The sequence below is a fragment of the Pseudorca crassidens genome, chromosome 16 (assembly GCF_039906515.1).
Source record: "Pseudorca crassidens isolate mPseCra1 chromosome 16, mPseCra1.hap1, whole genome shotgun sequence".
NCBI lineage: Eukaryota > Metazoa > Chordata > Mammalia > Artiodactyla > Delphinidae > Pseudorca > Pseudorca crassidens.
The window spans coordinates 35,504,021-35,792,378 of record NC_090311.1 but is presented as its reverse complement, the minus strand read 5'-3'; the positions used below and the strand labels follow the sequence as shown (position 1 = coordinate 35,792,378).

At 40.1% G+C, this 288,358-nt stretch overlaps 2 protein-coding genes and 1 pseudogene across 5 annotated transcripts; 1 reads left to right on the top strand and 2 right to left on the bottom strand.

The window, feature by feature from the left end:
* Positions 1–148,386: 148,386 nt before the first annotated feature.
* HTR7 (5-hydroxytryptamine receptor 7) lies at positions 148,387–241,188 on the bottom strand. Of its 3 annotated transcripts, none has more exons than XM_067710030.1 (3): positions 240,228–241,188; positions 157,900–158,663; positions 148,387–150,092 (listed from the first exon to the last, which is right to left on the bottom strand). In XM_067710030.1, the coding sequence occupies exons 1-2, from the start codon at positions 240,770–240,772 to the stop codon at positions 157,901–157,903; spliced, it is 1,308 nt and encodes a 435-aa protein (XP_067566131.1). In that variant the 5' UTR covers positions 240,773–241,188; the 3' UTR covers positions 148,387–150,092; position 157,900. The 3 variants fall into 3 exon arrangements, with proteins under 3 accessions (XP_067566131.1, XP_067566132.1, XP_067566130.1); XM_067710031.1 differs by having other exon boundaries at positions 148,387–150,805; positions 157,905–158,663; XM_067710029.1 differs by having other exon boundaries at positions 157,905–158,663.
* LOC137208442 (heterogeneous nuclear ribonucleoprotein A1-like) lies at positions 218,238–219,467 on the bottom strand (annotated as a pseudogene).
* Positions 241,189–255,286: 14,098 nt separating the features above from the next.
* RPP30 (ribonuclease P/MRP subunit p30) lies at positions 255,287–284,836 on the top strand. 2 transcript variants are annotated; one of them, XM_067710027.1, is made up of 11 exons: positions 255,287–255,414; positions 256,913–256,968; positions 257,509–257,565; positions 258,773–258,847; positions 261,743–261,814; positions 270,066–270,155; positions 278,417–278,533; positions 279,084–279,113; positions 279,491–279,528; positions 279,915–279,994; positions 283,490–284,836. In XM_067710027.1, exons 1-11 carry the CDS (start codon positions 255,333–255,335, stop codon positions 283,597–283,599), a joined length of 807 nt encoding a protein of 268 aa, XP_067566128.1. In that variant the 5' UTR covers positions 255,287–255,332; the 3' UTR covers positions 283,600–284,836. The 2 variants fall into 2 exon arrangements, with proteins under 2 accessions (XP_067566128.1, XP_067566129.1); XM_067710028.1 differs by lacking the exon at positions 258,773–258,847.
* Positions 284,837–288,358: the final 3,522 nt, after the last annotated feature.

The window sequence follows — 288,358 nt, the reverse complement described above, 5'->3', positions numbered from 1 at the left end:
CATCTGTAAAGCATATGATCTTGAATATAAATGAGCTGGGCAACAGATCTTTAATTTAGTGAATGTTACACATGTGTTTGTAATCTCAATAGAAGAAATTTTTAAAATGGGACAGATTCTTTCACAGCTTGTTAACTCAGTCTGAAAATAATTCCCAAAGTGAGGGACCAACGGTGACTTACGTTGAAATAAATATTTGACCTCCTACAGTGTACACTTTGAAGGACAACACATGCTCACATACACAAAAATTTTTATCACAGCTCATAAAGGGTGAAAGGCACTGCATTTTTAAAATACTTCTACAAGTACCTGTATTACTAGAGAATGTTTCAGTATTGCATGGTACAAAAGAAAAAAATACTCAGTTTACCAGATGAGTCTAAGAAAATTGTTCTGAAATTATTAACACTTTATTTATTAACAAAAGCTATTAAATTAGTGACCAGAGAATGGTTAAAGCACTAGAAAAGGCTCAACAGTCTACTAATAAGTTAAAATTATTTTCACGTAACACTGCAAGCTCACTTTTTAATAAGTGAGACACCTACTGGGAGGTGAGTGGTATAGCTGAAGCTTAAAAGATTAGATTTAAATCCTTCCTATCCTATGACTTTGGGAGCGTTACTTAAATCTCTGCTTTCATGTGGATAATGGAGATAATACTTATTTCAGACTCTTGGTGAGGATTAAACAAGATGAGGTATCAAGAAGGAAATCTACAATTGGGAATCATCTTTATCTCCAATTAAATTGTGCCTAGAGTAAAGCTGGTATGAGAAGCTATCTGGAAACTCTTGGGTTCTGGTCCCGACAAGAAAGGCAAGCGCTCACACACACTTAAAACATGGGATGCTTAGAGAGGCAACCACAGGAGTTGGTTTATTTTGATCCAGAATTCCCCAAACACACCCCAGAGTCACTAGAGGTCTACCCCGAAGAAGACCCACCCCTCACACCAGAGGACGTGTGTTCTGCCCCATACGGTTGTTCATGACACTTCATCCCATGTCATTAGATAGATATTACTCAGCAAAAGTCAACATTAAACGAAGGTATAAGTCAGTGAAATAGAAATGGATTAGAACCGGGTGTCAGTCCATTCTGCTCCATCCCGTGAGTCGAGCTGCCTCCCAGACAAGTGGCCCAAACATTAGTCCAGTTCCAGCCTTTGACATTCCTTATGCTACTCGAAGGAGGGGGTCCTCAACCTTTGGCAAATGCCTTCCATAGGCTAGTGTCCTGGTTTACTAGGGCACACCCAAAACGAACTCTGACATCTTTCACCAACCACAGTCCCAGCTCTGACCCATTAGGAAAGGAGCGGGCCTGGGACGAGGGCCACTAGCTCTTGCCTGTTTCCCTGGGCCAGTCATAGGACTTCACTTCCTCCAGCAGACCCCTCTCGTCTCCAACAGCCTCCATCCATTCAGTATACAGTACTGAGCACTTGCCCTACTACAGCAGTCCTGTTTATTGACTGCTTACTGTGAATTCAGCACAGTACTAAGTGTGTTTATAGTTGCATCATCTTGTTTAACATTTCAATAACTTTGTAACTATTTATGTTTTCCCTTTCCTACCTAAAGGAACTAAGGCACAGAAGATTTCAACAACTTGACTAATATTCAATTTGAAGCATGGTCTGCTCATGACTATTCTAATCCTGGAAGGAAAAAAAAAATGAGTAAGACACACCGTTCTCCAAGAGCTTAGAGTTCAGTATGGGAGACACGTGTATACAACTCAAGCTTAGCTGTCAAGTGCTCCAGAGAAAGTCCAGACAGACTGCTTCCCCACCACCCCGCAATAATAGGAGTCTCTCCTATCAGTGTCAGCTAGTAACACTTGACAATATAGCAACATATTCATACTCCTCAGGAAGCATGGACATTATAAACAGATCTACAGTAATTCTTTACGAAGGAATGCTTGGTCAAGCCAGAGAAAAGCAGCTCTGCAGGACAGAAGCAAACCCTCACAGAACTTGCCTCAGCCTGAGATGGGTAATGACTAGAAATGCTCTTCCCTAGCAGCTCAGAAAGCTATCAGGTGGCCCACAGAGCAAGGTTCATAGACCTTCTTTAGGCCCAGAGGCACAAGCTCCCTGGGTTAGAGGATTTCACAAGTTTCATGTTACAAAGTTCTAAGACGCTCCCTCACTGTCCTGGCTTTGATGGGTCACTGGGCAATCAAGGGTCACTCTGAAACCTGATGACTACGGCCACAGGACAAAATAGCCTTGGGTCTCCATTCTAATTCGGCTGTGGACTTAGTCACTGAGACAAAGGCACACTTCTTCCACCCCCGCCTCCAGGCTGAAGGAGGATTACTCATTTATGGAACAATAAATACAAAGGAGCAAATAGTCACAGAGGGAGAAAGGGTAAGGGGAAAAATTGAGGAAACTGACCATGAACAGACATGCACATGAAATTGGAGGATCTCTTTTAAACCTCAGATCTCTTGCCACTTCCCCCTTATCAAACCTGATTTTTAGTCTTCTGACCAAAGTTAGAATCAGTCACTCACCTCCCTGTTCCCTCAGAGCACTTTTGACCTCTGTATAGCATTTTTTCACTCCATCTTATAATGTAACCTCTCTCATTGGATTAAGAGCTCCTTGAAGGCAGTAAACAGTTGATGTATATTTTAATCATCTCAGCTTCCCAGGTACAGGAGACAGCAATGCGTAACAGAAGACACAGCAAAGTTACACGTACCTCTAGAGGACACCCCTCCATCGTGGAAGGATCGAATACCCCAGGATGAAGGTAAGAGGCTGAGAACAAGTGCCCACCATTCTGCCTCTTTGACAGTTCTCACGGGTGGTAGCCACCAGTTCCAAGTACGTATATGAGAGTGTTGGCCTTGGGCCAGAGTGAGTGAACTAACCCCAACATCTAATACACATGCAAATCCTATCTTGTCTGCCATCAAAATAATTTTAAATTCAGCCACTTCTGACCACCTAAGTCCACCAACACGCCTAACCTGGTGGCAGCCTCCTAATTGGGTTGTCTGCTCTACTGTCCCCCCACCCCACCCCATAGTCTTTTACCAATACAGCGTTTTTTAAAAACAGTGTATCACATCCCAGCTCAAAAACCCTCCAGTAGATTCCCATCACACTGAAAACCCAAAGCCCCTACCACAGTCTAATTGCTGTGCCCACTTCTCCCAGATACCAATCCTATCATTTCCTTTCACTCTTCCCTCACCCACCCCAGTCAGGCTTCTTGTTCATCTGTGAGCACATCTAGTGTGTTTCTACCTCAGGGCCTTTGCACTGCCTATTTCCTCTGACACTTTCCTTCCAGATCTCCATAAGACTCACTGCTCATATTATTCCAGTTTAATCTCAAATGCCACCTCTTCTGAGAGGTCTCCTCTATCTCTCCATCTAACATTGTATCCCCATTATTCATAATCCTCATGTCCTCCTTTGCTTATCCTAGAGCGATTATCACTATCTGACATGATAGTATTTCTTTGCTATCTCGTATACTAGAAGAAGCTTCCCAAGAGCATGAACTTTGACTTCTGTTCACTGTTCAATCCTCAGTGCAGCGCTGGAGTCGGAAGGCAACAGATGCATAGAAAGTAACTTCCCACAAGAACAGCATGTTTAAAGGGCCAGGAGATGACAGGCTCTGGGAGATGACAACCTCAAGGGCACCTCATAGTCAAAAGGTCAGTGAACAAGTCCTGAGAAAGGGACTCAGATGAGAATGGAGAGGCCCCCATCTTCGGCTGCACAAAGTTGAATTGCACAGGACATCCTGGCGACAAGGTCAGCATCGTCATCTACTGGGCAGTTGGGGCTTAAGGAGAGAGCACAGGAACGAGCCTGAGAACACTTGGGCATAAGCCCCAATACGCCAGTCATCGGCTGTAGGGCGTAGGCAGGTAGTTAATACCCTCTATGCCTCAGGTTTCTCAGTAGAAAGAGCAAAATGGTAATAGGCACTTTGCAGGACTGAATGAAATAAATTTAACGAGCTGATACATATGGAAGGGCCCAAGACATTACAAAGGCTAAGCAAATGTTAGATGAACATGAATCTGGTCTTAGAGGCAGCAAGGTCCAGACTACCCAACCTTCATCTTAGACCTAGAGCAAGAAAGAGCCACAGTACTAGATGATGAATGGAAATAAACAAAAAAACGTCAGCTACCAGTGAAGCTGTCTCACAGGCCTGTGTATGGTGTAAATTGAAAATAAATCTGTACTAGTGCACCGGAGAATTTACTAGCAGGTCCATCTCTGTCCTAAAGACCTTCACCTGGGTCCAGCCTATTCCCAGACAGCCACATCACCAAGATGACCAAGGAGCCAGGTTTTGTTCAACATCTGACAGTTCAAAAGGTATCTCCAAAGGTCCTTGGTGCTCCTGAGTTCCAAAGTCAATAAGCCCCTGAAAGGCAGGTGTAGAAATAATGAAGAAAAGGGCCTGTTTTACAAATTGCTACACCTAATATAAGCTGGTGAGTATGCATTGTGAGTCAGCTGGCTATAACTTTTGCCCCAAACCATGAAAAGCCATCTTTCAACCCTGGTGCTTTGTACTGCATAAAACACAGGAAGGCAGGGAGAGTCCCCAAGCTAAGATTTCTAAATTCCCCTTACACTGGATATCTTTTCCATCATCCTAATTTAGATCTAGGGAAGAGATAGCAAATTCATGTTAAGTGAGGCCACCTTGCCCTCCTAAGCTTGCAGATTCATTGCAGCGGAGTTCCCAGAGAGCCCTGATATGGCCCCAACAAAGTGTTCCTGGCAGGCATTAAATTGAAACATAAGAAAGAAAAACAATTTCCTAACCCTAAGGATTGTTGAGAACGGAGAAAGAGTAACAATCTTTATGTAACCCCTCAGCTCTAGCCATGCCAGCCGTGTTCAACTCAAAGCCTAAAGAAGAGAAATTATTCACTTTTTCCTCCTCCCTCACCCCACCCCCACCCCTCCTTTCCCCGAGCCCCATCACGCATTGGCCATTTGGTAACCTACTCAGTGTATTCAATGGCACCAGCTAGCTATTTTGAGAAAAGAGTGTTTCTTTTGCACTCTAAAGTATTAATGAAAGTGTTCTATTTCATGTTCTTTCCTTTTCCTAAAAGAAGTACAACCCAGTAATTCCATTATAGAAAGATGCTTTCCATTTCAAGATGACTGTTCACAAGACAAAGCTATTTCACTTCATAGATGAAGAGACTTGGGTTCAGAGAGGTTAAGTGACTTGCCACGTATCACACGACTAAATGACAAAGCAGGGCCTAAAAGCCAAGTCTTCTGAATTGAAATTCAGAACACTTTTCATTCCACCAATGAGTTTACCTGAGCGACTACAAAGGCTTCAACCCAGCCCACATCGTATCACTGGCAGTTTCTCTCACCCAAGATTGGAAATGAGACAAACTGAGCAATTTTTTTTTTTTTCTTTAGCAAAAGACCATCACGTCCTCAACAAGAAAACTATGTGGACATACAGTTCAGAGGCACTCTTCAGCAAGGTTTGTTTTTTGTTGTGGCTGCTACTTCAGCAGCAACCCAACTTCTTACATTCCATGAAGAATGAAGAGTCCCAGGAGAAAATAGGATGTGGTACAAAGGAAACAGGGAACCACAAAAGAAAGGCCAATGAACCAATGAATAGCAAAAAGAAAAACAACTTTTTTTCTTTTTTTTTTTGCGGTACGCAGGCCTCTCACTGTTGGGGCCCCTCACTGTTGTGGCCTCTCCCGTTGCAGAGCACAGGCTCCGGACGCGCAGGCTCAGCGGCCATGGCTCACGGGCCCAGCCGCTCCGCGGCATGTGGGATCTTCCCGGACCCGGGCACGAACCCGTGTCTCCTGCATCGGCAGGTGGACTCTCAACCACTGCGCCACCAGGGCCCCAACAAGACTTTTTATCTGAAGGTTTTGTTTTTGCTTTTTTTTCGCATGATAGAAATGGCATCTAGGTAGCCAGGAGCCCCTGTGAATGTCGGTGAAACACAAAAGCAGAGGGCTGGCGCCGCAGTGCCTAGGGCTCTCTGTACCTCACTGACATTTACCCCCTCTAAGGCTCATTTACCCCCTCCTCTAAGGCTCAGCTTCCATCATACTACCTCGCAGGGTTTTATGGTACCTATAAGACAGTTTATACAGAGCTATGAGCACGGTGTCAAAATATTTCCAACACTCAGTAAGTTAGCTATTATTATTACTAACGTTATCATCACTTGTGCTAGAAAGAAATCCTAACAAGGACTTTTCCCTTTCATGCCTCAGTCTGACCTTCTGCTCAACAGTCCATCTCACTGGGCTCCGGGTTCCTCTTCTGTAGACAGTTACAGCAGCCCTACCCAATTCACCAAGTCCTTAACAGGATCAAGTGGGATAGAATAGTAGGGGTGTTTAGTAAATAGTCTTTGATCATAGTCTTTTCGACTCTGGCCAGGTGATATTAAAAACGTGAGTTGAGCAACTGAAGTTTTTAAGAAGTGAAATCCTGGAATCCTCTGTAGCTCAGATAGAGGAAATGTAGAAGTGTTTATGTAAGAATGGGGTGCGGAGGGGCTTCCCTGGTGGCGCAGTGGTTGAGAGTCCGCCTGCCGATGCAGGGGACACGGGTTCGTGCCCCGTTCCGGGAAGATCCCACATGCCGCAGAGCGGCTGGGCCCGTGAGCCATGGCCGCTGAGCCTACGCGTCCGGAGCCTGTGCTCCGCAACGGGAGAGGCCACAACAGTGAGGCCCATGTACCGCCAAAAAAAAGAAAAAAAAAAAAAAAAAAGAATGGGGTGGGGGGGAATAGGGGAAGCTGGGTGTTGTCATGCCATCTATTATGCCTTTATTTCTTCACTTACAAATAGAGTACTTGCTATGTGCTAGTCACTCAAGTTATGATGCGGATAGAGTGTAGACAGAACAGGCTGAGCCCCTGCCCTGGCCCTGCATGCTCGTATAAGCAGTTGGAAGGTGTATGTAGGAAGGCAGGGTGCACTGCTGGAGGATTAGCAGGGGCAGGAAAGGACACCCATGGAAATAATATTTAAAGTAGAGATCTGAAGGGTGAGAAAGCATTAACGTGCAAAGTGGTGGGAATCCCAGCAGCAGGAACACTAGTACAAAGACCCCAAAGGAGGAACAAATATGAAACATTCAAGAGACCAAAGGAGATGAGCATGAATGGGACTGAGAAAGCAAGGGGGAGGCAGCTGGGGAAGTGGACAGGGGCCAAGCCTGACCAGCCAAGTCAGAGGTTGTGATCTTTATTCTAACAACAGCATGTTAAAAATCTACAAGTTTAAAATAAAAATTAACATTTTGAAAAGATCACTCATCTGACACAATGGAAGAATGGATTCAAGGCGCAGGCATGGATGGAGGAAAAGCAGTGAAAGGGAGGCTCCTGTCGTGGTCCAGGTGGGTTATAATAGCAGTTTGAAGGAGCAGGTGACAACAAGGATCGTGAGAAGTGGACAGATCCAAGACGGATTTGTGAGGCTACAGCCCTAGAACTTGGCGCTAGATTAGCTCTCGGGTGAGAGGGGGAGACGCTCTGTTTCCGCTTGGAGTAACTAGGAAGTCTATGACATTGAGAATGTGCTAGAAGACGAACATGTTTAACCGACTGAGGAATCCACATGGAAGTATTGAGCAGGCAGTGGTATACAGAGTCCAGAATACAGAGAACCTTGAACCACATCTGAGCTGTATTTGTTTTAGGCGAAAATGTGTGGAACTCAGGGGAGATGGTCCCTTCTGATGAGGGAGAGAGAATAACCGAGAAAATGGGCTTCTCTCCTCCTCAGAAGCCACATTCAACAAAGACCAGATCACTACCGTGAGTTCACTCCCTTCTCCATGCATAAACCTTCACAGCTCTGACAATGCTGCCCTTCTGCCCATTACATTTATAGCCACAAATGGCTGTCAATGGAGCTTTCAAACCTTCTTTACTGGTAGAGGGTTTATTTCCTTACGGGGACAAAAAGAGTTGACATTTGACAGACAACAGGAGAAAACAAGAATTAAAGCAGTGAGCCTTTCTAATTTTCTCTAAAACTACTGTCTTTTTCTTACATGCAAGGCTGGCCAAGCTTACAATTTCTCAGAATTTGTAGCACTGGAACATCTTTCTGACCCTAGCACTTCCCTAGAACCTCTCCCTGCCTGGGCCAAGTTATGTCAACAGCTGTGCTTCTGCTTCTCAGCCAGGTCCTCTCATCCATCCTCTTTGAGCCAAGAGCTGATGACCCTTGGGGCTCAGCTAGTGTACCAACAGGAAGCATGGCAAAGTGTAGGAAAACAAATTCATTGTTAAAGCTTTCCTTGTCCTTAGCACTTCAACTCAACAGTCATGAGTGATTTCAGACTTTGCTATTTACTAGCTCTGTGTTGTTGGACAAGTTACTTCATCTCCTTTACCAGTTCTTTAACTGTAAAATGGGATAATATTGCTTTCCTCATAGGATACTTATGAAGCTAAAATAAAACATATTCATCAGAAACAATTAGTATATAGAAAGGAAACACTCTCTTCTCTTTCCATTCTGAAGTATTTTTCCAAGGATGGTCCATGAACCATCTGAATTAGTATCAGAGAGGCTGCTACAAAAAAAAAATCATGTTCTAGGACCCCCTCCATTGAGAGTCCGGATTTGTATAGCAGAAGACACAATCTTATTATATCCCTCAGTTTGAGGAGCCATTTCTGAAAACACTGAAAAATCTGAAGACTCTTCTGGTCCTAGATCAGTGTTTCTCAACTCTGGCTGTACATTTCATAACACAGATGCTCAGGCCTCTACTCAGACTACTTAAATCAGAACCCCCCAGGCATGCGGCCCAGGCATAAGTATTTCAAGAAGTACCAGGTGATTTAGTGCAGCCAGAGATGAGGGCTACTGGTTTCTACCTTACTAAGCTACCAGAAAATTCTATCATTCCTTTAAATTTCCATTAATATCTAGCTGCTTCCCTTCTCTTACCCTAGCAATCAGTCAGCCTCCTCCCATCTGGGATGCCTGTCTCCTCTTTGGTATTTTATCTATATAACATAGAACGCTCAAATCACTTTTTAGAAGAGAGAACTATCAAATATTTACCTATAAACAGCACTGCCCTGTTGACATTTCCCTACTTAGAAATGCAGAGTATACTAGGCCACTAGGGGAGAGGTGTGGAATTGGGAGAAGGCACTGACCACACAACCCAAGGAGATGCTGCGTCTCTCCCACAAGACCAAGCAGATAGATACAGCAGTAAGAGGAGTGAGGTATGTCAAGAGGCGCTCATTATCTTTAGGGTGGCAGCTGTGTAGAAGAATTGCTACTATGTGTAAAAGCAGGCTTTTTTTGACCTATCAAATTCTAACTTTGTAGTCTATTTTAATTAAACTGTTAGTTTCAATCTAATGGGATAAAAAAGGTAGACCAAAGAAGTTAATTGCTAAGAAAAAAAGCTAAAACTTCAGACAGCAGATTTTTCCATATTGCCACATGGAAAACAGAAAAAGGCAGCCAAAGAAAACTTGAAATATGGAAACTCTAACGTTCCGTGGTTCTCTGGCTTAAATTTTTCTATAGAATGACGAATGCCCTGGGGTAGGGGATAGAGGGAAGGCAAGACTTTTGCCTTCAGTATAATCAAGTTGATAAGCTCCTTTCTTGGGAGTAATATTTGATAGGGATGGGTGAAAGCACAGACCTCCATAAACTTACGGAAGGAGGTGTAAAAGGGAGAGGAACATGGAAGGTGTCTAAGGGAGTATGAGTGATGTTTTTGGAAGGAGACCTTTCGTATTTTATATGTTCATGTTAGCATAACATTATCACAGCTTCCTTTGCTCCAGATCAAACCTGGAAAACTAGCTCAACATCAGACAGAAAGTAATCAGCAATCTTAGAGGAGGGAGACTCCATGCATCCTCAGACTTTTCCTTAGTATGAGTATGAGTATGAGGAGAGGAATTCAAACTGCCTTGCGGAGAGCATGAAAGAAGAGTACTTCTCTAAATTTAATGTGTGCTGTCCATAGGGACCTAAATAAAACACAAAGATTCTAAAATAAATTGTTTGAAAGGCACTTCAGAAACATGGGTGGAGGTTATGAAAAAGAAGAACATTTTGATTAAGATTCACCAGCCTAGATTCAGGGGGAAAAAAAAAAGGCCTTGTCTTAATACCTGCTACACCCATTGAAATTGTCTGTTCTCATGACAATGAGTCAGTGAGGGCAATACACTCATTTTTCAAAAACCTTTTGACGTCGTTTAACTTCTAGAGATAATAGCCAAAGCAAATGTCACAGAATAAAGGATAAAATAAAGTTTTATGTAGAAAAGACCCAGGGCCAGAAGATTAAAGAAAGTCCCATGTAACTCCAGGATTCGCCTAACATGGTTGGCTCAGCCCACCCTCAATGAGGTCCGGAGAAAGATCGCATTCAAGCTCCTGAAGGAACAATTTCTATTTCTGGGAAGACGACTCTAATCCCACCCAAACCATCTTCAAGTGTGTTCCTTTGGTCACAGAGGATAGGAAAGGATGAAAAGGGTACACAGGGCAGTCTAAAACCATGTCCTTGCCTAAACCAGTAAATGAATCTATATCAGAAAATGCTGTCAGATAATTAACAATACTGTATTGTATTACAAAAAAATTACTAAGAGGGTAGTCCTTATATTAGGTATTTTTATCACAAAATAAGAGGGTGGGAGGCAACTTTCGGAGGTGATGGATGTGTTTATGGCACAGATTGTGGTGATGGTTTCAGAGGTATATACTTCTCTCTACATTCATCAAGTTGTGTAGATCAAATCTGTACAGGACTTCCCTGGTGGCACTGTGGTTAAGAATCTGCCTGCCAATGCCAAAGACACGGGTTTGTGCCCTGGTCCAGGAAGACCCCACAGGCTACAGAGTAACTCAGCCCATGCGCCACAACTACAGAGCCTGCGCTCTAGAGCCCGCGAGCCACAACTACTGAGCCCATGCACCTAGAGCCCGTACTCTGCAAAAAGAGAAGCCACCGCAATGAGTAGCCTGTGCACCGCAATGAAGAGTAGGCCCCTTGCCTATTCTCACCACTCCTATTCAACATAGTTTTGGAAGTTTTAGCCACAGCAATCAGAGGAAAAAAGGAAATAAAAGGAATCCAAATCAGAAAAGAAGAAGTAAAGCTGTCACTGTTTGCAGATGACATGGTACTAATACATAGAGAATCCTAAAGATGCTACCAGAAAACTACTAGAGCTAATCAATGAATTTGGTAAAGTAGCAGGATACAAAATTAATCCACAGATGTCTGTTGCATTCCTATACACTAATGATGAAATATCTGAAAGTGAAATCAAGAAAACACTCCCATTTACCATTGCAACAAAAAGAATAAAATATCTAGGAATAAACCTACCTAAGGAGACAAAAGACCTGTATGCAGAAAATTAGACACTAATGAAAGAAATATACCATGTTCTTGGATTGGAAGAATCAACATTGTGAAAATGACTCTAATACCCAAAGCAATCTACAGATTCAATGCAATCCCTATCAAACTACCACTGGCATTTTTCACAGAACTAGAACAAAAAATTTCACAATTTGTATGCAAACACAAAAGACCCTGAATAGCCAAAGCAATCTTGAGAATGAAAAACGGAGCTGGAGGAATCAGGCTCCTGGACTTCAAACTATACTACAAAACTACAGTAATCTAGACAGTATGGTACTGGCACAAAAACAAAAAGATAGATCAATGGAACAGGATAGAAAGCCCAGAGATAAACCCACACACATATGGTCACCTTATCTTCGATAAAGGAGGCAGGAATGTACAGTGGAGAAAAGACAGCCTCTTCAATAATTGGTGCTGGGAAAACTGGACAGTTACATGTAAAAGAATGAAATTAGAACACTCCCGAACACCATACACAAAAATAGGCTCAAAAGGGATTAAAGACCTAAATGTAAGGCCAGAAACTATCAAACTCCTAGAGGAAAACATAGGCAGAACACTGTAACATTAATCACAGCAAGAACCTTTTTGACCCACCTCCTAGAGAAACGGAAATAAAAACAAAAATAAACAAATGGGACCTAATGAAACTTCAAAGCTTTTACACAGCAAAGGAAACCATAAACAAGACCAAAAGACAACACTCAGAATGGGAGAAAATATTTGCAAATGAAGCAACTGACAAAGGATTAATCTCCAAAATTTATAAGCAGCTCATGCAGCTCAGTAACAAAAAAAAACAACCCAATCCAAAAATGGGCAGAAGACCTAAATAGACATTTCTCCAAAGAAGATATACAGAGTGCCAACAAACACATGAAAGAATGCTCAACATCATGAATCATTAGAGAAATGCAAATCAAAACTACAATGAGATATCATCTCACACCAGTCAGAATAGCCATCATCAAAAAATCTAGAAACAATAAAAGCTGGAGAGGGTGTGGAGAACAGGGAACCCTCTTGCACTGCTGGTGGGAATGTAAATTGATACAGCCACTGTGGAGAACAGTATGGAGGTTCTTTAAAAAACTACAAATAGAACTACCATATGACCCAGCAATCCCACTACTGGGCATATACCCTGAGAAAACCATAATTCAAAAAGAGTCATGTACCAAAATGTTCATTGCAGCTCTATTTACAATAGCCCGGAGATGGAAACAACCTAAGTGTCCATCATCGGATGAAAGGATAAAGAAGCTGTGGCACATATATACAATGGAATATTACTCAGCCATAAAAAGAAATGAATTGAGCTATTTGTAATGAGGTGGATAGACCTAGAGTCTGTCATAGAGTGAAGTCAGAGAAAGGCAAATACTGTAGGCTAACACATATATATGGAATTTAAAAAAAAAGTCATGAAAAACCTAGGGGTAAGACAGGAATAAAGACAGACCTACTAGAGAATGGACTTGAGAATATGGGGAAGGGGAAGGGTAAGCTGTGACAAAGCGAGAGAGAGGCATGGACATATATACAGTACCAAACGTAAAATAGATAGCTAGTGGGAAGCAGCCGCATAGCACAGGGAGATCAGCTGGGTGCTTTGTGACCGCCTGGAGGGGTGGGATAGGGAGGTGCGAGGGAGCGAGACGCAAGAGGGAAGAGAGATGGGAACATATGTATATGTATAACTGATTCACTTTGTTCTAAAGCAGAAACTAACACCATTGTAAAGCAATTATACTCCAATAAAGATGTTAAATTTAAAAAATAAAAAAATTAATTAAAAAAATACTCTTCACTACTATGATGTTTGCATGCTAGACTTGCATCTAGATGGTGAGAATAATGATGCTGCTGCTGATTACAAATGACAGCTAAACTAGCATTTGTTGATTGACTATGTGTTAGGATTTAGGTGAAATACTTCATGATTTAATCCTCACAAGCATATACACTTGTCGCAGAGCCAGAGTCAAGGGTACAGAGAGTACATCTGTGTGAGAAAGTTTAAGAAAGATCAGGTTTTCTTTCCAGTACATTTGCCGTAATGGCATGAAACTGGGTGCCAAAGCATGTTTATGTTACAGAATCACTGTTTTAGAAATTAAATACAGGGATGTTTAGGCATGTCCTTGAACTGGACTTGGGAACTCACGGTTCACAAAGCAAAAGCACACTGCTTCCAGCATTCTCCCAACAAGAATCCTCACATCTGGCAGCTGGTAGAAACTTTCTGAAAGAGAAGAACTTGTGGTCCTCAAGCCTGGAAGGCAGAGAAGTGGTTGCATTGTCTTCCTTATAAGGAGTATGTATGAGGGAGAAACACTTCTTTTAGATACTTCTAGGCTTGCTCTAATCCAGTTTACTTTCTACACTGCAGGCAGGACATTTTTCTAATTCCTTCTTAATGGTCTTGCTGAATTTCTCTGTAAAACTAAAGTTATCTCCCCCAGGCCCAATACCTTCTTCATTCCCAGGCACTAAGTCGGACAGTGCAGCTTTGAACCACTAGAATATGGTCTTCTCAAGCACACCCTGGGCATTCTCTGGTGCCCACACAGATCCTGAGAACTTAACCAGCTGGCCCCGGCCATGCTACTAGACTGACTTCAGGATGCCCCTAACTCTCCTCTCTATCCTCTTTTTAACTTTGGATTTGCCTCATGCCTTTTGTTTTCCCACCAGACCTCTGCCCCTGCCTCTCAATGGTTAACACCCTCTCCTGGTTTAGTTTATTCCTAGAGCTTCCACGTGGGTAGTGACCCCACCTTGCCACCTAGCTCACCCTGAAATGCAAACGAGACATGATCCTGCAGAATTTATCTTGTGATTTTGTTCAGGCATGAGCTTTTAGGACATTACCCTCAATAATGATTTTTGATACAAAAGCCACTATTAGTTTAGTGAAGTTTGGTATGATCTTTAGAGAAGCTGTCAAATCAATAACGCGCAACAGAAATTCCACATGCTGCTTCTAGTCTCAAGTACATTCTCTTGCCTGGACCTAGGACAACCTTAACTCTTCTCTTCTCCACCTTTGTTTTTCTCCAAATCCTTGAGCCTTTGAGGAAGAAAATACCTTCCGCTTCATCATAAATCATTTTCTAAGTGTGTTTAATGAATTCAATTCTGTCTTAAGAAACAGAAGCAATATCACTGATCCTCCAAAAGATAATTTTCCTGGTTATTAAGTACTTGTTTTTTAATTCAAGGATGACTAACGTCCAAAGAATTTTGAAGATGTAAGGGAAAGGAAAGGGAGCTAGCATTTATTGTTTAACTTCTTTTGGACACCTGCATGCTGCACTAGGCATGTTATAAAATTTAACTTGTTTAAAATAAATTTATTTTTGGCTGCATTGGGTCTTCATTTCTGCGCGCAGGCTTTCTCTAGTTGAGTCGAGCGGGGGCTACTCTTCATTGCGGTGCGCAGGCTTCTCATTGCGGTGGCTTCTCTTGTTGAGGAGCACAGGCTCTAGGCACACGGGCTTCAGTAGTTGTGGCACGAGGGCTCAGTAGTTGTGGCTCACAGGCTCTAGAGCACAGGCTCAGTAGTTGTGGCACGTGGGCTTAGCTGCTCTGCTACATTGTGAGATCTTCCCGGACCAGGGCTCAAAACCATGTCCCCTGAACTGGCAGGCAGATTCTTAACTGTACCACCAGGGAAGTGCCAACTCTTAAGTCCAAGCTGCATGCACCTCAGCTATTCCATAGAAGAGCATAAAGCTTTCTGGGTTGCCTGGTAGAAATCCCCTTTAAGTCTTCTGCAGTAAGTTCCTTGGGGTATGTGTGTCTTATTCACTATTATATCTCAAATGCTAGATGCATAGGGAGACACTAAATATTTCTGAAATTAGTACGTTTTTCTGATCTTAATATCTAAGCGTGGCAGGAAATGTAAATACCACAAAATTATATAATTTAAAAAGTGATCATTTCCTCAAAATTACCCCTCACCCCCCATAATACAAGCACTGTTGGGTGAATTACTTTTTCACTTGCAGACTGGCCCCCTTCTACTTCTGCTTTAACCGAAATCTCATTCTCTCTTCCCCTCTCCTGCCTCACATTTGTCATCCCACTTCCCCTAGAGCGGGGATCTGCCATTTGTGTCTGCCTAGCACCACCTCTTTCCTTGGCTAATGTTCTTCTCTCAGGAAAATCATGCATTCTTGATCGGGGCTGCCAATAACAGGACCCCATCCCCCAGCCTCAGTGACTGGCCTTCACTAGTTGTGTGTCTCACAGTGAACACAGCACTGTGGTCATGAGAACGGAGAACCATGATCGGCCAGACCTGTATCTTGGCGTAGAACATCCACAAGAAAGTTCCTGGCCACAAGCCCCAATTCCCACAAGATAAAAAGCAGCCTATTCATCAAACCAGCCTGGTTCTCAGTAAAGGTCATATTTAAGCCACCTCAAGCCCACTGGAATTACTTAGAAGTCTCCAGATTGAGGGCAGAGATATCCTCCTCAGCTACTGTCCATACTAGACCTAGACTGATGGGACTGAGATCTGGATTCTCAGACAGATCTGTTGCTTTATAACCCTGATTTGTTCCTGCTGAAAATAAAGCCATTATCAACCACAAGCAAATTATAGAAGAATTTCACTTCTTTTCTGCTTTCCTGTCAACCCTTTCTGGGTTTTCTGGGTGGGTGACTGTGGTCAACTGCCTCCAGCAGAAAATGTGTGTTGTCTCAGTCATCAGTTCTAAACACTAACGTTGACATTCTGTTGTGAAGGATCTTCACATATAAAAACATATCCTCGTTTGGGTAAAAAATTCTATGTATAATAGATAAAGTAACAGGGATGACCCAAAGCAACAGCACTTCAACCGCATATTCTACTGCTACTAACTTCAAAGTATTTTCCACCTAAGAAAACTCCCCTTTCCACTATTTCTCACAGTAATTGCTTTTTTAATAGATCTTTATTGGAGTATAATTGCTTCACAATACTGTGTAAGTTTCTGTTGTACACCAAAGCCAATCACCCATATGCATACACATGTCCGCATATTCCCTCCCTCTTGAGCCTCCCTCCCATCATATGTACCCCACCCCTTTAGATCATCACAAAGCACTGAGCTGATCTCCCTGTGATATGCTGCTGCTTCCCACTAGCTACCTATTTTACATTTGGTAGTGTATAAATGTCGATGCCACTCTCACTTCGCCCCAGCTTCCCCCTCCAACCCCATGTCCTGAAGTCCATTCTCTATGTCTACATCTTTATTCCTGCCCTGCAACTAGCTTCATCAGTACCATGTTTTCTTCTTTTTCATTCCATATATGTGTTAGCATACGGTATTTGTTTTTCTCTTTCTGACTTACTTCACTCTGTATGACAGACTCTAGGTCCATCCACCTCACTACAAATAACTCAATTTCATTTCTTTTTATGGCTGAGTAATATTCCATTGTATATATGTGCCACATCTTTATACATTCATCTGTCAGTGGACACTTAGGTTGCTTCCATGTCCTAGCTATTGTAAATAGTGCTGCAATAAACACTGTGGTACATGTCTTTTTGAATTATGGTTTTCTCAGGGTATATGCCCAGTAATGGGATTACTGGGTCATATAGTAGCAGTATTTTTAGTTTTTTAAGGAACCTCCATACCATTTTCCATAGTGGATGTATCAATTTACATTCCCACTAGCAGTGCAAGAGGGTTCCCTTTTCTCCACACCCTCTCCAGCATTTGTTGTTTGTAGATTTTTTGATGATGCCCATTCTAACCGGTGTGAGGTGATACCTCTTTGTAGTTTTGATTGCATTTCTCTAATGATTAATGATGTTGAGCATCCTTTCATGTGTTTGTTGGCAATCTGTATATCTTCTTTGGAGAAATGTCTGTTTAGGTCTTCTGCCCATTTTTGGATTGGGTTTTTTGTTTTTTTTGGCTGTTGAGCTCCATGAGCTGTTTTTATATTTTGGAGATTAATCCTTTGTCTGTTGTTTCATTTGCAAATATTTTCTCCCATTCTGAGGGTTGTCTTTTTGTCTTGTTTATGGTTTCCTTTGCTGGGCAAAAGCTTTTAAGTTTCATTAGGTCCCATTTGTTCAGAAAAATAAAAGCAGTACAAATTGGAAAAAAAGTTGAACTGTCACTGTTTGTGGATGACATACTATACATAGAAAATCCTAAAGATGCCACCAGAAAATGACTAGAACTAATCAATGATTTTGGTAAAGTTGCAGGATACAAAATTAATGCACAGAAATCTCTGGCATTCCTATACACCAACAATGAAAAATCAGAAAGAGAAATTAGGGAAACAATCCCATCTACCATCACAACAAAAAGAATAAAATAGTTAAGAATAAGCCTGCCTAAGGAGGTGAAAGACTTGTACTCAGAAAACTATAAGACACTGATGAAAGAAATCAAAGATGACACAAACACATGGAGAGACATACCATGTTCTTGGATTGGAAGAATCAACATTGTGAAAATGACTATGGTACCCAAAGCAATCTACAGATTCAATGTAATCCCTATCAAACTACCAATGGCATTCCTCACAGAATTAGAACAAAATATTTTACAATTTGTATGGAAACACAAAAGACCCTGAATAGCCAAAGCAATCTTAAGAAAAATGGAGTTAGGGGAATCAGGCTCCCCGACTTCAAACTATACCACAAAGTTACAGTAATCAAGACAGTATGGTACTGGCACAAAAACAGGAATATAGGTCAATGGTACAGGATAGAAATCCCAGAGATAAACCCATGCACATATGGTCATCTAATTTATGACAAGGGAGGAAAGAACATACAATGGAGAACAGACGGCCTCCTCAAAAAGTGGTGCTGGAAAACTGGACGGCTACATGTAAAAGAATGAAATTAGAACACTCCCTAATACCATACACAAAAATAAATTCCAAATGGATTAAAGACCTAAATGTAAGACCAGACACTATAAAACCCTTAGAGGAAAATGTAGGAAAATCACTCTGACATAAACCACAGCAAGATTTTTTGACCCACCTCCTACAGTAACAGAAATAAAAAATAATTGTTTTATAAACTGAAGCCAGTATGTCATAAAATGAGGCTTTACCACTGGATAAAATCTTAAGAGATAATCAGGCTCAGAGTCCTGTCTCTAAAGAGCCCCGGTAGTGAACACATGGAGATGTGGGGAGAGTGGGGCACCTGGAAAGAGCATGGATGCTTTGTGATCCATCCCACATTCATTTCTCTATGCATCTCTTCCATCTGGCTGTTCCTAAGTTACATCCTTGTGTAATAAACTGGTTATCTAGTACAATCAATTCATACTACAGAACCACATCCAGAGGACTTCAGATTTCACAAGAGAAACCATGAATGGGGACCTTTGGGAAACATCTGATTTACTGGTCGTGTGGCTGACAGGATCTTGGTGCTCCAGCCTGGTGTCAGGCCTGAACCTCTGAGGTGGGAGAGCTGAGTTCAAGATACTGCACCACCAGAGACCTCCCAGTCCCAGGTAATATCAAACAGCAAGAGCTCTCCCAGATTTGTGTCTCAACACTAAAACCCAGCTCCACCCAATGGCCAGCAACCTCCAGTGCTGGATGCCCCATGCCAAACAACTAGCAAGACAGGAACACAATCCCACCCATTAGCAGAGAGGCTGCCTAAAATCATACTAAGTTCAGACATGCCAAAACACACCACCGGACATGGCCCTGCCCACAAAATAGATGAGATCCAGTCCCACCCACCAAGACACAGGCACCAGTCCTCTCCACCAGGAAGCCTGCAAAAGCCACTGAACAAACCTCACCCGCTGGGGGCAGACACCAGAAATAAGGGGAACTATGAACCTGCAGCCTGTGAAATGGAGACCCCAAACACAGTAAGTTCAGCAAAATGAGAAGACAGAAATATGCAGCAGATGAAGGAGCAAGGAAAACACCCACCAGACCTAACAAATCAAGAGGAAATAGGGAGTCTACCTGAAAAAGAATTCAGAGTAATGATAGTAAAGATGATACAAAATCATGGAAATAGAATGGAGAAAATACAAGAAATATTTAACAAGGACCTAGAAGAACTAAACAGCAAACAAATAATGAACAACACAATAAATGAAATTAAAAATTTTCTAGAAGCAATCAATAGCAGAATAACTGAGGCAGAAAAATGGATAAGTGACCTAGAAGATAAAATAGTGGAAAATAACTACTGCAGAACAAAGAAAAAAGAAAAGAATTCAGGACAGGCTCAGAGACCTCTGGGACAACATTAAATGCACCAACATTCAAATTATAGGGGTCCCAGATGAAGAAGAGAAAAACAAAGGCTCTGACAAAATATTTGAAGAGATGACAGTTGGAAATTTCCCTACCATGGGAAAGGAAATAGTCAATCAAGTCCAGGAAGTGCAGAGTACCATACAGGATAAATCCAAGGAGAAACACACCAAGACACATTAATCAAACTATCAAAAATTAAATACAAAGAAAAAATATTAAAAGCAGCAAGGGAAAAGCAACAAATAACATACAAGGGAATCCCCATAAGGTTAACAGCTGATCTTTCAGCAGAAACTCTGCAAGCCACAAGGGAGTGGCAGGACATGTTTGAAGTGATGAAAGGGAAAAACCTACAACCAATATTACTCTACACAGCAAGGATCTCACTCAGATTCGATGGAGAAATTAAAACCTTTACAGACGAGCAAAGGCTAAGAGAATTCAGCACCACCAATCCAGCTTTACAACAAATGCTAAAGGAACTTCTCTAGGCAGGAAACACAAGAGAAGGAAAAGACCTACAATAACAAACCCAAAACAATTAAGAAAATGGTAATAGGCACATACATATCAGTAACTACCTTAAAGGTAAATGGATTAAATGCTCCAACCAAAAGACATAGACTGGCTCAATGGATGCAAAAATATTTTATATATGCTGTCTACAAGAGACCCACTTCAGGCCTAGGGACACATAGGACTGAAAGTGAAGGGATGGAAAAAGATATTCCATGCAAAGGGAAATCAAAAGAAAGCTGGAGTAGCAATTCTCATTCAGACAAAAGAGACTTTAAACTGAGACTATTACAAGAGACAAGGACACTACATAATGATCAAGGGATCAACTCAAGAAGAAGATATAACAATTGTAAATATTTATGCACCCAACATAGGAGCACCTCAGTACATAAGGCAAATGCTAACAGTCATAAAAAGGGAAATCGACAGTAACACAATAATAGTAGGGGACATTAACACCCCACTTTCACCAATGGACAGATCATCCAAAATGAAAATCAATTAGGAAACAGAAGCTTTAAATGACACATTAAACAAGATGGACTGAATTGATATTTATAGCACATTCCATCCAAAAACAGAATACACATTTTTCTCAAGTGTTCATGGAACATTCTCCAGGATAGATCATATTTGGGTCACAAATCAAGCCTTGGTAAATTTAAGAAAATTGAAATTGTATCAAGTATCTTTTCCAACCTCAACGCTATAAGATTAGCTATCAATTACAGGGAAAAAATCTGTAAAAAAAAAAAAAAAAAAACACATGGAGGCTAAACAATATGCTACTAAATAACCAAGAGATCACTGAAGAAATCAAAGAGGAAATCAAAATATACCTAAACACAAATGATAAGGAAAACAGAGACCCCAAAACCTATGGGATGCAGCAAAGCAGTTCTAAGAGGGAAGTTTATAGCAATACAATCCTACCTCAAGGAACAAACAACATCTCAAATAAACAACCTAACCTTACACCTAAAGCAATTAGACAAAGAAGAACCAAAAAACCCAAAGTTAGCAGAAGGAAAGAAATCAAAGATCAGATCAGAAATAAATGAAAAAGAAATGAAGGAAACAATAGCAAAGATCAATAAAACTAAAAGCTGGTTCTTGAAGATAAACAGAATTGATAAACCATTAGCCAGACTCATCAAGAAAAAAAGGAAGACTCAAACCAATAGAATTAGAAATGAAAAAGGAGAAGTAACAACTGACACTGCAGAAATACCAAGGATCATGAGCTTACTACAAGCAGCTATATGCCAATAAAATGGATAACCTGGAAGAAACGGACAAATTCTCAGAAAAGCACAACCTTCCCAGACTGAACCAGGAAGAAATAGAAAATATAAACAGACCAGTCACAAGCACTGAACTTGAAACTGTGATTAAAAATTTTTCAACAAACGAAAGCCCAGGACCAGACAGCTTCACAGGCGAATTCTATCAAACATTTAGAGAAGGGCTAACACCCATCCTTCTCAAACTCTTCCAAAAAATTGCAGAGGAAGGAACACTCCCAAACTCATTCTACAAGGCCCCCATCACCCTGATAGCAAAACCAGACAAAGATATCACAAAAAAAGAAAACTACAGGCCAATATCACTGATGAACATTGATGCAAAAATCCTTAACAAAATACTAACAAACAGAATCTAACAACACATTAAAAGGATCATACACCATGATCAAGTGGGGTTTATCCCAGGGATGAAAGGATTCTTCAATATACTCAAATCAATGTGATACAGCATATTAAACTGAAGGATAAAAGCTCTATGATAATCTCAATAGATGCAGAAAAATCTCTTGACAAAATTCAACCATTTATGATAAAAACTCTCCAAAAGGGGGAAGAGAGAAAATACCTCAACATAATAAAGGTCATATATGACAAACCCACAGCCAATATCATTCTTAATGGTGAAAAACTGAAAACATTTCCTCTAAGATCAGGAAAAAGACAAGGTTGCCCACCTTTGTAGTAGACTATACTACAAAGCTAATCAAGACAGTATGGTACTGGCACAAAAATAGAAATGGAATAGGACAGAAAGCCCAGAGATAAACCCACGCACATATGGTCACCTCAGCTTTGATGAAGGAGGCAAGCGTATACAGCTGAGAAAAGACATCCTCTTCAATAAATGGTGCTGGGAAAACTGGACAGCTTCATGTAAAAGAATGAAATTAGAACACTTCCTAACACCATACACAAAAGTAAACTCAAAATGGATTCAAGACCTACATGTAAGGTCAGACACAATAAAACTCTTAGAGTGTTCTGCCTATGTTTTTCCTCTGGGACATAAATCACAGCAATATCCTTTTTGGCCCACCTCCTAGAGAAATGGAAATAAACAAATGGGACCTAATGAAACTTAAAAGCTTTTGCACAGCAAAGGAAACCATAAACAAGACAAAAAGACAACCCTCAGAATGGGAGAAAATATTTGCAAATGAAGCAACTGACAAAGGATTAATCTCCAAAATTTACAAGCAGCTCATGCAGCTCAATATCACAAAAACAAAGAACTCAATCCAAAAGTGGGCAGAAGACCTAAATAGACATTTCTCCAAAGAAGATATACATATTGCCAACGAACACATGAAAGGATGCTCAACGTCACTAATCATTAGAGAAATGCACATCAAAACCACAATGAGGTATCACCTCATGACGGTCAGAACGGCCATCGTTAAAAAAAATCTACAAAGAATAAATGCTGGAGAGGGTGTGAAGAAAAGGGAACCCTCTTGCACTGTTGGTGGGAATGTAAATTGATACAGCCACTATGGAGAACAGTATGGAGGTTTCTTAAAGAACTAAAACTACCATATGACCCAGCAATCCCACTACTGGGCATATACCCTGAGAAAACCAAAATTCAAAGAGAGTCATGTGCAAAATGTTCATTGCAGCTCTATTTACAATAGCCCGGAGATGGAAACAACCTAAGTGCCCATCATCGGATGAATGGATAAAGAAGATGTGGCACACATATACAATGGAATATTACTCAGCCATAAAAAGAAACGAAATTGAGCTATTTGTAATGAGGTGGATAGACCTAGAGTCTGTCATACAGAGTGAAGTAAGTCAGAAAGAAAAAGACAAATACCATATGCTAACACATGTATATGGAATTTAAGAAAAAAATGTCATGAAGAACCTAGGGACAAGATAGGAATAAAGACGCAGACCTACTGGAGAACAGACTTGAGGATATGGGGAGGGGGAAGAGTGAGCTGTGACAGGGCGAGAGAGAGTCATGGACATATATACACTACCAAACGTAAGGTAGATAGCTAGTGGGAAGCAGCCTCATGGCACAGGGATATTGGCTCAGTGCTTTGTGACAGCCTGGAGGGGTGGGATAGGGAGGGAGACACAAGCGGGAAGAGATATGGGAACATATGTATATGTATAACTGATTCACTTTGTTATAAAGCAGAAACTAACACACCATTGTAAAGCAATTATACTCCAATAAAGATATAAAAAATAAATAGATTGCCATCTGTATACCAGGCCAAAAAAAAAACTACAAAGAATAAATGCTGGAGAGGGTGTGGAGAAAAGGGAACCCTCTTGCAGTGTTGGTGGGAATGTAAATTGATACAGCCACTATGGAGAACAGTATGGAGGTTTCTTAAAGAACTAAAACTACCATACAAACCAGCAATCCCACTACTGGGCATATACCCTGAGAAAATCATAATTCAAAAAGAGTCATGTACCACAGTGTTCATTGCAGCTCTATTTACAATAGCCAGGACATGGAAGCCACTTAAGTGTCCATCAACAGATGAATAGATAAAGATGATGTGGCACATACACACAATGGAATATTACTCAGCCATAAAAAAGAAATGAAAGTTATTTGCAGTGAGGTGGGTGGACCTACAGTCTGTCATACAGAGTGAAGTAAGTCAGAAAGAGAAAAACAAATACCATGTGCTAACACATATATACGGAATCTAAAAAAAGGGGGGGTTCTGACGAACCTAGGGACAGGACAGGAATAAAGATGCAGATTAGAGAATGCGCTTGAGGACATGGGTGGGGAAGGGTAAGCTGGCACGAAGTGACAGAGTAGTGTTGACATATATACACTACCAAATGTAAAATAGATAGCTAGTGGGAAGCAGCTGCATAGCACAGGGAGATCAGCTCGGTGCTTTGTGACCACCTAGAGGGGTGGGAGAGGGAGGGTGGGAGAGGGAGGGTGGGAGAGGGAGGGTGGGAGAGGGAGGGTGGGAGAGGGAGGGTGGGAGAGGGAGGGTGGGAGAGGGAGGGTGGGAGAGGGAGGGTGGGAGAGGGAGGGTGGGAGAGGGAGGGTGGGAGAGGGAGGGTGGGAGAGGGAGGGGATATGCATATATGTGGTTGATTCACTTTGTTGTGCAGTGGAGACTGGCACAGCATTATGGGGCAATTATACTCCACTAAAGATGTTAAAAAAAAAAGAGCTCCGGTAGCATTGTTCACTGAAGTTTCTCTACTTCCTGGGAAACAGATTCACTTTAGTTGCACAGGATTGAAAGATGGGGCCCACATGGTATGGGGTAAGTTTCTGCAGTTCATTTCTTTCTTACCTCTGAAAAAATGATTTCATAGAATAGAACAGAGGCTTTGACTTCAACTCATCAAAACTGATTTAATCAAAAGCAAAACATAATTAAAAGAAACAAAGGCACTCAGAACATCAGCACTACTTTTTCTTAAAAAAAAATGGAGTCCAAATCAAACAGCTAGTGATCTTCTGGTCAAGATGAAAAAGTTACACCTCTATCAGCAGATAACATTACTTCTCATAGAGGCAGATGTCATCATAGTTAAGACCTTGGCTGTACCATCTTCCAGTTGTGGTACCTTCAGCAAGTCAATTTTTTATAATGGAGATAATATACGACCTCAGTGAACAGACTGGCTTAAGAAAAAAAAATAGAGATTGGTATTTGGAACCTTTTTCCCAAACCAGTTTAAGAGTACCACCCTCGATGCATATGGACAGGGAGTTGACCCCTAAAATCATTTAGAGCCTTTGTTACACAAATACCCTTTAGGAATTTAAGGGAAACTGCCTGTTAAGATGAAGTAGGTTTGCAATGAAGTCATTTTGACTGAAATTCAGTTTTTTATCATGTTCTTTGTATTTTGAAATACAATTTATATTTTATGGCAAGACGAAAAATTTAAAACACACAGAAAAATGTTCTGTCCTTTGGCCTCCTCTCTCCCCTCTACTGTGCACTGTGTACCTACATTATGCATCCACCAAACCTCCCCCATCGGCAGGAATACCTGCTCAACCATAAACAGCAACATTCTCCCAGCATCAACAACTCCTTAAAAGGTAACACTTTTTTTTTTTTTTTTTTTTTGCGGTACACAGGCCTCTCACTGTTGCGGCCTCTCCCGTTGCGGAGCACAGGCTCAACGGCCATGGCTCACGGGGCCTAGCCGCTCCGCGGCATGTTGGATGTTCCCGGACCGGGGCACAAACCCGTGTCCCCTGCATCGGCAGGCGGACTCTCAACCACTGCGCCACCAGGGAAGCCCCTTTGTTAATCTCTTAAGGGGCCACAATGACGTTTAGATGTGGACTGTGTAAACTGTCAATAATGCATCCTTTAATGTACAGCCCTCTGTTTCAAAAAGCTATGCAACTGTGCCTTTGACTTCTAATGGGAAGAATGGTTCTCAGAGCTTTCTGAGATGCTGTTCCCAGGTTACAATCTTCAATTTGGCTAGAATAAGTTTCCATTTCTTTTAAATCAACTAATTTTTCATGGACAATGTCAGATCAACCTCCAAATCCTCTTGTTTATTTCAAACCTCGTCCTCATTTCTTGCTGCTTTCTCTCTTCAAAACTCTCATCCTGTGTCATATTCCCAGTAAGTCAATGTTCAGCTAAAATTAAAGGAATTATTCCTGTGAAATGTTTAGTAATGAGTATACAAAATTTCACCTGAGAAAGTTGTTTTGAGCACAATTCCATTTTGGCAAACAAGTATGACTGGTGAAACAATGAACTGTCAACTGTCTTATCCAAGGCAGTGTCAGTACACTTCCATTATACTTGATGTGGAATAACAGGTTTGAATTGTGCAGGTCCACTTATAGTTTTTTTTCAGTAGTAAATATCCTGGCTGCAATAGAATACGTGGGCACTTGTGGCAGCAGCAGGGCGGGCACAGTGACAAAGACTGGAAAGTAATGAAGACACTGGGCCCTTAGAAGATTTGCCTGAGTGCACAGGCAAGACAGTAAAGGAAAAAGGAATTGACACTGAGTACTTATGTGCTCAGTAATAAGCCATTAGAGACATTAGCATCTTGATCATCAAGAGGGGATAGAAAATTTTTGGATGAGACATCTTGGGAAATTTTCTGAACCCTATGATTTCTAACAAGACATCCTGAAAGAGCGATCATGAGCATCTCCAGCCTAGCTCCAAAAATGGATGCTTGCGGGCTGACAGGAAAACAGAGAGAGTTTCTTCTCCTAGAACAAGCGTCTACTATTTTGCTATTCCCTCTCAGTTTTGCCCCATTCTGATTTATTAACCCCTTATTATATGATCGGAAGCAGGTGGGTGCTGCTAGGAGAGATCGGCCTCCCATTAGAGATTGTCCTCCCTCTGTATTTTGCTGTACGCACTTGCTGTCTTGTGTCTCCAAAGGATCTGGGCTTATCCGAGCAGCTTGGTGCTTGTAGCAAATCAGATCAAACAAATGTAAGCGATTACACAGTTCCCACCTACAGATCAACATTTATCAGCCAAGAGCATGTCACTTCTCGTCTGGTGACTATCTGATGGAGAAGATGATGCAGGGCAGAGGCTACTGCATTTGTCCTGGAGCTGCTTGGATTTTCAGCTCCATTGCTGAACAACTCTGGCCCTCAGATTCTCCGACTTCTAATTCTTCTATTAGAAACTCTTCTTTTCTTTCCCCTACCCTCAAGTGCCCTCCTAGACTGAATGTCACCAAACTGCCCTGTATCAGTCATCTAACCAGCCCTCTCCAAGCTGGAGGACAAGTGTGGCCTCTGGCACTCCATTGGGAAACAGCAATGTGAATTCTATTATGTCCGTCCTTCTTGGGGGGGGGGGGGGGAAGCCTGTATAGCACTAATGTCCCAAATATAATCTGCTCAGCAGTATGGCAGCTTCTGAGGCGGCTGCTCTCGAGTCACACAAGAGAATATGAGGAAAATAAAGTTTACACTGAGGTTTTACTCTGCACAGTGAAGGCTCCCTCACATCTCTCAAAGCGAAATAACTACTTTTCTGTCAACTATAACCTGTATACACTTCTATTGTAACGCCCCTAACCTTTTGTACTTTTTAAATGATTATCTGTCTCCCTTTAGAAGGGGAAACGCTGGGAAAGAGGGACAGATAATTTGTCTCATTTATCTATCCAAAGTATTTGCCTCACCGTTTGACACGTAAGAGGTCCTCAATCAATTTGTTGAATATTTTTACATCCTGAAATTCATTCTAGAAGAGGTTGGGAAAAGAAATGTAATAGCCACTAGTTATTACAGAAAAATACTGATGCAAAAAGAGTAGGCTTTTGATTTTTCATAGACAAGGAAGAATTAAATGTGTTAGAGTTCTCCAGAGAAAGAACCAGTGGTGTATATGTATACATGTACATGTGGGAGATTATAAGGAATTTGTTCCAGCAATCATTAAGGCTACAGTCCCAATTTCTGCAGTTGGCAAGGTGGAGACCAGGGGAGCTGGTGGTGTAATTTTAGAATGAATGCCAGCAGACTTGAGACCCAGGAGTTTCCAAAGTTTTAGTTTGAGTCTAAAGGCATGAAAAAGCCTCTATCCCAGTTCAAAGGCCGTCCAGCAAGTAGTCCCTCTTGTTCAGGGGAGGGTCAGGCTTTTTGTTCTATTCAGGTCTTCAACTGATGGAATGAGGGCCACCCACATACGGAGGGCAATCTGCTTTACTTGGTCCATTGATTTGTGTTAAACTAATCCAAGAACACTCCCACAGACACACCCAGAATGTTTCTGCAAATATCTAGGCACCCTGTGCCCAATCAGGTCGACATATAGAAACTATTACTGGATTGGCCAAAAAAGTTCGTTCAGGTTTTTCCATGATATGAAAACCTGAAGGAACTTTGTGGCCAACCCAATACATTAAGTATATAAAAGTCCAAAGTGAATAGATCATCCCCTATCCTCTTACATTCATTCAAACACATAAGGACGTACTATGTGCCTGGCATTACGGGATTCTCTTGCTTCCCTCTCTTTTCTCTCTCATGGGGTCTAACATTCTACCAAGGTGGTGGGTGGCACCCACATGCTAGAAGGGACAGGTGAGCTGGGGCAACACAGACATGATCTGGAAACAATGAGAAGGTAAATGCCCCATCCCAGCCCCCAGACAGGACTCTCCACTCAGATTTTCATTTCTAGGCAATACTGCTGGGGAGAAACGCTTTCCTCCCAGAGATATCAAAGGAAGGCTTACTTGGAATGATTCACACAAGGATTCTCAAGCTTGGCTGTACTTTAAAAATCACCCTGGGAGCTTTAAAAGCCACTTATGCCTGAGCTCCGATTAAATTAGAACATCTAGGGATGGTGAAGCCAAAGCATTCGTAGTTTTTAAAAGCTCCCAAAGCGATTCTGTAGCCAGGGTCGAGGGTCACAGATGTTACACTGATTTACACAGTCCTACATGTTAGGCTCCTGATTATAATTTCCTAAGTGCTCACTTGTCTGCACTACCATATATACCACTCTTGCTGGGGGTAAAAATACGGTAAAGATGAGAAATACGGTAAAGATTGGACATCCTGGTTAAGTTGTCCAATGGGTCAGTGGAAAAAACACAGTCCAGTGTCACTGTTGAGAACTGGTTTTGGCTTGAGATTCAGTGGCTCATGCATGTGTGTTAGCCTCTTGCTAGAACTATTCCCTCTTGCTCCGTTCTTCCTCAGTCTTGGTGCCTCTGTCTGTTCTCAATGACAGAGACAAATACCAATGTCTGATCCAGTTGCTTGGTCCTCTCACCCGAGTTTGTCACCAGTTTTTCAAAGTAATGGGTAACACTGTGCAGATTATACCGTGGCAGCATGGCGGACTCCTCACAGCAGGAGGCAATGGAGTCTCCACTTACGGTCAAGGCAGCCCAGCTACAAAAGGGGGAGCAGCCTGATTTATGCCAAATGGGCTCCCACAAGGAGGCAGGGATGGAGTGCAAAAAACTTTCCTGGACCCTACAGAGAAGGAGCATTTTACAGTGGGAGGAAGCCAAGCCCAAAGCCTTCCTCTCGCCCAGTTCCTGTCTCCTGTAAATAATGGAATCAATTCTGAGAGTCTCAGGACTTGTAGGGGTAGCACACCTGAGTGGTTTAAGAACATAGGCTATCCAGACGAAACAACGCACGTTTGAATTCCAACATTACCACGTATCACCTGTGTGACTTTGGGCAAATTACTTAACCTCTCTCATTTGTTTTGCTCAGTTAAGAAAGGGGATAATGAAAGTGCTTGCCTATTAAAGTTGCTTTATAATTATAGAATATAAAGCACGTGGAGAGGTTAGCACAGTGCTCAGCACATAGTAATGCTCAAGTAAATGGGAGTTATTCTTAATGTAAATGTACCACCCAGAAGTCCTTGCGTTTTAGATTATACTAGTGACTAAGGAAATCTCATGTCCCATCAGAGTCTGGGCTGCCTGTCATGAGTACCAACTATTAGCTTAGTCACCCCACACCTCGGCCAGGGAGAAGTCAGCCTGGTGGCCCATGAGGAACCACCTCATGCCCAGAGCTGACCACGCCACTAGTGGCAGATAGGCCCAGCCCTATGCAGTAGACTCATCTTTCTGCCATGTCTAAAGTGCTTGCATCACTGTCTCTACTGCTTTCCAATCCCAATCTCTCTCTGGTTCATCTCAAAGACTGAAGTGAGCCCTAGACTCCAGCCAGTTACTTAAGAGGGCTTGAACCTTTCACCTAATTCATGCAAACTCTTTTCCTCTGGAGAGCACGTCTATGAGCACCACCACCCATCTTCAAGCCTCCAACACGACTCACAGCATTCCCTCAAAGCAGACCTCTCCCCAGGTAGCCACTATCCTCAGCCTACATGGGACTCACCTCTCAAATTTACTATCAAACTTGCTATTCAGTTGCCAGGCTACCTGTTAGTCTGATGCCCTAGTACATGTCCCCACATCCCTCATCAGGAGTTAAACTGATCCAGCCAGCTCCCTCCTCTTCGGTAAGAGTTAGCAGTGTGCCACAGAGTCATGCTTACACTGGGATCTTATTCACCTTTGCTTCCAAAACACTCTATCCCTCACCTGCCTGCTGATCAAAGCTTTGATGTCTTTGGCACTTGTGGGTTTCACCTCTTGCTCCCATGTCTACTTTGATACTTCAGTCTAATTTAAGAGTCATTTAATATAGGTATGTCAAATACAGAAGTCAGTACACAACCCATGGCAAACAGATTGCAGCAAAAGATCAGGAGCCAAAAACTTTAAAGTTTAATCCATTTTCTATGGTTTATAAATATCTCAAACTTCTTTTGGTCTTTATATTACACAAAAACTAAGTCAACAGTGAGGGGCTGCAAATTTTTCATTTATTCAGTGTCTATATATGTATATTTGTTCAGACAAGAGGCTCCTGGCTTTTGAATTCCCAGGGAGGAAGCCAGCCACTACCACTGCTCAGGGTAATGTCTGAGCTTCATTGCACCAAGAGGAGATGTAGCCCTGTCTGCATCTCCCTGGCAGAGAAACCGTCTCTATCCTCATCATGAATTCCCTTAAAAGATAATTCCTTTCCATCTACATGTCTGTCTTTGTCTATGACTTGATCACATTTGGGGGTCAAAATGCTTTCCAACGGGACGCAAAATTATAAAACGTTTGCCTTTAGAAAGGACTGTTGAAATAACCGAGTTGAGTGATTCCCAAAGCATGGGATGCATTCCACTAGAGAATGACAAGATTGTAGGGAATACATAGAACATTAACAGTGAGTCACATGGTAAGATAGTATTGTTTCCAATTCTCTTCCAACCACCCTGATTGGTCTGGGAGAAGGTTTCAGTTTGGTGCTAATATATCTTCAACACCTCTCTAGCACTTCCTAAACTGCCTTTTACATAGAGAAGCCTCTGTCTCAGAATCTTCTGACCACCTCATCTATCTTGGATTAACAAGGTTTTATTTTAATTTATTCATTTTATGGTTACCTGCTATTTGTGATGTCATATCAATTTTTTAATTTGCAGCCACAATAGAACATTTCCTTTAAAAATTTTTTAAACGAGTCAACTTAAGAGTATTAAATAAATTAGAACACAGATATATTCGTGTTGCAAAATTTGCCAAGCCAATATACAAATTGAAATTCAACCCCTGATTTTACCAATGAAGAAACTGACACCTGGGGACCTGATGATGATACTGATGCCCACAGTCACATGTCTGGCTGACGGCGAAGCCAAGACAGGAAACAGTCCTGTCAATCCTGAGTAAATACTGCTCGACAATTCCATTAGGAATATGACAACGTAAAAGAGTATAGTGGGCCTTCATGTGCTCACACGTCCTGTTCAGCTCTACTACACCTACTTCACACCTAATTGGGAAACTTTCTAGTGCATTTTGGAAAGTGACTTCCTTCTCTGTTACATCTTCTAGGTTGGATGTGAACATTTAGGGCTTCATATTAGAAATAAGGAGATCAACAAGTGAGTTTATTACAGGATAGTGAATGTTTTGCTTCAATTTCACAAGTGAGAAAATACAAAAATGTGCTTTGAAATTAAGCAGTGATCCCCAATTAGCAAACAGCGTAATTACATCCAACATTGTAACAATACTGTTTTCTTGCATTTACAACTCCCTAGTTATGATTCTCTAATGGGAACCACAGCAGAATGTCATCTTTTGCTAGGAGATGATTATACCGTAAGAAAGTGGCCTCCCATGCCCCAAGCACATCAGCCAGTATTTCTTTGCCACATGCAGAGCAGAGCTAGCTACATATTTGCCCCTTGGGAGGATACCATGTTTGCCAATGAGAATACGTGCTCTTAAGATACACTTTCTTTCCACCCTTAAGATTATTCTTTGCAGCTGGTTGATTGATTACCAGAGATTTCTCATTACCTAGATGCTTGAGGTTCCTCCATGACAGTCTATCAGTGGGGGCCGAGATGCAATCATAATCAACAAACATTGGTGTACCACGACCGAGCATACTACAGTTTTAACCAACCAATGGTAGTTGTCATTATTGGAAACTTGGCTCAGCATTTTGCACGCATTACTTCATATACTCTTCACAGCACCCCTGTGATCCCTATCTTCCATGTAAGGAATCCAAAGCTTAGAAAAGTTAAGTTCTTACCCAAAGATACGAACTCAGCAGTTGCAGAACGAGGATTTGAATACACACCTTTCTGACTCCCAAAAGCAAACGGTTAACCACAAACTCTGAGAACTTACCGTGACAATGCAATGCTCTGTGCCAGGTGGGGCGATGAGACACAGTCACCTCAGGCCAAATCATAATTTACTCATAACCCTTACAAGGCTGGTTGTTTCTAAACATTCACCAGGTTGATAGCAGTGTCAAAATAATAAAGGATTTTTTAAAATCAACATTTTTAGGGAAGAAAAGCTAGTAATACCCACAATACAGCCATTTTTAAATAAAAATGCACTTATATAAAATTATAGGATGAATAACTAGTAAAATATCTATACAACTACAATAGTTTTCTTGTTAATGCTATAAAAAACTACCAAACTTAGTGACTTAACACAAATTTGTTCTCTTACAGTTCTGGAGGTAGGTAGTCCAAAATCAGTTTCACTGAGCGAAAATCAAGGTGTTCGCAGGGCTGGCTCCTCCTGGAAGCTCTCGGGGAAAAATCCTTTCCTCGACTTTTCAACTTCTAAAGGCCTCCTGCAGGCCTTAGCTGCCGCTTGCTTCCCGGCATCAGCACAACCTCTCGCTACCATCTTCATATCAGCAACTGAGTTTCGGCCTCCTGCCCCACTCTTATAAGGACGCTTGTGATGACATTGGGCCCACCTGGATAACCCGAGATAATCTTCCCATCTGAAGACCCTTAATTTAATCACATCAGTAAAGCCTCTTTTGCCATGAAAGGTAACATAGTCACTGATTCTGGGGGTTAGGACACGGACATTTCTGGGCCATTATTCTGTCCACAATTACCAACATGTACATTTTTTTAGTTGAAACAGTTTTAATTAAATTGGAAAGGAATCGGACTTTACTGTAATCACCTGCGTGCAATTTCCAATTAATTTATGGTTTACTGGGGCTTAATTTCATGGCTAAACAATGACTTCTTTTTCCTTCTGGGTGAAAACTTTCTGAAGCACGTGGGTGCAGTGACTAGTATGGCTCTGGGTTACCAAGCAGAAAAAAGGTAGAGATTATAAAAATGCAGGAAGTGGTTAAATAAATTCATTTACTGTTAGCAGTTCACTAGGAATAAGTGAAGGAACAAAGAGGATTAAAGGAGGAGAGAGGGGAAAACCTACAGCTTCTTGACTGGTCGTTGAGATCAGTCATGATTAGAATCAGGACATTCTAATCATGTTCTGATTAGAACAGGCATAGCAAGAAAACACATGCTCCATAAGCACGGGTAAGTTTAGTCTTCTAACCATGAAAGAGATCTGCACTGCTTAAGAGGTCCTTGACATGTGACTGGATACCAACCGACCAACAAAAGACAAACGATCAAAAACGGCAAAATCTGAGAGTAGGGCAAGCCCATGCAGAAATGTACTTGTCTCCTTTGAATTGGTATTTGGAGAACATCCACTCACTTAATGCCCTAAGGAGAGATGGACAGTCTCCTGATAGCTCATTCTGGTTAAAAAAAAAAAAACCCTACAAGCGTTGCTACACAGATACAGTTGTGTTTTGAAGGTTCAAGTTGCTGCTTCTAGAAGAATCAAGTGACATTGAAAATACATCTGTAAAGAGATCAACACAGTTCTAATACTGTACTGGAAACTTGTTTTACCTAAATGTTTCCCTTTTTATTCAGGCTTGCTTCTAATGACATTTCAACGTGTCTATTCATCTCCTAGGAGGACATTAACTAATACATAATGTTACTTTATTAAGAACCTATAATATAGCTTGTTTTCTAAAATAATCAAATGTGAAAATATATTAGATGCTTTGAAACAACTAGCCATACCTAATGAAATATTTTTATTACCCTAATTAGAATTCCTATATATCAGTGAGGACAGAGAAACAGAGAGAAGACTTGGGCTGATAGTTCCTAAAACTTGCTCTAGTGCTTCTCAAACTTTACTGCATATACAAAGCACTCAAGGATAGTGTTAAAATGCGGATTCTGGTTTAGTAGGTAGGGGAAGGGGCAAAGGGGGAAGCTCATGGATTCTGCACTTCTTATAAGTCCCTAAGTGATATCACTGTTGCTATGCTTCCCCCTTTAAGTACTGACCTCACAGAGAACTTTATAAAATTACAAATTCCCAAGTACCACCCCAAACCTTCTCGCAGATCTGAAATTTCAACAAGCCCCTTCTGACTGTTTCTATACCACCAGCCTTACACTGATTCAGTGAGCTGAGGTGTCACAACCCAAATGCCTGCTGGGAGCATGTGGTTATATAAATACTTCAATTGGATTTATTTTAAAATGGGTGCTAAGCTGGTTGGGCTGGAACTAAGCTTCAGAGCAGCCTTAATCACATGCCTTTTAACATGCTTTGCAGCCAGTACACGATGGCAAATAATGGTACACAGCCCACCAGTTTACAACCTCTGAGCCTAGAGTTGGCAGTCTTAACATTTTGGAGACTATGGCCCCTGTGTGAATTTGTTATAAATTATGGGACATCCACCCCCATAAAAGTCTACACACACACATGCACACATTTCATAAAGAGTTTCAGGAAGTTGCATGTTTCCTAGTTTGTCCATGGACTCTTGAAGAGTTCATGAACCTCTGGCTATAAGTCCTTGGTTCAGTTACTCTGCCTTGCAAACACCATCTGTTTTAGTAATGGACAACATACTACTTTTAAATATCATCTTGATATCATTTTGACTCCTCTAGGAAAACTATCTCTGAAACTAACCTACTGCACCTGGCTATGGGCTTCTTCACACCCACTCTACCCACCCCCAGGTGTTCCTCAGAACCTGCCTTCAGGCTGCACTGCCTGTCTGCGTTTTCCATCCTGTCTTGGCTTGCTCCCTGGTTGAGCGTCTAAAACGTCCCCCCTCCAATTGCAGTTATTCCTTCTGAGGCCAAGCCTCTGTTTTTCAAGTTCTTTTTACCTGTCTCCCAACTTGGAGAGTTTGAGACTGCTACCTTTATTTTATTTTATTTATTTTATTTTTTTGCGGTACGTGGGCCTCTCACTGTTGTGGCCTCTCCCGTTGCGGAGCAACAGGCTCCGGACGCGCAGGCTCAGCGGCCATGGCCCACGGGCTCAGCCGCTCCGCAGCACGTGGGATCCTCCCAGACCGGGGCACGAACCCGCGTCCCCTGCATCGGCAGGCGGACTCTCAACCACTGCGCCACGAGGGAAGCCCTAGACTGCTACCTTTAATCAGAAATTATTACTTAAAAGATTTCTCAGACAATCACTTAGTATTTTACCTTCCTTCTCCAGGAATAGTCTTGAACATGCCAAGAAAGGTCTTATGCCTCTTACTCTGGCGGTTTTACCAGTCTTAGAAGCCCTCTGCTTAAAGGGGTTTTCTTTTTCAATCGTTTTGGAAAAAGTTTTTAAAATGCAAATATGTTGTGAACAGGATACAATTGTACTTCAAAGGATATGCAAAGAAATAAAGAATTTCAGCATTAAAGTGAAGAAATGGAGTCTGATCTGGATTGCTAATGCACATACACACACACACACTAAAGATCTTTGGCATGTGTGGTTATACAGTTTATTTTATCATCTATTCTTGTAAACTTTCTTAGGAATTTATGTTTCATAATATTTTATGTGCAATAATTGAGGGTTATAGAATTGAGCATTACTAGTGAGTTACAATATGTGGCATTACACACTGAAAAATTTTGTTGTCATTTCTCCTCATTAAAAGACGTCAAATATAGTAAGTCGATTGTAAAGGTAAAACTAAGGAATATCAGCAAATTTTAGTTTTTTATTGGAAAGTTTATTACGTTGTAAGAGCAAAAAAATAAGAGGAGGAGGGATGATCTGAAGATTTATCCAAATAAACATTTACTGCTGCCTTATCCACATGATTATTAGGTAGGTACCAAGTTTTCTATTTTACATGATGAAAAAGGGACTTTAGAATTCAATAAATGATTTGTTTGTTTGAATATAAACCTCTTTCTTGATAAGTAGGCATGGTGTTTGGAGTCCAGAATGAGACTCTGCCATATCATTGGTAATAATGGGAATTAGCTTGACCTATGACAGTAAAATTTTATATGGACAGAAAATTGATCAAAGTGAAATTATGCAAAATCAAACCTACAAAAATAGAGTTAGTCTCATAAAAGCACAACTTACCTGAGACATATATGAATATAATAAATATCCAAAGTAGACTGCGACAATTGTGAATGGATAGGTCAGTCAATGGAGCATTTAAAAGACTTCACAAAATGATTTTATAGTAGTGCACACTCACACCTTATGAAGTTTTGTTCAATAGACTTTAATTATACATCCCTATTATTAGGTGGATAAACCAAACCATCTTAGCCTAATTCCATTAAATATTTGACCCTTCTGAGTTTTTTCTTGATCACTTGCTTAGTGGTTTTCCTTTGCTGATGTAACAAATTTCCATAAACTAAGTGGCTTAAAACAACACAAATGTATTCTCTTTTAGTTCTGGACGTTGGAAGTCTGAAGTGAAGCTAAAAATTAAAGTGTCAGCTAGGTTTTTTCTGAAGGCTCCAAGGGGGAAATCCCTTCTTTTCCTCTTCCAGCTTCTGGTGGCTGTCAGCATTCCTTGGATGGTGGCCACACCACTCCAGTCTTTGCTTTTGTTGTCACACTGCCTTCTCCAATCCTAATCACCTGCCTCCATCTTATAAGGACACCTGTCGTAACATTGGGACCACTTAGATAATTGAAGATGCAAACCTTCCCATCTCAAGATCTTTAAATTAGTAGCATGTGAAAAGTCCCTTTTGCCATATAAGGTAACATAGATTCAGGAATTAGAATGTGGATATGTTGATTTTACTCCTGCAAGGTTCAGAAATCTGACATTAAGGGCACATGAATGTAAATTTATTGCTTGGGGCAGACTTACAAACTCACAAGCCTGATGTATAAGATCAGACTGTCCATTTTTGTTAATTTATTTTGAGAAATATGTAAGTACTGAAATATTTAAGCCTGTATGGATAGATCTTTGTATCTCTACAGGAAAGTGTACAAGGAAAATCAAATCATAATCAGAAGGTTGGACAAGATCTTCAGTTCCATGTCATTTGAGTCCTAGAAAGAGAGGACAGAAAGATTCAGGTAGAAAAAAATATATTTTAATAAGCACTGTTCTAAAACATCCCAAAGTTGGTGAAAGAAATAAATTTACAGATTTAAAAAAGCACAGTGAACCCCATGTAGAATTAACTCAAAGAAAATTACAATTGAACACATCATAATCAAATAGCAGAAAACCACAGGGAAAAAATATATCTTACAATAGCTAGAGTAAAGTGATACATTACATACAGGAGAAGAGCAATATGAATGATGGCAGAATTCCTAGCAGAGACCAGAAGATAGTAGAACTACACCTTTAAAATGCTGAAAGAAAAAAACCCTCAATCCAGAATTTTATATTTAGTGAAAATATCCTTCAGGAATGAAGGCAAACTAACCATTATCAGATGATGGAAAACTTAGAGAATTTGTCACCAACAGACCTACTGTAAAAGAACTGATAAAGGATGAAGGATGTTCTTCAGGTTGAAGGGAAATGATGCCAGAGGAAAAGTTAAATCTTCAGGAATGAAGAAAGAGCAAGAGAATGATAAATATCTTTGCAAATGTAAAAATCTATTTTTCCCCATGACCAATGAAAGCAAAAATTATAAGATCTCAATGGATTTCAATAATTGTAGATTAAATTCATATGGAAACTATAACATAGAGGTTAGTGAAAGGTAGTAAATGGTTGCAAAGAATCTACATTTTACTTGAAGTGGTATAGTATTGAATCTAAGCAGGCAGTGAGAAATTGGCTATGTGTAGTGTAATCTTTAGGGCAAACACTAAAAAGAATAACACAAAGAGATATAGCCAAACAGCCAATAGAAAATTAAAATGGAATACTAAAAAACATATTCAAGTAATTCAAAAAGGTCAGGAAAGAAAGAAAAGGGGAATAAAAACCAAAGTTAAACAGAAAACAAATACAATCAGCCCTCCACACCCATGGGTTCTGCATCCACGTATTCAACCAACCACAGATTGAAAATATTTGAAAACAAAATTCCAGAAAATTCCAAAAAGCAAAACTTGAATTTGTGGCACTCCAGCAACTATTTACATAGCAATTATATTGTATTTATAACTATTTACATAGCATTTAAATTATAAAAGATAAGTAATCTAGAGATAATTTAAAGTATATGGGAGGATGCCTCTAAGTTATAGGCAAATACTACATTATTTTATATAGAAGACTTGAGCATCCATGGATTTTGGTATTCACAGGGTCCTGGGAGCAATCCCCCATGGATACAGAGAGACCACTGTAAAATGGTCGACTTAAATCCAACCATATCATTAATTACATTAACTATTAATGGTCTAAAGAAAACACTACAGTTAAAAAAAGCAGAAATTAATAGTATATATTTTAAAAAGCAAGAACTTACTATATGCTCCCTAAAAATGACAAACTTTACATATAAAGGCAAAGATAGGTGAAATGAAATGGGAGGGAGGAGGGATAAAGATATACCATGCAAACAATATGCATAAGAAGGCTAGAATGACTTTTTATATCAAAAGAAAAGATTTCAAATATCAAAAAAATAAACTTTAAGACAAAAAATATTACCTGAGATGCAGAAGGATTTTTCATAATGATGAAAAAAAAAAGATATAACAATTTAAAATGTGTATTCACCTAGTGACAGAATCTCAAACTACATGGATCAAAAGCTGAAGAATTAAAGGGAGAGATAGACTACTATACAAATAGAGTAGATTTTAACATCCATTTTTCAATAATTGATAGAGAAACTAAACATTAAAATATCAGGAAGGACAAAGAGATCTGGACAACACCCTGAAACATTTAAATTTAATTAACATTCATAGAACACTACATCCAAAAAACGCAAAATACAAATTTTTTTCAAGTTCACATGGTACATATACCAAGAGAGACAATATGCGGAGTCATAAAGCAAGTCACAATAATTTTATAGCACTGAAATCACACAAAGTGTATCATCTGACCACAATAGTATTTGATTTTTAAATATTTACTATAAATAATATATCTGGGAAAATTCTAAAGAGATAGAATTTAAATAATATATTTCTAAATATTTGTGACTGAAAGACGAAATAACCAAAGAAATTTGAAAATATTTTGTAGGGCAGGCCAGCAGGCTGGAAATTCAAAGTAAGGGTTGATGTTGCAGTGTTAAGTCTGAAATTTGCAAGCAGGACAACAGGCTGGAAATTCAGTCAAGATTTTATGTTGCAATATTGAGGCAGAATTTCTTCTTTAAGAAACCCCATTTTTTGCTGTTAAGGCTTTCAACTAATTGGATGAAGCCAACCCACATTTTGGAAGGTAATCTGCTTTAGTTAAAGTCTGCTGATTGTAAATGTTAACTACATCCACACATACATTCACAGTAACATCTAGCCTAGTATTTGACCAAACAACTGGGCACCATAGCCAAGACAAGTTGACACATAAAATTAACCATCAGATACAATACATCAAAGTGTGCAAGATGATGCTAAGGTATTGCTTAAAAAGGAAGTTATAGTTTTGAATGCCTAAATTGGAAAAGAAGAAAGATCTAAAACCAATGATATAATGTCCCCCCTTAAAAATAAACTAGAAAAAGAGCAAAGTAACCCCAAAGAAACTAGAAGGAAGAAAATAATAAAAAACAGAATTTAATGAAATTTTAAAATGGACAGATAATAATTTTAAAAATAAAAGGCTGCTTTTTTGAAAATATCAGTAGTATTGAGAAACCTCTAGATAAACTGATCAATAAAAAAAAGAACAAAAGTCACCCTTAGTAGGAACAAAAAGAAGGCTATCACCACAAACATGAAAATGATAATAAGAGAAAATTACATACAACTTTGTGACAACAAATTCAACAACTTAGAAGAAATGGATAACTTCTTGAAAGGCACAATTTACCAAAACTGACACAAGAAGAAACAGAAAACAGGAATAGTTAAATATATATTAAATAATTTAAATTTTATATCAAAAACATCCCCCAAAAGAAAATTCCAATAAAATTCATATTAAGAGTGAATATCAAATATTCTAGGAAGAAATATCACCAATATTACCCAAACTTTATTAGAAAATAGAGAAGGAACAAAGGAATATTCTTCATGTATACAGAAGTAAAATCCTTAAGAAAATATAAGCAAATAATTTTTTAAATAAATTAAAAAGATAATAGATAATGACCACCTAAGGTTTATGCTAAGAATGCAAGATTAGCTTAACATACAAAAATCAATCTATGTAATTTACTATATTAAAAAAATAAAGCAGAAAAACTATATAATACTTTCAATACATGCAGAAGAAAACATTTGAAAAATTTTAACACTATTCATAATGAAAGCTCTGAACAAACTAGAAATAATAGTGAATACCTTCAAAGTGGTAAACAGTATTTTTAAAAATCTACCATTAATGTCATACTTAATGGTGAAAGTGCAAATTATTTTATCCAGACATCAGGAACAAAGGAAGAATGCTTGCTTTCACCACTTCTAACCTATATTGTTCTGGCACTTCTAGTCATTGCAATAAGATAAGAAAAAGACAAAAAAGACAAAACTTGGAAAAGGAAAAGAAAATCATCATTGTTTGCAGATGATATAATTTTTCACATAGAAATTTCAAAGAGTCTACAGAACAACTAGTAGAATCAATAAAAACATTATCCAGGATGCAGGATACAAGGTTATTATTTTTAAAACCTATGGTATTCTTCTATGCTAGCAAAAATAATTGCAAAGTGAAATTTTAAAAATTCCTTTCAGAGTGGTATCAAAAATATAAAATACCTAAGAATAAATCTAACAAAAACACCCAATACCTTGAAACTTAAAGCTGTAAAAAATTGTGAGAGAAATTAAGGAAGTCCTAAATAAATAGAAAAATATGCCATGTTCATGGATTGGAAGACTCATATTGTAAAGTTGGGAATTCTCACCAAATTGATCTATTGCTTAATTATAACAGACAAAATCTGGAAACAACCCAAAAGTCCATCAAGAGGTGAATGAGAAAACAAATTGTGAATTATCCACACACAACGGAGTACTACTCAACAATGAAAAGGAATGGATTACTGATAGATGCAACAATTTGGATGAATATATACATCATTAAGTTGAATGAAAGAAATCAGGGGGGAAAAAGAAAACATTCTGATGATTCCACCTATTTAATGCAGAAAAACTGGCAAAACCAATCACGCTGTTAGAAGACAGTAGAGTGGGTACATTTGCAGAGTGGTAGAGACTGGGAGGGAAAAAGAGAGGCTCCTTAGTCCCCATATTGTTTTTTATTTCTTGATGTAGGTGTTGGTTACAAAGTTGTGTTCACACAAAGAAAATTTATCAAGCTAAATATTAATGATATGTGCATATATGTGTATATATAATTAATATAAATTTTAAAATATAAAACAAAAAACACGGCTACAGACTTTGCATTTTCTACTTCCTTGAGCAATTAATAGTAGAACTAGTATTTTTTTGTGCCCCAGGGACCTTATACCATGATATTAGAAGTCACACTCTCTATTCTTGAACTCTAGAGCTAGTGACGCTCATCTTCATCAGTGACAAATACTATACCCGTATAAGCACCAGCGGCAGCTACAAGAACACTATACACCACTTGGCTGACATCTAATGATGATAAGCCACTCTCCTATTTAAAGAACATTTGCTGGACATTCTAAGTTTCCACACACACACACACACACACACACACACACACTACCACCATCTCTACCATTGCTAAGGAAAAGAACAAAAATTATATTGTAGCTATCAAAAGTAGCATTCTTTGCCATATGTTTGCCTACGTTCCCCTCTTCTGAAGATAATGAAGTAGATTCTTCTGTCATTATTTGGGGCAATAATTGCTTTTTGAGCAATCTTAATTGACAAATGCATTTGTCAATTCAGGCCATGTCCAGATGGTCACAATTCTATGAGTTAATAGGCATAGCATTTTATTCCAAATCTAAAACAAATGTTTGTCTCTCCAGGTCAAGTTCTGACTGGGCTAGAACCATCTCTATTAAAAACCTTGTCTCAACTTCAGGAATCCTGTGGGGAGAGAACAGACTGAGGGAAAACTTAGTGGCCTACATGTGTCAATCACCATAAGCTACTGGAGAACCTGAATTCTCCCCCAGGGAAGACAAAAATTTGTCTGGAGAACACATCAGAGCTCACTGACAGATACCAAGACATCTGAAGCTATGAAAAATTGGTTTAAAAAAATAGTCCCAATTATAGCCCTTATTGTATCCACGCTCCTTAAAAATGTATCTTTGCAGCTTATCCTATGAAAATGATGTCTCTTTTTTTTTTAATTAATTAATTACTTTATTTATTTATTTTTGGCTGCGTTGGGTCTTTGTTGCTGAGCGCGGGCTTTTCTCTAGTTGTGGCGAGTGGGGGCTACTCTTCGTTGTGGCGCACAGGCTTCTCATTGCGGTGGCTTCTCTTGTTGCGGAACACGGACTCTAGCCACACGGGCTTCAGTAGTTGTGGCTCGCGGGCTCTAGACCGCAGGCTCAGTAGCTGTGGCGCACGGACTTAGTTGCTCTGTGGCCTGTGGGATCTTCCCAGACCAGGGCTCGAACGCGTGTCCCCTGCATTGGCAGGTGGATTCTTAACCACTGCACCACCAGGGAAGCCCCTGATGAGTCTCTTTATTCACCCCCTGAACTTAGGCCAGTCCTATGACTTGCTTTGGCTAATACAATATGGAGAAAGTGATGTTGTGCCAGTTCTGAGCCTAAGTCGCAAGAGGCATTATGTGCTTCCCCTTTCTTTCTCGGAACCCTGCCACAATCATATGAACAAACCCAAGCTAGCCTGCTGGAGAAGAGTTCAGTTGTACTAGCCAAGGCTGTCCTAGACCAGCCTACAACCAGCTGATCCACATATGTGTAAGAGAGCCTCGTCATGATCAGCAGAGTTGCTTATCCAACCCACAGCTGCTCACAGACACAGAATGAGCCCATGGGAGACCAGAACTGCCTAGCTGACAGACTTGCAAACTAAATACACTTGTATTTTTAAGCCACTAAGATTTGGTTTTATACAAATTGTTAGGCAATAGATAACTAAAACAGAAATAGATGAGAGCATCCCTATTGCCACCATCAGAGATATAGATCTTTGGGAAGAATCTGGGTCTAATTTCCTCAGTTTGTGAATATAAGTAAAGATAAAACATAAAGGACACGAACTAAGAGTCAGAAGCACCAGCTCTTTTCTTTACTACATTTAGCTAATATTACAAAATTTCTTTGATCAGTTCTATTACGATAAACATATTACTAACTAGCACTTAGGCACTTAATATAGACAGATGATTATGCTAAACATTTTACATCGGTTTTTCCCCATAATCTGGAGGAATGAAGGATTGCTCAGAATCACACAGGGAACGTTTATGAATGTGAATTTTTCTAACACAAGAGCCCATGTCCTACAGTTCCATTATATTCTACTGCCTCTCACTATGGTAAGGCATAAAGCTGCAACTTAAATGGGGCTGAAAATCTAACATCAGTACACTAAGCCAATAATAACTGCAGTTCAAGTTATCCTTGAAAATGTCTTTCTCTATAAATTACAACACCAGCTGTCAGGAAGTCCACCAGAGTCAGTTTTTTCCTCCAGTATTGAACAGACAGCTAGAGTTTGGGAGGGAGAGAGGTCAGTATAAATAGATAGATTGAGTTTCAGAGTCCAGGTTGAATTTAAAAGAAAAATACATACACACAGGGCCATGTATTTTATAAATGGTTAGATGTTCACACTACGAGAGATATATGAGATTTGAAACCCACTGAATGATCATCATACTCACCTCTTCCATTTCATTTTTCCTTTGGCCCATAAGCCAGACTGACAGATGGAATCACTGGGATATTAAAATTTGCTCTTTCTCTGTTCCTGTCTCTTTCCATTGCCAAGTGTTTAAACACTTAAATTCACCAAAGTTAAATGTGTATTTGGTGCAACTCCACTCCAATGTTTCAGGAAAGCATGATATGCCGTCACTTCCAGAGTCATCAGGGAAGTAAGAGTATGTGGAGAACTGGAAAGGGTGCCAGACTAAGAACCAGGATCCCCTGGAACTGATCCCTGATCTGGCACTAACTTGCTATGTGACCAAGAGCTATGTGACCTTGCTGTGTGTCAAAATCCATTTGACATCTCTGGAGTTCAGTTCCCTCACCTGTAAAATGATTTTGACTCTGAGAAATGTGCCTTAACCCTTTTATACCAAGAGAAAAAACCAAGCAGGTAAAATGTGACTGCTCCCAGGAAATCAGAAAGGGTGTGGGAGGGGTGGGATTGATGCTTGGCTCCTGTTCCTAAAGGAACAACTGGTTTCCCTGCAGCTCTCCTGGATGCTTCCTGAGACCCAGACTTGTTGTGCCTTCTGTCAGCCGCACACTGCACCCCCGGGCTCTGTGATGTCATGGATCCAGGGTATGACAGTCCTGAGCTCCAGCCTTAGCTCTTTCCCTAATTACCAGCATAAATCTTGGCAAATTACCTAAGCTCTAATTTTAATTTCCTCATGCGTGCAACAGAACAAATAATATATATTTAACCTACATACACAATAATAGATGGTATTTTTGTTAAGTACATAAGATAACATATGTTAAGCCCAGTTATTCTGTGCCCCTTGGGATCATGTAAACACTCCACAGACAACAAAAACAGAAAACTACTAACTTAAGCAAAAAAAATAATAATAAATTGGCAATAATAAATGCTACTGAGTGAGCTCAGAAAACTGAAGAGAGAGCAACCAGACCTTGGAAGGACTGCGCCCGGGGCAGACTTGGGCATCCCCACAGTAGAGTGAACGTTTCTACCTGGGTCCCTGCCCCACCCACCTTCTGTGTTTAGGATGGAAACTGCCAGGAGACCTAACCCAATTGGCTTAGCTTGGATCATACGATGACATCTGGTCAAAGGGAAAGAGCTGTGTGATGGAAAATCCCGTTCAAGCTGTATGAAGTGAAGAGGGGTGACATCCCTGAAGGGAGGAGGTACTGTTACCAGAATAAGAGACAGATGTTGCTGGGAAGAGAGAAACCATATTCCACACCCAGTCGGGAGAGTCATCATCAATGTCACACAAGGTTAAATCCTTCTAAAAAGGCATTGTTGGGTTGTTGTTGTTTGTTTTTTAATGGCCTGTTCAGTGATATCACCCTCTGGTTATGTCCTTGCCATGACCTTTCCTGCTCCCCAACCTGCCTGCCTGTTGGGCCTTTTGTGCTTCCAGCCAATTTCCCATTGGAAGTCCTGCTGAGTTTAATAGCCTTTAGGGGCAAAGCTCTTTATCGGTTAACTAGGGCATAAAACACCATCAATCCAATGGGTAGGCCTAGGTGCTCCAAACGTAAGACTTGGTTTTCTCACTTAGAGATGCAAACAAACTCCACAAAATTGATGACTCAAAAAAACTTAAAAACTGTGATCTTCACCCAGAAACAACACAAAGAAACTCAGAAACCAGAGCAGAAATGTGGCCTCTCCATGAACTCCCTCCCTCTGTGAACTCCCTTATGCTATTTGAACAGCTGTCACAGGCTCAGCCTGGTCTTCTGAACCCTCCATGACATCAGGTCAGACAGTAACATCAATACTATATTTAGCCAGGAGGGAATTAGGAGATGAGGAAAATCAGGGGCAAAACAGACCAAAATGAATAGTGCAGGCCATTCTTTGTAATTTTTCTTAGCAAAGCAAGGAGATGCTTGATCTATATACTTAGGCTCAAGGGCTCCAGATCCTAATGTGAACTTTCTGGGTGATGTCTTGTGATTCATTTAATCTGTGGCCTTTTCCTACCCAGCACAAAATACCTGGATAAAAATTCATACCTGCAATCCCAAAGTGAGGAACCATAATTCAGTCTAACTCAGTTTTCAATGTAACAGAACCACCAGAAGTCAGGATACCTGGGTTTTCATCTAACTGCCAACCACTACCTAACTTAAGAGGTGTTGTTTTCCTTCTGTGGGTCTCACTGTTCTCATCCTTCGAGTGAGGATGCTGAACCACATGTTTCTAAGGTCCCTTCCTTCCTGATTTAATGTTCAATGAAGCTAGGGTCTGAGGGATTCCTAGGAATAAATGCTTCCAGTGTACACAGAACCCAGGTTTCTCCTGGGGAGGAAATACATGAAAATTAAAGGGCTCCATTTTCCCACCTTGATCTAACGGGGGTGAAGAGCTGAAAAGGGCACTTGTTAATGTTGCTTGTGAACTCTGGAAAATCATTCTTTGTGGGCAAGTGTTCTACAGTATTTGGGATGATAATAAGTCAGGGGTGAGCAAACTTTTTCTGTAAAAGGTCAGATAATAAATAGTTTAGGCTATGCAGGCCTATTGTCTCTGTTGCAACTATTCAACCCTGGCTTTATAGTGTGAAAGCAGACACAGACAACAAATAAATGAGTATGGCTGTGTCCAGTACAAAGACACGTGGTGGGGACTTGACCCATTGGCTGAAGTTTGCTGGCTCCTGATATAAGTGATGGTCTTATCTTTACAGAGATATTCAAGGCCTGATAGATTTTATGGATGGAGTCAGGGGAATGTTGCAAAGCTATAAAAAAATTTGCAATAATAATAGTAACATGAAGATCACTGAAATAGGAGCCCAACATGGAAGTTAAAGGCAAATTCCATCATTTAACTAGTTCGCAAATTGTTTAACCTCTGAGAATCTCAGTTTCTTCATTTTTAAGTGGAAGAAAAGGAAATGCTGTGCCTAAAGGAATAAGAACAAGAATAGTAACTATTCACTGTTGAATGTCATCATAAAATTTTAAATGCTCCTTTCACATTTATCATCATAGTTAATTCTATAGTAATCAAGACAGTATGGTACTGGCACAAAAACAGAAACATAGGTCAATGGAACAAGATAGAAAGCCCAGAGATAAACCCATGCACATATAGTCACCTTATCTTTGATAAAGGAGGCAAGAGTACACAATGCAGAAAAGACAGCCTCTTCAATAAGTGGTGATGGGAAAACCGGACAGCTACATGTAAAAGAATGAAATTAGAGCACTCCCTAACACCATACACAAAAATAGACTCAAAATGGATTAAAGACGTAAATGTAAGGCCAGAAACTATCAAACTCTTAGAGGAAAACATAGGCAGAACAGTCTATGACATAAATCACAGCAAGGTCCTTTTTGACCCACCTCCTAGAGAAATGGAAATAAAAACAAAAATAAACAAATGGGACCTAATGAAACTTCAAAGCTTTTGCACAGCAAAGGAAACCATAAACAAGACGAAAAGACAACCCTCAGAATGGGAGAAAATATTTGCAAACAAAGCAACTGACAAAGGATTAATCTCCAAAATATACAAGCAGCTCATGAAGCTCAATATCACAAAAACAAACAACCCAATATAAAGATGGGCAGAAGACCTAAATAGACATTTCTCCAAAGAAGTTATACAGACTGCCAACAAACACATGAAAGGATGCTCAACATCACTAATCCTTAGAGAAATGCACATCAAAACTACAATGAGGTATCACCTCACACTGGTCAGAATGGCCATCATCAAAAAATCTACAAAGAATAAATGCTGGAGAGGGTGTGGAGAAAAGGGAACCCTCTTGCACTGTTGGTGGGAATGTGAATTGATACAGTCACTATGGAGAACAGTATGGAGGTTTCTTAAAAATCTACAAATAGAATTACCATATGACCCAGCAATCCCACTACTGGGCATATACCCTGAGAAAACCATAATTCAAAAAGAGTCATGTACCACAATGTTCATTGCAACTCTATTTACAATAGCCAGGTCATGGAAGCAACTTAAGTGTCCATCGACAGATGAATGGATAAAGAAGATGTGGCACATATACACAATGGAATATTACTCAGCCATAAAAAGAAATGAAACTGAGTTATTTGTAGTGAGGTGGATAGGCCTAGAGCCTTTCATACAGAGTGAAGTAAGTCAGAAAGAGAAAAACAAATACCATATGCCAACACACATATATGGAATCTAAAAAAAAAAAAAAAGAAAAGAAAAGAAAAGGTTCTAATGAACCTAGGGGCAGGACAGAAATAAAGACACAGACATAGAGAATGGACTTGAGGACACAGGGAGGGGAAGGGTAAGCTGGGACTAAGTGACAGAGTGTTATTGACATATATACACTGCCAAATGTAAAATAGATAGTGGGAAGCAGCTGCATAGCACAGGGAGACCATCTTGGTGCTTTGTGACCAACTAGAGGGGTGGGATAGAGAGGGTGGGAGGGAGATGCAAGAGGGAGGGGATATGGGGATACATGTATACGTACAGCTGATTCACTTTGTTGTACAGCAGAAGGTAACACAACAATGTAAAGCAATTATACTCCAATAAAGATGTTAAAAAAAAATTCTAAACAAAACTCTTAGCTTCTATCTAAAGTGGTAGATGTTATCTAAGTGTCAACATTCTGGCTTGTAGATATCATTATTTCCATGTTATAGATCAGACACTGAAAGTCATGTGAAGAGTAAAAGTAACATGAAAACGCTCTGAAAACTGTACATTAGCATAAGGTGTTATAATTACTCAAGATAAGGAGTACAATGTTTCCCAAGTCTTCCTTTCAAAGATTAAAGTAGTGCATTTTCATCACAGAATTTAAAATCTAATTCATTTAAATTCTATTGAATTTAAAATGCATTCAGTAATGCATGTTCAGCACCCACTATTATGTGTAATCAGCCTCCACCCTCAAGGAGCTTCTGACCCCATATGTACAGAGCCCTAATCTACCCCTGAGGAGAAGCTAGAGAATCGCTCCTATTTCTTTGCCTTCCCTAATGCATATCCAGGAAAATAGAGTTGCTGTTATTTTCATGGACATTATAATTACATGGCGACAGAGATCCAGGCATGGTTCCCACCTGTGCCAATAAGATGAGTGGAGGAATTGGGAGGGGGAGATTCTGAGCGAAATCTGGCATCTTCCAACTCCCAGCAGCCCTGTGGGTGAGAAGGCTGCAGAGGTTCTCCTTTGCCTGAACATGTGTAAAGGCAAAGATGACAGGTATACAGCGAATATCCTCCCATGCTTTACACTGGATGATCAGATGAAAAAGACACACATGCAAGTCATCACTTCCAAGTGTTTGAAATCATCCCAGGCATTACCTTTAGACATTTTACAGTTTTAAAGAGCAAAGATCACAGTTGTTAAATTCCATCTGCAGAGCGCCTGACATTATAATTTGACACATGACATTTTTTGGTGTTTTTTGATGTACATTTTTGTACTACAGTTGACCCTTGAACAACACAGGAGTTGGTGGCACTGACCCCCCATGCAGTCAAAAATCCATGAATAACTTTACAGTCAGCCCTCCATGACTACAGTTCCATATCCAGGGATTAAACCAATGGCAGATCATGTAGTACTCTGGTATACATTTATATAAAAAAATTTGCATATAAGTGCACCCATACATTTCAAACCTGTGTTATTCAAGGGTCAACTGTAAATGGAGCATTGTTCTAAAATAGGAAACTAGGAAACACATACACACACACAAATAATTGATGTAACAAGAGTATAATTTCATAAGACAAAATAACTGTTTAAGTGGTAAATCATTTACAAAGATGGTCACAACCACCTCTCCCTCCTGCATGCACTTTTGCAATATGACTGCCACTCTTCTTATCTAGAGATGGAGTTTGACTTTCCCTCCCTGTGAATCTGGGCTGACATCGAAGCTTGTTTGCCAGTAGAATGTGGCAGAATGACATTTACAAATAATGATGTTAGGCTTTAAGAGGATTTACAGCTTTTGTTTTTGTCTGCTTAGAGCCCTGAGTCTCCATATTTTAAAAAAAAAAGTCTTCTAAAATAAGCTATTCAAATAAGATCCAGTCTTATAACATCACAAGTGCAAGTTTCAACTGAAAATCATTCATACCAAGAACAAAGAAGATCTCAAATTAAATGAGAAAAGAAAATGAACAAATATGACACAAATGTTGGAATCATCTGACTTGGATTTTAAAGCACCATCTAAAAAAAATGCTTCAGTGAGCATATGAAAATGCTTGAACCAAATGAAAACATAGAAAGTCATAGAAAAGAAACAGAAGATATGAAGAAGAACCAAATGGAAATTTTAGAACTAACACACACCATAAATGAAATAAAAAACTCAGTTGATGGGTTCAACAGCACAATGGAAAGGACAGAGAAGAATCAATAAAGTTGAAAATTAAAACGATAGAAATTACCCAATCTATACAACAGAGAGAAAGCAGTAAAAAAAAAAGAAAAAATTAATAGAGACTCAGGGATGTGGGGACTATGACAAAAGGTTATCATTCATGTCAGTGAAGTCCAGTAAGAAAGGGGAAAGAGGGTGGGCTGGAAAAGTATTCAAAGAGGGCTTCCGGGGCTTCCCTGGTGGTGCAGTGGTTGAGAGTCCGCCTGCCGATGCAGGGGATATGGGTTTGTGCCCTGATCCGGGAAGATCCCACATGCCGTGGAGCGGCTGGGCCCGTGAGCCATGGCTGCTGAGCCTGCGCGTCCGGAGCCTGTGCTCTGCAACGGGAGAGGCCACAACAGTGAGAGGCCCGCGTACCACAAAAAAAAAAAAAAAAAAAAAAAAAAGAGGGCTTCCCTGGTAGTGCAGTGGTTGAGAGTCTGCCTGCCAATGCAGAGGACACAGGTTCATGCCCTGGTCTGGGAAGATCCCACATGCCATGGAGCAACTAAGCCTGTACTCCACAACTACTGAGCCTGCGCTCTAGAGCCCGTGAGCCACAACTACTGAGCCAGTGTGCCTACAGCCCATGCTCTGCAACGGGGGAGGCCACCACAGTGAGAAGCCCACACACTGCAATGAAGATCCAATGCAGCCAAAAATAAATAAAACAAATAAGTTTTTTTTTTTAATTAAAAGAAAAAAAAGTATTCAAAGAAATCATGGCTGAAAATTTCCCAAATTTGGCAAGACATAAGCCTACAGATATAAGAAGCTGAAAGAAACTCAAATGGGATAAACCCAAAGAAATCTATGTCAAGACATACTATAGCTAAACTTCTGAAAACTGAAGACAAAAAAATCTTGAAAGCAACCTGAGAGAAATGATGCATACCTATAGGAAAAAAAAAAAAAGTTTGAATGAGTCAGACTTCTCATTGGAATCCCTAAAGCCCGGAAAAAGGTAGCGCAACAATTTTCAAATGCTGAAAGACAAGAACCATGAATCCAGAATCCTATAATTAGCAAAAAATATCCTTGACGAATAAAGAGGAAATAAGATATTTCCAGATAAATGGTAACTAGAAATTGTTGCCAGCAGACCAACTAGAAAAGAATGACTAAAGGAAGTTCTCTAAACAGAAAGAAAAATGATGAAAGAAGACATCCTGGAAAATCAGGATAGAAGAAAGCACAGAAAAATCAAAAGATGGGTAAATGCCGAAATATTTCCTTCTCTTAAATTTTCTAAATTGTGTTGGATGGTTGAAGCAAAAATTGTAACACTGTCTGCTGTGGTTCTCAATGTATATAGAGGAAATATGTAAGACAAGTATAATGAGAGAAAGTAAAGGGATTGAAAAGAGGGGTGAGTTTTCTACACTTAAGTCAAACTGGTAAATGTGGACACCTGTAGACTGTGATAAGGTGTTTATATGTAACGTAACACCTAGAGCAACCACTATACAAGCTATACAAAAAGAAACACTCAAAAATGCTATAGATAAATCAAAACTGAATTTAAGTAGCCCTCAGGAAGGCAAGAAAAAAGAACAGAAAAACGAAAATACCAGAAAACAAAATTCTTCAAAAAGCACAATTATAGTGGCCTCCAAGCACTCAGGTGCAGAGTGGTTAAAGCCAGTGCTCTGGAGCCAGCCTGTCGGGTTACATTTCTGACTCCATCACATTGGGCAGATTCCCTAATCTCCCTGTGCCTCAGGTACTATATCTGTCAACTGGAGATAATAGTATCCACTTCACAGTATTTTGTTAAGGCTTAAATAAGTTAATATTTATTGACAACACTGCCTAGCAAACGGTAAATTATACATGTGTTTTCCAATGAACTAAAATATAGTTGACCTGAAGAATGTCAGGGTCAACCCTCCCTATATGCGATTCCTCCGTGTCAGAGGTTCCTCTGTATCTGAGGTTCCTCCATATCCAAGGTTCTGCATCCTTGGATTCAACAACCGAGTATCCTGTAGGACTGCAGTATTTACTGTTGAAAAAAATCCACAAATAAGTGGACCCACACAGTTCAAGCCTGGGTCGTTCAAGGGTCAAATGTAATTAAGTTGATTTCCCAACTAGGGTCAGAGAAACATCCAACTGGTTCTCTTTTTTGCCCTCACAAATTACACTGTGACAAACTTTCTTGTTCTTTAGGTTTATTCCATATTTCTGACTATTCTTAGGATACAGGAGTCCTCTGAAATATGTCCTGATGTTCATATGCAGCCCCACTTTTTTTCCTGACAGGATAATAAACGTCCCAGACTTCTATAAGAGGTGGTTGTGACACAGAACTTGAATAAACAGAGTAGCTGGAGTTTCCACCAAATTCATTTTGCCAGCACAGAAAATAGAGAGTGGAGGTCTTTAAGACAGATGATGTAAATAAAGAAGCCCTAATTGCTTATGATTTTATACCAGTGAATTCACTAAGGCAGCATGGTATCTTAGTTATGAGCATAGACTCTGAGTTTAGATTGCCTGGGTTCAAATCCCAGCTCTATCATTTATTAGCTGTGCAATCTTGGGCCCATTGCTTAACTTCTCTGTGCTTCAGTTTCTTCATCTGTACAAAGGGAGGAATAATAGTATCTACCTCACAGGGATGTTATGAGGCTGAAATGAGTTAATACACCTCAAGTACTCGGAGTAGTTCCTGCCGTTCTACCAAATAGAATAGCTAAGTGAAACCCCTTTCGTGATGGCCTAAATTCATCCTGAAAGCATGCAGATAAGAAAACAATCATGAACCTCAATGTGAAATGGTGAGGAAAAGAGGGAAAATACCTCCCTCTCTTATCGTTGAGTAACGTCAGCTGTCAAGAGTGCTGTAATAGAGCTACTGGCTATGGGCCACCACTATCTGTAGCCTGCTGAACATGGACTTCTCAATAAATCATCTCTAAAGGATGAGTGAAACAAGCAGTTTCGCATAAAGCATTGTTTTTTTTCATCTGAGCAGATTCTAGCTGCCTGCACATGTGGGAGCTTAGCACAATTATTTGATGACAAACAGGTAGGCCCGTCCCATAGGGGCATCTAAAAGGCTCAGTGCTTAGTCTGAACTCTTTGAATATCTTGGTTTAAAGGAATTCCGCTATTTTTGGCTTAAAGGAACTCCATGACTCAATGGGTTTATTCTTAAATTCCTTATGGCTGTAAATCAAAATATAAGATCATGCTTTGGGAGATGTTGTTTATGTTTTTAATTGGAGTTAAAAATAAATTGCTAAAATCTCTCAAACTCTGGGCTTAGGATAGATTCTATTTTGGGAAATTATTACACAGTATGTAAACAAACTGTACCAAGATAAATTGTACAAGATTCCATGATTCCTTGCTACGAAAGAATAGCAGCTGCTTGTTGTAAAAATGTCAGCTTCCCCTCTATCTTTAGTTTCTCTTTTCCTCACTTATAATGACTGATTTCACTCTGAAATCTAGACATGGGATGGACTATAAAAGCGTTAATCCATCCATTTTATTCAACCTGGCAGCAGGATATTCAAGACGCAAAGGAATTACTCTATCGTCGTCAGATTTCATACACTGCAAAACAAACAAACAACGAAAAAACCCAGATGTTTGGGGCTGATACTTATGCCCTCAACTCATACCTAATTAGCATATTGACAACATATCTTGATTTCCTAATCCAGTTCCAATGTTAAATATTCTGGCCTATTCTTAGCATAAACTCTCAGATCATCCTGGAAATTCAAATAGCTAAGTGGTTTTTTTTATTACTTCCCTATAACCCTGAAGAGCCATGTGTTCCATTTTAAGGGTGAAAAATATTAAGACCATGAGCTTAGGCAGCTCCTCCTGTTTCTAATAGCTGAGTATTGTCTGCCCATTTCCAGGACACAATGTTGGGGTCTGGCCTCCATAACGTGGGGAACTTGATTACTGTTCTGAAGAAAGCTTCAGAAGGGAGGCGTCTTATGACTTCTTAAGAATTTCTGCTCCAGTGTGCTTTGGAGACCTCACGGATTGAAAGGAGAGTCTGGGGTAAATAGGAAGACTCCACTAGAGGACTTCCAGCTGGGGACTATTTGTATATTGGACCCTGTTCTCTAAGGGGATAAGCTCAACAGAGCAAGTCCAAGGTAATGGGAAAAGAGACCAAAGAGCAGTCCAGCCTCTACAGCTGTAGCGTGTGGACTCTGGAGTCCAAAGACATGGATTTGGATCGTATCTTTACCACTTAGTAGCTGTGTGACCTCAGATAAGTTAAAAAATCCTCTGTGGTGATAAAAACAGTGTCATCCTGATAGTATTGTTGTGAGGATTAAATGCGCTAAAATACCTAGAATAGTGCTTCTGAAATAGTATTTCCTATTTGAGTATTATTATTGAGGCTGTTACTAGTACTGTTATGTCCATATTGAGAGAGATTTACAACGGATGCTCAGAAAACAAGAACTAATAAAACATATTAAATGCCTACCATTCCCCTGGTCCATTCAATAATGTAAAAACATACGGATAAATGGGGAGAAGAGACAAATCTGCCATGCAGAAGAATTCCAAATAATTTATGTAGATACTCAAGCATAACTCCCCACTCATAAGTGAGAGCCCCACGCGGTGACTCTCTTCCAAAGAGCGCAGTGTAGAAAGTGGCAGGGGACCGACAACTTTAAGAAACCTGACAAAACACTACCTCAGCCAGATGACCAAGGTCACCATCAACAGTGATGCGTCAGGTTAACTGCATGTACCCTAACCCCAGCCAACTCATGAGAAGAACATCAGATATATCACAGTTGAGGGACATTCAACAAAATACCTGACCAGTACTCCTCAAAGCTTTCAAGGTTATTGAATACAAGAAGGTTCTGAAAGACTGTAATAGCCAAGAAGAGTCTAAGGAGACATGAAAACTAAATGTAATGTGGTGGCTCCTAGAACAAAAAAGGATATTAGGTGAAAACAAAAGAAATCTAAGTATGGATCTAGTAATAATACCATACCATATTGGTTCCTTCATTGTAACAAATGTACCGTACCAACGTAAGACATTAATAACAGGGGAAACTGCAGAGGTATATGGGAATTTTCTGTACTATCTTTGCAATTTATCTACAAATATAAAACTGTTCTAGAAACTAAAGTTTTTTTTGTTTTTTTTAAAGATATGGGTTAGGTTCACAAGGAACTCCCAGAGTGACGGGGGAGACAAGTAATTAAATTGTAACGCAGTGTGGAATGTGTAAGGATGGATGCATGTAGAATGTGCAGAGTCTGCACAGAAAATGCAAGGGTTAATGCCAACGTTGCGGGTGGTAAAGGTGGGCTTTTAGGAGGGAGGCACTGTCTGAGCTGCAATTTTCTGGAATGAATCAGGAGGTGGGGAGGGCAGGCCTCCTAAGCAGGACAGCTTGGGTAAAGGTGTGGATACTACTGAGCCCTCTGGTGTTATCAGGGCATTAAGTGGGCAGGAAAGGTGTCACAACACGGGACACTGACGTGGGAAGAGTCAGATCAGGAAGGACCTGGCAGCTGGACTAAGAACTGGACCGCACTCAGTCAGAGGGAGGCCCGGCCCAGCAAGGCTATTTCCAAAAGGGGATGGTTGGAAGGGCAAAGCAGCGGGAAACACTGCTGACAGGCGCCCCATTCCCTTTAAATTCAAGTGCCTGTCGTTCCTCCACTGCCGGAAACGACAGCTGGAACATACCAGGCCTGACCTACTTTTAATTTCATTTGTCTGCTCATGCCATTGGGCTCAATTTATTGGTGGCTAATAGGCTCTTTCTAGAGAAAGATTCATGACTAGAGAAAAAGAACTTAATATTATTAGTCAGAAGGCTTCTCCTGGAAGGGAGAGGGCAAATGACCGAAGGGCCCTGTCCCTAAGGCTTGGCCTGGATGACAGGTCTTAGCCATCTCAGCCTGTGTGTGGTCATGTGAAACAGAGCCCCACCAGGGAGGGCAGGGGGCAGACGTTAGGCCGGGGGTTGGAATGGAAATGCACTTTTATCAGGGGCTAGTATTGAGGAAAATGCCCTGGGGATTGGACTCCAACCTGAACACAGGCCAGCAGCCTAGAAAGGCTATTAAAATAAGAAGACAAATCTCTATCACTCTTTGCAAAGTCACCAGCATACTGCTTACATCACTAAGAAGAGCAGTGTGGGTTATGAGTTGAGTTGTGCAGATTTAAACGCCAATGTTTGAAATCCTCAAAGAGAATTTCTCCAACCAATACTTTTGGTTGTCACAGTAATGGGGAGAGGCAAGAATTGCCAGACGTCCCACAACACCTACCAACAATTATCCTCCATTCCACACGCTTTTTACACATCACTCCAGAGAGCCATGACGAGCAAAATCTGGGCAGACTTATCAGAGCCTAGAACACAGTTCTGTGTTACACAGAAACACAAAGTATCTTTTGCAAGCTATTAATTCTGCAGAAACAACAACCGCCAGGAAAACCAAAGAGTTTTCATCGTTTGAAATTTCCACAAGCCATTCACCATTCTGGACAGTATCATGACTTAGAGCAACACGGATGGTAGTTTTTGGATCTTAGATTGTGTGACCTTGCACTTGTAGTCTCTGCATTTACAGAGGTTCTATATATAAATGCCTAGTATAGAATGTCTTCATTAGGTCTTCCACTGTGGTTATGTTTGAAAATTTACATATTGAAATACATATATCACTTTAGCAGAAATTGTTTTCTTTTTATTTCTCCTGTATATTATCACTAAAATGTTACATTAACGTTTTAATTGTGTGAATGGGTATCTTCCTTTAGGATAGTAAAGAGGACACTACCAAATGTTTGCTTTAATTAGGTGTTGGGTCTGATAGGGTTGAGAAACACAGTATTAGATACAAGGTGGCAGTGAAAATGGGAGGGAGGAAAGCCTCTCTCAGCAGCCTGCCCTTTCATCATCTCTAGGAGGAAAAGAAATGGCTCTGGGGGGCTCTGTTATTCCAGGAAGCTGCCGGACTGAAACCACAAGGGACTCAGTTTAAGGAAATTCCTGCGGGCAGAAGCCGAAGTGGGCTCCAGGACTGTCCCAGAAATCTGGAGCTACTCTGAGGCCCAATTAAATGCAATTAAATTAAACTCCAAACATGCTTCAGAAATATCAAGGGAAGTCTAATCTCCTTAGGGTTTTGAGACCAAGCCAGGATTGGGTTCTGCTTTAAAAGAGTGATACTTCCCACACAGAGACAGAAGGAAGCCTCATGGAACTGTTTTCTGTGAGAGGGCAGGGCAACTACTTACCAGAGTGTCCTACATTGGGTGTCAGCACCCTTGCTGGAATTAAGTCGATTTCCTTTGGTTCGATAAGGTTAGGTTTTGTTTTCACCTTTATGAGGATTCGGTGAAGATGATGCTGTTAGTAAAGACACATATGATGGTGATGATACCAGCCAGTACACAGTGGAACAGAAACGCCCTTTGGGTTCTGATGTCAGTATCCAGTTCCTCCTCACTAAGCACCATGGAGACAGCCTTTATCCAGTGCAGCCAGGGGACAAGCTCTAAGCCAGGTAGCCTCTTCCTTTGCACAGCCCATATTGTTTTTGACCCACACAGCCTCACTGAGGTATCCGGTTTCTTGCATCAGAGTAGGGTACACAGTTCTCAGAAAAGAGGACCTGAACAGACATTCAGATCAATGGTGTTTACCACCATGCTCCACAAGAGTTGCAGCAAAGGGCTTCCCTGGTGGCACAGTGGTTGAGAGTCCGCCTGCCGATGCAGGGGACACGGGTTCGTGCCCCGGTCCGGGAAGATCCCACATGCCGCGGAGCAGCTGGGCCCGTGAGCCATGGCCGCTGAGCCTGTGCATCCGGAGCCTGTGCTCCGCAACGGGAGAGGCCACAACAGTGAGAGGCCCGCGTACCGCAAAAAAACAAAAAGAGTTGCAGCAAGAAGCTTCCTTGTTTGCAATGCCTATTTCAGAAGATTCTGGACATTAGCACTGGATGAGGATTAGAGCCCATATATAATTTCTCAGGGTACTTGTGATTTTACTAACTTGTCAGCAACAATATTACCCTCCTTGATCTCCCAGGGGTTTATCAGATTCAAATTGTGTTATTTATCTCCATTTCCCTTAGTGAAAATATTAAAAGGTCAGTGCTTAAACTAGCTGAGGAAATTCATGTTGCACCCAAAGAGTGGTATGCTAAACCCAACCTGAGGGGGAACTTTCAACTGAAGTGCTTCGTGCAGAACCCACATGGTTTATACTTACTATCAGCACCAAAAGTCATTTACAGAGAGCTGTAAGTTAGGTGTTGGTTTCTTTAAGAATTTGGAACTTTTATGGCAGTTTCAGAGGAATATTCCTCTAAAGGAAATAACAGCAAAAAAAAGAAAAACAGCACCATCAATAAAGTGCTATTTATTGAGTCCTAACTACATTTCAGATGTAGTGCCAAGGGCATGTGGCCTCTGCTATCGCAGTTATTCCTCATAATAACTCCATGATACAAGTATTATCATCTCCGACTTCCAGTCAAGCAAACTGAAGTTCAAATATGCTAATTAGCTTTTCCAAGCAGCTTGAAAGTAGAAGATTTGAATCCAGGACTGTCTGGCTCCCGTGCCCTGGTTTTTAATCACTGCCCCACGAGAGGCAGTGTGGACCATGGCTAGAGTATGAACCTCGGCGTAAAACATGTCCTGAGTCACTGGCTGTGTGATCTGGAATAAAAATCTCAACACTGGCGTTCTGTTTCTCCAAGATTTCACGGTTAGTCTGAAGAGAGCTGAGTTGGGTGCAGACAGCTGGCTGAGGCCGGGCTGGATCGTTATTCCCTGAACCAGTCCCCAGAGTCTGCTGAAAGGTCATGCAGTGAATATTTCAGGTGCACACTGATGAGCTAGTTGGACGCACGCTTGAAGAATAATGGTAACAACGAACTTACGGATTTATGTTCGCAAGGCCAGGCCTCCTGAAGCTGTTCATTTCCTGGTCAGTCCCTTAGCACGAGGTGAGGAGTAGAGACAGCTGTCCTCTACAGTCAAGTTTTTGCTGTGCTGTGTTTACAATCTAAATGCAGCTGTCCAACCCAAGTGTCCATTCACAGATGAATGGATAAAGAAGATGTGGCACATATATACAATGGAATATTACTCAGCCATAAAAAGAAACGAAACTGAGTTATTTGTAGTGAGGTGGATGGACCTAGAGACTGGTCAGAAAGAGAAAAACAAATACCGTATGCTAACACATATATATGGAATCTAAAAACAAAATTTCCTGATGAACCTAGTGGCAGGACAGGAATAAAGACATAGACGTAGAGAATGGACTTGAGGACACTGTAGGGGAGGGGGAAGCTGGGGCGAAGTGTGAGTAGCATCGACATATATACACTACCATATGTAAAATAGATAGCTAGTGGGAAGCGGCCGCATAGCACAGGGAGATCAGCTGGGTGCTTTGTGACCACCTAGAGGGGTGGGATAGGGAGGGTGGGAGGGAGGCTCGAGAGGGAGTGGATATGGGGATGTACGTGTGCATGTGGTTGATTCACTTTGTTGGGTGACAGAGGCTAGCACAGTATTGCGAAGCAGTTATACTCCAATAAAGATCTATTAAAAAATAATAGTAAAAATAAAAATAAATGCAGCTATCTAAATGCAGCTGAGATTACCTCATCCTTCTGGATTTTGCTGCTATTAGATGGTAGAAACTGCTGACTGAGTAGCCCAGCTACCACTTCTGGACTCATGGGAACTAAATCCAGAAAGTATATATATAGAGAGATACTATGTAATACATATAGAATACATAGTATTATACATATACAACACATACATTATATAAATTATATAATTTATAATGTATAACTTATATAATATCTCATATGACATTGTATAATGCCTAATATGTGTGTGTGTGTATATATATACATATATCAAAGCCCAATTACTAGCTGCACATACACAAAAATACACAAAAGTTAAAACTATTTATAGATCAAAACAAGTACTTATATGACTGAATTAATACATGGCATGGATATAAAATACCCAGGAGAATAAATTTTAAAGGAATACAAACTTTATCTAATTATAGTTCTTGAGAGGAAACATGGTGGAAAGAGCTTGGTTTTCCTCCAGCTCTGCCACTAACTAGCTCAGTAAATCTACAAGATCCAGTGAGGTCCATAACAAGCTTATGGGTCAGACAATTTAAATTATGGTGAGGCAGGGCACTGATATGTGCAATACAATTCACATGTGCAACAAAAACAAAAGTCCTTTTTGTCCCATAACTAATCACATCTTTATGGGGCTCTCATTCCCACCAATAGTGGAAAAAGGAAATAAATATGACAATTCAAGGTTATTTAGTTTCAAGTTTTAAAAAGCCTCCTTCAGTGTAAAACTTCATTTGAGCAAATAGTCTACTCAAACTCCCTCTCAGCAGCTTTTCCCTCTTTCTTCAATTTCAGTGTTCTCCTATTCCCTCCTTCTTCACAGTTTAGTATCTGAGTATGCATCCTCTCCTCATAGGACTGGGACATCTAGTCTACCTGCTTTCCTTACCTCACAGTTCTACAATGCAAGTGTTGGTGCAGACAGGCTCCTAGGCACTCTCTACCAGCGTCTGTGGAGATGCAGCTAATCCTGGTGATGTAGGGTGTCATGCTGGCCCCTGCTCCTCAATCTCCTAAATAAAGTGGTCAAAAGAGTTCCAGAAATAAATGTCTGAGAAAGTACAAGAGATGGAATCTTATTCATCATTCCAACTACACCCACGACACCAATAACCATTTACAGTAGGTGACTCAACATGTTTTATCTCCAGCCCAGACTACTCCTACATCTGACATATGTAGCCAAGTGAAACTCATATCTCTATATGGTGTCAAATTGAATATACTCAACCAAATTCATAACCTTAATCTCCCCAAATCTGGCATTCTCTTGGAATTCCTTAAAACAATAAGTGCATTTACCATCCCCCAGCTATTCAAGCTAGAAATTTAGAGCTAATACTGGCAAGTCTCTCTACCTCAGCCTCTATATATAATTCATCATCAGGTCCTATTTCTTTGACCTCCTAATTACCTCACAAATCTGCCCCTTTCCCTCTGTCTTCACTGCCACCTCCTGCTCCATGTCACCATTGTCCCTCATTTGGACTGCTTCAAACCAGTCAGGTGGCTGGTTTACCTGTGTCCACTCTGGCCTTCTTCTAATCCCTTCTTCCCACCTCAGCCAGAGAGATGTGTGCCAATCAGCTCACACATACACATACACACACACACACACACACACACACACACACACACACACACACCACACACCACACACATACTCCTCTTAAGACTCTAGCTGGTGTCCTATTACTCTAAGGTAAAGACCAAAGTATTTAACATGCCTCTCAGAATCCTGCGTCTTCTGGTCCCCTGCAGCCTCCCTTCACACACTCCCCTTCACTCTCATTCTGGTGACACTGGTGTGATTTCAGTCTCTCAATCTGAAAGGCTTCCTCCTGACACAGGGCCTTTGTGTATACTATTCCCTCTGTCTTGAAGGCTCCTCTCCCCACTTAACCCTCCTTTGCCTGGCTAACAGAACTCTTCCTTCTGATCTCACCTGATCATCATTTCCTCAGGGAGCCTTTTCTAACCTTCCTAAAAATGTAAAATCATCTTGTCATATGTACTTCTTCTCAGTGGTAAGTTTACATGTATGTATATGATTTTTTGATTAATGTATCTCTCTCTCACTAGACTGTAAACTTCATGAGAGCAGAAAAATCATCTGTTTTGGTTCACAATTTTCTCCTTAGCACTCAAAACAATGTATGGTACATAGTAAGATGCTTCCGCATATATTTTCATTTCTATTCATTGTATACATAACTGAATGAATAAAATCCCACCAGAAACTGATGATTATATTTTTAAAAACTCAGTTATTGATGTTTGTGGCGTTGACTCTCAACAGGAGAAATGTTTTCAGACCAGAGAATGAGTGCAGTCTATACCACCTGTTCGCCAGGTAACCTTTGGAAAATCATTTACCACAGCAGTTGCGTTATAATAATAATACCAGTTTTCAAGCACAGGGCTATAGATAAACTGTCAAGTGCTATACAAATGTAAGACATTATGATTTATTAGCAAAGTTTAAAAGCTTTTTATGCAAAGGCCACCAAAAAATACATAAAAACACAAACTTAATGTTGAGAAAAGCCTTATGATTTCCTCCCACATGCTTCAATTTTATATTAGTTGATATTGATGCTTAATCAAATGATACACTGAAATATTTATGGAACATTCTTTAGGTTCCAATACCTTGAAAAAAATCTCTTTATTTCCTATTTTTTAATCATTATTATAGTTAAGTGGGTGAAATCAGTCCCTTCCTCATAGCTGAGGAAACTGAGCTTTAAGAGAGCAAGTACGTTGCCCAAGGTCACAAGCTAATAAGGGATGAACTAGGGTTCCAACACCTGTTCTGTGACTTCAAAATCCATCCATGCTCTGGAACTCTGGATAAATTTAAAGGAGAAATTTTATCAAACAAAAGTAGCATTTCACTTTTTTGTGGAGGATCCATATTGAAACCAGAATTACTAGCCTAGAAAATGGCCTGCAAGAAATATCCCAAACACTTGAGGAAAAAAACTATAGAAATGGTAATCATGAAGAAAAATTTTAGAGACTTAGAGTCTATATCCAGGAGACCTAATATATGAATAACAGATATTTTAGAAGGATAAAGGGAGATAGATGAGAGGAGGTAGTATTTAGACAAATAAAAGGAAAAATGTTTCTGAGATAATGGAAGACTTTGGTCTGCAGATTGAAAGGGCTCTCTGATTTCAAGGACAGGAATAAGAAAAAGAGACACTGAGGCATGCTGTAATAAAGTTTTTGATCTCTTAAGGATAAAGAGAGATATCTTACAAGCTCCCAAGCAAAACAACAATAACAACTACTACCTACACAGGAAGAAAAAAATCAGACTAGCATTTATAACATTGGAAGTTAAACAGTAGAATCAAATCTACAGCTAAGAGCAAAGACTGCAACTTAATTCTATGCCCTATCAAGCTATGATTGCCCTTTCAGGATGTGCAAGACCCCAGAGAGTGAATCACCTATATATTCCATCTAAGGAAAATACTCAGGAACATTAACCAACTAATAAGTGAAACCAAAAACTGACCGAAAGATGGAAAAAGAGAAAGATAAAAGAGCAGTGAAGAAAATAAACATGATGTATTTGTACATAAAGATGGATAGAGATTGACAGCTGAAGATACAGACATAAAAATGAGGATAAACTACATGATATTGCTTACCTAAGGGGTAAAGAAGGCTTTTGAAATAGCAGGGACATACTCTAAGGAAAACTCTAATAGGTACTAAATTGTGATAACAAAATCTAGGCATTTGGAAAAACGAAAAGCATTCCAAAAGATTAACGGTAGCAAGAGGGGAAAGAAAGGTGAGAGAAGTGAAAGTATTTTAATGGTCTCATCCTGTAGGGCAGGGAGAACTGGAGAAACAGCATCAAACAATGAGTGCACACCAAGTCAGGGTTTATTCATCTGGTGGAAGACAACCATTACTAAAAGAGAAAAATACACAAGAAATTCCAATTTAACAAGGGGAAAGAAATAGAATGAATATAAACTTAAACCAGCTAGGCTAAGAAAAAGGAAACAGAAGAAATAAGAAAATGACTAATGAAATGCAAAGATTGAAGAAATAAAGTCATTACATTGAATGTGAATAGACTGAAGTGTCCTATTAAAATATAAAGACTGTTGGATTACGTTGTATACATTTTGTTATTTGCAAACTTGCATTTAAGTTGAAGTGGTAAAGAAGATGGAAAATAAAAGGATCAGCAAGGAGATACCAGACAAGAAAACAGAAATGGCAACATTAATAACATATAAGGTGGAATTTAAGGCTAAAACATTATATACGATTGGAAGAATCACTATGTTTTGATAAAAAGTATAATTGAGGAATTTAGCTAAATCACTACAAACTATACATACTAAAAAAATTGCAGCTAAATATGTGAATCAAAAACTATTAGATATACAAAGAAAACTTGAAAAACACAATTGAAATAGGAGACTTCAATACAATTCTTTCAGAACCTAGTGGTCAAAAGTTAGTTAAGGTTACAGAAAAATTTAATAATACGGTCAATAAGGTTGATTTAATAAATTATGTGGTAGGGTAGAGGAACTAGTTTGTACCAGCTTTTGGAAGCCAATTGTGAGTATCTCTTCCCATCTTCATATTCAGTGATGTCACATTAGTAACTAGAAATAGGTCATGGTGGGAGTATATACACCATGGAAAACAAATGCTACAAGTGCTACAAATCGTATCTAGAGATTTGGTTGTTAAACATTTATCAGCACACCACTGAGTCTCTGCATGAACATTTACAATCAAATAAGGATACAATTTTTCTTGTATATCAATGGAACATGTTGAAAAGTTAATCATGTACTCGATTCAAAAACTTAATGGATTCCAAAAATGAAGATTTTTACAAACTATGTCTTTTTGATCATACACCAATGAAACTTGAAATAAGTGACAAGAATTACCACTGAAAAATTTAGAAACATATTTCTAGTAAGTCTTAGATCAAAAAAGTACAATAAAAGAGAAATCAGTATCATCTAGAAAGCAACGAGAGAACCATTTATTCAGAATCTATGGGATAAAGGGAAAGCTCTTCTTCATAGAAATGTTATAGCCTTAAATGCCTTTATTATTAAAGAAGAATGAGTAAGAAAGAATAATGCAAAGGGGCTAAGTACTAATCTTAAGAAATTGGAAAAAAAAGAACCATAAAATGAACCAAGAAGCAATGATGAGAGAATAAAGATAAAAACTGAAACTAATAAAATAGAAAACAGAAAAAGAAAGGATTGAAAAAAGATAAAGAAATCCACAAACTGGTTCTTTGGAGGAAAAAAATAGATAATTTTTTCCATCAGGCCCTTGAATAAGAAAAAACAAGAGCAAAAGTAAAGCAATATTAGAGTTGAGAAAGGAAATATAACCACAGTTGTAGGAGCAATTAAAAGAATTGTAAGAGAATATATCACGAAACTGTTTACGATGCATTCAAAACACATTTGAAAATGCTTTTCCTGAAAGCACAAATTCTTTAAACTGACCTGAGAAAAAATGGAAAACTCAAATATTCCAATCATCATAAAACTGGAAAGGAGATTAAAAATCCACCATTCAAAAATGCATCAACACCAGATGGGGTCATAGCCATGTATTGCTATCTTTTAAAGAACAGACAAATATTTATTTAATCTATTCCATTCCTAGGAAGAAGATGAAAATTTCTTCAGTTAAATTTTGGAAGATAAAATTATTCTAACATCAAAACTGATAAAGGTATTAAACAAAAAAGAAGAAGAAAAAGAGGAAGAGGAGAAGGAGGAAGAAGGGATGGAGGAGGAGGGGGAGGAGAACGAGAAAGAGCCCTTTCCCTTAGATATAAACTCAATAACGACAGGGATGTTTATGCTTAAATACTACAACCTTAGTACCCAGACTGATACATGACATAAAGCAGGTGCTCAATAAACAACATTTGAGTGAATAATGAACCAATTCTCCTCGTGAACATAGATGCCAAAACTAAAAATAAATTTTTTGCAAACAGAATTTGATGACACGTCAAAATATTTATATCATATCAACAGATGCTGATATGATATCCTAATGTCATATAGTATTTTAAATTAACCAGTATTACAGAGGAAATGATATATAATACCAACATTCTTTATTATTTCCATGAAGCATCTAGAAAATCCAGTAAGTAAAAAAAAGTAAAACAATGAATGTGAGCATTAAAAAAGAAAAAAAATAATATGTTATTCCTGATATATGTCTCTATACCTAGAAAACCCAATTATCCTAGAGAAATTTCCATAGGAATTATTAATTGATAAAATCCAAATGCACTGAAATGGGAATAATATCTCATTTTCTAAAACAATGACAAAAAGAAACATGCAAGAGAGCTACTTAAGCATGGAAAGATATATACAAGGTTAGCATTTTGCATTACCATGTGGCAGGGAACGGAATCAAGGAAGAACAGGAAGGAAATGCCAGGTGAAGTTCAAATGCAAAAACTATGTAACAAGTTCAGATTTTAATTTTATTAGTAAAATGGTTCTTAAAAGATGCATTTGTTTATTTTCAATGGATTGCATTGTTCCAAAGGAAGGTATAAAATGAAAGAATTAAGAGGTCATCCTTCCCAACTCCAACTTGAGGTGGTGAGACACAGGTCGAGAGCGTAAGAAGCATAAATTTGAACTCCAACATCTCTCCTTCCAGGGCCCTGGCCTACTTTGCTGCGTAATCTTTCCCTGTAACTTTCTATAGGGTTGCAACTTTCCACCTGTGATACATTAGCCATAAGAGGGAAGGAACCGGCCAACCTCAGGTGTGTGCTGCTTGATTAGATTTCTCCACCAATGGGCCCCATCAAGGACTGGTTTCATTCCTCTATGTTGCTACCCCAATAACTGCATGATTAAAATGTTTAATTGTTTACTCTCTCTAAGCTTCTTCTAATCCCACTGCATCACACTTATGAAACTAGTAGTCTTACTCTCCTACTGAAGAGCCTTCATTCTAAAGCAGAATCCTCCCCACCACTAGCCACCACCACTCATCTGACCATGGTATTTGATTAAAAGGTAGTTTATCGGGCTTCCCTGGTGGCGCAGTGGTTGAGAGTCCGCCTGCCGATGCAGGGGACACGGGTTCGTGCCCTGGTCTGGGAAGATCCCACGTGCCGCGGAGCGGCGAGGGCCCGTGAGCCATGGCCGCTGAGCCTGCGCGTCCGGAGCCTGTGCTCCGCAACGGGAGAGGCCACAGCAGTGAGAGGCCCGCATACCACAAAAAAAAAAAAAAAAAAAAAAAAAAAAAACAGGTAGTTCATTGAACACATTGAGATAGGCGCTTATATGACATAATCCATGATTGAATGAACATAATTTTAAAAAAAGAAGAAAAGTCATTCAGATGTGTTAAATGATGCTAGAAATGTTCAGCATATTTTACTTTATGAAGTAACAAAAATATTAGAGACTTAAATCATCTTAATTTATTAAGATCAAAATTATATATTTAATCTTACATTTTTGTTATAAATTTTGGATATAAAATATTTTACTAAAAGAAGTGGCTTTTTCTTTTATTACAAAGCCTCTAACTATTAGGAATATTTCTGATTCTGGTACAGTACCAAGATTATTCTTATATTTATTTTCACTATGGCATTATGTAGAAATCCCAGTTCACACAAGTCCATGGAGTAAAAGATAGAAGCACACAGGTTTTATGTCTTGAGATATTTGGATATTTTTAAATTGCACCAACCCAAGAAGTATTCATTGTTTCATCATTGACAACCACCTCTTCCTTTTTCAAGAAACTAAGGGCTTTGATTGTTCATCTTCAATGTTGTAATAGTCCTCCATTGTGTTTTTTAAACTGAGATACAGCTTTGAAAAACCACAAATGTATGCTGTTTTGATTAAAACTCTTTAAGCTATAGCTAGAGTCATGACAGACTAATTTGTTTAGTAAAAATATTGATAACAATTAACATCCAATAGCACAATAACGTTCATCACCCTCAACCACCCTGCTGAAATCAAGGGAGACCTATACGTAGGGATTAGAGAGAAAGTGAGGAAGTCTGGAGCCACTTCCTGGCAGTCCCCACATTACAGCAGAATCCAACCCAGCTGACAGCACAGAACTTACCACGATAAAGGTAAATTTCTTTCTAAAGATCAAGATATCTGGTCTATATACATTTTTTTCTTTTTTTTAAATTGAAGTAGAGTTGATTTACAAGTTGTGGCAATCTCTGCTGTACAGCCGTGACTCGGTTAAACACATAGAGACATTCTTTTATTCATGTGCTTCTCCATGTGGTTTATCACAGGATACTGAATATAGTTCCCTGTGCTACACAGTAGGACCTTGTTGTTTATCCATTCCAAATGTAATAGTTTGTATCTACCAACCCCAAACTCCCAGTCCACCCCTCTCCCTCCTCCTCCCCCACACTTGGCAACCACAAGTCTGTTCTCTATGTCTGGTCTATATACTTTTTTAAAGTTTGATTTCTCTTATTAATATGAATTTAACCCAATTCCTTGCAAAACAATATCCATTTGTCCTCTCCCTTCCTCATAGTAGTAAGCAATAAATAGCTGCACACTGAAATCACTCTTTTCTAGTCCCCAAGTTTCCCCTTTGTCCACCAAAAAGGATACAGATAGACATTTCAGCCCATCCTGACACAACACATCATTGTTAATACTTAATGAATACCCTGCTTTCCCCACGAGAGTGTAAATTCTGTGAAGTCAGAATCCTTGTCTATCTGGAAACCCAATGTCATCATATCCTGAGTATTATATAGTTCCTGAAACATAATAGGAACTCAGTATTTGTGGAAACAAGAAGAGGAAGAGCTGGGAGGGGAGGGGAGAGGAAGAAAGGAAAGAAGGAAGTCAGGAAGCAAGCAGGCATATAATAATAAATGATAATAAATGGTGGCTTATTATTCAAAAAGTAGGTGTGATTATTATTGCTGTCACTATGCACGTTTTATGAAAGGGGTTGTAAATCCATTTGCCTGCATTTACAAAGACATCATTAGTCCTTCAGATGTTTTGTTGGACCTTAGCCACAACAGAATCATATTTCCAGGCTAACGTCTCTGAAAGAAATTTATTTTGGCTTCTGTTTATTTCTAAGCTAAGTATAGGGTAACCATATTTTAAAACAAAAAAAAAAAACTGTCTCTGAAGCTATCTGAACCAAGAACAGCAAGTTCTGTTTTTATGAGGAAATGGATTTTCCATTAAATGGAAAACAGTATTTTTTTAAATTTATGTTTAAATTTAGAGTACTGAAAGTCCAATTTAAGAATGTTTTCTGACCATGGAAAGATCAACTTCCCTCAATTGTGAAGAATGCCAATTTTCATTGACTTCATATTTTCACTCTAAGTATTGTGTCCTTCTGAGCTAGGAAAACAAGCAAAGGCATTCTATTAGGCTTTAAAGTTTCTCTCACAGTCCATATAATCATCTCAAGAGTACTGTTCTATTTCAGCACATTTTTGGAAAAGTTATCATACTCAAAAAATATGGCTATTTGTCAACATCCTCTTTCCTCTGTAGCAAGATGGATTTTCCCCTGCCTTTGCTCACCAGGAACCCTTTCTCATTGTGTGAAGTCATTTTAAACTGAAGAAGTAATTCTCCATCTCTGCTGATTTTAACCAGGAATGGAAGTTATGTATCAGGAGTATCAGCACTTTCCTATCCCTTGCCCGTGTCAGACATCACCAATCAATCATGGCAAATCCAGAGCCTGGATTTGATCACAGAATTCATATCAACATAGGCTTTCAGGCAGTCACCTGCAATTAATTAGACTATTTATATGAGTCTAAACTTGTTTTGCCATTTCTGGTCTAGAAACTACCTGAAAGCAGTGAGGTCTATTAGATACCTTAAGATTCATTTTAGTTCTATTATTCATTCTTTTTTTTAACATCTTTATTGGAGTATAATTGCTTTACAATGGTGTGTTAGTTTCTGCTTTATAACAAAGTGAATCAGTTATACATATACATATGTTCCCATATCTCTTCCCTCTTGCATCTCCCTCCCTCCCACCCTCCCTATCCCTCCCCTCTAGGTGGTCACAAACCACCGAGCTGATCTCCCTGTGCTATATGGCTGCTTCCCACTAGCTATCTATTTTATGTTTGGTAGTGTATATATGTCCATGCCACTCTCTCACTTTGTCACAGCCCAAGGATCTAGGAGAGACAATTCAAGCAATCTTCCATACTCTAGAATAACAAAACATCAACATTCTTTGTGCTGATGTCAGCAATCAAGTTAGAGAGTAGTGACCAGGTATAAGTTTAAGTAGTAGGAGTTGTGTGTCCTGGGAAAGACATGTAACCCCATGTATCTTCTGTAAAATTGGAATGAAACTCCACGACCTGAATTATACTATTCTTCCCCAACCCAGCCTTTCAGTGATCAAGATTTCAGGGTCTATTTAGATCTTGTATAAATACAAGAAAAATGAATTACACGAGAGGTAGGTAAAATGTATGCTACTAGAAATGTGGAGTAAAGTTGGTCTTGGGGAAAAGGGAATGGAAATAAAATCCTAAGAACAAAGGGACAGAGTATGGAGCTAACCCTGCCACCCAGGTTGACAGAACATGGGACAAGAAAGGAAAAAATGCTGCTGCAGGATGGAAGGTCCAGGGTGGGACGATGTGAAATTGATGAGAGGATGGGGGAGAAACAGAAACTCTGCTTCTGAATCTTGGTTCTAGCTATTTAGGAGACATTTTGTTACCATCAGTGAGTGAAGTGATGGGTAGTGGTGAAAAATGGTATATACTACAATGAGATATACAACCAATGATATATGCAACCAGCTGGATATCAACCTTTGGAATCTCCAGATGTTTGGCTGGTTCTATTACAGATACAAGCTAGGGCAATAGAACAAAGTGAGTTACCTCAAGTACCAATACCCCAATACCAAGAAATATCTCAAAATCAATCTTAGCTACAAAATATTTGAATCTGTGACTCTAGAACTATATCCACTATACCTTTTCTAGTTTTCCTCTTCACATCATTTCACATCATGTACCAGAGATGACAAAAATGCTGTCATGAGATGAATGCTGCGAGTGACAGTGCCCCTTGAGCCCCATCATATAGAGAAGTACTGAAGCACCGCCACTCCCTCCAGGACAGGCCCATGACTCACAGCATACCTGCCAGACCCATATGATGGTTTAGGAAGATTCCAAATCTTACCCATATTTTTCTGTTTTGCCAAATATACAACAAAATGAATCAAATGAATGGGTGTACTCAGTGTTCCTCTCCCCAGCACCAAGCTTTCTTCCTTTCGGGAGGGGGCAGCTTTAAGAGTGGGACACTGCCTTGGTTTCCTTTTTAATCTCTCTGCTCTCACATCAGAGCAGTAGAAATCTAGACACTGTTACCAATTTTTCCCTGGTCCAACTGGATTGCAGGAGAGAAGAATCAAACAGTCAAACCTAACAGTCTGCAACAGTCAGAGTTCTTCTGAGAAGCAGAATCATTCATATATATATCTGTATCCATAAATATATGTATATGTGTATATCCATATACATGGAGAGATATGGACAGATATAGATATAGGAGATACACACACACACATATATATATCCTATGTGTGGTATATACCTATATATGGTATATCCTATTTTATATATATGGAAAGATTTATTTTAAGGAATTGGCTTATTCAATTATGCGAGTTGGTAAGCCTAAAATCCCTAATATAATATTGTTAGTGAAGTATACTTCAATTAAAAAGAAGTCACTAGGGCAGACCAGCAACCTAGAAATTCAGGCAAGAGGTGATGCTGTAGTCTTGAATCCAAAATCTACAGGGCAGGCCAGCAGGCTGGAAACTCTGGCAAGATTTCTATGTTCCAGTCTTAAGGCAGAATTCCTTCTTTTCTTGAAACCTCAGTTTCTGTTTTTTAAGGTCTTAAGTGATTAGATGAGTCCCAATCACATTATAAAGGGTAATCTCATTTACCTAAAGTCAACTGGAACTGTACATGTTAATCACATCCACAAAGTACCTTCACAACAGCATCTAAAGCAGTGTTCGATCAAACAACTGGGCACCATAGTCCAGCCAAATTGACACATAAAATTTCACCATCACCCAGTCCTACTGATGTCTCAAACTATTGATCTTCTAGAATTTAATTATTTACATATCATTCTACCAGAGTAATAAATATATAACTTTTCTTGTTGTAAAAGAAATTCAAGAAATGTCAAAATGATCGTTTCATACACTTGGCATAGCTCTTTTAGTAGTAAAGGAGAAAATTATGTCACAAGTAAGCTTTAGAGTTGTTTAAAGAAAAAGCTCTAAAATATTGCAAGGTTCTTCTTTATAAATATAGGAATAAATTGGTAGAATGTTTTGGAAAGCATTCTAAGGTCAGATATCCAATGCCATATCGCCACAGAAGTACAAGACAGGAATTGAAGCAACACAGGCAAAAATCAACACACACATAATACTCACTACACCAGAAACCTGAGGATTTTTTCCCCTTTTATATGGAAGAGAAATGCAGCTTTTTTCAGGAGTTTACATTCTCTGTGATTTTTTTTGATTTCAGAAAATAAGATCAAGAAAAAAATGAAAATGCTTTATTATTGCCAAAAATTCAACAATAAGTAGAGAAAATGTGGAATTGACTTATTCTATGACACCACAGATTCAACATCCTATGGTTCTAAAAGTCCCTTTCATTTATCCATTAATGTTATTGAACATTATTGCATGCCTGCTATGTCCCAGGCCCTCTCTTATGTGCTGGCAATGCAGAGATTCCCAGCACCATGGCAGAGATCCTGAGAAGGAACTGTTTGTGTTTATGAAATAACTGTGAAGCAGTGAGATAACATTTTTTTCTCTGCATAAATGCATAAACATTGCATAAATGCCTACCACCACCTGCCAGATAGGTGAATCTACCAAGCTGAGGCGATGTTTGTATGTTTAGGAACATCCCTCTTTAAAGTATGCCTACCTCCTGACACACCCACCGTCCACACTCCCAAACCCATTATTTTTCCCCCTCCTAGTCCCTTGGAGTTTTTCCCCAACATAGCGTATCATTTACCTGTGTTTGTCTGTTTCTTGTTTACCATGCTAACTCCCGCTCTTGGCACAGTGCCTAGAAAAGGGCAAGAGATTCAGTTACTTGTTGAGTGAATGAATGAATGGCATTTCACAATTATATATATGCCAAAACCTGAACTGAGTCGAGGGGTTGAAGAAAACATATCCTACCGCCTGACCAAAGAGGCATCCCCAACCATGGGCTGTCTATATTACTAGCCCCATCTTTGAAACATGCTATGCCAAAACAGTGGGGACACTTTCTTAACCTGAGAGAATTAAGATTTATTGCCCTAAGGCATCCACTGTATGTCATAAATTAATGTCTCTCTTATTCATCTAGAATGTTCTATATTATCCTTAGGGAATCTGAGAAAATCGGCACCCAAATCCTCTTCTGTGTTCAGTTGAGAAAGGCTGAGTGGAGGTACCCCACACGGCTCGGTGGCAAACCTTCCAGACTGTATAAATGCAATTACACTGACCAACTGTGCATAATTACTCTTTACTCTTGGCTATCTCCCTACACGTCCTTCTAACCCATTTAACTCTGACCATTTTAATTCTGCACTGGTGGCAGGAACACTCAGCTCTGTCGTTTTAATGCATCACTATGAGGTAACATCTCTTCTCTCCTAAGTCAAAGGCCTCTTTGTCAACTTTTCTAGTGCATCATTATGGGGCCCTGGGCAGGGGGAGTTCCAGGCTTCCAGTCCCTTCTTAGAGTAGCCATGCTCTTCATGCAGTTTCTGATATTTCTCAGTTAGCCATAGAGGACAGTCAATGTCAGGAATTTCAGGAGATGAGGGAGGTGGGATGAGCCTAGAACCCCTCTATCAAGTCTGTTGCATTGTACTCAGCAATAGGAGCTAATTCAGGAACAGCCAGGATACCAGGTGGAGGAGAGGGCGAGCAGTACCGAGCGTTCCCTACGCAGTAGCCGCCTGCTGGCCGGCTGACTCACCATCTTATTTTCCTTTCATCATTCTGAGAAAAATAGGACTCCCTCTCCCTATGTTATGCTGCTCTCGGTAGGAGCCCAAACCTCAAAGAAGCTGGGACAAGAAGGTGAAAACGAGGATGTTTGATCACTTTATAGGAAGTCTTGATATAAGCAGAAAAGAGCCTACTTCTGCTTCCATTAAACAAAAACTGGCTCAGTGGTCTGCTTAATCAGGATACCACTTGGATATTTTCTCAGCTATTTTACCATTTTCATCTTTCAAACATTCTTTCAAGACAGATGTGACAGGAACAGTGCAACCTGTGTGTCTCTCCAGGAACAATAAGTAGAGAATTATTATAGATACAGGAGAGGTGAGTTTTGCATCTATCCTTACGGTGCTACTGAATTTCTAAAGTTAAGATCCTCGTCTAAAATCCCAAGCAGGATACATACGTAACAGTCTAGAGTGGTTTTCTGATGCCATTCCAAATACTTGTGGGAATAAGTGATGCTGATTAATAAAACAAATCATTCAGTTAGAGTTTGTCTTTCTGTGTGAGAGATGTTTGCCATTGCTGAATAGGTTGAAAAATAAAAGATCAGCCCTACACAGACTACTCCCTTCCTCTCCAAAGCCTAGTCTGCTGTGGGCGTGTGGACCAGACTAAGTAGGTCCCCATTCGGCATGGTTGACAGAGGAAAATGAGATAAAGTGTACTTCCACACTGCTTGATGACTTTTCTCTTCAGAGGAACTATCAGAAGCATAATGTATTTGGTCATCTAAACACAGTACTTATTAAACATAAATGTATATTGTAATAGCAATAAAAGCAAATACTGTGAGCGAGCAGGCACTATTTTAAGCATTTTGCGTGTGTCAGTTCATTTAATCCTCACAAGACCCCCATGCCATAGATGCTACTATTAATCTCATTTTACATATTAAGAAACTAAGGCACTGAGAGGAAAGTAACTTACCTAAGATCACATGATGAGCAGGTACAGTTGTCCCTCGGTATCCGTAGGGGATTAGTTCTAGGGCCCCTCATGGATACCCAAATCCATGCACGTTCAAGTGCCTGATAATATTAGAAAATGGCCGAGTACAGTCCCTCCTCCCTCCTTATCCGCGAAACCTGCGGTTAGGGAGGGCTGACTGTATTTTGAAATAATATTGAAACAAAGATAGGTGAAGAATAGTACCTCTTGCCACTAAATTTTGTTTCCATCATCAGTTAACTAAACTTTGGTTTAGGAAAATTTTTATTTTCTCGAAAAAAGAAATAATTCCATGCCTGAGGCCAGGGCTCCTCTCCTAACTATTTGTAGCTTGCGTGTTATATAACACAGGGTGTGTCCTCCTGCTGACAGAGTTAAATTGAGGCTAGTTCTCACTAAATATTCATACTATGGGTGAAGAAAACTGCTATCTGTTCCTGGGGGTTGTGTTACCTGTGGTGATTCCATACTCTATTTCTTTTTCTGCATCAGAAAGAGGAAAATTGAGACTTTTGAAATCCCCAAGAGTTTCCCCCAAATGGCTATTCTAGCCATTAATCATGACTCAACCTAAAAACTCATGAAGGAACCAAGTTGCTGATTCATTCAACTAGCCCTCCTCCCCGGGCCCAGGAGGTGCCTGCTACACCACTTGATCCCTCTGGCTTAGCTGTGCTTAGCAAAAATGATTCCTTACTGGGGCCTTTGCTCCTGGAACATTTAAAAGCACAATTTAGAAAGAGCAGTAGCTTTTAAATACAGTTACATACTGCTTCCCTCACTAGGTGCAAATGTCTTATGAATTTTAAGTGAGACTTTTACCTAAACCACTATACAGACCTCGGTTTCCAAAACAGAATTTGCCACATTTTAAGTCCTAGGTAAATTCTAGCTGACAAATGGCCTCAAGTTCCAATACGTGCAACAAGGAAAATGTATAGCTCCTTAGCTTGTGTTTTACTTCCTACTTCAGTCCCCAAATGATGAGGCTACCATAATGAAGGATTCTAGACTCCCAAGCTTTTAAACAAGGGTCCATTTAGTGCTGGCAACAGAAAGCAACACACTATTTCTCTCCCTTCTCCTACCCCCATCTGCCCCTTGACCCTCCAGATGGAAGCATCTCACGGACATATCCTGTGGTTTATTGAATACAGAGAATTCTCAGACTAGTCCTAAGTACGTGGCTTGTTGTAGGGACTCACGGGTATTTGTCTGGGAGGACACATTAAGAAGATTCACAACACAATGAACCTCATAATCAATAATAGCTACCTTTGAACACTCACTGTGTGCCAGGCACCTTTCTAAATGACTTACATGTTTTAACTCCTTTAGTCTTCACAGGGCAACAATGAGGTAGGCACTCTTCTTATCATCCACATTTTATAGAGGAGAATATTGAAGCACAGAGAGGTTAAGTAACTTGCCAAGGTCACACAGCTGGTTAGAGGCAGAGCCGACCGTTTGGACTCAAGGCATTCCAGCTTCAGAATTCCTGAGTTTAGCCACTGTGTTCCAGCCTCCTCTCAGAGTAGAAGTTTTATGCTGACTGCCCTCCTCTTCCAGGCCTCAGAGATAAAGAAAGAAATGGTCAGCTACATACTTGCCTGGGGGTTCGTGGGAGGGGTAGATTTCAGAAAACCCAGTTCTGGGGGCTTTTGTTTGGTTTTTGGAGGGGGCCATTGTTTCTGTTACTGAAAAAAGACTCTTTATAACAAGTATCATAATGTTTGTCTAGCAGAGAACCTTTGGACATGTTTATCTGACCTTCCAGGGCAGAAATAAACAAGAGTCGAGATCTGCATTTGCACTTACAGTTCTGACACATTAAGAATCCAATGAATACCCAAAGCACCAACATAGGTCACAAATGATACAAGCAGAGCAGCATACCTGGAGGGTGGGTGATTTCTAAGCCTGTTTTATCCCTCTGCATCCAAACAATATGGATTTGTTGATAGAAACATGTCAGTTTCAACTTTTTCAGTATTCCTGACATTTACTTAGACTCGAGGAATAGAGAAGAAATATTGTAGTCTACAAAAGCAATCAAATCATTGGACTATCTCCACTACAGAGTTTCATACTGGCAAACTCCATTCCTCTTTGGAAATCCAGCACGATTCTGGAATTTTCAGAGCCTAAAATAGAAACCAGAGTGTAAGGAGAGCTGGAGCCTTATGTATCTTGCTCACAAATGTGTTGCAGTTGCCTAGCAGCAAGTAGGCACTGAATACACCGACTAAACGTTGGTAAATGAATGAGTTGGGACAACAGAGTTCCCTGTGAGTCTGGTTCCATTCCTGCTTTGAGGCAACCAGGTAAGACTCCTATTCCAATTTATTCTAGAACTTCTGCAGGATATGCAACCTGAAACATAGCAGCCAAGGAAAATCTTTGTCCAAACGCATACCTCTAAGACAATTTCAGTAGCCACAGGACTTGTTGACTATAAGACCAGCATCTGACCACAGGTTAAAGGTAAAGGCCTCTGCCCACCCATGTACCACAAACCCACTTGCAAAGTAATTTAGTGTAACTGGTCTTTGGGGTCAGACTTAAATTCAAATCTGAACTCCACCATTTATGAGCTGCATTTTGAACCTCTCTTAACCTCCTGTTTCCTCATCTTTAAAATCAAGAGAATAATTCATACCAGAGTTGTTGTAAGAATTATATTAGATAATATTTTTTAAAGGCTAGCAGAGTACCTGGCATACAGGAAATGCCTAATAAATGGCTAGGAAGAGTAGAATGGGAAGAGGCTGAATACTTTTTCATTCTAGGCGCCTCCTCCATGTAATTTTTTAAAAGGCTCACAGCACACGGATTAGATGATTACCAATTTGTCTTTCTTTTTTTTTTAAAAAAAAAACAGTGGGCACTTGGTTTATTTATCTTCCTGAGACTTAATCTATTTTGAATTTCAAATAACATCCTACAGCTTGGCTTGGGTTGTTATTCTTTTTAAATTTATTTATTTATTTTATTTTTGCTGTGTTGGGTCTTCGTTTCTGTGCGAGGGCTTTCTCTAGTTGTGGTAAGCGGGGGCCACTCTTCATCGCAGTGCAAGGGCTTCTCAATATCGCGGGCTCTTTTGTTGCGGAGCACAGGCTCCAGACGCGCAGGCTCAGTAGTTGTGGCTCACGGGCCCAGTTGCTCCGCGGCATGTGGGATCTTCCCAGACCAGGGCTCGAACCCGTTTCCCCTGCATTGGCAGGCGGATTCTCAACCACTGCGCCACCAGGGAAGCCCACCAATTTGTCTTTCAAACAGTCTATGTGTATCCTCCATGTGATACTGAACCTCTCAGAAGAATTGTGATCTCTTCTAGCAATGTGCCAAGGGAGCTTTGGCAAGAGTGGGGCTCATCACCATGGCGCTGGCAAGTCAGTCGTGTTACGCTCATAATGAGAATACGTTTCACTAAATGAAAGGATTTATGTAGTTTCCAGAAATAATTAGCTTGCTGCTAGGCTGGGGTCCTCATTGATGTTATTCTCAGACCACCTTCCTAAATAACTTTAATAAAGAAAAGAACTCTTGACTTTTCCATATTCTGAAGATTTCAATCTAACATGTTATTCTGATAACATATGGAGAAGCCTCTTAGATTATCTTGGTCCCCGTCAGGAATTTTGTTTCCTGTACTGAGAGCATCTTAGTCACAGAAAATATTTGTGCTTATATGGTGATAAGGGCCATAAAATATGAAAAACATGTTTTGCCTATCAAACCATTTAACAAGCGTACAATGATGATTGCTACCACTAGCAATGTGATCCTAAGAGAAGCAGACCCTTGGATTCAAGGAGGAAAGGAAGAGAAATGAAGCTACTATTTTAAAATGCATATAATGTCCCAGAAGCTAGTATATTTAACTACCATCACTCACTGAGTTTCCCATGTGCCAAGCTCTTTGTTAAGCACGTTTATGCCCACGTTCTCTCATTTAATCATCACACCTATTCTCTGACATTGGTAAAAACAGACCCTATTTTCCAACTGGGAAAACCGCAAGGCAAAAGTTAACTTGCCCAAGGTTCCTTATCTAAGAAGTGGCAAGTTCAGAACTTAAACCCTGAAATCTGGATTTGAAGTCTAAGATTTCTCATGCTACCACTTCATGTTTCCTACTGTTGAATTCAGCAGATGGTAAAATCTTGACCCTTACAATTGGAGCAAGTAGGGGTGTAGGATCTCATTTTCTGACTAATATACAGTAACAGATATTATCATATAGGAGGACAACTTCATGACCTCTCTGTGTATACCAACAAAATGAAGGTGTACCCCAAATAGTCTGTCAAATGAGGAATAAGCTAGATCTTGATCTCTCTAGAGATCAACGGGTTCCAACAGAACTCTAAAATCCTGGAGTCTCTACTTATAATGATTTTGTTGTGTTTGTATCATGGTCCAGTTTTAGATCAACTGCTTACATATAGTAAGTTTTCCTCACTCATCAACTTCTCCCAACTCATGGCTTTTCCTCCAACACCTTTTCCGTTTACAGGCATACCTCACTTTATTGCGTTTCACTTCATTTCACTTCACAGATACTGTGTTTCTTACAAACTGAAGGTCTGTGGCAATCCTGCATTGAGCAAGTCTATCAGCACCATTGTTCCAACAGCATCTGATCACGTTTTGCTAATTCTCACAATATTTCAAACCCTCCACCAGCAAAAAAGATTTTGACTTGCTGAAGGCTTAGATAATAGTCTAATTTTTTAGCAATAAAGGATTTTTTAATTAAGGTAGATACATTTTTTAGACACAATGCTATTTCACAGGTAATAGACTACAGTATAATGTAAACATAATTTTATATACACTGGGAAACTAAAAAATTCACGTGACTTGCTTTTTTGCAATATTTGCTTTATTGTGATGGCCTGAAACCAAACCTGCAGTATCTCTGAGGTCTGCCTGTATTTTCATAAATAGGTTTCATAATCAAAAATACAAGAGAATCATAGCAACACTAATTCCACCCCCCAGGACTAGTTCCTGAAGGCATGCTTCAGACCTTGCACTTGCTTTTCAGACAAGAGTGGAAATAATTGGGCTGCACTAGGTCTATTTTTATGAAATTATTCTGAAGAACAGTCATTAAGTTGGGAAGAGTCTACCTTATCCATCTCCACGGGTTTGCTAAATGAGGACAGTGGTTTGTGAAAAAGCAGTTGTGAGCTTTTAAAACCACCATGTTTCACACAGTAGTTGATTTCTTATATACTTCAGTGGGCCTGGTCTCAAAGCCCAAACTTAAAAGAAAAAGAGCCATCACTAGCTCTATTTTAATAACAATTCTTCTCTACAGTATCCAGAACTATGTGACATGCTCAGAAAAAATATCCTTATAAACATATAAATTCACATCATAAAAGCAATGTTGTGATTCTTAAACTGTGGGGTAGCCTGTCCATTAGTGGGATATTCATTTTTATGATGGGTCTCTAAAAAGTGGTCCAGAGTGTGAGGTGGACTCGTGCAGCACATGATTTCCCAACAAGGCTCTTTCTTCCTGAGATTTGCAGAGTCACCTCAGTGGTTTTCACAGCTGCAAGTGGTTTAGGGCAACTAGAAGGGTTTCCAGGCCAAAGACGTTGGTTCTAATCCTGGATCTGCTGGTAGAATTCACTTCATTTCAATATATTTCCTCATCTCCAACACGTGTGGTTTGGACGAGATGATTTCTGAGGTCCTCCACAAACCTCAAGCTCTAAGGTTCCTTCTTCTACCCTCCCCACCCCCCATCCCATACACACACTGGCTTCTTCCCTTCCCATTGCAAACACCACTGGAAACAGGAGTGACATCTCAGACTGGTCTGATGATCAGACTCCAAGACACTGATAGCGGCACTTTCACTGCTGAGCGGGGTCTCCGTGCAGTCAAATGCCCACTTGGGAGTGGGATGCACTTGGCCGTAGCTCCCTTTCCTGCTCTTAGCCATGCAGATGAAGTGGAAAGTTGGCCCAAGGCTTGTTCTCCATACCACTCTGCCCTCCCTTGTTCCCTGTCCACAGCAGAGCTCAAGCCCATCTGCAGCCTCCGCTATTTTAGGCCTCGGATTGTGAAACAACTGCATTTTTCCTTACAGTCTCTCTCTCCTCCCTCGCTCTGTAGTTCCGTACCCCTGCTTCTGCGGATGTGATAGACTGGGTATAACCAGCTGGGGGGGAATTAAAAATTAGGCTGATACAGTCCCATTAGCTTTCCCAGGGTTCTATGAACTGAGAGCTCAAGCCCAAACCCCCTTGCAAACATGTAGCTTTTTTCTCAGCTTACTTTCTGCATGTTCCATATGGTTGCCCCTTCCCAGAGAACCTTCTAGGGAGGAGAGGACTCAGGCTGAAGTGAGAAGCAGAAGCTCTCAATTCCTTCGCTCTGACACTCCACTGTCACCAATCATGCCATACCAATGAGATGGTTAGGAGAATACCCTTTGAGTTCAGAAACAAATACAGACAACCGTTTTATCAGAAGTTAGCTTATACCCTAATTAACAGAGAGTTTGCATAAAATGGAAGCTCTTACCTGACAAACATATGGCAAAAATTCCTTTGTCTGAACTAGTTCACATGAAGCTCAAGCCTCTTTTTCTCAGAGTATCTCTAGCTCTATCGTTTTCTTTTACCGTGTGTCTGTCTCTCCCTCTCCCTCTCTCTCTCTCACACACACACACACACACACCACACACGCTCTGCAGGTGACCATGTAGGTACATCACTGCATCGCATTGAGAGGGACTGAGGATTTAGTCCTTCCCAGACAAGCCACCTGAACAGGGAGCCTGCTTGGGAAGTCCAGAGGAGAAATAATACAACTGGTCCCAGTTTTTCCCGTCCGCAGCCCACATATACACCCCCTAACACACGCACGGCATCTGGCTTGCACACCCTAGCATCTTCCCACCCAGTGGGAGCTGTGCACCTCGAATCGTTACCGTAGCTATGAAGACTGACTTCTCGAGGACATACCTCTGGACTGAGGAAATGTGCTGGCCAGAGGCAGCTGCTCGCTCTGCCCAGTGGGGCTCAGGCTACCCTCCTCTCTTGCCAAGTTGAACTGGGCTCCCTTCCAGCTTGTCCCTGAGGGCAGTGACTTATCATTAATGACATTTTCCAGTTCCTTAGCCTCTCATCCTGTCATGGGAATCCTATCATTTGCACACCATTGACTGGGGCCTAAACGCTGCTTTGGGTGTAGAAGAAAAAGAAAGCAAGCTGAAAAAAATATTCAACAGCCACGTCCTCAGGCAGTTATGAAAACTCAGCTGAAAGGGTTATGTCTGGCCTCCCAGAGAAGGAGAAAGAAGAAAGACAAAAAACATTCAAGAGCTGTCAAATTCCAGAGTTCCTTCTGTAAGTCCTTCCTTCCCCTAGTGATAATAAATGCGGGCTGTGTCGAAAATTTCTCATTTTTCCTAACACTCCCTGAGCAACTCTCAAGCTGTTGTCATTAAGCTAATGTTTTCTAAACCATAAGAACATTTATAGTAATTAGACATGGAAGGCTTCTTACCTTTCCAGAATCTTAATGCCGTAGCCTAGCAGAGGAAGCTAAGGAGTCTTCTCAATTACAACGGCTACTCTCTTGTACCATCTTTTTGTTTTTGTTTTTCAAGAGGATGGGGAGACCCGGGGTACGATGACAAGGTAGCACAAACCTAGGGCAGAGCTGGCTCCCCAGAGAACCCAGAGAGGAAGACCTGTGCCAGGGACCACCCTCTGCACCGCGCCACAGCTGAGAGAAGAGGAAAGATGGGAATTGTGTGACTTAGAGACTGTCCCATTTCACCTCAGTGCTAACCAAACGTTCTTGGTGACACTGTATTCCTTAGAGTGGCAGGCAGTAAGAAGTCATTCTTTCTGGAGTGATCCCATGTGCTTTGTACCCCATCCAGCTTTGTCAACCTAGAGCTCCTCTACATAATGGGCTGCCCTGGCCAAGACTGGTCCCAAAGATTAGATTCGCTACATATTGTAAAAATATTACATATTCAGAGTAAAATCTTCAATAATGCAGAATGGTATATGATGAAAGGTAAAATTCCTCTCCTTATATCCTTATATCCTTTAAGAAATGATTTATACATATGCAACTGATTCTGTAGATAATAATTTTTTAAATATTCAAATGGGGATCACACAGAGCACACTGTTCCATTGCTTGCTTTTTAAACTTAATGTATTTGGACATTTTTCCATATCAGTATGCTCAGATCTAATTTGTTCTTCTTAAGAACTGAACATTGCTTGGGCAGACTGTAATTTAATGAATCCTCTCCTAAGAGACTGTTAGGTGACTTTCTGTTGTTTGTTGTTACCAGCCATGCTGCAGTTAAATTGTTTGTACACATATATTTGTGTAGCTGTGCACGCGGATCTTCGAAGTGGAATCCTAGGCTTAAAAAGTATGTACCTTGTAAATTCTGATAGATGAAGTCAGATTGATCTCAACAATAGTTACAGGTAAAGTGTTTGCTTTTCCACAGCTTGGCCCATGCCCAGTTTTCACCACTAACTGAAAATGGGATTTTATTGTTTTAATCTCCATTTCTTTAATTATGAATAAAATTGGGAATATCCCTACTCACAATAAATCTTCAGTGTGCATTTATAATGCCTTAGTTTTACAGAAACACATTTCCTCCATGAACTGCTTATTCATATCCTTGACTCATTTTCTTTTGGACTGTTCAGTTACTCTTCTGGATTTGTAAGATGATGTACATATATAGGAAAAGACAATATCTTTATCATTTGCATCCACATTTTTTCCCACTTTGATCTTTGAATTTTTTTACTTTGTTTACAAGTATTGTTAAAATACTAAAGTTTTACACATTTTTAAACGTAACCCAGTTTGTCAACTTTGTGCTTCGTAACTTCTGGGTTTTATGTCACACCCCAGGAGCTTCCCCACTCCAAAATTATTTTTTTAAGTACTGGTATTTTCTTCTAGCACTTTCATTACTTAATTCTTTAAGTATAAATGTTTTAATAATTTGGAATTTATTTTGGTATAAGACATGACATAAGGATTGTTTCCAAATTTCCAGTTGTCCAAAAATAATTTATTATATGATGTAATTTTGCCTTAGTGATTTCAAATACTACCCAGCATGTCTAGTCTGAAAACATATGCAGGTCTATTTCTAGAATCTGTAGTCTGTTTCACTGATTTTTTATTTACACCTTGATTATAAACCGACTTAATTACTCTAACTTTATTATGCATTTTAATACTTGGTAGGATTAGTTTTTCCTCATAATTCTTCTTTAGTATATTTTATTTTCAAGCTGGAAGAGTTGCAGGCAGACTCCCTCTTCAAGGGTAGTGGCTTGAGCTTTTGATGACTGTTCTTTAGTTCTGTGGAAACCCAGTTGAGTGGGTCCTTTGGTTGTGCAATGCCCACCCATTGGCTCTGGGGAAGACCTAAATGTAAACCCAGAAGCAATCTGGGGTCTGTCTAGAAATGTAAATTGGGCAGATCTTTGAACAGATCTATGTTTCTATAGTTTATATAGCCAGTAGAGAAACATTTCTTCCCTAAGTGTGATTTATAATGCTGTATTCATATACACGAGTGCATGTGGCAGAGTAAAGTGTGTCTCTGTTAGCATTTGTGTCCAGGAGTTGCAAAGATGGGATGGAAGAGCCAGCATCACAGACGAGCCTGAGTGGAGTCCTGATGCTCTCTTCACCTACAGTGCAAGAGAGAAGGTAAAAAGGAACAGGCCAGGACTGGTGCTGTCCATGCTGGGCCTGGGTTCTTCATTGCACAGTTGGTGTCATGAAAAACTGAATTAGGAACACGAATATGCTCAAACTTCAGACTTCTGGTTTATTCTAGAGCCTTCAGAGAAAACCTTCTTCCTGTGGAGTTTTCTCTACAGGAAATGAATATCTCTAGTCATCTTGGAAGGAGAGGTAGGGAACATGAATGTTTGGAGGTCTTTATGGCAGGGGGGCTAGACTCTAGGTAAGAACGTGCTCAAGGGCACTGCACTATGGACGGTTAGGCAGCAGGCTGGGGACTCCACTGAAAGGGAAGTTGGGGAAAAAGGTACACCTTGTAGATGACCTCATGGAGGGGCTTTGAACCCTGCCACACCTGGAATCCTTTTTGCATTCTCTTTGCTGTTATTCCCTTCTGAAACCCCGAAGTCTTCATAAAGCCTCAGACCATCTAACAGGCAGTTATGGGGGGTTAAGGGAAGTGGCTGTGCCCACCTGGGGAAAACAGTCAAGGGCCATCCAGCTGCAGGACGAAGAGGGCTGGGAAGCAGCAGGCTGGGGGCGAGTTGGCAGGAAATGAACTGACAGAGGGCAGAGGTGGCAACAAGAACCATAACCGATGTCTGTAATGTGAGCGTTTCCCAGAAGCCCCAGAAATACCAACATAGGGAAACCTGGAAACCAGTGGAATTTCTACAGGCAGTCAAATTTGGTCACTAAGGAGAAATGTGACCTCACACCTGTTGAAGAAGGGTCGTTTCTGTAACAAACGTGTAACCTCTTGTAAATACGTTTTGTTCCTTAATGTGAGGTATCCTTTTCCTCATTAAACTAAGTTTTTCAAATAGGCCAGTTTCTGTCTAGGCCTCACCTGACAGACTCAGTTTTCAAATAGTCCAGTAAATCCTATCCAGGTAGGTAGATTCTTTATCCTAAATAGATAACCAAAATTTAAAATCCATCTTATCCAGGTGGTTACCTCAACTCCACTCTTAACAGACGGGGGGCTTGGACATCAATCTTGGCTGCAGCCTTTGCTGGTGAGCAGGGAGAAGTTGTCGTGATGGACAGCTCCGGCATCTTCTCATGGATACTGCCTGTGGAGACAGACTTGGCTCTTCCAAGTACTGCTAAATAAAAATAATTAAAGAATTGCAGTTCCTATGAGCCCACACTATCCTTCTTTCCGTCCTACCCTCCTCTATGTAGGTGAACAGATCTAACCTCCCACCCTCCACGCTGCCCTTAGACAGCCTTTAAAGGACTCGTTCAATACAAGCTTCCTTTGACATTCCCTTCAACTCAGGTTAAACCAGATATAAATTTGGATTTGGGAAGATCCTTGTATCCCCCTTACAGACAACTCTGTAATGCAATTATCACTTAACGTTACCCAGTTCTTAAGCACCCAGGAAAAACCGTCTTTTGGCTCAGTTGCCATTAGCCTTCATGAGTTCACTCATCCATCAAATAAGCACTTATTGAGCATGTGTCTACTGTATTCACAATCTTATACCATGAATAACAGAGATGATGGTAAGAGTAGCTTTCATTTTTATAGTGTTTTTATTTTTTAAATAATTTCCAAATGTATTACCTCAACTAATCCTAAGTAGAAAAAAAATGTCTGTGTCTTAAAATAAATTTAGAATCCTTGGGAAACAATAATATTCCACGCCAATGTTAAAAATATAATAAACTTGATACTTTTTGTTATGTTTTACAAAATAAGAAAATTAACATAAGGTCAGCTTAATCTTAGAAGGATAATTAGAGGAGTTGACTCAGAGCAATTTTTTTTTAATTTTAGAGATGAATATGAGTAAATTTTTTTAAGTTATTTTTCATATAATCACAATATGGAAACTTTGGAAAATGAAAAATAAGACACCACTATCCTAATTGATATTATTAGCATGGATAAGAAAAAAATAATGAAATGGAGTACGTACTAGAATGTTTCCTTCCATTGATTTTTCTAGTATGTACTAGAATGTTTCCTTATATGCTATTTATAAATATACGTGGATATCTATCTATATATATAATTTAATGTTCTGATTTTTAACTAACATTAGGGTGTAAATATTTATATGCTCCCTCAGAGTGTTATTAACCATCATTTTAATCCTTATATCACAGTGACTATATCATAATGTACCATATAACCACTGCTCTATTACTAAACATACAGAGATTTCCAACTTTTCAACTATTCTGAGCAAAATAGTCCTCCCATATTGTTGTTTCCTTAAGTTCCCTACAAGAAACCTTTTTTTTTCTTTTTTGGAAACCTTTTTTGAGTAATCTATCTTCTTTTGAGTTCAAGCTTTCTTGCTGAAACTATGGTAAGTCCTTGAAAAATTAAGGTGATTAAAATCTTTTTTTTTTGCGGTACGCGGGCCTCTCACTGTTGTGGCCTCTCCCGTTGCGGAGCACAGGCTCCAGACGCGCAGGCTCAGCGACCACGGCTCACGGGCCCAGCCGCTCCACGGCATGTGGGATCCTCCCAGACCGGGGCACGAACCCGTGTCCCCTGCATCGGCAGGCGGACTCTCAACCACTGCGCCCCCAGGGAAGCCCAAGGTGATTAAAATCTTAATGAAGATTTTTGCTGCAATTTTCACTAATTTAAGTCTACATCCATTCTTGAATGACTAGTCCTCCACAATTTTTTCTGCCTGCTTTATTCTTCTGCCAGGTAAACAACATATTGTTTTCTGTCAACGGTTTGTTATACAAACACGAAACCATTACCATCAATAAAACACACTAATTAAAATAAAAGTTGGGGTATCTTTAAGGACTAAACATAAAAAACGAATCAGTAGCGAAACTAAGCCTTTTTTCTGGGTTGAATTAAACTGTACAACATTTTGACCTGTGGAATCACTCTGGTGCACTGAAGACAGATTTAGGAAAACATTTTCCTGAGTAATCCAGTGGATTTGCTCTGTTTCTGTTTAGTTTTTGTCTCTTTTCCCCAAGTCTGTTTGCATGAAAATAAGAAATGTTCCTGATTTCCCACCTGCATGGCGCCATTCTGCTACTCCTTTAATTAACCAGTCCTCTTGAAATCACCTTTCACTTTCCTCCCACATTGTTCTAATTCTATCCATAGATCCCGTTGTTGAGCTGTTCACAGTACTTGCTAGCATCCCATTTGGTGGTTGATTTTATAAGCAAAAGCAAATCAACAGTTTTGTTACATTTAAAGTTTCACATCCAGATATATTTACTGCAGTAACTTCTACACATCTTTTTCTTGCAGGAAATTTCAGTGCAGATCATTTAAAAAGTGGAGAAATGGGCAGTTATTGCAAAAACAAATGCTGCAGGATCAAATTCCTCCAACCAAAAATAAATAAAAGGTCCACAGGATACATGCATTTTAAAATGTCTCTCTATAAATGTCAGGATGTTGAATATAACTAGGAGTACTTCGTAAGATTGGTTAGCTATTTAAGCTTTATATACAAAGAAGTTGAAGAACAAATATTTTTATGTTTAATGTTGTTACAAAACAAATACATGTTTACTGTAAATATTCAAAATTCACAAAAAAGCACAAAGAAGAAAATAAAATCAAATCCACCAGTAATACTTTAATATTCTCTGTCAAGAGAACCACACTGTTAACATGATGGTTTTCTTTTTTATAAAAATGGAATCATATTCTACATCAGGATCTACAATCATGCATTTTTCAATTAACAGTATACTGTGAGCAATTTCCTGTGTTATTAGTGTCCTAAAACATGATTTTTATCTTATTCTATATATAAATACACCATAGATTATTTAATTCCCACTTTTTAACAGTCGTGAGGTTCTTTTTCTATTATAAGTAAATGTAATTGTGACCTTACATACATTTTTTGTACATCTCTTATTATTTCCTTAGAAGAGATTTCTGAAAATCTAGAAAAATTAGAAAAATTCCTAGTTTTGCTGGTCAAAAAATATGAACAATTTTAGAAATTTTTAGTAAATGCTGTGGAGTTGCTCATGAAGGACTTTTCATTCTTTCAATCTATGAAAATGTACTGCATCTATTCCTTCCTACATTTAAATTTTTAAAAATCAAGTGTGAATATTGTTAACTAACTTCATCTGTTTGCCTATGTATTCATCCTTCAGTCCCTTTACATTTTAATCCTTTTGTTTCTGTAAAAATTATGCACCTAGAAACAATGGCATTTTGTCCCATCATGCTTATAACTGGAAGAAGCCCACAGTTCATTTCAACCTTAATGCTTAATCCCTTCAACCAAAGACTGTTCTCTCCCAGGAAGGGACTCTAAGATTAATGGAAAATCACCACTTCTGACTGAAAAAAAAAGACTTTATACTCTAAGATAGGCACCTAATATTTTAGCTGCCCAGTATCCCTTCCTTCCCTGAGTTAATATTTTTGGTGGGGCACGGGGGGAACAACACCTGCCCCATCCTCTCTGCTTAGAGCACAGTTGCCAATCAGTGTCCTGCTCCTGGTCATAGTGATTTATTCACCCCTTCAGTAATTATTTATTGAGTGCCTATTTTGTGCCATGAGCTATTCTAAGATCTTGGAATTCAGCAGTGAGCAAAAAATGAAAAAGTTCCTGCTTTCTTGGAGTTTAGATCCTAGTTAGAGGAGTTGGGCCAAATTAGACCAATTGGAGTTATTTTCTAGAGTTTTACATGCAGACAGTGAAAAAAATACTCCTTTTCCCCCCTTGATTGAGAGCTGTAATGATACAATCCCAGAGCTCCCAGCAGCCATGCCTCTGCCCTGTGATGGCACTAGAAGAAGGAGGCCAAGACATACCGTAGAAGCTCAGAAAAGAGCTGAAGAGTGAGAGAGAGCCACAGTCCTTAAGCTGTTTTGCATCCCCAGACCCATCCCTCTGTTGCCTAGTTACAAGAGACAGTATAGTGTTCCCTGTCTTTTTTTGTCCGTAACCTATTTGTCTAACACAGACTCTGGTCCCACACTGATAAGTGCCTTACTTTCTTTTCTTCTGTCCTAGAAGATGGAATCTAGGAGTGCTAGAAGCCGGAGATAACATATGCTCAGCTTTTGTTTACGTGTTTGTTTTTTTTTTTTTTTTGCTATTAAGTAAAAGTACTAAAGTACTAAATAGCAGTACTTTATTTAAGTATTTCATTTGCTTGTACATTTCATTCAACAAACATTCATTGAGCAACTACTATGCATCAGAGAGTCTCAGTGCTAAGGACACAGCAGTGAACAAAGCACACAAAAATCCCTATCCTTAGGGAGTTCAATTTCTAGTGGAGCCAGATGACAACCATCAAACCAACAAATAGAGTGGTTGGCGATAAGAAAATGCAAGGACGGAAGGAGAATAGGGAGTGCTGAGAAGGGGCAGTCAGGGATCATTGTTTTATTAAGAACAGCCTGGGAAGGCCTTGCTTTTTAAGGGGAGGTTTGAGCAGAGCCTTGAAGGAGAGACGGGAGCAAACCACAGATCACTGAGGGAATGCGATTGGTTAATAGAGGTGAACAGCTGAGGAATGCCCTGACACTGCACAGTAAGTCAGCTCATGCTGTCTATTCACTGGGAAGAGTCTTTGACTCTAAGACAATTAATTTTAAATAAGAAGGAAAGCGGGAGAGACCTTCAAGATGGCGGAGGAGTAAGACGCGGAGATCACCTTCCTCCCCACAAATACATCAAAAATACATCTACATGTAGAACAACTCCTACAGAACACCTACTGAATGCTGGCAGATGACCTCAGACTTCCCAAAATGCAAGAAACTCCCCACATACCTGGGTAGGGCAAAAGAAAAAACAGAGACAAAAGAATAGGGACGGGACCTGCACCTCTGGGAGGGAGTTGTGAAGGAGGAAAAGTTTCCACACACTAGGAAGCCCCTTCGCAGGCGGAGACAGGGGTTGGGCGGCCGGGGGGGGAAGCTTCAGAGCCACAGAGGAGAGCGCAGCAACAGGGGTGCGGAGGGAAAGGCAGACAGATTCCTGCAGAGAGGATCGGTGCTGACCAACACTCACCAGCCTGAGAGGCTTGTCTGCTCACCCGCCAGGGCGGGCAGGGGCTGGGAGCTGAGGCTCAGGCTTCGGAGGTCGGATCCCAGGGAGAAGACCGGGGTTGGCTGTGTGAAGACACCCTGAAGGGGCTAGTGCACCACAGCCAGGAGGGAGTCCAGGAAAAAGTCTGGACCAGCCAAAGAGGCAAGAGACCATTGTTTCCAGGTGCATGAGGAAAAGGGATTCCTTCCCCACATGCCCACAGAAGGCAGAGCACTGCCTAAGCGAGCTCCAGAGATGGGCGTGAGCCGCAGCTATCAGCTCAGATCCCAGAGATGGGCATGAACTACTAATGCTGCTGCCACTGCCACCAAGAATCCTATGTGCGAGCACAGGTCACTACCCACACCCCCCTGGGACCTGTGCAGCATGCCACTGCCAGGGTCACGAGATCCAGGGACAACTTCCCCAGAAGAAAACACAGTGCGCCTCAGGCTGTTGCAATGTCATGCCAGCCTCTGCTGCTGCAGGCTCACCCTGCATTCCAACTATACTACCATACCCCTCCCTCTTCCAGCCTGAGTGAGCAAGAGAGCCCTAATCAGCAGCTGCTTTAACCTCCTCCTGTCTGGGCAGGGAATAGACTCCTGATGGTGGCCTACATGTAGAGGTGGGGCCAAAACCAAAGCTGAACCCCAGGAGCTGTGATAACAAAGAAGAGAAAGGGAAATTTCTCCCAGCAGCCTCAGAAGCAGCAGATGAAATCCCCACAATCAACTTGATAAACCCTGCATCTGCAGAATACCTGAATAGACAATGAATGTTCCCAAAATTGAGGTGGTGGACTTTGGGAGCAACTGTAGACTTGGGGTTTGCTTTCTGCATCTAATTTGTTTCTGGTTTTATGTTTATCTTAGTTTAGTTTTTAATGCTTATTATAATTGGTGGATTTGTTTATTGCTTTGGTTGCTCTCTTCCTTTTATTTTCTTTTTTTGTATTTTTAATTTATTTTTTATTTATTGTTTTTCCTTTTTCTCTTTTCGTGAGTTTGTATCTGTATGCTTCTTTGTGTAATTTTGTCTGTTTAGGTTTGCTTTTACCATTTGTCCTAGGGTTTTGTGTGTTCATTTTTTTTTTTTCTTTCTTCCTTTTCTTCTGAGCCATGTGGCTAGTAGGGCCTTGGTGCTCCAGCTAGGTGTCAGGCCTGACCCTCTGAGGTGGGAGGGCCGAGTCCAGGACATTGGACCACCAGAAACCTCCCATCCCCACATAATATCAATTCGTGAGAGCTCTCCCAGAGCTCTTCATCTCAACATTAAGACCCAGCTCCACCTAACGGCCAGCAAGCTCCAGTGCTGGACGCCCCAGGCCAAACAACTAGCTAAAAAGGAACACAAACCAACCAATTTGCAGAGAGGCTGCCTAAAATCATACTAAGTTCACAGACACTCCAAAACACACCACCGGACACAACCCTGCCCACCAGAAGGACAAGATCCAGCCCCACCCATCAGAACACAGGCACCAGTCCCCTCCACCAGGAAGCCTGCACAAGGCACTGAACAAACCTCACACACTGGGGACAGATACCAGAAATAAGGGAACTATGAACCTTCAGCCTGTGAAAAGAAGACCCCAAACACAGAAAATTAACAAAATGAGAAGACAGAGAAATATGCAGCAGAAGAAGGAGCAAGGTAAACACCCACCAGACTAAATGAATGAAGAGTAAATGGGCAGTCTAAGTGAAAAAGAATTGAGAGTAATGATAGTAAACATGATCCAAAATCTCGGAAATGGAATGGAGAAAATACAAGAAACATTTAACAAGAACCTAGAAGAACTAAAGAGCAAACAATGATGAACAACATAATAAAGTAAATCAAAAATACTCTAGAAGGGGGCTTCCCAGGTGGTGCAGTGGTTGAGAGTCTGCCTGCCGATGCAGGGGATACGGGTTCGTGCCCCAGTCTGGGAAGATCCCACATGCCGCGGAGCGGCTGGGCCCGTGAGCCATGGCCACTGAGCCTGCGCATCCGGAGACTGTGCTCCACAACGGGAGAGGCCACAACAGTGAGAGGCCAGCGAACAGCAAAAAAAAAAAAAAAAAAAATACTCGAGAAGGAATCAATAGCAGAATAACTGACGCAGAAGAATGGATAAGTGACCTGGAAGATAAAATAGTGGAAATAACTGTAATAGGAGCAGAATAAAGAAAAAGAATGAAAAGAATTGAGGACAGTCTCAGAGACCTCTGGGACAATATTAAATGCACCAACATTCGAATTATAAGGGTTCCAGAGGAAGAGGAGGAAAAGGAACGGTCTGAGAAAATATTTGAAGAGATTATAGTTGAAAACTTCCCTAACATGGGAAAGGGAATAGTCAATCAAGTCCAGGAAGCACAGAGTCCCAAACAGGATGAATACAAGGAGAAAAATGACAAGACACATATTATCAAACTATCAAAAATTAAATTCAAAGAAAACATATTAAAAGCAGCAAGGGAAAAGCAACAAATAACATACAAGGGAAACTCCATAAGGTGAACAGCTGATCTTTCAGCAGAAACTCTGCAAGCCAGAAGGGAGTGGCAGGACATATTTAAAGAGATGAAAGGGAAAAACCTTCAACCAACATTACTCTACCCAACAAGGATCTCATTCAGATTTGACGGCGAAATCAAAACCTTTACAGACAAGCAAAAGCTAAGAGAATTCAGCATCACCAAACCAGCTTTACAACAAATGCTAAAGGAATTTCTCTAGGTGGGAAACACAAGAGATGGAAAAGGCCTACAATAACAAATCCAAACCAATTTAAAAAATAGTAATAGGAACATACATACCGATAACTACCTTAAAGGTAAATGGATTAAATGCTCCAACCAAAAGACATAGACTGGCTGAATGGATACAAAAACAAGACCCATATATATATGCTGTCTACAAGAGACCCATTTCAGAACAAGGGACACACACAGACAGAAAGTGAGGGGATCGAAAAAGCTATTCCATGCAAATGGAAATCAAAAGAAAGCTGGAGTAGCAATTCCCATATCAGACAAAATATACTTTAAAATAAAGACTATTACAAGAGACAAAGAAGAACACCACATAATGATCAAGGGATCAATCCAAGAAGAAGACATAACAATTGTAAATATTTATGCACCCAGCATAGGAGCACCTCAATACATAAAGTAAGTGCTAACAGCCATAAAAGGGGAAATCAACAGTAACACAATCATAGTAGGAGACTTTAACACCCCACTTGCACCAATGGACAGGTCATCCAAAATGAAAATAAATAAGGAAACACAAGGTTTAAATGACACATAAGACCAGATAGACTTGATGCTTATAGGTCATTCCATCCAAAAACAACAGAATACACTTTCTTCTCAAGTGATCATGGAACATTCTCCAGGACAGATCATATCTTGGGTCACAAATCAAGCCTTGGTAAATTTAAGAAAATTGGAATCATATCAAGTATCTTTTCCAACCTCAATGCTATTAGACTAGATATCAACTACAGGAAAAAAACTGTAAAAAATACAAACACATGGAGGCTAAACAATACACTACTAAATAACCAAGAAATCACTGAAGAAAGCAAAGAGGAAATCAAAAAATACCTAGAAACAAATGACAATGAAAACATAATGACCCAAAACCTACGGGATGCAGCAAAAGCAGTTCTAAGAGGGAAGTTTATAGCAATACAATCCTACTTCAAGAAACAAGAAACAACTCAAATAAACAACCTAACCTTACACCTAAAGCAATTAGAGAAGAAAGAACAAAAAACCCCCAAAAGTTAGCAGAAGGAAAGTAATCATAAAGATCAGATAGGAAATAAATGAAAAAGAAATGAAGGAAACGATAGCAAAGATCAATAAAACTAAAAGCTGGTTCTTTAAGAAGATAAACAAAATTGATAAACCATTAGCAGACTCAACAAGAAAAAAAGGGAAAAGACTCAAATCAATAGAATTAGAAATGAAAAAGGAGAAGTAACAATGAACACTGCAGAAATACAAAGGAACATGAGAAATTGCTACAGGCGACTGTATGCCAATAAAATGGACAATCTGAAAGAAATGGACAAATTCTTAGAAATGCACAACTTTCCAAGACTGAACTAGGAAGAAATAGATAATATGAATAGGCCAATCACAAGCACAGAAATTGAAACTGTGATTAAATATATTCCAACAAACAAAAGCCCAGGACCAGATGGCTTCACAGGTGAATTCTATCAAACATTTAGAGAAGATCTAACACCTATCCTTCTCAAGCTCTTACAAAATATAGCAGAGGGAGGAATACTCCTGAACTTATTCTATGATGCCACCATCACCCTGATACCAAAACCAGACAAAGATGTCACAAAAAAAGAAAACTACAGGCCAATATCACTGATGAACATAGATGCAAAAATCCTCAACAAAATACAGCAAACAGAATCCAACAGCACATTAAAAGGATCATACACCATGATCAAGTGGGGTTTATCCCAGGAATGCAAGAATTCTTCAATATATGCAAATCAATCAATGTGATACACCATATTAACAAACTGAGGATAAAAACCATATGATAATCTCAATAGATGCAGAAAAAGCTTTTGACAAAATTCAACACCCATTTATGATAAAAGCCCTGCAGAAAGTAGGCATAGAGGGGACTTCCCTCAACATAATAAAGGCCGTATATGACAAACCCACAGCCAACGTCATTCTCAATGCTGAAAAACAGAAACCATTTCCTCTCAGATCAGGAACAAGACAAGGTTGCGCACTCTCACCACTATTATTCAACATAGTTTTGGAAGTTTAGTCAGAGCAACCAGAGAAGAAAAAGAAAAAAAAGGAATACAAATCAGAAAAGAAGAATTAAAACTGTCACTGTTTGCAGTTGACATGATAGTATTCATTGAGAATCCTAAAGATGCTACAAGAAAACTACTAGACCTAATCAATGAATCTGGTAAAGAAGTCGCAGGATACAAAATTAATGCACAGAAATCTCTTGCATACCTATACAGTAATGATGAAAAATCTGAAAGAGAAATTAAGGAAACTCTCCCATTTACCACTGCAACAAAAAGAATAAAATACCTAGGAATAAACCTACCTAGGGAGACAAAAGACCTGTATGCAGAAAACTATAAGACACTGATGAAAGAAATTAAAGATGATACAAACAGATGGAGAGATATACCATGTTCTTGGATTGGAAGAAACAACATTGTGAAAATGACTATACTACCCAAAGCAATCTACAGATTCAGTGTGATCCCTATCAAACTACCATTGGCATTTTTCACTCACCTTATCTTTGACAAAGGAGCCAAGAATATACAATGGAGAAAAGGCAGCCTCTTCAATAAGTGGTGCTGTGAAAACTGGACAGCTACAGGTAAAAGAATGAAATTAGAACACTCCCTAACACCATACACAAAAATAAACTCAAAATGGATTAAAGACCTAAATGTAAGGCCAGACACTATCAAACTATTAGAGGAAAACATAGGCAGAACCAACTGTGACATAAATCACAGCAAGATTATTTTTGACCCACCTCCTAGAGAAATAGAAAGAAAGTCAAAAATAAACAAATGGGACCTAATAAAACTTAAAATCTTTTGCACAGCAAAGGAAACCATAAATAAGATATAAAAACAACCCTCAGAATGGGAGAAAATATTTGCAAATGAAGAAACTGACAAGGGATTAATCTCCAAAATTGATGAGTATCTCATTCAGCTCAATATCAAAAAAACAAACAACCCAATCTAAAAATGGGCAGAAGATCTAAATACACATTTCTCCAAAGAAGATATACAGATTGCCAACAAACACATGAAAGGATGCTCAACATCACGAATCATTAGAGAAATGCAAATCAAAACCACAATGAGGTATCACCTCACACCAGTCAGATAGGCCATCATCAAAATATCTACAAACGATAAATGCTGGAGAGGGTGTGGAGAAAGGGGAACCCTCTTGCACTGTTGGAGGGAATGTAAATTGATACAGCCACTATGGAGAACAGTATGTACGTTTCTTAAAAAACTAAAAATAGAACTACCATACGACCCAGAAATCCCACTACTGGGCATATGCCCTGAGAAAACCGTAATTCAATAAGGGACATGTACCACAATGTTCATTGCAGCATTATTTACAATAGCCAGGACATGGAAGCAACCTAAATGTCCATCAATAGATGAATGAATAAAGAAGATGTGGCAAATATATACAATGGACTATTACTCAGCCCTAAAAAGAAATGAAACTGAGTTATTTGTAGTGAGTTGGATGGACCTAGAGTCTGTCCTACAGAGTGAAGTAAGTCAGAAAGAGAAACACAAATACCATATGCTAACACATATATACGGAATCTAAAAAAACAATGGTTCTGAAGAACCTAGGGGCAGGACAGGAATAAAGATGTAGAGAATGCACTTCAGGACATGGGGAGGGGGAAGGGTAAGCTGGAATGAAGTGGGAGAGTGGTATGGACATATATACACTACCAAATATAAAACAGATAGCTAGTGGGAAGCAGTTGCATAGCACAGGGAGATCAGCTTGGTGCTTTGTGACCACCCAGAGGGGTGGGATAGGGAGGGTGGGAGGGAGATGCAAGAGGGAGGGGATATGGGGATAGATGTATACATACAGCTGATTCACTTTGTTTTACAGCAGAAACTAACAGAACATTGTGAAGCAATTATACTCCAATAAAGATGTTAAAAGAAGAAAAAGCAAAGGAAGGGAAAAAGAGAAAAGCATTAAAGGCTATTGTAGATTTAGTTTTCACTGAAAGCTTTTTTTTTTTTTTTTTTTTTACTATCACCTTTAAAGACATGGTTGATGAAATGTTTTTAAAATTCCTGTTCTTTTGGTAAGGAGATAAAATGTTATCTCCACTAAGGGTGGGATATCAAAATGATCCTTTTGGGAGACTTAATAAGAGATCCATGTCTGAGTGCCCCTGGTGTCTAATTTAGCTCCCTTAGCATGGTCCTTTCCTAAAAAGTCACTGAGAGTCTAGTTTCCACTGGATTGAAATTTAGAGTGGGGTGTCCTCAACTGAGATGACAAGAGACAATGACACCCATAAAATCAGGCAACATGCACAACCTCAGGGCCAGAAAGACCAGAAAGACTGTGTGTGTGTGTGTGTGTGTGTGTGTGTGTGTGTAAACATATATATATGTGCTAATGTGTATGAATATATATACTAATATGTATGCATACATGTAGTATATATATACATACATCATACATATAGTGTGTGTGAATATATATACATATATACATATATCTAACACTGAGACCCAGGGTAAATTGAAACAAGGCTTCCCTTCTCTGACAAAGATAAATGATTCCACTATTAGCTGAAACCCCAAACTCCTCCCCTCAGAAGAAGTGAATTATGAATGTGCCCAGAATTGCTGCCCTTCTAAATCACAGGCCCTCCCTTTCTCTATATCACGTGTTTATGAACAAAGACAAGATCAAATTAAAATGCTCAGAGAGCCATCGAGAGAGCGCCTGGATTTAAAACCGTGGAGAATCTCAGAACCAACTTGTCCAGTGACGTGTCACTGTCTTGTGGGCTGCAACCCTGATGGAGGAAAGCCTGTGAAATTGGTCAATCAGAGAATCACAAATGCCTTTTAAAACGTGATGCCTTTCTTCCCATTCAGGGCACCCTTTATTCATAGGGACCTAATACCCTCTTATTCTATCCTCTGCTGCTTGGCCTTCATTTCCTCACTTGTAAAATATAATGGTTGGATCAGATTTTCATTAAGGTCCCTGAAGCTTGAAGTGATAAACTCATGCACTCTTCAGTGTTAGAACAAAATGATCACCCTGTAAGGACTGCACTCAACACCAATACTGAGCGCAGCTCAAAAGAGCTCCCTCTGGTCTATAAGCAAGACTTTTTTTTTTTTTTTTTCAGTATGCGGCTTCTCACTGTTGTGGCCTCTCCCGTTATGGAGCGCAGGCTCCGGACGCGCAGGCTCAGTGGCCATGGCTCACGGGTCCAGCCGCTCCGCGGCATGTGGGACCTTCCTGGACCGGGGCACGAACCCATGTCCCCTGCATCGGCAGGCGGACTCTCAACCACTGTGCCACCAGGGAAGCCCTAAGCAAGACGTCTTAAACAGCTTTCTACTTAATTTGAAAGTTTCATATGTTCAGAAGAAACCAGTCCAGACTCCTTTTTTAAAAGAAAATCTTCTAGTTAGAAGAAAGAGGAACCATTTTCAACAATATTGGGAAACTCTGAAGTAAGGTTAGAAATCCTGTGGCAAGTGATAAAGTACCACTCCCTTCTGTGATTCACGTGTGGATAGAACACAGGAAACCCAGAGGCAAGCTGAAAATAGCCCCAAGCACAGAGGCTGGGAAAGTGATCAACTTCTGCTCCCCAAGACTCCACGGGCTGGGACTGGCCCGAGAGAACATCCGGGAGCCGAGCCCTGAGGGCACTGCTATTCCACTTACTTCTACTGTTTCCAAGTAGATGGTAGAGCCTAATTCTGCTCTTTTTAAAAAAAAAGTAAATAATAACATTTTACATAAAAAGCACAAGGCAGCAGATGATAATCCTTGCCCTTCTCACATATTTCTACCCCTATAAGCCTACCTGGCAGACATAAGTTACCCAACAGATGCACAAACTACCTGAGAGGGGATTAATCCTGGGAGGGAACTTCTTCCCTCTCATAAGCTTAGCTTTACACCTCCAACCTGCATCAGAATTCCCCAGACCGTGATGCTGAATGGAGATTCCCAAATCTGCACAGACCTCCTGACTCAGAAGTACGGAGCCCACTGCAGTCACCACGCTAGGTCATACTTCCACACATAGAACTGAGGACAGCAGAATCATATCATAGGGAACACCCGAACAGAAGGCCAAGACACTGAGGTTCTAGCCCAGATGTCACTGTTAGTTGTGTGGCGTTAGGGATTACTTTTTCAAGGAGTCTCTCTCTAGTTCAGTTGTCTAAAGAATCGGTATGAACACCTTTATGGCCACTCATACTTTGGTTGTATTTGACATTTAAAGATGAAATCTTAATGGGGCAATGACTCTCCTGGGGAAATACTGCATTCACAGCACAGTTCCAGGCATCTGGAGCTAGCAAGAGGGAGAGAGACCCTGCTTGTCCCTGAGTCATAACACGTGGGCAGCCACTTGGCATAAACAGGCAGAAGCTGAACCAGTTCTCATGCCCACACTGCCACATCATCCTTGACTGTGAAAGTTCTAGAATCAGTCCAGCACCTGGGTGTGCAGCAGGGTTACCCCTGACATGGCACAATTAACGTAACTTCTCCAGGATATCTCTGGGGTCATTTTTTTGCTCATTCTCAATCTTTAAGTGCCTATCATGTAAAAGAACCTAGAGAGTTACTACAGATGCCAAGTCAAATAAGACACAGCTCCTTCCTTCAAGAATCTACAGATTCAGGACTTCCCTGGTGGTGCAGTGGTTAAGAATCTGCCTGCCAATGCAGGGGACATGGGTTCGAGCCCTGGTCCGGGAAGATCCCACATGCCACGGAGCAACTAAGCTTGCAAGCCACAACTACTGAGCCTGAGCTCTAGAGCGCGCGAGCCACAACTACTGAAGCCCGTGCGCTTAGAGCCCGTGCTCCGCCACAAGAGAAGCAACCTTAATGTGAAGCCCGTGCACCACAACAAAGGATAGCCCCCACTCACCGCAACTAGAGAAAGCCCGTGCACAGCAACGAAGACCCAACAACAAAGAGCCAATACAGCCAAAAATAAATTAAATAAATAAATAATAAAATATATTTAAAAACAAAGAATCTACAGGTTCGTGGGAAAGACAGACAAGTTCACAGGTGACTAGAGTCCCAGGCGACATGTGCTGTGGGACAAGTGAGGCTGGACGGCAGGTGAAAGTGGTGGCATCTAAGCTGGCTGGGGGAGAGAAGAGGCAGGGGCAGAAAACCAGGCTTCTCTGGAGTTGCGAGGATGTGAGAAAGCCAGCCAGGTGCATGAGGTGGACAAGGACGTAAGGGACATGGAACTGCACAGATATGAAGGTCAAAGGAAGCAAATACCATGGCATCTTCAGGCAACTGCAAGTGATTTAGTTTGTCTGGACACAGGGTACCTGAGTGAGAAATGAAGCTCTAAAGGAAGTAAGAGCCAACATCCGGAAAGTCTTCTGTGCTAAACTAGTGAAAATTATAAGGAGACGATGGTGAAAGAGTCTGAATAGGGAATACCATGATAAGAACTGCATTTTATAACAATCCCTCTTGGAGAGCACAAGGAAGGGCAGGTGGGAGAGGAGCCAAAATGAAGGCAAAGAGACCCGTTAGAACGTTGATGGATTGATGCATTTGAGAACTGCACAAGCCTGAACCAGGGCAAAGGCAGTGGGCTCCAGAGACAGGAATGGAAATACATCCTTGAAAAGATGGGCCATACAGGTTGGATATGGTAGTTGAAAAAGAGAAGAACCCATTATTATTATTATTTTTTTAAAAAAAGGAAGAAAGAAAAGAAAATAAAAGAAAAAAAGAAAACAAATTCAATGAGAACTGGAAACATTTGGTTCAAACATGCTAAATCAATAGTCTGATGAGTGTCTGGGCGCTGTCTTCTGTTGCCACTCTGAATCCCTCTAATGGACAATTCCTAAATTAATGTGTCAGGAAGCTAATCTCCTCTTGGACATAGACAGGTAAGGCAAAACCCGAAAAGGGTTTAGAAAAGTCAATGACGGGAGAGTTTAGATCTTCATACAAGAGAAGGAAAAGATGTCAAACCCTCACATCACGTGGCTAAAGTTTCTTCAGGAAGTGCTATTTGTCACTTCACTGTGCTCCAGGATGTCAGCCACCTCCATCCACTGTCAACCAACAGCAGGATAAAAAAAAAAAGAGAGAGAGAGACAAAAAACAGGAGGAATATTCCAGAGAACTTCATACCATTGAGAAGCAAGGAAACAAGATTAACTGGATTAATAACAGAAATAAACAAAAGATAAAAGAAAAATCTTCCAAAGCATCCCTCCCTCTCACTTTTCCAAACCCTCCACTCATTGCATTCCCCAAATACCTTCTAGGAAAAGTTGTTGATGTGTTTGTTTTATTCCAAAATAATTAAGGCTCAAGGTATTGGTGAAGCACAGAGAGATTATAACATGAGAATCCCCAGGAAGTTCATAATGTAAGAGTGTCAGGGAATCATGTCACAGACCACGTCAAGGTCATGTGGCCAAAACGCTCCCTTAGTTTTGTTTGCATTCTCCTCTTGCAGCAGCAAGAGTCCTGCCAAATCACTAGACTGGTGGAGGGACAGGACACTCTGCTGAGAATCAGGATATTTGGATTTCAGTCTCAGGTGTGTCATGGAATCTCCCTAAGCCTTGGTTTCCTCCTTTGTAAAAGGAGGAATTCATAATCCTTGCCTCTTCAACTTCAAGGGGCTCTTGGTAGGATCAGATTAAGCGAAGGTAAATAAAAATCCCTTTGCGGGCTTCCCTGGTGGTGCAGTGGTTGAGAGTCCGCCTGCCGATGCAGGGGACACGGGTTCGTGCCCCGGTCCGGGAAGATCCCACATGCCGCGGAGCGGCTGGGCTCGTGCGCAATGGCCACTGAGCCTGCGCGTCCGGAGCCTGTGCTCCGCAACGCGAGAGGCCACAACAGTGAGAGACCCGCGTACCGCAAAAAACAAAACAAAAACAAAAACCTCTTTGCACATTACAAACTGCTACAGTAACGTAAGTCTGTTTAATCGTCACTCTTCTCATTATCATCATCAGAGGAAGTGTGAGCTAGTTCAACCAGCAGAGCGTGGGTGGCCTGAGCCAAATCTATCTTCATTCCTGAATATAATCCCCAATCCCTCACCTCCTTCTTAAGGTGAATTACTATGGTCTCTCATTTTCATATAAGGAGGATAATATTTGTGGAAACCAGTGAGCTTAGAACAATAACAAATTTGTTCTAGTGCTCATTGTGCTTTTTTTTTCCCTTTTTCAAATTTTATTTTAAATGTTTACTTTTTTAAAACATCTTTATTGGAGTATAGTTGCTTTACAATGGTGTGTTAATTTCTGCTTTATAACAAAGTGAATCAGCTATACATATACATATATCCCCATATCTCCTCCTTCTTGCGTCTCCCTCCCACCCTCTCTATCCCACCCCTCTAGGTGGTCACAAAGCACCAAGCTGATCTCCCTGTGCTATGCGGCTACTTCCCACTAGCTAGCTATTTTACGTTTGGTAGTGTATATATGTCAACGCTACTCTCTCACTTCGTCCCAGCTTACCCTTCCTCCTCCCATGTCCTCAAGTCCATTCTCTACGTCTGTGTCTTTATTTCTGTCCTGCCCCTAGGTTTATCAGAATCTTTTTTTTTCTCTTTTTAGATTCCATATCTATGTGTTAGCATACAGTATTTGTTTTTCTCTTTCTGACTTACTTCACTCTGTATGACAGACTCTAGGTCCATCCACCTCACTACAAGTAACTCAATTTCGTTTCTTTTTATGGCTGAGTAATATTCCATTGTATATATGTGCCACATCTTCTTTATCCATTCATCTGTCGATGGACACTTAGGTTGCTTCCATGTCCTGGCTATTGTAAATAGTGCTGCAATGAACATTTGGGTGCATGTGTCTTTTTGAATTATGGTTTTCTCAGGGTATATGCCCAGTAGTGGGATTGCTGGGTCATATGGTAATTCTATTTTTAGTTTTTTAAGAAACCTCCATACTGTTCTCCACAGTGGCTGTATCAATTTACATTCCCACCAACAGTGCAAAAGTGTTCCCTTTGCTCCACACCCTCTCCTGCATTTATTGTTTGTAGATTTTTTGATGATGGCCATTCTGACTGGTGTGAGGTGATACCTCATTGTGGTTTTGATTTGCATTTCTCTAATGATTCTCGATGTTGAGCATCCTTTCATGTGTTTCTTGGCAATCTGTATATCTTCCTTGGAGAAATGTCTATTTAGGTCTTCTGCTCATTGTGCTTTGTTGACCTCAGATGGATGTTACTGAATATGTTTCCATTTTATTTATTTATTTATTTATATTTTATTTTTGGCTGCATTGGGTCTTCTTTGCTGCATGAGGGCTTTCTCTAGTTGCGGCGAGCGGGGGCAACTCTTCATTGTGGTGCACGGGCTTCTCATTGTCGTGGCTTCTCTTGTTGCGGAGCATGAGCTCTAGGCGCGCGGGCTTCTGTAGTTGCGGCATGCAGGCTCAGTAGTTGTGGCTCACGGGCCAGTAGCTGTGGCGCACGGGCTGTGTTGCTCCGTAGCATGTGGGATCTTCCCAGACCAGGGCTCGAACCTGTGTCCCCTGCATTGGCAGGTGGATTCTTAACCACTGCGCTACCAGGGAAGTCCTCCATTTTATTTCAACGTGTAGAACAAGCAGAGAAATACATGTTATGGGCCTCGCTGCTGTGAACTGAGCACATCTCTCATTATTTAGAAACTATATGAACAAAATTCTAGGAAGAAGCTTGGTTGATCCCTAAGAACTAATGGGTTTGCTTCTATTTTCTCCTAGTTTATGGTACTTCTCAATAAATCAGTAAGTCATTTGATTACTAGTATGAGATTCCTTGTGGATAAAATGGGATTAAAACATTGTAACAGAAATCACCCAGTAGGTAAACTCCTTAACAATTCCAAATTATTCTTTGGATTCTGCATTTTTCTTAATGCTCCAAAATAGATGCATCAGTGTAAATGGTGATGCTAATGTCCTCTGCTATGTAATCCCATCCTCAGGAGAATATGCCAAGAAAGGAATTGATTATAATCAGAATTTCATGCCACTGTAGCTTAGCCATACTCTTCTTTTTTTTTTTTTTTTTTTTTTTTGCGTTATGTGGGCCTCTCACTGTCGTGGCCTCTCTCGTTGCGGAGCACAGGCTCCGGACATGCTGGCTCAGCGGCCATGGCTTATGGGCCTAGCCGCTCTGCGGCATGTGGGATCTTCCTGGACCAGGGCACGAACCCGTGTCTCCTGCATCGGCAGGTGGACTCTCAGCCACTGCGCCACCAGGGAAGCCCAGCCATACTCTTATACTAACATCTAGTTCTAAAATAATGCCTCCCCTCTTGGCATATTTACAAAAAAGAAAGAGCAGCAGTGAGATGACAAGATGCACCAAAATAAATGAATTATTCATATTTATTGATATATCTAAAATGATAGCAGCAAATCAGGACGTGCAAACTACTGATGTATCTAAACAGCACTGCACATTTTAGTGATGAAGGATCTAATGAATCATCTAAATGTCTGACCTGTGTAATATATAAACATCCAGACTAATGGCTGTATCCCCCCTCCTTTTGGTCAAAATGTATTGGACTCCTATAGACCCCAGGCAAATGTAGATAGGGAAGGAGTGTTGTGTAACAAGCATAACCATAATGTAATAATCAGTAACAAAGTCATTTTAGAATCACAAAGTATAGAATGACAAGGGGAGAGACTTCTGATCAGTGGGCAGATTTTTATGGACACTGCTCCTGAAACAGCCCTAAAACTTAAAATTCTGGATGAAATCTTTTAAAACCTTTAAAAATTTATAGCTGAGCTTGTGGGGAAAGAAGAAATACAGGTCAAAAGTAAGCACCAATCTACCATTAATCCTGGGAGGTCTAGAGCTGGGATTTAACAGGCATAAGGAGGCTGGAAACAAACCTATGAGAATAAGATAAGAGGTCAGTCAGAGACCTGGAACCGCTCCCCCCACCAAGGATTTTCACCCTTGAAGGAGAGGACAGGAATGCCTGACTCCCTTGGCCTTGGCCGTGGAAATAGTTGGGGAAAAGGCTCCTTAGAATTCTTAATCATAAGTTCATAACCAGGCAAATTGGGGCTAAAACTCAAGTAGCCTGTGTGGCCCAGGAAAGCCTAAACTAAAATTTTAGTTTAAAGTGGTTTAGGTTTGTTATGCCCCCAGGAACATGGCATTAGCAAAAGAAAATCCTTTCTGTATTAACATATTTTAGGCAGAGGACTCAAAGAATTTAAGATAAAGTTCCCAGGAAATTGAGCACACAATGAAAAAAATCCCTAATCTTATGAGGTAAGAAGACACTATAGTAAAAATTCAACAACTGGGGGAAAAAAAAAAAACCTATAGAATCAAATCCACAAAACTTCAGGTATTGGAATTATCAGATACAGAATACAAAATAAGTATGTTTAATATATTTAAAGAAATAAAAGAGGCTTCTTCTTAAGTATAAGACAAGAACAAGTTACTATCAAAATTGACCTGACATAAATAGAACTAAATAAAATTTCCACTTTCAATAATTACAGACTAAGGAAAACAGACAAACCTTTCCACCAGGGACAATTAGAGAAGCAGGGTGGAATGTCAAACACATCTGCTTAGGAACACTGGAGAGCTCACAGGATATTGAGGAGTGTGATGCAAAGATTCTGGGATAATTGGTGGTCTAAGAGTGTTGGAGGATGCTGTTCTGCTATGAGTGTTTGCCCATTCCAGGAGAAAACTGAGAGGTGGGAGCAAAATGGTCTAAAAGAGCTAGGTAGTTAAGTCCAGGGCATGCCAAAGGTGAAGACCGGTGAATGCCCCTAGCTTTGTTCTAGGGCCTGAGGAGCTACACTCAAGGAGTAGGAGTTTCCTAGAAATCAATAGGCTTTCACAGAGCCTGCAGCTCAGCTTCGAATCATATCAACCTCTGAAGCTTATCCTGGATTCCTATGTCCCCAGATGCCCAGCAAAAGCAAACTTAGATCTTCACTGGAGGAAGATACTATCACCTAATGTTATTTTTGCAAACAATTATTTCCACAAAGAAATCCATAACAAAAAGATAAGAGAGAATCCTCATTTGTTTGCAACTTCAGAAATACCACTTTTCAGTAACCTCGGAGTCAAAGAAAAAAAATTCAAATGGAAATTTGAAGGTATGTAAATTGTTTTTTAAATGACATATCAAAACTTATGAAAAACAACTAGAGGCAAATTTATAATTTTAAAGCATGCATTAGAAAAGAGGAAAGACTGAAAATCAATGAGATAAACATCCTAACATCCATCTCAAGAAATTACAAAAACCTACCAAATGAAGATAAATAGAAGATGGAAGATAACAAAATTAATGAACTAGAAATAATACATACAATAGAAAATATCAACCAAGCCAAAATGTGTGTGCTTTAAAAAAAGGAATAAACTTATCAACTCTTGGAGATATTAGTCAACTAAAAAAAAAAAAAAAAAAGAGATAGGGACTTCCCTGGTGGTGCAGTGGTTAGGAGTCTGCCTGCCAATGCAGGGGACACGGGTTCAAGCCCTGGTCTGGGAAGATCCCACATGCCGCGGAGCAGCTAAGCCCATACGCCACAACTGCTGAGCCTGCACTCTAGAGCCCGCGAGCCACAACTACTGAAGCCCGCACACCTACAGCCCTTGCTCTGCAACAAGAGAAGCTACCACAATGAGAAGCCCGTGCACTGCAGTGAAGAGTAGTCCCCACTCACCACAACTAGAGCAAGCAATGAAAACCCAACACAGCCAAAAAATAAAGAAATTAAAAAAAAAATTTTTTTAAGAGATGAATTAAATAAATTCCTATAAAATAAGACTTACAAAAACTGATACAGAAGGTACAGTAAATTTGCAGTCTACTAACAATTTAAAAGTCTGACTCTGTAATTAAAAACCTTGTAACCCCACAAGGCTCACAGAAAGTTGGCTCACAGGAAAATATTACCAAAGAATATACACAAAGTGTGAACACGACCCAATTCATTTTATGATTCTGAAACCATGTAGGACCCTATGGGGCCCTCCCAAGTATATATGAAGGCCTTTCTGTGCTCCCCATTTCTTGTTTGTAGGGAAAAGGCTTCAGCCTCCTAGACCTTCTCTGAGTTACAAAGGGCAAGTTCAAACAGTTAGCAACTAGAGGAGTGAGGGAACACAGAGAAATGATAATGCAGCGGTGGGGCGGGGTCCTAGTTCCTCTTTGGCAGGTGTTCATAGCAATGTGATACATACCTCTGAGTTCTTTTACAGGAACTATGGCCCCCACCCAGGTGGAGGTTGGTAACTACAGGCTAAACACAAGAACATGGACCCCAAACTGGTTGGAACTAGAAGGCTAATGATTGAGATTCCTGGAACACCACCCTGTTACCTCACCACCAACCAGTCAGAGGAGAGTTAGACTCCCTGCAACCCAAAATTTGCCTATAAAACCTTCTTCCCTGAAACCCACTGGGGCGTTCAGGTCTTTTGAGCATGAGCCACCCATTCTCCTTTCTTGGCCCTGCAATAAACGTACTGTGGGATTCCATACCATATGATATTCTGGAAAAGGTAAAACTATGGAGACAGCAAAAGGATCAGTGGTTTCCTAGGGCTTGGGGTGGGAAGGAAAAAAGGATGCATTGGTGGAGCACAGGGAATTTTTAGGTCAGTGAAACTATTCTGTACGATACTATAGGGTAGATACATAACTTTATGCATTTGTCAAAATCCATAGACCTATACAACACATAGAATGAACCTTAATGTAAACTATGGACTTTAGTTAATAATAATGTATCAGTGTAGGTTCATCAATTGTAACAAATGTACCACTGTAGTAGGAGATGTTGATAATAGGGGAGGCTATGCATGTGTGAGGGCCAAGAGGTATATGGGAAATCTCTGTTCTTTCCACTCAGTTGTGCTAAGAACCTAAAACTGCTCTAAAAAATAAAGCTTATTTTAAAAAATTAGACTGCAGTATTGATGAAAAGATAGAAAGAGCAGAAAGTATAAGTATAGAGAGCCCAGAAACAGACCCATACACTTATGGAAATTTGATTTATGACAAAGATAACATGGCAGAGTAGTGGGGAAAGGATATTACTTACAATAAATGGTCCCAGCACAATTGTAAATCCATTTATAATAAAAGAAACATAACCCCCTAATTCACACCATACAGAAAAATGATTTCGAGGTAAATTGTAGATCTAAATGCAAAGGCCAAAAATAAAGCTCCTAGAAGGTAATGAAGAGAATATTTTCATGGTTTAAGGAAAAGGAAAGACTTCTTAAACCTGACACACAAAATGGTAACTATCAAGGAAAACTCTGACAAATTTGAATAAATTAAAATCAAGACACCTTTAAGATAGTAAGAAGATAACCCATGGAGTGGAAGAAGTTCTTAATATTATTTATAACTGACAAAGTGCTCATGTCTGATGGACATTTAAAAAGAAAATTATCCCTACAAATGAATGAGAAAACGTCAGACGACTCAACAGAAAAATGAACAAGAAATTTGAACAGGTACTATATGAAAAATCTATCCAAAATGCTGATAAACATATACAAACCCATGAAACCTCATCGATGATCAGAGAAATGCAAATTAAAGTCACATGAGGTACTACTATATACCTACTAGAAGGGCTAAAAGTAAAAACAATTTTTTTAAAAAACTTGACAATACAAGCTATTGGTCAGGATGGGAAGCAAAAGGAATTCTCACCCACTACTGGTGGAGGGTGTAAATTGGAAGAACCACTCTGGAAAACAGTTTGACATAACTACTAAAATTGAAAATATGCAGACCTTATGACCCAGGAATTCCACTTCTAGATAGAGATCCCACATAAATGAGTGTAAGCGTACACATAGTGCAAGAATGTTCCTTGCACCATTATTTACAGTTGCTTCAAACTGGAATAAGCCAATGTCCATCAATAGTAAACTTGACAAAGTGTGATGTGTTCATACAATGAACTATTATAACACAATAAAAACGAACAAGATAAAGCTACACACTGAACCTAGGTGAATCTCACAAACCTAATGTTGATCTAAATAAAGCAAACCTGGAACACTTTAAAAAAGATGGTTCCAGGGCTTCCCTGGTGGCGCAGTGGTTGAGAGTCCGCCTGCCAATGCAGGGGATGCGGGTTCGTGTCCCGGTCTGGGAAGATCCCACATGTCGCAGAAGCGGCTGGGCCCGTGAGCCATGGCCGCTGAGCCTGCGCGTCCGGAGCCTGTGCTCCGCAGCGGGAGAGGCCACAACAGTGAGAGGCCCGTGTACTGCAAAAAAAAAAAAAAAGATGGTTCCATTTAAAATAGCTGATTTTTAGTGTGATAATTTCTAGGTCCATCCATACTGCTGCAAATGGCATTATTTCATTCTTTTTTATGGCTGAATAATATCATGCTAAGTGAAGTAAGTCAGGGAGAAAGATAAATATCATATGATATCACTTCTTTGTGGAATCTTAAAAATGATACAAATGAACTTATTTACAAAACAGAAACAGACTCACAGACATAGAAAAAAATCCTACAGTTACCAAAGGGGAAAACGAGGGAGGGAGTATATTAGGAGTTTGGGATTAGCAGATACACACTACTATATGTAAAATAGATAAACAACAAGAACCTACTGAATAGCACAGGGAACTATATGCAATACCTTGTAATAACCCATAATGCAAAAGAATCTGAAAAAGAATACATATACATACATATAACTGAATCACTTTGCTGTACACCTGAAACTAACACAACATTGTAAATCCACTATACTTCAATAAAGAAAAAAAAAAAGATTGAGTTCTGACCCTATCAAAAGTGTTCTAGTTAACACTTGTAAGAGAACAAAGCAGAGAGAACTTTAACATCTATACAAACCAACAGGACAAACTGACCGATAAGAGTGTATATACCTCGGGCTTCCCTGGTGGCACAGTGGTTGAGAGTCCGCCTGCCGATGCAGGGGACGCGGGTTCGTGCCCCGGTCCGGGAAGATCCCACATGTCGCGGAGTGGCTGGGCCCGTGAGCCATGGCCGCTGAGCCTGCGCGTCCGGGGCCTGTGCTCCGCGGCGGTGAGGGGCCCGCGTACCGCAAAAGAAAAAAAAACAAAACAAAAAACAGCACAAAGAGATAAAGAGATAAAAACATGAAAAAGTAAAGAGGCAAGAAAAATTACATGAGTTCCAAAAATGTCTGTTGGGAATTCATGGAAGAGAGAGCAGAGATAAGAAGGGAGAAACAATATGTTTAAGATACAATGTTTTGTTTTGTTTAGTTTTTTGAATTTTTATTTTATATTGGAGTATAGTTGATTTACAATGTTGTGTTAGTTTTAGGTGTAAAGTGATTCAGATACATATGTATGTGCCTAAGAGGAAAGATGAAGGAAATGGGACTACAGCATAATGTTCTCAAATCTGATTCTCTTTTCCCTGGGCAATGCCTGCGCCTGGGATAAGAATGTTTGGCGGCATTCCAGGGAATCGATCTGCCTTTCTTCCTTGAGCCCATGTCCTGTAGCTTCTACTAAAGATGCTTTCAGTTGTTCCTGAGAACCAGGATAGAGAGTGCTTTTTTGGAAAGAGATAGAGTCTGATGGCAGAGTCCACTATATCAGTTCCTCCTGGGCAAAATAACAAACTACCCTTAGGAGTGCCATGAAGAGCCCCACCCCATGAGTGAGAAAATAGAAAAGCAAGTCCAAATGAAATAAATCGAGGCCATAGCACAGAATGCATGGCATCACAGAAAGAGTAGGGAGAAATGGAAGGAAAGCAGGGAGGAAAGAAGCAGAGAGCAGCATAAAAGCAAAGTGAAAGAAGAAAGTGAGGGAACAAAGAGAAGATTAGAAAGCTGATAACGACAAGCAGACAGCGAATGGTCCCCAGTGAGAGTAGGTCGCCTCCAAGATGACAGCCCAAGGAGCAGCACAATCAGTAAATCTTTGCGCACTGATTGCTCCAAAGGAGAAACCAACAGAGATGGCTAACAGGTGAAGAGATGGAGTACGGAGAGACACCAAGACCCTGTTCTTTGGCACATCAGCTTTTGCCAGCTCCCTATGGATCTAAGTACAAAATGCAGCGTTTGTGCAGGTCTACCTGTAGATATAATGGCATAACATGTTAGGAGTCAATTTTGTATAATTCTTTATGTATAGAGAGTAGAAAAGAATGACTAATAGTTCCATAAATGTATACATTCTCATGAAACAATTCTAGAAATACTGAATGGTAGAAAAAAAGACGATAAAAAAGTACCCAAATCCCACCTACTGGAGATTAGCATTGCTACCACATTGTAGACATCATTTCAGGTAAATCAGATATGTCTATATCTATATCTATCTATATATACACATATATATATAAACATATATATATATATACAAGCACACACATCTAAGTACACACATACACATATATGTCACACACATAACTGTATGCATGGTTGGATGAACAGAAGGATGTACACAGATACAAAACAAATAGATAAAAGATAGAAAGAGGAAGCAAGCAAGCAAGCAAAAATAAAAGACAAAGGAAGGAAGGAAGGAAAGAAGGGAGGGAGGGAGGGGAGGAAGAGAGAGTGAAAGAAAGAAAACTTTTGCAAAATGAACTTACTCTACCTGCTGTTTTCATTAAAATATTTCCACGGAGTCACATTATCTAATGTGGATACAGCAAAAATTAAGATTGCTAAGACAGAGAACATTACTCACCACTCAGTTCTACAAGGGCTAAGTCAGAACCCACTGCAGCTGACCACCAACAGCAAACCCAGAAAGGAATTCAGGATGAAAAACAGGATGAGGCACTCTGTGCTTCCTGAGAAGCAAGCCCTTCAATAGTTAGATGCATACTTCAGGAAGAATTTCAATGACCCCAGATTCTCACATCTTCCCATACACAGAAAAGCACTAAAATCATTCATCTGAGATATCTGTTCCTCACGATTAGCAGCAATCTTTTACTAAGATGTACGCTTGACGGCATGAATTTCCTAACCAAAAATCATGTATAAACTCGTTCCTCCCCTACCTTCTTGGAGCAGTTTCCTCAGAGCTACTGAGTAGCTGACTCTCAGGCTCTAGTCCTCAGCAAGACCCTGAATAAAACTTAAACTCACAAATCTTACGCTTTTTTTAAAGTCAACACTAAGCATTTCTTTCACTTACACATATACAACCATACACTTATATAAAGAGAGAGAAAGAGACAGAGAGGAAAATTAAAAATTTACATAGTACAGACATTTCAACCTACCTTCCCTTTCACTTAAGGAGCATGAGAGACATTTCTATCTGTTCCTCATTCACAGTCAAGGACAATGTACCTCCGTAGGGCAAGTATCTCGCTGAACTGAATACAAGCTTTGGCATTCAAGAGGACATACTGTTTGCATAATATGCCTCCAAACACAAACTTACTACCTTACCTAGTACTCTAATGAGGAAACAATGATTTCTTCCAAAGCTGGAGATTAAATTGGCCGTGCTGAACTTACTAAGCAAAAGTGGCCTTCACTGCCACACACTTTCTGAGATTTTCAAAGAAAATTTTGATTACATGTAATATTCACATTCTGGGATCATGTTAAAACCTATCTCTTAAGCAAGATAAAATTTTTCACTATAAATTCAGTGTTCTTGAAATTTGCCGGAAGTTACCAAAGAACTGAAAAATTACTAAATCTCAAATCAATATTTCTGAGAGTTAATTTATAAAAAGGAACCCAAACAAAAAGACATAGAGTTATTTTTTTAAACTATGCTAAGATTCTTTCTTAATTACTTATTTTAAGTTTAGTTAATGCCTAGTCGTTCCCTTCTTGAAAGATATGGAAATTAACACCATACTTTCTCCCACCATCCCTCCCTCAATTCCCACTTTTTATTAGTTACATAATTATTTTACATTGTCAAAGTTTATAATATTACAGTCTGTTCTGTGGTCATATTCCTCATAGCTGTTTGGTCTCTAATTCCATGAGTTTCACCACTACTCCACAAATCATGACATCATCATCTATCTCTTGATGTACTACATTTTGTCATCCTGTAGATTTTTCAAGATTGGATCACAGATACCACGTGATTTAGAATGTCTGTTTTTCACCTTTCCACTTGCATAACCAAGCCACTTGATATTGGTAGATACTGTTCCATTGTCTTCAGACACTGACTGGTCCCGTTAAGAAAGCTGGCATCAAACGTATTTTTCCCTTGTATAAGATCTAAATTTTCTGACCACTGAATTTCCTTTATTCCTAAAATATAGTAATTTCTCCTAGATATGCCTTAACTATCAAGGTTGTTATTTTTTTCTTCCTAGGATAAACTGTGTCTTTTTTATCTGTAACTTCATGTTTTTATTTAGTTCAAAAAAGTTGTCTTCTATTATATTTTTACTCAATAATTTTTCCTTTATGTCTAGAGTTATGTAAGTATGCAATCAATACTCCTTGAATGCATAAATGATATGTTGGAATACTTTTTCTCTTCCATTTATTGTTCTCTTCTTCAGAAAATCAATTCTACTTTTGTTGATTATGCTTTCTCTGTCTTCCAATCTGACCACTTTTTTAATACCTTTCTTTTCTTTTTTTTCTTTGGCCACACTGTAGGATCTCAGTTCTTCTACCAGGAACTGAACCTGGGCCCTCAGCAGTAAAAGCACTGAGTCCTAACCACTGGACCACCAGGGAATTCCCATATACTCTTTTTAATATCTCTGTCTTTTCCTTTTTGTCTTTGTGATTCCTCAAGCCTATTCACCACTTTTACCTCTGGCTGTGTTTGCAGCACTGTGTCCTTTACTCTTGTCACTTCTGAAGTGTGCTTCATCTCTGTAATGATTTTGTTTCCTTGCAGTTCTTCCCTAAATTCTACTGACACACTATTCATTTCCTGCTTGATGTATTATAGTCTCTTCACAGAACCCTTTGAGCTCTCTTTTGGAAAACATAATGTAATTTCTTAAAAAATATGTACACTTATTTGTCTGAACTCTTCCTTTCTGTTGGTAGTTTTTGGGGGTTGATTCTTTTTGTGATGTATTTTTTTCTGCCCTTTAAAATGGAAATAGTGAGTCTTCTTTAAATGGAGCCAACTATTGGCTAAGGAATAATGTGGACAGGGGAGAGCGATCTAGAGCAATCCACAAAGTCAATTCAGGTTCATGGCTGTGGACACAGTCTCACTGAGTCTATCTCAATTTATATGGTGGGCTGGGAGCTCTGGTGCATATGTTAAGCTAACAGTTTTAATCAGAATGAAAGGAAACAGCCATCTGGACACCTTCATCCACTTTGAAAGGGTGCTCATCGCCAACATTCCTGGCTGATGAAACATATAGATTACCAAAGAGATTGGAATATATACAGCCCCTGCTGTGGACCCATCACTTTCAGCTACAGGCAGACCCCTCTATCTTTCTCCAGCCTTCGTGTGGAGTGAAAATTCATGGAGGTTAACACTTCTGCTCAGTGTTGTTCAGCATCACAGTGGAATATTTTCTCATCCCCAGTGAAATACTGAAATGGTAATGAAAACTGCTGGTAAATAATAAACCCAGGGATAGGCAGGGGCAAAATGAGTTAGAACCAAAAGATGTGTAACTGAAAGGGATGCTTGGGAGAGGGAGAAAGGGGATGACTCATACTCAGAATTATGCAGGAGGCAGAGTTAAGTGTATAAGAAACTCTAGTATTGGGATTTAGAGCTTGAGTACTGCAGAATTTCAGAACTGATCTGTGCCACTGGTTAGACAATCAATTACGCTCTGATTACGCACATTTATCCTCCTGACTCATACTTCTAGTACCTACATGGAAAAGCCAAAAGCTGAAGAAGGATTCAAATCACAGCCCTGACTGCTCTGCTCCTTCCCAAGTGCTTCCTGTTGCCATTCCTAGGAATTCAGAAGCCCCAACTGATTCAGACCAGGAGCTGAGAAGCGGTGGGGAGGGGGGCGGTGCGGACGGGGACATCAAGGTGGAAGGAGGAGGGTGTGGTTGCTGAAATCTGCCAGAGGGCAGATCCGGAGGTGGGAGACCTAATGCTTTGCCCTGGGAGGATGTCTGCCCTTTGTCTCTGAGGGTTAGTGCCGCTGTCCATCAAGTCCTTTCTAGGTTATGAGTAGGTGAAAAACAGCTTCCCTGCTCTCCTTTATCCTGCTGCTGTTTGGATGGATTTAGACAAGAGGAATATCCTAGACTCTGACCTCAGCTCTACCTTTTACTTCCTTACTCCCAGGGTAAACTTCGACACTTTAACCTCTCTGGACCTCAGTTTCCTCATATGTGAGAGGTACAGTCCACTGTGTTTAAAATAAATAGGCTACAAGGATACACTGTACAGGGAATATGGCCAATATTTTATAATAACTATAAATGGAGTATAATCTTTAAAAATTGTGAATCACTATCTTGTACAACTGAAATTTATATAATATTGTAAAGCAACTGTATCTCAATAAAAAAGAGAATTAAACTCGCAAAAAAAAAAAAAAAGGAATGTCAGTGAGACTTTTCTTTTAGAGATGGCATCACTGCCAGTGAGAACTATTAACCTGGGTCTCCATAGGGCATTCCTCACTTAGGGACCTGTGTCCTGTCATAGCATAGAAGATATCCTGGGAATCTAAAGAATTATAGGATGAGCCCTTTAGGTTTGGGACATTTGAGAGAAATCTGGGGCAGTTTGGGGCAGGTTGCAGTTGGGGCCATTTTATTGTTTCATTGAATATAAGGGGTTTTCCCCCCTGTTTTTCATTCTTTTTGCCACTTTAGGTGAGGTTTTTTTTTTTTTTAGGTGAGTTTTAAGGGAGGAAAGAGGAGTAAAAGTGCTTTTACAAGTATTTAACCAGAAACTCCCTAAGTTTGGCTTAAATATTTAGCACATTTTGATTACAATTCACAGTGTATGTGCAGAGGGAGTTTGGGGGTTTACAGCATTGAGTTTCAAGTCAGTTTAAACACTGCTCCCATCACTCCTGAGATCTTGGACCAGTGACTTAATCTCTCTATGCCTCTGTGTCTCCATAGGAGAAAAATGGAGATAATAAAATCTTAATGATAAGATTATTTGGGGGCTTAAATAAAATAACTTTTTTTTTTTTTTTTTTTTTGCGGTACGCGGGCCTCTCACTGCTGTGGCCTCTCCCGCTGCGGAGCACAGGCTCCGGACGCACAGTCTCAGCGGCCATGGCTCACGGGCCAAGCCACTCCGCGGCATGTGGGATCTTCCCGGACAGGGGCACGAACCCGCGTCCCCTGCAGCAGCAGGCACACTCTCAACCACTGCGCCACCAGGGAAGCCCTCATTCCTCATTTTGTGGTTTTTTTTTTTTTTCGGTACACGGGCCTCTCACTGTTGTGGCCTCTCCCGCTGCGGAGCACAGGCTCCAGACACGCAGGCTCAGCGGCCATGGCTCACGGGCCCAGCCGCTCCGCGGCATGTGGGATCTTCCCGGACCGGGTCACGAACCCGCGTCCCCTGCATCGGCAGGCGGACTCTCAACTACTGCGCCACCAGGGAAGCCCTAAAATAACTCATTTTAAACTCTGAGCGAATAGGAGGGGAACCAAAAAAATCCTACTTAACTGTTGTTATAAATTTGCCTTAAAAGTGCCAGTTTAAAGAAACAATGAAGTATTGGTTGATTTGCCAAACCTAAATCTGGATAGACCCTACTAAGGTGCAGAAGGAACATAAGTCATCCTCTTCCTCCCGCAGGTATTGGAGAAAATAAAATACCAAAATAGACAGAGGTGGCACACCTCTCCTCTTTATAGCCATGCAGTTTAGGAAGGCTTAGAATGAGTGAATAGAAATTTTCTCAAGTCCTATATAGAATAAGGTAAGGTACAGAAGGAAGAAAAGGAAGGAAGGAAGGAAGGAAAGAAGGCTACTTCTGCCCTAAGAATATAAGTTGCCAATCTTATACTCTCACTGACCTGTATTATTTAAGAATTTTATTTCCTACTATCTCTGTGAAACCAACTTATAGTCATGCTTGACATTATCAACTGATTTCAAACTTAACTTCCCCCTGGTATCTGAGAAAAGGATGAAGCCTGAAGAGATGACAGCAAGAGATATTAGGAATGTAAGCATACAAATTGCTCAATATCAGGCTATCACTGGGAGCTGAGCATTGCGTCACTGATGGGAGACTGGCTAGGGAAGCAGTGATTGTGAATTAAAGAAAGAGCTTTAAAATTGTCTTCTCCTCTGTCTATAGACAGTGGGTGAGCATCCAGAGCAGACATTTGTCTGTTACAATAGATGGAACAGTTCTTTAAGACATGCCTTTATGGAGATGCCAACGATTTTATGAGAATGACTAATCCCAATTTGTAACAAGATCCATGTACAGTTTTACAATACAGTTAACTTAAGCACATGGACAGGCAGAAAATATTTGAATGGGTTTTCCCCCAAAAGATGCTCTCTCCTTAGCTCTTCTACCCACGTTAGTCCACGTCCCTGTGCTGATTCATTTTACAGCATAAAGGAAGTTTCATTTCTTAGCTTTGGGGAAAGAAACATAACTCCCAGATTGAGTTTAAGTTGAAAACAGGGATCACTATTAAACATCCTCTGTGGATGTCAGTGCTTTAAATGTGTAACTGTCCACTAATCATGCTCATTAATCAGGGAGGCTAACTACAGAATAGCTGCAAACAAAGAAAAGCTCTGTGAGGAAGATCTGTTTAGGACACCTAATGACACTTTTGCTGGGGGACTTCTCTAAAAACAGCTAAGGAAATAAGCTAGAGACACATAATATTCAATAGGTCAGCCTTTCTATTAGTTGAATTTGCATGTTTTTATCTTTATCTTTTTATCTCTTAAACTAAGGAAACAACGTCTCAGAAGATAATTAGGCATCACAGGCACCATGAAGCCATTCATCTTCAAAGCTTCTGCCTGGCAATTTGATACGTTGAGACAACTTCAGTTTCTTAATTTCCTTCATATAGTTATCACTTAAATAATTGGAACAAATTTTCTACGTCATATCCTTCCCTATTCATTTATAATTATCCAATGAATTGAAGTACTTTCCCTATTCATTCATAATTATCCAATGAATTGAAGTACTTTCCTGTAATTTCAACCATAATATAATAAGTGCTATAATCAGATAAGTTTAAAGTTTAATCAACTCAAACTTCTATATCTATGGAAATCTTTTAGTAATCTAAATTAAAATCACCTCGGATACTTCACTCACTCCTCTCAATGGTATTTGGTAGTTCAAGGAGGGGCATGGTGTTAGCATTCAATGGCTTTGTATTGTATTGAGCGACAGTTATTTTCTTTAAGCACAACATAAATTACATTTTAATATCTCTACAGATTTCCATATTGACAAGAAGAAAGCAAAGCAAATTTACTAAATAAATTTGAACGGGATGGCCTAGTGTTATTACATCTCCATACTTTAAGGACATGAATTTGCTCGCTTAAAAGCCATCTGATGAAATTCTAGTGCCTGTATTTTGAAGGGCAGGTAAGCTCAGTCTCATTAGAGTCCATGGTGACAGTCTGGGAAAGCATATTCAAACTGCACTTCGGGAATAATCCATTTTGTTGTAAAAATCCATTTATGATATAAATACATACACACACATACACACACACACACATATATTCAGGTCTACAGATCTATTGGAGGCAAAAGTCTACTAAATTAGGAAGCCACTTCTGTAGACAGTCTCTCAGTACACAGTGATATCAATACTGTGAATTAACTGATGCTTTTTTCCAGTTATACATTCTATGCAGAAAATTATAAGGAAAGGGAAAAGAATAGGCTGTAAATCGCACTTACTATTAAAAAAATACTTATCATTAACATTTTGAAAATATAGAATAGTATAAAAAAGGAAATAAAAATCATCTATAATGTCAATATTCAGTAATAACCACTTTAACAGTCTGGTATACACACGTATTTATACATACACAAGGACTTACACATACTAAGCTTTTCTTCAATTGGGATTTTACTACTATATATGCAAATGCAGCTTCTTACCTGGAAGTTTTCACTTGAAATTGTGCCATTAATTTTCTTTTTGTATTATGTACGGTCAGGCCACTCAAGATGGCTGTTCTCTCGCTCTCAGAACATCCCCTGCCCGACCAGTGCCTGCTTCTCCTATATCTTACTCACCTGACTGACCTTCCTATGTACTTGCCCCAGGCCCCAGCTGGTGATTGTTCTTATCAAAGGGGCCGGGAGGGGCGTGCCCTTCTGCTAGTTTCCCTGGTAACTAATGAGCCCACCTGACATCAATTCTCCGTATAACTGGTAACCTCTCCCCCACCAACCCCCAGCGAAGACTGCCGCCGCGTCCTGCCCATCATTCGCTGCACGTGGTGGGGTGCTGCTCCAGGACCTTGCTTCAGACGTGTAAGCTCCCCCCTCCATTAAATCCCTGATGTCTCTGTTGCTGACTCCGAGCTCTTTGTTCTTGAAGCTGGGCAAGCACAGGTCTCGTAGGCCTGCGGGGTGCAGCCCAACATATTATTAACTATATTTCCAAAACATGTTTATTGTTAATGGCTGTTAGACTATAAGCTCCATGAGCATAGGGACTATCTTGTTCGTATAACCAGTAACAAGTATGACATAATTTATTTAACCATTTTCCTATTGTTTGACATTTAGGTGGTTTCCAAATTTTCACTGTCATAAATATTACAGTATTCTTTTTTTTTTTTTTTTTTTTGCGGTACGCGGGCTTCTCACTGTTGTGGCCTCTCCCGTTGCGGAGCACAGGCTCCGGACGCGCAGGCGCAGCGGCCATGGCTCACGGGCCCAGCCGCTTCGCGGCATGTGGGATCTTCCTGGACCGGGGCACGAACCCGTGTCCCCTGTATCAGCAGGCGGACTCTCAACCACTGCGCCACCAGGGAAGCCCTACAGTATTCTTAATGTATGACTTTTCCCAGTCTTTCCCCATTACTTGACAGCTGTTTTGTTTCTCTCTCCCACCCTCAGAGGGGAGCTCTATTTTGCCTGTTGAGTCTTTGAGCTTTTGTGATGCAGATTGAGAAGGAAAGAGGTGAAGCTGAAGTTGAAGAACAAGAGGTGTGTGGGCGCTAGGAGTGCAAGAGGGATTTTCTGAGAATTTTGGAGGACAAGAGATGTAGGAGGTAAAAAGTATTGCAGTGGTCTGTGTAGCCTCTTCACTGTGTTCTTAAAATGTAAGTACAGAAATTGAAGTGAATCAGGTGGGTTTCTTTGCCTGCCCAACATTCATCCTTTAGGATTAGGGAATCCTAGCTTCTGAAACAAACAGCCCCCAAATCTCAGTGGTTTAACATCATTAAAGTTTAGGACTTGCTCATCTCACTGTCCTTTGGGGTGTTCAGGTGGTGACACAGGAACTCAACTCCTTCCATATGGTGGATCTGATATCCCACAGGGTCTCCGAGTCTTGCACTGGTCCTTCTACATCCTGCCTGGAGGTAAGGAAGCAGAGAGAGCACCAAGGGCTCGGCAGGAGGTTTAATGGGCCAGACCTGGAGGTGGAGTACATCGCTTTTGCTCCATTCTGTTTTCCAGAATTCAGTCAGGTAGCCCCCATCTAGCTGCAAGGGAAATTGAGAATGTAGTTTATTGTGTCCCAGAGATGGCTAGTCTCTGTTATCACTTCCTATTCTCTGAAGTCTTGATAAAACTGTTACTCAAGGTATCTGTGTTCTCTTGGCCAAATGGTAGACAGGGCCCAAGTAAGGCTATTCGGAATCTCCTTCCTTCCCAATTATTTGAATCTTGAGTAAAGTGTCAAAAAGATGGAAAACATTTGGGGCTGGTTCATTCTGATGACAGTGCCCTGTAATAACCATTCCTTCCAAGGAATGCAGGAACCATTCCTTCCTGCAAGGGGGACCACCGTAGCCTGGGAACTGTCTTTTACAAGAACTAGATATTCGACTTTTCCTTCATATCCATAATCTACCCACATCCTTACAACAAATTCCTTTGCTGCCTAAGTTAGCTACAGTTATTTTTTGTTGCTTATAATCAAAGGACCCTAATACAGAATTTGAACTCTCTTTGAATTATGTTCCTTTGTTATTATTACTCATCTGTGTTTCTTCACTTATAGCACCACTTTTGGATGATGGTTTTATAAATGTTACAGAAATAATGTTGAGATAAACTGATGTGTACATAAATTTTTACCTTATTTCCAATAATTTTCCTAAACCAAATGCCTAGACCAAATATATTTTTAAAAAGCATTTTAACCCTAATTATGTATTTCAGTCATTTAAAGACCCATACAAAATGTTTTCACATCATAAACATTCCATTTCAGCTTCAGAAATTGTGTTTTCAACATTATAAGTAATAGCAAACACAAGAAAGCACTCATCACACAGCCTAGTGTTAAAGTTAGGTGATGAATCTAATCATAAGTGAGGAAATCCTTCCAGAAACTTTAGATACAGTGTGAGTTTTCTAGAACGCTGTGTCCTCAGTTGCAATAGGATGGCAAGAAAAGTTGTGTCATATCCTTAGTGAGCCTTCAGTCGCTTATTTGCTTTTGGTCATGGTCAATTCAGATCTCAGTTTCAGTGGAAGCCATTCTTGGTCCTCTCTCTTTTATTCGTGTCTCTTTTCCTCCACACTGGGACATCTCTTAACCTCCGTGAAGCACCAGGCCATTAAGGTCTGCCCACATAAGTCAGTCAGGTCTTTATGAAATTGCCCATGAGGTTTTGCTGTTGCATGAAGACAAATTCTTTCATAGAGGGTTGATTTGTCTTCTTGGTTTAGGAAAGAAAATAGGAAAATCTGGCATACAGATATTCATGTATCCCAAAAAGAAAGATAAAGGGAATTTTTCTTTTTAATTTCCAAAAAGAGGAAAAGCTTTTTTGAGCCCTGCATACCTTGGGCAATTCTTTTTTTTTTTTCATCTACAGCATTACACTTTATTGACATATAATAACCAACTTTTAATAACACTTTATCATTGTAAAGCTCTCGCCCTTTTTTTTTAACATCTTTATTGGAGTATAATTGCTTTACAATGGTGGGTTAGTTTCTGCTTTATAACAATGGGAATCAGTTATACATATATATATGTTCCCGTATCTCTTCCCTCTTGCGTCTCCCTCCCTCCCACCCTCCCTATCCCACCCTTCTAGGTGGTCACAAAGCACCGAGCTGATCTCCCTGTGCTATGCAGCTGCTTCTCACTAGCTATCGATTTTACGTTTGGTAGTGTATATATGTCCATGCCACTCTCTCACTTTGTCACAGCTTACCCTTCCCCCTCCCCATGTCCTCAAGTCCATTCTCTAGTAGGTCTGTGTCTTTATTCCCATCTTACCCCTAGGTTCTTCATGACCTTTTTTTTTTTAATCTTAGATTCCATATATATGTGTTAGCATACGGTATTTGTTTTTCTCTTTCTGACTTACTTCACTCTGTATGACAGACTCTAGGTCCATCCACCTCACTACAAATAATTCAATTTCATTTCTTTTTATGGCTGAGTAATATTCCATTGTATATATGTTCCACATCTTCTTTATTCATTCATCTGTCAATGGGCACTTAGGTTGCTTCCATGTCCTGGCTATTGTAAATAGTGCTGCAATGAACATTGTGGTACATGACTCTTTTTAATTATGGTTTTCTCAGGGTATATGCCCAGTAGTGGGATTGCTGGGTCATATGGTAGTTCTATTTTTAGTTTTTTAAGGAACCTCGTCTCATAGCGTTGTGGACGGAAAAGATACTTGATACGATTTCAATTTTCTTAAATTTACCAAGGCTTCATTTGTGACCCAAGATATGATCTATCCTGGAGAATGTTCCATGAGCACTTGAGAAGAATGTATATTCTGTTGTTTTTGGATGGAATGTCCTATAAATATCAATTAAGTCCATCTTGTTTAATGTGTCATTTAAAGCTTGTATTTCTTTATTTATTTTCATTTTGGATGATCTGTCCATTGGTGAAAGTGGGGTGTTAAAGTCCCCTACTATGATTGTGTTACTGTTGATTTCCCCTTTTATGGCTGTTAGCATTTACTTTATGTATTGAGGTTCTCCTATGCTGGGTGCATAAATATTTACAATTGTTATATCTTCTTCTTGGATCGAGCCCTTGATCATTATGTAGTGTCCTTGTCTCTTCTAATAGTCTTTATTTTAAAGTCTGTTTTGTCTGATATGAGAATTGCTATTCCAGCTTTCTTTTGACTTCCATTTTCATGGAATATCTTTCTCCATCCCCTCACTTTTCAGTCTGTATGTGTCCCTAGGTCTGAAGTGGGTCTCTTGTAGACAGCATATATATGGGTCTTGTTTCTGTATCCATTCAGCCAGTCTACGTCTTTTGGTTGAAGCATTTAATCCATTTACATTTAAGGTAATTATTGATATGTATGTTCCTATTCCCATTTTCTTAATTGTTTTGGGTTTGTTATTGTAGGTCTTTTCCTTCTCTTGTGTTTCCTGCCTAGAGAAGTTCCTTCAGCATTTGTTGTAAAGCTGGTTTGTTGGTGCTGAATTCTCTTAGCTTTTGCTTGTCTGTAAAGGTTTTAATTTCTCCATCAAATCTGAATGAGATCCTTGCTGGGTAGAGTAATCTTGGTTGTAGGTTTTTCTCCTTCATCACTTTAAATATGTCCTGCCACTCCCTTCTGGCTTGCAGAGTTTCTGCTGAAAGATGAGCTGTTAACCTTATGGGGATTCCCTTGTGTGTTATTTGTTGTTTTTCCCTTCGTTGGGCAATTCTTATACAATAATATACAACTGTGAAATTGGAATAACTGTCACTGGGTAAAATTTACCTCAGCTGTGGCCAACTCAGGCAAGTATTTTGTTATTGTTGTCCAACTTGTGTTGCTTGAAATACATTCTTTATCAAAATGTTAGCATAAAATGTTTAATTAGTATTTAACCCAAAATATAATACAATATATATATTTAAAGAAAAACAGGCACAAAATTAATTAACAATAGAAAATTTTAACAAAGCGATACAAAAGTAGGAGTGAACACTTTTAATAAAATTAGACTGAAACAAGTCTTTCTTAACTTGAAAGAAAGAAGAAAATGAAAAAGCTTTTAAAAGCCACTTATCAAAAAGTCCTCATAGAATAATTTTGTGAGCAAATTTTAAACATCTATACAGAATAAATTTTGTTACTGAGCCCTGGAACAGTTAAAGGAAAAGGAAATATTCCAAATACATGGTACAAACAACATTACACTATTGCCAAATCTTACTAAACTAAAAGAAAGCTACTGACCAATCTTACTTATGAATGTCAACAAAAAAAATGTCCTAAACAAAATGATAGTAAATAGAATTGGATAAGACACTGAAAGGATAGTAGATCATGAATAAGTGTAATTCATTCTAGATTGCAAGGATAATTTGATATAAGTAAATAAGTTAACATACTCTTTTAGCTGCCAAAAACATTTAATTCCAAATCTTTTCCTGATTTTTTAAAAAATTTGTGAAGTTGGATGGAATGGATATTGCCTGAATGTATAAGATAAATACATATTGAAAATTTAAGGCCAGTATTTAGTGAATAAATAATGGAAATGTTTCCATTAAAGTCAGAAATAAGGATTTCTTAGATCGTCACAATTATTTAGTACTATTCTGAACATTTGAGACAATGCAATTAATCAAGGAAATGAAATAAGAGGTATACATCCTTGAAGGGAGGATGCAAAATTATCATAATTTCCAGCTAATATAATTTTATACTCATAAACGCCAGGAAAACAAACTGTAAAACTTTTGGAACTATTAAGAGTATCAGTAAGGTAGCTAGTTTTAAAATAAATATACAAAAATGCAGTCAGTCTTTTCGTTTACCAGTGATAACTAGTGAGAAAACTACCACGTTTACAACAACTAAAAACAAAGAAAATCAAATAGAAAAATAACTGAAAAGAAATATACAGTAATACAAGTTATAAAACTCTACCAATGCACAAAAATTAACTCAAAATGGATTGAAGACTTGAACATAAGACCTGAAACCATAAAGCTTCTAGAATAAAACATAGTCAGTAAGCTTCTTGAAATACATAGGTCTTGGCAATGATTTTTAAATCTCATACTAAAAGCAAGAGTAACAAAAGCAAAAATAAACTGGGACTACATCAAATTACAAAGCTTCTGCACAACAAATGCAGCAATCAACAAAATTAAAAGGCAACATACTGCATAAGAGAAAATATTTGCAAATCACACAGCTGATAAGGGTTTAATATCCAAAATATATAAAGAATTCATACAACTGTGGTGATCATTTCACAATGTATACAAATATCAAATCATTATGTTGTACACCTGAAACTAATATAATGCTTTATCAATTATACCTCAATAAAAATGAATTTAAAGACATACCTTGCTTCTGGACAGAAAGATTTGGTGTTGTAAAGATGTCACTTCTCTTTAAAATAGACTACAAATTATATGAAATTTCAATAAAAAATCCAACATGACAAAAATCACTTTCAAGTTCATCTGCAAAGACCATAACAAAGGAGAGGTAGGGAGGGGACACACACTTTCCCTATTAGATAGTAACATCTTGTATTTAGCAGTAATAGTAATAACAACAACAGCAACAACATGGATGGTATTGGCATAGGAAAAGACAGACTGTGAAGCGGGGCGGTGAGGGAATAGAAAATCACAGAAACAGACTCAAGTATTATGAAAGCTTAGTGTTGTTGGTTTGCAAACTCAGGAGCTTCCTGGGTGACATTTGAAACTGTCCCCCCCACCCCTCCATGAGGAGGCAAGCCACTCCCTATTGGTGGGTGGCAGGTTTAATAAGGAAGGGAACTTAACGATGCTTGCCATGGGTGGCTGCAAGATGAGTAGCTCTCTGCACCTGCCCCCCAGAATCTTAAAAGTTTATACAGAGGCCTTAACTGGGTTCAGTCATGCATACAGTCCAGATGGTCTCAACAACACAATACTCTCTCAAAGCTGTATCCTTGAAGGGCTTCTAGGTGGGCAGAGTAGGTGGTACATACATTCTGAGGATAGGGGAGGGGGCAAGAAGTCTCTGATTGCCCGGGGTCCAGCTTGCAGGTCAACTAGTAGTCAGGTCCTCACCATGACCTCCTCCAACAAGTGTATGATAAATGTGGCATTTCAAATCACAGGGGAAAGATTTGCTATTCACTAAATAATTTGGGGCAACTGGCAACTTAAGGGAGAAATTACATCTCATGAATTCAATTCCAGGTAGATTAAAATTTTTAATAAATGTCAAAAGTGAAACAGAAGTCTGAGTACACATTTTTAATAACAATAAAGTGCAACAAGTCTTTCCTAACTTGACACCAAAGCCAGAAACCATAAAAGAAAATGCACTTACATAGAAATTAAGTACTTCCTGGCAGCAAAAACAAAAACAAAATAACACAATTATAGAAGTGGAAAAAACTTAGAAAAAACTAGTAACACACAGGATGGACAAAGAATTACTACTACAGGATGAAGAGCTCTTACAAATCAACTATAAAAAGAAAAATGGTCAAAGACTATGAATAATCAATTCATGAAAGAACAAATTAAAATGGATGAAAAGTATGAAAAGATGTTCAGTTTCATTATTTTCTAAAATAAAAAAAGAACAACAAAAAACAAATCTTTTTAAACCATAAGATTGGCATCAGGTGAATCAAAGGTTGGTCTAGAGGAGGCAAATTTTTACCTCCACCCTCTTACTATTGTTGGCTGGGCCTGAGAATTAAACTGACATAGACAGATTAACAGGAGAAAAGTATACACATTTAAATTAAGTTTTACATGACACAGGAACCCCCATAAGGAATGAAGACCCAAAGAAATGGCAGAACCTACATGCTTTTATATTAGGTTGAAAAAAAGAAGCAATTGTGGAAAAGTAACTAAACACTGTAGAGAGGGTAAAGGAAGGTAAGAATTATTTGAACAAGGTCTGTTTGTACAGAGTTCTTTCTGTCTCAGTTCCATGTCTCTGGTGATAAGAACGTCTTCCTCTTTCCTGGCACAGAGATCACACCTTTCCCATGGGAGTTTTATCTCCTGCTTTCAGGAATAAAAAGGAGGGTCTGAATGCCCATCTTGCCTCTGCTGTTTCTCACATGCCTTTAATGCAAAATAAGCAATATGCCATATCTGCGTATTTTGGGGTGACATGGTCTGAACTCCTTCACTGGCAAAGGGGAAAAAAACTGGCATTTTCCCAAAACTTCTGATAGGGGTATGAATGGATACCTTTCTGGAAGGCGTTTTTATCAATCCATATTGCAATTATAATGGCACAACTCATTCAATCCAAGATCTCATATGGAGAAATTCTCCACAAAGACATAGTTACAGCATAGGGGGGAAAATGCATAAACATGCCCGTTGTTTTAATAATGATAAAAGCAAAACTGAAAAAACAAAACACAACAAAATGTCCGTCACTAGGTGATCAGTCAAGTAAATGAGACACTTGGCTACCATTAAAATTTAAGGCTGTAGTTTTTTATCTTTTGAGGTGGAAACACGAAATCAGCACACTTCTGAGTGGGGAAAAAAGTAGGCTGCAGTAAAGGATGAATTCATTTATAAAGCATATGTCCACATATCTATACATGTGTCCATACATTTAGAAATCTGGAAGTTTATCTCTGGATGGTGAGATTTGGTGATTTTATGGTCTTAATGGTTTTTTTCTCATTTGATTTTTATTTGTTTATTTACTTGCTAAATGAGCATGTACCCTCTTAACTGTAAAATATTAAGCTTTTCCAAAATAAGTCACCTTGCCAACCAGTTCCCCAACCCTTTTGGTTCTGTCCCTCCCTCTACACCAACAGTAGCACATTTCTTCAGTACTAAACTGCACATTTTTTTCTCACTAGGAGCCATCTTAAAATATATGGCATCTCACAATTGCTGTTGGCCAGGAGGCTGACATGACATAGCTGTCAGTGCCTGTGTATGTGCAAACGTGGTTATAGTTATTCATATTGTCATCACTTCAGTTAATTGCAGGCATCACTGGTACTACATCTGTTGAGCATAACTGGCATTTAAAATTGCTTTGGTTACTGTTGCTACATAACTAATCACCTCAAGACTTAATGGTTTAAAACAACCATCATTTTATTATCTCTCACAGCTTCTGTGGGCCAGGAATTCAGGAAGAGCTTGATCGGATGCTTCTGGTTAAGAAATCTCTCATGAGACTGCAGTCCCATAGCGGCTGGAATCAGAACAGCAGAGGCGGAGGGTGCAGGAGCACCTGGAAACCGACAAAGCATCTTTCTCTCTTTGCTAGTCTCGGGGCTTCTCCATGTGATCCTTCTGAGTTAGAATAGTTTGGGCTTCCTTGCAGCATGGCGGCCACAGACCAGCCAGACTGCTAACATGGAAGCTCTGGGCTCTAGAGCAAATATTCCAGCAAACGAGGTGGAATTTGTATCATCTTTTTCAGACCTGGCTTCAGGAGTCATGCAGTGCCACATCGATGCTTTCCACTGGTTACACGCAAGTCACAAACTAGCCTAGATTCAAGGAATGAGAAACTAGACTTCCCCTCTTAATGAGGCAGTAGTAAGCTTCTAGAAGCACACGTGGGACAAGAGTTATTACTGTGATCATCTTTGGGGAAAAAAATATCTGCCACAAAATGTTCTCAAAAAGATTATACTTGCGTTTAGCATTAAAATGTAAAGTTATCGCGCTTCCCTGGTGGCGCACTGGTTGAGAGTCCGCCTGCCGATGCAGGGGACACGGGTTCGTGCCCCGGTCCGGGAGGATCCCACATGCCGTGGAGCGGCTGGGTCCGTGAGCCATGGCTGCTGAGCCTGTGCGTCCGGAGCCTGTGCTCCACAATGGGAGAGGCCACAGCAGTGACAAGGCCCGTGTACCGAAAAAAAAAAAAAAAAAAAGTAAAGTTATCTTAAATCCAGAAAAGTACTACATGATAAAAACAAATCCCTTTCTTTATGTCTAACAGAACTCTTTCAATAGGTGTAAAATAAAACTTTCAAGTGATAAGGGAGCGGTGTCTCATAGTTTAATTGGCAGAATTTATTCTGTCTTGGTGTCTATTGCAGAGATGTCTTCCATTCGCCCGTTCGGGTCCACTTCCCACACTTCTCCTTGTGAAGCGGATGGACGTGCTCCTGTGCCCACTGGCTTCAGGTTGGGTTGGACCAGTGGAGAGGCCCGGCAGGAGATGGGTGGGAGGGTGGGAGGGAGGGAGGGCAGGCGGACAGAGCATTCACTTACCTGTTCTCTGCCTGTGAGCTCCTGACTCAGGCTGTCGCTTTACAATTCGCTCCCCTTCCAGGTTTATGTAACATCCCGCATCCCTCTTTCTTTTATACTAAGGTAGTGACAGTTCCTCAGATGTTAGCCCTAGGTTTCTACACTTTCCTTTCTGGTTGCTCTACATCTTTGTAATTAGTGCCTTTGTAAATAAGTCCCTGACTGGTCAAGAGGTATATAGAATAATGCTGCATTTTACAACTAACGGCATCTTAGAATAGATTAAACACAGCTTTAGAAGTGACTTCACTTTACACGTTAACAGGATGAACAGAGACTGGCCTGTCCAAGGCCTTCCCACTGTGGGGAGGTAGGCTGGTGAAGCTGGAAGCTAAGCGGGGAGACATCAGGCAAATTCCCTCCTGTAGAGAGGCATGGCCACTGGGCTCTATGGGCGTGATCCACTGTAATATTTTCTGTTGTAATGCCCTTGTGCTACAAACACACTTTCAGTTATGTCTGCTTGGTGTTACAGCCTGATCTCATCTATAACATAGGCAAGGCCCAAACCTACCCTTGTTGTGTAGCAGAAATACAAGAGCAGCAGGAAGGAGAGACTGTTGCCAAAGCAAGAAATGACCTAAGCAGGATGGAGAATGCTCACACAGAAACAGCTGACTGAAGGGATCAATAAGAATCAGAATGGACAGGACATGGATGATTTCTTCGTGGAGTCTCAGATACCTGGGGAACCTCTGCTGCCGTATGTGACTCGGGGTCTCAAAGGAGAGGGGAGCTCCCTGAAGTCTGGGGACACCTAGGTTTCATAGTTTTAAACCTACTTAGGTGAGCCTATTCGTTGAACACTTTTAGGCATGAGCCCACTCTTAGCCATATCTCTGTGTCTTACTGGTGGGAAGCAAGCCAGAACCTCCTAAATCACCTTGAAATCTGCTTAAAAATTTTAGCCATTTCAATTCTGCCAGATACACCAGTGGTACACGGCACTGAAAACTAGGCATATTCTTTGCAAGTAGAAATGCGTAAAGGGACATGTTCTTGCTTTCATTTGACACGTTACTGATTCTTCTGAAACTTACCAAAATAGAGCATGCAGACTCTAATTGGTTGTGGAAACTGCCTTATAAAAATGCAGTTAACACTTTTTTGAGTAAAACATTATTTCAAAGGTGACTGTCAAGTTAATTTCAACAATTATGAATCCTGTTTTTTCAATAATTCTAATTATTGAAATGTCAAGGAAAAATAGATTATATTCCCAAAAAAGGGATTAAAAAGATCATTAGGAGAGCCAGAGCTTTGGCGCACCATGTACTGTTTATACTGAAAGAGCTCTTGCAACTCCCTCTTTCTCCACTAACTTGTCTCTTTCCCATATTATAAGAATCCTCTATGTGCAAAGATCTCTGTTTCCACAACTGCAGCAGTTGTTACTTAACTTTCTTCCCTCAGGGTATTTATAGTGTCTCCTAAAGATTAGCTGTGATGTTCCATTTTGCCAAAGGTGCCCACCTCCCTTGAACAAGACCTCCTCCAGGGGCTTCCCTGGTGGCACAGTGGTTGAGAATCTGCCTGCCAATGCAGGGGACACGGGTTCGAGCCCTGGTCTGGGAGGATCCCACATGCCGCGGAGCAACTGGGCCCGTGAGCCACAACTACTGAGCCTGTGCGTCTGGAGCCTGTGCTCTGCAACAAGAGAGGCCGCAATAGTGAGAGGCTCGCACACCGCGATGAAGAGTGGCCCCCGCTTGCCACAACTACAGAAAGCCCTCGCACAGAAACTAAGACCCAACACAGCAAAAATAAATTAATTAAATAATAAACTCCTACCCCCAACATCTAAAAAAAAAAAAAGACCTCCTCCAGCAAGATAATTCTTTAACATTTCAGAGTTAAAAAGAAAATGTACTGAAAATGAGAATTATCTGTAAAACAATCCCATTCTGACGGTTGTCTACTTTCATTTGTGAATGGATTAATAAACATGGAAGATTAAAAAATAGGTTTATCTTTATATCATTTGGCCCCGACTTAAGATCATTCAGGTCTAGAAAACCTACCTGCAACAGTAACCCTGGGCAAACAGTCCCAGGAATTCCAATTGTCCACATATGCCATGTTTGATACATACATTTTATGTCATAATTAGTAGGTAGAGAAATATAAAATATTATACAATGTGGCTGGTGAGGCAAAATGTTCGCTTTCAAAAATCTGAACTTTGAGACCCTAGAAATAGACTGGGAGGGCCTCTGCAATATTCTTTCAGCAGAGCTTCTCTATAAGGCAGGATCCTCCTAGGTGCTCATGTCAGAAACCCAATTCAAACTAACTTCTTTCAGAAACTCAAACTTGTCTAATAAGATCGTTCTAAAACTCTGGTTAAGATATTTTTCAAGAAAACATGTCTTTTTCTCAGCTTTCCTCACCAATGGTAGATAAATTAAATAAATGAGTGCCCTTTTTTATCTTTGCTGTGGTGAAATGGAAATGAAAACGTTTTACCTCAGCCTATATTAGGTAGTGTTGCTATAAAAGCTCGCGCTCCACTACGGTTCATGTTATAATGTTGAAGAGACAGTTTACATCCCAAAGATCTGTGCTTTGCATGATCCAAATGGATGATTGGGAATTAGGCCAAATGTTCCCTTAATTGATTTAATTTACTAAATTTTTTTATTTTTGCAGATAAGTTAAAAGCCAATATTTAAAAGCTTGCTACAATTAAATTTCTAAGAGCCAAGCAAACAAGTATAAAGAGTCATCTTTGACTATGCACCCAGAAATAGTTCCAGGTGTTAATTTTATCTCCACGTCTAAAATATATTCTAACATTCCATTCAGAGCCATTGATGAGAAAGTCGATGGAGTGACGGGGATGAGAGGCAACATTCCTCAATAGAATTGCTCTCTTGAGCCAGAAAAAGCAGTCAAAGCTGTCTCACAGGTGCAGATCTCCCAAAGACCAGGACTGGGGGCAACTGGCCAAATCTTCCTGACAAACCTCAGCTATTACCTAATTACCCTCATTTGTCTTTGCTTTAAAAAGCTAGGGAATTCTCTCAGTTCTCAGCTCCAATGGAGCGGGAGAGAGACCTGGCCCATGGCGTAGATGGATTTGGTTAACAGCTTGCTTTCAGCTGCAAGGGACCGTGGGGGGTCTGTAAGTAACTGAAAAAGGTCTGATTTGAGCTACTATTGCCAACGCTGTCTGAAATTTCTATAAACACTCTCTCAGGTTCAGACATCGATCCAAGGAATGTATCTTGTAAGAAGGGGACATTGCCTCTGAATAACGGATTAATCTATTTGACCAACTGGCTGACCATAAAGAGACAGCAGAAGAGGAGAGAATGGGACACAGGTGAGTTAAGTTTTAATAAGGAGACTATAGAAAGGCACACATTAAAGGGCAATAGCAGTTAGGGCAGTATATTAGGGTTCTCCAGAGAAACAGAACCAGTGTTATTTTATATATATTATATATAGGTTTTTAATATACATACATCATATATATTTACATACATATCAACCAATATTCTATTGAGATATATATATGCATATATATAGATATCTATGTCAATATCTATACATATATAGGGACAGAGAGTTTTAGACACATACATATATAAAGAGATTTATTATAAGGAATTGCTCACGTGATTATGGAGGTGGAGAAGTCCCTCGATCTACCATCTGCAAGCTGGAAACCCAGAAAAGCTGGTGATGCAGTTCAGTCTGAGTCCAAAGGCCTGAAAACCAGAGGGCTGATGGTCCCATTTCAAATGCAGGAGAAGACTGATGTCTCAGCTCAAGTAGTCAGGCACAGAGTGAATTTTCCCACCCGCCATCTTTTTGTTCTATTTAGGCCCTCAATGGATTGGATGAAGCGCACCCACATTGGGGAGGGCAATCTGCTTTACTCAATCTATGGCTTCAAATCTCATCCAGAAACACCCTTACAGAAACACCCTGAAAAAACACTCAGCCAAATATATGGACACCCCATGATCCAGTCAAATTAATACACAAAATTAACCATCACAGGCAGGCTGCAATAGAAAGGGATAACCAAAGAAAGCACTGAGATACTAGGTACCTAGAAATGCAGGAATCCAAGAAAAGGATTTGGAAGCAGGAATCACAACCTTTGTTCCCTTCACCATGATCTGGGATTTAACCTTGAACAACTGCTTTTGGGTATTCAGTGTAAGATGAAGTATTTGGAGAAGCAAGAGTGAGTCCCCTCTGAGTTCAGATGCATATTTCCAGGCCCACAAAAACAGTCAGTAACCAGTGAGATGCATTTTGTGGAAGGGAGAATGTAAGGAAAAGTACACATCAGCTGGAAAGCTCACATTTATTACTTACAAGTTAATGTCCTTGAGCTCCGTAAACCTCAGTCCCCTTACCCAAAAAATGGAGATAAGACTTTTTAGGGTTGTTTTGAGGATTAGCAGAATGACCGGTGAGTAAAAAACACTCAATTAATGTAAGCTGTATCAATCGCTGCCATAACACACACACACACACACACACACAAACACACACACACACACACACACGATGGTGAAAGCCTGGATCTTGGCCAAGGTCAACATCTCATTCTCAATGGCTAATATTCAACACATATTTGACAAAGATCAACTCTTTGTTTTGTTGACAACATTCTGATCAGCTGCTTGGCCATGGGGACAGAAATATGACGCACTGATTCTTAGCCGACCCTGTGCTAGCACCAATATTAATTAGTTTACGCCAGGAATTCCTCAATAATGTAGGAATTAGCCAGGTCTGCACTTAAACTTAAAACCCATATGTCTTTAAATATAACTGAAAACTATCTAAGATGGCCTGTGGGTTATTTCCTTCCACAAGCTTGCTGGATTTTTGGTACCAACAGTAGCATGGAATCCTAAAGGGTACTTACAAGAGAGTCTGTGAGAATCTTGTGTATTCCTCTGACAAGATTCTGTAACCATATACAAATGATTTAAATATTATTTCACACTCATCATGCTTTCCATACTAATTGCACACAGAATCAGCTAGATGATTCAGTTTTCCGGCATCTGTGGGAACAGCGATTCTCAACATTTGGAACCCGGATGAGCTGTACCAGAATCACCTGTTAGGCACCCTCCACTGCCCCCCAGGGCATAATGAATCAGAATTTCTGTAAATGGGGCCCAGGAATCTTTACGTTTAAGAAGCTCCCTGGATCATTCTTATTCAGAGTGAAGTTCAGAAAACACTGGGTTTAAGATATAAGGTGGTATGGCTAATGTTAGAATTAACATTTCTAGTATCAGAGCCCTTCGCCTTCAAACTCTGTGGCTGACATTCTATCAAAATTCAGTCTCTTTCTTTGCCTTATTTAAGAACAATTCAGTTAACAGAATCATTCAAAAAATTAAACAGTTTTCCGTGCCTTTGGGTCAGCATTCTGGATTCAATTCAATTGTAGATAATTAAAGAGCAGAAACGCAGAAGTGGGGAAAGTTCAGTTGTTTAAAGGCTGTGATTTGTGACTGTGGGTAACTTCTCTGCACTTCTACTACCCCAGAGATAGTTCTCAGGGGTGAGCTGTTCCTCACCCGCCCCATCAGTACACTCTCCCTGTATCACGCTCATCACATGTGTTGCGTCCTGCCTTGCGTACGTGCCTTGCACACTTGGTGTTCTGCACGTGTCATGGTTATGCTACAGTCATTTCTCAGCTGGGGAAGTGCTAGGCTTTCCCTAATTGAGTAACTGCACACTCTCAGTGGATGATGGTCAGTTCTGTGATTCATTTCTTTTCCTCCACGTGATGTTTGCTCTGACCATATTTACTGAAATGCAGTTTTACATCTATTGAACTTAATAAGGAAAAAAATTGAACTTGTATTTTGTAGGTTTTTTTCACTTCATTTTTCTTGTAATAATCATTTTTATTATATTTTTAAATGCATAGCTGTGTCACAGATTTAAAAAACATTCCTTCACCAAAGATAGTTTGCAAAGCACTGCTCTGTATCACATTTTGTCAACAACTTCAGACAAAACAGCTCTAGTTTACCATGTTCTCACTTGCTAACCAGGAGGGGGTTGTATTAGATCAGCCATGAGCTTCTCTAGGTCTGTAATTCTCTGTGTATACAGTATATCTCGTTTACCTATGGGTGGATTATTCACTTGTGAATCATCCATGACAAACTTTTATATCTCCACTGATGTTTTCCTGCCTCTCCTCATAGCTCTGCACCATCTCTCCCACTGTGAGACTGTGTAGGTCTAAAGAACATTTTAATAATAGCCCAATCAAAATGTAATTAAGAAAGGTAATTTGGCACTAAAAATATATAATACATAACAAAAATGAATTCTAGATAGTTCTTGCCATCTGCTATTTTGAATTATCACTTCTCTCCTCCACTGAGATTTAAATATTTATATAAATGTATTGAAGTATGCATTTCTTTTTGAACTCCCTGCATGTGCCTTATCACAGTAGACATCATAATTTATTATAATCATTTGTGTAACGTTTCAGCTTCCTTGCTAAACATTTAGCTTCACAAGAATGGAATGCATTTCTGTCTTACCACTTAGTTCTACTGTTTAGATAACCTCTGACATATTAATAAATACTTATGTGATTGAATGAGTGAATGGATGAATAAATGAATTTCTTAGAGGAAGAAACATGGATTAGTCTTTCATTTCTTTATTGTCTCCTGAGTATTTCTTGTCCACTACCTTCCTTTTGTTCCATAATCTCTGAGCACAAATTATATAGTTTGAATAGAATCTAAGATTTCACGTGTCTGTTCAGGGAGCCCTAGTTACAAGATGTCTTAATTCCTTCTCAGGTTTTTGTAAAGTGTCAAATGCCCAGAATAACTGTTATCTGTTAAGTCTACTTCTGATAAGTTATCAACCTCTCTCCCTTTCTGTTTTGGATTAGACATCATAAATTTTGCTTTTAGATTTTTATTGATGATCACATCACATCTCTCTTGCTTGCATTGTATAAGCAGGGTTTTGGTTTTGTCTTCTTTTTTTAATGTATTTAGCCAGCAGGAGCTTAAAAAGCGAAGTGTTTTAAGTTAAGAAATTACTTTTTTTCTCCAGAGAAAGTGTAGACAAAGCAAGTTGAAAGAGAGACCCAATTAAATAAACTTCTGTCTCTGGGCATGAGATCCCAAGGTCTGCATGCTTCACATGTAATACTAACAAGGCCTTCCTTTTTGGATTTACTCTGCTTGGAGTAAGAAATGACATCACAATATGCATTACTCCCAGTGCTTTCAAAATGTGCTGACTTGCTGAAAGTTTCCAAATGGCTTCTTTGTAAGCTGTTAATGACCATCTGGCTTAGCTGTAGATAAACAAGTTTCAACATATGGACCGTAACACATACATGGCACTGCTTCACTAGTGCAGAAAATTAAGAAAAGGTCACTCTCCTGACATGAGAAACTCATGCTAAAGATGCAGCACCATGTAGCGGAGGGCCCGCCCTAAGTTGCACATAGGAAAGCTTAATTCCAGCTCCTTCCTGCCCACTCACTGCACGTGTCACTTGATTATACCAAGTCTCCTGGATTTCCTCATCTGAAAATTAAAAAGAATACCAGGTCAACGTTGGCTTTCCTCCTTCTCTTTCCCTCCTTCTTTCCCTCTCTCCTTTTTTTCCTTCCTTCCTATTAAGAAATATTTATCGATCTTTTATAGTTCTCAGCACATGGGTCTTTTACCTCCTTTTTTAGGTTTATTCCTAGGTATTTTATTGTTTTTGAAGTGATTTTAAACAAGATTGTTTTTTACTTTCTCTTTCTGATATTTCATTGTTAGTGTAAAGAAATGCAACAGATTTCTGTATATTAATCTTTTATCCTACTACCTTGCAGAATTCATTTATTATTTCTAATAGTTTTGTCTGGAGTCTTTAGGGTTTTCTCTATACAGTATCATGTCATCTGCAGATAATGACAACTTACCTCTTCCCTTCCAATTTGGATACCTTTGATTTCTTTTTCTTGCCTTACTGCTGTCATTAGCACTTCCAATACTATGTTGAATAGAAGTGGTAAGAGTAGACATCCTTGTATTGTTTCAGATTTTAGCAGGAAGGCTTTCAGCTTTTCACTGTTGAGTATTATGTTGCCTGTGAGTTTGTCATAAATAGCTTTTATTATGTTGAGATATGTTCCCTCTATACCTACTTTGGTGAGACTTTTTGTCATGAATAGATGTTGAATTTTATCAAATGCTTTTTCTGCATCTATTGAAATGATCATGTGGTTTTGTCTTTTTTTTATTAATGTGATGTATCACACTGATTGATCTATATATGTTGAACCATCCTTGCTGCCCTGGAATGAATCCAACTTGATCATGGTGTATGATCCTTTTTATATATTGTTGGATTCGATTTGCTAAAATTTTGTTGAGGATATTTACATCTATATTCATCAAACGTATTGGCCTGTAATTTTCCTTTTTTGTAATACTACAAAGCTACAGTAATCAAAGCAGTGTGGTACTACTGGGCATATACTTAGAGAAAACAGTAATTCAAAAAGATCCATGCACCCCAATGTTCATTGCAGCACTATTTACAATAGCCAGGTAATGAAAGCAACCTAAATGCCCATCGACAGACAAATGGATAAAGAAGATGTGGTACATATATATAATGGAATATTACTCAGCCATAAAAAGGAACAAAATTGGGTCATTTGTAAAGACGTGGATGGACCTAGAGACTGTCATACAGATGAAGTAAATCAGAAAGAGAAAAACAAATATGCTATATTAACACATATATGTGGAATCTAGAAAAATGGTACAGATGAACCAGTTTGCAAGGCAGAAATAGAGACACAGATATAGAGAACAAATGTATGGACACCAAGGGGGGAAAGGGTGGGGTGGGATGAACTGGGAGATTGGAATTGACATATATGCACTAATATGTATAAAACAGATAACTAATGAGAACCTGCTGTATAGCACAGGGAACTCTACTTCATTTCACTGTACACCAGAAACTAACACAACACTGTAAAACAACTATACCCCAATTAAAAAAAGAAAAAAAAAGTGTGGTATTGGCACAAAAAAAAAGACATATAGATTCAACAGAACAGAATAGAGAGCCCAGAAAGAAACCTATAAACCTATGGTCAATCAATCTTAGACAAAGGAGGCAAGAATATACAATAGAGAAAGGACTGTCTCTTCAGCAAGTGGTATTGGGAAAGCTGGACAGCCGCATGTAACTCAATGAAGTTAGTGCACATCCTCACCCCATACACAAAAATTAACTCAAAATGGTTTAAAGGCCTAAATATAATACATGATACCATAAAACTCCTAGAAGAGAATATAGGCAAAAGTTTCTTGGACATAAATCATAGCAATATTTTCATAGATCAGTCTCCCAAGGAAAAGAAATAAAAACAAAAAAAAGTACATGGTACCTATTCAAACTTAAAAGCTTTTGCACAGCAAAGAAAACTATCAACAAAAAGAAAAAACAACCTACAGAATGGGAGAAAGTATTTGCAAACAATGCAACTGACAAGGGGTTAATTTCCAAAATATACTAACAACTTACACAACTCAATGTAAAAAAAAAAAAAAGCCCAAACAACCCAATCAAAAAATGGGCAGAAGACCTAATAGACATTTCTCCAAGGAAGACATACAGATGGCCAGCAAGCACATGAAAAGATGCTCAACATCACTAATTATTAGAGAAATGCAAATCAAAACCACAATGAAGTATCATCTCACACCGGTCAGAATGGCCATCATCAAAAAGTCTACAAAGAGGGACTTCCCTGGTGGCGCAGTGGTTGAGAGTCTGCCTGCTGATGCAGGGGACACAGGTTCATGTCCCGGTCTGGGAAGATCCCACATGCCATGGAGCGGCTGGGCCCGTGAGCCATGGCCGCTGAGCCTGCGTGTCTGGAGCCTGTGCTCTGCAACGGGAGAGGCCACAACAGTGAGAGGCCCATGTACTGCAAAAAAAAAAAAAAAAAAAGAATCCGCCTGCCAATGCAGGGGACATGAGTTCGAGCCCTGGTCCAGGAAGATCCCACATGCCATGGAGTAACTGAGCCCGTGAGCCACAATTACTGAGCCTGTGCTCTAGAGCCCGTGAGCCACAACTACTGAGCCTGTGTGCCACAACTGCTGAAGCCCAGAAACCTAGAGCCCATGTTCCACAACAAGAGAAGCCACCACAATGAGAAGCCAGTGCACAACGAAGAGTAGCCCCCACTCGCCACAACTAGAGAAAGACCACGTGCAGCAACGAAGACCCAATGCAGCCAAAAATAAATAAATAAAATACATTAATTTTAAAAAAAGTCTACAAAGAATAAATACTGGAGAGGGTGTGGACAAAAGGAAACTCTCCTACACTGCTGGTGGAAATGTAAATTGATATAACCACTATGGAAAACAGTATGGAGATTCCTTAGGAAAGTAAAAATATAGCTACCAAACTAAAAATAGAGCTACTATATGACTCACCAATCCCACTCCTAAGCACATAACTGGAAAAGACAAAAAGTCTAATTTGAAAAGATACATCCACCCCAATGTTCACAGTAGCACTATTTAAAATAGCCAAGACATGGAAACAACCTAAGTGTGCACCAACAGATGAATGCATAAAGATGTGATACACACCCACACACACTAGAATATTACTCAGCCATAAAAAAGAATGAGATAATACCATTTGCAGAGATTGGTTCAAGATGGCAGAGTAGAAGGACGTGCTCTCACTCCCTTTTGCGAGAGCACCGGAATCACAGCTAACTGCTGAACAATCATAGACAGGAAGACACTGGAACTCACCAAAAAGATATCCCACACCCAAAGACAATGGAGAATCCATAATGAGATGGTAGCAGGGGCGCAATCACAATAAAATCAAATCCCATAACTGCTGGGTGGGTGACTCACAAACTGGAGAAAACTTATACCACAGAAGTCCACCCACTGGAGTGAAGGTTCTAAGCCCCACGTAAGGCTTCCCAACCTGGGGGTCCGGCAACAGGAGGAGGAATTCCTAGAGAATCAGACTTTGAAGGCTAGCGGGATTTGATTACAGGACTTCGACAGGACTGGGGGAAACAGAGACTCCACCCTTGGAGGGCACACACAAAGTAGTGTGCGCATCAGGACACAGGGGAACGAGCAGTGACCCCCATAGGAGACTGAACCAGACCTACCTGCTAGTGTTGGAGGGTCTCCTGCAGAGGTGTGGGGTGGCTGTGTCTCATCGTGAGGACAAGGACACTGGCAGGAGAAGTTCTGGGAAGTACTCCTTGGTGTGAGCCCTCCCAGAGTCTGCCATTAGCCCCAACAAAGAGCCCAGGTAGCCTCCAGTGTTGGGTCGCCTCAGGCCAAAGAACCAAAAGGGAGGGAACCCAGCCCAACCCATCATCAGGCGAGAGGATTAAAGTTTTACTGAGCTCTGCCTACCAGAGCAACAGCCAGCTCTACCCACCACCAGTCCCTCCCATCAGGAAACCTGCACAAGGCTCTTAGATAGCCTAATCCACCAGAAGGCAGACAGCAGAAGCAAGAAGAACTACAATCCTGCAGCCTGTGGAACAACAGCCACATTCACAGAAACATAGACAAGATGAAAAGGCAAAGGGCTATGTACCAGATGGAGGAACAAGATAAAACCCCAGAAAAACAACTAAATGAAGTGGAGATAGGCAACCTTCCAGAAAAAGAATTCAGAATAATGATAGTGAAGATGATCCAGGACCTCAGAAAAACAATGGAGGCAAAGATAGGGAAGATGCAAGAAATGTTTAACAAGGACCTAGAAGAATTAAAGAACAAACAAACAGAGATGAACAATACAATAACTGAAATGAAAAATACACTAGAGGGAATCAATAGCAGAATAACTGAGGCAGAAGAACGGATAAGTGACTTGGACGACAGAATGGTGAAATTCACTGCTGTGGAACAGAATAAAGAAAACAGAATGAAAAGAAATGAAGACAGCCTAAGAGACCTCTGGGACAACAGTAAACTCAACAAAATTCGCATTATAGGGGACCCAGAAGGAGAGGAGAGAGAGAAAGGAGCCAAGAAAATATTTGAAGACATTATAGTCGAAAACTTCCCTAACATGGGAAAGGAAATAGCCACCCAATCCAGGAAGTGAAGAGAGTCCCAGGAAGGATAAACACAAGGAGAAACACACCGAGACACGTAGTAATCAAACTGGTGAAAATTAAAGACCAAGAAAAATTATTGAAAGCAGCAAGGGAAAAACGACAAATAACATACAAGGGAACTCCCATAAGGTTAACAGCTTATTTCTCAGCAAAAACTCTACAAGCCAGAAGGCAGTGGCATGACATATTTAAAGTGATGAAAGGAAAGACCTACAACCAAGATTACTCTAACCGGCAAGGATCTCATTAAGATTAAATGGAGAAATCAAAATCTTTACAGACAAGCAAAAGCTAAGACAATTCAGCACCACCAAACCAGCTCTACAACAAATGCTAAAGGAACTTCTCTAAGTGGGAAACACAAGAGAAGAAAAGGACCTCCAAAAACAAACCCAAAACAATTAAGAAAATGGGAATAGGAACATACATATCGATAATTACCTTAAACGTGAATGGATTAAATGCTCCAACCAAAAGACACAGGCTTGCTGAATGGATATGAAAACAAGACCCATCTATATGCTGTCTACAAGAGACCCACTTCAGACCTAGGGACACATACAGACTGATAGTGAGGGGATGGAAAAATATATTCCATGCAAATGAAAATCAAAAGAAAGCTGGAGTAGCAATACTCATATAAGATAAAATAGACCTTAAAATAAAGAATGTTACAAGAGACAAGGAAGGACACTACACAATGATCAAGGGATCGATCCAAGAAGAAGATGTAACAATAATAAATATATATGCACCCAATATAGGAGCACCTCAATACATAAGGCAACTGCTAACAGCTATAAAAGAGGAAATCGACAGTAACACAATAATAGTGGGGGACCTTAACACCTCACCTACACCAATGGACAGATTATCCAAAAAGAAAATTAATAAGAAAACACAAGCTTTAAATGACACAATAGACCAGATAGATTTAATGGATATTTATAGGACATTCCATCCAAAAACAGCAGATTACACTTTCTTCTCAAGTGCGCACGGAACATTCTCCAGGATAGATCACATCTTGGGTCACAAATAAAGCCTCAGTAAATTTAAGAAAATCGAAATTATATCAAGCATCTTTTCTGACCACAATGCTATGAGATTAAAAATCAATTACAGGGAAAAAAATGTAGAAAACACAAACACACGGAGGCTAAGCAATACGTTACTAAATAACCAAGAGATCAATGAAGAAATCAAAGGGAAATCAAAAGATACCTAGAGACAAATGACAATGAAAACATGACGATCCAAAACCTATGGGACGGAGCAAAAGCAGATATAAGAGGGAAGTTTATAGCAATACAAGCCTACCTCAAGAAACAAGAAAAATCTCAAATAAACAATCTAACCTTACACCAAAAGGAACTAGAGAAAGAAGAACAAACAAAACCCAAAACTAGCAGAAGGAAAGAAATCATAAATATCAGAGCAGAAATAAATGAAATAGAAACAAAGAAAACAACAGCAAAGATCAATAAAACTTAAAGCTGGTTCTTTGAGAAGAAAAACAAAATTGATAAAAAATTTACAAGACTCATCAAGAAAAAGAGGGAGAGGACTCAAATCAATAAAATTAGAAATGAAAAAGGAGAAGTTACGACAGACACCACAGAAATATAAAGTATCCTAAGAGATTACTACAAGCAACTCTATGCCAATAAAATGGACAGCCTGGAAGAAATGGACAATTCTTAGAAAACACAACCTTCTGAGACTGAACCAGGAAGAAATAGAAAATATAAACAGACCAATCACAAGCACTGAAAATTGAAACTGTGATTAAAAATCTTCCAACAAACGAAAGTCGAGGACCAGATGGTTTCATAGGTGAATTCTATAAATCATTTAGAGAAGAGCTAGCTCCCATTCTTCTCAAACTCTTCAAAAAACTGCAGAGGAAGGAACACTACCAAACTCATTCTATGAGGCCACCATCACCCTGATACCAAAATCAGACAAAGATACTACAAAAAAAGAAAATTACAGACCAATATCACCGATGAATATAGATGCAAAAATGCTCAAGAAAATACTAGCAAACAGAATCCAACAATGCATTAAAAGCATTATATACCATGATCAAGTGGGATTTCTCCCAGGGATGCAAGAATTCTTCAATATACGCAAATCAATGTGATACACCATATTAACAAATTGAAGAAGAAAAACCATATGATCATCTCAACAGATGCAGATGTTGACAAAATTCAACACCCATTTATGATAAAAACTCTCCAGAAAGTGGGCAAAGAGGGAACCTACCTCAACATAATAAAGGCCATATACGACAAACCAACAGCAAACATCATTCTCAATGGTGAAAAATGGAAAGCATTTCCTCAAAGATCAGGAACAAGACAAGGATGTCTACTCTCACCCCTATTATTCAACATAGTTTTGGAAGTCCTAGCCCCAGCAATCAGAGAAGAAAAAGAAATAAAAGGAATACAAATTGCAAAAGAAGAAGTAAAACTGTCACTGTTTGCAGATGACATGATACTATACATAGAGAATCCTAACGATGCCACCAGAAGACTACTAGAGCTAATCAATGAATTTGGTAAAGTTGAAGGATACAAAATTAATGCACAGAAATCCCTTGCATTCCTATACACTAATGATGAAAAATCTGAAAGAGAGGAAACACTCCCATTTACCATTGCAACAAAAATAATAAAATACCTAGGAATAAACCTACCTAGGGAGACAAAAGACCTGTATACAGAAAACTATAAGTCACTGATGAAAGAAATTAAAGATGATACAAACAGATGGAGAGATATACCATGTTCTTGGATTGGAAGAATCAATATTGTGAAAATGACTATACTACCCAAAACAATCTACAGATTCAATGCAATCCCTATCAAATTACCAATGGCATTTTTCACAGAACTAGAACAAAAAGTTTCACAATTTGTATGGAAACACAAAAGACCCCGAATAGCCAAAGCAATCTTGAGAATGAAAAATGGAGCTGGAGGAATCAGGCTCCCAGACTTCAGACTATACTACTACAAAGCTACAGCCATCAAAACAACATGGTACTGGCACAAAAACAGAAATATAGATCAACGAAACAGGATAGAAAGCTCAGTGTTAAACCCATGCACCTATGGCCCACTAATCTATGACAAAGGAGGCAAGGATATACAATGGAGAAAAGACAGTCTCTTCAATAAGTGGTGCTGGGAAAACTGGACAGCTACATGCAAAAGAATGAAATTAGAACACTCCCTAACACCATACACAAAAACAAACTCAAAATGGATTAAAGACCTAAATGTAAGATCAAACACTATAAAATTCTTAGAGGAAAACATAGGAAGAACACTCTTTGACATAAACCACAGCAAGATCTTTTTGATCCACCTCCTAGAGTAATGGAAAGAAAAACAAAAATAAACAAATGGGACCTAATGAAACTTAAAACCTTTTGCAAAGCAAAGGAAACTACAAACAAGACAAAAAGACAACCCTCAGAATGGGAGAAAATATTTGCAAACGAATCAATGGACAAAGGATTAATCTCCAAAATATATAAACAGCTTATGCAGCTCAATATTTTAAAAAAGAATAACCTAATCCAAAAATGGGTGGAAGACCTAAATAGACATTTCTCCAAAGAAGACATACAGATGGCCAAGAAGTACATGAAAAGCTGCTCAACATCACTAATTATTAGAGAAATGCAAATCAAAACTACAATGAGGTATCACCTCACACCAGTTAGAATGGGCATCATCAGAAAATCTACAAACAACAAATGCTGGAGAGGGTGTGGAGAAAAGGGAACGCTCCTGCACTGTTGGTGGGAATGTAAATTGATACAGCCACTATGGAGAACAGTATGGAGTTTCCTTAACAAACTAAAAATAGAGTTACCATATGACCCAGCAATCCCACTACTGGGCATATACCCAGAGAAAACCATAATTCAAAAAGACATGCATCCCAATGTTCACTGCAGCACTATTTACAATAGCCAGGTCATGGAAGCAACCTAAATGCCCATCGACTGATGAATGGATAAAGAAGATGTGGTACATATATACAGTGGAATATTACTCAGACATAAAAAGGAATGAAATTGGGTCATTTGTAGAGACGTGGATGAATCTAGACTGTCATATAGAGTGAAGTAAGTCAGAAAGAGAAAAACAAATATCGTATATTAACGCATATATGTGGAACCTAGAAAAATGGTATAGATGAACCGGTTTGCAGGGCACTAATTGAGAAACAGATGTAGAGAGCAAACCTATGGACACCAAGGGGGGAAAGTGGTGGGGGGTAGGGGTGGTGGTGTGATGAACTGGGAGATTGGAATTGACATATATACACTAATATATATATAAAATGGATAACTAATAAGAACCTGCTGTATAAAAAAATAAATAAAATATAATTCAAAAAAGAAACAAAAAAGAAAAACAGAAAAAAATAAAACCACTTACAGGCATCTCAAGCACATAACATCATGGTAAACGCTTTAAGAATTTATGAAACAATTTCCAGAAAACCTAGGCTCTATGAGTGCCTCTTGTTTAATATTTACAGAATCAAACTAAGGCAACAGTCACTATGTTATCTCTTACAAGTACATTACTGCTCAGTAATCCTTTCCCAACATTCAGCCTTACCAAAAGATGATAGCTGATATCCTAGAGTGAGAAGAGAGATTAGAATAGTCATTCTTGCTGAACAGTCCAAAAATATATGTAAAATGTTTATCTCAGTGATCTTCCCAATTCTTAGTTAAAACAAAAGCTGTACCTTTGGCACAAATTATATCATAGGTGAAATAGTATAAATTGTTTGACATTTTTTCTCATTCTCTCTCAATTTCTACCTTTTCCTTTCCTTTGGCTGCCATACATGGAAAGCACAGTGTCCAATGTCCAGCCTCTGTAGCCAGAATGAAGCAGAGAGTTCAAGGATCAGGCGTTCAAGTCAGGCAGGATAAAGAGCCAATATGAAAATCTAAGGTCCTAATAAAAAAAATTAAACACATATGAAAACCTGCATCAACCCAATTAACCATTATGTCCTGTCTTAAACTACAGGAAAGAAACATGTCGTTCCCTACAAACCGCTACAGCACGTACTATACTATATGGTGACAAGCTGAGAAATGTCTGCCTTCTGATGGCAAATTCCTCAAAAGGAAGGACTGACTTTACGCATTCTGGTTCCCTCGATGTCCGCAGTGCTGAATGTAGCAGGAACCCAATAAATGCTCATTAATCAAATCAAGGAGTCACTATTTTTTTTTAAAAGTTACAAAATGGATGCAATTAATTACAGAACTGTCTTAACTACCTGTTAGGATTGTAGCAGATATATAAAGTTTGCCCTTCTGTTATTCCATGTAGAGCGACATTTATAACATCAGACCTTCAATTAAAAGTCATTTAAGTTGCTTTATTACAGCTACAAATAAACTTTATTTGATGTAATGTAATAAAACATTTTCAAATTTAACAACATTTATCTGACCAGAAATAATCATTTAAATTATGAATATAATTATTTACAGTTACTTTAGCAAATCTGCGGTTCAGGAATTTGTACAAGCTTTGTTGGAAAGGACAGTGCCCACCTCCCCTTTCAGAAAGGCAGACCCTTCCCCGTGTGTTGTAAGAAGCAATGTCAGTGAAAGTTGGAAGAAATCCACCATCCACGTTGGAATTCCACATTATCCTGTGAGAGAACAGCTATACATATTATAGGAAAATAATATTCTCTTTCAGTTCTCTTTTGTCAAATGAAGGTTGGTATTCATTTTGTCCCCTTAGAGGTACTCTTCTCTGATCTACTGTCTTTCTGTCTCCCTAGCTCATACATATTACACAGAACCATTTTAAAAATATATACTATCTACAAAGGGATCATTTCTGTTTCCTGCCCTGCCCTGAATGTCTACCACTTTGGGGAGAGGGAGAGGAGAAGAACAGAATTGCCCAGGCGCACATTTGATTTAAGATACAGAGAACACAAAAACCAATCCTCCAGAAGGAGCAGAATGGTACGCTGGAGGGCTCCTAACACTGGCCCAGGTGACCTCCGATGCACACAGTTTAATAAAACGCTGCTCAATGAGAATTAACATGTGGATGTTCCATCTCTAGAAGCGTCACAGTCTTCCATGGAAACCCCATTATTCCCATACTTCCTCCCCCAATCCTCACAGTTGGGGACCAGCCTGTGGGCCCACTGCACCCAGGTGTAAACAACAGTCACAAGTTCTGTGCCAACAATCATGTTACTATATGGTGTGGTGAGGTAGCCCCCGCTCTTCATCCAGGGAAAACTCCTCACAGGAGGAACTGCCCTCACCTCTCAGGATCCCCCAGAAGAAGAGCAAGTGCGAGAAAAAGCTTTATCCAGGTTTCACTATTCTCTCCATCCTGAGATGTTCCTGAGTTAACACCATAATGAGAGAAGCGAGTTAACAAAGAAAGTACACTGGTGGGGACGTCACAGGGGCCCTGCAAAAAAGCCAAACTGTTTGACAGAAGCTGAACAGACACTGCTCTGGGAGATCATTAGTGGTAGCTGATGACGGGGTTCTGTTTTCTAACGTGGACATGCAACGTATTCATCACTATGCTTACCGCAGTTTGCTGGGGAAAACACCCTTCTGTCCCACAACAAAATACATCTGTCTCAAAAACAAACAAAAACAAAAACACATCTGTCTCATACATGATTCCTGAATATTCACCACAAGGCCTAGACTCAGAAGCATGGGAAGCGTGCATGGGAACTTTCTTCACTTGCACGGACTTGGACAGAAGCAAAGCACCAGAAACTGTTTCCTTTCTGGAACTCAGTTCTGTGCGTGTGCTCACTGCTGAGCTGATGGGGCTGTTTTCATCTGCACACAATAGCAGTGATCCACAGGGAAAAAAGGAGAGGTCACCATCCCCCTCATAGTATACTTGGAACAGCAGGTATACTTTGCTGGTCACATTTTAGCCATCCCAAGAAAGGACAGAAGCCTCATTCCATTCCGAAGTCTCAGCAACTGATTTCGTTCTGTTTCCACCTCTGTCTTGCCTTGTTTATTTCATCTCCATTATTCTGCTTTTGATCATGAATCATGACTTTTTTTTCTACAGTAGTCAGAGTTTTGTCTATAAAGAGAAAGAGAGAGAGAGAGAGAGAAAGGAGGCAAGAAAATGATTTAGCAGAACTGTAAATGTGAGTTTTCATTTTGTGGTGGGTGGATTTAATATTTACTGCATTCAGTCATTTGAATTATTTGTGGTTTCTAAGGGGTTATGAGCATCTAAGGGGAAAGAAACAGTGCTATGGCTCTTTTCATACATTTCATAGCTTCTGTAAGTTGCCAGGGCCTTAATATATTTGCAAATCAGCTCCAGATAACCCTTTAGAAATTCACTTTTATAATATAGCTTTAGGCCAAAATGGCTCTACTCTCAATAATCCTTGCAAAATACTACTTGCCATACTTGAAGATAATAATGTTGACTACAGTGCGAGTATTCTCCCCGTGAAACCTAGGAGGGGGCACTATAGTAAACCCTGTGTGCAGAGACCGGGAAACCCCACCTCCCTGACTTCCTTCCTCCCTAGATTCACAGAAGTACCATGAGTCAGGGAGAAGTTTTGGCCAACAGCTGAGGAAGTCTCTCTCTCCTTAGTGCAGAGCCACAGTCCCTCTAGATATACACTCTCCTACCTCTGTACCATCACAGGACTCAACTTACCGAACTATATCCATGTGCATGAGGGCCAGGTCTTAGAGGGTCCAGGGCCTCTGCCTTCCCATCCCATTAAAAGTGCCCCTCTCACTTGGCTGTCAAGACTTGTCGGATGGGTTTCCCTGGTGACAGGATCAGTTTCTCCATAAGACACCATCTCTCGCTTTGTGCCTTACCCCACGTGACGGTGCCTGAGGAGAAGCACCGCGCTTCAGCTCGGACCCGTGGCTCCAGGCTGCTGGGTGTGTAGGTGCAGGCACTGGAAAAAGGCTGTGTCCCCAGTGGGGCTCCACACTTATTCTTAGCCTGGGGCCTCTGCCTCTTCTCCCATAGAGGAGGCTGCACTTCCTCTGCAGCTCACAACGGCTCCTGAACTTTCCTGAATCTCTCCCGGCTCCAGCACCATCTCTGAAGTCCCCCTTTCCTCACCACCCGCCTGCTAGTCAACTTCCAAATGTCCAGACATCCTTGGCCTCTTTCCTAGTCTCAATGCCACCCTCCTCGTGCAGGCCCTCCCGACAGGAGACCTCACTTTTACATTGGTCTCCAACCCATCTCCTTTCTCCTGCTGTGAACCCCTATTTACACTGCATACCTTGTCTCACTCCAGCTCAAAAACCTTCCTCTCTCCCCACACCCACTTTGCCTACCTGCCCTCCAAGCTGACCCCAATTTACTCAGTTTCCAGGTCCTGCTGAAGACATACCCCAGGTTCTTTATGTACCTCCATCCATTTCTGTGTCCCTCTGTCCATACTGTCCCCTCTGCTTTGAGTAGTCCCAAACCCACCTCCACCCCTGCCATCCCTTAATCCTACTCTTTATTGAAGACCCAAATATCACCTCCTTCATGATTTGCACCATGGATATCTTCTTTCTAAGACAGGCCCCCGAGGCTTATTTTTCTTGTAGGTATGTTTGTATTGCTTCATTTTATTTTGTGCTATGTGTATTTACTGTCTACTAAGAAAACAAACAAAAATATTAGAAAAATCAAGAGAGGTCAATTGCCTGCATTTCCTACTTGAAAGAGACTGCGAAGTTAAAATGTAGGCAACTGCAAAGCATGAAGCGAACAAGCTATTATTAGTACTAATTGATGATTTAATAAAAATAAAGAGCTGAATTCCAGCTAGTTAATGATGAGGAAAATATTACTCTGGGGAAAGAAAATCTATGAAACAGCCAATTTTTTGTTTGTTTCTGTCTTTAAGACAACATCCCACCACAGATATCCAGGTGCTTGAAACGTCTTCCTAATTTCCACTGGGACCCGTTTCATCTTTTTTTTTTTAATCACTGGTTTCTGTAAAGAAAAGGTAGAATCACCCTGAGCTCCAAAGCTTCAGTACAAACCAGGGAGCAGCATATTGACAGAATTCATGGCAGGAACTCAAGGTTATTCCACTAGAATTGCAATTGACAGGGATTATAAGAGGCTCATTGACGAAAAGAAGGGAGAAGGGAAGGCAGAGCTACTTCAAAACCATTTCATGAAATTCTTTTATATGGAAGTATTTTAGAAACTGCTATTCAATATTGTTCACAGTAATGGTGTCAAAGAACAAAAGTCATCTAAATGTGACACTTAAAAGCCATTTATGGTGATTCAAAGCAAATCCATAAATAAAGCCATCAAATTTAAAAAAAAATCCCTGCTTCTATCACATTATCACATTTGGTTTTATATTACCAGTATTTGAATACTTGTGAAAAGGTGACAAAGACTGTAATTTAGACTAGTGAATTACAATTACCAGTGAAGTATTTATAGCCTTTTCCCTCTATTCACTCGCTATCCAAGGAAGACTCCTGAGTGCCTGCCAGACTCCTGAGCCTCTCACTACGTTGATCAAGAAAATGGGGAAATATTTGGAAGTAGCAATACACAATCCAGTAGATTGTTTTTACAGGAAAGGAAGAAAACTATTATATAGGAGAAAAAAATAGAGCCAAGAAGGTGGAATTAGGGACAAAAGTAAAAGAGACTAGAACCCAAGCAGCCAGAGGGGAAGAAAAGAGCTAGAGAGATTGGAGGGAGCAGCCCGGAGTCTCTAGGTTGGCCAAGAAGTGTGAGCGCTAGAGAGATAGGGTGGGGGGACAAAGGGTTCTAAGGTTTGCTGTGAGCTATGGACTGGATGCCACATTATTCTTCCAGAGACTCCAGTAGAGTTAGGACTGCTTGGGGTTATCCAACTGGTGTTTACCTGAATGCAGCTGTGCAGAGCATGGACCATGGTGGGAGTTCTGGTTACTAGTCTTTTACCAGCCACCACCACATCTACAGCCACCCAGCCCACTGGACTGTGAGCTTCCAGAGGCAAGGACTGTCGCTTATTCATCCTTATATCCCAGACATTCCTGGCGCCATGCCTTGTACACAAGAAGCCCTCAAATGTTTCTGGAGAAAACAAGCCAATGAAGAGATGCCTTACTTCCAGCCTCTAGCTTCTAATGCATTCCCCATGATGCCACTAAATCAGTCTCCATGGCTTTGGTGAGTCCATTTTCCTACTTGCAGGGATTCAGTTGATGGCTTCCTTCTGCCCACACTAGGGCTTCTCAACCTTAGCACTATGGACGTTTGGGGCTGGGTGATTCTTTGCTCTGGGGGCTGCCTGCGTAAGCCAGGATGTTTAGGAACGTCCTCAGCCTCTACCCACCAGATGCCAGGAGGTCTTCCACTCCCCCAGTTGTGACAACCAAAATGTCTCCAGACATTGTCAAATGTCCCCTGGGGGCATAATCACCCCAGGTTGAGAACCACTTCTCTACAATAAAAATCCCAAATTTCTGGGGCTGGAATGGAAGATCCTTCATAATTTAATTTATTCGACCTTTCCATTATGATCTCTAAATCTCCCCTACAACAATGCTTAGCTTTGGGCAGCCTGTCCTTTGCGTAAGGTCCCACACTGACGCCTCCATAGCAAATGTCTCCTTCATGTGGAATGCCATCTCTAGTCTCCTTTAGTTATAAATGCTTTAACTTTCATAGATGTACTCGAGCCCATATCCTTCCGGAAGTCTTCTCTGATCAGTTAGGGAAATCACTGAGTTACTTTCCTCTCTTTTGAATCCTATAGCTTTTCCTGTCTCCACTTTTCCTGTGTTGTCAACACAAAAAGAGTGAATGAGCATGTGCGTGTTTATGTGCAGTCTGTGCAATAGAAATACATGCACTAAGGCAGGAAAGACATCATGTGTTTTCTGTATCCTCCTCAATGCCTGACACAGTTATAAACAAGAATTTAAAAAGGAGTCCTCCCACATTGGAACTGAAAAGAAAGCAGCCTGGTATAGAATTTTTTAATAGCAGCTATTCCAACTCTCTAATTAGAAACTTCCTAGAGTTAATAAATATTTAGGCCATTCATCCCAAATGATTTTAACATTCCATAATTATAAATAAGATCAATAATTATAAATTCAAACAGAGAGATGTAGTGAGGACACAATCATTTTCTGAGGCCAGGGGAGAGCAAACTATGACCCGTGGGCCAAACCCAGCTGGCTACTTGTTTTTGTAAATAAAGTTTTATTGGTACACCACCATACTCATTTGGTTACTTGTGTCTGGGACTGCTTGCTCACTACAAAGCCAGAAATAAGTAGTTTCAGTGGAGAACGTATGGCTAGCAAAGCCTAAAATATTTACCATCTGGCCCTTCACAGTGAAAGTTTGCTGAGCCCTGTCTTAGATTAACAGGAAAGTAATACCCAAGACTCCGCATTAGCTAAAGACACAGAGGCAAACATCCTTGGATGTTATGTTGGCTGAGTTACTTTTATAAAAGTCATAGTAGTGTGGACGTTAAAAGTACATTTAAACACAGATGTCCTGTGCTCAAATTCAGCTCCACATGGATGGCTGAAAAAATTATTTGACCTCCCCAACAGAATGGAGATGAAGGAACCCACCTCTCATAAAGTCATAAGGATTAAGTGACATAATTCACATGGAGTGCCCAGCGTAATACGTGAGAGTGAATCATCAATATATGTGGGTGACTATTATTTCAAACTGGAAAGCCTGTTTGTGTGACATTTGAAAATTAGCGTTTTGTAAACTATCTGAATTATGTGTGAATTATTAGCTTAAATAATCAATAAAATTATTCTCAAGTTCTTTGACTGTACAGGAGGAAAACTAACAGAGTGGTGTTTCCTAGTTGAGGATTTCTATGGTTCTTTCCTAGTTTCTATATTGGCTACTTAACTGGACCCCCGGCCACCAGTCTTTCTATTTTCTCCACCCTTCCCACTGCTGCCAGGGAGACTCTCTTCAAACGCATCTTTCAGCATGTTACTCCTGGGAACTGAAACCAACATGCTTTTCAGCTCCTGTGCTAAACAGCTCTGGGGCCAGGCAAAATCACCCAGTACTTGTTCCAGGAAACAGTTGTTTCCAAAAGATAAGACTGTGCACCAACTAAACAAGCTTACTCGTCAATAGTAAGACTATTAGACTTACTGATAGTTTGCTCATTAATACTGGCATCGAGGTGCCTGGATGGGAGGGGAGTTTGGGGGGAGAATGGATACATGTATATGTATGGCTGAGTCCCTTTGCTGTGCACCCAAAACTATCACAGCATTGTGAATCGGCTATACTCCAATATAAAATAAAAAGTTAAAAAAAAAAAAAAAGGCCCTCACTTAGTTATACCCACCAATCCAAAGCTATCATGTCATAATCCCTGCCCAGTCCTTACTAGTTCCCTACCTTAACATGACCCAGCACAAGCTCTAAAACTCTATCAATATCCTTTGCTTATTCCCCCCATCTGAGAAGCTATCAAGTCTCTGTCAAGGAGGTGTCCTCCTAAGCTACAGTGAGTCTAATAAACTTAACTTACTTCTATTAACAAGTTTTTTCTAAATGTCTTCTTAGAGAGCTGATGGCTAAAATCCCCAGCTCAAAACATTCCATAGCTCTTCACTCCTACAGACTCAAGTCATTTGACAAGTAGTGTTGCGTAATAGCTAAGAGCACATGCATTGGAGTGATTCATACCATACCTACCACTTAGGGGCTATGGGATCTGAGGTAAGTTACTTTACGTTCCTGAGCCTCAGTTATTCTTCTGAAAATTGGGGATGCCAGAAGCACCTACTTTACAGGTAGAACGATGTACACCATGACAGCATGTAGTAGGTGTTCAATAATTGTTAGAAATTATTACTTTTATTATCTAGTACAGTGTCAGGCACTGTACTAGATTCTGCAAACAGAAATTTGACTAAGACATAGCTCCTTCCCTGAAGGAATTTAGAATCTGGTCCTGGTGAACAAACACTAGTGGTCAATTCAGTAAGACTCTTATAGGCCTGGAAATATCCCTGGGGATATAGGTTGCTCATTGCATATATTCTGAAACCTAAGATTGTATTCTTTCTTAAAAAAAAAAAAACTCTAATTTTTTACTGTGAACAATTTCATATGTACCAAAGAGTGTATATAATAGAAGTAAAAATAAATACCTGTGAAGCTATTTCACAGCTCAAGAATTAGCATATCTGTAGTCTTACAACTTTGAGTTCCTAGGACAGGAAATGATGATCTCTGGTTTCCCTTATCCATATTAAGGAGATGTTTCTGCCTCCTTCATCCTGGTGATGAGTTAGAGAACAAGCTGAGTTCCTTGAGGTTTTCAGAGTCATTTGGGGTGTTTCCTAGGTTGGGAGCCCCTAGAGTCTACTGTAATCCACGAGGGCACTTCGGGACCCTGTTCCCCTCAGACAGCTGAGAGCACAGAGGTCTCCCTGGCCATCTTGATCACAGATAAAGGCTAGTATATGGAGAGTATATAGAGGCAAGACTTACATGATGTGGGATGTAGACCCAGTGGTAACGCTAATCACTGTGGGATATCTCACTTGCCAGGACTCAGTTACCTCTTCTGTCATATGAAGGGATCGGGCAAGATGACTGAGGAGGTCCCTCTAAGCTACCACCGTCCATGGTTCTCTGGTCTATTCCAGAGAATCATGTTCAGTGAAGAGGGATAACTCTTCTCTCACATCCAACACTGATCTGCTCTCTCTCTCACCAGCACCTTCTACTTCCACAATCCAGTTTCTTCCCCTCAGCTTTCAAACATGAAGATACCTCCTCTACCTCAAATTTAAAACAAGGTCTTCACTGGACCCGCCAACTTTGCTATATTGTCTCCTTCCTTCTTTACAGTGCCAAATTCAGTCATATGTGTGTTACATGTAAACCCCATTTCCTTATCACCACTGGCCCTTCGTGGTCCTTTTTTGGATCCCAATGCCCACTGTAATTGCTTCTTGGAAAGCTACTAGTGCTTCCCAGACAAACTCAGCAACTCTCTATCAATTCCCAACTCCTAAAGATGGGTAGTACTTTCTGAAAGCTCTGTAGTTTTCAAGACTTTGCTCCATCCTGGCATCTCCCCACACGAACCATTCCATACTGCCCCAGACTACTCGGGCCCTTCTCCCACCCTCCTCGTGCAGGCCCTCCTGACGGGAGACCTCTCTTTTACATTGGTCTCCTACCCACTTCCCTTCTCCTATTTATACGGCATACCTTGTCTCACTCCAGCTCAAAAACCTTCCTCTCTCCCCACACCCACTTTGCCTACCTGCCCTCCAAGCTGACCCCAATCTACCCAGCTTCTAGGTCCTGCTGAAGACACACCCCAGATTCTTTATGAACCTCCATCCATTTTTGTGTCCCTCTGTTCATGCTGTCCCCTCTGCTTTGAGCAGCCCCAAACCCAGCTCCACCCCTGCCATCCCTTAATCCTACTCTCTATTCAAGACCCACCCCAAATATCACCTCCTTCATGATTTCCACCAGTGAAGGACGAGGTCATCAAAACAGTTTTACTGGATCTAAGAGTAATAGCAACTAAAATGATAATGTTACAAGAATCATAGCTATAAGGACCTAAATAACATCCAATTTACGGAGAAAGGATAAAAAACATCACCTTCCTTGTCAGCACTGACATCAACTGCAATTCATCAGCGAATCAGTCTCTTCTTCCAATCCAACTAAAAACCTATCTTTGGCTTTTGGAATTCTACTGGGTGGAAGACTGGAGTCTACAGTATTCTAAATTCAAATCTGATACGCTTAGTAGAAAATAAGCTTGCTACTGATTCTGGAAGCTTTCTACGATGTGCTTCCAAAAGGAGTCCCATATAAGGGTTGGGGGGATAGAAGGAAAACAGTGATAAATGACCTTACAGCACAAGCTCAGGTCTCTCAGGCCTCTCGGCAAGCTTCAGGGCCTCGTGCATGCCTGCAGCCGAGAGCTTCCGGTTAATATTCCGGTACTGGCACTGGAGCAGGCTGCGGTAGGTGGTCCTCAGGTCCCGGTTGAAGAAGGCATATATAAAGGGGTTAATGAGAGAGTTTGCATAGCCCAGCCACAGAAATGTCCTCTCCACCCACAGCGGGATGCAACTGCACGCGGTGCCACAGATGAAGGGTCTGGCCGTCGAGAGGAGGAAAAACGGCAGCCAGCACACAGTGAAGGCCCCGACGATGATCCCCAAGGTGGTGGCCGCTTTCTGTTCCCTCTTAAAGATGGAGATGTTTTTCCGTTCATGTTTGAGGAGTCTCGAAAGGTTTGCACACTCCTCCACCTCCTTCTGGAGCTTCACCATGCCATTCAGGGAGACGACGCTGTCGGGCTCCACGGGACGCGGGAAGCCGGGGAACTTGTGTTTGGCGGCGCTCTTCCTGGCGGCCTTGTAAATCTGGTAGTACATGAAAAGCATGACGGACATGGGGATGTAAAACGCCACTGCGGTGGAGTAGATCGTGTAGCCAAAATCCTGGCTGATCAAGCACACCTTGTCATCATTTACGTTCTGAGCCCAGCCAAAGAGCGGTGGTAAAGTGATGGAGGCGGACAGAAGCCAGACAGAGAGGATCATCTTGGCCATGCACTTCCCGTTCTGTCTCACGGGGTACGTCAGCGGCCTCGTGATCCCAAGGTACCTGGGAGAGAAATGGAAAGAGAACACGTGACTGCCGTGATCACAGCAGATCCACTGGGGAGTACCACCAGCCAGGGACTAGGCTCTCTTCTTCACACAGCCCTTCCAGGTAGGCATCATTATTCCCATTTCATAGAAAGGTAAACTAAGACTCTGAGAGGTTACCTATTTTTTTCCAGGTCACACAGTCAGCCAAAGGCACTGCCAGCATGTCCATGCTCTTTTCATACCTTGCAGCTTCTCACAGACTGTGCAGTCAATGAACTATAGATTCAACATATGCCTTCCCCCGCACCATGATCACTGCCACTGAAGTCAGCCAGGAACAAAATGTCAGGCCTGATGGGATGTTGTGATGCATCCTCGTGAGTTAGCCGAGCTCTACCACACTCGGATATTACACACCCACTGATCTCCTCTGTTGTCTTAATTCAGGTCAGCTCTGAATTCATTTTCAGTTCCCCTTTGCACTGAAATGAAAGCACTTCTTTAAGATCAGAGAGAGCTGTGAGATATTTAGGAAATCCTAGGGTTTTGGAATGGAAAGTAGCAAGTGATCATTTTTTTATCCCCAGAAAATTCTCACGCAAGAGTTATGTCCGAGGAACAGTCTATGAAACGAAAGCAGCCTGCCTCGTCTCTCCAGTTCTAAGGAGGATCACAAGGAAGGGCATAATTCTGAAAAATATTAGGCAAATTCTGTGCTTAGTTCTATATAGAGAATAGATATTTCTCTGTCTCTGTTATCAAGGATTTATAACGCAAAAGAGACTCGGCAAACAGAGAAAACACAGTCGGCAAGATGTTCTGTCAAATGCTTGGTACTTTTCCGCTTTCCAAATTTGTTTTCTCCTCTGTATTTAATAGTCTTAGCTTCTATTTGGGGGAGGATTCAAAGAGCACGTGAGAAGCTAAGATAGGTAAAAGCTGGCCATTTTGTTGGTTTTCTACTTCATTTATGTACATAAAAGATACACTCGTGAAACACGAAAAGTTATTTTCTGAAAGTAGGTCACTTGGTGGTTTGGAATTTAAAAAACAATTATTTTGGGGATAGAAATAGCCTCACATGTTACGTTTGAATTATTTCACAAAAGTCGCAAATCATGCTTTCACGATGAAAATTAGCATCAATGCAACACTTACAAGGCAAAACTGAAATACGGTAAAAAATGAATAAGCCAGATTTGCTTATACAGTGAGAATATTCATTCCATCCTTCAACAAATATCAATAGAGTTCCTTCTATATGCCAGATGCCGTTTTAAATGCTGGGAATATGGCAGTGAACAAAAGAAACAAAAATCGTGAATGCAGGCACATGGGGAGATCATGCAGGGGGTGAATGGGAGGACTGAGCCTCGTGGTAATGTTGAAGGGACTTCTGATCCCTCCTCCCAGGGATGCAGGGGTTAGTGGTACCAGTTCTTCATTTCACCTCTGCCTTCCCTTGTCCTTGATAAAGCTGACTCACAAGCACTATCTCTAGGTTTTTCAGCTGTAACTAGGATTATGTTTTGGTTCCTGGATAGAATGAAGGATGAGAAAGAGGGAGGTTCTCCTGAGCACTCAAGAATAAGAGCTGAAAAGGAAGGGAAAAGAGAAAAGGAAGTGGGAAGGAGGGAGCAAGGGAAGAAGAGGGGAAAGATAGAGAGAAGGGAAGTGTGAAGTAGCTTCGACCTTATGTGGAATTGCCAAATTATCTGAGTTTTAAGCTATGGGGAAAAAAAAATTTAAGGAAAAGAAAAGAAAAAAAAGGTAGATGAGGAAAGCCCTGAAGAAAGGGGTTAGAACTCACTGCACGGCTCACAATTAAGCTCATCCCTGCCCTGAGGCTGAATGCAGAGTTTCCACCAGAAAAAAACAAACAAAACCTCCCCTTCTTTGCTTTGGTTCAGGAGCTCTCTCCAAGCTTTTCCTGCTGGAACTCCTTTGCAAACCTCCCTTTTTGGACCTAATCCTTGCTCTCTATCAACTCCTGTGAATGGAGCCTTTGGGCTCCTTCCCAGATTCCCCAGGCAGCCTTTGCCAGGGCTTGGACTTTGATTATTTTCTCCCTTTGCCTGTAGTTACAGGCATAAACTGCTTGTTCCCAAGCCAGGACCTGGCTTCCAGGATATTGTACCAACCCAGGTTGGAGGTCCAATGACAGCGATTAGTTCATATAGTTTCCTAGGTGGCCACCAGATGGCACTGTCAGACCATCTTACATCTACTTACTGGGGGGTTGGGATGGTAGGTAGGTAGAGCAATACTGTAGGTGTTTGTTGGAAGGAGGAAGAAGGAGGATTACTCATGACAAGAAAATAAATTATATTGTATTTGGGGGGGTCATACAAAAAATTAGCAAGCCTGGAACTCACAACCTGGTAAACTCCAATTCTTGAGGAAGTCAGTTCCGTTTTCCCTTCCATCCTTCACATTTTCATTACTTAAATAGGGACTTATATCTTCAGGCTTACTTAAATCTAGCTTCTCACCTGCTCACATAAGTAATATCAAATCTACAAAGATTAATCCTGAGAGATTAATTGAGTATCAAATGACATCTCAGAGTATTAAATAATCTCATAAGAATGACATACTTATTCATCCTAATATATTTAGTCTGACTTACATTACATTTCAGTGATGAGGACTCAGTCCTTCCTGGATATACAAATTATATTCCATAAACTTCCCTATTTTAGGCTCCATTCTCTAACAGCCTCAAGTAATGTCTTACAGTAAAGGGAATTATATTTTCTTCTTTAGTCTCCTGGATACCACCTGGGACTTTTAAAGGCTAAAATCAACCAAAAGATGATCAGAAAAAAATATGAGTGCTCATTAAAGTGTCTGGAAAAAAAATAAATAAACAAAAGTCAACAACTTTCTAAGAAAGGATTAACAATCAGAAAATATCATGGAAGAAAATAATTTCATTCACAGCAACAATCAAAAAATTAAAATATCTAGAAAAATCTTTTTAAATGACCAGGGCCTATACGAGAAAACATAAAATGATACCGAGAGACCTAAGGGAATGCCTGAATCCGTGAGAAAAAAAAACTTTTAATAAGAAAATCTAGTATTACAAAAGTGCCAATTTTCCCTTAATTAATATAAAAATATATAACTCTAGCTGAAAATCTTAGCATTTCTTTTGTTAGTCCGACCTAATGATTTTTAAGTTCATCAAGTAAATAAGCAAAAACAGACAAAATCTGAAAGAGATGAAAAATGAAGGGATGCTTATAAAAAAAAGTATAAAGCCACAGAAATAAAAATTCAATAATAATTATTCAAAAATAGACAGATCAATAGAACAAAAGAGATCCCAGAAGTATATTCAAATATATAAGGGAATTTAATATCAGAAAGCAAGTCATTTTAAATCAGAGTAAAAGATTAGATATTCATGAAGTCTGACAACTGGCTAGCAATTGGGGTAAAAATAAATCTGAATTATCTTTCTCCTTACTCAAAAATAAATCCCAGATGGATCAAAGATGATCATGTAAAAAAATTAAACCCTAAGACTACTATGAGGAAATATAGGTATTTCTGCAATCCGGCCAAAGGTCACTGTTAACCATGATACAGAAGCTTGAAACTATCAAATGATGCATCGATAAATTTTTGACAAAAATTGTATTAAATAAATAAATGACATTTAGTTTAATTTTTAAAAAATCACTACATACAGAATTAAGTCAAATGACAAACTTGCAGTCCAAATAACAATATCTCAACATTCACAGATCTCTTACAAGTCAGTAAGAAAAAGACAACCATCTCAACAAAAATAGTGAAGCAATTAAACAAAAAAGAAATAAGAATATCCAATAAGCACTTGGAAATATGTACAACTTCATTAATAATTAAAGATATACAAATTTTAAAATAAGGACAAGTGCTCTATCATTTTGCTGACAGGAGTTTCAACTGAGATAACAGTTTTGGAGGGCAGTTTGGTAATTAATATACACTAACATTTGCCTTTTGGCTCAGTCAGGTTTCTAGGAATTTGTCCTGGGAATATAATTGTACAGGTGCAAAATGATTAACGTGCAAGGAAGGATGTTAACTAAACATATAATAGAGGAGAAAAGAGATGCAAGCTAAATATCTATCAGCAGATTAAAGTATAGTGTGTGTGTGTGTGTGTATATATATCATGTAACGATTAAAAATTAGGATGTATATATCTTTTTACTGATATGAAAACAACCCAACCAAAAGTAGATAGAAAACAATGACTAGCCCTAAAGGACAAGCAACAGAGTATCATATATTCTATTAATCTGTTTATGTAAAACTAGGTGTTTGTATGGGTGTGTGTGCATGTATATATACTGAGATGTCTCGGAAAATATCCACCAAAATATTAATAGCAATTTTATCTGAGTTGTAGAGATTTGATTAGTTTAAACTTTTTTCTCTTTGCTTTTTTATGCATATTTTTTTAACTATATAATTTTTAAAAAGCCATTTTAATTCTAAGAACAAAATGAAAGGTTTAAGAGAATTCTTAAGTCCTAAGTCACATAAGTGATTTTGGCAACACAGATGATTTGGTGCATAAAATCTGTAAGAAGCTGATAATTAAATCTTAGATAGTTTTATTCGATTAGCTTTTCAAAAGTGTTTTATTACATTCACAAGTTCACACAAAGAAAACAGAACTCACAGGCATTTAAAATCCCATAATTACTACATAAAGTAATATTGGTATTCAGGGAAGTGTTTGTCCAAATTACAAATTCATTCTCCCCAATCTTGGATAGTATAAACCTGACCGTTCGGGGCGGGGTGGGGGGAAGCAACCTAGATTGATTCTAAATATTCCCTAATATGCATGGTTAACATTTGTCACACTAGCATTTTATGCTCACTGTTAATTAGAAAGTGCTGTGCTTATAAAGCCTTCAGAATTTTACTTTAAAATGCATACAAATGTGAAAGTACAGTAAATCTCAGAGACAAAGGCACCAAAGTATTATATAATTGAAAAATGTATGCAGCTCACATTAGGGGTTCCATTATAGTGGGGGTTTAGAGAAAAAGAGGATTAGGGAGTTAAAATACACATGGAGAGGGACTGGAAAGCAGATTAACTCGCTGCCTGTCTTCTATCCTAACTGTATAGAAATTATAGATAATGGTTCTTTAATTAAATGGCTTCTCCTGAGTTTTGTTGCTATAGAATAATACTTTATAGGGTAAAGGAAACTGGGTAGAATTACTCTGTAATACAGTGTTTTGGGGAATGTTAGGCTTAAAAAAGGTTTGCACACTTAGAATCTCTCTTCCATGAGACCTCCTCCCTTACAGCAGGTGAAATTCACTGCAAGCTCCAGCCTACATCAGTGGTTCCCGAAATTATCAGATTATCAGACTCACCAAGAATCTTCGGAAACATACAGACTCTGGGGCCACCATCCACAGATTCTCTTTCGAGGTCTGGAGACTCAGGTTCTGTATTTAGGACTGATGATTCTGGTTCTTTACCCCATGCACTTTTAGGGTAACTTTCCTTCATTCAATTACAAAGACTTTACACTTATTGTATGAAGGACTTTACTTTTACTTTTCATATTTCATCTTAATGGTGTGCTTCCAGTTTGGCCTAACAAAATTGTCACAAATCATATTTCCAATATCTCAGTTATGAGTTCTATCTTTCAGAACTGTGCTAAATGCAAATGAGGTAAGCATGGTTTTTGTCTTCATCAAGTTGTAGATTCGTTTAAATGTGTAATACACAGTAGGGTTTCATAAACCTTTCTGACAATAAGAAATAAGAAGATTTTTACAACAAGAAATACATTTCCCACAGTTGCAATATACATATTTATGTATACAAATAAGAAATTGATATACATATGGGTGTGCATCTATGAAGGTATATAGATACAGATGCATATATTTATACGTATGAAACTGAAACAAAGTTTCATATGTATAAATATATACCATACTTACCATGACAACTTGCAATTCACTCTCTTCTACTGCCTGCTATTCTACTTCAGATTTTATAAATGCTGGTCTTAATGCACTAATTTCATTTCGTGACCCAATAATGGAGCATGACCCAAAGTTTGAAAATTACTGCACTTCAATAAACACATGGAAAGGTATTAAACATCACGAGTCATGAGGGAAATGCAAATTAAAAACACACTGAGATAATACCAACATACATCAGACTGGTTAAAATTTTAAATAATGATGATGGTGACAATAATAGTAAGAATAATAAATTATAATGCCAAGTGTTTTGTGAAGATACATAGCAACTGTCATTGTCATGCACTGCTGGTGGGAGTGTAACCTGATGTAACTTTGGGAAACCATTTCTTAACACCTACTAAAGCTGAAAAAAAAAAACCGATACATATATATTTTTTTCTGTGACCCAGCAATTCTTCTACGTATACAACGAACATTCATCAGAATACATGTATAAGAATGTTCAAAGCAGTGCTAATGGTAATAACCCCAAATAAAACCAACCCATTCTACAAGAATAAAATAAGTACAATTCTGCAACGGTTGAATGGGTACATAAATTGTGGTACGTTTACACAGCAAATTCTAGAAAATAACAAGAATGAACCAACTACTGCATCAACATGGATGACTCTCACAAACATAACACTGAGCTAAAGAAGCCAAAGCCTAAAGAGAACACAACGTCCCCAAACAGGCAAAACTAACCTATGGTGATAGAAGCCAGAAGAGTCGTTGCCTTGAGGGGAGGGGGCATGTTCTGGAAATGTTCTATTTCTTTATCTGGGTGTGTACATAGGTATGTTCACTTTGTAGAAGTTAAGTGAGCTGTGCAGTTAGGACTTATGTAGTGTTCAGAATATATATAAATAAAGTTAATTTTTAAAATAAAAAACACCATGGACTTAACATATGCCATTGAACCGGATGTTGACCTGTTCTCTAAAACTTTTTATTTTTATTGGAGTATAGCTGATTTACAATGTTGTGTTAGTTTCAGTTGCACAGTAAAGTGAATCAGTTATGCATATACATATATCCACTCTTTTTTAGATTATTTTTCCATATAGGTCATTACAGAGTATTGAGTAGAGTTCCCCGTGCTATACAGTAGGTCCTTATAAGTTATCTATTTCATCACCCGGATACCAAAAACAGACAAAGATACCACAAAAAAAGAAAATTACAGGTCAGTATCACTGATGAACACTGAAGCAAAAATCCTCAACAAAGTGCTAGCAAACGGAACCCAACAACACATTAAAAGGATCATACAGCATGATCAAGTGGCATAAAACTATTTTCAAAATGGGGTTCCACTATACTTTTAAACCATTTTCATCAGTGTGTCCAAGCTGTAATTATAGTTAAAACCAGTAAACAATCTAAAATCCCTATTCTGACCTCAGTATTGAGGAAGAGAAGTGGGCAGAGGAGCGGGGACAAAAAAGTAACAAAATTCAACAAAATTTGGAAAGCAGAACAAAAGCTTCCTCTTTGAAAAAGTAAATTATGAAACAAGAAATGAGCTTTTCCCTTTAGGGAGAGAATCAGAATTAATTAAAATAAAGCAAATCGCTTTTAAAATATTCATATATTGTTGCTACCTAATTAATGACCACAATTTAGTGGCTTGACACCAATCCTGTAGGTGTCCTCACAGTTCTGTAGGTCAAAAGTCTGGACACAGCACAACTGAGTTCTCTACTCAGGGTCTCACCAGGCTGAAATCAAGGTGTTGGCCAGGGCTGAGGTGTCACATGAGGTTCAGAGTACTCTTCCAAGCACATGTGTTTGTTGGCAGAATTCATTTTCCTGTAGCTACAGAACTCACAGAGGTTACCGCCTTCAAGCATCGGCTGCAGTTCTCAACCTCTCTGATCTTTAAACCCTCTTTGAAAAGCACTCACCTGATTAGATCAGGCCCATTGACATTCAAGGGGAAGGAAGTATACAGAGCACGCACACTCGGGAAGGGGAATCTCGGGGCCATCTTAGAACTCTGTCTACCACAGACACTTGGTCATAAGAGAAGCTAAGGAGACAGAAAATATCCCACCAAGGGAGCTCAGCAAAGACCTATTTGCTACCTACTCAAGTTGAGACAAGCCTTCCAGTGAGACTAATGTTGTCTACACTCTATCATAAAGCAATGGTTTTTCTGCTGAATTTTTCTGTCATTTAATGCAAAAACATAAGGGTCCTTTTACTGTCCACTTGGTTTTTAGTCACCTATTACGTAAAACTCTTTATGTCTATTAAAAACTACCAAAGCAGTGTTTTTAGGTAATTACAGAAAGTCATGAAAATGAACAATATAGGAGATCACTAGTGACCCCTACATTATGCCTGGTGTTAATCACTGCAGTTGTATCTGAACTTACAACAGACCCTGAATTTTCCCACCACAGAATTTTTCCACTCAGAGAAACAGAGAAATGGCAAGGCAAAGAGTGAGCCCCAAACTTACCAACAACAATAAAACAAAGGAATGGGGCTTCCCTGGTGGCGCAGTGGTTGAGAGTCCGCCTGCCGATGCAGGGGACACGGGTTCGTGACCCGGTCCGGGAAGATCCCACATGCCGCGGAGCGCCTGGGCCCGTGAGCCATGGCCGCTGGGCCTGTGCATCCGGAGCCTGTGCTCCGCAGCGGGAGAGGCCACAACAGTGAGAGGCCCGCGTACCGCAAAAAAAACCCACAAAAAAACCCACAAAGGAATGGCATAAAAGCTTAGCTAAAAAGTTCAAAGATTACAGGAAGGGAAATATATATATATATATATTTTTTTCTGTTGTATGATTGTACTAAGGGGCTTCTAATCCCACCTCACCCCCAGGAGCAGTACTGAAGAAAGAGGGTAAGTGAATAAAATCCTTAAAATTCGGACTAGTACCCTCTTATTTGGAGAGAAGCAAACTGAGGTGGTAAGAAGCCAGCCTGAAAAAAAGTAATGAAAAACCATGGTGAACAGAAGCCCCAACATACCATTTCAGCAAAGGTAAGAAGGGCCACCAGAATTTGCTCTCTTTTAGGACCCTGGGCTGAACCGGGATACACCAAGGTCCACAAGGGGTAACCCTCAGCTCAGTGGAAGGTACTCCGGTACAGGACATTGAATGAGAATTCAGAAAAAAGAACAGCCCTCCATCAAAGGCTACACTCAGCTGCAGTGAAGTCTACTCCCTTCCCTTCCTCCAGCCCTGCACCTTCAGGCTATGGAGAAGTAGATACAATAAACGGTAGTCTAAAGAACACAATGAACCGATATCAAATAGGGCTGAATATCAAGAAGAAGTCAACCACACTATGTCAGAACAAACGTTAAGCTTTATATAACCCATGAATGAGCAAGATGGGGAAAAATGATATAGTAACTATACCAACATGCTACAAAAATAACCCTGGTGGAAGAAGCAACTGAATATGCATAAGACTGTTGAAAAACAAAGTTCAAAAAGAAAACACAACCCTCAGAAGAGAAGCAGTTTTCCTACAAATACTTTTTTTCACTGTGAAGGAGCTTAACAAGTATATGTTATCACTACAGTAGAGACTCAAAGATGAGATGTTAAAACAACAGAACAAGACACAAAAAGGGACTGTGGGGACTTCCCTGGTGGCGCAGTGGTTAAAAATCCACCTGCTAATGCGGGAGTCACAGGTTTGAGCCCTGGTCCTGGTCTGGGAAGATCCCACAGGCCGTGGAGCAACTAAGCCTGTGAGCCACAATTACTGAAGCCCACGCGCCTAGAGCCTGTGCTCTGCAGCAAGAGAAGCCATCACAGTGAGAGGCCCGCACACCACAGCGAAGAGTAGCCTCCGCTCTCTGCAACTAGGGAAAACCCGCTTGCGGTGACAAAGAGCCAACACAGCCAAACATAAATAAATAAAATAAATTAAAGAAAAAAAAAGGGGACTGTAGAGTTAAGGAAATAAACTGAGGCCAAAACACCACCAGTGCAGATTTAATAGATAAATCAGAAGCAGCTTGGAATAGAACAGACACACCTGAAGAGCAAATCAATGGCATGAAGTAAAGCCTTGAGGTAATAACAATAAATAAAACACAGAGGGAAAAATGCATTCAAGCAATTAAAAAGAAGATAACAGTCATACAAAGAGAATGCAACGTAAACATCACTGGTGTTCCCAAAGAAACGAAAGAACCCAACAAACATAAACAACAAAATTGAAAACAGAGGTGCAGAGGTAAACAGAGGTACAATACATAAAAAGGATATTTTCCTTAATGAAAGAGCTGAATGTTATGATCCAAGGGACACATAACATAGTGGGGGAAAAAATAACAGAATTATTATCAACGAGATCTATCCAGGTAAAGTCACTGAACTTCAGAACGTGGAAAGACGTACGCAGACATCTGAAATGAAAAAAGAAATCGAGGAATATGAAAGTGTGGGAAAAAATCAAGCTGGTTCTCAACAGCATCAATCCGTAACGGGACAAACTTTAGAAAAGTCTAGAAAGCTGTGAGTGTACAATAACATTATACCTGCTATTTAAGGTTATGAAATCAACAAGGAGACTTTCTCAAACATGAAAGAATTTGGGGGGGATATAGTGCCCTTTATGGGTTTATCACTTTTGGGGGTGGGGGGAAACCAAAATTCATCCAACCAAAAGATGAATCAAATTGAAGAATTTAGAACCATGATTCTAAACCAAGGTTATCACTGAACCTGTTTAAATGTAGAAACTAACACCTGTGGGAATGATATTAGAAAAACAGAATGTAAATTTCACAAAGTAAAAACAATATAAACCACAAGAATCAGGAGCTGAGGGAAACAGCGTAGGATACAGCGTTAGAATTCTAACCATGTCAACTTTCACAGTGGGGAACAATTGATACTGTCTAAAATTTTAATATATAGTTTATGTAAATCCAATTTCTCACCGGTTTTCATATTTTCCCCATGACCTTCATATAATCTTTTAGGAACTACTAGCTCTAAAATTAATAGCTCTTACTTGAAGTTCTTCCTTCTTTTTCATTTTTCTTCTTTTAAATTCAAGTAAACTCAGTTTCAATATTTCATGAAAATAACATGTATAGTGTGATCTCATTCTTATAAGTTTTTATCTATCAACTTTCTATCTACCTGCCTGTAGAGTCAGCCAACCAGACCGCCAGCCATCCTTCTAAGTGGACGTAAGCACAAAGAGACAACTAAAATGACGCTCACCAAATGTTATCATGGTTTTTTTGCTCTGCACAGGGAGTTTAGATGATTTGTGGTTTTATTTGTATTTTTTACAATTGCTTGAAATTTTTATAATGAGCACATTTAATTTTCACAAAAATTATTTCTCTAAAATATAGCAAGACCTTTTTAGAAATAATGATTTCGACCAGTCATTTAACTCACCTGCCAGTTGGTTCCTTACAAATCTCTCCATGAACTCGGCAAGTTTGGAATTAACTGTTAATTTAACCGTATTCAATCCCTCAGAAAAGTTTGCAAATTATCTGTGCTCTCTGAATTCTCACTAGCTTCTTGGATTGCAAAGTAAATTGGGAGAGAAAGCCACTTCTAAGCATCCTAACAATACAATCTCCTAATGAGATGCGGTGGACTAAAGATGCCTATGTATTCTTTGTCCCCTCTCTCTTTGAGAGGTAAACTCTTCCCCTCTCCTTTATTCTAAACTCACCTTGTGACTTATGTTTACCAACAGAGAGTGGGGCAAGTGATACTGTGTAACTTCCGAGGCTGAGCCTTAAGAGATCTGCAGCTTCCACCTTCACTGCTTGGAAAACTCCCCCTTAGGAGTCCACCATGCTGTGAGGAAGCCCAAGCTAACCCTGTTAAGAAAGACAGTGCCACGTGGGGGAGCACTGGGGAGTCAGACATATAAATGAAGCCTTCTTGGACCTTTCAGTCCAGCCTAGATACCAGCTGAGTGCAGCCAAGTGAGTAATCCCACACGATGCCTTTTGGAGTCAACAAACCACCCACATGAACTCTGCCCAAGTTCCTGACCCAGGAAATTAGGAGCAATAATAAATAAAGTTACAGTGTGGTTTATGAGGCAACAGTAGATAATTGAGACAGCGGTAACAATGCCTTAGTCTCCTAACTAGCACGTGACCTTAGAAATTGGATTCGCTGGCAAGTCCTTCACCACACCACTAGGAATGAGTCTGTCCAACCCTACTGTTTTAACTTGACGCCTGCATCCTCTAAAAAGTGAGCCACAAACACTAGTGTTTGAAGCAACTCTAAAATCCATTCCATGCCTACACTGGGACTTTGACTCCATCTTGACTGATTAATTTATTCATTCAAAGACTATTATCTGCAGGACACCAGGTACTGCTTTAAGGACTGGGGAGATACAGTAGTGAATGAAACAGACAAAAATCTATGAAGCTGACAAACTGGTGTGGGGCGGAGAGAAAACTCATAAATAAATAAGTAAAAGCATATAGTAGGGCCAGATAATTATGAGTGCAATGGAGGAAAATAAGGCAGGGGAGGGGACTAGGGAGTTCAGGGTGGAGTTGGGGGCAAGCTGCAACACCGATTTGCATTGTGATCACAACCTCGAAGCCCTTTCACCTCTACCTGCCAGGCTAGGTGTCTGGACCTCAGCTTTTCCTTGAAATTTGAGATTGGCATGTCCCTTTGAGTTGAAGATCCTCATTATCTCAAGCAGGAGTTTCCTACACAAGTTTTATTCAACAGAATCTAAACCTTCCCCGTGCAAGGACGTATTTAAAGAACACTGACTGTGGGCCTGTGCTTTCTTCCCTCCTCTAAGGCCCAGCTTCTAAATTATTTCTCTTCCTCTCTCTCTAACTTTCCAAGTCTACAGGTTTATTCTGTTCCACCTACAGGTATAAATGTATGGGTGGGTGCATGTGTTTCTACTGTGTGTCTATATTATATTCCATTCAATCCTCCATAGTTCTCATTCCTTTTCACCCCAGTTTTATGGAACACCTTGTCTATCTCAGCTGCTTTTATTTCCTACCCACCCACTTCCTTCTGATTCTCCCAATAATCTGGTTTCCACCCCCATCACTCAAAAGCATTTTACTATAAAAGGTTACCTCCCTTTTAGTCAATTCTAATTGTTTTTTTCTCATTTCTAACTTTTGTTGTTGTTGTTGTTGTTGTTTTGTGTGGTACGCAGGCCTCTCACTGCTGTGGCCTCTCCCGCTGCAGAGCACAGGCTCCGGACGCACAGGCTCCGGACGTGCAGGCTCAGCGGCCATGGCTCATGGGCCCAGCCGCTCCGCAGCATGTAGGATCCTCCCAGACCGGGGCACGAACCCATGTCCCCTGCATCGGCAGGCGGACTTTCAACCACTGCGCCACCAGGGAAGCCCTCTCATTTCTGATAAGGCTTGACTTCTGTCCTCCCTGAAGTGGGATTGCAGACTGCCCAGTCTTTCTCAAAATGCTCTCCACCCTCAACTTCTGTGGCACTGCCTTGCCCCCTTCCTTATCTTAGGCTGCATGGAGAGGTACCATCTCTGGAGTGGCTAGATGATAGTTAACCTCAAGAGACAATGAAAACAATCTAAACCTTGCACTGGGCAGATCTGGTTTGAATTCTAGCTCTGTCCCTTTAACTAGCTAAAGTATTCTGAAAAAGATCCTCAACGTTCCTGAGCTTTCTCTGCCTCACACATAAAGCAACAGGAAAAGAATATCTATCTTGTGATTCACTACGATGATTACATGCCAACATGTATGTAACTAAAGCTTTTGCCCCACTCTACCTAACAGCCACTCAAAATATATAGCTGACTTCCTTTCCTCCGAACCCCCTTTTAAAGAAAGGAATGGGTAAATAAAACTGTAACCTGAGTCGATCCAATAAGAGAGTAAGAGGGCTGTAATACAAAGCATCTGAGAAAGGAAGTAAGACTAGAGGGGAGTTATCTCTACATACAACAGAGTATAGCAGCACACAGTAGGTGTTTGTAGAATTCACTGGTGCGATTGCTGGCTGGATCTGAATTGGTGAAGTGGCAGTACGAAAGGTGAAAAGAAGACAGAAGCAAGAGATAATGTTGAAACAGAGTAAACAGAACTTGAAAATGGTTTAGTAAGGATGAGGGATAGGGATAAAGATAAAGGAAGAATTGAAGAAGCTCATGTGTTTTCAAGCCAGGATGACAGGGAAGATGGTGGGCCAGTATCTGAAGTAAGCAGTTCTCAATCCACTGTAATCCACCTTTCACCCAAGAGGCCTCTGAGACGGATCTCGCTGGGATGACTGATGCCCTCTCTAGATCCCGAGGACATTTCTCCATCCTCATCATACCCGATAGCTCTGCAGCTCTCAGTATACCCTCACTGCCTCCTTCTTGAAACTCTTTCCTTGGTCCAATATTGCCACACTCTCCCAGTTTTCCCACCCCTCTGCCCACTCTTGCTCAGTCTTCTTTGCTGCCTTGTCCTCCACTAGCGGGCCTTGATGTTTCGGAATTCCTCAAGGCTGCGTCCCAACCCCACTTTTCTTCTATTTCTAATTTCCTAGCTGTCCTCCACAATTACCAGTGCTTCAAAAACCTCTATTGGCTGGTGATCCCAAAATTTGAATCCCTAGCCCAGACCTCCCCTTGGAGCCCCGGACTGACAAATCCAACTGCCTCCTTCACGTCTCTACTTTGCTATCTCTGAAATATTTTATTCACTCCTTTGTTCAACAGACTTCTATTAAACACCTTGTATGGGTCTGGCCCCATCTCGACATGTGCAAACGTATCATCATCTCCACCAACTGAGCCTTCTTCTATTCCCCTGATTCGTGAATCCATCTAAGGGTGTGGTCCAGAAACCTGGGAGTCACCCTTGACTCCTCCTCTTTCATCATTCCCCTCCCCATTATCGCCACAGCCCTGCCTGTTTTACCTCCTCAGTGCCTCTAAAACCCACCCGCTTCTGTCTGTCTCCACTGCTACCACTCTAGAATCACTCTCTCTCCAGGGATCACCACAACAGCCTCTAAATCGGCCCTCCATATTTCTTCTCCTCCTTCCTAATCCATTCGCTTCATGCATCCAGGGTGATATTTTCTTTATAAATTTTTTACTGTTAACTTATTTCATTGGATAAGTAACATCTTCACATACTTCAAAATTTTACATATAATTAGGTGTATATTGAGAAGTCTTACTTCAAATCCTATTTCCGTCCTCGTATATGTATCACTTTTATTAGAATCCTGCGCACTCCTCCAGCTTTTCTTTGTACAAAGGCAAGCAAATAGAAATACGTGTTCACGTCCACTTTCTTACACGTGAGACAGCACACTGGACACACTATTTTGCATTCTTCACCTAACAATATATCCTGGAGATACTTTCACACTAGTGCATTGAGAGCTCCCTCATGCTTTTTCAGAGCTGCATAGCATTCCATTGCAGGGCTTAGTCATCGTTTATTTATCCAGTAATCCAGAAATAATAGGATAAATAAATTCAACTGGTATCAACAACATTTTTACCTACGCCACCCACCAATCAAGGACATCCACACTTCAGATGCGAACACCCAGACATATAAAGGATGAAACGATTCCAACATCTTGGTGATACGAACCCTAAAACTTAGGGGCCACCTGTCCTTCAGTTGGCCTTTGAAGAAAAGGAAGGATGTGGTTGGCAAAGGCTGGTGTTCAGCCACTCAAGGTCCCACTGACACACAGCGCAGAATTGATGTTTCTTCCCATTAGCCAAGAACACTCCCATTATCTGGAGCCCAGGGCCCAGTTCACAAAAATCCTGCAACGGCTGAAGGTGTGTGTCCCTGAGCCATCCTTGCAGAAAAGACAAGAAGGCAAGTTTCCTTAATGTACCCCAAGTTGCTGCACCATTTGAATCTGAACATCATTTTACTCCTGCGTTAAGAACATCATGCATAGCAGTCTAAATTCATCGATATTCAAGTCATTAAAAAGCACAGAAAAATATGGCATATATAGCTTTGGGAAAGACACATGTCTCTCTATTTAATATTTTGAAAACACCATTTCCCCTTAAATGAATTGTATGGAAAGTTACAAATGAAATTTACTCTATACTCTTTTCTATTCATTATTGTTGATAATTAATTTGCCCATTTCCATGAATCTTCCCCCAAAGCAATCAACTAGCAAGTATATTTCATCTTCAAAAGCATATATGTATGCATATGAATACATAATTCCAACGTATTTTCTTTCTGAACTCAATTGCTTATCTGACCTAGGCCCATCACAAATGTTCACATATTTCCACTGAAATAGAGTAGAATATAGATCAGCCTGTACTTACCAAAATGCATTTTCTCATTTAAAGTTTTAAACATACTCAGCTTTATACCTCGTGACTAACTATAACCAACTACATACTTTAAATAATTATGAGAACAATGAACAAAAGATGTTTTGCAATTAGAAAATCAATGATATAATATATTCCAACCTACAAAAGGAATTTTAAAAATTAGGTTCTAAAAACATCAGAACCAGTTGGCAAAACACCAAATGCCAAGAGTCAGTGCTTTGAACAAAATGAGTAAAATTGAAAATCCCTTTTGTGGACCGTGAGATGAGAAAGAAATTAAAAGAGGAAAGAAACGAAAAGAGGAAGAAAATATCACATAGAAAGACCAATAATTTTCAAAGTAAATTAAAACATACAAGAAAGAATTAAGAAAAACCTCTTGGGAAGAGCCATAAATCAGTATATCTTTAAAAATAATATTTGGGAAGGCATCTCAATTGAAAACTGATGACAAAATTACCATCAAATAATTCAATAACCTCCTAAGTTCAGAGGATATTAAGACAAATTCTTAAAAACAAAACCTCCACATCATGGCAGCACAATTTTATTCTTTTCTACATAATACTTTAAAGCAGCAAATAGGCATCAGGTATTTGGTTACTTACTCTTGTCTTTCATTTTAATCCTTTATTCTTGCATTTTAAAAAATTATTTCCCCACAAAATGGCATTACTTATCAGTTTGAAATAATATTCAGTATTAGTAGTCTATATGAGCCATCGCAGAGTCTAACAGCTTAGCTGTCTTCCTCTCCTAGGATACACGACGTACATCAGTAAGAGAGAGACGTTCCCCTCCTCTTCCTTCCTCCTTTGGCACACTGATCACTAAAAACCCACTACAACTTTAATTTAAAGGTTGTCTGGCATATGAAAGGGACATTTATCCCCCAAGGAGAGAGGGGAACTACTTAAAAGGAATAAGACTTTTATTAATATTTTTCAATCAAATGTTGCAATCTCTTTATCCTTTTTCCTTTTGTAATTTTCATGTTGGCCTATGTAAGTGCTTTGTCCAGGTAATACTCACCCTTTCTAGGAAAGTCATCAGATGGGACGAGTTTATTGAAAAAGAAACAGAATTAAAAATTCAATGACCAAAAAAACAAAAAAAAAAAACCCTACAACTTTAGTGCAGAGGTTATTTCTATTCTCTTCTTTCCCTTAGTCCTGTTTCACGACATGCGTCTTTACACTAAAGTAAAAACCTTCCAGAATTAAAAATCATAGCTGATAAACTTACTTTCTACATGTATGGGGAAAAAATTGTGTTTTTATACATTTGTCTACCCATAAACCCACCCTCCATTGTGTAAGTTTAATGAAATATGGCTTATTTTTTCCTTTTATCCCCAGAATGATTATGCTAAAAGAACAAGAAGAGCAAAAATAATTCTGCCTCATGTTTTCATAGCATTTGAATAACACCGGCTGATATCTACTGAGCATACAGCATGCCAGGCTCTGTGATAAATGCTTATACACAGCATTGGATTCAGTCCCTACAACCCTAAATGGTAGGTATTATCCCCATTTTACAAATGGGGAATTTGAGGCTCAGAGAGGTTAACTTACTCTCCCAATGTCACATAGTTAATAAAGCTCAAAACTGGGTTTCAAACATGGGTTTTTCTCCAGAGCCTCCCCTTGATCAATACACACTTCTCTACTGAATCAGTTACAAAACGCATCCATATACCTGGTCTAGTATAATCCCTGTTTCCCATTTATACTGGAGAATCATTGAATATCTAGCTGGAAAGAGCTTAGAAGCCCTGACTCTAACTCAATATGGAAATTCCCACTTAGAGCATGACTAGCTTTTAGTTAAATTCATACACTGACAGAGAAGTCACAGCTGCTTGAAGCAAACAGCTACACTGTTGGATGGTCACAAATGTTTAAAAAGTTCTACGCTAAGTCCAGGACAACTGTACCTTTTGATGGATTCCCTTCCATGGGTGTTATTCTTTTAGAGCAACTGAGACTAATTCTTCATCTTTTCCATATGACAACTATTCAAATGACTGCAGCCATCTGTGATCTTTTCACATCTTTTGTTCAGTTAGGTCCTTTCCATTGGAAATGACAAAACTCCACGCTCAGACAAGATTAAGCAAGAAGGCAAGTGTAAGCAGATAAAAAAAGTTCACAGATAAAAAAAGTTCACAGATAAAAAAAGTTCTGGTTACACTTCAGGCACGTCTCAATCCAGGGGCCCAAAATGATGTCACCAGAATCTGGGTTCTCTCCAATTCTCATCTCTATTCCCATCAACGTGGCTTAATTCTCAAGCTCAGCGAATGGCAATATGGTGTCCAGCAGCTCCAGAATTATATTTTGCAAGGTTCAATCTGATTCAAAAGTGTATGCTTTCCCCCGGCACAGCCAGAAAATGTCTTACTGTGTTTTGTTGGCTCTGATCAGTTCACACATCCATCCCTGAACAAATGCAGGCCAGGACCCAACACCCCAGACTGGGGCATCCACTTCACCAAAACACATGGAGTAAGAATAGGGGTAGGGATAGTTTCCCAGACAAAAATAGTAGTTCTATTGAAAACAAATCATCCTTCTTTTCAGTAGAATTTGTCAGTGATCTTACAGCATGACTACAGACTTGAACTCACGACTCCAAATGTGCCTGAACCAGCATAGATGATGTGAAAAGCAGAATCATTTTTTCACATTTGTGTGTTAGATTTATGATTCAAGCTTAGAGAATTATATTGGTAATTCAAGGTGTTTCTTCTTTGTTGGAGTCGTTCTTCTCTCAAGTACTGAGCGCTCATTTTGTGCTGTGTCCCTACTGTAGCCTATTCCTTAGGGAGATTCTACAAGCGTATTTCTCATTATGACTTCTGCACTTTTGTCTGACAGGTTTATAATTTGGAGGCTGCTTCACTTGAATTTTGTTATAACAGAGGATCAGTTAGATACATTTGGCTAGGAAAAAAATTTTTTTTCAGAAAAACCAGCTCAAAATGGCCTAAACACTGAGAATGATTTATTATCTCCCCAAACATGAAGTCACAAGGTTGGCTGGCTCTGAGGTACTTAATTTGCCAGCCCAAGAACATCATGCAGGACTGGGTTTCCTTCCATCTTTTCGCTCTGACATCCTCAGTGCTGGGACCGGCAGCTCCATGGACAGGATATGGCAACCGCCATTCCAAGCATCACACACAAACCAAACCCAGTGGGACTCTGATATACCGTTTCTTCATGAGCATCTCTTTTTAAGCAATAAAACCCTCCCAGATGGCCTTCTCCACAGCCTTCTGCTCAAAGCTCTCCAGCTGTGAATGACATCACATATTTATCCCTAAACCAATCACAGATAGAAACACGAGACAACCATGAGTGGTTGAGTGAAACATGACCACGTGTAGAAGAGGGGGCACCTGAACAAAATAAGGTTTTTTTTTTTTTTTTTTTTTTACGGTACGTGGGCCTCCCACCGCCACGGCCCCTCCCGTCGCGGAGCACAGGCTCCAGACGCGCAGGCCCAGCCGCTCCGCAGCACGCGGGATCACCCCGGACCGGGGCACGAACCCGCGCCCCCCGCATTGGCAGGCGGACCCCCAACCACTGCGCCACCAGGGAAGCCCCAAAATAAGGTTCTTTTAACAAGGAAGAAGAGGGGACATACTTGGGGAGGTAGCAGAAAAGAGTTAAAATCAATCATACTCTCATCACCCCAGAAACAGATCTGATTAACACTGTGGTGTATTTCCTTCCAAACTTTTTTTCCGTCTTTTTTGGTTGCTTCTCTTAAAGTGTTTTCATTCATTCATTTGCCTGACAAATATTTATTGAGAACCTACCTGCTTCCCACTACTGTTCTAGGCAATGGAGATACGGTGGTGATAAAGGCAAGGAAACAATCGGATATGGTTTTTCCAGGCAGTGTTAGGTGCCAGGTAGATGAACTAAAAAGGGATTGAGAGCGAGGACAGTGCAGTGGGCGAGAACAGGTGGTGAGGTGAGGGCAGGCCTATCTGAGCAGAGTCCTGAGACAGGTGAGAGTGAGTCACAGGAGGATCCAGAGAAAGTGAATCCTATATGCAGAGGCCCTGAGAGCAGCACACGGCCATGTCCAAAAGCCAGCTGAGGAGCCAGAGCGGCCAGCATCATCGGGTGAGCAAGAAAGGGAGATGTGAGTGACACATCTGGCCAGGAGCCGGACCTTGTGGGGCCTGGCAGGCCCTTAGGAGGCCTTCGGTTTTATTCTCAATGAGATGAGAAGCCCTTGGAGGGCTGAGCAGGGGAGACGGGGCCTGACTTACCTTTTGCAACATTCACTCGGGCTGCTCTATGCAGGAGAGACTCTGTGGACACAAAGTTCTAGCAAGCAGACTTCTTTCAAGAATTTCTGACAGCTTTTTAATGCCATTTTTCCCTCATTTATAAGAACAATGCTGTCTATTCACAAGCTTTCTCCTATGTCTCTGAGAGTCTGTTTCAATTCCTTATTGTAGACAGGCACTGGCCAGGAGAAATATATAATGAGAGCCACAGATTTAAAGTTTCTAGTAAAAAAAAGAAGTAAAAAGAAATAGGTGAGCTTGAATTTAATATTTTATTTAACCCATATTTCCTAAATATAATTTCCACATATAACCAATATAAAAATTTTAATGAGATATTGTACAGTCTTTTCCTTGTAAAAAAGCCTTTGAAATCTAATGTATATTTTACACATACAGCACATCACAAGTCTCACTAACCACATGTAGTTACTGCTTACCATACTGGACCTGGAAGTTTGGGACAATAGTTCTGTATTCCTTCTAATGTGTCCCTTATGCTATATCATACCTTTAATATTTGAGGACTTAACTTCATAAATATTTTAATTTTAAAAGTTCTGGCTAACTTTAATATCCAGTATCACTGAGATCTGTTGGGTGGAACTTGTCTCATTCTATTATCTCTTTAGATTAACTTTTTAGTTTCAAATACTTTAATTAAAAAACACACTCATATAGTTGTAGGCTGGCTAGCTCTAGTTGAGGATATTTACTTGAAAAAAGTAGAATACTGGCAATCTTTATATCCTGCAATTAACTGGATAAATTTTATTAACCTTCAGAAAGATGTGAAGCTGAATTATTTTTTCTTTCAAGTTCATGACCTAAATTTAATTTAGTCATGTAAGTAATTTCATAAACTTCACACCTCATAGGTTGAAAGAACTTCTCATAGGTTGAAAGAACATAACATCGTTTTTTAATTTTAAAAGCAGCATTTAAGCAGAGTAAAATAAAATTATCAGGTATAAAAATGCTGATTAACCAGAATACTTAGGGAATAAGATGGTTTTGTTAATTGAATTCTAAAGTTAATGTTTGTTCCTAATTGTGAAAAATCTTTCTAAAATATATTAGGCAGACTTCCACTTAAATAAGTATAGTCTACTTACTATAACATAATTTTATTTGATGATTCTAGAAGTTGTGCAGCTTCGGTGTTATTATTCTGACTAACAGCCATTCTTGTACAGAGATATAAAGAAAATCCAATTATCTGAGGTCTTAGTTTAGCTGAGGTCTGGCCAGAATTCCCTACAGCACGGCAAATGAGAATAACTATTATTTTATAGAGTAAGTGAGAGTGTACCAGTTAGCAATGCCATCAGGGACCTATCCTTCTAAATTCCCATTCCCTATCCTTCTAAATTCCCATTCTTAACAGACTTATTTTGTGACCTTAAGATAGCTCCTACAAAGAGAGGCATAACTTCCACATTCCCGGCAAAAAGACGGGAGAAAGGCCAAAAGGCAAAAGATTAAGCCAACCAAGACTGTCCAGTTGTAAGCCCTTCTCCAGGAGCTGCCGCCAAGAACTTCCACCCCAGTCTCCTTGGCCAGGACTGTGTAAAATGACCGCTCTAGTCCCAAGAGAGGCCGGGAGGCTAGTAGTTCAAGTGGAAGCATTGCCATCCAAACCAACCAGTGTCTTGTTAATAAAGAAAACTGGTAGAATGTATTGGAAAAGACAACCAGCAGTTGCACACAAGGAATTCCTACTGTGGGAAACAGGGAGTTGGCTCCTGGATCCCCTATGTTTTGTGGCAGCTGAACAGGAAGTGAAAAGCAAATAGGATCAGTAATGAGGGGACACAATTTGTATCGACAAGTAACAATGCCACCTCACATCCACACAGGCCTCTTCATCAATTCCTCTTCACTTGATGTTGGAAAGTCCTCCATGGACAGACACTCCCAAGTGTACAATTCCTACTTGTTCTTTCCTCCTCTGATTCCCCTGAAGTTGATTCTAACTAGCTGAACCATGGATCCCAAAGGATGTGGACAATGGCATGACTCTCTCTACGCCAGCCGTGTCAGCCAGCAGGCGAGACCACTGGACATGCTGAGGCTCCTGACTCTCCTAAAAACAGAGACTAATATTAAAACGAAAGACAAGCCTCACGGCTCCAGATGCTCAAACATGACCCCTTTAAACGAACTGGGGTCCCCCACAGAAACATACGCTAGATATTCGCCTTCTACCTCTATAATTAATCCAGGCCACTTCCCACTTGCCCGCACCCACCGCCTCTCACACACGGCTTTCCTGTTTCTTCCACCGTCCAAATATGGCTCAACTCTGAACCTGATTTTTCAGCTTTGACTGCAATATCCCTCCAGACTTCAGCACACTCTCCCTCCAGCCCCAGGCAACCTGACCTTTGCCTTGCTCCTGGGTGACCCGCAGCTGGTGTTGTCCCACCTGTCAGAGAGGAGATCAGGCACCCCTAAATTTCTACTTGGAAGTGGGAGAGCTGCCACCCCGATCCTGGCTGGGAACACTGGTGAAGCGCCCGTGGGAGGGAGAATTTCACACAGGCCACTTGATGGCGCTGTTGTCTTGCACAGCCCCCAAGCGTGGTCCCTCGGGAAACGTGTGTGCCCCCGAAGATTCATAAGAAGAATTCCAGGGACTTCCCAGGGAGGTGCAGTGGTTAAGAATCCACCTGCCAACGCAGGGGACACGGGTTCGACCCCTGGTCCGGGAAGTTCCTGTGGCGCAACTAAGCCCATGCACCGCAACTATTGAGCCTGCGCTCTAGAGCCCACGAGCCACAACTACTAAACCCTGCATGCTCTAGTGCCTGCATGCCGCAACTACTGAGCCCGCGTACTTCAACTACTGAAGATTGCGTGCCTAGAGCCTGTTCCCCGCAACAAGAGAAGCCACTGCAATGAGAAGCCCGCGCACAGCAACGAAGAACCAAGACAGCCAAAACGCTAAATAATAATAATAATAATAATTTAAAAACCCAGAATTCCAGCAAGCTCTCTTCCTCTTTCTTCCCCTTTGGAGCAGAGAATGCTGGAACAGAAGAGGGTTACAAATGACAGGGGAAGAGGGACTAACATCATCAGAAATGACAAAACGAAACTCTCTACGTTTCTGAGTCTGCTAAGAAGTAAAATCGGATGTGACTTTGGAAAGCAGCCAGTGTTACATCCCAGCTAGGAAATAGCAAGCGACAGCCAAGGCCCGCTGTGATCTGACCCCTGCCTTCTGCTCCAACCTCACCGCGGGCTACTCCTGCCCTACACCTGCTTTTTGTTTCTCACATACTGTGTTGGTTGAAAGAAGTTGGGTTATGTTCTGAGCAAAAGCAACTCTAAGATCACAACAGTTGTTTATTTTTCACTCATGTCACATCTTCTGTGAGTCCAGGCAACACGGTAGTCCAGCTCTCCACCTTAGTGGTGGCTAAGCGGTGCATCTCTGTGTCAAGGCATGCTTCCACCATCCCCGTGGCAGGGGAAGTGTGCTCTGGAGCCCCACACCCACAGATGAGCGCTCCCACCCAGAAGGAATGCTTGTCACTTCCACCCACATTCCACTGGCCATGGCATATTATGTAGCCTTAACTAACCACAGTGGGACAGGAAGTCAATCCGCCACGTGTCCAAAAGGAGGACGATGGAAACACTGGCGAGCAAGGCTAATCCCTGCCACACAGTCCATGTTCTCTTCCACCTCCACATTCTAGGTCCTCAGAGTGGACCTTGGTTAACTTCCGTTCCCATCACTTATTCCTCACCCTCCAGCCCGGTACCCAGGCTAAGTGAGAACTGTGCTGATATCATTATACTTGTCACAGCATGTTATTATTTGTCTTACTCACAAAATTGCATGCTTCCAAAGGGATTTTACTTGTCTTTTAAAAATTCAAGTATGGAATTCAGTACATGGTATAGAAGGGGCACACAGTAGGGGATTCATCAATGTGCAATAAAGGGTTAAGTGAATAAACACAGAGCAGCTCAGGGGGTACGAAGGAATAGTGAGAGGCACAATGCCACAGGGAAATGGAACAGACTCATGTCCAGTGTGAAGGTCAATCATCACTAAGACTGACAAAATCAAGCTCCCTACATTTGTAAATCTAAGAAGTAAAACCCAATGGAATTATGGGAAGTTATCTGATTTTTTGTTAGTTTTTTAGGTGGTGCTGTAGTTGTTTGTCCCAGCGAGAGACAGACATAGCCCAGTGCCTAGAACATTGTAGGATTCCGTATGTCTTAAGTTTCTCCCTCTCTCCTAAGAGTACCACTGGTACTCTTGAAGAAGAAAACAAGGACAATCAAAACTCCCTTACAAGGAATAAATATTTACATATATGATTGAAATTTTAAATTTTGAAACCTTTTTCAGTTTTTATATTAGAAAGTAATATGAGACCCATAGCAAAAATTTTGAATAATATGAAAAGGTATGAATTCAAAAGTGAAAGTCTCCTTGCCCATTTCCACCCTAGATTCCCAATACTACTCTCAGAAAAAATCGCTATAACGGTGTATTCTTCTAGAAAGTCTCTGCACATACTGCATTCAGACGTGTTGATATGTAATCTTTTCACATAAATGAGATCATACCCTACAAATTCTACAACCTGCTTTTTTCTCTTCACTGTATATATCGGACATGTCTCTATTATGTCTCCTTTATTTTAAAGCTGAATAGTGAGAATAAGGAATTTAAGCCAAACCAATAAGCCACAATTTTTTGGAGTTTTGCTTTTAAATATATCTTTCAAAGAGAAGAAGAGTTTAAGACATTCTCCTACGGAAACAATGAGAAAACTGAGCTCATATTCCACAGAAAATCCAGAAGACATCAGAAGAGTACTATATGGTCAATACAGACCTCTCCAAAAGTCTTTAGAATTACTGACTTCCTAAGTAATTAACTCCCTAGAATCATGCCCCATTACCTTTCCTAGATATCAAGGAATGAGATGCCTGGATCCTTCCAAAGGAAAGGCACTCTGACAACGCTATGACAGTGCCCTGGAATGGCCAAGTAGACTCAACCAGGATCCTCCAAAACAAGGCAGACCTTTGCCCCTTTCCATGTTCTTGAGGCTCCCAAGAGCTCATCTGAGGCTCGGACAATTTTCTAACACTCATCCTGGGGCCTTTTATTTCCTCTTCCCACAAATCTGCCTGGTCAGTTTTGATTGTTTTTGTTCCTTGCTCATACTTTCGATTCCATCTTTTACTTCTTTAAGAACAGTAAACATGGGTATTTGAGGTTCAGTATTTTATAATTACATCTAAAGTCTACAGACCCAACTGGGCTGTGAGTAGTGGCTGCTAGCAGTGCCTGGTTTCCTGAGGAGTTTTATGATGTGGTGATTGTGAGCCTGGGCTTCCTGGGACTTTAACTGCAGGGACTCTCTGAGGCCTACAATGAACGTGTGTTTCTCCAGAGGCCATTTGCCTCCATCTCTGCCGGGCCGGGCAGCGTTGTCAATCCACAATCCCTTTATAGCAAATTCTGGTTTGGGGTCTTGGTTTGTTTGCCTTACGCCTAGGAGTAGTATGAACTGGAACCTAAGCCTCCTCAGCGCCTGCTTCTGGTTACAAATCCTGAAGAGAGATTTGGCACCATACAGTGCCAGGGTTAAGAAAAGCAAATTTCCCTGCTAACTCCCTGCAAGTCCCCACACCCACAGGGCATCCTTGCAAGGGTCCTGAATTCGAGTGGCAGCTTCAATCTCATTCCCCGTTTTGTAAAAACCCAGGGTTTATCTCTTGCCTACAGATTGCAGTCTTTGCAGTCAAGGTTCTAGGTCGCCAAAAATCAGCAGCTCTCCCCAGGGAGGCCACCAGCTTCCATGCTGGTTTTCCCCCTCTGACTGCTTGCTTTCTCTCCATTTCAGGCTTATAAGGATTCCTCTCACTTTCTGGCCAGATCAGCCATGCAATTTAAATGACATATATTCCTTTTAATTTTATCTGGCATTCTAGGGTTTTGCATTAGATAGGCTTTACAGAATAACTAGTCCATCCATAATACTACCAGAAATAGCCTGGATTTTAATCTGATGCTAAAATTTACTCAGTATTTTGTTCACCCCATTATTTGAATGGTTTGTTTCCCTCTCCTCGTCATCTGCTTCAGTAATCATGATGTTCCTGCTATCCTGTGGCGCCCCGTCAAACTCACCTCTGCCTGAGTTGTCTCTTATTATCTCCTCTCATTTTCCATTAAGCTCTGGCTCTTCACCATGGATTTTTCCAACCAGGTCTGCCCAGAGGAGAAAGGTTACTGTATAATTATTATTTTTATCATGTGACTTCAAGCAAGAGTTCTAGAAAATTTAGTTCGTGACAGGTACAATAAAATTACACACAGAAAGATGGGGATTAATTACATTCTCACTAAGACAAGTCCTATTGTAGAGATGATGTGGAATAGTATGGCATTTTATACATTATCTGTCTTAAAATACACCACACACAAAACTATCTAATTATGTTGCCAACCACCTCAGGGGATATAACCATCTACATCCTATAACGCTTTCATTACCTTAAAATTAATCACAAAGGACTCTGAAAAGATCCATTAATAGCCCCCGCAAAACATACTAAATACCTCCATGTTGTTCTTTCTTTGACGCTCAAGCATTGGGATTCCAAGCCCAGCCTCTGAGATAAACAGCCTGGGTTTGAATCCCTGCTCTACATCTCTATGAGCCTCTGGTCCTCATCTGCACAACAGGGATAACAGCTCCTCCCTTACAGGACCACATCAGGGTTTAAATAAGAACATCTATAAAATCCTTGGTACAGTTCCTGGCACATAGGTTGTCTTCAATAAACAGCAGCTAAAAGAACGAATTCTATTAATACATAGTTTTAAAAAAAAAATTCCCAGAATTCTCACAAATGGAGTAGTGAGCACAACTGGGCCAATATCAGTAAAGTGTAAGGAAGCCAAGAGGTTTGTTGAAGGAATGGGAATTAATGTGTGCTGACCTGACCACTCTTCTACTTGGTCCTCTGTGGAACTAACTCACTCTCCAAGATGATCAGTCAGGATAAAGCCTCAATTCAGAATCTGTAATAGCTGGTTGTGTGATTCAGCGTCATTAGCACAAGTACATATAGTTCTATTCTACTGCCCAGCTCATGCATCAGCCGTTCGTGCTCTTGACCACTCTGGGGAACACTCACGCTCCCAGCTATCGCACTGGATGCTACTCTGCCTGGAATACTCCACAGTCTTTCCTAGGCTAAGTCCTACTCATTCTCTACATACCAGCTTGGACGCAGCTTCCTCCAGACTCTCCAGTGTTACTGAGAGCCCTGCTCTGAGCTCCTAGAGCATCTCCTCATCACAGCATCAACTACCCTGGACCATGACTACACACTTATTTGTTTGGATCCTCAGTAAGGTAAGATGCATTAGGATAGCAACCATGTTCTTCCTTGATCAGCACGAAATCCAAACCCTGGTACAATGGCTGACAGGCATTAAATACTGGTTGGATGAATGAATGAATGAAACACACAAACAACTGTAGCAAAAGACTTATCTGTCCCACAGACATCACTTAGAAGTATAAGAAATATCAAAGGTGTTTGATCACGCAGACAGACCTAAATATCTAATTGAGGTAATCGAACTGAAGAAGTGGCAGAGACATACACATTGAATGCTGTCTTCTTGGTGAAAGCCAAGAAGAGTCTAAGGGATTTTTAAACCCTAGATGCAAATTCCTTTTCACCTATTTAAGGTCCCCCATCTGTCTGTTTCTTTCTCTCTCTCTTTTTTCTCTCTCTCTGATACACACACACACACACCTCCATATAGTACATGACTTGTTACCTGATACATAGCCGCTAAATAAATATTATCTGAATAACTGAGTGGCACCCCTATATTTTCCCCCCATCAATCCTAACACTTTGCCTGTGGTTAAAGTGTTAACTTCCAGCCTCCATTTTTGTGATGTATTTTAAATAATATTTACTATAGATGGATCCTTTTGTTTTTCAATGAACATACACAGTATTTTATTAATATCATTTAAGGACTTCTAAAAATAATACATGCTATATCAGGCAATCACTGATATTTCACTAGTATATGGCCAGGTATTTTTTCCTTTCATTAATTTTGGGATTTGGGCATTTTTTTAATTTATTGTTTTTACTGAAGTATAGTTGACTTACAATATTGTGTTAGTTTCTGGGGTACAGCAAAGTGATTCAGTTACGTATTTTTTTTAATTATAGGTTATTACAAGATATTGAATATAGTTCCCTATGTTATACAGTAGGACCTTGTTGTTCATCTATTTTATATACAGTAGTTTGTGTCTGCTCATCCCAAACTCCTAATTTATCCCTCCCCACCAACTTTCCCCTTTGGTAACCGTAAGTTTGTTTTCTATGTCTGTGAGTCTGTTTCTGTTTCATAGATAAGTGCATTTTTGTCATATTTTAGATTCCACATATAGGTGATATCATATATTTGTCTTTCTCTGACTTACTTCACTTGGTATCATAATCTCTAGGTCCATCCATGTTGCCGCAAATGACATTATTTCATTCTTTTTTTTTTTTCTTTTTTTTTTTGCGGTACGCGGGCCTCTCACTGTTGTGGCCTCTCCCGTTGCGGAGCACAGGCTCCGGACACGCAGGCTCAGCGGCCATGGCTCATGAGCCCAGCCGCTCCGCGGCACGTGGGATCTTCCCGGACCGGGGCACGAACCCGTGTCCCCTACATCAGCAGGCGACTCTCAACCACTGCGCCACCAGGGAAGCCCTATTTCATTCTTTTTTATGGCTGAGTAATATTCCATTGTATATATAGACCACATCTTCTTTATCCATTCATCTGTTGATGGACATTTAGGTTGTTTCCATGTCTTGGCTATTGTAAATAGTGTTGCCGTATGAATATAGGGGTGCATGTATCTTTTTGAGTTATAGTTGTTTTTCTGGATACATGCCCAGGAGTGGGATTGCTGGATCATACGGCAACTCTATTTTTAGGTTTCTGGGGGGAACCCCCATAGTGTTTTCACAAATGAACTTATCTATTAAACAGAAACAGACTCACAGATATAAAGAACAGACTTGTGGTTGCCAAGGGGAGGGGGGAGGGATGGATTGTGAGTTTAGGGTTAGCAGATGCAAACTATTATATATAGAATAGATAACTCTCCACAGTGGCTGCACCAATGTACATTCCCACCAACAGTGTAGGAGGGCTCCCTTTTCTCCACACCCTCTCCAGCATTTATTGTTTGTGACTTTTTTTTATAGTTGATCCTTATTCTTTACGCAGTCTTAACATCATGGGGTTTTTTCCCCAATATTTCTTACTGCTCTTCAAAGTGCACTGTAATGCCTGATGATAAGGACTGAGCCCTGAGTACAGAGGTCCACAAAGTCCTCCAGCCCTCAGCAGCACTTCCCAGGAGAGCTAGGAAACAGTCACTGTGTGGCCTGCTAAGCAACCCAACGTGAGAATGTACCTGCCCCTGGACTGTGCTTCCCAACCTAGATTCATGTGCCCATGGGGATGTGGCTTTTCTGTGAGGAGCTTTCACACCACCTGGCTTCCAGACAAAATACTGCTCCTTCCAGCCCTTTCTGGGGAGGAACTTCCTCAGCACATTCTGCCCAGGTTGATCTGCAACCTGAATCAACCTGTGTTTTCATTAAAAACACATAATTTAGAAAAGCAGCTGGAGGACCACCAGCTCAGCGTTTGCCCACACACCCAACAAGCAGGATAACCGCCTTGGGGGCCTTCACACTCTGTCAGTGCCAAGTGGCCGAGGGTAGGCCTCAGCTAAGAAAGGTTCATCCGCTTCAGCCGCAGGAAAAGGCTGGGTATACTTGCCTGCTGCTAGAGACCTGTTCATATTTCTCTACGCAGGTCAGTGATGTTTTTTCTTCCCACACACATTCTCTTGGGAACTTTGAAGCTAATAAAGAGGCCAGCTGTGATGCCTGGGTTAACACTCCATGTGTGTCTGTTCCTGACCTCAGGGTACATGACATAGGAACAAGATAGGAAATGCTTAAAAAATGGAAAAGCGATGAGATGGGGAAAGGGTGAGAAACCTGACAGAGTCTAACTTCCCTTTACTCTCGGTTATTACCTGAACTTTTATTTTTAAAACCACAAAGCCTTGAAATTCATGAATAATACAGGAAATCTGTAAAATGCCACTTTTCTGGAATAAGCAGGACATTAAAATGCAAAGTGCAGTTCCACACACAGCTGCACTCAATGTGACAAATTAAGCTCCTAGTCTTGACATTTACCTTCAAGATGTTTGTTCAATGTAGAGAGAAAGAGCAGGGAAGAAGCAGATGACAGGAGTGGCCACAACAACCCCCAGGAGGCCAGCCCCGCATAAGATGCCCTCAGGGGGTGAAAGGTTACGCTGGGAGCCCTCCTTCCCCTCCAGCAGAGGACACGGGAAGAACCATCTTCTGTGCTGTTGCATTTTCTCAGGAAGACCTTCTCATAAAAACGGCATTCTTTAATCATAACGATCTCTCTTCCGAATGAGCAGGACAGAAATCTAGAAACTGAGTAAACTAGAAAGTTTCTGACTCCCTGTTGGACCCGTAACTCCATCGTTTACTCACTCAGCTAGACTCACAAAGCCCATCGTCACACCCTCCCTTATCTTTCAACATATTTATTCAGGAGGAGTGCCTACCATGTGCCTGCCATGCTTAGGATCCCTCAGTCAACAGTGCAGAACAAGCTCACCGTCTTCTGCCGGCAGCTGGGGATGGGCATGAAGAGCCAACACTTCCATCAGCTGCAGTAATAAGTGTTTCACACGTTAGCTTACCCAATCCCCATTGCAGCCCTGCGAGGGAGGTACTAGGATTATTCGCATTTTACAGATGAGGAAACTGAGGCACAGAGACGGTATCTGGCTGGCGAACTGGTAAGCAGACGAGCTGGGATGTGAACCCACACACCCTGGCTCCAGAATCAGCACGCTTTAACCACTTCACTAGTTTACCTCTCGCTATGGCCTCCTGCTGCCTTACTATTTGTTTACAACAATGAGCGCACCCTCCCAAGGGCAGGGTCCACACCCTAGTTATTTGGTAAATCGCCATTCACAACCCCTACAGAGTCTGGGTCGTGGGTACTCAATAAATATTTACTGAATAAATGATTCACCTTCTATTACTATTAAATTACCCTGGAGCTACAACAGCCAGTTGTAGTGGAAAGAGGCCTGGCACAGGAAAGACTACTAATATTACCGAGTGGTTGACGGCATTGTCAAAGGCAGCCAAAGGTTATGGCAATTACCTGGCATGCTTAGGGTCCATCAGCAAACAGTGCAGACCAAGCTCACTACCTTCCACCGGCAGCTGGGGATGGGGATGAAGAACCAACACTTCCGTCGGCTGCTAAGTGTTTTACACATTAGCTCCCCCAATTTCCATTGCAGCCCCGTGAGGGAGGTACCATTATTATTCGCATTTTACAGACGAGGAAACTGAAAATGTCAGGAAAATGTCTCCATGTAGGTGCCTTGCCATCATGCTACACACCTCACGCTTGATTTGATAACCAACGCTAGTTGCCTAGTATATAAAGTTAACATTCCAAACCTAAAACCAATCGATCCGTGGTATTCTTAAGGGGTCAACAAAGCAGAACATTTTAAACAGAGCTCTTCTGAAAAATCCATGATCATGGACACAACATAACAAGGAAGATCTCAAATTCTTACAGGAAAAACCTACATATGTGTAACTACAAAAGACTGTACTAATCTTGTGAAAGGCAGATAAAACCAATCATTTGGAGACCAAGAATTCAACTGGGTCCAGATGTAAAGCCCAAAAGAAAATGACTGTTCCTGATGTCTACTTCTGCAGGAACCCAATTCTCTTTGCACATTTTTTTTACTAATACATTGTGATATCAATGTATTAGTATGAGAGAAGAATAAAGGTACTATCTAAACCAAACAAACTGAATTAACTGCTTTTTTAAGACCTCTTATCAAAAATAATAGAAAAAATAAGAGTATCTTATTTCAGTTAGTCACTTGTGGTTGCTTTTCCCCTCTGACATAAAGTGAAGATAAAGAAAGAGAAGAAGTCAATGAAAAATGCTGGGAAGCACTGTCATGGGCCAAAATGCAAATGTCCAGAAGAGTCTGTACACTTCTAATCCCCACTTCCTAACCCAGTAAACTCCTATTCATCCTTCAATACCTTGCTCAAGTGTCACCTCCACTGTGAAGCTCTTCCCTTCTGTGCCCCACCTCCAGCTGCTCACTCTCATTACTGAGATCCTATAGCACCTGAGAAGTAACATTATCATATCATATCATATCATATCATAACTATGTACTGACATCCTTCTCCCACAGAGAATATGAGGCCTTCCTTATGAAGTTTCTCAGTACGTCCACCAGCTAAATAACTACTGAAACGAGAAGTAAACAATGATCATTTAAACAAACATTATTTCCTTCTTTCTAAGCTATTTGTATTATTGCACAACAAAAAGCTCTTCAAAGCAGCATAAAGACCCAGCAATTCTCAAGGCCTTTACTTTGACTCTCCTTTTGTGATTTTTTTTTTCCTGTATGGTCTTCAAAACTAGTCCTGCTGAGCTACAAAATCAACCATCACTGAAATGTAAAGAAGAAGAAATAACCAAGGACTTTGGTTTTCAATGATATTTTTGTCTGTTCTGCCCACGATAAAACTGTCAGTAAGGACACCCCACACACATCAGTGCATCTGCCTGAACTGAAAAGAATGCGGAAAAGCTCACTGGGAACATCAAACCTACTTTATAAATCCAAGTGCCCAGACATGATCTCTTTCTTTAAATGCTCTTGGCAAATGTACGGCTGAAGGTTAACAGACAATTAAGAATCACTGTAGTTCAATGAAAATGATGAATAAAACAGAAAGATCAGTCTTGCATGGTTGCATAAAATCAGCTACAATTAAACAAAAATAAGCCACTAGAGAAAGCACTGTGCTTGCTAAATGCATCTCGCTGGTATAGTGCCATGGTTAAATGTTTGGATTTAGGGAGATCACAGAGCCAGAATTTAAATCCATGCTCCGCCATGTATAAGCTGGGCAACATTGAACGTGTTACTTGATCTCTTTATGCCTCAGTTTTCTTATCTGTAAAATGGGAATAATAATAGTACAATCCCAGGTTTGTTATAAGCACTTAGCAGAGTGTCTGGCATATGGTAAATATTCGATAAGTATTAACACTTACCATTCTTTCTCTTATCTCATTTATTTATTCATTAGTTCAAGAAAATAAACATTTAATGCAGACACTAAACATTGTGCTGGAGACTTTCACACACCATTGCGATTCCTATCTGGAAAAATGAAAAGGGTTAGACATGATGAAACTTTCCAATGCCAACATCTTTTATCCTAGTTGTGTGAGTAGTCAAACATGGCTACCAGGGTTCTGCAAATATTTGGTTCAAATTTCATTGTTAAAATATATCAATCATGTTTTTGGAACTGTGCTATAGAGCATCAGCCACACTCACTTGTGTTCTCTATCAAATTTTAACAAAAAGCAGACCCCAAATGATTTAATTTGTGCTGCCTGGTTACCTCTGCCTTTTTCTGGAGCCCTCATGATAAAGTTTCCTTGTGGATATATTTGAACTTCTTGGGAATGTGATGCTGATTAAGAAGACTGCAGGTCTTTTCTTGTTTTGTTTTGCTAAAATTCAGACCTACTCATGTCTACTCACATAAAATCATACAAGCCAATACAGCACAACAGACGTGTGCTCCTCTCAATTAAATGACAAGGTACATTCATATGGTATTTTCTGCTAAATGGTGACAAATTAAGATGGCCAAGGAACACATTAATTGACTCTTTAAACTGAACACTTAACAATTAATAATTGCATGCACTTGTTACTTGCTGTGATATTAATTTGAAATGAGCATTTCCTACTCTTTTGAGCTACTGTAACAGTTAAATTGAAGAGCAAGCTATTAAAAGATACTACCATGTGCAGCTACTCATCTGTGTGAACCCAGATTTTCTGGATACCATGTAAAGAGAGAGTGTGTGTGTATATGAGAGAGAGAAAGAGATACAGAGAGACACAGAATGAAAAGAGAGAGAAAATTAAATCGGATGCTTAGATTGATGTGACTAGAACTGTTTTCTATAAACACAAATTTCATTGGAAGTTTATTAAATCAGCCTCATTGATCTTTTGAATGACTTTATAGTAATCGAATGTCGCAAATTCAAACGAACAGCTTATACTAACAAAATGTCCTTTTAATCTCTTCTCCATATTTGAATCTTACATAATATTTCATTTAAAAGGGGGGGTTCAGAAAACTTTGTTCCAAGCTATTCTCTTTAGTGAGCAATTACCATAGGCCAGTAACTATTATGATTCCTAGGTGGGACACAAAGAAAAATATTACCAAGTACCTGTCCACAAGCTTTAAATCTAGAAAAGACAGACATATGCACATTCACAATAAGGCAGTACACGGGAAGTGCCACCAAAGTGTGTGTGTGTGTGTGTGTGTGTGTGTGTGTGTGTGTGTGTGTAATTATATATAATACCTGAAGGAATGAGGAGGTAGATTGGGGGATGATCAATTTGAACTGGGAAGTTAAAGGAAAAGTTATATAAATAATTAGTATTGAAGTTGCACATTGAATACTGAATAGAATTCAATAGGAGGGTTAAATGGAAAGACTCAAGGTAGCAGATTCAGGAAACGTTCAAGAAAAATGCATGGTCCAGTGTGTGTATATACTTTTTTGTTCACATGCACTGAAGGGGGGAGGGGAGGAGAGAGAACAACCTGAGATAAGGCTAGCTTAAATTAAAATATGTTGTAGCCCTTAAAACTGCACGTAGAATAAAGATGTACATTTGGTATTTATCCTATATCTAATGAGCCCAAAGAGAAAATGTTTAAAGTGAACTGTTGATATTCCCTTCCAGTTTTTTCTTTCAGTCAAGATATCATTATCATTTCCAGTAAACTGAAGCTTGATAATCCTCCTGTTTCTTGATCTTTCCTCACAAATGTGAAAATTATTCCAGTATTTGACAAGAGTTTTAATTCTTCAAATTTGAAGTATCTAGTCACAGCTGCTCCCTATAATTCTTTGGTATTTACCTGAGAAATCTCCAAGTCTGCTTTCGGTATAGTCTACAAAAAATACATCATGAAATTAAAGAACTTTGAAGAGGGAAGAAACCATAAAATCATGGAACTCCAATTCCTCATTTTCAAAGGCATCTATGACCCATAAAGGTTAGATGACTCTGTTGAAGGGATGAAATGAAACGGAGCATGAAACCATTTTTTAACTCAAAAAACACTAAAAAAAATTTTTTTTAAGTGTCAAACAAGTTCATCACACAAGTTCTCAGTGCTAGGACTATAAACATGATAGCATGATTCCAATATTTAAGTTTCTTGACTTCCGAGCCAAGCTTATCTTCTTGCAGGGTCCAGTGGGGGATTAAAAATAAGGCAACACCAAGTCCCTGGTTCCAAGACCTCTATGTCTAATTGGGGAGATAACAGATAAAGTCTATAAATAGAAGACTTTTTTTTGGCTACAGCCATACCAGATGGAAATAATCATAATTCTTCATTTATAACACATTATCAACATTGCTCCATGTATGACTCTCCTTTTCATTTATTTTATTTATCTTTACAAATACAGTGAACACCATGAATGCCCCATCCATCCCAAGAACCACGATGCAGATGATCATATCTACCGATGGGCACCTTCCTGTCCCTTTCTCTGCCTTCCCTCACACAGGAGGGGAAGCCCACTTCCTGCTGTTAATAAGGGAAGACTCAGTGGAGTCGGTCCAACTTGAGCCGAGGATGCTCACTAGCATCTGGATACATGGAAAATAATATCCAAACGTGAATAAAATCTTGAACAAAGTTCAAACACAAAAAACTACAAGGCAGGTTTGTGGAGGGAGTAGGAGGGATACAAAGACTCATTCAGCGGAACAATAATTTGTGAACGGGCTTAATGAGAAACAACAGAAGACACACCTTATGGTTAGAGGGCTCTAAACACCACCTAAGGGGTCTTAAGTTTATTCTGGAGACAACGGGGAGATTCTCAAAGGGGAAATGAATGATCAAAGTAGTGTTTGGGGAAAATCAGCAGGATGGATATAACCAAAACAGTCCGAAGGGAAGGAAACCAAAGTCAGAAAGTTCAGAGTTGTACAAGAAAATGTCACAGAAAATGACAACTGGCCAACATTCCAGTAGCAGCCACTCCCTGCTTCCCACAAAAATAACCACCCGTCATGAAAAACAAAGACGTAAGACTTATAAAATCACTTAAGTAAATAATCTATTAACAAGAACCCTCAGATTATCTTTAAAAATATTCAACAAGAGATAGCTTAAAATAAACACATCTATTAAAATCACAAAGAGTTAAAGGATAAACAGAGTCACTAGGCAAACGCTAATTTTAAAAAAGCAGATGGCCATATTAATTTCAGATGAAGTAGGGTATACAATTCAGCTGACCTGAAATGTCTATAGGAAAATATAAATTTCACAGATAACCCCCCCAAAGAAGTACACAGTGTAAAGAGACTAATCAGTAGTGAAAGAAACTGAAAAATTAAAGGGAAGAAAAAGGCTCCAGAACCAGATGTTCTAATATGGACAAAAAGATGTAAAACCAACCAATTCATTTTATAAATCTAATATAATTCTAATATCTGAGAAAACGAGCTCCCATTAAAAACAAATTGCTGAGGGGCTTCCCTGGTGGCGCAGTGGTTGAGAATCTGCCTGCTAATGAAGGGGACACGAAGCCCTGGTCTGGGAAGATCCCACATGCCTTTATGCCAAGGCAAGAACATGCCTTGACATAAATCGCAGCAAGATCTTTTTTGATCCACCTCCTAGAGTAATGAAAATAAAAACAAAAATAAACAAATGGGACCTAATTAAACGTAAAAGCTGTTGCACAGCAAAGGAAACCATAAACAAAATGAAAAGACAACCCTCAGAATGGGAGAAAATATTTGCAAACAAAGCAACCGACAAAGGATTACTCTCCAAAATATATGAACAGCTCATGCAGCTCAATATCAAAAAAAACAAGCAACCCAATCAAAACATGGGCAAAAGATCTAAGTAGACATTTCTCCAAAGAAGACATACAGATGGCCAAAAAGCACATAAAAAGATGCTCAACATCACTAATTATTAGAGAAATGCAAATCAAAACTACAATGAGGGCTTCCCTGGTGGCGCAGTGGTTGAGAATCTGCCTGCCAATGCAGGGGACACGGGTTCGAGTCCTGGTCTGGGAAGATCCCACATGCCGCAGAGCAACTAGGCCCGTGAGCCACAAGTAATGAGCCTGCAAGTCTGGATCCTGTGATCCGCAACAAGAGAGGCCGTGATAGTGAGAGGCTCGAGCACCGCGATGAAGAGTGGCCCCCGCTTGCCGCAACTAGAGGAAGCTCTCGCACGGAAACGAAGACCCAACACAGCCAAAAATAAATAAATAAATAAATAAATAAAAACTACAATGAGATATCACCTCACACAGGCCAGAATGGCCATCATCAAAAAATCTACAAACAATAAATGCTGGAGAGGGTGTGGGGAAAAGGGAACCCTCCTACGCTGTTGGTGGGAATGTAAATTGGTACAGCCACTATGGAGAACAATATGGAGGTTCCTTAAAAAACTAAAAATAGAACTACCATATGACCCAGCAATCCTACTCCTGGGCATATATCTGGAGAAAACATTAATTTGAAAAGATACATGCACTCCAATATTCATTGCAGCCCTATTTACAATAGCCAGGACATGGAAGCAACCTAAATGTCCATCAAGAGAGGAATGGATAAAGAAGATGTGGTACATATATACAGTGGAATATTACTCAGCCATAAAAAAGAACAATGTAATGCCATTTGCAGCCACATGAATGAAACTAGAGATTGTCATACTGAGTGAAATAAGTCAGACAGAGAAAGACAAATATCATATGATATCGCTTATATGTGGACTCTATAAAGGGGGTATAAATGAACTTATCTACAAAACAGAAATATAGTTACAGACATAGAAAACAAAGTGGATATATGTATATATATAACTGATTCACTTTGCTGTACACCTGAAAATAACATAACATTGTAAATCAACTATACTCCAATAAAAATTTTAAAAAATAAAATAAAGTTCTGGGGCTTGGATTCAGGTACCTGAATCAATAAAAAAAGAAATTTATTTATATAATATAGTTGTATGTCAACATACCTAATATATATATATATACACATGCTAATATAGCTAGTGAAAAGTTTAATTATATTAAAAACAAATTTTTTAAAAAACAAACAAAAATAAGATCAGCTCAGAATTGCAGACCAGTGTAAACTGTGGCCTTAACACTTATATGCTAATTCCTTGAGGTATAAAAGAGTATTTTTTTAAAAACCCATAACAGCGTTGGAAAGCAAGAAGGGGAACCTTCAGTGAACCAAAACTCATATGGAATACCTTAAAGATAGAAAGTAGACTGGATAAGATGAAAAGAGGAACCACGGTCCAAAATACTCAGAGAAAATGACTGCTGAACAATGTGGTAGAGCTTCTGGGGGTGTTCTAAGCTAAGAAGTAGAATGGATATAGGAGAGGGATCCAGGGCAACCAATGGTGTGATCTGAGTGGAGATAGTTATCACAGTAGGAACATACAGGCAAAACCTGTCACTCCCCACTCACCCCTGTGCCCCAAACACTGACCAGTAGAACAGCCCACTGGAAATGCATCCTCCCTCCCTTATCATTACTGGGCTGCTTCAGTGAAAAAGACACCATTAGCAGACAGGCAAGATGAGTCCACAACCAAGAACTCCAAAACATTTGGGGACAACCAAAATCACCAAACTCAACAAGACCTAACACCAGAGGAAGAATTATTGGAACAAACAGGGAGAGACTTTAAAATAAGTATAATTTTTAAAAGCATAATTTTTAATAATCCCAAAATGATCAGGCAAGATATTAGTCGTTAAAAAGTAAAAGTTTATAAAGAAATTGTATCTTTGAAATATAATAGGATATTTGTTTTCTCAAAATGAGTCAAGTAATTCTAAAGCTCATCTAGAAGAATACCTAGATGATCTTAGCCAAGAAATTTTGGAAAGGAAATAAATGGTCTTATCAGATAATAAAAAATTAAAACAGCAAGATAGTGGTATAAGAACTGATAATTAATCAGGTAGGATAATAGCCCAGAAACAGACCTCAGTATGTATTAAACCTTACTACAACAACGAAAATAATGAAAGAACTGACTGTAAAAAAAAAAAAAATCCACAAAATAGCTAAAATAATTCACAAATATTTAAATTATCAAAGGATAAAGACATTCTAAGCAAAAATGCAATCTAAGAAATAAAACAAGATAGTTTTGACTGTATTAAAAATACTACACAGGGCTTCCCTGGTGGTGCAGTGGTTGAGAGTCCGCCTGCCGATGCAGGGGACATGGGTTCGTGCCCCGGTCCGGGAAGATCCCACATGCCATGGAGCGGCTGAGCCTGTGAGCCATGGCCGCTGAACCTGCACATCCGGAGCCTGTGCTCCGCAACGGGAGAGGCCACAACAGTGAGAGGCCCGCGTACCACAAAAAAAAAAAAAAAAAAAAAAAAACTACACAAAAATAAAAAGCAAACAATAAATCAGAAAAATATATCTGCAAAATATATGACAAAAAAGGGATTAGCCTCCAAATATAGAGAGCTCTTATGACTTAATTTTTAATTAGTATAGATACTGAGATACAAAGAAAAAGGATTCCTTGAATATTCACTATTTTAATGGTATTTATCTCTAAGTCGTAAAAGTAAAATTTTACTTCCTTTATATTTTTTTGTATACCCCAAATTTTCTACAATGAACACAGTATTTTTATAATCAGAAATAAAAGTTATTTCCAAATCAGTAAAATGAAGATGAACACACAGGCAAAGACAATTCACAAAAGAAGAAATAAAAGGCCAGATAAGATATGATAAAAGGTGGACATCTCTAATGAAAATGACAAAATAAAATAGAATGCCATGTTTGTTTCTTAAATTGTCGAAGTTTAAAAAACAATTTTTTTTTAAATGATACTACCAAGTGTTGACAAGAATTCAATGAAACATACTCTCACATACTCTTGGTGGTGGAAACTAAACTGGTATTATCTTTCCGAAGAACGTGGCAATATATACAGTAAGTATTAAAAATAACAAACTCCTATAATTTCTACTTACAGGAGATTACCCTGAGAAAATAATCATAGCAGCAAACAAGTATTTTCGAATTTTATTTTATTTTTTTATAGAGCAGGTTCTTAGTAGTTATCTATGTTATACATGTTAGTGCACATATGTCAATCCCAATCTCCCAATTCATCCCACCATCACCACCCCTGCTTTCCCCACTTAGTGTCCATCCGTTTGTTCTCTACATCTGTGTCTCTATTTCTGCCTTGCAAACTGGTTCATCTGTGCCATTTTTCTAGATTCCACATATATGCGTTAATACACGATATTTGTTTTTCTCTTTCTGACTTACTTCACTCCGTATGACAGTTTCTAGGTCCATCCATGTCTCTACAAATGACCTAATTTCGTTCCTTTTCATGGCTGAGTAACTTTCCATTATATATATATACCTCACCTTCTTTATCCATTCATCTATCGACAGGCATTTAGATTGCTTCCATGACCTGGCTATTGTAAATAGTGCTGCAGTGAATGTTGGGGTGCATGTGTCTTTTTGAATTATGGCTTTCTCTGGGTATATGCCCAGTAGTGGGATTGCTGGGTCATACGGTAATTCTATTTTTAGTTTTTTAAGCAATCTCCATACTGTTCTCCATAGTGGCTGTATCAATTTACATTCCCATCTACAGTGCAAGAGGGTTCCCTTTTCTCCACACCCTCACCAGCATTTGTTGTTTGTAGACTTTCTGTGATGCCCATTCTAACAGGTGTGAGGTAATACCTCATTGTAGTTTTGATTTGCATTTCTCTAATAATTAGTGATGTTGAGCAGCTTTTCATGTGCCTCTTGGCCATCTGTATGTCTTCTTTGGAGAAATGTCTATTTAGGTCTTCTGCCCATTTTTTCATTGGGTTGTTTGTGTTTGTTTTTTTAATATTGAGCTGCATGAGCTATTTATATATTTTGGAGATTAATCCTTTGTCTGTTGATTCATTTGCAAATATTTTCTGCCATTCTGGGGGTGGTCTTTTCGTCTTGTTTGTAGATTCCTTTGCTGTGCAAAAGATTTTAAGTTTCATTAGATCCCATTTGTTCACTTTTTTTACTTCCATTACTCTAGGAGGTGGATCAAAAAAGATCTTGCTGTGATTTATGTCAATGAGTGTTCTTCCTAAGTTTTCCTCTAAGAGTTTTATAGCATCCATTTTTACATTTAGGTCTTTAATCCATTTTGAGTTTATTTTTGTGTATGGTGTTAGGGAGTGTTCTAATTTCATTCTTTTACATGTAGCTGTCCAGTTTTCCCAACACGACTTACTGAAGAGACTGTCTTTTCTCCTTTGTATAACCTTGCCTCATTTGTCATAGATTAGTTGACCATAGGTGTGTGGGTTTATCTCTGGGCTTTCTATCCTGTTCCATTGATCTATATTTCTCTTTCTGTGCAAGTACCATACTGTCTTGATTACTGTAGCTTTGTAGTATAGTCTGAAGTCAGGGAACCTGATTCCTCCAGCTCCGTTTTTTTCCATCAAGATTGCTTTGGCTATTCAGGGTCTATTTTGTCTCCATACAAATTTTAAGATTTTTTGTTCTAGTTCTGCGAAATATGCCATTGGTAATTGGATAGGGATTGCATTGAATCTGCAGATTGCTTTGGGTAGTATAGTCATTTTCACAATATTGATTCTTCCAATCCAAGAACATGGTATATCTCCATCTGTTTGTGTCATCTTTGATTTCTTTCATCAGTGTCATATATTCTGAGTACAGGTCCTTTACCTCCATAGATAGGTTTATTCCTAAGTATTTTATTCTTTTTGTTGCAATGGTGATTGGGATTATTTCCTTCATTTCTCTTTCTGATCTTTCATTGTTAGTGTATAGGAATGCAAGAGATTTCTGTGCATTAATTTTGTATCCTGCAACTTTACCAAATTCATTGGTTAGCTCTAGTAGTTTTCTGGTGGCATCTTTAGGCTTCTCTATGTTTAGTATCACGTCATCTGCAAACAGTGACAGTTTTACTTCTTCTTTTCCAATTTGTATTCCTTTTATTTCTTTTTCTTCTCTGAATGCCATGGCTAGGACTTCCAAAACTATGTTGAATAACAGGGGTGAGAGTGGACATCCTTGTCTTGTTCCTGATCTTAGAGGAAATGTTTTAGGTTTTTCACCATTGAGTTTGATGTTTGCTTTGGGTTTCTCATATATGGCCTTTATTATGTTGAGGTAAGTTCCCTCTATGCCCATTTTCTGGAGAGTTTTTATCATAAATGGGTGTTGAATTTTGTCAAAAGCTTTTTCTGCATCTATTGAGATGATATGGCTTTTATTCTTCCATTTATTAATGTGGTTTATCACATTGATTGATTTGCATATATTGAAGAATCTTTGCAGCCCTGGGATAAATCCCACTTGATCATGGTATATGATCCTTTTAATGTGTTGTTGGATTCTGTTTGGTAGTATTTTGTTGAGGATTTTTGCATCTATATTCATCAGTGATATTGGTCTGTAATTTTTTTTTTGTAGTATCTTTGTCTGGTTTTGGTATCAGGGTGATGGTGGCCTCACAGAATGAGTTTGGGAGTGTTCCTTCCTCTGCAGTTTTTTGGAAGAGTTCGAGAAGGATGGGTGTTAGCTCCTCTCTAAATGTTTGATAGAATTCACCTGTGAAGCCATCTGGTCCTGGACTTTTGTTTGTTGGTACAGTTTTAATCAATTTCAGGGATTGTGATTGGTCTGTTTATATTTTCTATTTCTTCCTGGTTCAGTTTTGGAAGGTTATACCTTTCTAAGAATTGTCCATTTCTTCCAGGTTGTCCATTTTATTGGCATAGAGTTGCTTGTAGTAGTCTCTTAGGATGCTTTGTATTTCTTCCATGTCCATTGTAACTTCTCCTTTTTCATTTCTAATTTTATTGATTTGAGTCCTCTCCCTTCTTTTCTTGATAGTTTGGCTGAAGGTTTATCAATTTCGTTTATCTTCTCAAAGAACCACCTTTTAGTTTTATTGATCTTTGCTATTGTTTTCTTTGTTTCTATTTCATTTATTTCTGCTCTGAGCTTTATGGTTTCTTTCCTTCTGCGAACTTTGGGTTTTGTTTGTTCTTCTTTCTCTAGTTCCTTTAGGTGTAAGGTCAGATTGTTTATTTGAGGTTTTTCTTGTTTCCTGAGGTAGGATTGCATTGCTATAAACTTCCATCGTAGAACGGCTTTTGCTGCATCCCATAGGTTTTGGATTGTCATGTTTTTGTTGCCATTTGTCTCTAGGTATTTTTTGATTTCCCCTTTGATTTCTTCAGTGATCTCTTGGTTATTTAGTAACATACTGTTTAGCCTCCATGTGTTTGTGCTTTTTACGGGTTTTTTCCCTGTAATTTATTTATAATCTCATAGTGTTGTGGTCAGAAAAGATGCTTGATATGATTTCAATTTTCTTAAATTTACTGAGGCTTGATTTGTGACCCAAGACGTAATCTACCCTGGAGAATGTTCTGGGTGCACTTGAGAAGAAAGTGTAATCTGCTGTTTTTGGATGGAATGTCCTATAAATATCAATTAAATCTATCTGGTCTGTTGTGTCATTTAAAGCTTGTGTTTCCTTATTTATTTTCTGTTTGGATGATCTTTCCCTTGGTGTAAGTGGGGTGTTAAAGTCCCCTACTATTATTGTGTTACTGTCGATTTCCCCTTTCATGGTTTTTAGCATTTGCCTTATGTATCGAGGTGCTCATATGTTGGGTGCATAAAAATTTAAAATTATTATATCTTTTTCTTGGATCGATCCCTTGATCATTATGTAGTGTCCTGCCTTGTCTTTTGTAACATTCTTTATACTAAATCTATTTTATCTGATATGAGTATTGCTACCCCAGCTTTCTTTTGATTTCCATTTGCATGGACTATCATTTTCCATCCCCTCACTTTCAGTCTGTATGTGTCCCTAGGCCTGAAGTGGGTCTCTTGTAGACACCCTATATGTGGGTCTTGTTTTTGTATCCATTCAGCAAGTCTGTGTCTTTTGGTTGGAGCATTTAATCCATTCACATGTGATTATCAATTACATTCACATGTAATTATCAATATGTAAGTTCCTATTACCATTTTCTTAATTTTTTGAGGTTTGTTTTTGTAGGTCATTTTCTTCTCTTGTGTTTCCCACTTAGAGAAGTTCCTTTAGCATTTGTTGTAGAACTGTTTTGGTGGTGCTGAATTCTTTTAGCTTTTGCTCGTCTGTAAAGCTTTTGATTTTTCCATCAAATCTGAATGAGATCCTTGCCAGGTAGAGTAATCTTGGTTGTAGGTTCTTCCCTTTATCACTTTAAATATATCATGCCACTCCCTTCTGGCTTGTAGAGTTTCTGCTGAGAAATCAGCTGTTAACCATATGGGAATTCCCTTGAATGTTATTTGTCATTTTTCCCTTGTTGCTTTTAATAATTTTTCTTTGTCTTTAATTTTTTTCAGTTTGATTACTATGTGTCTTGGTGTGTTTCTCCTTGGGTTTATCCTGCCTGGGACTCTCTGCAATTCCTGAACTTGGGTGGCTATTTCCTTTCCCATGTTAGAGAAGTTTTCAACTATAATGTCTTCAAATATCTTCTTGGGTCCTTTTTCTCTCTCTTCTGCTTCTGGGACCCCTATAACGTGAATGTTGTTGAGTTTAATGTTGCCCCAGAATCCTCTTACACTGTCTTCATTTCTTTTCATTGTTTTTTTCTTTATTCTGTTCTGCAGCAGTGAAATCCACCATTCTGTCTTCCAGGTCATTTATCAATTCTTCTGCCTTAGTTATTCTGCTATTGATTCCTTCTAGTATATTTCTCATTTCAGTTACTGTATTGTTCATCTCTGTTTGTTTGTTCTTTAGTTCTTCTAGGTCTTTGTTAAACATTTCTTGCGTCTTCTCAATCTTTGCCTCCATTCTTTTTGCAAGGTCCTGGATCATCTTTACTATCATTATTCTGAATTCTTTTTCTGGAAGGTTGCCTATCTCCACTTCATTTAGTTACTTTTCTGGGGTTTTATCATGTTCCTTCATCTGGTACATGGTCCTCTGCCTTTTCATTTTCTCTGTCTTTCTGTGAATGTGGTTTTTGTTCCACAGGCTACAGGACTGTAGTTCTTCTTGCTTCTGCTGTCTGCCCTTTGGTGGATCAGAGGCTATCATTCTTTAAGTACAGATCAATAATTTCCCCTAAATACATTTTCTTGTATTTGCTCACACTGAGGCTCACTTGCCACTTCTCTACCCACATAATTTTGTGAGAGCCTTCTATAATTTATTCCCAAGTCTTGTTACTTTTTAAATATACCTTCTTTCTTTTAATAAGTGTATGGGAATCATTGAATTATAAAGCTGGAAAAGACCACAGCCTCTTTATCAAATTCATCCTTCTCAGTTTTATAGTACAGCTTGGAGGTATTAAAACACTTGTCTAAAGCAAACGCTCTCCACCTTGCTGCCTTTCTTGGCGGTCGCCGCATTCCCCATGACTGAGACAATGAAAGGAAGTGGTTAGGGAGGGCAAGGGGAGCCGGCGTCATCCCCGCTGCTCCACAGGCTGAGGCAGCTCCTGCTTCTGCACCGGTCAGAGTGGTCAGTACTCCCGGAGCTGGTGCCTGTAGCGCGGGCGGTAAGACTGGGCTGATTCTGAGGCCAGGGCTTCGGCAAACTCCTCAGCCTCAGCAGCAGCAGCGGTAGCAGCGGCAGTGACAGTGGCGGCAGCGGTGGCGGGAAGACACCAACAAGTATTTTCATCATACTCTTTAATAACAGTCAAAACCCAGAAATAACCTGAATATATCAATAAATAGGGAAATAACTACATAAATTATGGTACACAATTATGCAGTTTCCAAAAGACATACTTTTGAAAAATGACTTAATTGTGGGGTAACTGCACCCAAAATAATTTTAAATGAAAACAGCAAGAGATAAAATTCTATGTACAGTGAGAATTTAAAATGGTGCAGCTGCTGTGGAAAATAGTATGGTGGTTCCTCAAAAATTTAAAAATAGAATTAGCATATAACCCAGCAATTTCACTTCTGGTTATACACCCAAAAGAACAGAAAGCAGGGTCTTGAAGAGACATGTGTATACCCATGTTCAAAGCAGTATTATTCACAATAGCCAAAAGGTGGAAGCAACCCAAGTGTCCATCAACAGAGGAATGCATCATCAAGATGTGATATATCCATACAATGAAATATTATCCAGCCTTAAAGAGGAAGGTTATTCCGACACGTTACAACATGGATGTACCTTGAGGACATAATGCTGAGACAGATAAAACATTCCCAAAAAGACAAATGCTGTCTGATTTCCACACAGATGTGGTACCTGCAGTTGTCAAATTCATAGACAGAAAATAGAATGGTGGTTGCCAGGGGCTGAGGAGAGAGAAGAATGGAGAGTTATTTAATGGGTACAGAATTTCAGTTTTGCAAGATGAAGAGAAGTGTACAGTTAATAATGGTCAAGATTGTAAATTTTATTTGTACCCTACCACAGTTTTTTAAATGGGGGGAGAAAAATAAGCATGAACCCACTTTCGAAAGACATTGATATGTAAGAGAAAAAAAATTATCACCTCCCTCAACCACCTCCACTACCACAATTTACTACGTAAACTGATGGTACGAGCGCAAAAGCTTAAAAGTTCTCTGAATAATGAAAAATAAAATAGTATCTTCCATAAGATAGTAGAAGTCTAGGAAAGAGGTAGGTGGAAGAAGGCAGGATCTAGTAAGATGGGAGCCCACAAAAGAGAGAGGAGGATTAAAAGGAAAACAAAAACTCCATTGCCAAAGAAAATTTACAATACATTAGAAATGGCTTATAAATACTTCTGTGCAAGTGGATTCTTCTGGGGAAGCTCAGAGACGAGGCTGAGTGGCAGCTGACACCTGGGTTATATAAGAAATGTCTAGGAAAAAAGACTGGAAGGATACCCCCTAATGGTCAGTGATGGTTATTTCTGGATAACAGGACTCCTGGTGATTTTTTTTTCCTTTTCACGTGTATTCATTTATGTATTTTCTAAACTTTCTACAACCAGCATGTGGAGATTTATTTTTCAGTGGTTGTTTTGGAGTGCAGTAAAAAAAAACAGGGGAGGGGTGATGGGCATGAAAGAAAGGTAAACAAGAGACACTGCCTTGTGAAAGACAAATCTACAGGATTTAGGGGCAGGGCCACTGAGGAACTTTATCCTTTTGCAGTTCATTCATTTGCTGATTCGCTGATCTAACACACATTTATCGATATTCAAAGGAAACTAAAATGAAGAAGACCCAGTCCTTGCTCTCAAGTAGCCGTGAGTCTAACAGACTCATAGTCAGCTCACCATAAAGCCATGTGAGAAGCACTGCAAGAATGCTTCGTACCAAGCACACACCATAAGAAGACCTAGAAATCTTGTCAAAGTACCAACTAGAATCTAGGATGGAAAAATACTTTGAATTAGTATAAACCAGTAGATGCAAGATATTGTCGTAACTATCTGAATTATTCCACTGAGGAACAAAACCCCCATAAAACCACGGAAAATATATCAAGGAAGATGTCCCTCTGAGCGGCTTGTTCAAACAGTACACGTTTGGGCAGCAAACATTTTGATAAGCATTTTTGAATTAAATCTTTCAAAAGTAATGTGCTTTATTTGCATCCTGAAACAGCATATGCAGAACAAAATCTAATGCTTTCCTGATGACTCAGTGCCATCATCCAAAGAATCAAGTATTCTGTTGCCTGTGACACAGCTCTCACATGCTCTCAAGAGCTATTGGTTTCTCTAGGGTTATTTCCTCCAGACTGGGTCCAGATTTCTAGGTTTTTCTCATTCTTGTATGTGTTTTTGGCAGCTTTTTATAAATTTTATCTTAAATACATTGAATTTTAGAGCTGGAAGGGAACTCAGAGATTAACCAGTTCAACGCACTCATCTCAGAGGAGGAAGCTGTTTCCTCCTTCACTCTGAAGTTCTGCCTCTAACTTAGTGCCATTTTAATGCTCCTGCCTTGATGAACTCCTCTCCATTTTCTGATTTTCTGCCTCTAATCTGACAACTGGGAAACCAGATAAGCAATCTTGTTAGAACTACACCAAAAATAACAATAATCAAAATGGAAAAAAATATGCTAAGAATACAAAGTATGACTTTTTTTTTTTTTTTTTTGGTGGTACGTGGGCCCCTCACTGTTGTGGCCTCTCCTGTTGTGGAGCACAGGCTCCAGACACGCAGGCTCAGCGGCCATGGCTCACGGGCCCAGCCGCTCCGCGGCATGTGGGATCTTCCCGGACCGCGGCACGAACCCGTGTCCCCTGTATTGGCAGGCGGAATCTCAACCACTGCGCCACCAGGGAAGCCCCAAAGTATGACTTTTAAAGTTGTTCTCTTGGGCCATACGTTGTGGGAACATGGAAGCCGCTTTTCCAAACTTCAGGTTTTGCAATTCTGTTTGCAATAAGAAACTGAAGGTTTCCAGGACTGTCACATGAAGAACGCCCATCCTCTGAAAAGGAGGACTTCTTCCCCTTATGAACTGTGTGATCTTGAGTAATCACACATGTAATCATGTGATTCTGAGCCTCAGTTTGCTCACGTGTATAAAGGGAACAAAGTCTACCAGGATAATAATTAGTGGATTACATGAAGTCATGTGCTTTAACGAGTGCTCAAAAAACGGGAGTTGCTGCTGCTGCTTCTCTCTGCTTTTCCTCAAGCAACACAAGAAGGCATGTTTGCAGATGCTCCACAGTATCTTCATTTTACTTACCTCCTTCAGGACTGGATGCAATCCTGCTCAAAGCAAAATGGGTTCTCCCTAGGGCTTCTCAATGTAGATCCCATTAGAATCATCTGGGCGCTTTTAAAACGCTTGCTGCCTAAGCCCTGCCTGCAGATATTCTGATTTGACTGGCCTGGATTGGGACCCAGGTGCAGACACTTTTTAAAAGCTCTCCAGATGATTTTCATAGGAGCCCAGGTTGTGAGTTAATACTCTAGAGAAAGACCTCGAGCCGTGCTGAGCCTCCATGCCTGTCTGCGTTGGATCAGGACCCCTAAAAGTCCCCTGTCCACCGGCCAGACTCCGGGTTGGTTTCTTCTTGGTGCTTCCACACTGATACTTTGAGACCCTCCCCTGACTCAACTCCTCTTTCCCTCAAATTGCATGACAATGTCTGGTGTAAGTCTGATCTCATACCAGGTATATACACTGGTATGACTGTACCACTTGTTAATATAATACTTCCATTCTAGCTGGCAAACAGCTACTGCCCCACGCTCTCTGAGTGGCCCCCACTATCTCCATCATCCAGCCCTAATACCCACATCCACTGTAATTGGTCAGTGGTCATAGTTAAATATCTTGAATATCATCCCTGGTGTTCATGACCTAGGACTTTGTCCCAGAGCAATGAAATTTAGAGTCATGATTTGTAAAGATTATGAGTGGGACCCTTTGCATAGACAGCCATGCAGTTTACAGCCTAATTTTATTCAGGTCTTTGTTCAAATGTCCAAGTACTGGAGAAAATGTGTCCCAGACCCACTCACTCTAAAAAGGCACTTCTCTACTCACCTCACCATGTTTTAATTTGCTGCAAAGCACAAATTACTCACTATTACACTTTTTAGTTTATGTGTTGTTTGAGTCCCTCCACTAGATCCAAGGTTCTGTGAGAACGAGGATTTGGTCTGGTTTGTTTGCTCTCTATTCCCAAAGTGTTGAACAGAATCCATTCCACAGTAAGTGATAATCAATATTTGCCAACAATAAATGAATAAAATAATTCACATACTACCAAGAAAATATATGGATGAAAGAAAATATCTGCAAATCATATATCTGATAAAGGACTTGTGTCCAGAATATATAAAGAACTCCTACAATTCAATAATAAAACCACAAACAGGGCTTCCCTAGTGGCACAGTGGTTGAGAGTCCACCTGCTGATGCAGGGGACGCGGGTTCGTGCCCCGGTCCAGGAGGATCTCACATGCCGCAGAGCGGCTGGGCCCGTGAGCCATGGCTGCTGAGCCTGCGCATCTGGAGCCTGTGCTTTGCAACGGGAGAAGCCACAGCAGTCACAGGCCCACGTACCAAAAAAAACAAAAACAAAAAAAAACCCACAAACAATTCAACTAAAAAGGGGGGTGGAGTTTTGAATAGACATCTCACCAAAGAAAATACACGATTGGCTAATAAATTGCTCAAAATCAGGAATGGATAGGAAAATGCAAATTTAATGACAACTAAATTCCACTATACACCCACTAAAGTGGCTATAAGCAAAAAAGACGTGTGAACATAAAGAAACTGGACTCCCATACATCGCTTTTGGGAATGTACAACCAATTTGGAAAATAGTTCGATAGTTTCTTAGAAAGTTAAACATATTCTTACTAGTAATTCCACTCATAGTTATCTGCCCAAGAAAAATAAAAACAATATCCACACGAGGACTTAGAACTGTTCATAACAGCCAAAAAAGTAGAAACATTTCAGATGTCCTTCAGTTGTTGAGTAGATAAACAAAACACGGTATATCCATTCAACAGAATACTATTCTGCAAATATATGTGTGTGTGTGTGTGTGTGTGTGTGTGTGTATAAAAGGAATGATCTACTGATACATACTACAGTATGGATGAACCTCAAAAATATTATGCCAACTGAAAGAAGCAAGACACAAAAGACCACATATTGTATGATTCTATTTACATGAAATTTCAAAAAAAATGGCAAATCTATGGATACTGAAAGCAGAAGACTGGTTGCCTAGGAATGGGAAATGGGAAATAAGGGCACAGGGAATTGGGGGATGTACTGAAAATTTTCCAGAACTGGATCGAGGTGATATATACACAACTCCATAAATTCACTCAAAATCACTGATCTGTGTACTTTACACGTAAATTTTATGGTATGTAAATTATCCTCACTAAAGCTGTTAAACAACAATGAAAAGATGAAATAAAAACCACTATGGAAATACGTGTTCATTGCGCTCCCTCCCAGAAAATCTCTCCTACTTCCTTTTCACAAATACTGCTTCTTTATCCACTATGGCAAGCAGACATGTCTAGGGCTGGGAACCAAGTCAAGAGGGATCTGCTGGGCTTGGGACATTGTCTTTGAACAGCATACCCCATTCCGCCATAACTTCTCCCAAACAGCCAATGATTTGTGGGTAATTTGGAGTCACAACCCCAAATTGCCCCATGAAGGCTTAACCTGATATATGGTTTCTACTTCTGTGGCGTACCTGCTTCGAACTGTCCTCGTAGTTCCCAAGCTCACTTTTGTCCTGGACACTAGCTTTAGTTCAGCCTTATTCTTCACTGTATAAACCTGAAACAAAACCCCTCAGTTCCATCCTAGATCCTGCTCAAAGAACCTCACTTATACTGGCACCAGCTAGCTTCCCACTAGTTCTGGGGAGGAATAGAGTGCAGGCAGTATCTCACAACCTAAAAGGTATATCCCAGGGATTCCTATCCTCCTTCAAAAATGAGGACCCCTTTTAAATGTCAAAACATTTTTCAAGCCCACACTTAGTAGTAATTGTACTTTTAGTATCGGTTGTCTGAAAAAATACAGAATGACGAAAAGCTATGATAGCTTAAATGCTCTTAAGTAAATTTGCATTTTATTAATCATAACTACATCTATATTTATCAGGAAGGAAAATCTCCTATTTTGAAAAAGGGGGAAACATTTACTCCAGCTGCTTCTGTGTTCTAAGAAAGTGAAGAATTCACCTCTGGGGGAAAAAGTCATTCTAGGTCGTGAAAGGGAAGGTTCTAGGCTAATCTGATGAGAGAGAAAGGGGCTGAAAGGAAACAAATTGTTCCACATAATAAAATAATACAGATCTTTTAAGTTGTTCCCAGGCAGATTAAGAGAGTAACGGCTTGGGCTTCCCTGGTGGTGCAGTGGTTGAGAGTCCGCCTGCCGATGCAGGGGACGCGGGTTTGTGCTCCGGTCCGGGAGGACCCCACATGCCGCGGAGCAGCTGGGCCCGTGAGCCATGGCCGCTGAGCCTGCGCGTCCGGAGCCTGTGCTCCGCAATGGGAGAGGCCACAACAGTGAGAGGCCCGCGTACCGCAAAAAAAAAAAAAAAAAAAAAAGAGAGTACCGGCTTTTAGGTTTTGTTTTTGTTATTGGAGGGTGTGGGCAAAGAGGGAAGGAAGGACCCCAACACATTGAAAGAGATGTTGCGGGGGAAAGAGTTGATGAGAAGAGGAACTGAACATGAATTCAGACCATTATTATTTGGAGCAAGGACTTGGAGGCTCTTAGAACGACCCAACCCACAAAAGGGGAATATCCACTATAGGAAATGTGGTTTCTGATCATTTTCTTGAGTTATTTCTTTAGAATCATAAGCACTACAAGTGACTTTTACAGATACCGGGAGAGGATCCCAAGCATCTGAACTAGTACACACAAGGATTAAAACATCAACACAGACCCCACAGTCCTGCCAAGTCTGTTGTTTCAAAGAACAGCTGTAACACCCTAATACTACAGTAAAAGCAACAATCTCCACAACTTACAAGAAAAGCACTCTTGCATATACATTTTTATTTTTACCACCAAAATACCCTAAGAGAAAGGTATTACCAACCCAACTTCACAACGGGGAGAGTGAAATGATACCTTACAGTTACTAAGGAAGTCACAGAATGAGAACAAAAAGCAGGGCCTTTCCATTCTGAAAGCAGTGCTCTTTCTATATCAACACAGGTATGGAAAAGGAACAAGAAAAAAAAGGGCGTCAATAAAATTTTAATTAATTTATCAGATTTCAATAGCCAACAGAGAACACCTGAGAGGTCAAAGAATGAAGCCCTGCTCTAGACAGATTAGGTGCTACTGCTAACTTTAAACCATCTCCCACTAAACAATAAGAATATTCATTCATTCAATAATTCAACAGACTTTTATTTATTGACTATTTATCTTGTGCTAGTGCATTGACAAAAGCCAAGTTTCAGTAATTACAGCTTGAATACAGTTCAATAATTGGTATCAATAAACAGTGTAATGATATTCTTCCCTTGACGGTAAGAACCTGATTCACTGCCATATTGGTTTGTGGATGTTATTAAGCTGATGAAAATCCTGCCTTTCCTAAAGAACAAAAAGCATTTACCCTGAAAGACATTAATTACAATCGCACACAAACCACCCGCCTACACTGCTTTTCAATTTGTAACCAGATAAACACAGAAGACTATTCATGAATTTTTTTATTCTAGAGCACCCAAGGTAAGGCAAAAGTCATAGCTGAGAAGTTGCCCAAGTGCAGTTGAGCAATGACATGGCCCAAAGTCATCACAGGAAGATGTGACCCAGAAAAGTTGCTCTACAAAAAAGGGAAATAAATGAACAACTTCCTCAACTTATGTTGTGCCAGTCACTGTCTTCTGTCACTGGAGTCACTGGACAAGTCAGTCCAGTGTGCCTTCCAAGTTCTGGTTCTGCCACTTAGTTGTTTCAACAGGTACTTACTTTCTCTGTGCTTCAGTTTTCTCTTTATAGAATGTAAAGGTTGGACTACATAATCTCTAGAATTCTCTATCAGTCAGGGTCTCAGCAAGAAATAGACTCAAATTAGGATAATTCAAGGTGACTATTTACGGAGGTATGGGCAGGAGGTAGGGAAACTACAAAGGACAGGGCAGCCACAGAAGAATAATCACCATCCCAGGTCCAAAGGCAGCAGGGAAGGAGGCAGTTACAGGACCCAAAAGGAAGGAGTCATGTAGCAAGGGCCACCTTGAGAGGAGCAGTGACTTCCCATCAAGGGGCACAGTCAGTGCAAGGTGATCACCTTGCAGGAAGGGCTGGATCTCCCTTTGATATCCTTCCCTGGACTTGCCATTGGCTGAACTCAACAAGAAGTCAAAGAACATATCAGTTTCCCAGGGAAGAGAACAGAGTGGAGAAGGGTAGAGAGTAAGACCTGGAGATGGGAACTAGCACAGGTCCCTTCCAGTTTTAACACTCACTGATTCTGTTTGTCTGTTAATTTGACCACTGACATGCCAAACCTGGAACTTCTGGGCAGTTAGGAATGGGTATGGAGCAACATACACACCAAGGTCGGTCCCTATGCTATCACTGTACAGAATATTTCAAGGTGCTGATATCATGCTCCTAGATGAACTTCAAAGGTCTAGATATGTTATCTGATTTTTATCTTTAAAAGAGGATACATGACCTAAAAGGAATAGACCATATTTTCTATCCACTTCTCGGTGAAGCATAAGAGTTAAGACGCCAGCGCTGAAATCAGATACACCCAAGTTTGATTCCAGGTTCTGACTCTGGGTAACCTGATTAAACTCTCTAAGCCTCTCCTCGTTTGTAAAATGGTGATAATAGAACCTAGTGCATGGGGCTGTTGGGAAGATCCGAAGAGACGGTCAGCATGTAGCCCAGAGTCTGACTGATACAAGGCAACATTTAATCCTCCACTGGGCATTTATCCAACAAAAATTTCTTGGGGAGTTGTTAATGACTATTACCTGAGTTACCTTCCTCTTCCTTCATTCTGACTCTGAAGGACTCCTTCATATGACTGACTTTCTAGGGTTCCCAAAATGCCAACAATCAATCATAGATTTTTACCGAAGCTACACATTAAACGGATTTGTTTGAAGTTATCACCTTAGACAAGATGAAATTAATAGCTTTCAGTGTAAAAACTGTTCATTTTGAAAATATAAATCTTCCACATTGAAAATAAAATCAAAGAAAATATAAATCAATCATCATGTAATGCCATTTGAAAACTGTAATTTAGAAAAAGGAAACTTGGATTCCATCAAAAGGATTTATTCCAGCAGCATCTTTTATGACTATATAATCCTATTTTTAAAAACTTGGGGGACTTTATTATCTATAGATACACAAAGATAGGATAAGGATGGGAAAAAGACCACCATAACTATAAAAGAGAATGTGAAAATACAAAATGTCACGAGTATAGCAAACATCAGGTTTTGGATTCCTAGCTGGGGAGTGGGGAAGAAATAAGTGAAGAGACTGTTGGTGACACAGAAGCCAAGACCCAAAGACATCACAACTGAGCTGCACATTCTCATCTGGCCCGTCCACATTTCCAGAGTGCGTTCTTGGTCCAGGCGCTGGGATAGGCCTTAGGTGAGCAAATCCTATTAGCCCTCCGGACACCACTGCTGCTTTTGGAGTATCCAAGGTCTGCTGGGAAGGTAGACTTATAAACAGTCATCCAGAGAACATTATGGACATTGTGCTATAACACAAACAAATCAACATGGGAACATAAATTCAGGGGAAAGGAGGGTCAAAATACTAAAGGCTTGCTGTCGGTTAGCCTTTGCTGTGTAAAAACTAATCGAAAACCATGTGGTTAAACACCAGCCATTTATTCAGCTCCCTATTGGCAGGTTAGGGGGGCCGTTCTGGGCCAGGCAACGTCAGTCCATCTCGGGTGGGTTTTCTTATGTCTGTGGTCAGGTGGTAGACCTGCTGGTGCCTGAGTAGTTTAGGATGGCTTCATTCACCTGCGTGGTAACTGGCAGCCAGGGAAGTCGGAGGACTAAGCCCTGGGTCTCTCGTTGTCCAGCCTGGGCTTCCTCACATGATAGCAGTCACAGGGTTCCCAAAACCAGCAAAAGAAGGCAAATTCCAAGTCTCTGCCTACACCATGTTTGCTAAAGTCCCATCAGCCAAAGCAAGTTAGACGGCCACGCCAAGAGTCAACATGGGAAGGGATGTAAAGTCACACTTGAAAGGCACAACAGACATGGGAAGAGCTGGGAGCCATTTCTATAATCTATCACAAGGCTACACACAAATGATATCTGAGGGGAATGTAACAGTCTCCTGGGAATTTACCAGGGTAGGAGCTATTCCCTGGAAGAAGAATCAAGACAGGAACCAGCATGTAAATGGAAAAATGCCTCAGACTCACCAAAGATGGAGCAATGAGAGGTTCTGGAGGCAAGGTTAGATTCAAAACATGATTTCTTTTTGTACAAGTATATCTGAAATATCTGTGGCTGTAGTGCATCCCATCATACTGTCTCCAGTGTCTAATCTTGCCCCTGGGGCTTGGAAGCTAACCCAATAAGGCTGCTGGGGACGCTCATATAATACGCTCTGCAGGTAAAAACCCTATTATACTGACCCTCCTTACAGGGAGACCTTGGTGACAGGACATCCTGGAAATGAAATCCACAGCATCTTCATAAGCCATGAGAAGCAGAACTGTGCCTTCAAAGATATAGAAAAAAGGCTCTGGCAGCTATGATGAGGTACCCACTCAAGGGAGTAAGGAAACAAGACCCGCCGAAGCAGAACTGTGTCATAAATGGTGTGGCTTCTATGTCCCTCTTTCATTTTCCCTTCCTGTTTCATACTCAAGACACAATTAAATAGTCAATTGTTGCCAGTTTCATTCATTCATTCGTTCGTTCGTTCACTTCTCCAGCCAATATTTATTGAAACTTTCCACATACCAACAGAAGCTGGAAGCAAACAGAGATGAATAAGATGTCTCTGTCCCCACGAACCTCAGCACTTGATGTGTGGGGGACAGAGAAATATAATCAACTACATTTCAGCCTGATGGTGATAGAGAAGGAAGCTCAGAGTGGTCAGGGAGAGCCTGGGAGGAGCACCTAAGCCAGACCAAGGTGTCAGGGACAGCCTCCTGGAGACCATGACACTTTCGCTGCGTCATGAAGAATGCTTGGGAAATAGGCAGAAAAGAGGAGGGCATTCTAGGCAGAGGAAACAGAATGTACTGGGACATGGAAGCAAAGGAGGACATGGTATATGCAGGAAAACAGAAGCAGCCCCTATACTTCCTGTGACACATACAAAGTACACAGAGGAAAGGGCAAGCGCAGGAGACAGCTAGGATGTTATCTGAGGAGTGACGGTGCACCACAAACCCTCCCCTCCCCATTCTCTGCAACATCATACAAGGTACCAGTCATTTATCCTTCCCGACTGACCCACTGAGCGCACCTCGGCATGAATGAACTCAAGTCCCTGACGTGCCTCAAGCAGCATCTGAAGGAAATCATGGAACTGACCTTGGCCCCTATTTCTGGCATCACTGGACAGGTAGGGTGGTTTGCAGGCAGGCTGGCATTCCCTGAAGCCTCATCAAGACCCCATATAGACTTTTCCTAAAGGCAAACTTGATTTATTGATGCTTTTTCCTTTTAGGATGAAAGAAGAAAAGACTCAGAAAGGGCATCAGTGAACCTTCCCATTCAAACAACTTTCCAGTCCCAGAGAGCTGCCCTGACTAGCTGGTAGAACTCAATTCCCTGGCACAGCTATTATTAATATTAATATTAGTAATAATAACAATGCTCTCAATCAGTGGTTGTTTTATATGAGTCAGGCTCTTGGCTAAACTCCTCAAGTATATAATCTCATTTATTCCTTATGTTAACTTCATGGAGATATTTCTACCATGCATGAGGAACGAGGTTTAGAAATAAGGTACAGTGACTTACGCAAGGCCACAGTTAGGAGTCACAGAAACAGAATCTGTGTCCTGTCCCCTGGCTTCTGTCTTAACAGAGCTTTCTGTGCCCTTCCCCAATCCTACGGGAATCCTGGTCTAAACAGCCCCGATCCCTGACCTTTCCACACCAAGCTCCCCTACTCTACTCCCAAATTTACCAGACTCATTTATTCATTTATTCATTTACTCATTCATTTACTCATTTATTCATTCAGGGATATTTTTGCATTCCCACTAGTGTACATGAGCCTGAGGAAGATGAATCAGACACTGTCTTGAGCCTAAAGTGTTTCTACTCCAATGGAATAAGGATATTCCTTAATCCATTGATCCATTCATTCAACAAATATGATTCAGCGCCTACTGTGTGCCAGGAACTCTGCAAATACTAGGAAAATCGAAGTCAAAGTTCTTGCCCCTTCTAATGGAATTTAAGACAGGCACATAAACAATTATCACGAAGGTACAACGCAGCAGATACAGGGTTGGAATGCAGGTTTCCCGACTCCCAGGTGAGTAGCTAAACTTCTTGAAAGAGCTGTTTCTAGTCAATGTCTCTCCTTCCTTCCTCCCAATCTCTCCTCACCTCTCTCCACCAGGGCTTCCATTCCACTGTTTCACTGAAACCTCTCTTCTCAAGATCACCAGTGACTTCAAGGTCACCCAATTCACTGGCCATTTTTCTAGCTTTATCTTACAACAGCGTTTGACACAGGTGATATTCTATCCTTGTCAAAACATTTCCCTTAATTTCCGTGATAGCACTCTCCAGGTGTTCCTACTTCACTGCCCATCCCTTTTTAAACTTTGCTGGCTCTTCCTCTTCTCTTGACCTCTAAACATTTTATCTTGCTAAGGACGGGTAGCTGGACCCCACCCTATGGCTTTAAATATCATTTCCAATGAAGCCCAAATTTGTATCTCCAGTCCTGACTTCTCTCTGGAACCCGAGACTCTTATATCCAAATGTCTAATGATATCAAACTTAGCATTCAAAATAGAACTCTTGGAAATGCAAATCAAAACAACAATGAGGGATCACCTCACACCAGTCAGAATGGCCATCATTTTTTTTTTTTAAAGACACATTTATTCAGCACCATGATCAGACTATTACATTTAACGATCAACAGCATGGGCGCAAAAAAAAAAAAAAAAACTACATTAAGACCCTTTGTTGGAATGCTTTACACTTTCCACAGAACAGAAACTAAAATAACCTGTTATACAATTAGTCACAAATACAGTCCTCGAGTTTTTTTGCCCATACACGAGTATTGTCTAAAACATGTCTTCTTTGTAGCAGCTAGGCCCTGCCACCACTGTGCTTGACTGAGTTCACAAACCTGTAGCTTCCCTGTCACTTCTCTGGCTCTCCTCTCCTGCTAAGCTTTGTTTCCTGGCGGTAATCAAAACCTCCTGCCACTGTCATAGCTCCTGCTGCTGCTGGAACAGCCATAGCCACCTTGGTTTCATGGTTTGGCAAAGTACTGACCTCCACCACCATAGGGGCCAGCACTTCTGCCTCCAAAGTTTCCTCCTTTTATGGGTTCAAAATCTGAAGATTGATTGTTGTAAATGCCAAAATCATTGTAGCCTCCACCACCTCCAAAATTGCTCCCATCATTACCAAATCCATTACAGCCATCCCCACTGCCACCATAGCCACCACCACCACGGCTGCCACCAAAGCCAGCTCGACCACTGAAGTTTCCTCCATGACCAAGGCTGTCATTCCCACAAAAACCCCCTCCACGACCACCACCAAAGCTTCCAGAACCACTTCGACCTCTTTGGCTGGATGAGGCACTAGCCATCTCTTGCTGAGATGGGGCTTTCCTTTGTTCACAGTTGTGGCCATTCACAGTGTGGTATTTCTGACTGACAATCCTGTCTATGGAGTCATGGTCATCAAAGGTTACGAAAGCAAAGCCTCTCTTTTTGCCACTGCCTTGGTCAGTCATGATTTCAATCACTTCCATACTGTTCAAAATAATCTCTTAGGTGATGTTCTTCAGTGTCTTCTTTAATGCCACCAACAAAAATCTTTTTCACAGTTAAGTGGGCACCAGGTCTTTGAGAATCTTCTCTTGAGATGGCCCTCTTTGGTTCCCCAACTCTTCCATCCACCTCGTGTGGCCTTGAGTAGCATACATGACAACCCGGAAGCCTCTGGAGTGCCTGGTGCTTGGATCCCTCATTACCACACAGTCTGTGCACACTCCCGACTGCTCACAATGGCTCCTCAGGCTCTCATCACTTGTTTCAAAGCTCAAACCTCCGACGAAGAGCTTCCGCAGCTGTTCGGGCTCTTTGGGAGACTCTGACTTAGACATGATGGCAGTGGAGCTGGGGGGAGACATCAATGATGCTTACTCGGTGGCGTCCACAGGCAGAAAGCAGAATGGCCATCATTAAAAAGTCTACAAATAACAAATACTGGAGAGGGTGTGGAGAAAAGGGAACCCTCTTACAATGTTGGTAGGAATGTAAATTGGTGCAGCCATTATGGAGAATAGTATGGAAGTTCCTCAAAAAAAAAACTAAAAATAGAGTTGCCACATGATCCAGCAATCCCACTCCTGGGCATATATCCAGACAAAATTATAATTCAAAAAGATATGTGCACCCCTATATTCACAGCAGCGCTATTCACAATAGCCAAGACATGGAAGCAACCTAAATGTCTATCAACAGATGAATGGATAAAGATGTGGTACATATATACAATGGAATGTAGCGGTCAGCCATAAAAAAGAATGAAATAATGCCATATGCAGCAACATGGATGGACCTAGAGATTAGCACACTAAGTGAAGTCAGAAAGAGAAAGACAAATACCAAATGATATCACTTATAGGTGGAATCTAAAATATGACACAAATGAACTTATCTACAAAACAGACATAGAGAACAGACTTGTGGTTGCCAAGGGTGGGGGGAGGGAAGGATTGAGAGTTTGGGGTTAGCAGATACAAACTATTATATAGAGAATGGATAAACGACAAAGTTCCATTGTATAGCACAGGGAACTATATTCAATATCCTGTGATAAACCATAATGGAAAAGAATGTGTGTGTGTGAGTGTGTGTGTATGTGTGTATTATATATATATAAGTGAATTATTTTGCTGTACAGCAGAAATTAATACAACATTGTAAATCAACTATATATCAATAAAATAAATTTTTTTAAAAACCCAAGATAGAACTCTTGATTTTCACCACCAGTTCTGCTACTCTCTTATTTGATCAACAGCATAACCATCGACTGAGTTGCTCGAGCCCAAAGCACATAGTCATCCTTTTTTCTTCTCTGTCCCTCACCCCCCAGATCCAATCCATCAGTTAGTTCTGCCAGTGTGCCTCCCAGACGTATCTTGAACTCCTCCACTTTGCTCCATCTTCACTCCTCTCAATCATCTTTTATCTCAACAACAACAGAAGCCTTCCCATTGGTCTCCCAGCTTTCACTCACACTACTTTCCATTTCATTCTCCACAAAGTAACCACAAGGAACTATTAAGATTACAAACCAGATCATGTCACCCAAGACTTCAAACTCTCCAAGGCCTCCACTGCATTTAGAATAAAATCCAATCTCTTTACCTGTCCCAAATCCCAATATGAGTTGTGACCACTGCTTTACTCTCATCTCCTTCTGGGCTTTCCTTTGATCTCTCTACTCCAATCACACTGGCCCAGGGCCTTTGCACCAGCTGCTGCCTTTGCCTGTAATGTTCTTCCTCCTGATCTTCACATAGGCAGCTCCATCACGTTATTTACATCATGATGTATATGTCACCTCCTCAGACAGGCCTTCCATGATCAACCACTCTAATACATCACTCTGTTTTAATTCTCCATGTGGCACTTATTACTAATGAATCAGTGTGTGTGTGTGTGTGTGTGTGTGTGTGTGTGTGTTTAGTTTATATGTTTCTTGCCTATTTATTCTTACTAGAATGTAAGATTCAAGATAGCAGAGGCCTTATTTGCTTTTGCTGAGGATATAAAAGAGTAACCAATAAAGATTAAGTAATCAATAAATACTGAAGATGTGAATAGATGAATCCCCTAGGACTCCCATAATAAGAAAAGGCAATTTTTCTGTCAAGAAATTGCTAACATTCACAGGAAGACAGACAAAATGAAAAGGCAGAGGGCTATGTACCATATGAAGGAGCAAGGTAAAACCCCAGAAAAACAACTAAATGAAGTGCAGATAAGCAACCTTCCAGAAAAAGAATTCAGAATAATGATAGTAAAGATGATCCAGGACCTCGCAAAAAGAATGGAGGCAAAGACCGAGAAGATGCAAGAAATGTTTAACAAAGACCTAGACAAATTAAAGAACAAACAGAGGTGAACAATACAATGACTGAAATTAAAAATACACTAGAAGGAAACAACAGCAGAATAAGTGAGGCAGAAGAATGGATAAGTGACCGGGAAGACAGAATGGTGGAATTCACTGCTGCAGAACAGAATAAAGAAAAAAGAATGAAAAGAAATGAAGACAGACTAAGAGACCTCTGGGACAACATTAAACGCAACAACATTCGCGTTATAGGGGTCCCAGAAGGAGAAGAGACAGAGAAAGGACCCAAGAAAATATTTGAACAGATTATAGTCGAAAACTTCCCTAAGATGGGAAAGGAAATAGCCACCCAAGCACAGAGAGTCCCATACAGGATAAACACAAGGAGAAACACGCCGAGACACACAGTAATCACACTGGCAAAAATTAAAGACAAAGAAAAATTACTGAAAGCAGCAAAGGAAAGACGACAAATAACATACAAGGGAACTCCCATAAGGTTAACAGCTGATTTCTCAGCAGAAATTCTACAAGCCAGAAGGGAGTGGCATGACATATTTAAAGTGATGAAAGGGAAGAATCTACAACCAAGATTACTCTACCTGGCAAAGATCTCATTCAGATTTGATGGAGAACTCAAAAGCTTTACAGACAAGTAAAAGCTAAGAGAATTCAGCACCACCAAACCAGCTCTACAGCAAATGCTAAAGGAATTTCTCTAAGTGGGAAACACAAAAGAAAAGGACCGACAAAAATGAACCCAGGGTCTTCCCTGGTGGCGCAGTGGTTGAGAGCCCGCCTGCCGATGCAGGGGACACGGGTTCGTGCCCCGGTCCGGGAGGATCCCACATGCCGCGGAGCAGCTGGGCCCGTGAGCCATGGCCACTGAGCCTGCGCGTCCAGAGCCTGTGCTCCACAACGGGAGAGCCCACAACAGTGAGAGGCCCGCGTACTGGGAAAAAAAAAATAAAAAATAAACCCAAAACAATTAAGAAAATTGTAAGAGGAGCATACATATGAATAATTACCTTAAATGTGAATGGATTAAATGCTCCAACCAAAAGACACAGGCTCGCTAAATGGATACAAAAACAAGATCCATATATATGCTGTCTACAAGAGACCCACTTCTGACCTAGGGACACATACAGACAGAAAGTGAGGGGATGGAAAAAGATATTCCATGAAAATGGAAATCTAAAGAAAGCTGGAGTAGCAATACTCATATCAGATAAAATAGACTTTAAAATAAAGAATGTTACAAGAGACAAGGAAGGACACTACATAATGATCAAGGGATCGATCCAAGAAAAAGATGTAACCATTATAAATATATATGCACCCAACATATTAGCACCCCAATACATAAGGCAACTGCTAACAGCTATGAAAGAGGACATCAACAGTAACACAATAATAGTGGGGGACCTTAACACCTCACTTACACCAATGGACAGATCATCCAAACAGAAAATTAATGAGGAAACAAGCTTTAAATGACACAACATACCAGATAGATTTAATTGATAATTATAGGACATTCCATCCAAAAACAACAGATTACACTTTCTTCTCAAGTGTCCATGAAACATTCTCCAGGATAGATGACATCTAGGGTCACAAATAAAGCCTCAGTAAATTTAAGAAAATTGAAATCATATCAAGCATCTTTTCTGACCACAACGCTAGGAGATTAGAAATCAATTACAGGGAAAAAAATTGTAACAAACACAAACACATGGAGGCTAAACAATATGTTACTAAATAACCAAGAGATCACTGAAGAACTCAAAGAGGATATCAAAAAATACCTAGAGACAAATGACAATGAAAACACAATGATCCAAAATGTATAGGATGCAGCAAAAGCAATTCTAAGAGGGAAGTTTATAGCAATACAAGCCTACCTCAAGAAACAAGAAAAATCTCAAATAAACAATCTAACATTACACCTAAGGGAACTAGAGAAAGAAGAACAAACAAAACCCAAAGTTAGCAGAAGGAAAGAAACCATAAAGATCAGAGCAGAAATAAATGAATAGAAACAAAGAAAATAGCAAAGATCAATAAAACTTAAACCTGGTTCTTTGAGAAGATAAACAAAATTGATAAACCATTAGCCAGAGTCATCAAGAAAAGAGGGAGAAGACTCAAATCAATAAAATCAGTAATGAAAAAGGAGAAGTTACAACAGGCACCACAGAAATACAAAGCATCCTAAGAGACTACTACAAGTAACTCTATGGCAATACTCTATGGCAATAAAATGGACAACCTGGAAGAAATGGACAATTCTTAGAAAGGTATAAACTTCCAAGACTGAACCAGGAAGAAATAGAAAATATGGACAAATCACAAGCACTGAAATTGAAACTGTGATTAAAAATCTTCCAACAAACAAAAGTCCAGGACCAGATGGCTTCACAGGTGAATTCTATCAAACATTTAGAGAGGAGCTAACACCCATCCTTCTCAAACTCTTGCAAAAAACTGCAGAGGAAGGAACACTCCCAAACTCATTCTGGGAGGCCCCCATCATCCTGATACCAAAACCAGTCAAAGATACTACAAGAAAAGAAAATTACAGACCAATATCACTGATGAATATAGATGCAAAAATCCTCAACAAAATACTAGCAAACAGAATCCAACAACACATTAAAAGGATCATACACCATGATCAAGTGGGATTTATCCCAGGGATGCAAGGATTCTTCAATATATGCAAATCAATCAATGTGAAACACCATATTAACAAACTGAAGAAGAAAAACCATATCATCATCTCAGTAGATGCAGAAAAAGCTTTTGACAAAATTCAACACCCATTTATGATAAAAACTCTCCAGAAAGTGGGCATAGAGGGAACTTACCTCAACATAATAAAGGGCATACAGGACAAACACAGAGCAAACATCATTCTCAGTGGTGAAAAACTGAAAGCATTTCTTCTAAGATCAGGAACAAGACAAGGATGTCCACTCTCACCCCTATTATTCAACATAGTTGTGGAAGTCCTAGCCACGGCAATCAGAGAAGAAAAAGAAATAAAAGGAATACAAATTGCAAAAGAAGAAGTAAAACTGTCACTGTTTGCAGATGACATGATACTATACATAGAGAATCCTAAACATGCCACCAGAAAACTACTAGAGCTAACCAATGAATTTGGTAAAGTTGCAGGATACAAAACTAATGTACAGAAATCTCTTGAATTCCTATACACTAATGATGAAAAATCTGAAAGAGAAATTAAGGAAACACTCCCATTTACCACTGCAACAAAAAGAATAAAATACCTAGGAATAAACCTACCTAGGGAGACAAAAGACCTGTATGTAGAAAACTATAAGACACTGATGAAAGAAATCAAAGATGATACAAACAGATGGAGAGATATACCATGTTCTTGGATTGGAAGAATCAATATTGTAAAAATGACTATACTACCCAAAGCAATCTACAAATTCAATGCAATCCCTATCAAATTACTAATGGCATTTTTTACAGAACTAGAACAAAAAATCTTAAAATTTGTATGGAGACACAAAAGACCCCGAATAGCCAAAGCAGTCTTGAAGGAAAAAAACGGAGCTGGAGGAATCAGACGCCTTGACTTCGGACTATACTACAAAGTTACAGCAATCAAAACAACATGGTACTGGCACAAAAACAGAAATATAGATCAATGGAACAGGACAGAAAGCCCAGAGATAAACCCACACACCTATGGTCAACTAATCTATGATAAAGGAGGTAAGGATATACAATGGAGAAAAGACAGTCTCTTCAATAAGTCGTGCTGGGAAAACTGGACAGCTACATGTAAAAGAATGAAATTAGAACACTCCCTAACACCATACACAGAAATAAACTCAAAATGGATTAGAGACCTAAATGTAAGACTGGATACTATAAAACTCTTAAAGGAAAACATAAGAACACTCTTCGACATAAATCACAGCAAGACCTCTTTTGATCCACCTCAAGAGTAATGGAAATAAAAACAAAAATAGGGCTTCCCTGGTGGCGCAGTGGTTGAGAGTCCGCCTGCCGATGCAGGGCACACGGGTTCGTGCCCCGGTCCGGGAAGATCCCACATGCCGCGGAGTGGCTAGGCCCGTGAGCCATGGCCGCTGGGCCTGCACGTCCGGAGCCTGTGCTCCGCAACGGGAGAGACCACAACAGTGAGAGGCCCGCGTACTGCAAAAAAGAAAAAAAATAAAAATAAAAAAAAATAAACAAATGGGACCTAATGGAACTTAAAAGCTTTTGCAAAGCAAAGGAAACTACAAACAAGACGAAAAGACAACCCTCAGAATGGAAGAAAATATTTGCAAACGGGGCTTCCCTGGTGGCGCAGTGGTTGAGAGTCCACCTGGCGATGCAGGGGACATGGGTTTGTGCCCCAGTCTGGGAAGATCCCACATTCTGTGGAGCGGCTAGGCCCGTGAGCCATGGCCACTGAGCCTGCGCGTCCGGAGCCTGTGCTCCACAACAGGAGAGGCCACAACAGTGAGAGGCCCGCATACTGCAAAAAAAAAAAAAAAAAAAATTAAGAAAAAAAATATTTGCAAACGAATCAATGGACAAAGGATTAATCTCCAAAATATATACACAGCTCATGCAGCTCAATACTAAAAGAACCAACAACCCAGTCCAAAAATGGGCAGAAGACCTAAATAGACATTTCTCCAAAGAAGTCATACAGATGGCCAAGAGGCACATGAAAAGCTGCTCAACATCACTAATTATTAGAGAAATGCAAATCAAAACTACAATGAGGTATCACCTCACACCAGTTAGAATGGGCATCATCAAAAAATCTACAAACAAGAAATGCTGGAGAGGGTGTAGAGAAAAGGGAACCCTCTTGCACTGCTGGTAGGAATGTAAATTGATACAGTCACTATGGAGAACAGTATGGAGGTTCCTTAAAAAACTAAAAAGAGAATTACCATATGACCCAGCAATTCCACTACTGGGTGTATACCGAGAGAAAACCATAATTCAAAAAGACACATGCACTCCAGTGTTCATTGCAGCACTATTTACAATAGCCAGGTCACGGAAGCAGCCTAAATGCCCATTGACAGATGAATGGATAAAGAAGACGTGGTCCATATATACAATGGAATATTACTCAGGCATAAAAAGGAATGAAATTGGGTTATTTGTAGAGACGTGGATGAATCTACAGACTGTCATACAGAGTGAAGTGAGTCAGAAAGAGAAAAACAAATATCGTATTTAACGTATGTATGTGGAACCTATAAAAATGGTACAGATGAACTTGTACAGAGAAACAGATGTAGAGAACAAATATATGGACACCAAGTGGGGAAAGCAGCGGGGGAGGGGTGTTGTGATCAATTGGGAGATTGGGATTGACATATATACACTAATATGTGTAAAATGGATAACTAATAAGAACCTGCTGTATAAAAAAATAAATAAAATAAAATACAAAAAAAGAAGAAGAAATTGCTAACCAAGGACTATCACCTTTGACCCAGAAAGGAAGCCAGAGTGGTAGGAGCCTGGCAGTATTCAGAAAACTATCAAGTATAAAACCGTGAGGTAATCTGTTTATTAAACGGGAGAATCTGCAAAGACTTCTCTTGAGAATATCAGAGACTTTTTCAAACCTAACGTATAGAACATACATCTCCCAAAATACAATTCTGAAATATTCAGGCAGCTGGGCTGGATTGATTATAGATGGATTGAAGCATGCCATTTAAGTCTCCCCATGATAGGCTATAAATATTGATAGCCCCCTTTAGGTGGACGGTTCTGCCTGATGCTCCACATGAAAGAACCATTTGGAAGGAAGAAAGCTATCCAGCTGCCTCTCTTTGAAAGATTGGGAAATATTATCAGAATGCCCAGAAATACAGAATTTGAATCAGGACAGAGGCCAGGATGAAAGTGAGAATACAAACTGGCTAAATGGGCAAAAATAAGCTCCCCAAATAGATGCACTGGAGATGTTCCCCCAAAGTCCCACAGCTGCTCAGCCCCCAGAGGCTGGCATCCTGTACTTCAACAGGCAACATCAGAAGCATGAGCGCTTAGTTCTGACCTAGCAGTCCTCGTTTTGCAGCAGTCCTTAACAAGAACTCTCCAGGCACAGAAAGGCTGTTCAAAAACAGACCATAGAGTACTGGGGGTTTTATTGATGGAAGTGCTCAAACTAGCCAATTGTTTGCAAACAGAAGCTAAATGACTCATAAACTCTTTCAAGAAAGGTCATATGGCACAGGGATTGACTGCAAAGCAACATGTACAACCTAACTTTTTAAAGGTCCAAATTTTCTGGTGTGTGAATAAAATAATCTTAATTTAGGCTCAACTAGATAACCCCTTGAGGACGAGGCTGCGTCTTTATTCAGCTTTGTATCCCCACAGTACTTCAATACCCAGTAGGCAAACAACAAGGGTTTGCTTAGTAAATAAATCTCACCCCCACCATCTCCTCTAGCTTGCTCGCCCATGTATCCTCTCTCTCCCTCTCCCCTCCCCTCCCTCTTTCTCTCTCTCCATCCATATCCCCACCACCTACCTAACCCTCTCTCCACCCCTCTTCTCTCTCTCTCTCTCTCTCACACACACACACACACACACACACACACACACACACACACACACACACGTATATACACTTGGCCTCTTTGTTAGGACCTCCTACTCATCTAACTTAAAACTATGAAGATGTGGATCTTAACATTCCACAGCGACCTCACCTTGACCATAACCCCAAAGCTAACAGATGGACTGGAGTGGGAGATACCACGGATGAACACTAGAGAAAAATGTGACAAAACACATCTGGCCCCAAGGATATTAGATAAGAGACTACGGACTGATATGAATATAATAATAATTATTATTAACATCATCACTGTCCTGTCTGAACAGCAGGAGAAAACACTTCTCACTTGACACGGTTCAGAGATGATGTTCACAAAGCCAACAGCCCTCTGAGCTGGAGTCAGACCTTCCCTCAGCCAAGCAGGATTCACTGCTTTCCTCCTGTGTGCTCTTAGGCAAGTTACTTAACCTCTCTCAGCCTCCCTTTCCTCATGCTGCAGGAGTAGCAGGGATGAGAGTAACCACAGAGTGGTCATGGGGATGAAATGAGATGCATCACATAAATCCCGTGGCACTGGGCCCGGCACATAGTACGTGCTCAATAAATGATATTGCGACTATCAGTTACTGTGCTTCCCTACTTGGGTATCTCCTTCATGCCTGACACCTATGGCTTTCCTTCTGGGATGCATGAGCTTGGTCGAAATATGTTTTGTTCATTGAAACGAAAAGGATCTGGGATTTTTGCTTCATTTTGCCTGCCTTTTCACCCTGCTTCATGGCACAGCAATGATGACAATAAAGAGCTGACTCCTGGCTCTAAGCTGCTAAATCTTTTGCATCACTAGGGCTTTATTTATGTCAGTGTTCCTCACCCACGTGGAGAGCAGAAAGTGACTCACCAGCCTACTATGCCTTGATGGGACGACCCCTTGGGACTGTCCCATTGCCTCCACGCCGTTTCTGTTTCATTATACAATCTCCTGACTCTAATTTAGTTTCCCTAAAAAACTTCACCAAGAAGAACATTTCATAAGAAGCTGGAGAATAAAAAGGCAAGGCCAGGGCTTCCCTGGTGGCGCAGTGGTTGAGAGTCCACCTGCCGATGCAGGCGACACGGGTTCATGCCCCGGTCTGAGAAGATCCCACATGCCGCGGAGCGGCTAGGCCCGTGAGCCATGGCCGCTGAGCCTGCGCGTCCGGAGCGTGTGCTCCGCAATGGTAGAGGCCACGGCAGTGAGAGGCCCGTGTACCGCAAAAAAAAAAAAAAAGCAGTTAGGGACAGACATTTGGGAATCAGAGGCACCCACCTTCCCTCTCTTCCTTCCTTCCTTCCTCAGTCAATCCACACGGATTAACTGAACACCTACTATGTGCTAAGTACTATGCTGGGGGCTGGGGATTCAGTCTCCAACAAGAGAGACCCTGGTCCTACCATGCCTGCTGTATGGATGACCCCACAAATCATGAATCCATTACAATTAATTTCACAAACCAGTCATTACAAATTGAGGTGAGTGCAAGAAAGAAAACATGCAGGGAGTTATAAGACTGTCTAAGATAGTCTGGGGATTCTCGGAATGCTTCCATGAGGCAGTAACATCTAGTTGAGGACCTGTCTGAAGAGTGATAAGAATGAACCAGCCCAAGAGGCACATAAGTGTGTCAGCGGAGTGGGGTGGGGAGTAGGCAATAAAAAGACTTGTGAAGTCCCTGAATTGCAAAATCTCAAGGAATAGAAACAAGCTCAGAGCTGCCAGAATATGGGGGGGGGGGGGGAAGGGGGGCAGGGGAGGAAGAGAGACGACCTACACGATAGTTAGAGAATTGAACTGACTTGAACAGACACTTTGGCAGAAGTCGGCAAACTCCAGCAGGGTTAAATCTGGTCCCTTTCTGTTTTTGTATAGCCTCCCCACACACACCAGCTAAGAATGTTTTCATATTTTTAAATAGTTGAAAAAAATTAAAAAGACTAATATTTAATAACATTGTGAAAATCTTATGAAATTCAAATTACAGTAGCCATAAATAAAGTTTTACTGGAACACAGCCATGCCCGTACATTTACATATTGTCTATAGCCGCTTTCACACTACAGTGGCAGAGTTGGGGAGCTGCGACAGAGACTATATGGCATACAAGCCTAAAATATTTACTATCTAGCTCTTTGTGGAAAAAAATTGCCAACCCCTGATCTAGTGAGATAGGCAGAAGTCAGATTATAAGATCTTTTAAATCATATTAAAATTTTAGGAACTTATCCCAAGAGCAGGGGAACTCACTAACCCATTAAAGAGTTTGAAGAGGAGAACAGCATAGTTCAGCAGCGCCCAGACCTGTATGCACATTGGGTTAACCTAGGGAGCTTCCAGAATATAATGCATGAGTCTCACCCCCAGAGACTGTGCATCAGTTGGGTTTGTGTATGGCCTGGGTATGGGCTTTGGAATTTTTTGAAGATTCCTAGGTGATGCTAATGTGCAAGTAAACTTTGGGAACCATGGATAGAATCGCATTTGCATTTTTACAAGATCACGCTAACTCAGGGCTTCTCCCTCTGGCTGAATACACATTAGAATCATCTGGGGGATATTTTCAAAGATCCTGATGCCAAGGTCCACCCAGACCAATTACATCAGGATCTCTAGAGATGGGCTCCGAGCACTGCCCAGGTGATTCTAACGTGCAGCTAAGGTTACACACTCTGCATTAATGTGCAGCAAGGGTAGATACACGAAAGCCCTGGGAGGCTACTTCGCATGGTCCAAGTGAAAGATGGCAGAGGCTTGGCTTGAGTGTCTGGCGCTGGGACTGGGGAGAAGAAAAGTGAAGGGACAGTGAGCAGGACCTGGCGATGCACTGGTGACAGGGGAGGGCTGGGTGGAAAGTTTCAAAAGTGATACCTAAATGTCTAGCAAAGCAAATGGGTGCAGCCTGATGCCACTTATTGGGATGGGAACCTTGGAAGAGGAAGAAGTTTGGGGGGTAAGAACATTAGTTCTGTTCTGACATCTTGTTAAAAGGGAGGATGCCTATGATGGGATTAGTCAGATTGAGGCTATAAAGAAGGCTGCGCCAAGTCACAAGAGGCCTTGAATGCTATCTTAACAATGTTCTCTTTATACAGCAGACAATGGCTGCAATGATGTAGAGGAACAGATATGGGCTTTTGATTCAGATGGTGTTCCTGCCACATACAGTGTGTGTGTTCCCTCAGCTTCCTCATCTACAGAATGGGATTTAAAATGTTCACACTCTGTCTCCTATACCTTTGGCCAGCCGACCTCAATGACAGCACAGGCCTCAATAAATGCCCTTACAAAGGTGTTGTGAAGATTAAATGAGATATTATGTGAATCTCTAGAAATTTATGTAGCACAAAAGCCCCTCAAAAATGGTAGTTGTTATTCCTAAAGGAGAATGACACAGTGACACCTCACAATGATGTTTTAGGAAGTGTATATGGACAATGGTGTGAAGGATAAGCACATAAGATAAGAAACTGGCACTTAGGTTTAGCAGTTATGACAGACAGCATGATGGTATCTGTTCATCCATCAGTAAGAAGCAGAGTCCCGCAATCCTGTGGAGCCCACAGTCCTCCAGAATCCCGGCTACCCTCCCGGTGCACTGCTTCTCCTTCCCAAGTGTGGCTCTGGTTGTCTGTCTTGACCAAGATGAAGGCCAGAGCTCTAGCTACCATACTCACAGCCCAGGTGACAAGATGGAGAAAAAGACCGAAAGAAGAGGATTCTATCAACTCTTAAAGTGTATATACAAGCTGAAAATTAATTTTAGAGATGAGCAAGAATGACTTCCTTCAAAGATAAAGGGGATCCAGAAACACCAGAATGCACCCTGCACTGCTGATCACAGCAGAATTAAGGCCAAGAGCAGAACTCAGATCATCGAAGCAAATGAGTCATAGTACCTGGCAAGGAAGCAAGGCTTCAGCCAGACACCAGTCAGAACTCAAGCTTATGGCTCTTGCAAGTTAGCCACAGGAGTTCCTGTAACTGTGGACAACCCAAAAATGACCCCTGCCCTCAAACATGAGGCTAAAAACTAATGGATGCTGAGAGCATTAAAACAATAACTGTATCCGCTCAGATTAACCATACATCTGATGTAAATCCATATACACCTCACAAGGTGTCATCAAATAAATACTTCTGTCCCTTTAATGTAAAACAAAATACATATGTAGGAAAGTGCCTAAAATATACATGAATATTTTAATAGTAATTTTTAAAGTGAACCCTCATGTAACTACCTCTACAGGCAAGAGATAAAACATTACACCACCTCAAAAGCACACCTCTCTGATCACAGCACCCCTCCTTCCCACCCAGAAGTAATTAACTACTATCCTTGTTCTCGTGATGTATACTTCCTTCCTTTTCTTTACGATATTTACACTTATGTATGTCTCTAAACAATGTTGTTTCTTTCATTTTTATATGAAGGGAATCATGTGTTCTTCTGGACTCCACTTCTTCTGCTCAGCATTATGTTTGTGGCCCCAAAGAATTTATGGGTGAAATTACATGATGTCTGACATCTGAGTTAAAATACTGTGAGGAAGGAGGAGTTGCAAAGTATACTTTGAATATGGTGGTCATAAATTCATCACTGTTGAAGCTAGGCGATGGATAGATTAGGCTCTTTATACTATACTCTTGACTCTTAAATAAGTTTCAAAATTTTTATAATAAAAAATTGTTTACATTACTTTGTGAGATTCATTTTACTACAACAATTTTCATTGCTATATAGCAACAGTTTTCTAAGTAAGGTCCCAAAACCAGGAGCATCAGAATCATTGGGGAATTTGTTTAAATGAAAATACGCAAATAATTGGGCTCCACCCCAGACTTACTGAACCAGAAACTCTTGGAATGGGGTCCAGTAATCTGTGTTTTAATAAGTCCTCCAGATAGTTCTGATGCATGCTCAAGTTTGATAACCACTACTCAATAGTATTCCATTCTGTGAATGTTCCACAATTGATTTATCCATTCTACTATGGATACACTTATATATTATTTCAAGTTTGGGAGTTTCAAATTTGTGGATATTATAAATATTCTTGTACAAGACTTTTGGTGACAAGAGTCTCTCTGACATATACCTAGTGGTAAAATAACAGAATCCCAGAATCATAGGGTGTATGTATCATCAACACTACATGATAATGGCAAACTATTTTCAAAGTTGTTCACCAATTCACAGTCCCACTAGTAACGTACGAAAGTTCCCGCTGCTCTACATCCTCGCCAATATTTGGTATTGTTCAGACATTTTAATTGTTGCCATCTTAGAGGGTTTAACACTTTTAAGCTATCCAAGTTGGGATCAAAAAACATGTATTAGGGAACAGAACTCCAGACATGAAATCATAGTATTGCAAATATATTAGTTGGTGGGCTTACATGGAATAGGCCTGATGTAGGAAGAATTTGGCATGATGGAGAAACTGAAAAAGGTCGATATGACTATACTATGGAAAGCAAGGTGAAATACAGTACAAAATGTTGTTGGGAAGTAAGGGAGGAATAAATCAGGGACCTTGTAGGTGTGCTAAAGACTTTGAATTGTATTCCTAGTGAAATGAAAAGCCAATGAAGGGTTTTAAGCACAAAATTTACATCATTATATTTCTATATCTGCATACATTTAAAATCTTTCAGGCACACATCCACTTCTACCTATGATGGGGTTGCTTAATGCTTCAGAACAATGCTTCTGCTGAAAACAACTAGAAAAGCTGGATAAAGCACAAATACACACACACACACACACACACACACACACACACACACCTGCCTAAAGGCATAACAGAGTTTTTGAGAAAACCAGGAGTGGAGGGGACAAAATCCTAGAAATGAGAGAACCACAAAGAGATGAGCCAAAATTCTGCAGCCACTCTTTCCCTTGGGACATTTGCCTAAACTAGGTAAGGAGCTGAGGATCTAGGCAAAAAGCCTCAACAGAAATGCTATTAAGAGGCAAAAATACCAGAAGAAATTTTGGTAGTCTCTTGAGGAAAGAAAAACAAAAATTAGAGACCTGAGATGCCAAGATCCAAATAAGAAGGAAGGAACAGAAAACTATGCCCAACACTTGGCTGGTATTCCCCTCAAGACATTTGCTGAATTCTGAAGCTGTGCAGGGCAGGAGGCTAAGAAGCCAAGGAGAACTCTCCCAAAAAACTTTCAGTGAGAGTTTTGATAGTCTCCCACTGCTAAGGAGAGAAAGAAACAGAGTTCTGAACTAGCCAAGGGGAGAAGTCATTGAGAACCCCCTATGCTCTTAGCTGAAGTTCCAAGAAAGCTACACCCTAGAAAGAGGCATTGGCCAGTGGCAGACACAGCTTTATCATAACTAAAACAAAGCCTACAGTCAGCTAAGTCCCTAACTGGATTACAATAATCAGTCCCCCAATATGCCTGCCTAGAAGCTATTTTCTCTGGAGTAGAATAACATCATATACAACATCCACAGTTTTTCATACAAAATGTTGAGTATACAATTAAAGTTTATTAAGCATGCCAAGACACAAAGCAAAAACCCAGAGCTGAGGGCGGGGTTGGGGGGGGGGGAGAGATCACACACAAAGAAACCACAAGTGATTCAGATATTAGAGTTGGTAGAAAAAGAGTCTAACTGTGATTAATATGCTCAGAAGTAAAATAGCAAGTTGGAGAAATTCAGTGAAAAGGCAAAGAATTTCACCAGAGAGTTAGAATCAATAAAAAGGATCAAATGCAAAAAATAAAGATCAAATATAATTTCTAGTACTCTAAAATTAAGAACTCAATAGATAAGAGCAAACAACCTATTAAACAGAGCAGAAGAGATGATTAAGAAATTGGAAGGTAGGTCAAAATTCTTCAAAGCTGAAGAACAGAGAAAAATATAAAGTGGAAAAGAAAGAAAAGAGTGTAAGATACATGTGTGATAAAGTAAAACAATCTAAATTATGTAACTTTGAAGACGTAGAAGAAGAAAGAAGAGGATAGTAAAAGTATTTAAAGAGATACTAGCAAACTGATTAGAGATATCAATACACAAATACAAAAGTTACTAAGAACCTCAGCAGGGTTGACAGCAAATAAACAACAGAAAATAATCAATAATGCCAAACCTTGGGACATCACAGAAAAATGTATAAAAACTAAAGACAAAAAGAAAATCCTGAAAGCAGCCAGAGGAAAAAAGACACATTATCTTCAAAGAAGTAATAACAATGTTGGTAAATGACTAATTTTTCAACAGAAATGATGGAAGCCTGAAGATAATGGAATAATGTTTTAAAGTGCTGAACAAAAACTCAAACATAGAATTCCATACTTAGAGAAAATATCATTCAAAATGATAGTAAAATTAAGACATTTTTAGATAAGTAAAAACTGAGAGGATCTGTCACCAGCAAACCCTCACTTTAAAAAATGCTAATGAAAGTCTAACAGGCATAAGAAAATGATCCCAGATGAAGGCATGATAATATAGGAAAAAATAAAGAGCAGTGGAAAAGGTAACCATGTGGGTAAATAAGAATGAATACTGACTGCTTAAAATAACAATAAAGATAATATCTAATAGGTTTTTTAAATATGTAGATTAAAATGCATGACAATAACACAAAAGATGTCAGGGGGGTATACAGAATTAAAATTCAATAAGGTACCTTATAATCCAGTGTTATATTTACCCAAAAGGAATGACAATATGTACACAGGATGACATAAATAAATATTTATAGAAGCACTGTTAGTGATATATAGAAAATGGAAACAATGCAAATGTCCATCTACAGGTGAACTGATAAGCAAATTAAATGGAATACTACTCAGCAAAAATAAATGAATAAAACGTTGACAGGCTAAAAACTATGGATGAATCGCACAGCAGACATTATTATTGAGCAAAAGATGCCAGGTTTAAGAGTACACACTATATGATGCCATTTTATGAGGTTTTTGTCCAAGAAAAACTAATCTATGATGCTAACAGTCAGGACAATGCTTATCTTTGGGAGTATTAGAAACTGGAGAAGAGCAAGAGGGGACCTCTAGGAGGTTGGTGATGTTCAATTTCTTGATCTAGCTGCAGATTACCTCCATGGGTTCACTTAGTGGAAATGCATCAAGCTCTACATTTAGGATTGCTCACTTTTCTGTATGTATTTCAAAAAATCGTTTGAAAATATATTTCGTAAGTACAGAAAGTTATATGCAGGATAACAAGACTGTATCAAGCATCAAGATTAAGAAACAAAGTATGACCGATATCATTGATATGTATGTTACTCCCTGATTACACCTCCACCCACCCCACCAGAGATAACTACTCTCATGAATTTGGTGCTCACCATTCCTCTGAACTATTTTATACTTTGACTCCTTATGTCAGTTCACCTAAACAATATATAGAACTGTTTTGCATGTTTTTAAACTGTATATAAAAGATAATTTGACTTCTATTGTTTAAAGATTATTCTAAAAAGGGCACAAGGAAACTTTCTGGGATGACAAAATATTCTATATCTTATTTGGAGTGTTGGTTACATGGGTACATACATTTGTCAAAACTCATCAAAATGTACATTTAATATCTGTGCATTTCACTACAGGGAAATGTTATCTCACTTAAAACCATTTTTAAAAAAATAGATCATTCTAGCTTCTTCATAGGCAATGGATGAAGACTGGACAGAAGTGGAATCAGGAAGGCCAGTTAAAGTATTACAGCAGACCTAGTGAGGGTCAAACGCACCTATCTGAGGAGTAAGGAAATAAAGTCAGGTTGTGGTCACAGTTCTTTGAGCAGCTTAACTGTGAAGTAGAGCAGAAACTGGAGGGAGGAGTGAAGCCAAAGAAGGAGTTCTTAAAAATGGAATATCAAGCTTGACCCTGTTGAGAGGCAACACTGAAGGCAAAGAAGAGATGAGGACTCAAGGGAAAAACCAAGTCCTCCAGAATGTGAGAGGGAATAGGATGTGAAGTGCAGGTGGTTTGGTCTTTGCTGGGATACAGTGTCTTCTTGTTTTTTAACTGGAAGGAAATAAAAAGGGTAGAGATGCAGGAAAAATCGTTTGGTGGTGGAAAGACAAAGTAGTTTCCATCCAATGGCTGCTACTTTTTCAATGATCATGGGTCACTATCTATAAACGGTGGGGATCAGAGAGTTGAAGCCTGTGAAGAAGAAGGGCATGAAATTCCATTGGAAAAGGCTGGAAAAGCAACCCAGCATGGTGGGGAGGGGTTAAGAAAAATCAAATGTTCCATTTTAGACAGGTTAAATGCCCAACAGGTAACCAAATTCTTGTAACATAGCATGGGCTCAGAATATTATTATTCATCTTTGCTTATGCTGCACGAAGCATAGCATAACACATATTAGGTACCCGAGAGAGAATGGATAAATGAATGAAGGAAGATTAAATTTTTGTCATATTTTCTTAGCACATTTTTATATCATTGGCCATATTCCACAATGGAACTGAAGAAAAAATAGAAATAATGCACCTTATCAGTCAACCGATAACAAATGCATTTTCCTTTTTCTCATTTTTAGTTCTGTGTGTTCTTGGAAGAAAGGCAATCTGTGTCTTCCGATGCTATAAATTCTTCATTTTATCTAAATAAATGACATATTCATCTTCTAAGATAACTGTTAAGCAGAATTCACCAATGGGGCAATTCTCATGAAAAAACTAAGAGACAGAATCTTCATCCCTATGTTAACACAATTTGTGACAATCGTAAGGATAGAGTTGACAAAGAAATTAGAAGCTCTGGCCAAGGTGGATGGACCTAGAGTCTGTCATACAAGTGAAGTAAGTCAGAAAGAGAAAAACAAATACCATATGCTAACACATATATATATGGAATCTAAAAAAAGAAAAAAAAATGGTTCTGAAGAACCTAGAGGCAGAGCAGGAATAAAGATGCAGACGTAGAGAATGGACTTGAGGACATTCTCAAGGGGGGGGGGAAGGGTAAACTGGGACTGGAATGAAGTGAGAGAGTGGCATTGACATATATACACTACCAAATGTAAAACAGATAGCAAGTGGGAAGCAGCTGCATAGCACAGGGAGATCAGCTTGGTGCTTTATGACCACCTAGAGGGGTGGGATAGGGAGGGTGGGAGGGAGATGCAAGAGGGAGGAGATATGGGGACATATGCATATGTATAACCGATTCACTTTGTGATACAGCAGAAACTAACACACCATTGTAAAGCAAGTATACTCCAATAAAGATGTTAAAAAAAAGAAAGGATTAATCTCATCTCTGTATTGGAGATGTTCCTGCTGCTGCTAAGTCACATGTGCATCATGAGTAAAGAAAACCTTTAGCTCATGTACAGGAATCTCAGCGTGGTCCCACCCAAACCTGGTCATCCTAGGAGACAAATTAGCACACTGTGCTGTTTGCTTATCATTTATCAATTATGAAATGAAAAAAGCTTATAAATGCATTACTTGCAGCAGAAATTGTTATTCGCTTTATTACACTAAGTTCCATTTAAAAGGACTCCATTCATGCAAGAAGCACCGTTTTCGTTGGATGAACAGTCGGATTTTTACGCTTATAATTCAAGCATATACTTACTGTGTATATTGAGTGCACTCTCCCAGTTCCTGTTGCCACAGCCAGACTGCAGTCAGACTGTAAATGCATATCTGTGGTCATGCTTAACTACAGTCATTCAGAACTTCAGCTGTCAAGTTTGGAGCTAATATTCTCACGTATGCAGTTCATGCTCTACTCTTAAAAATAATTCCTTGTTTGCTATTAGAAGCTCCTAACATAACATACAAAATGGCAGGATCAATTTTTTAAAATAATCTAGATCTTTAACTAAATGCAAATACAATGTATTTTTCTTCCCTGAAAATATCCCCTTCCTTCAGTAACTATAAACCCTGGCCAAGCAGTAAAATAGCACAACATGTTAAATATTAAAAAATAAAACAAACAAACAAAAAAAACCCCCCACACACAATATAGCAGTGTTTACAGGGAGGAAAAGGAGGAAAACCTCAGTTTTGTGCTACACCATCCTTTGAGACACTCTCATTTTAAGTCTGGAGGCATCAATTACTTCTCCTTTGCTGTAAGGTCTACACGTTTAAAGGTTCTGTAGGTCCACTAAGAAAATAAGCAACTGTTTCTCTGTATCATTAAACACAACAGGATACCAGCCTGTGCTGGTTTTAAAACACTAGCAAAACTCCAGCTGTGAATATTAAGGTTTTACTATTTCAGTCTCCAGAGAAGCAGAGAGTTGTTTTGTTGCCAGAGCATTAGGACCGTACTTCAAGTTGTCAACTGCACAATATTTCTAGGACCAACGACTAGCTCCACTGCAGAATCTTGTAATCCTAGAGTCTGAAGAAACCTTGCAGGTCTCCTATTCCAATCTGACATCCAAGACAGGAATTTTTTCCCTCAGCATCCCTGACAGACAGTCAGCCTCTGTTTCAATTACTCCAGTGGGGGAGTTCTCAAGAGAAGATTCCCAAGGGATATGATGAAATGCTAGAACCAACCATTCAGACAGGGAATAAGGCTCCAGTAAGCCTGGAGGATACAGACAGACTTGCCAGACAGTAAAACCAGACTTCCAAAAGAATGTGACTCAGAATCAGCAATCACAGAGGTGCAACGTTAAAACATGTAGACCCCCCAATTTGGGGGCCATTCTAGGTCTTTTTATTGGCCTGAGAAGTAGCTTGTGCAATCAGGAAAGCAAGGTGGCTCTTCTCCCGCGGATTTCTTAAAGAACTGATTCTTTCAGGCTCACAGCAAGGATTTGTCAGGCTCAGAGAGGATCAAATCCCTTCCTTCTGAAAACCAAGACAAGGAACCCCCTGGTGGAACTTCTAACGCTTAAAATACTCTTAACTTTGGTCTTAAAATTCTCACTACCGTAAACCAGAACATTTCGAGCTCTTCTTTTAAAGGTGTATATAGGCTACGCTGTAACTGAAGTTGTTTGGTTGGTGTCGGGTTGATGTGTGTGTGTGTGTGGGGGGGGGTGGTTAAGCGCAGCCCTTCCTCCCGCAGGGGAGTCTGGTTTATCCGACCAAGAAAGGCAAGTGTGTGGGGCTGAGCTGCCAGCACATCCCCAGGCGGACCCCGGGACGGGGCAGCCCGGCCCTTACCTGTCGATGCTGATCACGCACAGGGTCATGATCGAGGCCGTGCAGCACATGACGTCCATGGCGATAAAGACGTTGCAGAAGAAGTGGCCAAAGATCCACTTGCCCCCGATAAGGTCGGTGACGCTGACGAAGGGCATGACCGCCACGGCCACCGAGAGGTCGGCCAGCGCCAGGGACACGATCAGGTAGTTGGAGGGCTGGCGGAGCTTCTTGACGAAGCACACAGAGATCACCACCAGGCAGTTGCCGGCGATCGTCAGCAGCGTGATGAGCGTCAGGATGGAGCCGATCACAACTTTCTCGGCTCTGCCGTAGTTGATCTGCTCCCCGCAGCCGGAGGCATTGTCCGGGAGTGTGTCCCAGGTGGGCACGGGGCTGGCCGTCACCTCAGGGACCCCGTGCAGCAGGTGCGGCGCCCAGGAGCCCGCGACCGGGCCGGCACCGTCGGAGCTCAGGTCGGGCAGCCCGCGTCCCACCTCTGGCAGGAGAAAAGAGCGGAGGTGCCCGTAGAGGTCCGGGCGGCCGCTGCTGTTAACGTCCATCATCGTGCCGCTGTGCGTCGCTGCCCATGGAGCCGGCGCCCCCGCCACGCGCTCCGGCTGCCGGCCCGGGGGCTTCACCTCGTCGGTTCCGCTCCGCTCGGCCCAGCCATGGGGCCCGCGCAGTCCGCTGGAGGGCGCCCCGGCTCGGCCTTGCGGCCCCGCACGTCCCGGTCCCCCAACAGCAGCGGACGACGCGGGAGCGCGGCCACCCGGGGACTCCCTGCGGGAGGCGCCTCCAGCACCCGACGGACCCCCGGGACGCGCGGGATCGGGGGCCGGCGGGCCGGGCTCGGCTGGCCGCACCGCACCGCTCGTACCGCTCGCAGACTTCAGCCGCCGAGTGGCTCGGCCGAGAGCGCCCGGGAGGCAGCGGCAGAAGTTGCGGAGAGCGCCCCGCCCCTCGCGCCCGCCGCCGCCGCCGCCGCCGCCGCCGCCGCCGCCGCCGCCGCCGCCGCCGCCGCCGCTCCCCTGCGGCAACCGCGCCGCGTCCCCGTCGCCGCCGCCGCCGCCGCCGGCCGCTGCCCGCCCGCCCCGGGCTCCGGGACGGGTTTCCCCGGCTGGGCAGGGGCCGCCGTCTCTCCCGCGCGCCCCGGCACTGGGCGGGGAGCGGTGCTCCACGTGCCTCCCGGAATCCCGAGCCGCTTTGCCCGGGGATCTTCCGCAGGAGGCTCACACTCCCTCCGACAGACCCGAACCTCCTCACTAGTGAACGACAGTTTGGTGGGGGAGGACTAGGGAGCCCGTGGACGCTCGGACTCATTGCAAAATGAAGAATCCGGGGAGGGATTTTTTTTTTCTTTAATCTTGATTTAAAATAAACCTTTCTTAGCACTCCACCAAGCAACAAACAGATACTTCCGTTTCCTATTTTGACCACTGATGGGAGAAAGCGAAGATGGAGAAAAGAGAAGCGGCTGAATGGGGGTGGGGGTGGGAGCTCAGAAGGAGAAAAGGGAGAGGGAGGGACGCCCGGGTCTTGACACCTAGGATGAGATGGGGGCTCTGGGGAAGGGACCTCCAGAGGGCTTAAACCCATTGTGACCAACACTCCAGGCGTCTAGAAACAGGCCTCTCAGCTCTGAAAATAGACCTTGGCTGCTTTTACATTCAGACTTCAGTGCCTAATGTATTAAAATGAGGGTTAATTCTCCCATGGCATTCTGGAAATCTTGCACGTAAGAGAAGAAATGACCGGTTATAAATGTTTTGCAGAATCCTGGGTGTGTATGTTGATTTAATTAATGCCTATTGCCTAAAATCCCCTTGGTATTGAAACCCTGTCAGAGTGGCTGATTTTTATTATGTGTGAGACTTATTTCACTCCATTTTGTTTAAAGATTTTATCGGAAGCCAGCAGTGATTTCTTTAGTCTAAAGACTAAGAATAATCAAATCTGTTTTCTTTTCTAGTTAGACCCTAGCGGATCATAAATAAGAAAAGGAACAGAAACCTCAAAATGTATTGACGTGAGTGCTGGGTGACACTCTTCATTCTTCAGGGTGGGTGTTAGCCCTGTTTTTCCAGATAAGGAAACACAGCTGCTATTGCAATCAGCTGGTAAGTAAGAGGTTTCAAACCCAGGTTTATCTGATTACTATGTTCATATTCTTCCCTCTACACATTCCAAAAAAAAATTTTTTAAGTAGAAGAAATAAATCCCTAAATCATGGGCCAATGCTGACAGCTCTTTCACTACTGTGAACACGTCAGCGGCTCTCCTCTGTCTGGGGTAAGCAGATCAACACATTCAGAGGAAGAGTGCAGCGTAACATGTAGACCACAAAAAAATACTATTTCATGGTTAAGAGGATGGGTGAGGAAATTTCTTCAACCTTACTTAAGTTAGTATTAAACATAATTTCAGACAAAAGAAAACTAGTTTGTAGCTGGAAGGCATCTGAGAAACCATTTGTTCACCCTGCAATACAGAGAGGGAAATAGAGGCTGGGACAAGTTTAATGACTTGTCCAAAATCACTCATGACTGCATTGAAACGTCTCAGGTTTTTGGTTTTTGAGGTTTAGAATTGTCTCAAGGCCTCTTAAAAATTCCTTAAGGTGGCAAATTTCACAAGCTACTTGGGACTTTTCTCATTTTAACTTTTTAACTTATTTTAACTCATTTTGACTTTTCTCATTTTTTTATCCCCCTTGAGTACTCTAATCAGGGTCAGCTTACTTTATGTCTTGGCTCTTTTAAGTAATATTCCACATTAATTAATTATACAAAGAATTTGAAAAGCAATATTTTTTATTTGAGTTTAAAGTCAATATAATTTGCCCCCTACACTCTGGTCAGCCCTTACCCAGCCCACTTATGTTTCATAGCTGCTTCTGATGTTTTTTGCTTTTGTTTTTTCATTGTAGACATATAAATGCACCAAATAATCAGTAAAATACTACTTTCAAATTTACTTCCTCTTCCATTTGCAATATAGCATCAGGTCCAAACTCCCCTTTTTATACAGAAGTCACTTATATTATCCCTGGTGATGGCTGAGTGTATTTCCTAAGAGTTGCTAGGTTTTTAATTTATAAGCTATCACAGTGCATAAACACAGTTATTGAAAATCTTAGCTTCTGCAGCATTACGTTGCTATGTTGAGTTTAAATTTCATCTATCATTGTATCATTCCAAAATCCAGACAGAACAATTTGGAATTCTGTTTCCCTCTAACATTGAATAACAAATAATCATATCTTAATAAAAATATTAAAATCTCATTTATCCTTTTCCACAATTTTCTCACACAAAAAAGCTAAAGATACAGCTTCACAAAATATTCATAAAAATACCTAAACATTCACCTAAATGTGTTGTTTTGCCCTTGGTTTCCTGGGGTTTTAAAATCCGTATCAAGGTGTTGCTGCCTTTTCCCTGCCACCCTACTCTGGCTCTTATATTGGAGATAATAAGAGAGGGGTTGGCATCTAAATCAAATCACATCTTTAGTTTTTAATCCCTTTGATTTCTTTCATTGAAAAAATAACTCTTCTATTTTAAAAAGTACCAAACCTTGTGTAGACTCTCATTTCCTATAACAGCATTTTCCTAAAATTGTCAATGAGGGCACCTGAAACGACAGCTTTCTGAGGTTTCCAACTGGCAATCTCCTGCACTCAAAACTGTTCTGGGGGAGTACAGAAGAGTAACCGCATCCTACAATAAGAATTATCGTCTTGGGCTTCCCTGGTGGCGCAGTGGTTGAGAGTCCGCCTGCTGATGCAGGGGACACGAGTTTGTGCCCCGGTCCGGGAAGATCCCACATGCCGCAGAGCAGCTGGGCCGGTGATCCTGGCCGCTGAGCCTGTGTTCCACAACGGGAGAGGCCACAACAGTGTGAGGCCCACGTACCGCAAAAGAAAAAAAAAAAGAATTATTGTCTTTTTATAAGCTCTTCTTCCTGTAGGTACACCTCTGGCTCATCTAAAGGTATGTGCTGAATCATATCTCTGCAGGCCCACACATACCCAGCCGGAGGACATAAGCTTAGGAGAGTTTATTTTCCCATAAACCAGCATACTCTGACAGTCTAGATTTAATTTAAGAAACACAAGGAAAATAAAGCTTTCTATGCCATAGGATTCATTGGCTACACACTGGTCAGTTAAGCATACTAACGTCATGCTGACTGGGGCTCTGGTAATTTCCAATGCCCAATGAGGCTGACTTTCTACAGGACTACTCTTGCACTTCTCCAAAGTTTTTCAGCTACTTACTTGTACACCCTATTGGTTCACTCAACTAAGCTAATTATCTGGGTGTTGACCCCAGAATTGGATGAGAAAAGACTAGGAAAACAGTGCTTAGATAGGTATAGTGCTAAGATTAGTGTGTATAAATATCGAAATCCTACACTGTGTACCAGTTGGGTCGTAGAGCAGTAGCACAGAGCCAGAACACCCATCCTAGCAACTGTCAACAGAGATATGGAGAGGCCCAGTTGGGATAAATGGTAGTCTGGGACATAAGAATGTCCCCATCTCTGTGAAATCCCCCTCACCATGGCTAGTCTCATCCTTTCTAGGCTCTGAAGGCTCTTAAAACACTTTCTACACATCTTTATTATAGCACTTACTGGTGCATTACGCTTTATGTTTACATGACTGTCTTTTCCAGCAGACTGTGAACTCCCCAAAGGCAAGGGTATTTTCTTATTCCCGCTACATACTAGGTGCTCAATAAATGTTTGTCAAAATGTAGGGAAATGCCTATAACCAAGAGTCGTTCATGATTTAAAATAATTCCTCATCTTAAAAGTGAATGGTGAGTTTTGTTTTGATTCAGATATATGTGTCCTTTAATTGTGATACTTTCACTTGCATTTTCCCTTAATGCTAACTAGAAAAATGTATTTTTTTTCCTTTGGTTCCATTTAGAAAATGTTTATTCTCTTTACAAAGTAAATGTATCCTTTAAAATTTTTCCTCAACAGCAAGAATATATGAACAGAAAATCAGAGAATGGATAGATCCAAGAACACTTAACTTATTTTTCTAATTACTCCATTTTTTCTTACCGTGACCTTCTCGAAATATAAGTGGTACATGCTCACCCTCTAGTGGTGAATCTATTCCTCATACAAATTCCACACAGAGAGAACTTCCATATGGAAAGCTCTTTTCAGGGAACAAATTGGACAATGTCAGCTTCCATGGTCCAAATCTGAAGGACTAATTGAAAGAAAAATTAAGTCCTTCACCTTAAAGAAAAACAGATAATATGAGCATTCACTCAATTGAGTCAATATTTATTGAGCATCTAATACATGCCAGGTATTGTTTTAGGAGTTCTTTTTAAAAAGGACACGGTAAGTTGGAGACCCTATTGGACATCCAAGTGGAGATGTCATATAGTCAGATACAAGTTCAGGAGAAGATCTCTCAAGAAGAAGAGCGGATAGAGAAGAAGCCTGAGGAATTAACCCTAGGATGCTCCAACATCCTGAGGTTGGGGAGAGGAAGAGAGACCAACAAAGACTGAGGAGAGACCATTGAGTTAGGAGGAAAACCAAGAGAGATTGGATGCTCAAAGGGAAGGGAGGAAGATGTTTCAAGGAGAAGAAATTGATGAACTTGGCCAAATGCCAAGTAAGGAAAGAACTATTCCAGTGAAGTGGCAGGAATAAAAGTAGACTAGAATGGGTTCAAGAGATCATGAGGAGAGAGAAAATAGCAACTGGGAGGGCATACAACTTTTGGAGTAGTTTTATTCAAAAGAGTAGCAGAGAATTGGGCAGAAGATAGAGGGACATGTGGTATTTAAAGATAAGTAGAATAGAAAGAAGTAAGAAAGTCTTTCATTGAAGAATTGATAGGCTGCATCTTATACTACATTTTCTAATCCCCTGTAGAATTTTAGGAATCCTTCTACAGTCTTCAAAATAATGTGATATGAAAATTGCCATTATGTTCATGTCCCCATTTCCAGGCAAAACTATCCCCAGTCATTCAATAAACATGTACCAGCTATATATTAATAGGCACTGTGCTAAGTGCTAGGGATGAACAAATAAGGCAAAATTCTCCACTCTGCAGGTGTTCATTACCTGGTGAAAGAGACAGACTAGATACAGTGCAATATGAAAAGCCTCATAAGTATGAAACAAATATGTGGGAGTCCAGAGGAAAGAAGCATTGGCTCTTCCTGGGGAGACCAAAGAATTCACAGAGCTAACACTTCCCCTCAGGCAGAAGTTTCATCAGCAGACTGGAGCAAAGGGGAGTGCAGTGCCAGCAGGGGTCCATTAACATGTGGAACACTTGCCATAACTGCATCATATAAAATGCATTGGAAACGGCGAGGGTAGACTTCTTGGGGGCCAATCATAAAGAATCACGTGTGCCATGCAAGGTACATATGAACTTTACTCTGTAAGAAGTGTCATATTTTTCTAAAATTAATATGATTCTGAGCCCCCACCCTATTTATCTGATGGGCAATTCAACTCGTCATTATTGTGGCTCCCTCTTCCCCTGCCCTACCCTGAGGTTCCACTGATGGACCTGGAGTCTTGTACCCAAAGCAGACCATTCCACAAGGCTGCTCTGTTTCTCCCTGTTGTCTAAGCCCACATAATCCCACGAAGCAGTACTGCTGCTCCTGTGTCCTTCAGGAGCATGGGAACCTTGACTGAGGCTGTACACCCAGAGTCTAAGGGTCCATGGCCCTCGGTGAACGGAGCACCCATCCCGCAATAGGTCTGCCCGCTTCCTTGAGGGTCCCTACTACGTGAGGAAAAGCAAACCACATCTTCCCTATAGTCAGGAAATGTATTCCTTTCACTTTCTAAAACCACCCTCCCCAAAAATCAGACACTGACCCTACAATTACCTGGCATGAACACTTAAATATTACTGGCCTGGGATTTTGCCCTTTGGGATACATTTGGCAATGTGTGGAGACATCTACTGTTATTAAACCAGACGGATGCTACTGGCATCAGTAGTTAGAGGCACAGGACAACCTCCCACAACAAAGGGTTATCTGGCCCAAAATGGCAACAGTGCTAAGGTTGGGAAACTATGTTATTGACTACATTTTAAATTGAAAATGCACAACTTGAGAAATAAAAATATTTAATTGATTTTTTAAAAATCAGTATTCCTTTGATTTATAAATTTAAAAAAAGTTTTTATTTATGTATTTATTTTTGGCTGCGTTGGGTCTTCATTGCTGTGCACAGCCTTTCTCTAGTTGTGGCGAGCGGGGGCCACTTTTCATTGCGGTGCTCGGGCTTCTTATCATGGTGGCCTCTCCTGCTGCGGAGCACACAGGCTCTAGGTGCGCGGGCTTCAGTAGTTGTGGTGTACGGGCTCAGCAGTTGTGGCTTGTGGGCTCTAGAGTGCAGGCTCAGTAGTTGTGGCACAAGGGCTTAGTTGCTCCACGACATGTGGGATCTTCCTGGACCAGGGATTGAACCTGTGTCCCCTGCATTGGCAGGTGGATTCTTAACCACTATGCCACCAGGGAAGTCCCTATTCCTTTGATTTAGACTGGAAACTTGATGAATTTTTTTCCTGAACCAAAATAAAGTACAGAGTTAGTTTCAGGTATTATTATTATTTTGCATCGTTGTCTACAGTACAGAATCCAACCTTGATTCCTCCAACTGGAAGCAATATTTAGTTTTATTCATTTTTATAACCAAAGACTATTGTGCAGAAATAAAAATACTTCTGAACACAGATAAATTCTTTGCACAATGGATTTTATATTTGAGGCAAATTCTCAACTTATGAGATTCAGAACCCCCTGGTTTAGTCAGTTCAGACTGCTATGGCACATTACCAAAGACTGGGTGTCTTAAACAACAGAAATTTATTTCTCACAGTTCTGGAGCTGGGAAGTCAGGTTTTGGTGAGGACCCTCTTCCCAGTTTGCAGGTGGTCATCTTCTTGCTATGTGCTCATATAGCAGAGATCAAAGAGAGAAGAAGCAAGCTTTCTCATGTCTCTTCTTACAAGGGCACTAATCCCATCATGAGGGTTCCACCCTCATGACCTAACTATCTCACAAAGGCCCCATCTCTAAGTACCATTACATTTGGGGTTAGAATTTCAGCAGATGAATTTGGGGGCACACATTCAGTCCACAGCACCTTTTTTTTAAATAAAATATTTTGTAGCGATAGAGGAGAGAATAAATAAATATGTACTTAAGTATATGAATGCTTGGGCACCACTGTATCAAAAATATAGCAGATGCCTACATCTACTTATAACAAATATGTTTATATTTTTTAAATGTTTAAATATAGACAAGATAACTAACTGAATATTGTCAATAGTTCTAACTTATGCATACTATTTTGAAGTAAGGGCTAAATACATAAATATATTTACTTATTTAACATATATCAGATAGCATATAAGATGATGTATGTATGTATGTGTGGGTATGTCTGGTAATACGTACATATATGAATCACCATGAATGTGACTGCTGTAAACGCAGAGTGATACAGGTGTGCTGCATTGTCAACTCGAATAACAAAAGTAGTGTTGCTGCAATGACATAATTTTTTGAAATTGGGAACAACTCTTATAGTTCTCTTATATATGTAGTTCCAACCAACTCTCATAGTTCCAAGCAAAGAAAAGTACAATCTTCCCTCATTTACTCAATAGTTATACTCCTAGAAAGTTCTGTGCCTATAAAAATTGTGGAAAAATTGCCGTGCTTTTATATGTAAAACCTATTTAGGTTCTAGGCTCAGGTAGTGATAAGCAAGCTCTACCCCATGTGAATGCCTGGCTTGATATTCAAAAGTCATACAAGATGAGGGACAAGTGTTCATTGTATGAGACTTTCTCATTCACTGCAGCATAGTTAACACTTCTGGCCTCTTCCCACTAAAAGCTAGTGTCAACCACCTCACTTCTCAATTATAGTGACAATGATAAGATTAAAACAACAAATTACTATGACAAGCGAAAAAAAAAAAAAACATACCCACACAAATTTTCAAGTGCCCCCCTAGGGTTAGCTGAGAGGTAGAATACAGGGTCTGAACACTGTTGTGGACCTCTGATTTAAAGAGGGTTGAGCAGCTAAAAACAAGGTCCTACTGTACAGCACAGGGAACTAAATTCAGTATCCTGTGATAAACCATAATGGAAAAGAATATGAAAAAGAATGTATATATATATACATATATATATGTATATATATGTATAACTGAATCACTTTGCTGTACAGCAGAAATTAACACAGCTGTAATTTTACAGCTGTAAATCAACTATACTTGAATAAAATACTTAAAAAAATAACGAAGGGTTCAGTCAACGTTTTCTGTAGTTTACAACGGATAGTAGATATTTTAGGTTTTGTGGGCCAAGATGCAAAATTGAGGCTATTATGTAGGTGCTTAAATAGAAAAACTTCCTTTTGTAATCTTTAATCACATTAGTGATATTAATTGAGAAGGGCAAATTAAGCAGATTGCCATAAAGTTTCGAGGTTTAAATCTTAGTATCTTTTTTGGATCACAGTCTTCAACTCCACATTGGTGCTGCACTATGAGGTTAGACCATAATTTTCACATCTAGAAACCAGTTTCTATGCCAAAAATGAGCTAGATTATTCCTAGCCAGATCATTTTGCCAAAGACACGATTTTGCTATATATGAACAAATCAGTTTATATGCTTTTTCAAAAGGTGGGAAGAGAGAGTATTTAAAGGGGTTATAGCATCGACAAAAGAAGCAAATCTGGTCCAGCCTCCACTGGTGAGCCGAGGTGGATATTTTTTTCCTTGATAGCATCAATAAGTAAATTTCTTTCAGCAGTTCAAAATTTTCTCAGCATCCACTATATGCACTACAGCTATTTTGAGCACAGACTGTGGGTCATGGTCAAGTATGATGGCTATCATTTGTATAGATTTTAAGTTTTAAAGCTCAAAGTGGTTCTGGCCTATAGTATAATAAATTGGCTAAAATTCTGTGTCTTGACAAAATGTCACATTGTGCTTATGTTTCATGAGTCTGATGTTAACACTGACCGCTGCAGGAATCCCATCTGTAGTCATGGTTACCAATTCTAACACGTCTACTTTAAAACGCTCAAAATTTTTCTCCATACACAAAAATAAGCCACTTCCTAATGATGTGCCTTGTTTGAGCACCATTTCCAAAAGATATTTAGTCATATCAAAATTCTCAACACAACTTTTATATATCTACTTACTTATCAACTGTAATAGAAAATGCCAGAAATAACCTAGTTTTTTCATGCAATTTACCCTGCAAGTTCTAAGCTATATTTCCAACATACTGAGAATAGAGTTTGCAAATGCTAGTTTCTGTTTAGGACCTGTTCTTTCTTTTGCCTTCTATAAATATTCTTTGCAAACTAGTCTTCAGGAAAAGAAAACAAAGTTTTAGTTGCCTGAGCAGTTTTTTTCTTCACTTAATACACAACAATTTCCCACTACGGGGCATATACCCAGAGAAAACCATAACTCAAAAAGACACATGTACCCCAATGTTCATTGCAGCACTATTTACAATAGCCAGGTCATGGAAGCAACCTAAATGTCCATTGACGAATGAAGAAGATGTGGTACATATATGCAATGGAATATTACTCAGCCATAAAAAGGAACAAAATTGCGTCATTTGTAGAGACATGGATGGACCTAGAGACTGTCATACAGAGTGAAGTCAGAAAGAGAAAAACAAATATCGTATATTAACACATATTTGTGAAATCTAGAAAAATGGTACAGATGAACCAGTTTGCAAGGCAGAAATAGAGACACACATGTAGAGAACAAACGTATGAACACCAAGTGGGGAAAGGGGAGGTGGGATGAACTCGGAGATTGGGATTAACATATACACGCTAATATGTATAAAATAGATAACTGATGAGAACTTGCTGTATAGCACAGGGAACTCCACTTCGCTGTACAGTAGAAACTAACACAACATTGTGAAACAACTATACTTCCCCCCGCAAAAAAAATACACAACAATTCAAGGCAGCATCACTGCAGTGGTTCTGTCAACTTGACTGGGCCACTGGATGCCCAGATAAGTGTCAAACATTCTGGCTGTGTATCTGAGTTTTTTTCTGAATGAGATTAGCATTTGAACCAGTAGATTGAGTAAAGCAGATTAACCCCCATAATGTAGGTGGGCTTCATCCCATCAGTTGAAGACCTGAATAGAACAAGAGGATTGACCCTTCTAATAGGAGAGGATTCCTCCTGCCTGACTGCCTTCAAGCTGAGTCAGGGGTGTTCCCCTTTCAGTGGACTCAAACTGAAATATCACCTCTTCCTGAATCTTGAGCCTGCCTGCCTTCAGACTGGAACTATACCATCAGCTCTCCTGGGTCTCCCACCTGCCAACTGCCGGTCTTGGGACTTGTCAGCTTCCAAAATCACACAAGTCGACTTCTTTTTAAAAATCCCTCTCTCTCTCTCTCTCTCTCTCTCTCTCTCTCTCTCACGATATATATACATACACACACACACACACACACACACACACACACACACACTCTTGGTTCTATTTCTCTGGAGGACCCTGACACTAATACAATCACTTATTTTACTTGCATTAAAAAAACAACCATATTGAAATTTTAGCCCTTTTCTTTCCATCCGTTTCCATCACACATCTTTTCAGACACCGATCATAGCTCTTTTGATTTCTTTCGTAATAACGTCTTAAGTTGTATCCTTTTGTCACAGGCACACTTTGCATCTTAAAAAGGTAGGAATACTCCTTATTTTTACAATGATAATTTTTATAATACACTAGACTTCTTCACCTGTGTTTCGTTTTCAAACTTTTGATAGACACATAGATATAAAAAAAATTCACTTTCATCTTAATTGCACTTTAAAAAAAAAAAAAAACCCCTACCATTGCAAGCAGGGATACTCACAGCCTAGAAGATGGACAAATTCTTATGCTATCAGGTCAGTAAGGGGAGTTTCTGAGGGAGGAATTATTGAGAGAGGCTCCTTGAATTGGTGATGTCCTGTGGAGTCCCATTTGAGTTCTAGACTTAGCAATTAACTCCTCTAGTATGCTTTACCAGGGCCCCTGGGAAAAGCTGGGCAGGTGATTCACTGTACAGACTTACCAGCCATGTGATAAACAGGGGCAAATGCGAGTCTGGTCGGAGGAAGGGCATCTTTTTCTGATCGGCACAGGAGCTCCAGTAAGTGCTCCATCATTGGGAACAAGAGGGGGTGTTCTATTTGGGTTGCTGGTGTATCATGCCAGTCTACCACATGCATAGTTCTGTGAATTTCTGGCCATGTGTTTAGGTAATTGAATACATCCAACAGTGCTACAACTGGGTTGACATGGGTATGAAGGTAAACAAGAGGTCATGGGTTCATTTATTAAATCTGCAACTTTTTACTGAGTACCACCTAATTTATGCCAGTTCTGGATACATGCCAGACCTCTGAATCTTGTTGCTCCTCGATTTCATGCATCAAAATTTAATTCAAGCATCACCTCCTCCAGGAAACTGTCCCATATCCCCTCCAAATCTCCCAAACTTCTCCCTCAATCTGGAAAAGAAGACCCTGCCAGATGTTTTTGACACACCTGTGCAAGTCATGTTATAATATTGCTTTCTTGCCTTGCCCCACCTCAGCCTTAAGCTGACAGAGGACAGGAAGCCCAGAGGAGTGTTTCTCAGCTCCCTCAGGAAGGGTGAGCCAAGTCAGAAGAGGATAAGGGCACAGACCAACTGAGCATGCACTGACACTGAGGGGCCAGCCCAAGAGAGGCCCTCAGGAAGACCCAGAAGGGCTGGAACATGGCCTTGGATGCTAAAGCCCATTTTCTCTTTCTTAGCTCCCTAAGGAAGAGGAAATAACTGAAGAGTCATCCTCTTTGAGCCCAGGACTCCTACTTGATATAATAGGAATAACAATAACAATATTGGCTGGTTGTGAGGATTAAATCAGACAGTAGATAGGAAGTCTGTAGAGTAATTATACAGTACAATTATCTTCCAGTCAGAAATTTCCAAGGTCTTCTAACTCCAGATCCTTTCTGCTCTAGGAACCCAGCCCCCCAGGCCAACTTCTGACCCCTCTTCCCTGCTCCTCTCCCCTATGCCATCATCCCTTTTCCCTCTTCCCATCCCTCCTCCCCTCTTCCATCTCCATCCTTTCCTCCCCGCTCCTTCCCTACTTCCTCTTTCCTCTTCCTCCAGCCCTCCATTCTCTTCTTCCTTTCCCTCTTCTTCTCTTCCTCCTCCCTTCCTATCCTCCAACTCTCCTCTCTACTTGCTTTGCCCAGGAGACAGTACACCAAGTGAGAACTGAACCAAACTACCTGGATCCAAATGTAGGTCTACCACGATTAACTAAGCCTTAGATGACTCAGATGTAAAATGCAGATGTTGCTAAAAAGCAGGACTTAACTCACAGTTGCTTTGAAAATTAAATAGATATGTAGGTAATTACTTAGCAAATAGACTTGCCCTCAGTAAAGTGCTCAAGTGTTATCCATCCATTTTCCTTCTTGCCCTTTTTCTTCCTTGTCACCGAAGCCCAGGGTGAAGATGAGAAAAGAAGTCTAAAGGGTACAGTTCACAGCAACAGCACCATGACTTTCAAAGAAAGAAGCTCTTTGTAGTCTAATGCTGGCATCAAATAATGAGTCATCTTATTCACCTTCACCACACATATTTCTGGCCAATCTAGATTTTGTGTTCATAGGTGAAGACCTGTGAAATTAACACCAGGTTTTCTGATGAAAAGCAAAGGGTTTGCTTTATATGACTTTGTTCTATTTGCAGAAGTACATTTTTCTTCTGTTCTTACTCAGGAAATACCAAGTATTGGGAAAGCAAAAGATTTCGTCTTTACTAAATTAAACCAAAAGGAGAATTACATGCTATTACATGGGACAGATCCCTCTTAAAATTCTCTTCTGAGACCAAGAAAGAAATCATGAAGAGGAGTACAAATCAAGATGTGGCCCTATAGACCAGAGACTGTGTATTGTTTGTGGCAAGTTAGCACAGAAATTGGAAATGTTTAGAAACTTTCACAGCCATTAGGCATTGTCTGGATGCCCAAGCCCCCAGTTAGTGGACTCCTCTTATTCAGCTGAGTACAGAGCAGTTCAGATGTTAGATTAGTCTTTTGAGGACAGATCTGCCTATTGGTAATGCACAATGGACCACGTACTGGTCCTAGAAGAATTGGGGGGGGGGGGCAGGGGGCGGCAGCGACCTGGCCCTTCATCACAGACGTTTGAGAAGCACTGATGTAAACTATAGTTCCACAGTTTTATGTTCTCGGATCACTGATTTATCAATCTTTAAGAAGAGTTCACTTACACGAAGTTCAAAAATGTGGAAACATCAAATGTGTGGGATTTGATTGTACATTTCTTAGATGGAAAACTGTAAAACATTTTAATTTTGCCCCTCCTTGTCTAACCGGTTTTTGGCTAAACCAGCGTTGGAGCTAACCGCTCATCCTAGAGAGAATCCTGTCATCTCGTGGCTGAGAGCGTTGACTGTAAGAAAGAGTAGCGTGCTGTGGCACCGCCAGTTGTGATTGGGCAAAAAGACCTTTTTCTCGGGCAGTCCTCTTTTAGGTCAGTTTCTCCATTTCCCCGTTAAGTCCATTTTATAAACAACGGAATGGACTTTAGGGGAGGGAAAGAAAAACGGGTTCCCTACTACTTTTTAAGCGTTTCCGGCCCTTAGCAAAAGGGTTTGGTTCACGGTAGGCGCTCAATAAATGCTGTATACGTACATTTTGAAAGAATCACTTTCTACATTATTTCATAGGAGGAACGGTGGAAGATGTGAACTCCTCCGGGAGAAACCAAACATTCTCATTCGGAAAAAGACGAAGAAGGATTGAAGTGAGGCTGTAGATTCCCACACACTAATTTCTGCCGGTACTTGAAGGCGAGCGAGGAACCTGCTGATCTTAGTCCACGGGAGTCGGGGGGGGCGGGGGGTGGGGGTCAGACCGCGCAGGTAAACTGCAATTCCCGGCATGCCCGAGGGGGCGGGCCCGGCGGCTGCGCAGATAGGCGCGCGACCGTCACGTGATTTCGCCATGGCGGCGTTTGCGGATTTGGACCTGCGGGCGGGTTCCGACCTGAAGGCGCTGCGCGGGCTAGTGGAGATTGCTGCTCACTGTGAGTCTCCCCGGCTTCGCGGGCCGCGGTGCCTGCCCAGTCTCTCTGTCCCCCCAGACTGTCAGGCCACGCTCGGGAGGGACCCGGGCGGGCCTCATTCCCGTCTCATGGGGTCTCCTGGCTGTCCCTGGAAGCCGAGGCCCCTGCGGTGTCGCTCTGATTCTGGGCGCGGGAAACTCGAAAGCACTGGGGAGCTGTTACCCAGTCTAGCTCCTTATTTCTTGCGAATTGAGGAAACTGAGGCCCTGACAGGGCGAGGAATTTGCATAGGGCCCCACAGCTGATGGATGGCAGAAGCCAGGGCTTCCAAGTATAGTCTCCTACGTCAGTGCTTTTAATTTCGCCCCTTCCTGCGTCTCACGACAGTGTTCTGACACTCAGATGCAGGAAGCTGGTGCACCTATGGGTCCGAGAAGTGAGGGAGGGACATGGGGTCGCGAGTGTTTGAATTATACTTTGTAGAGGGAGGGTTGGTGGGGGCGGAGGACATACTAGGAGCGTGAGAGGGGAGCAGCATGGCCAAAATGCTAGAATGTTACGCATACTTGAATCCAAGGGAAGGAAAAGCTCTGAGAGTTAAGACCCCCATTTTAATTACTGGAGTTAATCGCGACTGCTGTCTCTTTCCTTAGATTGTAAAATGTCTACGTGGGAATAGAGGGAGTTAAAAATAAAGAGGTTTCTGCAGGGCCTGTTAAGTAATGGTTGCTCAGTAAATAATTGAGGGAGGAAGAAAAGAAGGAAACTGGACAAACTAATGAGAGGGGGGACCACTATTTTGGCATTAATATGCATTAGCTTTTAATATTAATATCCTGTTGTTCCCATTGGTGTTTAAATAACTTAAAGATTGGAGTCATGATTTAGGCATGTTTTTGATAGTCCACATGTCCAAAACAAGGCTGTGTTGAGGCTGATAAAGCAAGGCCCTGGCTTCAAAGAGTTCTCAGTCTCTTGGTGGGTAGCTCAGAGGCGTATGTGGACAGTGGTGTGAGGGAGTCGTTACTACATTTTTCCTTAGCAAAAGGGCCTTTGAAGTAGAAAGGGTAAAAAGCAAAAGAAACGAGTAAGAATGAAGGTGAAAAAGTATACATGTGATGGGATGAAAATGAACAAAAGGACACGAAGGAGAATGATGGTTTAAAGGAGTTGCGCAAAGTGTCTTTGGTATAATGCTAATGATACACCACCAAAGTCAAACAAAGCCCTGACTCTGTGCCAGCCACTGTTCTAAAACATCCTTTGTGTGTTATCTCATTGAATTCTGCCAGTCGTATAAGGTGAGTTCTGTTATTATCACCATTTGGCAGACGAAGAACTTGAAACTTAAGGTTAAGTAACTTCTAAGTAGTAATGCATAGATTTGAAAATGGGCCATCTGACTCCAGAGCCCATAACCATTCTTCTTAGTACCTTCTAGTCTTGACATGAATTGGGATGAGCTTATGTGTAAAAGAGGTTGTTGTATTTAACAAGAATGTTCAATTTTTCTTTTCAGTGGGCTATTCAGTTGTTGCCATCAATCATGTTGTTGAATTTAAGGAAAAGAAACAGGTAAAATACAATTTCTTAAGTTAATAATAACCAGCATTTATAGTTATTTTGTGTATATTGGTAATATTGACGAGCGCTCTTTGTGCATTATCGTATTTTAATGTTAATAGTTGAGCTGATGCGTATTTGTACAAATGATAGTTTTTTGTGAAGTGCTAGGGCATGGTATAAGGATTCTTAAAGTTGATTTGATGTTAAGTAACTTTCAATAATTTCTTAAAAGTGCATTGTTATTCATTAAACTGTAATCACAATATTTAATCTTTTTTATTGTACTGTCATGGACTCATTACTAATTGATTTCCCTCCCAAACATACTAGTAAATATGTATATCTCCCTTTAGGCCAACAACTGTTCCTTACAGATTGTTTCATTCTAACAACTATTGTTCATCCCTCCTATCCATTAGTGTTCTCAGCTGCTTCTCTGCTTTAGCTTTCTTCGTTAAGAAACACACACATGCACATACACACAACTTATTTAGTGTTTCTGAGTGCCAGAAATTAGCTTTTTTAAAAAAATATTCTTCTTTGTTGTAGGAAATTGAAAAACCAGTAGCTGTTTCTGAACTCTTTACAACTTTGCCAATTGTACAGGTAAGTGTTTTGTTTAAGAAACATAGTACTTATTCATCCAGCTCAGACATGCCCAGTCATATATGTGGTTCTCTAATCTGTACTGCCCCTTCCTCTGTCTACTAGTCTTAGCTTTCCATGAAGACTCAGCTCTTCCACGAAACATTATGTACATCTCTTTTTCTCTGGCTGTACAGGTATACCTCAGAGATATTGTAGGTCTGGTTCCAGACCACCACAATAAAACGAGTCACACGAATGTTTTGGTTTCCTGGTGCATATTAATTTACGCTTACATTGTACTGTAGTTCAATAAGTGTGAAGTAGCATTATGTCTAAAAAAAAAAAAAATCAATGTATATACCTTAATTTTAAAATATTTTATTGCTTAAAAATGCTCACTGTCGTCTCAGTCTTCAGCAAGTTGTAATCTTTTTGCCTGTGGAGGGTCTTGCCTCAGTGCTGAAGGCTGCTGACCGATCAGGGTGGTGGTTTCTGAAGGTTGGGGTGGCTGCGGCAGTTTCTTAAAATAAGACAACAGTGAGTTTGCTGCATGAATGGACTCTTCCTTTCACTATGATTTCTCTGTAGCATGCAACGCTGTTTGATAGTATTTTACCCACAGCAGATCTTTCAGAATTGGAGTTAGTCTTCTCATACCCTGCCATTGCTTTATCAACTAAGTTTATATAATATTCTGAATCCTTTGTTGTCGTTTCAACAATTGATTAAGTTCGACGTCTTATATGGGTATGGTTTTTTTCACTGAAAACAATTACAATAGTACCATCAAAGATCAGTGATCAGGGAATTCCCTGGCAGTCCAGTGGTTAGCACTCGGCACTTCCATTGCGAGGGCCCCGGTTCGCATTGATCATAGATCACCATAACAAATATGAAAATAATGAAAAAGTGTGAAATACTGGGAGAATTACCAAAATATGACACAGAGACATGAAGTGAGCGAATGCTGTTGGAAAATGGTGCCAATAGACTTGCTCAACACAGGGTTGCCGCCACCCTTCAATTTGTAAAAAATGCAATATCAGTGAAGCACAACAAAGCAAAACAAAATAAAACTAGGTACACCTGTATTATAAATTCCTTGAGAGTGAGGACTAGGTTTTACTGATCTTCACTATCTTTTATTGTTAGTACCTTTTAATGAGTACTTTCACTGCTTAGGAGGAAAATCAGTCATTTCTATTTTGTGCTTTTTTGATTACAGGGAAAATCAAAACCAATTAAGATTTTAACTAGACTGACAATTATCGTTTCGGATCCATCTCACTGCAATGTTTTGGTAGGTTAGTTGTTTTTCTTCTCTCTTGGCCTTGTAAGTTGTATTGATTTCTGCTGAATACTGTTGTTTTTCCAACTCCTCCCATTCTTCCATCTCCCCCGACCCCCAGTGTGTGACACTTGACTGCTTTCCTTAGCTCAGAATTCACATAGTATAACAGAATCTCTTCTACTCATGGCACATGTATAAGAATACCACAATTAAAGAATCTTTCAGCAAGTGGTTTTCATTGAACTTACATGAAGTAGACATAGGTGGGTACTGGGGATATTGCTATGAATAATACAGACACAATCCTTTTAAAAATGGGAGGGGGGCTTCCCTGGTGGCGCAGTGGTTGAGCGTCCACCTGCCGATGCAGGGGACACAGGTTCGTGCCCCAGTCCGGAAGGATCCCACATGCCGCGGAGCGGCTGGGCCCGTGAGCCATGGCCGCTGAGCCTGCACGTCCGGAGCCTGTGCTCCGCAACGGGAGAGGCCACAACAGTGAGAGGCCCGCGTATCGCAAAAAAATTAAAAATTAAAAATAAATAAAAATGGGAGGAATGTTTAAAAAGTGGGAGGTAGCAAATAAGGAATGTCCTGGGAATGTGCAGCAGGAGGCCCACCGAGGAAGCTGATGTTCAAACAGGGGCCAGAAGAATCAGTGTTATAGGTGCCAAGTGAGGGAGAGAATGTTTCCACAGACAGGATGGATTATGCAAGGTCCTGAATCCAAGAAAAAACATGATGCATTCTGGAAAATGAAACACCAGTTGAGTTGAGCCTGATGAGCTGTCTATCCTGGGATGAGGTTAGGGAGGTGGGTCTGGGTGAGCAATTAGAAGAAGCCTTTGAAGGTTTTAACCAAGGGAGTACAATTATGAAGTTTGCATTATAGAGAATAGATTAGAAGGGATAAAGGAGGGGATTTAAGAGGCACTGGGGCTGGGGGAGACGGGGGGGGGGGGGGGGGGGGGGATTGATAGGATTTGGATGGATTTGTTGATTGGATAGAAGGTGATGACTCCCTGCCTTGGCCTGAGCAGCCAGGTAAGTAGATGGTACCATTTCCTGAGATGGGACATAGAAAGAGAAGTAAGTTTAGATCATCATGTTTCAGACGTGATGGGTTATTGTGAGAGTTCCAGTGGAGCTGGAGGGGTTGGAAAAAAAGGTGTGACCCTCAGAAGAGGGACCCTAATTAAAGATACTGATTTGGAAGTGGTCACCCTGTAGAGAGTAATTGAAATGATGAGACTGGATGAGACTTCTTGGTAAGAATATGTGGGAAGAGAAGGTCTAGGACAGAGCCCTGAGGAAATTCGGTATTTAATGGTGGAGTAAAGGATGACGGATGAGCTAGGATTAGAGACTGAGGCAGGACTGTCTGAGAAGTAGGTGGACAACGAGGAATGTGAGAAGGCTCAGCAGCATCAAGGTGCCTAAGTAGTTAAGTCAGAGAAGGGCTAAAACATGTGTTGAATGGGCAAGTCTCCTAATGACGTGGAGGTCATTGGTTGCCTTAGTAAAAGCCATTTCCACGGAAATGATAGGGACGTGAGAACAGGCAGCCAGTGTGTGCTGCTGACTTTGCTTGAGAAAATTGCTTCTGTGGAGGAACAGAAGGCATAGGGAGGCTGGTGGATGAGAACCTGCTGTCTAGATTTTGTTGGTTAGATGGAGACTTGAGAATGCCTGGTGCTGGTGGGATGGGTCCAGTGAGGGAGAGAGAAAGTGAGATCTCTGAGAAGGTGAGCTGTTTCATCTTTAGCTGGAATGGCCTCCTCTATCATAGAACAGGAGTAATCAAGGAAGGGCTGGCCTCCTTTCTAACATTAGCATTGCTAAAGAAATTACAGAAAGCCAAATTTTGGGATTTTATACAACTGCAGGCAGCATTCTGGTTATCTAAGCCCAGGGAGACATAAATGGAGCTGACTTTTTATGGTCACGAAGAGTTTGATTTTCTCTTGTTATCATGAACATCCTGGTGGCCCCTATTTGTCCACATTCCAGATGGGAGTGGGCAAGCAGAGGACAAAGAGTCCTGGATCCTGACTTTTTCTGAGACCTGGAGCCTGCCCTGTCTCAGCATACATCTGCCCAGCAGGTTTTCTTACCTGCTCAAGCACAGTACCTGCTGCTTCTCTTCAACCTATCTCTTTCCTCCTCTAATTTTTATCATGACTTTTCTTTTTGCAGAATAAGAGGTAAAAAATTTTAAAGGTGCCAACAGGCAAAGAAGAAATATCCCATATCTCATCACTCAGAGATTGTACTCTTGAATATATATTTTTCCAGCCTTTTCACATGCATACACATATAAGTTTGAGACTTTCTTTTATAAACAATCTTTAACGGATAAATTCCTCTTCTTCTGTCTTAGGACTCTCCGGTATTTTCTTGCATGCTTAGCAGTTTAATTTGTATTTAACAGTATTCTCATTGTGAACCTAATCACATCACACTTAGTCACGTGTATTTCTTATCTCACCAAAAAATGGTGAGTTCCACTGAGAACAGACATGCCTTAAGTGATTTTGTATCCCCAGTGCCCCACACACAGCAGGTGCTCAGTAAATTTCTGGCAAGCTCCTCCACTAGCTTGTAAGAGCAGCAGCTATCTAATTTGATTTTTCTATCTCAAACAAAATGTTTGGTACACAGTTAAAGCATAACAATGTGGGAAGGAAGGAAGGATGATTCCTTCCTCCTTGGTGGGATGGAAGTTGGTATCTGGAGTCTCATGTGCTGAGGAGGTCTTTTCTGACAACATACAAAGCAAAGCAGAAATGTCAGTGGCATATTAGAAGTGTTACACAATTGAAATATAAGTGCAGCCAGGACATTAGTCAGAATTCCATATGCATTTGTTGTTGCATAAGTATGATAACATTCTTTTTATATTACTAGAGAGCAACTTCTTCAAGAGTCCGGCTGTATGATATCGTTGCAGTTTTTCCAAAGACAGAAAAACTTTTTCATGTAAGTAACAGATAGTAAAAGAAAATAGTACTCATTATTTTATATAAGAAGTTTGATGTTATACCTTTGTAGGTGACCTGTATCATCTCATCTGGAAACTTTGAGGATTTTTCATTTATACTTGGTGTTCTGGAATTGCACAAGGGTGTATTTGGGTGACATACTTTGTTTTGTTTTATTTATTCTGCTAGATATTTGATGGGCTGAGATTAAAAGAGTCCATCAAGTTTTCTTCTGTTTCTTTATCTCTGCTTCATTCATTCGTTTGAAACTTCTCTTAGGTAAATGATGGTCCATCACTTTTCTAGCTCTAAAAGCGCTTCAGTTTCTGCCCTTCTTACTATTCGCTGCTGCCTGTGACAGAAGAAGGGAGCAAGGTTCTACTGTGGCATAGAAGATTCCTTCTCTGTTTTAGCTTTCCCGTTTGTGTGCTCTGAGGTGTGGTCCATATGCCAGCATGATCATATCAGCCTTTGGTCTTCTAGAAATCCTTCAGAATCAACCATCTGCTGATACTATTCCTTTTTGTATAAGAGAACCTTTATGAATTTAATTTCTTTTGTCCTTTTCAAATGGCCATTTCTATGACTTTTCAGGAGGGAAAATTGTTTAATGTGTATGGTCATTTTGTCAACTTGAGACAGAACACACTGGGCATTGTAAGTGATCACAGAAAAGAAAAAATCAAATGTAATATAATTTTTCAGGAATATGTTTTACTGTGTAAAGTGTGGTATAGCTCCTTTAAGAAGTTTGGAATGTTGTCTTTATTTAGGTAGCCATCTACCAAAAGTGTATCCACTAAAGGGATATTATGGGGGGGGAAAGAAAGCACTGGTCTTTGATGTTTTACTTTTACAGCATAATTTGTTTTTAAGCAAAGTCCGTTCTAAAATTATAAGATTTTCCCTAAGTTTATCCAGTAGATGGAGTTGCTGATTAAGGAGACTCGTGTGTGGCAAATTTCACTTTCAAGGCACATTAACAATTCTTAATTGTTTATACACTAAGTACCCTATATACGAATGAGCTCTGTTCCAAGAGCTCGTTCGTAAGTCCAATTTGTTTGTAAGTCCAACAAAGTTAGCCTAGGTACCCAACTAACACAATCGGCTATATAGTACTGTACTGTAATAGATTTATAATACTTTTCACACAAATAATACATAAAAAACTAACAAACACAAAAAATGAAAACATTTTTAATCTTACAGTACAGTACCTTGAAAAGTACAGTAGTACAGTACAACAGCTGACATACAGGGGCACGTTTGTATCTTTGAAAGTTCGTAATTTGAAGGTTTGTATGTAGGGGACTTACTGTATTAATGCAGAGAAATAGTACAAGTTATCTGTGAATTCCTGTTTTTTGGTGACTCCTTTTCTAAAATGCTCAATTATAGTAATTCTCAAGAATTTCATTTCAGAAAAACGGGGAGTAGGCTTGAATAGTTCTTAGTCATCAGAGACCCCTGTGGAACCTTTTAAAATCAGGCACGTTCAGATCTCCACTGTTGGAGATTCTGATCCAGTAGGTTTGGGGTTGAGTTTGGGTATCTTTTTTTAAGTTCCACAGGGGTTCTAATTCAGTGCTGAAACCCTAAAATGGACCATGGGTATGTCCAGATTTGTTAAACAGCAATTTAGTTTTGTTATTAAATATTAACAACTCAGTTATACTGTAGACTAAAAGTTGGTAGTGTACCCAGTTTTTTATTGTACACTTGTTTTTCGAATGGATTTTGAAGAGCATACAACTTAAAATTTCCATAGCCATTTACTGGTGATTAGAGAAAACAACAATCCTGGGGATAATTGGGACAAAGGCCTATTATTATCCCCATTTTGTAGAAGAGAAAATTGAGACTTAGGCTCAATGATTTGCTCTAAACTTAAGGTAGTTATGTCATAGAGATAGGACTTTGGAGTCTTAGAATACATTATAATTTGATTTAGTGAATTTATCTTATTACTTGTTTTTCTCAGATTATTCACAAGTTTTAATTCAAAACTGTGAACACATAATTCATGATGATGGGTGGAACAGTCAGAAATATTCTGGAAGATGGAAGAAAGCTATAAATAATTGACAGAGTATTTGTTTGGAATTGACTGCAGAGAAAACAGTTTTTAAAATCAGAACATCTTATCTTTCCAAATCTTACCCATCCTTTAAGACTCAGTTGAAGTTGACATTCTCCCCGTTTTATATAGAAAATCAATTTAAAAAGACTTTTTTCTTTTAATTATAAAGCTTTTGTAAGCATATCATGGTTTGGAATTGGGTCAGATGCAAGCAGTTTGTTGCTTAACAGGTTATGTTCTGTTAAGTGATTTTATTTGTTTGGTTTGTAAGTTGATTATCTAGAATGTAAACAAGTGTCCGTAGATACGATATTCTGTAACTAAGGTCTCCAAAATGAGTTATAAAAGCATTCCTATACACATGTTAACAATTAGTAGTATAAAATCTAACCACCTTAAATAGAGTTGTTTCCATGGGAAATAACATACTCTTTTCCACTCAGAGGATCTGGAAGATATCTCATAGATAAATCCTTTTTCTCCATAGTTACCCCAGGGGATAAGGCAAAGATGAAAGACTGTAAGCAGATTCCATTGGCTGGGGCTTCTTAGGATGGGGGTGATGGTGGAATTTGGCAGAGAGAGATACATAGAAGTTTCAGGAGCTTCTGAGTTAGTTATTCCCATTTAGGATTTTTTAAAAAATTTTTATTGAAGTACAGTTGATTTACAATGTTATGTTAATTTCTTCTGTACAGCAAAGTGAATCAGTTATAGACATATATATTCTTCTTCATATTCTTTTCCATTGTTACTCCCATTCAGGACAAGACAGGGTGAGGAGAATTCAGGTTATTTAGTCCAATGGTCTCCAAATTACCTTGAGTGTGTACTGTATCAATTAAAAAAAATAGTGATCCGACATCCCCAATATGTGTATGTTTATTTTCTTTTAAATTATTTGCATGTAATTTCATAACTTGTATGGAAACACAGAAGACCCCGAATAGCCAAAGCAATCTTGAGAAAGAAAAACGGAGCTGGAGGAATCAGGCTCCTGGACTTCAGACTATAGTACAAAGCTACAATAATCAAAACAGTATGGTACTGGCACAAAAACAGAAATATAGATCAGTGGAACATGATAGAAAGCCCAGAGATAAACCCACACACATATGGTCACCTTATCTTTGATAAAGGAGGCAAGAATATACAATGGAGAAAAGACAGCCTCTTCAATAAGTGGTGCTGGGAAAACTGGACAGCTACATGTAAAAGAATGAAATTAGAACACTCCCTAACACCATACACAAAAAAACACTCAAAACGGATTAAAGACCTAAATGTAAGGCCAGACACTATCAAACTCTTAGAGGCAAACATAGGCAGAACACTCTAACATAAATCACAGCAAGATCCTTTTTGACCCACCTCCTAGAGAAATGGAAATAAAAACAAAAATAAACTAATGGGACCTAATGAAACTTAAAAGCTTTTGCACAGCAAAGAAAACTGTAAACAAGACAAAAAGATAACCCTCAGAATGGGAGAAAATATTTCCAAATGAAGCAACTGACAAAGGATTCATCTCCAAAATTTACAAGCAGCTTATGCAGCTCAATATCAAAAAAACAAACAGCCCAATCCAAAAATGGGCAGAAGACCTAAATAGACATTTCTCGAAAGAAGATACACAGATTGCCAACAAACACATGAAAGAATGCTCAACATCATTAATCATTAGAGAAATGCAAATCAAAACTACAATAAGATATCATCTCACACCGGTCAGAATGGCCATCATCAAAAAATCTACAAACAATAAATGCACTGAGGGTGCATAAACCCACTGAGAGGGTGTGGAGAAAGGGGAACCCTTTTGCACTGTTGGTGGGAATGTAAATTGATACAGCCACTATGGAGGACAGTATGGAGGTTCCTTAAAAAACTAAAAATAGAACTACCATATGACCCAGTAATCCCACTACTGGCCATATACCCTGAGAAAACCATAATTCAAAAAGAGTCATGTACCACAATGTTCATTGCAGCTCTATTTACAATAGCCGGGAGATGGAAACAACCTAAGTGCCCATCATCGGATGAATGGATAAAGAAGCTGTGGCACATATATACAATGGAATATTACTCAGCCATAAAAAGAAACGAAATTGAGCTATTTGTAATGAGGTGGATAGACCTAGAGTCTGTCATACACAGTGAAGTAAGTCAGAAAGAAAAAGACAAATACCGTATGCTAACACATATATATGGAATTTAAGAAAAAAAAATGTCATGAAGAACCTAGGGGTAAGGCAGGAATAAAGACGCAGACCTCCTAGAGAACGGACTTGAGCTTATGGGGAGGGGGAAGGGTGAGCTGTGATGGGGCGAGAGAGAGTCATGGACATATACACAGTAACAAACGTAGTAAGGTAGATAGCTAGTAGGAAGCAGCCGCATGGCACAGGGATATTGGCTCAGTGCTTTGTGACAGCCTGGAGGGGTGGGATAGGGAGGGTGGGAGGGAGGGAGACGCAAGAGGGAAGAGATATGGGAACATATGTATATGTATAACTGATTCACTTTGTTATAAAGCAGAAACTAACACACCATTGTAAAGCAATTATACCCCAATAAAGATGTTAAAAAAAAAAAAAAAAAGAAACAAAATTGAGTTATTTGTAGTGAGGGGGATGGACCTAGAGTCTGTCATACAGAGTGAAGTAAGTCAGAAAGAGAAAAACAAATACCGTATGCTAACACATATATATGGAATCTAAAAAAAAAAAAAAGTCATGAAGAACCTAGGGACAAGACAGGGTTAAAGACGCAGACCTACTAGAGAATGGACTTGACACGGGGAGGGGGAAGGGTAAGCTGGGACAAAGTGAGAGAGTGACATGGACATATATACACTACCAAATGTAAAATAGATAGCTAGTGGGAAGCAGTCGCATAGCACAGGAAGATCAGCTCGGTGCTTTGTGACCAGTTAGAAGGGTGGGATAGGGAAGGAGGGAGGGAGGGAGAAGCAAGAGGGAAGAGATATGGGGATATATGTATATGTATAACTGATTCACTTTGTTATAAAGCAGAAACTAACACACCAGTGTAAAGCAATTATACTCCAATAAAAAAAAATTATTTGCATGCTCCGTTATATCAGTGTGCTTTATGAAATAGTATACACACACTGAACAAAACATTTTAAGGGAAGGAATTAAAAATAAATGAAAATAGAAGTTCTGTTTTCTTCTTGCTTCCAAAATCCATGCCTTACTCTCTGCAGAGCATTATTGTAGTATATGCTGCTAACACCTGAGGCTACTGAAAAGGCGTATCTTTCAAGGCAGTTCTTCTTAAGGTATGCTCTGGCTCCACTGGTGTCAGATTTCCCAGGAAACTTTGTTAGAATGCAGGTTATTAGACCCTGCTTACTGAATTTACTGCTGAGAGTAGGGCCTGGTAATCTCCATTTTAAATAAATTCTTCAGGGAGGTTTGTTTTTTTTCTTAAAACAGTTTAGTTTGGGAGGCCCCATTTACGGGCATCTCTTTTTTCCCTGGGCAAGCCTGGCTCTCCCTTGAATAAAATATTAGAATGTACTAACCTGACATCCATGAAGGGGAGTTGGGGGAGACTGAAGCCCCTTCTCTTATTCCGCTTGTTCCATAAAATCAAAGATAAATGTATGTGTGCATATGTGCAGTTTGGGGAATACCTTCCTTAAATCCTCATAGGAATCCTTGGCCAAAGAAAAGGTTAAGAACAATTGATATGAATTCATATACAACCTGCCAAAACCACTATAATCAAATTCTTAATCACAAATATATTTGGACATAATTTAATCTTTTTAATGATTTAGAAAGCATTTCATTATAGTGTGAACATTAGCTCTTATTTTATAGTTATCTAAATGTATCAGTTGAACATTTGGATTAATAGAAAGCTAAATAACAAAAGAATTCGGTTTGAAACATTTTAAGTCTGAGGTATCAGAGGGAGCCAAGTGGAGCCATTCTTTGTAACTGAAAGTTTATTATAATGCGTGTACTTAAACCAACACAAGGGATATTTTTTAATTAGCTACTGTTATATAAAAGAGGGAAGAAAGGAGCAATACATAAATAAAAAGGTAACCTAATTTAGCTTTACTCTGGGGAAGAATGTTTAACAGGCTTTTAAGAAATGAATCAGCTTTTTGAAATGAAAAATAATTTGTGTTTGTAATAATGAATTGAAACAGTGCAGAGAGGTATGCACTGAAAAGTACACCTTCCTCCCACCCAAAACGCTCTCTCCCTTTTCTCCAGAGGCAGCCACTGCTAGCAGTTCTTGTGTTTCTTTTTAGAAGTATTTTTACCTAGTCCTTCCTTCCTTTCTTCATTCTCCTCTTCCTCTCCTTCCTTCCTTCCTTCCTAATACCATGGTTTTTTCACCTGGCAGTATAGCTCGGAGATGGTTCCATAATGTCCACTAGAGAGGTACCTCATTTTGTTTAAGGAGTCAGCATATTCTCTTGCATAAAGGGACCATAATTTGTTTTAAGTAAAATTGAGGGATGTTTAGTTGTGTCTAGTCTTTTGTGATTGGTGTTGCAGCGACCGTCCTTTCACCAATATCCTCAAGCATTTGTAAGGTATATGGCTATAGAATGCATTTCTAGTCTCTGTAGGATACATTCCTATACGTATAGGAATTTGCTGATGTGTGCTTATAAAATTTTGATACCTATTGCTGAAATGCTTTTCAAGACCCTGTACTGATTTAAAGACCCTGTGAGTCCCTGTTTATTTATTTTTGTGTCACCTGTATATTGCTAAACTTTTTGATCTTTGCCAATCTGGTAGTTTAAAAATGGCAAACAGAAGCTGAGCGTGTTTTATGTTTTATCTGCTATTCAGACCTTTACTTCATCCATTCTTATCGAATTTTCAATGACTCTTTTATGAGTTGGACAGCGGTAGCAGTTGGGATGGGGCAGATTCTTTATGAGCCAAGTGTTTCTGCCAAACCAGCCTTACTTCCCAGGCTTACTAAGTTACTATGACTGTCTTAAAGCCAGGCAGCCTCTGATCACTACCTGCTTCCTGGAGCCCTGGGGTGGGGGTAGGAACGACTGAAGTGGGGATTCTGAAGACAAAGGATAAGATGTGACATTCCTGTCACTGCTGAAGGTCGAGCTGACCCTGTGGGGCATTGTCACCCCCTCTTGACCCCTTTCTCTTGGTCCATGCCACGGATGTTAGTTTGCCAGCACAGCCACCCTGGCAGCTTGGATTTACACCAGCATTGATAGTAAGGCTTATTTTTGTCATGGTACAAAACAGCCAATTCCTTTTATTGCTGTAAATCAAATAATGGCAAAATGAGAGACGGGTATGCAGCTTCTAGCCCTGTCTTTTGGCCTGTACTGTTACGCTAGTAACCTTTCCCTGGCTTTATGTTCCTTCCCTGGTTTTCCTTTTATCCTCATTTCCTTATCTATTTATTTTATCTTGCATGTCTTTTTTTATAAGCAGCTTCAAATCTCTTTTGGAAGTAAATGCAGAGTATCAACAAATAATAGCAAAAATGAGAACAAAGGAAAGGAAAATTAAAAGTTGAAAAAAGTGCATTCAGTGTCATTTGATTTATAACAGCTCTGCTTTGACCATTTATGGAGATGCTCTGTTTCTATTAGCATTTGAACAAAATGCCATTAGTAGTGCCATGTATTTCTTTGGCCAGTCAATAGACTGATAGGAGCCACAGGCGTGGGCCAATTGCTGGCATAAAAATAAATAATTTCTGGAGTAAGTGGACCATGCATACATTCCTTTTGGCTTATTTATTTATTTTTTCTTGGATTTCAGAGCAGTTAGTTTCCTTTTTCTAGAACAATCTGAAGTAACCTTCCAGAAACTCAGCCTCTCTTAGCAACTTCTCCTTATGTAGCTGACCATGAATTAGAGGGTCTCTAGACCCTATCTGTTGAGATGGTCTATAGACATATCACTCTGCTTCAGCTAGATTACAGCTAAACCATTCAAACCAAATGTGAAGGAATGGCTAAGCATTGACTTTGTAAAGGGACAGATGTATTTGAACACAGAACCGTGTAATGCCTATGGAGTGAGCCATATCTATTTACATTTCTTTGTATCACGTTTGACCCTACCCCATTCTTAACATGTGCCAATTTTCCTTTTGGCTTTACCTGTTTTTTTCTTCTTGACAGGTTGCTTGTACACATTTAGATGTGGATTTAGTCTGCATAACTGTAACAGAGAAGCTACCATTTTACTTCAAAAGACCCCCTATTAATGTGGTAAGTGTCACAGTTTCCATTCTATATGTGAATCTCTACATGTGCGTTAACACACTGGAAAAGGGGCAGAAGAAACTGCTGTTCTTAGAGGGGAAAAAACAAAGGCTAGTAATAAATAGGCAACTTAAAAAGAGGATTTTTTTTTTCTAAGCTGACTAAAGGTAGAAAAGAAAGCTTAAAATAAAAAATATCCAGTGAATTACCAAGATGTGTTTGAAAGGCCTTAGAAGCTCAAATTTGTGAAGGAAATTTCCTAAGAGGATAGCTAATAATGATGGACACTTACAGTCTGAATGTTGAACATTAAGGAGACAGAGCAGCCAAGAAAGGCGTAGGGCAAAATAGAGAGAGGGTTCCCAAGGCACCAGCAAACGGGAAAGGTGGGGTGGCAGGGACTGGAGGGGGCAGGGCCTGGAAAGCACGGTAGGCGTGGTCTCTGCAGAATTAAAATTTGCATTGAAATGTGCTGGCTCACACAAAAGCCCAGGGTTACCTTTATGATAATCTAAGAGGGGGACCATGCATTCAACAGATCTTGTGCTCCTTCCTCTGCTATAGAATTTTTCTTGTTACCTTTCTACGTAATTTCTCTTGTTTTCCTCTACTCCTTATCTTCCACCTGTCACACCTTTTTATGTCTTACTCCATCATAAAAGTGATACTGTTTCACAATGGGAGCTGTAAGGTTGGCAGAGCTGTCAACTATTTGCATTGACAACCAGATCCTGGGAGGAGTTAGGATGCTTTTTTAGAATAGAGGCTTCCAAAGCTCTCTCCCATTCTCAAGAAGTGCTGTTGAAGGAGAAAAAAGGTTTGACAGACAATCTAGATTACATCCCCAATCCTGTCAGAATTGGAAAATTAAAAATTTATGGATTTTTCAGGATAGATAACTCCCCTATTCTTTTGTCTCTGTAGAATCACAAGTTCTTCAATTTTTGTTTCCCTCTCCACTGCTAAGGAATTAGCTTGATGCTGAGAGTAGGGAGATACCGTGAGAGGAGAAAATGATCTGTATGGTATGGAAAAATTGAATGCAGTGTGGAAAAATTTAAGATGGCTTGTGTTCTACCCCTAAGTGTGTGCTACTAAAGCTGTACTTGAAAAGTATTCAGAATTTTAAAGTTATATATTTAAAGGGCAAACTATAAAACAGCTCTTTTCTGATCAATAATGAGAGTACTACTGAACATATAACAATATTGGTTAAGCTCAAATCTTTGTTTCCCCACATTCTTGCCGGTACTTAAATAAGTAAACACTAAAAAAAAAAGACCCTTAATCATCACATTTTAGAATTGGAGATATATGTTGTTAAAAGTGGTAAAATGAAGAAGGAGAAGCTGTTCAGCTCTCCAGACACAGGGATGGGACAGACCTGGTTGACTCCCCATCAGATGAGATCTCCGACGTGCCCCAGCTACCATGATAAAAGGCTCAAACTAACACAGTTCCCAAGGTTATGACAGTCTTACTGGCCTCACATGTTGTTGCTCCCCAGAGCTAGTAGTGTCTGTCTCTATAAGTTGCCAAAGCTTTTTACCAGCTTCACACTGCCAGTCCATTTTCCATGTAGATGGCACCCTCCTTAAGTTGCTCTTAAACTTACAACTGTTTTGCTTTTCTCTTCACCTTAATGAACTAGGAAGGCCATTTTCTACATGGCTTTGCCTGAGTAAACCCACATACGATACTGTGTCCTTGGTTGGGAGGAGATAGTGCATGTGATGCTAAGGCCAAGTCCATGGAATGGACAGCAGTGCACAGCACATAATTCCTCATGTCCCACAACAGTGATAAGCTGCCCAGTGGCTGTTTTGGCTTCGTCCTTTGATTGGTTTCTTAGGAATGTGCCCTGCTGTCCAACCCAGATTGTGAGCTTCTAGAGAGCACCAACTGTGTCATGGTCCTTTTTTCATTACTCAAATACCTTGCTTATAAGAGGTCTTCCCTAAAATCTGTCAATTGAATGAGTATATGTCTAATTTTGCATGTCTGGGTACAGCTTGGGGAACACAGCCAAATCCTGTGAACCGTTAGTCCTTAGCTGGTTGTCAGGGCTTGGCAGGCAGCATTCACTGTGAGGGGGGGTGGGGCATTGGGGCAGCGTGAGGAGGAGATGCACTGGAGGCGGCAGCACTAGTACAGCCCACCTTCTGATTCCATCTGTAAGTTCCTGAAGGTGCTATTTTTTGATGGATATTTTTGGCTTCATTCCCACATTTTTCAATTTAAGAATTCTGAAAAGTAAAAATTTGACAAGTGAGAGGGATAGGCAGTACTTAACACAGTGTCTGCTTTTTTAAAAATCTGGTATGAACATTTTACATATGTTGTTTAATAAAAACTAGATGATGGAGTAGAGGGAAGGCTGTGCAGGATTATTTTTAGCCCTCGTCTAGTGTAGAAGTAGGCTGCGGTGTGAATTGGTCAGGAAGCAGAAGAGTCCCTATTAATTCATTCACCTCTTTTTCATGTAAGAGAAACTGGAATTAAAAGTTAAATTAATTAAAATTAAATTAAAAGCTAGAAGCATACAATAAAAAGTGTCCACCTTATTGTTCAGGGTAAATAATACTAGTTGTATAGGTATCTTAATTTGGATGGGGTGGTGAGAAATAGGAGCATTAAGATATTTAATTCATTAGCCTTTAACCTAGAGGCCATAAGCCATGTGCGAATTATCAGCTCAGAAGATTGGGATTGTAGGTCAAAGGGTATAGATTTTCACTTAAAACAAGAACAAGTTCTGAGGCTCTAACGTACAGCGTGGGTGACTGTAGTTAACAGTCCAGTATTGTAACTCAAAAGTAGTTGAGAGAGTATCCTAGGCACTCTCACCACCATCACCACACACACAAAAAAACAAAAAAACAAAAAAAATGGTTAACTATGTCAAGTGGTGGATGTGTTAATTATCTTGATCTCAGTGATCATTCTACAGTGTAGAGTATATGTATATCAAATCATCACGTTGTAGACTTTAAATATATGCATTCTATTTGTCAATGATCCCTCAACAAAGTTATAAAAAAAAAAAAGGTTGGGATTATAAAGGAGGGCCCAGGAGCTAAAACATACCAAAGCACTCCTTATGTATAACTTTCAGCTCTCAATCCTTTTGTTATTTTCACCACATGCTTAATTTCACCATAATTTCAATTATGTTAATTCCCTCTAAAATCTCCTGCAAACCTCCTCTGGAGTGTTAAGTAAGTTGTATGGGAATCATTTTATCATGTAATAGTTGGGTTTCAAAAAAGTTGAATTCAACTCCTCTTCTTGGATAGCCAGATGGCTTCTAATTATTTAGCATTTTAAGGGTTAAGCACTTTCACACCTGCTGTAGCCCAGCAGCTTTAGGGTGGGGTAGATGTGAATTACCTCTGTGATGCAGGTGATGGAATTGAGACTCAGGTAGTTTGTGGCTCACAACAGGTACATGTCTCTCTCAAAGGTTGACTTGGAATTTGTACTTAAGCTTTGATTCTAAACCTGCTGTCATTTCCCACTGGGAAATGCTATTTAAAATTACTTTACAGCAGAGCTCTTTGTTACGCACAGAATAATTTCATATTTTAAAACATGATCTTTATGAATTCAGGTTTTGAGAAGAATTTTTTTAAGCAGCACGTATCTTCACCTTTGATTTTTTTTTTACAGTGTTAGTGCCATTCAACAATAACTTCAAGTTTATTGAGCCATTTCCAGTGATTGTATGTTTTATGCTCTCTTTCCGATGTTTTCCCCTCAGCATTTCCTTTAACCCTAATCCATTTCTGTCTTCATGGTCCAGTTAGTCCCCACTGAGAGAAATCCAGTAAATAGTATCTGAAGCAGTGAGGTTGTTCCAGGAATCTTGCCATATATCCTTGAGTTGGGTGTGAGTGCTCTATAAACTTTATTTTTCATCACACATATTGTGAACCTAACTATGTTAAGTACTTTATTGATCCAGTACTTGGAGCAGTGCCAGCAAACCTGTCACTACCAAAAAAATGTCTGTGTGGCCAAAAAAAAAAACCATCAGAAACAAAGTTAAAAGGACTAATGACAGACTGGTAGAAATAGTTTCACTTATATCATAGACAGGTGACTAATCTCTGTAATATATAAAGAGCTCCTAGAAATTGATAAGGTTAAAAAAAAGAGAGAGATGATCAATCCAAAAAAATGGATTAAGAATATGGAAAAGACATTTCACAGGAAAGGAAATACAAATGGCCTTTTAACAAATGAAAAGATGCTTAAATTCATCATGCTAAGAGAAATTCACGTTAAAATCACCTATCTGATTGGCACAAATCCAGAAGTTTGATGATACACTTTTGTGAGGCTGTGGGAAAGCAGGCATTCTCATACTTTGACGGTAGCAGTGTAATTGGAACAGTCCTTATGGGGCAGTGGGTAATTTGGCAACAACTATCAAAATTATAAATGCTTTACCCTCTGACCTAGTGTATTAGTTTCCTGGGGCTACCATAACAAAGTACCACAAATGGGGTGGCTTAAACTAACAGAAGTGTATTGGCTCACTGTTCTGGAGACTGGGAGTCTGAAATCAGGACATTATTGGGGTTATGGTCCCTCTGAAACCTTAGGGGAGTCCTTCTTTGTCTCTTCCTAGCTTTTGATGGTTTGCTGGCAATCTTTGCTGGTCCTTAGCTTGCAACTGCATAACTCCGATCTCTACCTCTGTCTTTACAACATGTTCTTTCTCCCTGTCTGTCTTCACATGGCCATCATCTTATAAGTACACCAGTCCTACTGGATTAGGGGTCTGCCCTATCCCAGTGTGGCCTCATCTTAACTAATTACATCTGCAATGACACTATTGCCAATTAATGTTACATCCTAAGGTACTGAGGATTAGGACCCCAACATAACCTTTTATGGGGGGAAACAATGAACCCATAATATCCAGCAATCCCCCAAAACACTAAAAAATTAGTGTTTATGCTATAGATTGACTGGAACAACCCAAAATCTATCAGTAGAGGCTTGGGTAAATGCCATACCTCTGCAGTGGAGTACTCTGCAGCTGTAAAGCAATGCTGAAGTTAGGAGCTGACGTGGAAAACCCTTCAAGTCAGAACCAGAATGTAGTAGGCTACCTTTGGGGTAAGAGAGAGGAAAAATAATAATATATATTCATATTTGCTTGTATCTGAAGAAACGCTAGAAAAAGACACAAGAAGTTAGTGAAAGTGATTATGGGAGGTGTGGGTGGGGCAAGTGGGAGCAGAGATACAGTGAAGGCTTTTTTGCTTTCTTATGTTACTTGATTTGTGAATCATATGAACAAGTTACCTATCTCAAAGAATGAAACCAGGAATGACACCAACAGTATCATCCTTTCGAATTCAATAAAGAACTAATTTCTATGAAATTAACAGGGAATCTGTGTATTGTCCCAGTAATCAACCCCCTATTTCCTTTCTCCTTTCTCTTAAGCTTTGCTTAGTTCTTGGAATTTTACCACCACCATCTCGTTTCAAATATCACACACCTGTTCTTGGTTTGTAGCATCGTTATGACTGTTATTTCTCATTAGTAAAGAAATCATCTACATACTCCAGAACCTTTGGTCAGAGATGCAAACAAAAGCCAATCAGGCAGGCACTGGCATTCTTCATGAAAAGGCTGTTAGGAACAATCAGGTGATGAGCTTAAGGCAATTTGCATTAAAATGGGCTTAGAAGCAGGAGCTCAGGTAATGAGTCTATTTCATCTATCTAAAAATTTTAAATAAGGTGTTATGAAAGAAATGTTCACAGCCTTCAGTAGCACATTATCTTCAGTTTCTCTGAGAGTTTCCAGCTTGAAAGTGAATTTGATTAATGTACTAAGATCAGAATCAGAACTTTTTTCTTAAAAAAAAATTAAGTGGATAATTATGTCCATCTAACCCTCTCCAACCCCCAAAAAAGGAGTTTGTATTTTGATCTGGTCCCCAAGGAGGGGGGGCAGCAAATTTTCCAGAATTCTTTGGGACCTGGTCACCTAGTTCTGTGTGTCATCCATGTCTTTTATGTCCCCTCTTCTCCATCCTACCGACTTGTGTTTTAGTTCAGCAACTAGAGGGATGAAGAAAAGAAATACCTGTAAGTAAGCCTCTTTGGCTAATTAGTAGTTTTGGTAAGAGAAATAGCCAGGGGGATAGTTGAGACTACGCTTAAAGGACATGTTTTGGTTTATCTGTGAATTTCAGTTTGCCAAGTTAACCCTGGTTTCTTTTGTGATGGCTAATCCATAGTGAACAGCATTATCACATGACCTCTTTTCCATAAGCTACTATTTATTCACTCAGAATATAAATATATTAAATGCTTTTTGTATAAAAGACAGTTCTGTGTTACAAAGAAGTATCATGATACCAGCTCTCAAGTGTACAAGTTAGGCAGGGAGAATGAGGTATATATTTATGGCACAAAGAGTATCATAACAGACATCATTCCCAGATATAATTAACACAAGCCAAAGAATTGGAGGCAGGAAAAAGTTGTCTGAAAAGGGGAGAGGGGGAGGTTGCAGTGTGGAAAACAGCGTGTAAATGCTAATTAAACTAATATCATATATATAGGGTAATCTAAAATAAATTCTGGGCACCTCAAGGCAGGCAGAAAAGTTAAGGAAAGGGAAGATTGGGGGGTGGGGCAGAAGAAAAGAAGTCTTTGTTCAGGAAGGGCAAGTGGAAGGAATCTGCCAGTACATGTGAATTAAATAAGGTGGACTGCCAGATCTGAAGAAGACAGGTTTTTCCAGTCCTTGTAACACGCAGGAGTAGACCTCCAGCAGTCACAGCTGGACCAGTCCCAACTCATCCTCTGGGTAATAAATAGAAAATCGTTTGCCAGGCAGAGACTTGGACCATCCTGCCTGGTCTTTGCCTGCTTTTCCTCCTTTGCTAGACCACTGAAACCAAGCGACTTTGCCGTCCTGACTCTGATTATCCCCTCCATGCTAAAATCCTTAGATGCTTCGTGTGGCTGTTAAGATTAATTCTGTCTCCATTTGGCAGTTCCCATCCTCTTCAGCCCCCACTCCCACCACAGGGCTCTCCTCATTCTCTCCTCTCCAGCCTTTGACCTTCTCTACATGCTACATGCTTCCTCCAACCCTGGAGCTTCTTCACATACTGCCCCCTCCCTCTGCAGACGCTCCTCTCTGCTAGTTAATTAAGTCCTTCCTCGCCCGCTCCCAGACTTCTTGATGGCACTTAGCACAGTGGAAGTTTTGGATTTTTGTGTAATTATTTGATGGTCTCCTGCACTAAACTGGAAGCTCTTACAAGAGAGGAACCATGTCAGCTTTTGCTCACCCATTCCCACACACAGCTGGCTTAAAAACCTATCTGTTGTGAATGGATGAAGATTTGAATCACTCATCAGGGAAGCTGCATAGTGTAGTAAATCCCATTGCCACTTCTTCCAGGCTGTTTTCTTACCTGTGGATGCCTGCCTATTAAGAACATCTTAAATAAGAAAGAAGTTTCTTTTTCTCATGTAAAACGCCAAGCTAGTATGGTAAGCTTGGCAGAATTGTCAAGGGCCCAGGTTGCTTTCATCTTCTTTGCCAGGCATCCATGAGCCCCGTTTAAGATCAGGGGCTCTGTTAGTAAAGAAAAAGGGGAGAAGAGAAGAGATAGCGGGGCAGTTAGCTGTCTCTGCCACAGTGCCTTCTAAAGGTATTGTAGGGGTTAAATAAATACATAAGACTCTTAGCACAGTGCCTAGCACATGGCACTCAACTGTGGCCCGTTAGTTTCTTCCTTCAACATATGCATAATAAATGACTTACCCGAGAGGCGTTCCACTCCTGTTCTTTGGACGTTTTTCAGCTCATTTCTTTGTCTCTTCATTCTTGGGTCAAATTACTTGGTTTACTATGTTTGCAAACAGTTTATCCTGCGTGTAAGGAACACATCTCCGGTTTCCTTTTGATAATTCATGGAGTAGTAGCCCTTCTGCCACCCCACTGGGACGTTGCTCTCCTCAGCTTCTTGATGATTCCTGTTTATATAAAGTCAGCTTCCCCACAGCTAAGATAAACTCTGTTGAGACAGAGCCACAGATCTGTTTTCTTCTCCTGTAGATGGTGCCATTCGGGCACAAATCCGCCTTTATTCAAGGCTGTACCTGGACATGCAGGAGGTGGGCAGTGCGGGGGAGGGGTGTGAGATGAGGGGGAAGTTCAGTGAAAATAAAGTAAGACAGTGTGTGTTTAGCTTTAACAGTTTATTTTCTTCATTTCCTGTGAAGGCAATTGACCGAGGTGTGGGCTTTGAACTTGTCTATAGCCCCGCTATCAAAGACTCCACAATGAGAAGGTACACAATTTCCAACGCCCTCAATTTGATGCAGGTCTGCAAAGGAAAGGTATGGTTCCATAATTTTAGGATATTTTTCAAACCTAGCAGTTCATTATTATTAATATTACTGGGGTTATCAAGCTGACCCCATATCCTTAAAGCAGAAAGTTCTCAATGCACAGCAACAAATTCTCCCATTTCAATGAGCTTTGCAAGTTTTAAGAGAAAGAAAAATATCCTAAGGAAGAATAATATGAGGGGGGAAAGTTATATTGAAAGTCTTTATCTTTCAGTAAAGAATTGGCCGTTCACCTACTGTGAAAGAATCATCTAGATACAGTTGTCATCATTGAGTTGAATTAAGGTTATATGACCTTTTCAACTAGTTTTTTAAACTAATGCATCTTTTCTAAGAACTGTTGGGAAGGCTTCTTGTTCTGTTTCTTATTTTAGGCTGCCTTTAGTTTGACATGAGGTCTTTCATCCTTTCACTTTATTTACCTTAACTTTAGAAGTTGGTATTTATGTTAAAACTTGATTACTGGTTATTTGTATTATAAGACTTCAATTTTTTGACATTTATCTGAGATTAATATTGATTACTTTCTATTTCGTAGAATGTAATTATATCTAGTGCTGCTGAAAGGGTAAGTCTGGCATTAAGTCCTTTTTTTTTTCCCTTTTCAAGTTAAATTAGTCATGTAATAAAGGTTTATTGCATGTTTTCGTTTTTAATTGCATTTGCTCATTGTAATTGCTGAAGAGTAAAATTTATCTCCATTCCTTTGGGGCTTCAAAGTTTGTTTATATAAATAGTTTTTCCTTTAAATTGTTGCAAAATGCTTTTCAGGGATCTTTTATATTTTCAAAAATGTAAGTAACCCGTCAAAATTATAAGGACTTAAATTTATGCAGTTGACTTCCTTGTTTTTAGATACTTAAGCATCCTATTTACTGCAGATGAAGTCACTGAAATGTTACGAATAACTTCTTTCATATCTATTTTTTGTTCATTTTATTTTAGCCTTTAGAAATAAGAGGCCCATACGATGTGGCAAACTTGTATCCTTTTCTGAGTAAGAAGTCATTGAAATTTTCTTTTAGGAAATTTGGAATTTGGTATGTTATACTTTAACAAGATTTTTTAACCTTTTACTATAAATTTATCAATTAATAGCTTCAAAACCAAATTACATCAGGTTGTGAAAACTTCATCCTTTTGTTTTCTGGATTAAGGGTGAAATAGAAAAAGGGGGAACGAAGGACTCTATAAAAGCTTAGAGTTAAATGAGTCTTTTCTCAAATGCCTGTTCCATTTGGAGTAAGAACTATAGAATTAAAGTGTCTCTCTCAGTGCCTCTCTCTGGTGAACTGGCATTGTCAGTTATGTTTCTGTTAGTCTCCTGTCCTCAGCTGACGCTGGGTTGAAATCTTTAACGACCCCACAGAGGGTTGCTGTTTGGGCTGTCGGAAAGTGACGCCAAGGCCGCAGTGTCCACCAACTGCCGAGCGGTGCTTCTGCACGGAGGTGAGCAAGTCCTTCCAAGAAAAACACCGAGTGGTCATGTTAAGAGCCAGTCATTTCTGTGAAACAGTTGAGCCATATCTACTTTCATTATCCTGCCCCTCAGAGTTCCATTAGGATCATCTTTTCTGAACCTGTTTAGCCATACCCATCAGTGCTTTCTCGCCCTTTACTTCAGGCTTTATTTTCAGTAGTTTGTGGAATGAATATAGTTTGCCTTCCAGAAATGAGTATTGAATGCGTTCTTTCCAGTTCTGCACGTGTGTCCCCGCCTGCATTTTGATAGGCGTCTCATCTCCCTTTTTCCTCCATAGGGACATGCTTTCCCTGCTGAAAATCACTGTTTTAGAGAACTGAACGGTGAAAAATATATGTTAAGCCAGTTATGAGGAACACAGAAGCACCAAATACGTTTTTAAAAATCCCGCTAACAAACTCAAATCATAGCTTCTCACATTTATTACTTGCGATTATTGTCTCATGTGCGGTTTACCTGTTCAGTTATGCACAGACTACACATTCGTTACTCACATTTCATTTATATATGTCTTCCTCCTCACCTTAATTTCACTACTTGAAGGCACTGAATTTCTTACTCATCAGATGATAAAAATTGAACTAGAAGTGTTTGATATGCTAGGACTTCGGAGAGTAAAAATGAGGCTTTTTAAAAGAAAAAAGTTTACACTTTTCATCTGCTGTTTTGTCTTCATTCTCTTTGTAATTTTTAGCACTGGTGGTAGTGGTCAGGAAGCAATTGACTTGATATCACCCAGATGAATGTTAAACTTCAGAATTGGTTGCTACATATAAACTGGGTGATTTAGCATATGAATAGTTAGGTTATTGAGAGCTTGTGTATTACGTCTGGATCTTAGTGATCTGATTTCCACTTCGTAGAACTGGTTACTGTATTACCATGAATTAGATGATTTTGCTTTTGTTTTCAACATTTTTAGTTTGAGATTGTTGTATTACATAGCCTAGACCCATCACATAAGCTCTGGGAATGACCAGATTAATTAAAACTTTATCAGGATTTTCTTGAAATTAGGGAACAGTTGGTTCACACTGGTAGTTCTGCCATTATTTTTGTCTATTTTAAATGAACATAAGGAATCGTCAAGATTTTGGATAACAATTAGTGGTTTAAAACAGACTGAGACAAGGAAGGGAAGTTAATTTTTAAAATTTAGTAGGGAAAAATATGAAGATCTGTGCTTCAAAAAACTCAGCTATTCAAAATAAGTTATATATAAAGCTAGGCTTTTACAGAAGCTGAACTAAAAGAAGCCTTGTGGACTTTAGCATTCCCATTCATTCTAGTTGTGCCCAGGACAGTCCTAGTGTATGCCTGCTGTCCCTGAAGAATTAACAACACATCTACAGGATGTTATAATTACCCTGACTTCAGTTGACATTGGGATCAATTTGAGACAGCAGTTTCAAAATTCAGTCTACTAGGATTGCAAATTCAGCCTAAGGTTACATTAGAAGAAATACAAGATTCTGAGGCAGGAAGATTCAAAGTGTCATCATTATCCTCTGCACTGATAAGTCCTGGCTGGCATCTCTATCACCCTGAGTGCCACATTTAAGAAGGACAGCACTGCACTGAAGCACTACCAGAAGATGGTTAATTCTTGGAGGGTGTGAAAACCTTATCATGAGAGCAATTGTTGAAGGCAGTGCAGGAATGGATACCTGGAAAACAGAAGACTTGGGACATGCAGTAGCTGGGCTTCTACATGGGAAGGCTTGCTACAAGGCATCAGAGTTAGATGGGTCCTGTGGGATTCTAGAAACCAATGAATAGCAATTCTAAGGAGGTTGTGGGGAGGGGACAGAGGAAAGAGGTTCAAGATCTAAAAGAGTTACTTTATCTGATAATTATAAAAGTCTTGTTTTTCAACGGTTTATAATCCGTTGTCTTAGATTAAGAAGTAAATGTTCATGTGATGTAAAAAAAAATATTTCTGAGATGGAACTAATATAATTTTGAAACTAATGCATTTAGTTTTGTTACAAAGTGTTGATTTTCACAATTTAATTTTTATATTTTTTATTCATTCTACTGATTTTTAGACGTTTACTCATAATCATAGTGATAAACATCTCTAAATGTAACATTTTTTGGAAATCACGGGCAATTGCTGTTTATTTTGAGGTTCTCTGATTATGTTGGTATTTTAATGACCTTGAGAGCAGTTTTGTCCCTTTTATAAATTAAAATGCTTTTAAATAACTGGCAAAGATTTAGTAGACTTGGTAAATTAATCCTGATAAATGAGAAGGTAATATTTAACTTTTAGAATTGACTTTTGTACATGAAATAAGAAATAATTCTTAACTAAATTTATGTTTATCAAATCCTTTTGATTTTTATCTCCTTTGTATCCAAGGGGTCTCTCTTTCTCTCCTCCCCAGTCCTTCCCTGTTTCCTAAGGACTCAGTTTAAATCTCTTTTCACGGCATTGTGGCCCTTCACAAGTACCAGCCTCGTTTCCCCCTAATTTTTTCATGTTCCTCCTTTACACCGGCCATATTGTCCCCTAAGTATATTAGATTCTTCTTACCTCTCTCCCTATGCCTTTGCAAAGGAACACTTTCCTCTCCTTTCCTTTTCCTTCTTCCCTATTCTTAGCATCACTTCTTTCATGATACCTTCCTGATTCATCCAGGCAGAGTTACTTCTTGTGGTACCTCCATTCCTATTATATTTGCCCCTGATGTGCTATCTCAGTGTGTGGTAGGAAGAAGTACTGTGTTAGGCATCCTAAGATCCTCTGTAGATGACACAGAGCCTGGCCCCTTAGTACATTTTTAGCAGAAGTTAGCTACATTTAAGTTGAACTCTACTAGCAACCTGACCTAAACTTTTAATAATTCCCATTCTTCTTTGTTCATTGTCACCAATATATGAGAGATCAATAACCATGTGCGTTATTCCTCGTTCACTCAACAAGTATTTCTTAAACACCTGTTAAATAACCAGGCATTGTTGGATGTTCGCCATACAATTGATTCTTCAGAGGTATAATTATGATCTAGTGGGGAACACAGATAATGAATGGTCTGTGCTATAAAATGAAGTGAGCACACACACAACCAGGGAAGCAGACTGTTGTAGTTGCTGTCTTGATTCATTTGTGTTTCTACCACACTTTAAGCATGTGCTGCACCAAGCTCTGAAACTTGGGTTCTGGCTACCTAAGATGCCTCGGACAGACCATTAGAGATAACCTGCCCTATATAGTTTTACCCTTGGGGTAGTCCCTTTGGAATGAACTAGATGTTAAAAATATACAGATATTTGTAGAAGCTGGTGGTGGGGCAAGGTGAGAACTGTAAATGGCATCAACACTCATAGCAGTTTATTATGGTTTCATCATTTACTCATGCTGTAAGTCACAGTAACATGGGGATGCTTGTTAAAACCACCTCTTTTGAAATCATGGCTTAACTTCAGGCACTTTGGTTTCCCTGTTTGTCTTATAGAAACTAGAAAAACAGCTTTTGGAATTATTTCCACGGTGAAGAAACCTCGGACATCAGAAGTAGATGATGATTCTCTTCCAGCCTGCAAGAAAGCCAAGTGTGAGAGCTGAAATGAGTCCCCGTCTCTGTCAACACTCCCTTCTGCCTTTTGAGGATCCATCAGCCGCAACAGAAACGGAACCTCCGTATGACTCACTATTTTCACTTGGAGCTAGATACCGGTAGTCTATAAAAGCAGTCTTATATTTAAGCCATTAAAATAGCAAAACCTAGTAAAGCATTTAAAAAAAAAAAAAAAAAAGGCTGTCCCTGTAAAGAATTTAGATATTTTAAGAGAAAAGCAAAGACTAGTTCATTTATCCTTTCCGTTAAGTGATAAATGGAAGGTATAATTGAATAAGATGTTTCAATATTCAAGAGACTCTTTAAAAATGTTTCTTGCTCATTTAAAAGTTCATGCTTTTCAGCTTTACTTGATATACATGGCTTATTTAAATTTTACTACTCAAAAAGTGGTTATTTTGAGGACTCTTAAAACTTATGTTAAGGGGTTGGCTTTTAGTTGATCTACTTTTGCTTTAAGCCTCTCTTTCATTATAATCGTCAAGTCCAAGTCCTTTCTAAAAGGAATTGCTATAAAATTTGTGGAAGGAAAGGAAAAGTGCACGTAAAATCACACTTGGCCTCTTCGTTTGCTGGTTCTTACCTCCGTGATATCCTTGAAATAGGATTCCTTTGAGTTGGAAGCCCCTGAAAACCTAATATTGATTTTTCTAATTGCTATAGTAAAAATCTCAAAGCACTGGACTCAATCAACTTTGGAAATAATTTTTTTTAATAGGATCATTATATTAAGTAGAAGTAGCCTTTTTTGTAAATATCTGCATTTATGCTATATTGATATTAAGAAAATCATTTAGATGAAGATATGAACACTGTTCTGAGAGTCAGAGAATAGATAATTTTAAAAAGAAAGCTTTACACCAAACTCACTTATGAATTTAGATCCTTAAATAAGATATTGGTAAAACAGAGTATACCATAACCAGGTGAGATTTATTCTAGAAATGTAAGGATTTTTCAGTTCTTTTCAATGTACTACACTTTATCATATTACTAGGTCAAATGAGAAAAATCAGACTCATCTTAGTAGATGCCTGTAAGACATTTGATAAAATTTAAAGTCCACTCCTGATTTTTGAAAAATAAACAAGAATAAAAACCCTTGACAAAATACAAATAGAAGAATATTTCACACATATGTGTATATGTTCATTTCTCTTTATATATTGTATATATATTAAGCATCATGGTTCTAAAAATAAAGCATTTTTTACTTCTTCTTAAGCAATATGATGGATTAGCCTACTACACTCCCTCCATAAAACTCATGGCCACTGCTGCTGAGCCCTCACACCCAGAGTCTGCCACTTCCTTGAGTGCCAGCTTGCTTCTGCCTTCACCCCACTTGGATTCACCAAAAGTTAGGTGTGTGTTTATTCACAAGTCTGTTTATGCCATTGTATTTAGCATTGTAAAATTAATACAAGTTAATTTAAAATTATAAAAACTGATGAACCAGGAGGGGAAAAAAAGGAATTCCCTGGAAAATTAATGCTTTTGAAAAGTTTGGAAAAGATGAGTCATTAAAAAGAACTGTCAAAATAGTTGTGAGCAAGACAACTAGATTTAGAGGAGATCCAGTGGAAATTCTGCACTTGGATTGCTTTACCAGAGTCTTTATAAGTTCTCTTTTTTCTTCTTTTTTTTTAAATTGAGGTAACATTGTTTATAACATTGTTTTATGTATATACATTATAATTCAACTCATGTGTACATTACAGCTTGCCAGCAAAAGTTTCCATCCATCACCATACAATTGACTCCTTACCCGATTTGCTTTCCCCCCCATCCCTCCTTCCCCTCTGGTAACAGCTACTCTGTTCTCTTTATCTGTGTGTTTGTTTCATTTAGTTTGTTCTTTTTCTTTTTTTTTCCCCACATAAGAGTGAAATCATATAGTATTTGTCTCTCTCTATCTGACTTATCTCATTTAGCATAATACCCTCAAGGTCCATCAGTGGTGTCACAAATGGCAAGATTTCCTCTAACTTTATGGCTGAGTAGTATTCCATTTTATATATGTGGTGTGTGTGTGTGTGTGTATACACACACACACACACACACACACACACACACACACACCCCACATCTTTATCCATTCATTTGTTGATGGACATTTAGGTTTTTTCCATATCTTGGCTATATAAGTAATGCTGTAGTGAACATAGGAGTATGTATATATTTACGAATTTGTGCTTTCATATTCTTTGGATAAATTCCCAGAAGAGGAATAGCTGGATCATATGGTAGATCTATTCTTAATTTTTTGAAGAATCTCCATAGTGTTTTCCTTAGTGACTGGACCAATTTACATTCCTACCAATAGCACATGAGGGTTCCCTTTTCTTGACATCCTCTCTATAACATTTCTTATTTCTTGCCTTTTTGATAATAGCCATTCTAACAGGCTATCGGGCGTGACATACGTATTAGCATTATCTTTCCACATATATCTCCTCAGGCAAGGGAAACAAATGCAAAACTAAAAAGCTGCACAGCAAAAGAAACTATCAACAAAACGAACAGACAACCAACAAGGACCTACTGTATAGCACAGGGAACTATAATCAGTATTTTGTAATAACCTATAAAGGAAAAGAATCTGGAAATATACATATATATATGTGTGTGTGTGTGTGTGTGTGTAAAAGTTTTTGTCAGGTTAAAAAAAAACTACCTACTGAATGGGAAGATACTTTAAAATCATATATCTGATGAGGGGTTAATAGCCAAAATATATAAAAAACTCATACAACTCAACAGCAAATACCAAACAACCCAATTTAAAAATGGGCAGAGGGGGCTTCCCTGGTGGCGCAGTGGTTAAGAATCCACCTGCCAATGCAGGGGACATGGGTTCAAGCCGTGGTCCGGGAAGGTGCCACATGCTGCAGAGCGACTAAGCCCATGTGCCACAACTACTGAGCCTGTGAGCCACAACTACGGAACCCATGTGCCACAACTACTGAAGCTCACGTGCCTAGAGTCCATGCTCCACAGCAAGAGAAGCCACCACAATGATAAGCCCACACACTGCAACCAAGAGTAGCCCCCGCTTGCCACAACTAGAGAAACCCCACGTGCAGCAACGAAGACCCAACGCAGCCAAAAATAAATAAGTGAATAAAATAAAAATGGGCAGAAGATCTGAAAAGTATCCAATATATCTTTGGAAGATGTACCGATAGCCAATAGGCACATGAAAAGATGCTCAACATTACTAATTATGCAAATCAAACCTAATGAAATATCACTTTTCTTTCTTCTTTAAAGAGACTGGAACTCAACAAACTGTAGATCTCCCATCAGTGGAGCCATACTTCCAAGAATAGGCTTTGACCTTTCTTTAAAAGATTGGCACGTGAGTGTACATTTATATATTTTAAACTTAAAATGTTTAAGGGGATGTATGTTCAACTTTTTTTTGATGCCCCACAATGATCTACTTTTTCAACCAACTGACTATATTTTAGCCCCAACTGTACCAGGTATAACATTGAGGTCTTTCGTGTTATATTAGAAAGGAAGAAAAGTTAATGGCACAATGTGAGTCTTGAAAAACTCAAGAAAAGCAACTGGGTAAAAGATAGAAATACACGTGCTTTTTAGCACCTGTATTTCAAATACATTTGTTATGTATTTGCAGTTGTGCCTGCTTTCTGTTTATGAGCAGGTGCTTATCCTGTTATTCAAAATAGGAGGGCATGATGGCTGGTCACCAGTGAAGAACAGCAAGTGGGTTTCTTTAAAGTTTGCTTTTGTTAGAACGTGAACTGGTTTAGTTGCAACAAGGTGACATTACCTTCAGTAAAAGTTCAGCAAAGTGGTCAATTATAAAATAAATATAAAAGCCAGTAGTTTTCATTAACAATAACATGTTATAAAATACCATTTTAAAAGATGCCCCTGAGGGAGGAGCTTCAAGATGGCAGCAGAGTAAGACATGGAGATCACTTTCCTCCCCACAAATACATCAGAAATACATCTACATGTGGAACAATTCCTACAGAACACCTACTGAATGCAAGCAGAAGACCTCAGACCTCCCAAAAGGCCAGAAACTCCCCACGTACCTGGGTAGTGCAAAAGAAAAAAGGAAAAACAGACAAAAGGATGGGGCCAGGACCTACACCATTGGGAGGGAGCTGTGAAAGAGGAAAGGTTTCCACACACTAGGAAGACCCTTCATGGGTGGAGATTGCGGGTGACGGAGGGGGGAAGCTTCGGAGCCACGGAGGAGAGCGCAGCAACAGGGGTGCGGAGGGCAAAGCAGAGAAATTCCCGCACAGAGGATCGGTGCTGACCAGCACTCACCAGCCCAAGAGGCCTGTCTGCTCACCTGCCGGGACGGGCAGGGACTGGGAGCTGAGGCTTGGGCTTTCGAGGTCGGATCCCAGGGAAAGGACTGGGGTTGGCTGCGTGAACACAGCCCGAAGGGGGCTAGTGTGCCACAGCTAGCTGGGAGGGAGTCTGGGAAAAAGTCTTGAGCTGCCAAAGAGGCAAGAGACCATTGTTTCGGGGTGCGTGAAGAGAGGGGATTAAGAACACAGCTTAAAGGAGCTCCAAAGACAGGCGCGAGCCGTGGCTATCAGTGCGGACTCCAGAGACGGGCATGATACGCTAAGGCTGCTACTGTAGCCACCAAGAAGCCTGTGTGCAAGCACAGGTCACTATCCACACCTCCCCTCATGGGAGCCTGTGCAGCCCACCATGCCAGTGTCCCGTGATCCAGGGACAACTTCCCCG

Bases quoted from the DNA above. Each gene is read 5' to 3' on its own strand.
- HTR7 (XM_067710031.1), bottom strand. From the start codon at position 240,772: ATGATGGACGTTAACAGCAGCGGCCGCCCGGACCTCTACGGGCACCTC. The intron at 158,664-240,227 runs GTAAGGGCCGGG...TTTCTCTCCCAG, and splicing joins TGCGTGATCAGCATCGACAG to GTACCTTGGGATCACGAGGC. The intron at 150,806-157,904 runs GTAAGGTCATTT...TCCTGTCACCAG, and splicing joins GAGAGACCTGAGCTTGTGCT to GGAAACCCATCCGACAAGTC.
- RPP30 (XM_067710027.1), top strand. From the start codon at position 255,333: ATGGCGGCGTTTGCGGATTTGGACCTGCGGGCGGGTTCCGACCTGAAG. The intron at 255,415-256,912 runs GTGAGTCTCCCC...TTTTCTTTTCAG, and splicing joins AGTGGAGATTGCTGCTCACT to TGGGCTATTCAGTTGTTGCC. The intron at 279,114-279,490 runs GTAAGTCTGGCA...ATTTTATTTTAG, and splicing joins TATCTAGTGCTGCTGAAAGG to CCTTTAGAAATAAGAGGCCC.